This window comes from Tiliqua scincoides, chromosome 1 (assembly GCF_035046505.1).
Source record: "Tiliqua scincoides isolate rTilSci1 chromosome 1, rTilSci1.hap2, whole genome shotgun sequence".
In the NCBI taxonomy this organism is placed as follows: Eukaryota; Metazoa; Chordata; class Lepidosauria; order Squamata; family Scincidae; genus Tiliqua; species Tiliqua scincoides.
In genome coordinates, this window is record NC_089821.1 from 221989308 (window position 1) to 222263976 (window position 274669).

At 43.1% G+C, this 274669-nt stretch overlaps 1 protein-coding gene across 8 annotated transcripts; it reads left to right on the plus strand.

Moving 5' to 3' along the window:
• Nucleotides 1–14765: 14765 nt before the first annotated feature.
• Nucleotides 14766–183849, plus strand: QKI (QKI, KH domain containing RNA binding). Of its 8 annotated transcripts, none has more exons than XM_066616310.1 (9): nt 14767–15746; nt 71519–71661; nt 88770–88886; nt 121271–121414; nt 157512–157599; nt 167169–167222; nt 167535–167807; nt 172109–172183; nt 177223–183849. In XM_066616310.1, exons 1-9 carry the CDS (start codon nt 15605–15607, stop codon nt 177237–177239), a joined length of 1053 nt encoding a protein of 350 aa, XP_066472407.1. In that variant the 5' UTR covers nt 14767–15604; the 3' UTR covers nt 177240–183849. The 8 variants fall into 8 exon arrangements, with proteins under 8 accessions (XP_066472453.1, XP_066472407.1, XP_066472461.1 ...); XM_066616320.1 differs by having other exon boundaries at nt 14769–15746; nt 167199–167222; XM_066616356.1 differs by lacking the exon at nt 177223–183849 and having other exon boundaries at nt 14766–15746; nt 171353–172197.
• Nucleotides 183850–274669: the final 90820 nt, after the last annotated feature.

Below are 274669 nucleotides of genomic sequence, written 5' to 3' on the forward strand. Positions count from 1 at the left end.
TAATTGCCATCAATTTAAGATGTTCTCCCTCTAAGAAAAAAATAAAAAAAAATGTGTCGAGATGAAATGGGGGCACTGCATCCTAAAATGACCACCAAATGTTACTCACTTATAGGCAACCTTCAAATGATATTGATGTGTAGGGTCTGCTGTGCTACTCTTCAGCTTGTCAAACTGTTTGTGTAGACGTGTCTTATGTGATTTGTCATGCGAAAACGTCTGCCAGAATGCAGATTTGAACTTAAACTGAGTTCTACTTGTGTTTTTATAAAGGCCATGAGTATATTCCTTGCTATTACTTTTTTAAAAAGCTGCTGGAAAATGGTATAGATGTTCTCCTACTTAAGAATATTTACATTAACTACACCTCCCAGCAGCCATGCCAGTGGAGTGCATACTGCATCCTGTGGTGGGAGAGGCAATTGCAGAGTTCTCCTCATGGTAAAGGAACTTTTGTAACCTTACCCCAGTGCAAGACTGCTGCCCCAAATTGGTCTCCCCACATCTGTGCCAGCCATTTTGCTGGCACAGAGCCAAGGAGAGTAAGGGAGATAGGATCCTGCCGCATGGCAGTGCCACTGGGATTCACTCCCCCACCCCCTTCTTCTTGTGTACTGTTGAAATACATGCATCCAAATCCTATTTAATCCCCCCACCCCCTGTTGCCGATGCAGCCAGGCCACTGGAGTGCATGATGCATCCTGCAAGGGGGGTAGTCCCAAAGTCTCCTCTGGGTAACATTTGCTCCCTTGCCCAGGGGTAAGTGTCTACTGCCCGAATGGTCTACTCAGACCTATACTAACAATTTTGCTGGCACAAGTCCAAGTAGACCCAGGAAGGTGGCTTGAGTCTGGAACAGGGATAGGGTATGGCAGTTACAGCACTGCCACAGATATCATCCCCTTTCTGGCCTCCCCCTCCCCAACTCTGGTATCCACCCTGTTCCTCCCCCTTTCTGTTCCCTGCCCACCCCACTGTCACATCCTGGTCTGCTGGAGGTGAGTGCTCCAGCTGGCAGGGTACTCAAACCCCTGTAGGGCTTGGTGGGTTCAGGGTGGAGTCACCCTTGTGGTTCTCCTCCTGGGGCTGGTCAAGCAGAGTAAGGCCTCAGACTGTCACTGGGAGAGGGGGTTCACATCACTATGTTCCTCCTCCTCCTCAGTATTGGACTAGTACTTCCAGCTCTCAGGTGGTGCCTCCTTTCTGCTAGCACACCTCTCTCCCCTTGTCATCACAGGCCCTCTCCCTTTTGAGGATGCCTGGCTGCCCCACCCCTTTCTTCCTGGCAGGCTCAAGAGGGGACAGGGCCTTCAGCCCATCCTTCCATTCCCTTGTAACTCTAGAGGCCCTGTGTCTGCTACCAGTCTCTTCCCAGGGCCTCAGCCCTGTCTGGGAACTTGCCAAGTCAGCCCCTGGACCAACCTGCTCTACCCCCTCCTCGCCTGGGCCCATCTGTAGCTGTAAGTTGGGAGTTGGGGGCAGGTGTCTGGGCCCAACACCCACACTCACTGGTGCTGTGGTTTTCCTGGGTCTGCTTGTGTGTGGCTACAGCCACTCGCTGCTTGCAGTGGAGGCCCAGCTACACTGAATGGTGAGTTGTACTTTGTGACTGCTAATAACATGTGCTGCACTACCGGAATGCATGCTCTGGTGGTGCAGCTCGGCCCTGAGTGATCTTTCACAGAAAAACAATGCTCCTTGGCAGTTAGCAATGCTTTTACATCCAGAAAAAACTAGGCTTTCATACTTATGGCCAAACACTGACAAAAACATTGGTCAACATGAAATTTGCAAAATTATACTGCTGAGTGTGTCTTAAATTAAATAATCTGTGTTATTTATGGTGAAGTGATTTTATAAGCCAGGAATGAGTGACAGGGTTACTAGGCTTGCGTTATGTGTTTACTGTTTTTATTAGAATCCCCATAGCCCAGCAAAGTGTTTTAAATTTATAGTGCAGAAATACATACTGGGGATCTCTGAATAATTAAGGTTTAGCTAATCTGTATTAAATTATTTTTTGTATGAACTGTTGCTTGAGGACACAATGAATTCCTTGCTGGATCAGAGCAAGGTTGACTAGTATAGCTTTCTTTGCAAGAATCCAAGCAATCTGCAGTAGTGATGGGTGACTTGCCTCTCCCACCTCACATCAGATGGGCTCAGAAAATAAGCCAAGCTACTTCTAAAAGAATCCAAAAGAATTCTGCATATTTCTGGAGTCAATACAAGGACGGAGAACCCATAATCTTCCTGGGCTGCATGCGGACTTGCTGGCAAGAAAACAATGTGTCCCTGGTATTTAGTGAGGTCTATTTTCTTTTACACCCACTGCTTCTTTTCCTATTCTCACTGAATATAGAAAGCATCAGACATCCTAGGATACATTTTTAAATTGACACATTTCTCCATCTTCTTTTCCGTAGTCCAGGGGTGTCCAAACTTTTTGGCAGGAGGGCCACATCATCTCTCTGACACTGTGTTGGGGGCTGAATTAATTTACATTTCAAATTTGAATAAATGTATATATTAGAGATGAAACTTATATGAAGATCTTGCAATAGCTGAAGGCCTATAAAAGTCCTTGCACAAAGCAAGGCCAGCCTTTCATTTGCTGCTGCATCACAGATGTGAAACAGCAAACAGTGGATAGAACCTTCATCCCACAGCTCATGCGAGATGTCAGTCGCTTTCACACTGAGAGCAGTTGCATTGGTCCAACATTGGCTCCAGCAAGTCTTTGGAGGGCCAGAGGCTTATTGGAGACTGGGGGTTCCCTGTGGGCCAGATTGGGAGTCCCTGAAGGCCACAAGTGGCCCCCAGGCCGGGCTTGGGCACCCCTGCTGTAGAAGGTTGATGGCTTCAGCTTCTCCTCTTATGCCTTTCTTTCGAGACATTCTCAGAACTCGACCAAGTTCTTTAAAACTAATTACAACCTTCTTGATTTTAACCCCCATAATTAAGCATAATACGCAGGAATACAATTTAAGAAGGGCCCCATTTTTTAAGCCACGTGCTTAGGGGTTGGTTACTGTGAGGTGCATAAAAAAAAGGAACCCCCCCCCCAATTTAATTTTGACTATGCGCAGGGTTTTGCCCTCTCCCTCCGAAAACCTGAAATGACTGTCCTGATATAAGTCTCAATAGCACTGAACTGCATCATGACTTTCAAAGTCTTGGAGCTGGGCAGCCCAATCCTAACCAGCACTGATGCTGCAGACCCAGTGCAGCCATGCTGCATTCTATGCTGAAAGTGAGCAGGCTGGAGATTTCCTAGAGGTAAGGAGGCAACCCTTGCCCTGGGGAAATCCCCAGCCTGAACAGTGAATTTACTCAGACTTGTGCCTGAGAAACAGCCAGCACAAGCCTGAGTTGGGTCATGTCAGGATTTCAAACCTGGGAAGGGGGATAGTATATGGAATGCATGGCTGCTGCTGATCCCACCCCTCCCAGGACCCTCTCTCCCTCCTCACATCTTCCTACCCTTCCCCCACCCCTACACTGCTCAGAGCAGCTCTTGCTCTCCTGCAGCATTCCTCCTTGCACTGTGCCAGCAGGATGGTGCATGCCTTTCTGTTGGCACCCTTTTTGCTGCACTGTTGCAATGTGCTTAATGGCATATTTGCGACAGCGCGGGCCAGTGCAGACGTCACTGCCCCAGTGCAAAGTAAGTATAGGATTGTGCTGTAAGGCTGCAAGCCTATACACACTTTCCTTGGAGTAACCCCCATTGAAATTAATGGGACTTACTTTTGAGTAGACATGCATAGGATTGTGCTGTAAGCTTCTGTGAACTCCAGCACTTGGAGCTGGGGGCTGTCCATGTTTTTTCTTCTGGTAAGATAATGGTTTTTTGTATTCTGAAAGGCAAATTTTCTACCCACTTTTTCACAGATTTTCTTGGACTCACATCCTTTCATTTCTCTGCCTTCTCAATATACATGAAAGGGCTTCCTTCTAATATTTATGGCCCTGCTCCATTCCCTTGTTCTTTTATAATCAAGTTTCTTCCTCCGAAGCACATCCTTTTAAAAAAGGAGACACCCTTCCCCCTTGCATGCAGTTTTCTACATGTGATACACTCTGTTGAGCCCTTCCCTGCTGGTCCTAACCAAGTGTGTTCTGTGCCTGACTTACTTCTATAATGTGAGGTTCTCTCACACTTTGCTTACACTCATGGAGTAGTTAGTCTCTCTGCAAGTCAACTCTACACTGTAACTTAATTTTGCACTGCAACTAGTTTGAAGTGGATTTTCGTTCAACAAAGTCTTTAGCAAAGTAAATGAAAATGGCAATGTCAATACTGAGGCTGACATAAATGATAGCCTTGGAATAAATGAAATGTAGATCGCTTTATTGGATTTGGTTACATATGAAATTGGACAACTTGAAAACAAACTACAATAAAAGCTGGAACACATGCATTAGGGTAACATTTATCTAAAATCCCAGCAGACGTAAAAACAAACAGGAGGATTAGACAGCAAAGTCCTATTGCATTGGAAGAGCTAGTAAACATTCTGCCTAACAAGTTTTCAAATAGGACCACAGAAAGCACAAACTAAAACATCATGTCCTAGTGCGCAGTTGTGAATGCAAATTGTATGATTCCTGTGCTATTTTCCACTTTAGCATACTGAGTGCTAGAGAACAAAAGGAGTGGAGCAGGCGGAGGGGGGAGAATAGAAATGATTAAAGGTTGAAAAGATTAATCTTCAACAATATGATACTAAAGCAGTCTATATTTCAGTCCCAGTATTTTAATAAAACATGTTCATCCATCTGTAAAATTTTGTGGCTTATGTAAGATATGATTGTGCAATACCTATATTAAAAGGAGCTTTAGATTCAAATATAGCTTTGGAAAACCTCATTTGAGCATACATTATGCTGTTAAAAAAAACTCAAAGCAAACTGTCATTTAGTTAAAGCACTAACTAATTTGTAATAATAATAATAAAATAGTAGTGAGATCAGTGTACATGGCATACATGTGCAGCAGCTTCAGCTACTGGAGGTAAGTGGGGAACTTCATGCACAGCGCCAGTCTGTGCATCCTGTGTTTGTGAGGATGCATATTCAGAAGCCCCACTAAATTAAGATATAGGAGTTTGTGCAAAATGCAAAGGAGATGGGAAGCTTGTGAAGGCATTTCATCAGGGGTATCACAGAGTCTGTGTGACAAGAAAGGTGCATTAAATAAGCAGTGGAATTTTAGACAGTGTGAGAGGTGCCCTGAGGCGTGACAAGGGAAGGCCCGAGATAAGATTGCAGTAGTAAAGGTAGGAGATGACCAGAGCAGAAACTGAGCAAGAGCTGGATTTTCACAGGATTGTACAAGGGCAGGAGCAACATGCCTGTTCCATTCTGCTCTCCAGAGTGATATTTACATGCATATACAATCCTTAAATGATGTATACTAAAAGCTAAGCAAACAGTAACATCTGGCTCATTCCTTTTTTTTGTTTTTGTTTCAGTATGAACTCTTCATGCACAAGTATAGAACTTCCCTCTGTGATACTGCTCAGCCCAAACCAGTGACATTTTTTCAGGCAAGCTTTCATTTTAAAATAAATATTTTTTCAACTTTTTTTCTGAGCTGAAACAAGTTGCATTTGCAGCTGAGGAAAGCAAAGATGCAACTTTGTTCCCTTTTGTGTTCTCTGTACAATTTTTCCCCTCCTGGCAACAGATTTTAAACCTGTTTGCCTCTCTTTCTCCCCCGCCTCCTTTTTTTCCATGGGAACTGTTTGGTAAGTGCCAACATTAGAGCTGACAAAGCTTTGTGTGTGTGTTTCCCCCTTTGCCTGGTTTCTGTGTCTGTGTGTGCAGGCATGCATTCATTAACGTAAGTCCCCAACATTCAACAACAGCACATCATAAACCAAGGAGAAAAAAAGATCTCATAAATATTTAGATTCTCCTGTCTGCCTTCCAAACTGAAGTGAAAAAAGAGTATTTGGTAAGGACTTGGTCAAAGTTAATCTGCATGTGAACCAAAATGGGTTACAAAGAGATGAAAAGGTGGTGGAAACTAGTATACAAACCCACAGTCTCCAGGGGGTCATTCATCTTGTTCTTGTCAATACAATCCTACTCTCCCTGCCTAGCTGCTTTCTGCACATGACCAAACAGATAAACTTTGCAAAAACAATATGGCAAAAGATGGGTGCATTTTATCCCATCATATAAGGCAGATTAAAAATAAAGAAATACTGTAGATGCAAAATGCATTTGGGGAGTGACAGCTGGTTTTCTTATGTATCTATTTTCTTGCCTACTATCTTGTTCCACAAACAGGTTTATTTACCTAGTAATGTACATATGTGAATCCAAAGGATCCCAGTCAAGGAATGCTCTGAAACCAGCAATTAATGATGAAGGAAGATCATAAGGTCTTATGAATACAGCTTTCATAACAGATGACTGTCATATTGAAGTTATTTATCATAAGATGGAAAGAAATGTACAAAATACATTTAGCTCTCCCATGAGTTAAGTAAAAGCACAATAAAAATTTCAACAGGACCAGAAACCTTACATGCTTAGGTAATTACTGTACCTACTGTACCTAATTACTGTTATTACCTAATTACTGTTACTGTACTGTATTGTAGCACTGACAAAAACATAACAGCAGTAACAAATACTTTTTTCAATTTTTGCATGAAAGAACTATGATCAGCACTACTTTCATATTTAGGATTTATTGTGGGCTTTTCACAATAACTTTTATTACCAAAACTGCATTCAGGCAGTTAGATAACACACATAGATAATACATATGGCAGTCAATTATATTTTAATTTAAGCTTCTTATATAGACAAACAGCTCCATCCTATGCATGTCTACTCAGAAGTAATTACCATTATAATCGATGGGGCTTACTCCTAGATAAGTGTGGATAGAACTGTAGTCATAGTCCTTTCACATTATCCTGAAGTTGCTCCTGAATTCTGGGGAGCACTGGGTTAAAATCCTTGTTATGCTGTGCATTCTGTGTAACACATGGCTATCCCCTCTGCATTTTGGATAGTCATGTCTCTGCTTCTGTCTTGCCTACCTCTCAGTACTACCATAAAGATAACATGAAATAACTCCATGTATGCTGTACCAAGGTCTTGGGAGCAAGGGTGGAAAACAAACATGATAAATGCATAAATCATGGCATTATTCTTAGCGGAATGTGCAAACATCTCCATTGAGGTCACTAGTTCTATTTGTGGTGATTGATGTATGATGGCCCTCTCTTTACAATAAGTTATGAATATGTATATGTTAACTTTCCATTGTACAAATTTAAAACTTTCCTTTTTTAAACCGATGAGCTAATAGAATCAGAACTGAAAGGGGACGAAAAAACAGGTTTCCAAATCAGTTCTTACTATTGCTAAGCAAAGCAGTAGGATGACTTCCCCAGTCATCTGTTCATACATACAATCTAAAATGTCATTGGCCTTTTTTCTTTCTCACAGCAGCTTATCACTGACTCATGCTCAGTTTCTTATCCACCCTAATCCTCACATTTTAGTGGAATTGCTGCTGTCTAGTTTATTATGACCCATATTATCCTTGTATACTTGTAGTTTTTCTTATATATAATGAGATTTACAAAGATAAGTATAATGTATTTTTTATCTATCTATCCATCTATCTCCTAGTAACAAAATGAAATTTACAGTGTACAATGGCTGGGATCCAAAGAGCTGCATAGACTCATGAAAGAGGCTTGTGCCAGCTCAGTGCAAGTTTCTACGTTTTTGTTACTGTATGAACAGTTGACATCTATATCATGGTTTTGGAAACTCTTCTCATTTTCAAAAGACGTTTGGCATGTGGCATGAGGCTGCTATTCAAGAAAAACAAACCTACTAAAGCCCAATTTTGCTGGCAGAAGCTGCCAGTTCTTTTGGAACCCAGTCCCTTTACCTGAAGAGTATGGGCCACTGAAATCTCTTCAACATGAGGAGCATTGGCAGAAGGGAGGATGGAGCAGATGGATGTTTTGTTATGTCAACATGTTGGAAGAGAAGTAGGGAGCCTCCCCTTTATAAGCTTCTTTTAAGTGGGTAGGAGTACTTGGCTGAGGTGTGAACCAAATCATGTTTTGTTCTGTTCTAACTTTATAACAGACAGCAAGCTGCGGCTATCTTTATTCTTTGTAGGTGCAACGGGAAACAGAACTTCACATGCTTTTTACTGGGTCAAGATATAGAAAGAATTTTATATAAATTGTATGCCTTTGCTCTGACTACAATCCATAAAACATGTTTGCTCCCTACTAATCTAAGCATTCCTCAGGAAAATCCATATATATGGACTTGGACTGCACACTTCTTGATTTGGAATAAAATAGTTTAGTATAAGACCAGAAAAATCCAAGCTGTTTAGTTGTTTATATATTTAATGCTGGTACATCATTGCATTTTCCCCCCAAGTAGAGTCAATGATCACTCATATTGCTGAGTGATATGGAAGTACATTCTAGTCCTGGTTAAGCATTTGTGTGAAGATTCAGCTTAGTTTTTAAATGGTATAATTACTCCAAAGAAACAAAAGTTTCATCATCCCATTAGCTGAATTCCTTATATAGCTCGACTGAAACTAGTTGAGCTTATTTGCCAGCAATTACATAGAATATGGGGACAAATCACTTACAGCTCAATCCTGAGCTGCCCGGGGTGCACAGCTGCAGCCACATCCTGCATGCCTCAGCCTGCTGCGGGCAGCGCCTCAGGAGAAGGGGACTTTCGTCTCCTTCCCCCAGGTAAGGGAAGCAGCCCCACAATGGGGCTACTCACTTTACCGCCGACCTTTAGGTAAAGGCGTTCGTGTAGGGTGCCAAGCCCCACACAAACGCCTTGGATTCGGTGGAGTGGAGCTCCACAGGACCCGCCTCCCTCCCTCCCCCGGCACGCCTCCCACCCACCCTTTCTTCACTTCCCTGTCACACCTCCTCCCTGCCCTCTCTCCGCCCTCTGCCTGCCTCCCCCCTCCCCAGAATGCCTCCTTCCAGCCCCCCTCCCCACCCCCGCTTACCGTGCTGCCGCTCGGCGTCTGTTAGACTGCCTGGTGCTAGCCCAGTGCCGGCCAGCGCTGGGCTAGCAGGGATGCTGGCCTGGCGGTAAGCTTTGCAGACACACCTTATGGCACATTTGCGACAGTGTGCTCTGGCACAAAGCCAGAGCGCCGAGCTCAGGATTGGGCCCTCAATCCCTTATGAGGAGGCTGAGATGATCCCAAATCCAAAGGACTTCATTTTCTTCTGAGCTACAGCGGTTGACACCTTTTATTGTTGATCCTAGAACTCTACTGTCAAATATAATTTCTGTTCTTGAAGCCTCTAGAAATCCTGAGGGGGGAGGTTGAGATAAATCGATTATTCAGAAGTATTATACAGCAAAGAAGTACTATACATTATATAGAAGTATGTATATAAGTGTGTGTGTGTATAATTTCACTTCTGAAATGATAGATTTTTCTCCCTTCCCCCCACCCCCTCTGGCTTTCTAGACTGCTTGCATAACTGCAAATGTATCACTTTAGAACATTTAAAAACAATTTTAATTCTTTGTACTTTAACTGGGTTTACATTGTACTTACGTAATTACATTTTGTGAAGCATCCGAGCACCAGTTTGTGTGGATGGGCAGTATATGGCATTATAATTATTCTAGTCATACAAGAAACTGGATTTCTAACATATTATTGTAATGATAGAAGTAGATTAACAACCGAGACACAAGAATGTGTTCAACCAACAAAATCTTTGCATTTTTAAAAAATGACCTCTACACAACACATACATACTTTAAACAGGCTGTTTGTTATAGGAAAAGGGGAAAAAAAAGGCTGGGTGGGGGTAGGCAGGAGGCATGACAGGGAGGCGAGAGGTGGGGAGATGGCCGGGAGAAGGTGTGATGGGGGAGGGAGCAAGGAAGGAGGGAGGTGGGACTGGTGGAGCAATTCTCCACTGCAGGGGTCTCTAAACTTTTCAGCCGAAGGGCCACATCAAATAACTGGCAGTGTTGAGGGCCAAAAAAATAAAAATAAAATTTAAATAAATACATTAGAGATAGAACTTAGATGAATGAATGAATGAATGAATGAATGAATGGGCTCAAATCTCCAGGATTTCTCTAAGCACCAACAGCCCAAGAAATAAAGCACACACATAAAAGGGCCCCCATTCCCCCACCCCATAAGCACAACTCTGGTTGTACTTGGTCAACTATCCAGAGGCTCTCAGGGGATCAGAGGCTGACCACGGGCCAGATAAAGGCTCACTGCAGGCTGCATCTGGCCCCCGGGCTGGGGTTTCAAGACCCCTGCTCCACTGGATCCTGAGCATCAGGCTCGCCATCTGACACGGCAGCTTTTACTATTGCAGGGGTAATCTCTTTACCTGGGGGAAGGGGCTGCAGTGGCAGCCGTTTTCGCCCCGGGAGCTCAGGATTGGGCTCTTACTTACTACATTCTTTATTATATCACTAAGGTCCAAATCCTAATCAACTTTCTAGCACTGGCATAGCGGTGCCAATGGGATGTGTGCTGCATCCTGCAGTGGGTGGCACTCATGGAGGTCTCCTCAAAATAAGGGAATGTTTGTTCCCTTACCTCAGAGCTGCATTGCCCTTATATCGGTGCTGGAAAGTGGGTTAGGATTGCGTCTTAAAGGCACAATTCCAACCCACTTTCCAGTGCTGGCATAGCTGTGCCAGTGGGGCATGTGCTGCATTCTGCAGTTGGGGGGCAGTCACGGAAGCCTCCTCAGGTTATGGCAATGTTTGTTCCCTTACCTCGAAGTTGTATTGCCCTTATGTCAGTGCTGGAAAGTGGGTTAGGACTGAGCCCTAAAAGAATAAATCATGGTAAAATATAAATTATGATAGACCTAATGGGTGCATGAAATAGTCCTGAAGATGCTTGCAGTAACTACTGTTACTATGCTAGATGAGTGGTAGACACTGCAAAGATGATTACAACTTTTCATTTTGGAGTAAGTTAAGAAAAGGAAGGAAATAGAACTATAAGATTGGGTCACATCTAGGGACATGTGATCACCAGATTTTGTGCAACAGGGTCATATCTCCCCTTGGTTGCTGTTTGGCTAGAGCAGAACAATTCCATACAAATTTGGACAGTTATCCTGGAAGAAGATGACATTAGATCCATGAAAGCACCAGAACATTCCTGAAAAAGAAAAGCAGAGCATGTGCAAGCATTTGTGAGTAAAATTCACATAGTAACATGAAAGAAAAGTAAAAGAACATGCCTATAGATCCACAAATAAAGCAACAAATGGGAAAAAAAACAGACTCCTGAATAAGCAAGGTCCTAGAATTCTGACATTTTAGATGTTCTTCAGAAATTGAAGGAATTTCCCAGGAAAGTGTGGCTAGGATTGGGCTCTTAGAAGGATCAATCTGAAGATTTCTCTATTTGACATTTCAGGCTTCTTAAAACTTCCCTAAAGCTACAATTTAAAGACATTGTTCTAGCTAAAGAGACCACTAAGGCCAAATTACATTTGCTGTTCAGGTCTAACACATAATGGCCCAAATCCTAACCCATTTTCCAGCATTGGCATAGCTGTGCCAATGGAACGTGTGCTGCATCCTGCAGTTGGGGGCACTCATGGAGCCCTCCTCAAAGTAAGGGAATGTTTGTTTCCTTACCTAGGAGCTGTATTGCCCTTATGTTGGGGTTGGAAAGTGGGTTTGGATTGCGCCCAATGTCATGTGCAAGTTCTACTTTCAGGCATACATGTTGAACACATTCTGCTGTGTGCGCACACACTAGCCATCTTCTGTGCACACAAACATAAACTGAACAAAATAATTCCATACTATCTTGAGAAAAACCATGCACTTTATTAACTAATGGACTGGAACGTTTTCTACTAATGTCAAGACAGATGCTTAAGTCAAGTTAATATTAATACTGTGTTGTACTAGCACACACATGATTCTTGAGGGGGAGCATAAAGATTTTGGTTCAGATAACCAATAGGGTGCATTTATAATGAAAAACTAAATTTTGTACAAAAAAAATGGCAGCCGTGCCAAAGTTGTCCTAGAGTCCAGTATTATCAATATCCATTTCACAGAAAACTGCAGAAGCAGAGAAGAATTTATTTCATACACATTAAGCCACTTCTGCCCAACATTGCACATATGCAACAGGAACCAAATGTGTACACATGTGAGCCGGGCGGAAATGGGTTCTCTTTTAGGCATTTTTCCCCCGTGGGACATCCTGTACTTCTGAATAAACCCTCTGTACACTTCCTTTGGAGTAAGACCTATTGAATGAAGTAGGACCTATGTCCAAGTAAGAATGGACAAACGATCAGGCTGCATGTGTTTAGCAAGTTCTTTTTGAAATCAGTTAGGCTTACTTTCAAGAAACTATGCACAGCGTCAATGTGTATATTGTGTCAACGTGCTTAGTGCATTTCTTTATGCCTTTTACAATCCAAGCCTAGCCATACTTACTCGCAAGTAAGCCCCTTTCAATTCAGTGGGGCTTACTGCTATGTTAGTGTGCATGTAATTGTTATGGTTTTGTTTTCTTTGAAAAGCACAGACACATTTTACAGAAAAGAAAGGATTCCTACCTACACACCCTATAATGATGAGACAAGCATTACTTGCAAATGTACAGTACACCCCGCCCTGAAAAATGTAACACATGACTGTCAGGGGAGGCGTGTGGGAGACCAAGCTTCAGGCACAGCCACACTTCCACAATGCTGGAAAAGGAAGAGGAATCTGGTTACTTAGGCGTGGTCCCTCCTTTGCATACTTTGCTGCTGAGCAAGTAGTGTGAAAACCTTCAGCTTGGCAAATAAAAGGGGGGGGCTGAACAGTCTTCTCAGGGTCTGGGTTCTCAAAATGCTGCCTGTACTTACATCCACATGGAAATAAGAGTATAAACAGGGGCAGATTCCTCAAGCTTTGCTGTCACTGCTGTCCACATCCAATCCCTGGGAAGGAAAAGAAAAAGAAAGGGGGGGGGGAGGAGGAAGAGACACACCTATGGGGCTCAGCTCCTTCAGGGGGAGGCTAGGAATGCTGCTGCTGCTGCTGTGAGAAACAATGAGTGGCAGGCTTAGGTCACACCAGTCCTTGGCAGGGGGAGTTTAGAGCAGGTGTTGGGCATTAACAGCCTCACTTTCCTGAGAGTAAGCTCCAATGACTCTAATGGGACTTACTTCTGAGTAGAGAGGCATAGGCTTGGGCTCTGCTGTCAGGCAGATGATCGCTCTGGGGGTCACATTCCCTGCCTAGCTTAATGGCTTTGGGAGGACCCCTGCTCCAGCCTCCTGGCTGGAGGGGTGTCAATGCTGACCGAGGTTGCAATCTTAGTCACCCTTTCCTGGGAGTAAGCTCCACTGACTGTAATGGGACTTACTTCTGAGGAGACAGCCCTAGGCTTGGGCTCTGAGGCTGCAATCCTATCCACGCTTACCTGGGAGTAAGCCCCATTGACTCTAATGGGACTTACTTCTGAGGAGACATACCTGGGCTGGCGCTGTGAGGGCGAACGACGGTCCAGGGCTGAGCGGTGTGGCTGGCGGGCATCCAGTGTCGGGAGTGCTGAGGAGAACTTCTGGACTGCCGGCGAGACGTGGTGGAAGGCTGGCCGGGAGAGCCACACGTGTGCTCGCCCCTTCCTCAGGCTGCCAGCCCCCCGCCCAGGCGCCTTGAGCGGCCAGGGAGAGCCTCGCAGGGGACGAGGCTGCTGAAGGGGCGGGTGGAGGGAGGCAGGAAGGAAACCGGGGGGGGGGGGCGATCGTCTGCACGCCTGCTTGGAAGCGGGTCCCGCGTGGGCAGGCTGCAGTCCGATCCTCCCCTACCTGGGAGTAAGTCCTATTCTCTATAATGGGGCTTACTTCTGAGCAGACACGCACAGGATGGGGCGCTCAGTGGGACTCGCTGCCAGGTGACAGCACAGCATGTCTACTTGGAAGTAAGTCCCATTGAGTTCAATGAGGCTTACTCCCAGGTAAGTGTGTACCGCCAGACACCAGAATCACCCTGCGTTTAGAGCCCTCTCCGTAAAGAGGAAGCTGCCCCTTTAAGAAGGAAAAAAAAATCACTCGGCAGTTCACCCCTCCCTCCCGCGCAGGCGCACAAGGCTCTCCTCAACCTCGCCCCCCCTATTCCAACACCTCAATTGAGGAAGGGCTGCGGTCGCGACACAATCGAAAGCGCGCGCACGTCCCCACTGTGTATTTGATAAGCCCCTGCGCGCATGCGCATGAGTAGTAACACACGCACACACAGCGCGGTCGGGACTCCCCCTTCGCCAGAGTCACGTGACCGCGGCACGCCCCAACGCAAGATCCGTTGAAGCAGTCAAGAGTTTCTGAAGGAGTTGGTGTCTCGTGCACAAAGGCGTGGGGCTGGGGTGGGGGGAAGGAGAGCGCGTGAGATGCAGCGCGTGCTCGCCAGTAGCAACCATCCGAGGCAGCACGCGCCCGTCCGTTAGTTACACTGAGGCGCGCGAGCACACACATCACGGGCGCGCGTGTTAGCACCGCCGCGTTCCTTCTCGCTTCACAGAAGTCATTCAGCCCGCCGCCCCTGCCCCCACCCACCCCGCCGCCGGTCGCCAGCCGAATCCCCAGCCTCTCTCCCAAGCAAGGGGCGGGGCGGGCTGACTCCGCCAAGTGGCGGCGCCGCCGCTGCTGGCTGATTAACGGCTGCCCGCCCCGCCCCTGCTCCTTCGTGGCTCCCTCCCCGCCCCCAGTCCCCTCCCCGCCACCGTCGTTCGCTGCTGCCGCTGCCAGCGCAGCCTGAACTGAAGCGAACTCCAGTGCGGACTGAGGCGGAGAAGGGCGACGGCGGCGGCGCTGAGACTCGCCGGCCACGAGCGGGGGGGAGGCAGGCGAGCGGGCGGAGCGGCAGCACCAGTAGTAGGAGCACCGCTGGTGGCCGGGAACAGCCCTGCAGGCGGCGGCGGCGGGGACCTCTCGGGAAGCAGCAGAGCAGCCCGCCCCTCCTCGCCACTCGCTCGCCTGCCTCCCTCCCCCGCCGCGGAGACAGACCGGGGGGCGCAGCGGCGGCACCACCAGCACCGAGCGGGAGGAGGAGAAGCCGCGGTCGACGCCTGCGTGTTCGGGGAGGGGGCCCCGCCGAGCCAGGAAGAAGAGGAGGAGGGGGAAACGCCGAAGAGGTCTGCGCCGGCCGCGGGTGCACGGCTCTGGGGAAAGGCTTCTTCCAGCGGGAGCGGCGGCAGGAGGGCGCAGCGGCGGCGGAGGCTCGCTGGAGGACTAGGGCGCAGCCCTCGGCGGAGGAAGGGCTGGGGGGTGTCGACGGCCGCAGAGTTTTCTTCTCCCCCGCGGGCGTCTTTCTTCTCCCCTTCGCCCGGGACCCGGCGGCGTCTGCTGGCGGCTTCTTCGTGGACGGCACCCCCCTTTTCCCGCTCCCTCCTTCTCCCCAGCCCCCTCCCCCGACCTTAGGGGGGGCAGAGGCCTCCCCAGACCCTCCGCCACAGCCACACACCCCGTCTCTCCCCCGCCTGGCGGGCGCCCAGTGCGGTGGTTGGGTGAGTGCTGGTGCGGGCGCTCGCTCGCTCTCTCCGCGCGTGTGGAATATGGTGGGGGAAATGGAAACCAAGGAGAAGCCCAAGCCGAGCCCCGATTACCTGATGCAGCTGATGAACGATAAGAAGCTCATGAGCAGCCTGCCCAACTTCTGCGGGATCTTCAACCACCTCGAGCGGCTGCTGGACGAAGGTAAGGGGGAAGCCATGCGAGACTCTCCTCCCCGGCTGGAGGCGGTGGGGAAGCGCGGGGCTTTCTTCCTCTTCCCCCCGGACCTGGGCCTCCAGGCGCACCGACCGCCCTGCCTTTCCTTTCTCGTTCCCTCTCTGGTCCCTTTAATGGCGTCTCTCGGCCTTCCACTCCCCCCAGGAACAAAGAGAAGCAGGAAGTCTCTCCACCGAAGTTTCGGCCTTTGGGGGCCCGAAGAAGACAGGGAGCGCAGTCCCTCCGTGTTTGCGCGCCCTTGTCTTCTGCAGAGCTTCCTCCGGGGAAGACACAGCTGCCACCCTGGGAAGGGGGGGGGAGACGAAGGGAGCCCCCACGGCGGCGTGGAGCCTGGAGACCCCCAGACCCGCCTGGAAAAGTGCGGGCCCGGTGGTAGGCTCGCAAGCGAGTTTGGCAGTGAAGAAAGGAGGGACGGGCGGTGTGGTCGAAGCGAGGCTGGCTGGCGCGGGGAGGCGGTGGAAACCTCCGGAGGGGCTCACTTTCTCGGCCACCAGAAAGCCGACGCGCGTCAGCTTGGACTCCCCAGAACGAGCTCCAGTTCAGACTTGGGAAAAGTTCGCGCCTGGCCTCTTTGGGGAGGTGGATCCCTCGATGTGCCGCTGCTCGGCTCTTCGGTTCCAGGCCGTGTGCCTGGTTCCCTTCTTTCTCCCGGTCGACCCCCGCCCCGCACATTTTCGTCCCGAGCTTGCTTGTCAAAGGGTGCCAGCTCCAGGCTGCACCTCTCTGGTGCAGTCTTGCCAGTTGAGGGTCTACAGTCCTCCTTCTGAGTTGTTCTGGTGATTGAAGTGGCTTAAATTGCAGCCAGAGGCTTCACGTAATGGCGTTCCTCGAGTTTTCTGTCCGAAGCCTAGTTTTGACTGGGTCTGTCTCAGAGGTTGATTCCTCGTTTTTAAGAAAAAAAACAACGTCTTGGGAATTCACGACTTCCCAGAATTTTCAAGACGACGTGGAAAACCCATTATTGGTCTGTGGTTTTGTCACTTAGATATGAAAGGTGCTGTCATTGAATTTCAGCTCCAGTTTGGGTGATTTTGATTTTTTCCCATTGGAAGAGTTGTATGGAGACTTCAGTCTGGACTTAACAAATATCTTGGCTGCGTTTTGAAGTGGAAGCACTATTGCTCTTCTACTTTTGGAGTAAATGGCTGTGGGGTGCGAATCAAAAATTGGAATTCTATTTCTGATTAATTCCTTTTTGGACAATTGTGTTCTGTAAGATGGACATCAAAATGATGCTACTTAGAAAGTAGTATTTTTTTTAAAGTTGCAAAACTGAACATAGTCATAACAATGGACTTTAAGAAGTTCCTGATCAAAGTTTGATCTGGGAAGGGAGGCACAAGATCAAAGGAGTGAAACATTTCTAGTGTCAAAAGGACATTGCAAGAAGTATATGTGAGGTCACTGCATCTTTTGAATATGGTGTAACCTTGTAGCTCTAGAAGTCTTTACCAGTTCATAAAGTTTTAAAAAGTCATAAGGAAGGACTGGAAAGTTTTCTAATTCAACAGTTGAGTTGTTTCTCGTCCTGTCCTGTCCTTTTTTTAAAAAGTCTTTTTTGGGAGAGCTGAAGAAAAAAGGTCACCTGCTCCTTTAAATCATTTTGCTCTTTCCTGTTTGTGTTGACTCCTGGGTGGAAGAACTGTGAAGGCAGAAAAACTTTCTGGAATGTTGAAAAAAAGGTTCCCATGCAAATTAAGTGAATGGTTTAAATGTGTTAATATTTGAACACTAAGGGGCGCCAGTTCTTTCTTTTTGAAAACATTTGTAAGATTTTATGGCTTTTACAAAGGTTTATGTCAAAATCAACAAGTTTACAAAAGTCTTACCAAGTTTGTAAGATGTAGAGATTAAACCATAAGCATATGCAACATACGGGGCTATTTTGGGTGGTGGTTTACTATTTCCCCCCCCTCCTAAATAGTGTGGAAAGTTTCTTGCAGCTTCTGTTAAATCTATGAAATGTTGTGTTTAGAAGTTTATGAAACAGGAGATAGTTTATATTTATATTTTTATTCTTAATTTTCTGCATCGTTCACATACAAGCTTGTAAAGAAACTTTTAAAACTTTGTGGCAACTTAAAATGTTTAAAGGTGCATTATTTTTGATTTAATATTTGTTCCGAGTTTTGCTAAACTTAAAGCTTGCAATACAATGAAGCAAGTAAATGAATTAGAACGTGTACTTTAAATTAGTATATTTGTTTAACTATGGATCAATTCACACTGCCTTCTAATTTTGCTTGTAGGAATAAAGGTGTATTTAGAGGCTTTGGCCAAAATCTGCATTTTGTTATATGAAATATGCCTTTGCATATTCAAAGATGTAGAAAAAAATATAAAATAGTTTGCACCAAATAGGTGCAAGCTTTTAGGAGGGTGTTTTCATTTGTTTGTAAAGAATGTGCATGGTGGCAGGGATATCAGAAATGTTTTCTGTACTGGTTTTCAGCATCCTGTAGGAATCTGAGGGAGGAGGACTTTTTCTAAATTAGGTTTTGTTTCCTGCAATTATTGGCTAATGTCATGATCACAAATTGTTGTGATTTGAGCATTTTCAAAAGCTAAAATTCAATTTTTACATAAACAGCAGCTTGTTGAATGAATTTTGCTTCTGCCCCCTTGTGTTATGAGACTGGAGGTTGGATGTTTAATAAAGTTCGTGGAGAGTGATCCAAATGTTGCTGTCAAATATATGGAGGGAGACACGGATTCAAAGCTTAAGAGACTTTTAAGTATGTGAGACTTACATGCAGAAGCTTAAGCCCAGTTCCGCTATGTAGGTGTTTTGAGGGTAGAAAACTTTTATTATTTTAAATTCATAATTGAATGTAATGAGAGTAACTAGTCTGTGCTCTTATGGACACAAAGCTATTTCTTTTCAATTTTATGCTATTTCTTTATGGAATATATAGAGGTATATGCCAACAAATCAGACTTTGAATGTATTGATTGTGAATTCTGCATTTTGATAAAAGTTGCCTCCAAACCATTCAATACACAAAGTAATTCGTTCTTTAAAAAGAAAACAGTTCTAAAAATACTACCATGCTTTTAAACTAAGTTGGAGAGAGATCCTATTGCAGTGCCTAGAGTAGCAACAGTTACACTGTAGCATAAACACATAGCACAGAAACTATGCTTCATATTTACTGCTTACTTTTGTTTTACTTTCGGCATGCAATTCAGCCTCTAAATATATATTTTAAAACTTGTTCTTTATCTAAATGGATTCTTTCTGATGATTATGTGTTATAATTGCAGCAAAATGTTACTGGAGCAGCCCTAAAGTTTTTCCATTTGATGTTATGTAATTAACTGACTCTAAGGCAGGCTGCTTACATTTAAGTAATTGAGACCATCTGTAAAAAGTAAATTTATTTTCAGTTTTTGTAATAACGTTTTCTGCAGTTATATGTATATGATATTAGCAAACTGAAAGATTAAATTATAGCTGTAATAAATTTAGATTTAAGTAATCTGGGGAAAAGGTCTTATGAGTGGTTTGTCATCAAAACAGAACTTAAATTTCATCATTTAAGACTTCAGAATGTTTATGCTATTTGACTTAACCTAACATTACTTTGTTTGTTTCGGTCTTGGCAGCATTTACGCTACCTATAAGTCTGGGCAGTATTCTTTTTGGAATATTGGGCTTTCCTGTTCTTGATTCCTTATGGGTCTCTTGTTTTACACTTGTCTTTATAGTTGGCATGATTCCCATGATGAAACATGAACATTTTTGTGGAAGCTTGGCATCCATGTGAATATTTCAGAGAAGATGCATGATTAGAGACCTGGTATTTTGCTCTTGCAGGTTCCAGTTCCTTTCCCCTGGGAACAGCAAGATGAACGATTAATTCTGATTCCATAGGAGTTATTTTGATTGTTATTCTTATGCTGAATAATTGGTTAGTTTTTAAGGTGCTATAAGACTGTGTGTTTTTGCTGCAACAGACTACCTCACTGGAAATAATTATTCTGTGAAAACAAGCTTTCTGGGAATGGCCCCTGAGATACACAACTTTATTCCTTTGCAAGGGTCAACTTGTGCTGTAATGGGATGTGTGTGCTTACCTTCTCACATTTAAAAAAACAAAACAACCCTTTGAGTAATTCTGTTTCCTCTGGGCAAGGAAAGGCAACCTACCCAGCAGCCCTCATGATCTGTGTCTAATACATGCACAAGATTGGGCCTTGGAGATAGTGCTCAAACAATTGATCATCAAAATGCTCCTAAAACTTTGTTTTGCTCCTGGCCTCTGCTGCCTTTCAGGAGTTGAATGACCTAATAGAAGTACAAAGTTAAAATTGAGGCCCTTTGTATCTTCTGTGCCATGTAATCCGAGTTTAAACTTTTAGCAGTGAAGAACAAAAGTATTCCTGTTCTTGAAAACGATTTGAAATGAGCTACATTTCTCACAAGATATTAAAGCAAATTCTGTTTACAAACAAATGATTTTAACAGTTTGCCACACCTTTAGGGTTATGTTGGTGTACCAATTAGCATGGTTCGGTCTGGCTGTTTTCAGGAACTTTGGGATTCTGTTTTTGTTAGGGAAAAGATACGCATGCAGGTTCACAAAAGGTTCCCCATACTCTTACAATTCTACGTACCTTCTATTTGTTTATGAGCTGAGACAATCAATTTTGTTACTGTTCTTGAAATAGTCAAAGCTAAAATTTTAGGAGTTCAGTAATTTTTAGAAGGTACTGTTTCATTCATTTTTAAATAGAATTGCATACAAAGGCATTGCGTTGCATTTCATTCATAAAGATCTGATATAAAACAGAATCAGATTTAGACCATTATGCTACTTAGAAGAGGAAGACGTGTTCTGATAAGGTTATCTCTTTTCATAAAGTAATGTAAATACAGTATTTCATGGGTGCATGTTTTTCAGGGTAACTTCTCAGATTACCAGTTTTTCCATTAATAAATGGAAGCCATTTCATGTACAGAGTAACCTGCATGCAGACATTGATGGAGCATGCTTGCTATTGATGTGCTTACAGTTCCTCCTAAGTTTCTAGTCAATTTAATAGTTATTAAATGTAAGGAATGTTTTGTGCTTAGAGCAGTTTCAAATTTGAGAAGTTCTTTACAAAGTTTTTAAGCTAAATAGAAATGCTGAGATTCTAAAGCCGATTTAGAATCTATTCAATAGATGGCACCTAAGATATCTATTTGCTGGACTTGCTGGACTTGCTTTAGAAGTCCAGTTGAAACCATTCATAATTGGAAACTGACTTGTGTCTGGTTCAGTTTGTGTATTGGAGAAGTTTGTAAAATAAGAAATATAGTGCGTCTGGGAGAATTTATTGCTGATAAATCCAACTAGTTAGGGTATATCTTGTTGAAATAAAATATTTCTGAAGTGTTTCTGATCCATTGCAGTCTTTGCTGTGAGAAAGCAAAGAAGAAAATGTTTTTTCAGGCAGGTAAATGCTATCGTACTCTTGGTTAGAAGGTGCAAAGTAACAAGAATTTAATACTTTGATATATAGTATAGATAGGACTACACTGTTAACGTAGAATATGTAAAATAGTGCTTATTAAGGTAATACATGTGAATATAGTTAAATTTGTTGAAGGCCCAAATCCTAACCAGCTTTCCAGCACTGGCATAGTGGTGCCAATGGGATGTGTGCTGCATCCTGTAGTTCGGTGGCACTTGTAGAGACCTCTTCAAAGTAAGGGAAATTTGTTCCGTTATATCGGAGCTGCATTGCTCTGAGTGCTGGACAGTGCGTTAGGATTGCACCCTAAAGGGTGCATCACTGGATTGCATCCAGTGCACCACAGGATTGCATCACTGTGCATACCTGATTGGTAGTTGTGATGGTTGGTTAGAACAAAAATGGGCAGAGTAACGTCTAGATCCTGTATTTTCAAAATATGGGCTATAGCTTTTTGTGATGGTCCCTATTACCCAGTGGTACTCAAACTTTTATGGCCAGTGGCTCCCTTGACCCCCGTGGCTGTTGGCCATGACTCCCCGTCATGTTCCTGAGGGCTGGAAGTGACATCATTAAACAGGAAGTGATCAGAAATATTAACTATATTAAATATAATATTATAATATTATATTTATTATAATATAGTATTAAATATTAAATATATATTAACTATATTAATATTATATTAATGATATCATTAATTAAATGCAGATCTTAAAAGTATATTATTAATACACAGAAATATACATGCTTTATAAATGATCGGCTGCTGATCACTGTTGGAGATAGGATGCTGGAGTAGGTAGATTTTGTCTGGTCCAGGAGTACTCATTTTTTTAAACTTTGTAAGCATACCAATAGAATTGTTTTATCAAATAAACTTTTTGAACAACCAGTCTGACCAACATTACGCACACCCACCCCTGTGGACCCCAATCCAACTAGTCATTTCTCCCATTCTCCTTGAATAGGATCGAACCCTTTATTAATCTAATGAAATTAAATTTTTCCAGCAGCTGGTGGGGGAAACAAAAATAGACCATGCAAATATATCAGAGCTGATAAGGGTTTGGATAGGAAGCTGATTGGTTTCCTATACTAGGAGATGCACAGCTCAAGCCTATTCATGTCTACTCAGAAGTAAGTCCCATTCGAGTCAATGCAGCTTACTCCCAGGAAAGTGTGGATAGAATTGGGCTGGCAATCACTTCATTAATGGCTGATAAGTATTCTCTTCAAATAGCAAGGTTCATCACTTTAAAAATACAGCCTTTCCTCTTCAGTCAAACAAGATTAATAAATCACTTTAAAAACAGTACCACGCCTCCCCTTTGAGTTCCTGGCGCCGCCCTAAAAAACTTCGCCTCACACTGCTATAACCCATGATATACAATGATATACTGTTTATGCTGTACATAAACAGCAGCTTGTTGAATGTGGAGCAGCTTGTTGAATGTTGGAGCGTGAATTCCATTCCCTGACCTGCCGCGATTAGGAAAAAGTGTTGTGCTAAGTCAGAACGGGAAATGACGTGTTTTACACAAATTGCATAGAGTTAAGCAAATATGCTACTGCCTGACACTTGGGGATGGAAGGAAACTAAGGCAGCAATTCTCAGTCACCTCCCACTCAGCCCTCCCCATTGCCAGCTGTCCCCACTCCCTGGCAAACACTCCCTTGGTTTTTTAAAGCAATTCCCTCTGTTACTACTGTGTGTGTGTGTATGTGTGTGTGAGAGAGAGGGGGGGAGGGGGTTCCCTCCTTCCCCTCTTCAGCCTCTTTGCTGGCTCAGGGGCTCCAGGAGTCTTACTGTTCCTTCGCAAGAGGAACCTCTTCCATGGCTCCAGGGCCATTTCCCTGCCTGTGCAATGCAAGGCGGAGCCTTTTTGCAGTACTTTGGGCTGCCTTGAAACGGAGCAAGACACCAGGGCAAAGGGGGCAAAGGTGTGTGCGACTTTGAATTCCCCGCACCCGATTCGTATTGAGATAAATCTAAAAATAAAATAAATCTGTGGATTTATTAAAAAAATAGATTAAAAAATCCGTGGATAAATAGGTTGCACCCGTATGTGTATATAAAATCACTAATATTCCCGACTCATGTTCACCTTATGATCTACTGCAAAATCAACATCCCTTTTGCACAGTTAACCTTCAAGCCAATTATTGCTCATTCTGTACCACAGCCTTTGATAACTGCAAAGCCTTGCATTTGTCTTTTTTCAGTATCATTTTGTTAGCTTCAGTGTAGTATTCCATTCTATCAGAGTTCACCTGAATTGTACTTACTGTCCTCCAAAGCTATTCCTTCTAGTTTAATGTCACCTGTGAATTTGATAAGAATTCCTTTTAGCCCTTTAACTAAGGTTGCAGTCCTGTACACACTGCTGATTATGCCTGTTTGCTCAGTGAGGCTTACATCTGAGTAAATGTGCCTAGGGTTGTGCTGCAAGTTCATTGATGAATAATTGGAAGTATATTTTATTTGAGTCTGGAGATAAGGTACTTCTATTTAAAACAGCTTATAACTATCCCCCCCCCCCCAAATATTAATTGGATACTATGTACAGTACTCTTCTGTCTTTCTTTATTGGTGGACCTTGGGTTTTTGAAAATTATTCGTTTAGGAGCTATTGTAGTAGTTAAGGGGGTCATGAAGCTCCTACTTAAAATCCCAGCTGAGCTGTATGACCTTGGGCAAATCACTACCTCAGCCTTTGCTTATCATTGGGATAATACTGATCTTCTTTATGGGGTGATTGGATTACTGTACTATGGTATTACTTCGAGTGCCTTGAACATTTAGGAAAAGTATAAATACTGTACTGACTACTGTTTTGTTGCCTCTGCCTTAACACCATTGCATTCTATATGTCTGTGTCCTGTCATTCCTTTATTCTTACTGTGATTATCCCCTCATACTATTGCAGATTAAAACAGATTACAGTGGACCCTCACTGTACAAAGGTAATCTGTTCATTGTATGAACCTGATAATGCATGGTTTTGGATAATTTGTTCCAAGACCTGGGAAGCGGAAGTTTCTCCCACAGAACTATTCCTAAAAGGTGATTTGAAAGGTACCTACTGCCCTGTTTAGGGGCCATGATTATCAGTTTATCACACCATGTTGTTATAAAACACAAAATAAAAGGCCATATCAAACATTGCATCGGCTGCACTGATTTGCTTCTCTATCACCCATGAGGTGCCATTGATTGCAAGGTGCTGTTGATGGCAAATGTAAGCCCATTGTCAAGTGAATAACTTCTTGTATAGTGACCCTTGTTTTCACCACGGCAAGTCCACTGTAAAGTGTGAACCCATTGTAAAGTGAGGTTCTACTGTTTTATCATACTTTTATACTTTGCACTGATTTATGAAGTGTAGTAAACTGGAAAGTAAGTACTTCAGGGAAATTTATGTAGTTATTATAGTTGGGTTTATTGTAAAATGCTATCATTTTATAAGCTTATGTGAATGCTTATCTTTGCCAGTTACTGTTTTCTGTTTATATTCAAAATAGTCAAAATAGTTTGGGAATCACTGACTTAAAGGAAAAGCAACATGTTGATTAGTTAGAACACTTTCCAGTTTTTTAGAAGTGTTTCATCCTTGGTTCATTAGCTAGCATGATTCTTCTAGACCACTTTGGCAGGGATGTGACTGGAAAATATTTTGTGGTGTCTCTACTTGTAGTTGCCTGGTAGATTCCAGAACATAGGCAAGTAGTAGTCCTCCAGCACTATCTTTGGAGCAGGGGTAGAGGTTGTGAATCAGTGCCTGGTAGCTGTGAAGGGCTGGTTGTGAGTCAATAGTTTGGAACTAAATCCAGGCAAGACAAAAAGTGTTTATAAGAAACTCATTCTGAGAAAGGGTTCCTTACTATTCTGAATGGGCTACACTTCAAGGATCAGATGTACAGTCCAGAAGTGATTCTGTACTTAGCTTTGCTATTGAATGTGCAGGTATCCAATTTTATCCAACTTCAGCAGTTGTGATCCTTGAAGAAAGCATTTCTGCCTACAGTGATCCATAAGTTAGCCATGTCTTATTTGAACGATTGTACTGCACAATCCCCATGGCTACCCTTTACGACTGTTCAGAAAATGCTGAAACAGAGGTCCTTTTGAATGCTGTCAGTCTGAGCATATTACATCTGTGTTCCGTATATCATATTGACTTTCTTTGTGTTTCAAAGCACAGTTAAGGTGCTGGTTATTGCTTTAAAAACCTTGCATGGCTTGAAACCGGGGTATCTGGAGAACTGTCTCCTTCCGCATCAACCTGCATGTGCTCTCCAGGTGTCATAGGAGGCTCTGCTTGTCCCTTGCTCAGGAAGCCTGGATGACTGCTATCCTGCCAGCCTTCACTAGGGCAGTTAAAACTAGTGTGTGTTTGAAACTTTTTGTGTTCTTCGGTGAAGTTTTAATAATGTTTAAATCATTTTAACACTGCAGTTGTAAGCTACCTTGGTTGTCCTCTTTAAGAAGATTGGACAGATCACAAGCCTTGATGGGAACCGTATACACAACCTTCTGATTTTAGCGAGAGCCTGTCTCTGGGTGTTGGATACAAAGGAGTAGCAACAGGATATGATATCTTGTCTTGAGTGCTCCCTGAAGCATCTGGTGGGTCGTTGTGAGGTACAGGTAACTGGAGTAGGTGGCCTTTGGCCTGATTCAGCACAGCTATTCTTAGGTTCTAACACAGGGGTGTCCAAAGTTTTGGACAGGAAGGCCACATCATCTCTCAGACACTGTGTTGGCAGCCGGGGGAAAAATAATTAATTTACTTTTAAAATTTGAATAAATTTACATAAGTTTACATAAATACGTATATTAAAGATGAACTTACATGAATGAATGAAGGTCTTGCAATAGCTCAAGGCCTTTGCTGCCGCTACTGCATCAGTACTGCTACTGTATCACAGATGTGAAACAACAAGCAGTGGAGGGAGCCCTCATCCCACAGCTCATGCAAGAGGTCAAACAATCTCCCTCAAGCTGAGAGCAGTTGTGTCACGCCAGTGCGGGCTCCAACAAATCTCCAGAGGGCCAGAGGCTCATTGGAGACTGGGGGCTCCCTGAGGGCCGCATTGAGAGGCTTCGAGGGCCACAAGTGGCCCCAGGACCACGGTTTGGGCACCCCTGTTCTAACATAATAATAATAATACAGGTATTTATATACCGCCTTTCTTGGTCGTCAGATTTTTCCTCAGACTTCAATTCAAGGCGGTTTATATAGGCAGGCAATACTAAATCCCAATAGGGATTTTTACAATTGAAGAAGCTTCTGTCTTTCAAGAACCACAACATTTCAGATGGATCTTTTATGACCTGGTATCACATTCTGGCCTCCATTTTCTTCCCACACAGGCTGACAGCGGCCAAAGAGCAGGTGGAATAACTCAGCATAACTCGGCTAGGCTTGTCAGCTGCTTTAGGGTCTTGCTGTTCACGGTGCTGGTGGCCTTGAACTGGCGACCTTCGGATGTTATCTTCAGGCAAACGGAGGCTCTACCCTCTAGACCAGACCTCCTGCCTATTCAACATAGTATGAATAAGAAAGCAACTTATCAATTCTGCAGTGTTGAAGAATGTTAGCAAGAAAGTTGATAGTGATGAATTGGATGGAAGTTAGCGCTGAAATAGATACGTCTATAGATCACTGTTGAACTGTACTCTTCAGGAGTGGCGGCCAAAACAGGTCTTTATGCCTTTACTCTGCCTGCTTCTGAAAGTGTGGACACCCACAGAAAGGTTCCTGATGGATCTGTTGAGTTTGGTTTATATGGGAGAATACACCCCTTGAAATACATAGCTATTTCAAGGTAAACGACAAGCACCATTCAGTGTGCTGGAAATGGATTGGTAACCAATGGAACTGTTTTTAGAACTGATGAAATATGATCCCATCAGTTGGTTCCTGTTAGCAGTCTAGCAGCTGTACTAACTGAAATTTACAAACAGGCTTGAAAAGCAGTCTCATGTATAATGTATTACCATGGCTTGGCTAACTGGTCAGTTGTGCTGTATTTGTCCAAGAGGGGATATAGCTGGTTGAAGGCATTTCAAAAAACATGGTTTCCAATGACAAAACTGAACCTATGAACCCCTAGTCTGGGAACCTTATTTGCAGGGAGTGCAGCTTCATGCAGAATAGGTTGAACACCACTTCTCCAGGCCAGGGGTGTCCAAACTTTTTGGCAGGAGGGCCGGGGCAAAAAAAGAATTAATTTACATTTCAAATTTGAATATATTTACAGAAATGGATATGTTAGAGATAGAACTTATATGAATGAATGAAGGTCTTGCAATAGCTCAAGGCCAGCCTTTCTTTTGCTGCCACTGCTGCATCACACATGTGAAACACATTATCCCACAGCTCACATGAGAGATTGAACAGTTGGCCGTCACGCGGAGAGCAGTTGCATCAGGCCAGCGCGGGCTCCAGCAAGTCTCTGGAGGGCCAGAGGCTCATTGGAGACTGGGGGCTTTCTGAGGGCCAGATTGGGAGTCCTCGAGGGCTGCAAGTGGCCCCAGGGCCAGGGTTGGGCACCCCTGTTCCAGGCAGATGAACCACATGCTAACAGTTGTCAAATCATTTATTCATCCTCATCCAGTTTATTACTGTTCTTAGCATTCCGTTGCTTTACCCTGTTTCTAAAGAAGTTCACGTGACGGTGTAAGCAAGATAATATCATTGAGCGTGAATTTTTTTTTCTTTTTTAATAGTAAGACTGATTCCTTTCTTGGTAATAACAGTGCTGCCATTTTGTTGAGGAAATCGTGGTGTGTTTGGTTTTCATGTATTAAATTGATGGTTAGCCATTTTGGATTTTTTGGGGAAGGGATTTCATAAATCTTGAAAATGAAATGATCAGAATCTTTAGAATTTGTAGTTGTTTACTCTTGTGTTTTCCCCACCCTTCCCCAAGTGAAGCTGAGGAAAGAGCAGAGTAGTGATGAGCCCTGAGACTCTTGAACCTGATAATTGAGCTCTCTCATATCTTGAATATATGAACAAGATTTGCACATTTTCTCTTCTGTTATTTGCAACTGATTTCTACTTGAGAACAAAGTGCTTATTTCAGGACTTAATTTTGCTTAATGATGTAATTTCCTGCTTTATGGTACCACTTTTGGCCCACAGTAGGCTTCCTGAATGCTGACTTCAGCTCTCTGTATGAAAAGAGTTTGACATCCCTGTAGTACTATGTTCAGACTTGTTGTGCTCCCAGTTGAAAAGACAACAGGGTTCCATCTGATCCCACCTGATGCTCTTTCTGCATACTTTCCAACCCTTTCTCCCTTACTTACATTTTTCATGGTCTGGCAGCAGGAGATTGCTAGAAGGATCTCTCCAGATTTGGTGAACAGGCAACCAATTGGCAAGTCTGGTTCACTGTCAATAAGTGTAAAATGATGCACATTGGGACAAAAAATATCCCAATTAACTTATATACAGGTGGGGTCTGATCTGTTGATGACAAACCAGGGAAGAGATCTTGGGATTATAGAGGTAACTCCGTGAAAAAGTTGATGCTGATACTTTGCAACAGTGAAGAAAGTAAATTCTGTATTGGGGTCTTTTAGGGATTGAGAGTAGTAAGACTGCTAACATCTTATTGCTCCTTTATGAATCTGTGGTGCAACAACATTTGGACAACAACATTTAGACCACCATGCTGCAAAAAGGATGATGTTGAATGGCAAAAGGTGCAAAAGAGCTTCCAAAAGTTATCGGAGAACTGGACCACCTTCCTTATGCATTTAGGGCTTTTTAGCTGGACGGAGGGAAATGATTAAATTGGCATGTGATTGAGACATAAAATCACGCATGGTGTCAAGAGGGGGTAGAAAGAGGGCTTCCTTCCTCTCATAATACTCAAACCAGGAGTTCTCCCACTATACAAAAAGAGATAGTATTTCACACATCAAATAATTCATCTATGGAATTAATTGCCAAGGTAATGGTCACTAGGTTTGGAGGACTTTAAAATGGGATTGGACAAATCTGTGGAGTACAGATCTATCTGCTGTTTCCAGCACTGGTGTTCCTAGCTCTTCTGCTGCTTGGGAGCCATGAACACATATGCCACTCCCTGCCTCACCCGGAAGTAATTGCAGTGACGTGATGACATCACATGACTTCTGGCACGATCACATGGTGCTCTGATTGGCTGCCTGTTTTTTGCTTTTTTCCCCAAAGTGAAAGACAGAGGCAGCAGATCTGAGTGTTGCAAAAGCACGAAAAAAGTGGTTATGGGGCCAGTAGATGATGGTGTTGCCCTGCAGGTGTGCTGTCTGGGGACAGTTGTCCCCTTGAACCCCCTAGGTATGCCAGTGACTTCCATATCCAGTGGTAGTATGCTTTCAAATATCAGTTGCAAGTGGACAATGTGTAAGAGAAGCATGCCTGCTTTTCGGCTTCTCAGAAGCAGCTGGTGGCCCACTATGGGAAACATGGTGGACTAGATAGGCCTTTGGCATAATCTATCAAACCCTTTCTTTAACTCCCTTCTTTGCTGCCTGGGATGCAGTCTTCTAAGCATGTTGAATGCAGGGAGTAGTGGGATTATTTTTTTAGTGCTGCTCTAATTGATCAGCAGGACTGAAAAACAGTTTATATCACTCCTTGTGTCTGGCACACTATGATAACTGCATCCTAAACAGCAGCTTTCTTAGGCAGCAGCAGGCCTGCAAAAAGTTAAGTGGAAGAAGTTGAGACTTGTAGATCGGGTTGTGTGGGGGACGGGCAGGGTGATTTCAAATACCTCCCTATCTCAGATTAAAATCTTACACAGAAAGAAATTAGATGTAATGTGGTACTTCACACTGAAGTTGAGCATTGCAAGCCAAGCCATTTTGTCTTTTGAGCTACTTAGAACAAAGTCCGGCAGCATTGCTGTTCAAAAGTGCTGTGGGTGTTGTTGAGTGCTGAGAAACTTAAAGGAACTCTAACTTAGAAAAATTGTGGTGTGTGTGTTACCAGAAGAGAGCCAGAAAAGTAAACAAGATGGAGGAATAAATGAATGGGGAGGACTATGCAGATGATTTTCATATTGAGCTGTAGGGCTGGTCTTGTGGAATATTTACCAGTGAAGAATGATGACCCTTTCTTTTGTACATGTGTTATGCTAAAACTTGATATGTGTGTTTTGGGCTTATTCTGTATTTAGCGTTCCTTGTATGTGGTTGTGTGAGTTGGTAGGCTGATAGTAAAGTCTTGAATCTTATGTTTTGCTTGAGCAAATAATGAAATTGCCTTAATGGTTTTATAGTATGGCTGTTAGACTAATAAAACTTGTTTGTAGTAGATAGTGGATGTTATGTATTTTAGAGTTCTTAAACTGGGAAAATCATGTGACTTCCTTAGCTGGAATTGAGAATTATAACAGTATGTGGTAAATCTGTTTTTCCACGTATTCAAGAAAATTTGAGTGTCACTCTGTGCATAAATCTTCTAAAATGTGTACCCATGTTTCTAGGCCATGTTGTTCATTGTTCTGCTTCTAATTCTGAAGGATATTCCCTCTTCTGAATTGTATAAGAACAGCCCCACTGGATCAGGCCATAGACCCATCTAGTCCAGCTTCCTGTATCTCACAGCAGCCCACCAAATGCCCCAGGGAGCACACCAGATAACAAGAGACCTGCACCCTGGTGCCCTCCCTTGCATCTGACATAGCCCATTTCTAAAATGAGGAGGTTGCACATACACATCATGGCTTGTAACCCGTAATGGATTTATCCTCCAGAAACTTGTCCAATCCCCTTTTAAAGGCATACAGGCCAGATGCTGTCACCACATCCTGTGGCAAGGAGTTCCACAGACCAACCACATGCTGAGCAAAGAAATATTTTCTTTTGTCTGTTCTAACTCTCCCAACACTCAATTTTAGTGGATGTCCCCTGGTTCTGGTGTCATGTGAGAGTGTAAAGAACATCTCTCTATCCACTTTATTTTTCCCATGCATAATTTTGTATGTCCCCCCTCCTGTTCATCATGTCCCCCCTCCTGTTCCTCCTCAGTACAAAGACATCGGCAAGTGGATGGGTGGGTGTTGTGTATTCTGCTTGTTCTCCAGTGTCCCAAGGGTCATATACTTCATCTTCTGCCATAATTCTTAACAGTTTTTTTGGACAGTTTAGTCTGAGACAACTGGATCAGAGCTCACTCATGTGAGCCTCATGGCAAAGCAGAAATTTGATCTAAAATCTCCTTGGTACAGTTCCAAGATGAAACCCAGTCAGAGATGAAAACTTTCTGGAAATTTGAGTACCACTGGGAAAATTTATTCCTGTTTTTGGTAAAAATTGAAATTTGTACAATTTACTTATCAGATCTAAAGGCTACAACAAGAACCTAAAATGCATTGGGTAGCATCCCAGAGTAATGCTTCAGTGAATGGAAGTGGACTCCTTTGCAGCAGACTCCCTCTGAGAATGGATGGAGCATTCTGCTTGCTCAAGGACCCTTTGCATGAGTGAAAGGTTCCTTTTCAGTGAATTTCTGTTCACTGAACCTTTGCTTTAGATGCCACCTGTTGTGTGTAACTTAACACAGAAAATTATGATGTTTGCTATATTTAGAGGTGGGGGAGCATAGTGGCTAAGAAACTTAATTGTGAAACAGGACTTCCCTGGTTTGAATCTTGCTTGTGCAGTGAACTTGGTAGGTAGGCAAGTTGTCTGTCTCACAGCCCACTAGTTTCACAACCCACCAACAATCGGATTGGGACCCACTGGTGGGTTGTGACCCACAGTTTGGGAAACACTGAGTTAGGTGATTGCAGAAGTTGTCAGCTAAACCTCTCTGCTGTTACTTACAAAAAACAAAACACGCGTGCACACTTGTGGGAAGGAAACTGCCTCGTTTTTCCCCATGTAGGAGAACAGAGATTTTTTTCCATTCTCAGTAAGTTCTTTGCAGAGGCAGCAATGAAGTATGCTGTAGTCAACACTTTGTGCATGGGTTATTGTTGGCTGGAGCACCCAGTTGTCACTTCCTGGTGGGGCCAGAGCTTCTGGACAGGAATTCCCTCCACTGCCATGCAAGTTTCCTGCAGGTTTAAAGCTGGTTGGAGAAGAAGGGCTGGACAGCAGGACTGAGGAAGGAATGTCCAATATCTGTCATTGCTGGCTTTTCTTCTGTGGCATTGGAAGGCTTGAAGGCTGCGCATAAAGCCAAGTAGCCACTGAGCAGCGAGGTTGGATGAGGAGGAAGGTGATATGTCGAGAGTGTTGGCAGAAGTCTATGCAGCATGTTGGAAGGGCTGTTTATTGTATGTCTGGAGCAAGTTTGCAGTCTTAAGGAAGGGTGGAAGAAAATTTTGGCAGGTGGGCCACATCATCTCTCTGACACTGTTGGGGGCTGGGAAAAAAGAATTAACTTACATTTCAAATTTGAATAAATTTACATAAATGAATATATTAGAGACAGAACTTATATGAATGAATTTTACTGAACTTATTTCTAATAGACATGAAAACTATAATAGAGTCATGTAGAACCGCATGAGAACTATGGACTGTCTGCTGCACAGTGGAAACATACAAACCAAGCCAGAAACACTTGGAGACCTAAGTTGTTCAGAGGTAGTGTGGGGTGGGGTTTTAAAATAATGTCCACGGAAAAGTGGAAAACACATGGAGACTATAAAAGGCCTTGCTCTGGCTGCAGCTTGCATCTGGCAGTTGCGGGCCAGGGTGGGCTCCAACAACAGAATGGGCCAGAGGCTCATTGGAGACTGGGGGCTCCCTGTAGACCAGATTGGACGTCCCTGAGGGCAGCAAATGGCCCCCAGGCTGGATTTGCCCACCCCTGGTCTAAAACTTTCTTCCAAAGCCAAGCTGAAATTTGTTTATCCTTGCAAATGTGTGGCTCTCATTGCTCTGTAGTTGCGTTTCAGAATTTGGTCCTTTTTCTAATCTTGGCATGCTGTAGGAATGTATCTAGCTTTTGAAACTTGAGCAGTTTCACTTTTATAAGTACAGTACCAAGTTACCTGCATACTTGTACAGCAATACCTTGCACTTTGGTCAGATTAGGGACCAGCGCATGAACGAAAGTCAGAAATGGATGAATGTCACAGCATAGCCTTATTTAGATTGCGGGTTTAGTTTGGCCATTGGGAAAAAAGTATATAACACATGTGAATGTGTGCAAAACCTAAATAAACAAAAAATAAACTTATGAACATTGTGAAAATGTTGTGAAGTGATAGTAATTTTTTGTAAGTTTGTTTAGCTGGTTAGAAATACAACATTCTCATTAAAACCTTAGTGTTGGATCCTTATTCTGTGCATGCTTAATCCAGAAGTCATACTGAGTTGTTTAAATGATTCTATCCTACCTTTTCCTTTGCCATGGATGGCAGCCTTGGGAAAATAGTGAGGAGTCAGTGTTTGCAGTTGGGAAGACTGGGAAGTTATGAAATGTTACTATTGGAATATAGCAAAATTTTCTTCTCAATTAAGATGTTTATACTTAATTGTTTTGGGGGGAATTGGAGAGTCCCTATATGAAGAGTTTTGTATACCAAAAATCTGATTGCTTCATGAAATCAGAATCCTAATTTTTTCCAGATGATGTGGGCAGAAACCCTGTAATCTAGTTTGAAAAACTGCTTCTGAGATGTAGACTTCAATCTGTGAATTTGTGATAGGATTGGGCTTTGCAGTGGTCTAGTAGAAAATGATTGATCATGAAGCGCAGGTGCTGTATATAAAGCTGGTACTTTGGGTACCTTGGCAGGGAGTTGGACTTCATAAGTCACTTTCAACTCTGATTCTGCATGATTCCACATGATTCTATGGCCACTCCTTTTGCTGTACATGACTGGACTACTGATTATTTATAAGTTTGCAGAATGCTAGTACCATCACTGCTCATACTTCTAACTAGTTAAATGCCTTGATGCTTCAAACCTGGTTTGATTGCATTTACTGTTTAAATTGTTGATCAAAACAGAATGTAGTGGTTATCTACACAGGCGTTAGGCTTAGCCTTGGTAACATGGCAACCGGTAGGCAGGCAAACCTGCTGCCCCCCCACTGGCACACCAGAGTGGGGCCAGTTGCTGAGTCTTCGCCCAGAGCCTGTAAACAAAGGATGTTATAAAGAAGCGCATATCTCAGGAATGTGTATTGCGGTCAAGCCAGAGCCAGCAGGTTTCTTAGCAATGCAGATTTCAGCAACCTTCAGTAATTTTCCCTAGTGTCATCATGTGTTTTGAGAATGAATAAAAGTCTGAGGAAGCTAGCCTGGAGGACGGACTTCTCTCTCAATCTCAATCTCATACCGTCCTACTTCCGGCTTAGCTCTCCCTGCATCAACCCTCTGAATGCCTGCTGTGTCTCTCATTGCTCTGACTTCTTGCTGCTCGATTTCTAACTTTCAAACCTTCAGAGTGCTTCCGCTTTTAGCACCCGCCCTCAGGCACCAAGGTTCTAAACCCTGGGTGCTTCCCAAGTAGCACTGCGCTGCAACACAGAAGCTGTCTTACATTTCCAGCATGCCTGCAGTTTCATAATTAAGAGTTTGAATATAATGTTTGTAGTTTGGGTACCTCTTCATCACTTTAGCCTAATGTGAACACTTCCAATTCATTCCTTTTAAAATATGCTCTGTTTAATCTTTAAACGCTTTTTTGTTTAACATTTGGGACAATTTATTTTTTTAACCAAGTGGCTTTCGTTTATCAGGAATTGGGTGAAAGTGATACTGTTCTATTGAGTTTAGAGATCCTTTGCTAGTATTTCATCTAAAGACATAATTTCTGAAAAATGCCCCAAACTGTGCTTTGGCATCCTGTGATAAATAAATTTTGATAAGTTTTCTTCAAACATCTATTTGGTGTTTTGAAATACTGTGGATGAATTGTTCCTTGTGCTTAAAGTTATGCATATGTTAAGTTCAGGTGCGTGTTCCTTATTTCAAGCAAACTAGCTTTTCCAGGTGGTTAAAACAATTTTTTAAAAAATCAGTCCACTAATCTTGAGGAAGATGAGTTCTAAAAAAATGTAAGATGAAAGATATCACCTGCATGAAAGTTTCAAATATCCAGTTATGAATTCGTTCCGTGAATGAAAGACCTTAGCATCATATTGGAGAAGTGAATGTCTGAATGGATGTGGTGGATAGTTTAGAGTGATGCTGCTCTTAGTAGTGAAAAATATCTTTCTTACTATTCTTGTTCAGTAGGCCGTAGAGTGCAGCACATTTTTATAATAAAGGTGATGGATTTAATCGCAAACTGGCAGTTGAATGGAAATTGCAGACCTTGATACTGGGAGAAAATTGCCTATAAAGCAACTCCTGAGAGAACAGGCTTTAAATTTATCCACCCATTTCGACATTCAGTAGAAGATAGGAATTGCAGGGTATTTGCTGGGCTGCTTAGTTTAGATGGATGATAGTTCATTTTTCCTTTATTTAAGAACCCGAGCAAGTTAGTTAAAAGAAGGACCTTGTTGTCTTGTCTGTAAGACGTTTACAAACTGCTTTATTTATAAGGTTTATGAGATACTTCATATCTCCAAATACATTTTTAATGCGGCACAAATTGCATTTTTTTGTTTTCTGCTTCTATTTATGTAATGTTGGTATGACTTGAAAATATTCAAAAATGCCTTAACATTGATAGAAGAATTTCATATGATTATTTTAGACTCCCCTTGTGTAAACAGGAATTCAGAGACTAGTATTCCATTCTGGGAAGTTCTAGTGTGCTTCAACTACACATTCTTGCTATCTGTTCTTGTATCATCTATAAGTCATTGTTTCTATGGGTATTACAGTCATATTCTGTCTTTCTTGGAGGAGCTTAGTTTGGTGTACAAGGTTCCCTCTCCCCATCTATTTGATTTTTATTCTCTCTACCCAGAGAAGGCAAGATCAAGTGACAGATGGACTGTAGCCCAAGTTCAACTACTGAGTTTCCTAGCGTAGTGGGAACTTGGATCTTTTATAGTGAGATGTAGCATGTTATACTGAAGGGTTTTTTAGCTTAGACCCCTCATCCCAAAATTTCAGCAGAACGTGGAAACCAAGGTGGTGGGGGGAGGAGAAAAGGAGCAAAAGTACTCTGTTGCTTCAGAGCTAGTAAATAAAGGGAAGATGGCAGATCTGCCACGTTTCTCCAAATGATGGATAAGTTTGAAGGGTCAAGGAGGTCTTTTGAAGTGAACTTTTCAAACCTCTGAATTCTTCTTTGAACACAAAGCTTGCCACTATTTCTACTTTCAGAAGAGTTCAATCTGCTGGGGAAACTTCATCATTCCATTAACAAGAACATCAACCACTGTTGCTGGATAAATTTCAGATGGCCACTCTTTTCTTGCACAAGTGGTGTTTCTGTTCCCTTGAGGGGATAAGGCAAAGGTGAAATTCACATGTCAAAACTTATTTTGCCTCTTTCATTGCCAAGGCACCGGAAGAGCCTCTGCAGCATAGATGCAGCCAGTCCATCCATCTTGTAATGGAGCCCATTTGCAGTGGGGTGGCAGATTGGGCCCCAAGTGGAGGAACAGTGACCAGATACCTGCCATCTCCCCTCCAGTGTTGTGGGCAGAGCCAGTCTCCTTGCCATCCTATTCCTCCATGCAGGTTTTTAATCAAAGCTGGGAATGCAGGGCACCCTTCCACATAGCTCTGCCACACCCCTCTTCTGGCTCTTCTTTTCACAGAAACACTTCAGTCTGTAATTGACTTGTAATTTGAATTGCAGTTGTAAAGAATAAAGCTTCCAAACCTTTCTAAAGAGCTTTGGCTGTTTTAGCAGTGCGTCAGAAAAGAATCCTAAAATCTTTCTCTCAAAAGCAAAAAATGCAGGATGTACTCTCAGCATGCCCTGCACTGTCTGCTTTGTATGAAGTTTGGAAGGAGTAAGGATTGCTGCATTCCAATCCTTGGAGCACAGTGATCAAGTTCCTGCAGCTTCCTGCACCATTTGCTTTAAAAAAGCCAGGTAGGGGTAGGAGCAAATTTACTTTGTTCTTCATGCATACTCTTTAAAATAAAAGGAGGGTATGTAGACTGCTCTTGGAGCAATCCTGGTGTGCTTAATATTTCTGGCTTTGATTTTAATTTGAGTGGAAGGAGGAGCCAGGTAATGGGTGTGGCAGAGCTATGAGCTGCCTAAAGCAGCAAGATAGCTTTTGCTGACTGCCAAGTCCCTGCCATCTTTTCCAGACTTGGAGCTGGGGAGGGAAGCAGTGAATTTTCCTGACCTTACACGTTGGTAGAGCATACAGCCAGAAGTAGTTCAGCTGCCCAGGCTAGCTACAAATTGTGTATCCATGCTCTCTCCATTCTGCTTTCCTGTTAAGTATTCATTTTAAAAATTTCTATCCTGTCTTTCTCCAAATGGCACTCAGGGTGGCTAACATCATTAAAACATATCCATGTACAAAAATCAATAAAACACAAGTCCCACGTAGCACAAAAGAATTAAAACAATTTAAAAACAGCATCAGCATTAAGATGTTAAAAACAAAACCAGTGATAACAGTAACTAAAATTCCAATAAAAGCAGAGTGCCCAAATCCCCAGCCTTCATCCCACCCACCCCCTAACTAAAAAACTGTTCTAAATAAAAACATCTTTAAACCATGATGGAATGATGCCAGTGAGGGACAGCTTGAATTGTCAGGTAGGGAGTTCCACTACTGCGGCTCTACCACTCAGAAGGCCCTGTCTCTTGCTGCCGTTCCCCTGACCTCTGACAAAGGCAGCACTCGGAAGAGGGCCGTCTGATGGCTCTATACTTGAAAAAAATAGGCAGAGGATAAATCAGCTGTTCTGATACACACATGTACTAAAAGTCAGCATTAAATTCTGTATCAGAGTTAGCTTTATACCAAAGATTGAATCAGGTTTGGAAATTGACTACTGGTTTATGCTTGGGGTTGATACTTTATAATTTTTAAATACTTATTCATTAAAACATCAGACAAATCTGTCTACTCTCCATTGATCATCTGTTGGTCTTGTTAGCATTGCATGCAACATACAAACATGCTTGTTAAGATGCTTTTACTTAAACTCTAATAGGTTAATTACAGTGTTCCAATGATAGGCTAATATTCTTTTTAGCTTAAATAATTCATATGTGGGAATTGCTGGTGAGTGACTTTGATTCTGGATGAAATTGTCAAATGGCATGTAGAACTGAAAAATGTACAATGGCAGGGGTATTGGGAAGGATTTCCTGGGTCAGAAAACAAGTCAGATAAAACATTTAATATGATATAAAATACTACAAAGATGTACAATTTTGTTCTTTATCTTACAAGATTTTGTGAAATTTTAATAGAAATTCAATTAGGCTTTTCACTTAAATAGTGACAATGTTAGAGACATTGCTTTCTTTTAGAAATACTTTCTGGTTAGCATCTGGTTAAAAATGTCAGATGAGTAATTGCTGGTTTATGCATTCTTGCTAAATGGAGAATTTTTGTTAAATGTTTTGTAAAAAATAGAATTAAGCTTCTCTTTAAAATATTGTGGCAACAGATAATAACAACTAGGTATTTATATACCGCTTTTCTGGTCATCGGATTACTCCTCTGACTTTATTCAAGGCGGTTTACATAGGCGGGCGTTTCTATCAGCAAACATCTATCAGATGTTTATATCAGCAATTGCCAGATTACTTCCTTTGCCCTCATGCACGTTTTGGAAACATCTATATTATGATGTTTGTTTTTACTACTATTTTTCACATTTTTATACCACCTTTCCCCCAAGGCGCTCAGGGTAGTGTGCATGGTTCCTCACCTCCATTTGTTCTCATAACAACCCTGTGAGGTAGGCGATGCTGAGTGTGACTCGCCCAAGGTCACCCAGGAAGCTTCATGACTGAGCAGGGATTTGAACCTGGATCTTGCAGGTCTAAGTTCAACTCCCAAATTGCTACACGATCCAGGCTCTCAGGATGTTGAAGGACACTCATTTTAAAGCATAAGTTCATGAATCAAACATATGGATGTTGAGGGAGTTTCTTGCTATTCATTAAAAGGTTCTGTAAACACTAGAAGCTTATAAAACAGTTTATAGGATTGTATGTATGGAAGTGGTGTTTGATTATCTGTATCAGTGGCTCTGAAACTGGTGGGTTGTGACCCACCAGTCCCTGTAAAGTTTCCCCTGCACCTTTAAGGGGTAGGGGAAGAGGAGAGGCAGGGAATTAATTCCCAGAATGGAGTCCCTAAGGGAGACTTGGAATGTTCAAATAGTCATCACAGAGCACCTTCTAGAAACCAGAAGTGCTTTGCGATGTCTTTTTGAACATTCTAAGCCTCGGGGGGGGGGGGGCCTGCGCAGGGCTCCCTACACCTCCAGCAGTCCTAACTATGTAAATGTAAGCACAAGCACCTCCTGAGTGATGCGATCCTGGGGATCATGTTGCTGCCTTTGCCCCTCCCCTGCAAAGACTTACTGAGGGAGAAAAGCTCCTTCAGAGTTTGAGAACCACTATCTATAATCCCTATAAAAGTGCTTATGTGCTCTAAAATTAGTTGGAACTTTAAAAACTGAAGATTTAAAAACTCCATAGGTAAATTGGGTCCCTTTGGGGAGAAAGGCAGGGTATAAATGTAGTAAACAACAATAAATGTTCCAAATGGAAATAAATTTAGTCTTTGAAATAGAGGGTATCACATTGGCTTGGTGTTCATTGTGTGTGTTCATGACCTTTCTTACAGTGTAGTTCTATACATGTTCACTCAGATGTAAGCTCCATTGTGTTCTATGAGGCTTACTCATTGGAAAGTATTTGTAGGATTGCAGCTGTAGTCTGATGTCAATCTCTTTCAAAGGAATTCAACAACTTGAAATTCTGTTTTATGCACTACTTCTAAAAAGTAGCTTGGTAACTGGTTCAGACAGTTTGAAATGGTTTAGATACATATTCTGATTATTTTCAAACTCTTGTTTGCAGTATAACTTTATGAAATAGATAATATTTCAACTGTTTTGGATTTTTAGAGACTTTACCAAATGAATGCAAAAGGCAGAATAAAGGGAAACAAAACCATACAATTGAATGCGGCGTGCCTGATTGTTGAAATGTGTCTTTTAAACTGGTTGTTACCTTTGTCTGCAGGGCTTTGATTAAGGCTTACTGAAAAAACCGTCATGATTTTTGGTTTTATTCCATGGTAAATCCCTTGACAGAAGCTGCACTGTGTATGTAGTGATACAGAAACACTGGGTTATTTTTGTTTTAGAGTAACTTGCTACCCCATAAGATTATCTCTTGCAAAAATCAGTGAGTTAATGGTACTGCAGCTTTGCTGTAAAACACAAAACATTTAAAGTACAGGTAGGTACTACTTATTCTTGGTTAACAAAAATACCCTCCTGGGTAAAAAATGTATGCTAGATACAAATGACATTTGTATTCTGGTCAATGTAAACAATTCCTCCAGTTTATTTTCAAGGCTTTCTGCAAACTTAAGTGACTCTGAAAGGTGTTAGTTTTCTTTAAAACTATTAGTAGTAATGATTAACCAAATAGGTTGTCAAATCTTCTTTCGAGTAGACCTAATTATTTTCAGAATGTAAACCTAGGCATGTCTACTCGCAAGTAAGTCCCATTGTGTTCAGTAGTACTTTTCTCCGGAAAGTGTGCATAGGATTACAGCCTTAGTCTTTTGATCATGTTTTCAAAGCTGAGAATGGAACGTGTGTGGAATAAGATTTTTGTGATGTTGCACATATATTGGGCTGTTCTCTTGTAGACTAAATTAGATTAATCACAATGACTTTTGTAATTGAAAAACATGCTGAGTGGGGTTGAAGAAGGTTGCCTCTGTTGCTTGCCCAATTGGAAGTTGATGTACTTCTGTAAACGTGTGCCTTTTGATATGACCCCAGAACATTTAGTAAAGGAGGTCTGGTCTAGAGGGTAGAGCCTCCGTCTGCCTGAAGATAACATCCACAAGGTCGCCAGTTCGAGGCCACCGGCACCGTGCGACTTTGGAGCAGCTGATAAGCTGAGGCTGAGCAATTCCATCTGCTCTGAGCATGGGAGGATGGAGGCCAGAATGTGAAGCCAGATTGGAATGAAACACCTTGAATGTAGTGGTTCTTGAAAGAATGAACCTTCTTTGAAATTGTAAAAATCCCTATTTAATAAGGGATTTAAATAAAAACCTGCCTATGTAAACCGCCTTGAATAAAGTCTTGAATAAAGACCAAGAAAGGCGGTATATAAATACCTATTTATTATTATTATTATTATTATTATTATTATTATTAAAGGGTGATGATTGGCAAGTGCCCAATTCCTTCTCTGTCTCCAGAAAGGATGACTTCCTTTATACCTTTGCTCGTTTTCTGTATCAGACTGACCTTGAATCCTCTTTCCTGTCATCGTACAACAGGAATTAAGTTTTCTAAGGGTGGGCTTGTTCAGTTTCACTTTATCTGTAGGGGTTGGTTTGTTTAGTTGTACCTTGGTTGAGGCTGGGCTGATTTGTGCCCAGCTTATTGTGCCTTTGGGGGATTAGATGTGGCCTGGAGTACTCTGATTGTCTTTAATGTCTGTCCAGGCAGAGTCCATTATTGAGTCCATTCTTTGCCAAGGCTGCTCAATGCACATACACAGTGTTGTTGGGTTCTAGGAATCCTGCTTCTGTTGCAGTAAATAGCTGGGGGGGGGGCTGTCTTGGTTGGCTGTACCTGGAGCTGTTGGTGGTTGCACTGTTGTCTTGTCTGTGTACACAGAGGTAAAGGTGGGCAATATTATAGGACACAATATAATATGTGCTCACATGAAATCTAGGATAATTTAGTGAGCACTCTTTAGTGCAGGACATGTGATTAAAGCCAATGGACTGGATCCTAAATTAACAGTTCGCGATCAGAAACTGCTTCTTTTCATAAAAGAGTTCCTAGAGGGGATACTTTCACAAGTGCAACACTCCTTGCATTAACAGAAGGAGCTTCTGTTCATGTAGTGCAAAGTTAGGATCTGGTCCATGGTGATTAACAAATTAGCTAATGACTGCAGCATAAAACTAAACAAAGTGAGCAAATTCCATTTTAAGTGATGGCTTTGGTTTTGAAGAGAGAGATCAACTGTAAAGATTGCTGTGGGAAGGTCAAGAGGTAATGGGTTCTTTTTTTGTAATAGAGTAAGCTGTTATATAAGAACATAAGAACAGCCCCACTGGATCAGGCCATAGGCCCATGTAGTCCAGCTTCCTGTATCTCACAGCGGCCCCAACAAATGCCCCAGGGAGCACACCAGATAGCAAGAGACCTGCATCCTGGTGCCCTCCCTTGCACCTGGCATTCTGACATAGCCCATTTCTAAAATCAGGAGGTTTCACAATACACATCATGACTTGTAACCCATAATGGATTTATCCTCCAGAAACTTGTCCAATCCACTTTTAAAGGCATCCAGGCCAGATGCCGTCACCACATCCTGTGGCAAGGAGTTCCACAGACCAACCACACGCTGAGTAAAGAAATATTTTCTTTTGTCTTTCTTAACTCCTCCCAGCACTCAATTTTAGTGGATATCCCCTGGTTCTTGTGAGTGTAAAGAGCATCTCTCTATCCACTTTATCTTTCCCATGCATAATTTTGTATGTCTCAATCATGTCCCCCCTCAGGCGTCTTCTTTCAAGACTGAAGAAGCCCAAACACTGTAGCCTTTCCTCATAAGGAGGGTGCCCCAGCCCAGTAATCTTAGTCGCTCTCTTTTGCACCTTTTCCATTTCCACTATATCCTTTTTGAGATGTGTTGACCAGAACTGGACACAATACTCCAGGTGTGGCCTTACCATCGATTTGTACAACGGCATTATAATATTAGCATTTTGTTCTCAATACCATTTCTAATGATCCCAAGCATAGAATTGGCCTTCTTCACTGCAGCCGCACGTTGGATTGACACTTTCATCGACCTGTCCACCACCACCCCAAGATCTCTGTCCTGATCTGTCACAGACAGCTCAGAACCCATCAGTCTATATGAGAAGTTTTGATTTTTTGCGCCAGTGTGCATGACTTTACATTTACTTACATTGAAACGCATCTGCCATTTTGCTGCTCATTCTGCCAGACTGGAGAGATACTTCTGGAGCTCCTCACAATCACTTCTGGTCTTCACCACTCGGAAAAGTTTGATGTCATCAGCAAACGTAGCCACCTCACTGCTCACCCCTGTCTCCAGGTCATTTATGAAGAGGTTGAAAAGCACCAGTCCCAGGACAGATCCTTGGGGCACACCACTTTTCACCTCTCTCCATTGTGAAAATTGCCCATTGGCACCCACTCTGTTTCCTGTTCTTCAACCAGGTCTCAATCCATGAGAGGTCCTGCCCTCTAATTCCCTGACTGTGGAGTTTTTTCAGTAGCCTTTGGTGAGGGACTGTGTCGAAAACCTTCTGAAAGTCCAGATATATAATGTCCACGGGTTCTCCTGCATCCATATGCCTGTTGACCTTTTCAAAGAATTCTATAAGGTCCGTGAGGCAAGACTTACCCTTACAGAAGCCATGCTGATTCTCCCTCAGCAAGGCTTGTTCATCTATGTGTTCTGAGATTCTATCTTTGATGAGGCATTCCACCATCTTACCCGGTATAGATGTTAGGTTGACCAGCCTATAGTTTCCCGGGTCCCCCCTCTTTCCCTTTTTATTATTAAAAGTATTATTAACAGTATTTATATACCGCTTTTCAACTAAAAGTTCACAACGCGGTTTACAGAGAAAAATCAAATAACTAAATGGCTCCCTGTCCCAAAAGGGCTCACAATCTAAAAAGATGCAAAAGAATACCAGCAGACAGCCACTAGAACAGACACTGCTGGGGCGAGGTGGGCCAGTTACTCTCCACTTGCTAAAAAAAAAGGAGCACCCACTTGAAAAAGTGCCTCTTACCCAATTAGCAGGGGTTTTTAAAGATCGGTGTGACATTTGCTATCCTCCAGTCTTCTGGCACCATGGCCGTTTTGAGGGACAAGTTGCATATTTTAGTCAAGAGATCAGCAACTTCATTCTTCAATTCCCTAATAACTCTTGGGTGGATGCCATCCGAGTCTGGTGACTTATTGATCTTTAATTTATCAATGAGGTCTGAAACATCTTCTCTTTTAACCTCTATCTGACTTAATTCCTCGGTCAGGAGTTGCTGTTTGGGCAGCGGTATCTGCCCGAGGTCTTCTGCCATGAAGACAGATGCAAAGAACTCATTTGATTTCTCTGCCATCTCTAAGTCTCCTTTTATCTCCCCTTTCCCTTCCTCACCATCCAGAGGGCCAACCGCTTCTCTGGCGGGTTTCCTGCTTCTAACATATTTGAAGAAGCTTTTATTATTCCCCTTAATGCTGCTGGCCATGCATTCCTCATAGTCTCTCTTGGCCTCCCGTATCACCTTCTTACATTTCTTTTGCCACAGTTTATGTTCCTTTTTATTCTCCTCATTAGGGCAAGACTTCCAATTACAGAAGGAAGCTTCATTGCCCTTCACAGCCTCTCTAACTTGGCTGGTTAGCCATGCGGGCACTCTCCTGGATTTAGTGGAACCCTTCTTTTTTTGTGGTATGCACCTCTGCTGGGCCTCTATTACTGTTTTAAGCAGCCTCCATGCACTCTGGAGAGATTGGACTCTTTTAACCCTCCCTTTCAACCTCCTTCTTAGCAGCCTCCTCATTTGGGGGAAGTCTGCCCGTCGGAAGTCAAGGGTTTTTGTTAGAGGTTTGCCTGGTATTCTTCCCCCAACGTGCACGTCAAAACTTATTGACTTATTCCTGCATGCACAGGAATATTGACAGCCTGCATGCGCTCTGTGGAGATTGGACTCTTTTTACCTTCCCTTTCAACCTCCTTCTAACCAGCCTCCTCATTTGAGGGAAGTCCACTTGTCGGAAGTCAAGGGTTTTTGTGAGAGATTTGCCCAACAGATCGCAGCATGATCACCGTTCCCCAACGGTTCAGTTACATTTACATCTCTAAGCAGGTTCTGAGTACTGCACAATATTAAATCCAGAGTCATTAGGCTGGCCTAACATCTGGCCCTGCGCGTGGAACAGGTAGCACATCCGAGAATGCTACCTTTGAGGTCCTGGCGTTCAACTTCCTACCTAATAGCCTAAATTTGGCCTCCATGACCTCCCGGCTACACTTGCCCATGTTGTTGGTGCCAACATGCACCACAACCGCTACCTCCTTCCCAGCACTATCTACCAGCCTGTCTAGACCAGAAGTGATGTCCGCAACCTTCGCACCAGGCAGGCAAGTCACCATGTGGTCCTCACATCTTGCAAACCCACCTCTCTATGTTTCTAATAATCAAATTCCCCACTACAAGCAGCCCCGACCCTGCTCCTGCCGAGGAGTATCCTGAGTGTGTTCGGATACAGGCCTGTCCGGATACAGGCCTGTCCCTTGGAGAAGGGGTCCCCCTAGGGGATTGTTTCCCTCCTCTCCAGGATGATGTCCTCCAGCACCGAGACTTCCCACCCGGGCAGCTGAGGAGCTGCACGCCTGAGGTTGGAACGAAGCCTGATCATCCCCGTAAGTCCCCGTAAGTCTCCCCATGGTCCTTCTCTGCCTGCCTCTACTTCTCCAGGTCAGCCACCAAGGCTTCAAGGGAGCGGATGTGTTCCCGGGGTTCCTGGAGCTTCTTGTTCCGAGGGCACACCCATGACTTACGCCCCAGAGACATATAGTCATACATGTGGCACTCTATGCAAAACACTGGATAGCCCCCACCCTGCTGCTGGCTGTCTGACTGCATAGTTTTAGTTATTTGTTTGTTTGTTGCATGGCTTCTGTAAGGGTAAGTCTTGCCTCACGAACTTTATAGAATTCTTTGAAAAGGTCAACAGGCATGTGGATGTGGGCCCTGGCTTCCTCACCCTGCTGCTGAACTTGCACAGAGGCTAAACTTGCGGCGCCTTACCTGGCACTTTGTTCCCAAGGCACTGGGTTTCCCAGAGGCCATGTGTGCTTCTGCCTGTGAGGCTCATTGGGTGGCAGGCCCTAGCTTTATACTCCTAGCTGTCTCCTCCTCCATAATTGCTGGTTGAATGGGACTGGCCTTCCCAGGTGAGATTACAAAAGATCAGGAAGACAAAAGGCTGCTAATGGGCCTAATCTACTCTGCAGGCTTCTGAATGGGGTGCTTGGATTTGCCTAATGGGGCTCTTACCTCCTAAAGGATGACTATGCTAAATTGCCCTGGCTGACTGGGAACAGGCCCTTCTTAAGGTTCTGACCCTCCTACTTCAGCTCTCTTAGGCTGGACTGTTTTTTAACCTCAAGCTGCTTTTTATTTGAGTTTAAGCTGCACTGGTTTAAGAGTTTTTTGGGCTTGGCAGAACTTACACACCGAGGTTTTTAAATCCTGTTTTGCCCTGTTTATAAAATAGACACCAAGTGTGCTTTTCCCCCCATTACCCTCTTCTTTGTTTAGTTTGAGCTCTAGCTCCCTATCTAAATTATACCTCTTGCTTTTATTAAGTGTGCACCTTTGTTTGTTTGTTTATTTATTGCTCTCACCTAGATCTCGTGTCCCAATTTACTGAACCTTTAGATTATGTTCTAATTTAGATTGTTTAACTTGGGTTAAGTATAGGGTTAATTTAAACAAAGTGTTTAAATTTGCTGGAAAGTGCTGGAAAGCACTGACATAAGGGGTTAGGATTGCGCCCTTAATCATCCAGCAGAAGGATTTTGAGACTGGAGGAAAATAATATTCTATTGCCTGAAAGTAGAATTTTACTTTTAATGGAACATTGGTCTCTGCATCTAATTCAAAACTGCAGCTGTCTTCCTTAATGCCTCTTCCATTCACAGAACAATCTCAGAACCCACCATCTTAAGTAGAATGATGGTTAAAGAAATCATTGGCAGTCATTCATTCCTTAATGCAGTGGTTCCCAAACTGTGTGATGCAGTGCCCAAGGGTGCCATGGGATTGCCCATGCAGTCTCTTCTTAGCAGCTCTCTCAGATCTCGTGCTATTCAAGATGGTGGTGCCCAGGAGAGCTGGGCAAACGTGCAGTGACCACAGGGTGCAGTGACCACATTAAATTTGGGAACTGCTGCCTTAATGGGACCTAGGAGTTAGCAGCAGCGGGGACAGCATTAATGATTTCCAGCTGAAAATGTACTAGTTGATGACTGAATGATAATATTTTTGGTGGATGGTGAAGGATCAGCAAATTCATGAGGGCGGTACACTCCACAAATGTGTTTTTGGGAAATCCTTTGTGAAATGCTTTTCATAAGTTTTAAAAGAATATTAGTCAAGCTTCCACTAGAATTAGACGTAACTGTTGGTGATCGTTTGTTCAGAATATTAGGATTAAATATCCTTTGAGAAATTGCAAGTGCAAGGTAGTAAAGTTCTAAACTGCTTCTTAACAAGGGCTGCAGAAGTTACACCCACAAAAAAGAAATGTAGTATCCTGGGAAGGATTCAGATATGGTTCTGAAACCCATTGCTTACAAGAGAAACTGTAGAGCTTCCTGGATGAAGAACCTGTGCTTAGATTTTAATGGGAGATACTTGAATTTTTGTTGGGGTCTAATACTGGCTTAGGCAGACTCTGTTGGGAAAAAGTGTGGATTTCTGGCCATATTTGTATGGCATCTTTCACCTTGTTCCTTTGGTTTGCCATGCGTACTGGGAGGGGGCACATTTTTACACCTGAAACTGGACAGCATATACATGAAGCCACAGCCAAAAATGTGTGAAAAGTGGAACTAGGATATTTCCACCCACTAATTTCACTGTTGGGGAACTGTATTTAACTAGGATGGGGAACTGTAAGGATTAGTCTGATACTTTTGAAACTTCAAATGAAAAGGTGAAAACTGTCAGCCAAGGCTACCCTATGAATTCATGTATGAACAAATAAAATACAATTGTGTTTGTAGAATTAGAATTACTTTTATTGGTTGCAATAGTAACTTAAATTAAATGAGGCTTAAGCAGAACGTGTATATGAGCGGGCCTACATTTGTTCTATTGTGCCTTTGTGCTTCCATCATATTTTTCTTAGGATTTCTGTAGTTGAGCCTATTGAATCTGAAGTTGAGCATTTGAAGTGCTTAATGAAACGTTTTCACCAATGTTACGTTTTGGAGTGAGAGTACAGAGTAGGATACATTTCTACTATTGTTCTCTGCCTCAAAGAAATACAAATTATAAGCTGAAGTGTGGCCCGTATCTCCTGTGCCTCAGAATGACTAACATACAACAATGTGTTGTAAAGAACCCATGTGGTGTTTGTGTCATCCATGACAAAAATAGGTCACTGTCTTGAGGACTCATGTTCTAAAAGACACAATGGAAACAAAGGAAGGAGAGGGAAGTGAATGCGGAGAGAAGTGCTGGGGTACAATATCTTCTGACGTTTCTTCAAGATCTAACTAATCAAGAACTAAATATATTGTGAAATAGCAAAACATAATGATCAGTCAGGAACCATTTCTAAAGCTATTGCAAACACTAGTGTACTACTCTTTTGCATTACCGTCAAGTTACAACTTTAAGTGAGCTCTTATTTTTATTCAGTAATGAGAGATGTCTGCTTTTAGCTTGCTTTACATATGGTAGAATATCTAAACAAAGCTACAGCTATACTCACCTATCCTGAAGTTGTCTAACATACAAAAATGAGAAATACAACTAAATCTTTCATCCTTGTAAAATGCAACTAAAATAGTTTTTATGACCAAACAATTGTGAAGGATTATTTCAAAACCAATTAGTGTCTCTTGTAAGAATTCTTCTCATCCGCTTACTTAAATAAACAGGTTGATAACATTCATCTATTTTATCAAGTTCTTTGTGTGTTGTACTTTAGCACTCCTAAGCACTGAGTCATTTGAAATCTGGCCCACGAGACAAGTTCTCATTGGGAGATTTTTTATGCAGCATCTTCCTTTATCTAGTAAATATTAATATCTGATTTGGTTGTCTCACACATCTTGCAAGCAGCTGTAATGGAGCTGTTAGAATTGACTCAAAATTGCATTAGATCCATGATATCTCTGTAACCAGAATGTGTGCACATAAATGCCCTAAACTCTGTCTTGTCTTCAGCTGTGCCTAATTGGCAGAACCTGTAATTTTAATTGGATTCTAGAGATATGTTTAAGAGATCTACTCTTCAGAACTAAGAAAGTAAATGTATGAAATGGATCTAGATCTGTGGTAACTATGCAAAATTTGTAATGTATGCTTAGCTAAACATAATTGTAACTGGATTTTCATTGTTCATGATTTAATTATATTTTAGTCTTAAATGCTTTTTGGGCAGCCCAGTCAACCTCAGCTCCCCAGTGGTGCCAGTGTGGTGCCTGCTGCATCTCATTAGGGAATTTAGGCCTTGGGAGGCCTCTTCGGGGTAAGCACTGGGATAAGACTATGCAGATGTAGTGGGGTCAATGTGACCTGTGCCAGTGATATCACTGGTGCAAGTCATGTTGACTAGTGAAGGTAGATAAGGCCCAGGAAGAGGGTCAAGATTCAGCAATTGTTGCTGTTGCCAAACCCACCCCCTTCCCAGGCCTTGTCTGTCCCCATCACCTCCCCGTTTTACCTTCCTCTGCCTCCCTCCAACCCTGCGCATGGCCTTACCTGAGGCTTTGAGAGTCCAGTCTGTCTCTGCACTGTCCTAGGTATTCACAGCTTTTGGTAGCAGCTAGGATGTGCTCCGGCTAAGTTTCACTTGCTACAGCCAGAAATTGTGCCGTACCTAAGGAATTTGCATTTCCCTGGCATAACATGGCCTTCGGATTGGACCGAATTATTCAATGTGGATGAGGTACACTTTTTGGGAACTGGAGGCACGTATCACTTATATCAGAAAGGCATACTTGGAATGTGTGAGAACCACCTACCCTCAGAAGAGCTTGTCCTTTTCGTTCCTTTGTAGTCATTGGCTTTGTCTTCTAAGTGAAAGGAGGCAAAGTCATAGCACTGAATGATACAGTGAATATCCTTCTCTGGAACATATCATTGTCTTTGTTCATGGCACAAACATGGGAATTGCTGCTCTAGGTTCTGCTTCTTTTATTACAGAAGGACCCCAAGAAGTACAGTTTACTTTCCCCCTTCCCCTATCTGTAGTCAGTCAGTGTGTTGGGATTAGACAACTGGAGGATCAAGAGGAAAGCTTAAATTCTATCAAGCTGTCTAGAAATTGTTAGGCCAGGGCTTCTCAAACCAGGGTGTTATGATGCCTGAGGGCCCTGGCCACTGGCCCTTAAGGGGTGGGGGCAGGGGGGAGGCAGCAACGTGATCCCCAGTTTTGCAGAGGAGGGGTGTGATTACTCTGCTTTCACTTTCTAAACTTTGGGGAGTCCTGCAGGCAGTCACGCAGGGCTCTCTGCACCCCCAGGAGGCTGTAGCAGGGACTGGTAAGTGCATTCCAGTCCCTGCGCCCCCCCTTAGCGATGCAATCCTGGGGATTGTGTCGCTGCCCCCTCACAGGGACTTACTGTGGCTCAAACTCTCCCAGAGTTTGAGAACCAATGTGTTAGGCAATGGATAGAGCAGGGGTGCCCAAATCCTGGCCCGCGGGCCACTCGTGGCCTGCTAGGGGTCTCCATCCATCCCCCACAGGGGTCCTTTTTCTCCAGTGGGCACACAGCCCGCTAAAGACTCACTGGGGCCCATGCTGGCTTGACGTGCGAGCTCCTGGTGTGGCTTTCTCTCGCTGTCTTGAGCTTTGCCAAGCACAGCCAGTGGCGAAGAAAAGACCAGCCCAGCAGCAGCATGTGCCAGGGAGAGCGGGCGAGCAAGCTCTTCAGCGCTGCTGCAAAGCACCACCAGCATGTGTCTCAGCAGAAGCAGCCGCCGCCACCACCACCCCACCTACCTAACTCTCTCGCTACATAACCTTGCTGTGCCCTTCCTTCCTGGGCAGTGAGTCTCTATTACAAAAACTTTATTCCTTTTTTTCTGCTGCCTGCAATTTCCCCTCCAAATATGTGCTTCTGTGTGACTTTTAAAACGCTTGCTCCGTTGCTGTGATCGTGTGGGATCTGCCTGTGCTTCCCTCCCCACCTCCCCTCCTGGTTAAAAAAGTTGCACATCTGCCCTGCAATGCTGGCCTCTGTGACTTTTAAAACGCTTGCTCCGTTGCTGTGATCATGTGGGATCTGCCTGTGCTTCCCTCCCCTCCCCTCCAGGTTAAAAAGAGTTGCACATCTGCCCTTCAGTGCCTGCCTCTGTGATTTTTAAAATGCTTGTTCTTTTGCTGTGATCATATGGGATTCTCTAGCTTGGTCTGCATGTCTGGTGGAAGCACATCCATGATTGTCCCAAGTGCATCAGTTCACATCTCTTTTGCATTTCCCTGGGTGAAATTTTAAAAAAACAAAAACCCATTGCCTCTGAACAACTTATGTCTCCATGTGTGGCTGGCTTGGTCTGTATGTTTTTACTGTGCAAGATGTGTGTGGCAAACTGTTCATAGCTCTCATGTGTATTATAAATAAGCTCAGTAAAATCCATTCATTCATATAAGTTCTAATGTATTCATTTATGTAAATTTATTCAAATTTGAAATGCAAATTAATTGGTCTTTTCCCCAACACTGCCCCTGACACAGTGTCAAAAGAGATGTGGCCCTCCTGCAAAAATGTTTGAGCACCCCTGGGCTAGAGGGATGTGTTTCTGGTGAGTAAGGTAATACAACCTAAGACTTACTGAACACAATAGACTTACTTCTGAGTAAAATAAATAACACTGATTTCAAACATCTCTAATCATTGACTTTTCTTCCCCATCCTCTGATCCCTCTGTATGTTGTGGAGACATAAGAGAGAATTGGTTTAATCCAGTTTATTGAAGTCACTGAGAAATAACTTTTAAAAATCTGTCAGCTTGAGTGAAATAAGTCAGTGTTAATTGTTTGTTACAGCCATTCAAACAGGTTGTTTTAAAACTGACTGAATTTGGTGAAGTGAGTAGAATTCCACTTATGCAACAGGACATGGAGGCCTTCTAAGGAAGTTGGGGAGGGGAAACCTTTGGAAATGTGTTTTGGCTTGCACTAGGTGTTTTTGCTTCCAACCCTGTATGTATAGGCTGCTTTTCAGTCATGCTAGCACCAAATGCAGTTCATGATAAAAACATAATTTTGTGCAGTCACATACTATATACACCAGTGGTTCTCAAACTGGTGGGTTGTGACCCACCAGTTCGTGTAAAGGTTCCTCCGTCCATTTAAGGGGCGGGGGAATGGGAGATGCAGGGAAGTGATCCCCAGTATTGCGTCCCTGGGGGGGGGGGAGTGTGGTGCTTTCACTTTATGTAGGTAGGGCTGCAGGAGGTGCAGGGAGCCCTGTGCCGCCCTCTGCAGCACTCCCAGAGGCTTGGAATTGTCAGTAACAGTGGGCGCAAAGCACTTCCGTTCTGCAGGAGATGCTTTGCGCTCGCTTTTAGTGAATGTTCCAAGCCTCAGGGAGCGCTGAGGAGGGCTGCGCAGGGCTACCTGCACCTCCTGCAGCCTGCTGCAGCCCTACCTACATAAAGTAAATGAAAGCACTCCCTTTCACCCCCCCCCATAGGGATCCGATTCTGGGGATTGTGTTGCTGCCCTAGCCCCTCACCCACAAAGACTTACTGAGGGAGTAAAGCTCCCTCAGAGTTTGAGAAACAGTGCACAGCTTCTTAAAGTGAAAGCAGGTTAAGAACATGAGCTCTGCTGGATCAGGTCAAAGGACTATCTAATCCAGCTTCCTGTATCTCACTGTGGCCCACCAGATACCTCAGAGACTACACAAGAAAACGAGGTACCTGCATCCTGGTGCCACACCCTTTCATCTGGCAAGAGTAGCCTACTTCTAAAACCAGGAGATTGCACATGCCCATCACAGTTTACAAGCCATGATGGTTTTTCTTTCAGAAATCTGCCCAATCCCCTTTTAAAGGCGTCTAGGTCATATGCCATCAGCCCATCTTGTGACAAGGAGTTCCACAGGCTAATTATATTCTGGGTAAAGAAATATTTTCTTTTGTCTGTTCTAACTCTTCTGCAACTCAATTTTAGTGATGTCCCCTGGTTCTGGTGTTGAGAGAGAGAGAGAGAAAAGAACATCCCTTTATCCACTCCATCCCCTGCATAATTTTGTATGTAAGAACAACCCAAATAAATCAGGCCATAGGCCCAACTAGTTCAGCTTCCTGTATCTCATAGCGGCCCACCAAATGCCCCAGGGCGCACACCAGATGACCTCATTCTAGTGCCCTCCCTTGCATCTGGCATTCTGACATAGCCCATTTCTAAAATCAGGAGGTTGCACATTCACATCATGGCTTGTAACCTGTAATGGATTTATCCTCCAGAAACTTGTCCAATCCCCTTTTAAAGGTGTCCGGGCCAGACGCCATCACCACATCCTGTGGCAAGGAGTTCCACAGACCAACCATGCTGGCATCCCTCCGTCTCGGAAGACTATGGTATCACGCTCTGTTCTGGAACAGTGTCTCCTCTCCAGTGCGCAAAGCCTGGGTAAAGTAGATATGGAGGATAAACTGTTACCCATGCAGCAAATCCCCCCTCTCCACGTCGCTGGAATGGTCCAGTGGAAAGGCAGAAGTCAATACGGTTGGTTCCAGTGGCGTCGCAGGAGTTGCCAGAACGTGACTGTGTTCAGCCATGAACTGTCTCAGGGACTCCGGCTCCGGATTTTGCCTCGAGGTTGACTCCTGAAGCCTTTTCCATAACTGAATGTAGCCACAAGGCAGTGGAGGTTTGGGATCAGAGTTTTCCTTCTCTCAGATGAGCCGCCTTCCCAGGCTGACGAGTCCCATCTACCCGGTGGCTGTTTAGTCGCCTCTTACAACAAGTACAACCAAACTGAGGGCCTATTCTTATCCCCCAGCTCCCAGGGCTTCCAACCACATGCTGAGTAAAGAAATATTTTCTTTTGTCTGTTCTAACTCTCCAAACACTCAATTTTAGTGGATGTCCCCTTGTTCTGGTGTTCTGTGAGAATGTAAAGAGCATCTCTCTATCCACTCTTTCCTTCCAGTGCATAATTTTATATGTCTCAATCATGTCCCCCCTCAGGCACCTCTTTTTTAGGCTGAAGAGGCCCAAAAGACTAAGACTGTGTCTTAGTCATGTCTGCTCTTGGTGCCTTTTTTCTAGGCCAGGAGAGTTCAAACTTTTTGGCAGGAGGGCCACATCATCTCTCTGACACTGTGTTGGTGGTTTGGAAAAAAAGAATTAATTTACATTTAAAATTTGAATAAATTTACAAAGAGATGAAACATATGAAAGAATGAAGCTCAAGGCCTATAAAAGACCTTGTGCAAAGCAAGGCCGGCCTTTCCTTTGCTGCTGCTGCTTCACAGACATGAAACAGTAAGCAGTGGAGGGAGCGGGAGCCCTTGGTCTGCAGCTTGTGCGAGAGGTCAAACAGTTGGCCCTCATACTAAGAGCAGTCGTGTCGGGCCAGTGCAGTCTCCAGCAAGTCTCTGGAGGACCAGAGCCTCATTGGAGACTGGAGGCTCCCTGCGGGCCGAATTGGGGGTCCCTGAGGGCTGCAAATGGCCCCAGGGCCGGGATTTGGGCACCCCTGTTCTAGACTGAAGAGCCCCAAATGCTGTAACCTTTCTTCATAAGGGAGGTGCCCCAGCCCAGTTATCATTGGTTGCTCTTTTCTGCACCTTTACCATTTCCACTGTATGACCTGTCTCTAAACTAGGTAATTTATGAACAAGGAGAAAAGCATTGGTCCCAGGACAGATCCTTGGGGCACACCACATTTCACCTTTTTCCATTTTGAAAATTGCCCATTGATACCCACTTTCTGTTTCCTGTTTGTCAACCAGTTCCTGATCCATGAAAAGAAAGACAGACCTGTCCTCTTTTTTTCCTGACTATGAAGTCTTTGAGGGACCCTGTTAAATACCTTCTGAAAATCCAACTACTTCTAACTGCCTTTGTTTGTTTAGTTGAAGGCTGAGAGGCTGGCATATTGACATATTGCAGATGAATATGAAAAGCACATCAGTCTTCACACATCACAGGGCAGCTTGAGCTATGAAGTTGTATAAGATACTTGTCCAGAAGTTTGTTTAGTGCAGTGGTTCCCAACCTTTAGTTGCTCAGGGACCACTAAGGCAAAATTTGGAGACTGTGAGGACCACATGCAACTCCCATACCCCGTACACAAAAAATACAATTAAATTCATAACACAGGAGGAAAAAGCAATTACAATAATACTAAGGTCACTGATGGCTTTGAAGAATTAGGAGTATTTCTAACTGACACTCATTTCATTCCCCCCTCTTCAGAGGTTTTCACACCCACCCCAATTCAATCCATTCTCTTCCCCCCACACCAGAGTACACTACACACAGCTTCTGCCTCTTTTAAGCGTGGAAAAACACCTCAAATGAGAGAAAGCATGAGGGGAGCATGGACGAGTCATGCAAGAGGTGGTAGTTAAATGAGCCAACAAATGCGCATGCACACCACTCCACAGTTCCTTTTGTAATGCAGTCCTGGCCCTTCTCCCCCCTGTCCACACCACCCAAATTTATGAGAGTCCAGAGCCCTTAGGAAAGCATTCAGCATGATTTAGCCAGGTCAGTCCTGAAGGAGAAGAGATGTGTGTAGGAAGCATTAACTCAAAGTCATCTCAGAATGGCTGCTCCGTGTGGTCTCAGGAAGAAATGCCATTTTGATGTGCTCTGCAAGGTCTTTAGGAAACAAACAAAAAAAAATCTATCTTCATTTCCTGTTCTAATTGCTATCATACTCTAGCTATGGACTACTTTGATTGGGGCTAGGAGAGTATGAGTGAGCCCACAAGTGGGCTGCAGCCACAAAACTGCCTGCTCTCCCCTCTGCCATTATTCTGTGGAACTCCTTGCTGCAGGATGTGGTGATGGTGTCTGTCCTAGATGCCTTTAAAAGGGAACTGGAGAAATTTCTGGAGGAAAAGTCCGTCACAGCCAGAGGATAGGAGTCCAATCCTAGGCATGTCTACACAGAAGTAAGTTCCATTGTAGTCAATGGGGCTTACTCCCAGGTAAATGTGTATAGGACTGCAATCTGAGGGTATGGGTGAACTGCCCAGCTGAACTTCCCCACTGGCACTGCCTTAGTCCTAGCCCCCCAGCTGTGCAGTGGGCTAAAAGGGTCGCCCAGTTCTGTCTAAATGACTTTCAGAAAGGAAGTCATTTTTTAAAAAGAAAGGGGGTACCTGGAAGGTGTATCTTGCAGCCTACGTTCTGTGCCAGTTCGGTGGGAAAGATGGGTGGCCAAATGCAGGGGGGAGGGCTCCCCTGTGTACAAAGCTACTGCTGCTGTTCATGTGAGGAGGAAGAGGCAGGAGTCGAGTCACACCTGCTGCACCTGGCTACTGGGCAGCTTGCAGCAGGCCAGCAGAGGTGCTGTCCATTCTCCCCTCCCAAAGGGGCACAAAGACCTTGTTACTTGGATACTTTGCTCCACCCCTGGGAGCTAGAAGAGCACATCTGGAGGGCCCAATCCTGCCAACTGGCAAGCCCACTCCTCCTCCTCCTCAAGCCCCCTCCCCCTGCAAAAGGGTCTTCCCAGGCTGGCTGGAGTCCTGACCCGACTCCTGAGAAACCAGGCTGCAGGGCTCAGCTGAAGACTCGGTGTTGAGGAATGGAGGCAGTGGGAGGCAGGGCAGCTCTCCTCTGGATGCAGCCACACCACAAGGCTGCACAAATGTGTGCACCTTACAATGCGCCTGTATGCTTCACCTTCTTGCTTGTCTGGGCACTCTCACACACAGAGAGAAAGGGAGTTGGAGGCAGTGTGCATGCAGGAGAGGGGAGAAATGGAATACTCTGATATGCTGTGATTGGCTGCCCGTGCTACAGAAGCTTTTTTTCTTTCTGGAGCGTTTCCCCCCTTTTCTTGCAGAGATGTCGTGGACCACCTGGCAGGGTCCTGCGGACCACCTGTGGTCTACAGACCATGGGTTGGGAATCCTAGGTTTAGTGGCTAACAGCAAAACAAATTGATGATGATTTTGCTCTGGTTCTTCCTGACAGCTGTGGAGGCAAAGTGAATAATACGTCAGCTCCACTGCTGTATTTTAGTTGTTCAGGCTGTTGCTGTTACCTTGCTTTACTCTGCCAGGAGAAATAGCAGCTCACCTATGTTTTGCATTCTTTGGAAAAAGGCTTAGCTACCTGTTAATATGTGGGGATGCATTAGGTGGCAATTGGAGGTTAACACAAACCATATGGGTTGTATTCAATTTGTGTGAGCAAAATATTTATTTGGGAGATCTTTACCTCAAAGCTTCTTCTGAATTGGGAAGGAGGCAACTCATAGGACTGCAGTGGGAGGGGGGAAAACTCTGTAAACTGGGTGGAAACACTGTCTGCAAATAAAGTCACTCAGGTGAACCCGTATAAGATCATGGTGAGAATTTTCTGAAGCTAGGGTCGTGACCTGTGCAGATGTACCAATTCTTGACTCCCCATACAGAGCCCATAATGCCATTTGTTGCACCATATAGTGGACCCTTTGTTACCTTTTGGAGAGCCATTCTGGGATGCCCAGCAGATACAGAAATCTGTGGATATTCAAATCTGCAAGGGTAGGGCCCTCAGAGAACCTCCAGATGTGACTGGAAGTGCCTTCCTGTTGCATCTGGGAGGTATTCTGAGGAGTGGGGAGGCCACGTCTCTGTGCCTCAGAAGGCCTGCTAGAGGCTTCTGAGAGGCACTTTGGTTTGCGGAAAAAAGTGCCTCATTAAAGACTAGAGGCCACATGCGACCTCCCCATGCCTCATAGCACCTACTGGATGCTACCGGAAGGCACTTTAGTTGCATCTGGGAGGTCTCATGAGACCCTCTAGATGTGGGTCAATACCCATGGTGAGTCAAATCCTCTGGTGTCGAATGTGCAGATAGGGAGGACCAACTGTATTTGTATTGGTTGACCTTAACAGCCAGTCATTCATCATGGTTTGTCCAGATAGAGGTTAAAAGAGAAGATGTTTCAGACCTAATTGATAAATTAAAGATCAATAAGTCACCGGGTCCGGATGGCATCCACCCAAGAGTTATTAAGGAATTGAAGAATGAAGTTACTGATCTCTTGACTAAAATATGCAACTTGTCCCTCAAAACAGCCAAGGTGCCAGAGGATTGGAGGATAGCAAATGTCACACCGATCTTTAAAAAGGGAAAGAGGGGGGACCCGGGAAACTATAGGCCGGTCAGCCTAACATCTATACCGGGTAAGATGGTGGAATGCCTCATCAAAGATAGAATCTCAGATCACATAGACGAACAAGCCTTGCTGAGGGAGAATCAGCATGGCTTCTGTACGGGTAAGTCTTGCCTCACCAACCTTTTAGAATTCTTTGAATAGGTCAACAGGCATGTGGATGCAGGAGAACCCGTGGACATTATATATCTGGACTTTCAGAAGGTTTTCGACACGGTCCCTCACCAAAGGCTACTGAAAAAACTCCAATCAGGGAATTAGAGGGCAGGTCCTCTCGTGGATTGAGACTTGGTTGAAGACCAGGAAACAGAGTGGGTGTCAACAGGCAATTTTCACAATGGAGAGAGGTGAAAAGCGGTGTGCCCCAAGGATCTGTCCTGGGACCGGTGTTTTTCAACCTCTTCATAAATGACCTGGAGACAGGGGTGAGCAGTGAGGTGGCTAAGTTTGCAGACGACACCAAACTTTTCTGAGTGGTGAAGACCAGAAGTGATTGTGAGGAGCTCCAGAAGGATCTCTCCAAACTGGCAGAATGGGCAGCAAAATGGCAGATGCGTTTCAATGTAAGTAAGTGTAAAGTCGTGCACATTGGGGCAAAAAATCAAAACTTCACATATAGGCTGATTGGTTCTGAGCTGTCTGTGATAGATCAGGAGAGAGATCTTGGGGTGATGGTGGACAGGTCGATAAAAGTGCCGAACCAATGTGCGGCGGCAGTGAAGAAGGCCAATTCTATGCTTGGGATCATTAGAAAAGGTATTGAGAACAAAACAGCTAATATTATAAAGCTGTTGTACAAATCGATGGTAAGGCCACACCTGGAGTCTTGTGTCCAGTTCTGGTCGCCACCTCTCAAAAAGGACATAATGGAAATGGAAAAGGTGCAAAAGAGAGCGACTAAGATGATTACGGGGCTGGGGCACCTTCCTTATGAGGAAAGGCTACAGCGTTTGGGCCTCTTCAGCCTAGAAAAGAGACGCTTGAGGGGGGACATGATTGAGACATACAAAATTATGCAGGGGAAGGATAAAGTGGATAGAGAGATGCTCTTCACACTCTCACATAACACCAGAACCAGGAGACATCAACTCAAATTGAGTGTTGGGAGAGTTAGGACAGACAAAAGAAAATATTTCTTTACTCAGCATATGGTTGGTCTGTGGAACTCCTTGCCACAGGGTGTGATGACGGCATCTGGCCTGGATGCCTTTAAAAGTGGATTGGACAAGTTTCTGGAAGATAAATCCATTACAGGTTACAAGCCGTGATGTGTATGTGCAACCTCCTGATTTTAGAAATGGGCTATGTCCGAATGCCAGATGCAAGGGAGGGCACCAGGATGAGGTCTCTTGTTATCTGGTGTGCTCCCTGTGGCATTTGGTGGGCTGCTGTGAGATACAGGAAGCTGAACTAGGTGGGCCTGTGGCTGAACAGTGGGGCTGTTCTTATGTTCTTTACACTAGTGATTCCCAACTTTTTCCATTGGTGCCTCCATTGACCTACTGGGCCATTGGCGGTGGCTTCCATTAGGGCTATAATCCTATACATCAGGGGTGTCAAACTAGTTTCATACAGTGGGCCAAATAGGTTTCATGATGTCTGCTGAGGCCCAGAGGTGATGTCTGTAGAGCCACAACTCATAGTTTGGAAACTGCTGCTTCACACTGAAAAGAAGTTTTTTAAAGTTTGGCGGAAGTAGTGGATTTTGTTTTAAGATGTAATCTGTTGGGAATCTTCCTGTTCCCAAATTTCCTGTTGGGAATCTTAAAGGCTCTTGGTAACAGTTCAGCATATGTTGCTTTTAAAAATTATATGCTCCAAGTCAGATACTTTAGTGTGAAGCAACCTCATGTTGAAGGGTTGTGAATGATCTTTGACAATTGTTCAGCTGTTTCCAAGTATTCCTTAATTACCTAGGATTAAATATGAAGAGTAAAGTATTAAAGCTGGGTAGCAAACTACCATGTGTGTATTTACGTAAATGTAAGTAATTACCTGACCTGGAAACTTATAGCACAATCTTAACTTGCACTGTAACAGGCAGGCGAAGAGGCCTTGTGAGATGTGAGATTGTGAAATTTGGAGGATGAGTGAGGAAAATCTGGATATGATCAAATGATTTTGAAGAGTAAAATGGGATGGAGGGGAGGAAAGGTAGGATAGAGATGAGGCACGGATTTTGAAGAGAAAAAAACAGGCAGGGAAGAGGTTAGGTAAATGAAGCTAGCAAGTGGGTTTTGTAGCAAAACCTATGTGTATGTGCACACTTGCCATCCCCTCTCTGGGATTAGAAAGTAATCAAATGGGGAAACTCACTGAGTGTCTTGCCCTAGGCCCCCACCCAGCACATTATTAACCACTAACCAGTCTCTTTCTCAGGGGATAGCCACACTCATGGATTGGGGGGGGGGGTAGAGCACCCTGTTTATCTGGCTCTGTTTCTCCTGCTCAGCTGTGCTGGTGAGCTGAAGTCAGGTAGAAGGTCTGAACAGCTTGCAGTGGTCAAAAGTGTATTGTCTTAGAGATGTATGTGGGGCTGCGTCTGATGGGCACCTGCTCCAGGCGCTACTCCAGGGGGGGCACAAATTTTCCCACCCCTGGAGGAGGAAGTACCCCCTGTAAATTATGAAATGAACCCTATAATGCTCTTGAAGAGCAGAGCAGCAGCAATCCCACTTGTCCTTTAAGGAAAGTGGCTGGTGGAGGGTGGTTGCTAGTAGCTAGAGCCTGCTGGGAGGGAGAGAAGAGAGTGCTTTGGTATCTTTAAGGAGCCTGAGTGAAAACAGGCACTATGCTACCACTTTAAGAAGTTGGACACTGCTCAGCAGGAGTGAGCCCTGTAGGCCAGCTCTGGCTGTAGCTTGTTTGCTTTCAGAATGTGCTACCTTCACCTTAAAGGGGAGCAGCACAGTCCCAAACTGAAAGGGACTACACTAAGGGGGGGGGGAGAAGGGAAAGGTCCTGTAGCAGGGAAAAGGGGGTCAGGATCACAGGGTAACCCTGGGTTCATATACATGTGAGTGCTCGCCCAATGGGTAAGGTGTCTCAGTTGACAGCAGGGAAACAGAATGACTCTGGGGGGGGGGGAACTGAACTTACCTGCTCAAGGACAAATAATGGTGCTATCGTAGCCAGCTGGGTCTTTTGAGGCATGGAGAACTGCCAAACATTAACAGTTCAAGCTCCAGTAGGCTACTCTTATGTCCCCTTGTGCTCTTTGGAAGGAAGGGAGGGGGGAAGAAAGAAAAGAGCAGCAAAACCATCCTGTTTGGTGCCACTCACCTTTAGGCATGTTCCAGGCAATGGGTGAACACAGCAGACTACTAGAAATATAGACGTGGGGCTGGCAAATCTTCCACCTCCTACTTCACTGCAAAAGGAGCAATACGACTTGCTTGAACCAGAAGGCTGCTGGGAAGCCTCTAGTCGACCTTCCTTGCAACCATTTCACCTACTGTCTGTGTCCCTCCTGTGGGGGAGAGAGAACAGGTTGGGGTGGTCAGAGGCAACTGGGTGTTTGAGAGAGTGGCTAGGGTGATGGTGATGTGATGACAAAGATGAAGGGGGAAAGAGGCCAGCTTTGCCCACAGCTGTTTCTAAGGCTCACTTGTAGAGACTGGTGGGAGAAGTAGATTGTGTACTCAGGAGTTTGCAGTTTTTTTTAAGTTACATTAAATCTTTATTTTGGTTCCTAAGTAAAAAAGTATCATAGTGGATGAGGAATGGAAATCAGTGTTATGGGGCGGGGGGGGGGGCGTGCGCAAAGAGGCCTTTAAGAGGCAGGTTATTTTTAGTGAAAGGGGGCGGGAGAAAGTGTACATCTTTGTCCTCCCATAAGGAAGGGGGGCAGTTCTTTGAGGTGTCTCTGCCTGTCTGCAGCGATATGCCAGTGAAGAGGGCCAGCTCCCTGCAGGGGAGGCTTCAGTTTCATTCCAGCATGGCATATGTGCAGGTACTGTTGCAGAAAGTGCCACCTAAGCACCCATGGAAATCAATGCCTGTTACGGGATAAAGGAGAAAGTTTGCTAAAAAAGAAAAAAGAAAAAAACCAACCTGCCTCTGTCTGCACATACCTCCAAACCTGGAAGTAAGTGAGTGGGGAGGTGACACATTATGTGTTTTGCATCATTGCAATTCACTTTGGGGTTTGGAGTGCTGGGTAGTTGCAAGGGGGTAGTGCTGCATACTTCCTTGCCAGATGCATTTTCGTGTCATAATGCTTCTGCCTTGATTGAAGGGAGATAGAAGAAACTTAAGAAGTTTAAACTTAAGAAGAGAAGTTAAACTTAAGAAGAGAATAGGAAAGCAATTCTGTGCCCTACTGAACTAGTGTGACTTATTTTCAAGTAGACATGTACAATTGTGCAGCATCCTATAGGTGAGAACTGGTTAGAGGAGGAAAGAGTGAGCTGCTACTCGAGTGGGCAGATGGGGGAGTAAGGAAATGTGGGGTGAGAGATATAAGTGGAGCAAATTGACCTTTGGAGAGGGGAAGAAACTGAATGAGCTGTGAGGGAGGACACTGAAGGAGCTGGTAGCAGATTGGATGAACATTGGGGGAGGAGATTGGAGAAGATGTGATTTAAGAACATGTATGAGTTGGGGGGAGAGACATTGTGAGAGATGTCTGAAGAATGGCTGCCCTTGATCTCTCCCAAATTAATCTAAGGATTAACTGTTTTGAGGGCACAGTTTTTGACTAGAGCAGCCATTTTCAACCTTTTTCAGCTCATGGCACACTGATAAGGTGCTAAAGTTGTCAAGGCACACTACTAGTTTTTAATTACATTATTGTTTTACAATTTGTAAAATTAGCCGCCCTGGGTCCCTTTTAGGGAGAAGGGCAGGATACAAATAAAGTTTTTATTATTATTATTATTATTATTATTATTATTATTATTATTATTATTATTATTTTAATTAATTAATTAATTAATATAACTAATACTTTTAAATCAATTTTGACAATTAAAGAAATTCACAAGAAGCTTGGAGAGGGAAATATATGTGGTTTCTGGAAAGGAGGAACAATGTTGTTTTTTTTTGTTAAGAACTTAGTTCAACATTGTAATGAAAATAATAACACAGAATTTTAAAAGACTTCCACTTATCTCTACTACAGGCTTACAAACATACATAATAATAATATCTATCTTTATAAAATTTGATACCTTCTATTCAGTCTCCAAACCCACAGGTATATAATTCATTACAATCTAAGCTCTGCAGGAAAATCACAAATGACTTCAAAAATGTTTTGAAGTAGGTGATCAAATTGTTATCAATTGGTATGCTTTGATATGCCAGGAAGTGTTGACAGAGAGAGGCGAGACTAAGCACATACTGGAGAAATGTGGGTTGAGGGGCAGTGAGGAGATGTGACTGAAACAAGTGCAAGATTCACTGGGTGGGGGGAGGAGAGAGAGAGAATGTGATACAACTGATTCTGGACTTTGGTAAGTGGGGAAGAAGGAGGGAGGGACAGTAAGAGAGGGGTCAACTGCATTTATGATGGGGGAATGTGTGTGCAGGAGGGAAGGAGGTGGGGTGGGGGAGAAGAGAAAAGCATCATTTGCCTGCTCATTGAAAAAGGGTGCAACCAAGAACCCAAGCCTCTGTACATCTACTCAGAAGTAAGCCCCATTATAGTCAGTGGGGCTTACTCCTAGGTAAGTGTGGATAGGATTGTGACCCAACGCCCTTAATGTCAAAGCCATTGCAGATAAGGAAAAGGATCACTCAAGGATCCTTTTTAGCCAGCTGCTTAGTGGGCTCCATACCCACCTTCTGGCTTGCTGCTCACTCTCTTGCTGCCACCAGCCAGCCGTAGCTCTTCGAGGCTTCTCTGGCTGCCCGGCTGCCCAATCAGTGCACGGGTCAAGCACCAGCAACAGCAGGAGCTTTGAAGTCCCTTCGCAGGCTGCTTCTTTTTCTCCTGCTGCCTGAGGCTCCAAGCGGCTGTTTCTCCCACGTATGCAGCTGCTGCCTGTCTCCTTGGCCCCATGGCACACCTGAGGCAGCTTGCCACAGCACATCGGTTGAAAACCGCTGGACTAGAGGATGGTGCTGAGGTAAGGGATAAATACAGTTTACCTTGGTGCTGCAGCCATTGCTCGTTGCTAAATAGAGGTAAAAGTAAAACCCAAACTTACAGAGGTAATGTGTAGTTAACCTCTAAATTTAGGATAGTGATGCATCTTGAAGAGCTTCCTCAAAACCCAGACTCATAAATAGTGATTTGCCTGATCAGGGGTCTCGCAGCCCATAGGCCAGATCTAGATCCATAGGCATGTAGAACCACATGAGAACTATAATCTGTTTGCCGTACAGTGGAAACATACAGACCAAGCCAGAAACACATGGAGACATAAGTTATTCAGGGGCAATGGGGGGGGGGGGTTAAAATAATGTTTAGGGGCAATGGGTTTTTTTTTTTTAAATAATGCCCAGGGAAAAGCAGAGAATACATGGAGACTATAAAAGGCCTTGCTCCAACTTGGCCTGCTGCTCATGTCTGGCGATCACAACTAGCAGTCGTGGGCCAGTGGGGGCTCCAACAGTCTCTGACAGGCCAGAGGTTCATTGGAGACTGGGGGCTCCATGTGGACTGAATTGGGGGTCCCTGACGGCCGCAAATGGCCCATGGGACAGGGTTTGCCCCCTCGTAGCTTCAACCCCAGAGCTTCCCTTGTTTGCCTGCCTGCTCATCACAGGCAAATCATCCTCAAGCAAAGGGAGCCACTCAAGGACTTCCAGAGAAGCTCTACAATCTAGAAAATGGTGTCACTACTCCTGCAGTGAAGGGGATGCCAAATAATGAGGGGGTAGGGGTCGGGAAGGGGGCATGTGCAGAATGAAGGCAGGAGTTTAAATCCTTAGCAGCCTATGATTAGGCTGGCTTGGTGCGGAGGTTTGGACAAAGGCTCCCTCTTGACAGAAGGAAGGAGCTAGGAAAGGCTTGGGGAAGCAGTTCTACACACCATGCCATACCTCTCTTGAAGTAAATTTGTCATTTGAGTTATAAATTTAAAAAAGATGTGACTTTGTTATATTAAATTTTCTTCATTTAAATCTACCACAGCTACTTGCCCATAAGCTGATCTCACAGAAACCGAGGGCAGGTTTCGAGGCAAGAATCATGGAATTTTCTATGACCCTTGGATAAGTCGGGGTCATAAACTTGGGGGGGGGGGTCCTCTGACTATAGATTTGTCTGCTTTTACCTGAGGCCAGATCCTGAAAAAAAAACCTACCAGTAATTGTTACCTAAGAACTAACAGTCTGTAATTTATTAAAAATGTAGTAAAAAGATCATAAGATAAATTTTTATTCATTAACTTTTAAATTTTGGTCTTCACCATCTTTTTGTAAAGACTATCAAAGAGTAACTGCACTGTAAACAACAAACTAATAGAATAGTGGTTTCCAACCTGGGGTCCATGTACCCCCAGGGGCACTTGATTAGACCTTTAGGGGTACTTGAAAGAGAATGGAATAATCGCAGTGCTCCAGAATGCCTTGCAGGGCCAGCAAGGCAGAAAGGTAGGTAGTTAGTTGACTGTGAAAGCTCCACCAATAGCTAATCTTTGGTGACCAATTCATGTTTAAACCAGTGATTGAAAACCAGTACAGTAAAAAAGCTGAAACATAATATGGAAAGTGATTGATTACCCAGAATTTCTCAGGACACTTCTGGTGCAAAGCAGTGCAAAGGCATAGTCTTCTGTTCTTCAAACAGATAAAAAGAGAAAACATTGTGATGAATACATGAAGTATTGGTTTTCATAGAAAGGAGATGAGGGCTTATATTATCAATTTCAAACATTTTGCTAATATGAAGGGTACAATTTATGGGAATAGGCTGCCAAGGGAAAAAGGTTGGGAACCACTGCAGGAGAACCATGAATCAAATCCACCTGTAAGGTGTCTGGTGTGTTAAACCAGAAGCTCTAGATCAGGGGTGTCAAACATAAGGCCCGGGGACCAGTTGCAGCCCGCAGAAGCTTTTTATCTGACCCTATGGCTCTCAGCTGCTGAGCAGTGCTGAGGTTACACTACTTGAAAGGGTTGCCCACATGATAATTGGGCTCTCCCATATCTTGAAATATGATCAAGATTTGTGTATTTTCTCTCCTGTCATTAGCAGCTAATGAGTTCCTACATGAGAACAGTGTTCATTTCTGGTTTTGACCTGTTTAATGACATCAGTTCCTGTGTGATGAAATCACCTCTGGCCCTCAGCAGGCATCATAAATGCTTTTCAGTACTCTGTATGACATGAGTTTGACACCCCTGCTCTAGATAGAACATACCAATTGTAGCACGTAACAGTGTGCAATTCAATTCACAGCAGAGACCAGCAACAGCGAATGACTGTCACCAAGTGTAGCTGCACATAGTTGCTACCCTATTTATTCAGAAGCAAACCCATTGCTTCCCCTGGGTGTTGTTCTTAAGTAATGGTGCACTAAATTGTAGCTTCTGAGACATTTGATGGGAGTGTTTCCACTTTCAGGAAAGGTGCATCCTGCAGCTGGAACAAGTCCACCCTCACCTGGTCTGAGGGCTGTTTCTTCCTTTTGATTTACAGCAGGGTCAAGGCTGTCAGGGGGGTTTCATCCTTAAAGAAGTGGGATGATTCTGGGGAGCTGGTTCAGCTCTGCTCTCTGACTTGGGGGGATGTGCGAATGGAAATTCTGTCTACTGCTCTTATCAGTTTCATGGTCCGTTTCTCTGATCCTGTGGCTTGTAAATAGCAGGGAAGAGAAAGTGGGAAAGGGAGAAGAGAAGGGAGGAGAAGGGGGAGAACAGTTCAACAGAGTGAAGGTGGGTAGAGGGAAGAGAGGAACTGGGGCTGAAGGGCAGAGAGAAGCAGACAGTGCAGGAGTGGGGGAGGGAGGGAGGGTGGCAGTGTGTGGGGCTGCTCTCCTCCCTCGCGTTCCAGGACTCTCGGAAGAAGCAGATACAGAGCTGGCAGACTCTGCATGAAGAAGCAACCCTCCTGTCTCTCTCCCCATCTTCAAGCTACAATGCTTTCTTGGGAGTAAGTTCCATTGACAATAATGGGACTTTTGAGTAGGCACGCATGGGACCGCGCTCTAGGCGCCTGCTCCTTGGCTCCTCTTTCCTGTCCTTGCAAAAGCTAGTGGGGGCAGGAGGAGGAGGAAGTCAGAGCTGAGGAGACCAGGGAACCTGAGGGGGCAGGGACTGCAGTGCCCAGGAGCAGTGAGGAGGAGGAAGCAGCAGGCGAGCCAAGCAGCGTCGTCAGTCTCCTGGCTTGAGGTTTGTGTGGAGTCAGGTGCTTGCTAAGTTTAAAAAAACAAACCAAAAAACTGCTTTTCTTACTGTTGTAGAGAGACAGTCATGCAAGTGATTGTTCCATTCTTCAGCTGAGCCAGGAAAAGGCAGGGGTCCTTTGCATTTCTAATTGCTGGCTGCCTCTCTACAACAGTAAGAAAAGCTGTTTTTAAAACACAATTGTAAAGGCACGCACTTCTTAAGAACATAAGAACAGCCCCACTGGATCAGACCATAGGCCCATCTAGTCCAGCTTCCTGTATCTCACAGCGGCACACCAAATGCCCCAGGGAGCACACCAGATAACAAGAGACATGCATCCTGGTGCCCTTCCTTGCATTGGCATTCTGATATAGTTTTTATTTAACACATTTTATGGTATTAGCAGGGAGTTCCAGAATCAAACCCTTGCAATTACTGAGGCATGGCCGTATTACATAAGGAGCAATGGAGGGGTAAGAAACAAGGAAGTGGGTCTTTAAATCTATTTTTACACTGTTTTTTTTATCCACTGATTTTTTTTTTTATCCACTAGGCATTCTGGAACAGAACCCCAGTGGATAACAAGACACGACCAGTATATATATTTTTTTCTTGTTCAGAGTCCATCTTAGGTTCTGTATGCTGAAGAACAGCTTACATTTTTTTTTTTCAGATGGGAAAAGAAAAACTGTATTTTTCTCAAAGATAGTAGTATTCTGCAATGGGTAGAATAGAATGTGTGATCCAAGGATGGACTCCACATTAGATGTGAAGGCCCAGGAAAAAACCAGAACAATTTAGGGGGATAACTGGTTCTTCCCTCAGGGCAATTTCAAATTGTTCCAATTCAAAAACTGGAAATTTGGGGGAGCTTTGTAAACAATTCTGATGAAATTTTTTTATTTTGAAATAAATAAAAATATTTTTAAGATTTTATTCAGATTGCCAGGACATGTTGATATGAAGATTTGTGTAAGAGTCTGTAGAAGTGGAGAACAATTACTGTAGACAACATGCAGCATTCAAATCCAAGATACATTTTTCTACCTAGAGCAGGAGTGCCCAAACCTTGGCCCAGGGGCAGTTCGTGGCCCTTGGGGAACCCCATTCCAGCCCACTGGGAGCCTCCTGTCTCCAATGAGCCTCTGGAGCAGGGGGTGCTCAATAGGTGGATCGCGATCTACCGGTAGATCGTGAAGCAAAATGAGTAGATCGCGGAGTGCCGACCCCCCCCTTTCAGGTGCCTCTGGGAGGAAACGCCGGGAGTAAGGCCCATTGTACTCAATGTGGCTAGGATTGCAGCCTCACAGCCTAATCCTAGGCATGTCTACTCAGGAGTAAGTCCTGTTATACTCAGTGGGGCTCAAGGTACACCAACATACATTGTACACATAAATGTTATATGTTATGATGGCGTGAACATTGTAAAAAAAACTCTGGTAGATCTCCGGGCCTTGCTGGGTTTCAAAGTAGCTCTCGAGCCAAAAAAGTGTGAGCACCCCTTCTCTGGAGACTTGCTGGAGCTCATGCTAGCCCTTTGCAACTGCTCTCCGTGCGAGGGCAACTGTTCGACCTCTTGCACCAACTGCAGGCTAAGGGCTTGCTCCACTGTTTGCTGTTTCATGTATGTGATGCAGAAGTGGCAGTGAAGGAAAGACCAACCTTGTTTTGTGCAAGGCCTTTTATAAGTCTAGAGCTATCGAGAGACCATCATTCATTCTATAAGTTTCCTCTCTAATATATACATTTATGTAAATTTATGTATATTCAAATTTTAAATGTGAATTAATTCTGTTTTCCTGGCCTCTGACAGGCCTCTGTCTGGCCCTCTGTCAGAGGGATGATGTGGTCCTCCTGCCAAAAAGTTTGGACACCCCTGACCTAGAGGTTGCTGCCATTTTTCATGAGAGGAGTATATGGGGTGTTTCTTTCCTTGTGGGTTATTGCCTCCTTTCCTCCAGTGACCTTTCTTCTGCCTGGTGAAGAGTTTAATGCTCTTGCATCTGCTGTCCTTTTGACCTGGCCTCACTCAACCTTTTCACCCTCACTTCAAATTATTGTGACACATTTTCCACTACAAACTGGAAAACGAATGTACATTGCCCTGCCTTGCTGGGGGATAAAAAGGAGATGGTCAGGAGAGGTTTTGGTACCCAGAACGGAGAAGGCAATTGGGTGACAGCTAAACTGTAACCAGTCTAAGGGTAGCATAGGATGCAGCAATTTGAAGCTCTCTTGTGGGTGTATTTTCAACTATGCATGTACAAAACTAAGGCTTTATACTTTTAAAATTTTGAGTAGTACAATTTTATATGCTTAGTTATGAATTATGCATTTTATACTGCTGAAGCAATAAATATATTTAGGGTTGGTAGGAGAATAACTATTGCATATATTTAAATTTTTCCCACAATGTCAATTTTCTTGAAATTCATGAAAAATGAATTTCCATGACTTTCTTGAATTTTCTAGAAACTTCACATGTCTCATAATAATAATAATAATAATAATAATAATAATAATAATAATAATTTATTTGTATCCCGCCCTTCTCCCTGAAAGGGACCCATCCATGTAGTCTCATGTAGTCTCATCCATGTAGTCATGCACCCAAAAGTAGTGCCAGTGCCCAGCATAATAGGGTGCTTCACACAGTGAATAATTAGCTTGTTGGATTCATTGGTACAAGTTCTGAATAAGAGTTAACGTGGTTACCGGAGGAAACTGAATATGAACTACATGGGCCTTTGACCTGGTTCTACAGGGTTTTTCTTCTGTTCTTAGTTTGTATTTTGTATAGTAGATAAGATGCCTGTGTTTGAAGCTTCTGAGGTTACCTGGGCAGTTTTGTTCCCATATGCCTATAGTAGTGGTGGCTAAACACCCATGATAAACTTTAGATGATTGAGAGCGACAATATTTATTAAACTTGTATATTTTTCATTTACCCTTTATATTAATTGCTATGCAAAAAGCTCAGTCAACATATTTCAGTGAGCCACATATCATGTGTCAGAAAGCCACATGTGACTTGCGAGCTGTGGTTTGTCCATTCCTGGTCCATAGGAAACACCTTCATTGGGTTACAAGTAGCTAAAATACACATCTTTAAATTTGGCTTAGCTTTTGTTGAGTAGGTTTGTAAATAGTCACTTATCTGTGCACTCATGATGAAATTGTATGTCTTTGTACTCCAGAATACCTCCTAATTCCCGTAGTGGGCTTGCATGAATTTTGGATACCATAACTGTAGTTCCATAGCTGCTCATGAGTTGGTTTCATTTTGACCAGTCCTAAAAGATGTTGCTTGCCTGTGACTTTTCAATTAGTTACATAACTTTCAGGACATAATTTAAGACAACTTGACATGCCACTTTCTCTGGTTTTGTCATGGTGCTCAGTAATTCTTTGAATTTCATGAAAAAGTGTCCATTTTTATCTCTCCATCTTTTTTATAATTAGTAATTAATAGCTTCTAGTTTGTCTGAAAACTTCCTTGTCGAGATATATTTATATTGATGCAGTTATGTGTCATTGTTTTGATTAGTCACATCTTTTTAAATGTCAAAAGACTATCCGTGAAGCATAGCGGGTAGTAGCAGAACACTTACAAGTTGCGCTTTTCTATTCAGTTTCTGATTCTTCTGTAATAGAAAAAATGCAGCTGTCCTTAGAAACAGCAGTGAATTAGTAAATTTCTATGTAATCGTTGCAAGTAATTGTGTTTAGAATTTTTAATATTGCATAAGTTTAATACACAATATATATTTTCTTCCCACAGAAATTAGCAGAGTACGGAAAGACATGTATAACGACACATTAAATGGTAGTACAGAGAAGAGAAGTGCAGAGTTGCCTGATGCTGTGGGACCTATTGTACAGTTACAAGAGAAACTATATGTGCCTGTAAAAGAATTTCCAGATGTAAGTACATATTTCTAATGAATCTGTCTTCTTGCTCATGTAATAGCATCTAATTTATCACCTTATATGGTCTCATTTGTATAAATTTTAAGAATTCAAGAATGCAACTGAGGCAGGATCTGGTAGCTAGTGCAAAACTTCAAATTTCTGCTTTTTGGTAGGTGTTGTATTACTGCTGTTCTTGCCTAAACTAGAGTTAGGAAAGCAGTTGCGCAGCAGTATGAGATGGCCAATCAATTCACAGTATCACTTGGCTGAGCTTTTCTCCAATTACCCCATATATGCAATGGTGTCACAAAGTGGGTGCCAAGGGTATGGACTGCACTAGGGGACACAAGCAGAGGCTTGAGCAGTTGACCAACCTTCTTGACTGACAGTGGCTCTTTCTGGCTGACCCATTGCCTGTGGACATCCAGGCATAGCACAAGAGACCCTACAAAAGCTCACATGCATGTTCTCGGAATGACAGATGGCCCCGGATTGATGTTCCCCCTCCAAGGAAGGGGGAGTCTGGTGGGGAGTTGCAAGCTCAGGGGCTGACCAAGCCGCACATGCTCTGCCAGGGCTCACTGTGGAGGGGTGGACTGGTCCCATGCAGGCGCCACCTGAACCGGAAGGCCCAAAGGCAGGTGAGACAGCTGCTGCAGAATCCTTGCCTGTGGTGCAGTGGTGGGGTGGCTTTGCGAAGTCCCACCACAAGCAAGCTTCCCTACCACTCCCTGGGGCCACACACCCAAAGACTATTGGGGCTGCTCTTTAAGTCTAGCTTTGATGCTTCATTTTGAGTTGGGGCTGGAAAAATCTTCAGATATCAGACTATAACTTTTTGGAGCTTGTGACTTGAAAGTTGTAATAAGAGGATTGAAAACTTGGGCTCCTGCAGGGTAGAGTTAACGTTGCTGCTTTCCACCTTCTTCCCTGCTAACCTTTTTTTGGTACAAGTAATGGGGGTCATGAGACCAAAGAATGAAGGAACAAGATGTCTGCTAAGATCTTCGGTTGTTGCCTTTTTTTCTACTTCTTGCAGATGTTAAACTGGGCTCCAGAGAGTCCTTGGGCTCCCAATTTCCCTTAGTCATGATTTAAGGTCCTTGCTACTTGCAACCTTATATACTTGTGTGTTTGAAAAGTTTCTTGTATAGAGATAAAATTTTGCCAGGTAGAATGTACTTACTCTCAATAGCTTGCTGTGAATGCTAGGAACAAAAAGATAGAGCCAGGTCAGAGTAACCTCATAGGATAGGAAGATCGGGAAGGCTCCTCCAGTCCTGACCCCCCCCTCCAATTGCAGGATCTTTTTTCTTTCTGAAAGATAACTCTATTCAGTGAAATCAAATTAAAGAGAGCTTTATGGATCACAATGTGTTAAAATAGTAGTTCTGTGTTACTTTCTGGTCCCACACACACACATTCTCGTACACTCTCACCCTGCACCTGGCCAGCCTCTTTGAAGTGTACCTTTCAGATAGTGATAGAAGTGTACAGGTAAAGAAGCAGCAGAGAATGCAGAAGAAGCTGTCGTAAATAAGAATGGTTGTACATAAGAACATTTAATTCATTACTTGACAGAATTGTGTATTCAAACAAACTATTACTTGATTATTTTAAATGTTAAGAATCCTATTTTTTACACAAGAGGAATTGGATTTTTATGAATTAGAAATATTGAAAGGATATCGATAAAAACAAAACAGCTTTATAGATTATTTCTAGATATATGAATATATATTCAAAACTTACTGCTTCCTGTTTTAATTCAAATGTGAAATTCACCAGTTTCAATGAATGTAGAACAGTACACATGCACACTCAGGTGTGCAAGTACTTTTTTCAGAGATACAAGGAAGTCAGAGTTTTAAACTATTGGGTAGCATTCAGAGCATAGCTTTTGGAAATTGTGCTCAGGATAGCTAGTTTCCCTACTTCCTCTCTACTGAAGTCCAGAGGCAACTTTCTGGTGGTTGGTGGACCCTCAGCAGCAGCATGGAATGTGGCATAGAGGAAGGGGGTATAAGTCATTATCTGTAAATCAGGAGGAGAACCACAAGTGGAGTAAGTAGATAGCGCTGAGCTAGAATGGATCAATGGTCTGGGTTGGTATAAGACATTCACCAGTAGTGCGGTCGTTCTGCTCCTGCATGCTATTTTTAATCTTAACTTGATAGTAAGATTTTCATAGGTGCAGCCTTCATAAGCAAGTAGATTTTAACAGCTAGAATGGGGGATAACTGCATATGCAGATTTCATGAGTGAAAGAGGGTAGCACTGTGGAGATCGTACAATGACACTATCCCTGTTGGCCAGTATGATGACAATGGACATGTCTTCTTGCCACAAAAGTACTAAATAGCACTGCTGCTTTAAAAACTGTCAATAAATAAATGGTGATTCTCAAACTGTGAGGCAGACTCCGGGGGGGGGGGGAGTTCCAGGGAGGGTTATGATAATAAAAGGAATATGAATTGTTTGAATATTCCTAGCAGCAGACCCTTATTGACTCATAAAAGTTTTGTGTGGTGTGACAGCACCCATACCGCTGCCTAACTGCAGCTCAGTGCAAGAAGAATAACTTTCAGAAGAAACGAGTTCAGTCCTACACAAAACGTAACCCTATTCATATCTTAGAAAGAATTCCTACTAATCTTAGTGGGCCTCACTTTTTCGGGTGCATGCCCTGGATCACACTTAGACTGCTTGTGAGTTCTTTGTTCATGACTGCTGCGATCCTGCCCCATTTATTTTATAATGTCCGTGTTGGATTATTATCCCATTGTAGTTATGTGCATATGGTAGCAGCTTTCTTTTTTAAGACTGCATGTAAGAATTTCTACATGTTTACCTGCAGCACTGAAGTTGTGTAGCTTTAGTATGAGGAACCAGAGTTCAAAAATGTTTGAGCTATTCCAATTTAATCCACTGTTTCTGAAGGTTTGTTCCATGCTGTAGCACTTCACATGGTGTACCTATTTGAAGTACCACTGGAAGTAACTAGCAATAATGTCATCACCAGTTACTTCTGGACTGGGAGGCCAGATGAAACGTGACAAACACTGGAAAGGGGTTCAGGGCGGTTAGGAGGGCTTTTTTGAGCGAGTGAAAAGCTCACGCTGCAGCTCTGCCCACCAAGCCTCCTACTGCTGTTTGTTACATTACGTTTCTGGTCTTGCGACCAGGCAGTGGGGGTCTGGGGGACCTGCAAGTACCACCGGACAACACCTCAAGTACCATTGTTAGTGAAACACTGGTTTAATCCTTTGTGTGGGAGCTACACAAATTGTAGAAAATGACTCTGACAGAGTCCAATATTCAGTTGGCAACCTTCAGTCTCGAAAGACTATGGTAACGCGTTCTGAAAGGTGGTTCTGGAACAGCGTCTAGTGTGGCTGAAAAGGCTGATTCGGGAGCGACAATCCTTTCCACACTGGGAGCAAGTGCAGTCTGTCCCTGGTCTGTCTCCCTGGCTATGGGCCTTCCTTCTTTGCCTCAGACTGTTGGCCAAGTGTCTCTTCAAACTGGGAAAGGCCATGCTGCACAGCCTGCCTCCAAGCGGGCCGCTCAGAGGCCAGGGTTTCCCACTGGTTGAGGTCCACTCCTAAGGCCTTCAGATCCCTCTTGCAGATGTCCTTGTATCGCAGCTGTGGTCTACCTGTAGGGCGCTTTCCTTGCACGAGTTCTCCATAGAGGAGATCCTTCGGGATCCGGCCATCATCCATTCTCACGACATGACCAAGCCAACGCATGCGTCTCTGTTTCAGTAGTGCATACATGCTAGGGATTCCAGCACGTTCCAGGACTGTGTTGTTTGGAACTTTGTCCTGCCAGGTGATGCCGAGAATGCGTCGGAGGCAGCGCATGTGGAAAGCATTCAGTTTCCTCTCCTGTTGTGAGTGAAGAGTCCATGACTCGCTGCAGTACAGAAGTGTACTCAGGACGCAAGCTCTGTAGACCTGGATCTTGGTATGTTCCGTCAGCTTCTTGTTGGACCAGACTCTCTTTGTGAGTCTGGAAAACGTGGTAGCTGCTTTACCGATGTGTTTGTTTAGCTCGGTATCACCTCAAGTGATAACACTTCAACAACACCTCAAGTACCATTGTTAGTGAAACACTGGTTTAATCCTTTGTGTGGGAGCTACACAAATTGTAGAAAATGACTCTGACAGAGTCCAATATTATACATGGTGTATTCCTGTTTGTCTTGATTACTTAGGGGAAGACATGAATGGTTCTCTTAAAGTATCTCTGCTCTACCTAGCCATCCAGATTTTCAAGAGTTACACTTCTTATAGTAAGAAGTCTTTTGGCATATTGACCAGAGGCACAAAGTATACAAGGTGTGTCTTCTATTGGACCAGTTGGGCTGCTTCCAGAGAAAGAGAGAGAGAGAGCATGCCATAGATACATTTATTAAAAACGTACGTGCACACAACCAAATTGTGTGAGTCAAGCAGAGTGGAAAGAGCTTTATTGGAGAATAAGTTAACATAGATATTGTGAGATGGTGGACTAATAGCATATGAGAGACTAATAACATATGAGAGACTAATAACATATGAGAGCATATGTTGCAGTGACTCAAGATGCTGAGATTTATAGTCAACCCATTGTTGTTCTGCCTTACTAAAGTGCCTGTTTTATCTAGGACCATATTGTTCCATGTCAAATATTACACTTAATAATACAGTGGTGCCTCGCATAACGAAATTAATCCGTTCCGCGAGTCCTTTCGTTATGCGAGTTTTTCGTTTTGCGAAGCGCGTTTTCCCATAGGAATGCATTGAAATTTAATTAATGCGTTCCTATGGGCAAGAAAAGTCAGAACAAAGTCAAATTTGGTTTACAAAGTGTTTATTAAGTGCTCTTTAAAGGCATGCATACTGTACAGAGGATTTCAAAAACGGGGGGATGCTGAGTGGGGAGCTTGAAGGCTGTAATCCTGTGCACACTTTCCTGGGAGTAAGCACAATGGGACATACTTCTGAGGAGACATGCACAGGATTGTGCTCTAAGCTTGGGAGGACAGAGCAGCTGCACTCAATTGCTTGCTTTTGCAGTGATCATGGGGGGAAACGTGAAGGAAATGGGGCAGTGAGAGGGTGAATGAGCGATGGGGGGATGCTGAGTGGGGAGTTTGAAGGCTGTAATCCTGTGCACACTTTCCTGGAAGTAAGCACAATGGGATTTACTTACATAGACATGAAGATCCGCCCCTTACTAGGGTGGATGGGATCATAAAGTGACATGAAGATCCGCCCCTTACTAGGGTGGATGGGATCATAAAGTGACATGAAGATCCGCCCCTTACTAGGGTGAACGGGATCATAAAAGGACATGAAGATCCCCCCCCTAAGACAAAACAAAACAAAAATTCGTTATGCGAAGCATAAGTCATAAAAATTCGTTGTGTGAGTTACCAAACTTCACACAACTCTTTCGTTCTGCGGGTTTTTCGCTGCGCGGGGCATTCGTTATGCGAGGTACCACTGTATTTTTCTACTATTTTCTACCTCATGTTCTTAGATTTTGATACAGCAGTGTTTCCCAACATTTGTCCTCCACCTTATCACTTCACGTGCACGGTCCACCTATTTGAAGTACCATTGGATGTAACTAGGGATGGCTTCTCAAACAGCACCAAAACCGGGGAACATCCACTAAAATTGAGTGTTGGAAGAGTTAGGACAGACAAAAGAAAATATTTCTTTACTCAGTGTGGGGTAGGTCTGTGGAACTCATTGCCACAGGATGTGGTGATGGCATCTGGCGCATATGCCTTTAAAAGGGGACTGGACAAATTTCTGGAGGAAAAATCCATTACGGGTTATAAGCCATGATGTTTATGTGCAACCTCCTGATTTTAGAAATGGGCTATATCAGAATGCCAGATGCAAGGAAGGGCACCAGGATGCCCAGGTCTCTTGTTATCTGGTGTACTCCCTGGGGCATTTGGTGGGCCGCTGTGAGATACAGGAAGCTGGACTAGATGGGCCTATGGTCTGATCCAGCAGGGTTCTTGTGTTCTTATGCATAGTATGGGATAACTCTTGGCAAGAAAGTGAGAAGATGGGGGGGGGGGTGCGGATAGAGATGATATTTTTCTGGTTTTCCATTCTGTTTTCTTCAGGGGAAAGCTCAGACAGCTCAGAACCCACTAGCCTACATGTGATGTTTCTTTTACCACTGCTGTGTGTGGGCTACTCACCTCTGTTGGGTGTGAGATCCTTATTGTCTGTCCTAACCCGCACAACACTCAATTTTAGTGGATGTCCCCTGGTTCTGGTATTATGTGAGAGTGTAAAGAGCATCTCCCTATCCACTCTGTCCATCCCCTGCATAATTTTGTATGTCTCAATCATGTCCCCCCTCAGGCGTCTCTTTTCTAGGCTGAAGAGGCCCAAATGCCGTAGCCTTTCCTCATATGGAAGGTGCCCCAGCCCAGTAATCATCTTAGTCGCTCTCTTTTGCACCTTTTCCATTTCCACTATGTCTTTTTTGAGATGCGGCGACCAGAACTGGACACAATACTCCAGGTGTGGCCTTACCATAGATTTGTACAACAGCATTATAATACTAGCCGTTTTGTTCTCAATACCCTTCCTAATGATCCCAAGCATAGAATTGGCCTTCTTCACTGCCGCCGCACATTGGGTCGACACTTTCATCGACCTGTCCACCACCACCCCAAGATCTCTCTCCTGATCTGTCACAGACAGCTCAGAACCCATCAGCCTGTATGTGAAGTTTTGATTTTTTGCCCCAATGTGCATGACTTTACACTTACTGACACTGAAGCGCATCTGCCATTTTGCTGCCCATTCTGCCAGTCTGGAGAGATCCTTCTGGAGCTCCTCACAATCACTTCTGGTCTTTACCACTCGGAAAAGTTTGGTGTCATCTGCAAACTTAGCCACTTCACTGCTCACCCCTGTCTCCAGGTCATTTATGAAGAGGTTGAAAAGCACCGGTCCCAGGACAGATCCTTGGGGCACACCGCTTTTCACCTCTCTCCATTGTGAAAATTGCCCATTGACACCCACTCTCTGCTTCCTGGCCTCCAACCAGGTCTCTGTGTTTTTGACCTCATTGACTGTGGAGTTTTTTCAGTAGCCTTTGGTGAGGGACCGTGTCAAACGCCTTCTGAAAGTCCAGATATATAATGTCCATGGGTTCTCCCACATCCACATGCCTGTTGACCTTTTCAAAGAATTCTATAAGGTTGGTGAGGCAAGACTTACCCTTACAGAAGCCATGCTGACTCTCCCTCAGCAAGGCTTGTTCATCTATGTGTTCTGAGATCCTATCTTTGATGAGGCATTCCACCATCTTACCCGGTATGGATGTTAGGCTGACCGGCCTATAGTTTCCCGGGTCCCCCCTCTTTCCCTTTTTAAAAATAGGCGTGACATTTGCTATCCTCCAATCTTCTGGCACCGTGGCCGTTTTGAGGGACAAGTTGTATACCTTAGTCAAGAGATCTGCAACTTCATTCTTCAATTCCTTAATAACTCTTGGGTGGATGCCATCCGGGCCTGGTGACTTATTGTTCTTTAATTTATCAATGAGGTCTGAAACATCTTCTCTTTTAACCTCTATCTGACTTAACTCCTCGGTTAGGAGGGGCCGTTCGGGCAGCGGTATCTGCCTGAGGTCTTCTGCCGTGAAGACAGATGCAAAGAACTCATTTAATTTCTCTGCCATCTCTAAGTCTCCTTTTATCTCCCCTTTCCCTTCCTCACCATCCAGAGGGCCAACCGCTTCTCTGGCGGGTTTCCTGCTTCTAACATATTTGAAGAAGCTTTTATTATTCCCCTTAATGTTGCTGGCCATGCGTTCTTCATAGTCTCGCTTGGCCTCCCGTATCACCTTCTTACATTTCTTTTGCCACAGTTTATGTTCCTTTTTATTTTCCTCATTAGGGCAAGACTCCATTTACGGAAGGAAGCTTCCTTGCCCTTCACAGCCTCTCTAACTTGGCTGGTTAGCCATGTGGGCACCCTCCTGGATTTAGTGGAATCCTTCTTTCTTTGTGGTATACACCTCTGCTGGGCCTCTATTACTGTTGTTTTAAGCCGCCTCCATGCACTCTGGAGAGATTGGACTCTTTTAACCCTCCCTTTCAACCTCCTTCTAAGCAGCCTCCTCATTTGGGGGAAGTCTGCCCATCAGAAGTCAAGGGTTTTTGTTAGAGATTTGCCTGGTATTCTTCCCCCAACGTGCACGTCAAAACGGATCGCAGCATGATTACTGTTCCCCAATGGCTCAGTAACGTTTACATCTCTAACCAGGTCCTGCATATACCGCACAATATTAAATCCAGAGTCACCTGTCCTCTGGTGGGCTCCGTGTCTAGCTGCCCTAAGCCACAGTCATTTAGCACGTCAAGAAATCTGGTTTCCTTATCGTGACCAGAACACAAATTGACCCAGTCAATATGAGGATAATTGAAGTCCCCCATGATTACAACCCTGTCCCTCCTTGTCACCTCCCTGATCTGTTTCCTCATTTCAAGGTCCCCATCCGATTTCTGGTCTGGAGGATGATAGCACGCCCCCAGTATTACATTGCTGCACAAGCCTGGTAATTTAACCCACAGAGATTCTACGGTGGAGTCGGACCCACCTTCAATCTCTACTTTGCTGGATTCTATCCCTTCCTTAACATAAATGGCCACCCCACCTCCAACACGCCCCTGCCTGTCCCTCCTGTAGAGTTTATAGCCCGGGATTGCGGTATCCCACTGATTCTCCGCATTCCACCAGGTTTCCGTTATGCCCAGTATGTCAATGTTTTCCTTTGTCAGCAGACATTCCAGTTCTCCCATCTTTGCTCGTAGACTTCGGGCATTCGCATAAAAGCATTTGTACACGGAATGCCCTAGGATGGGCTGCTTATTTGCTCCTTTGTCCCCGCATCCTCTCATTGTGCCAAACCGTCTATCGCATCCCATCACGCTACCTTTCCCAATTTCTTCTCCTACTCTGCCTTTGTCTTGTTGTTCTCTAACCTCCCCATCCTCATCCCATAGGGATGAGGAGTCCCGAACCGGATGCCCCTCGGCTCCTGTCAGCCTTCCCCCAGGGATCAGTTTAAAAGCTGCTCTGCCACCTTTTTAATGTTATGCGCCAGCAGTCTGGTTCCATTCTGGTTCAAGTGGAGCTCAGATGAGAGGTTGAACAGTCGTCCTCACACTAAGAGCAGTTACATCAGGCAAAACAGGCTCCAGCAAGTCTCTAGAGGACCAAAGGCTCATTGGAGACAGTGGACTCCTGCGCGCCGGATTGGGAGCCTCTAAGGGCTGCGAGTGGCCCCAAGTCCGGGGTTTGAGCAGCCCTGACTTGGAGGAAGGGATTTCCTTCTCCGGTGTTTTTTGGGGGGTTGCATTCATTGGATCAGAACCATTCAGTTGGCACTCAATTCCTCTCAGCCTACCCTATGCAATGCACCAAGGCTAGTTTGTCTACTCATGAGTAAACACACAGTATTGCTCCGTTTCACTTTCCATAGGATTCAATGCATTTTGCTCATCTGCCATCAGTTGCTCAGTTGCAGCTTTGTGACCCACCGATAATCAGGTTGTTACCCATCAAGTGGGTTGCAACTTACAGTTTGAGAAACGCTGCTCTAGTCAATAAATAGAACTCCTCCAGACTTGCAGTCTTCTCTCCATATCAGCAAATGCAAGCATCGTCAAAAATAGACAGAAGCATACAAAAGACTTGTAAAACCAGTACACCAAAGGCAACATCATATCTCTAACAAACTAGAATCTACCTCCCATCTATCAGTAAAACTGGATCTTGAGGACCAAACTATACTTTTGTCCAGGGATAGCATTTGGCGTCCTGCAATAACTAGAACACATTTGTTGTGCCTAGTTATGATCTTTCTGGCAAGTATGCAAATAATGAAGAATCTGATTTTTAATACTTAATACATCACAGTAGATCTTCGTCAGTTAGTCATTTTGTTAAGTAGCTCACATTCACCCGTTGGTTGCCTATCCCTGGAAAAGTTCACAAAGCGGTTTGCAGAGAAAATCAAATAACAAATAGTTCCCTGTCCCAAAAGGGCTCACAATCTAAAAAGATGCAAAACAATACCAGCCGGCAGCCACTAGAAAAGCACTGCTGGGGTGAGGAGGGCCAGTTACTCTCCCCCAGCTAAATAAAAGAGGAGCACCCACTTGAAAAAAGTGCCTCTTAGCTTGCCACGGGCAATTTCAGAGCTTGCTGCATTTGCAGGAAAACACTTCCTGCTTGATGATGTTACTTCTGATCATGACATCGCTTCCAAGTTAATGACATAGCTTCTGGTGGATCACAGCAGATTGTCATTCTAAAAAGTGGGCCCTGGTGCTAAAAGTTTGAGAACCACTGAACTAGGTTGTTGATAGTTTCTACATTCATCCATTTAAAAATAACTGGTTAAAAACTAAGATGTCGATGTTGGCTGCAGTGGCTTGCTATTCCAGCCCTAACATTGGGTAAATTAGCAGTTATTATTCAGGGAGGTTTATACTTCTAAACTTCAAATATGCCTCATAAAATAGCACAAAGTTTTACAGAGTTCATTTTATCATTTTACAGCACAATTCTATGAATGTTTACTCAGAGGTAAGTCCTGCTCTTTATTGGTGGAACTTAGAAATGCAATCTTAAAGTACAGGTGGGGCCTCGGTATCCATGGGTTATCCGTTCTCTGTCCTCCCATGGATACCAAAAACTGCAGAAAATGAAATCCATGGTTTTGGAATCTTTAAGATCTCTAATCTTCTGAAGCTCCTAGAGGTCACACATGTGTGCACCTGTGTTCTCTGCAACCTTTGGAATTGCTGTTTCTGCAGAAAAAGAGAGCAACTTCCAGTTTCCAGAGGGAAGTGATGGTTTTTGCTCTTATAAGGCATTCTGAGTCCTGAAGTTGTATTCTTTTGGTTGAAAGGGCCATTCTGAAGACCTTGCGCAGGTATGTGCGACCTCTGTGGACTTCAGAAAGCCCTCTGGAGGTGACTCTGGAGCGCAGCTCCAGTTGCCTCTGGTGGGCTCAGGTTGGGCCAAATCTGATACAGAATCTGTGGATACGGAGGCCCCACCTGTAATAAATGTAGATCATGTAATAAATACTGCACAATTTCAGTTTTCCCCATAACTACTTTTTTCTCTGAATGGACCCCCCCTAGAAAAAATTGATTTTCCCATGACTTCAGCTTATTTTATTTTGAGATTTTACATCTCTAATTTACCAGTCCATCCCTCCCCTCTGGTTTTTTTGGTCAACTAAAAGAATCACACAGGAAGAGCAGATTTGTTGCACTACATACAATATTAGCTGAACTCTAAAATCCTCAACTTTAGGTCTGTATGATTGGTTCATGATGATTCTCAGTGAGATTTTTGTTATATAGCTGTTCATAAATCTTGATGGGATCAGTGGGGCATAGGTGTGTATACCTGTTTAAGGCTGTAGCCTTGTTTCTTCTGTGCTTCTATGTTTCTTCTATTAAATAATTGATAAATACATCAAGATGGTTTTGAGTGCATATGTTTTAATGACAGATAATGTTTTTCCTTTATGGTTCTGCATTGTAGGTAGTAACCTTGTCAGCTAGGCAAAAAATGTCAAGAGGCTGAAACAAGAAGGGTACTAGATAGTTGTCAATAAATGAGATCAGAGCTAAATTTAAACTTGTGACATTCTAGCATCTGGTTTAAGCCCTGCTGTTTGTTGCAGGGGTACATTGGCCTTAAAAAGGAAGAGAGTGCATTGTAGCTCAGGGAGGAAAACAGCTGGTGTGTTTATCACTCTGCTTACTGACAGTGAAGGTCAGACAGTATGGAGAAATAAAAGCATCCTACCATTTATGTTTGTTAACTGTTCAACAGTTATGTGAAATAGTCCCACTGAAAACAATGAAACATTACCTGTGATCTTTTATTTAGATGATTAGATTTCTTTTGCTTATTGTTCTACAGCACAGCAATTTTCAACCTTTTGCATTGCGTGGCACATTGACAAGGTGCTGAAATTGTCAAGGTACACCATCAGTTTTTGGGCAATTTACAAGGCAAACCATGCTGATGGTGGGGTGGGGGCTCAAATCCCCCAGTTGCCCTATTAATAAACGATCCTTTGCCAAACTCCCGCGAGTCACCTGTGGACCATTTACAGCACACCAATGTGCTATGGCACACCAGTTGAAAAACTCTGCCCCAACATTTGATTTACCATAGATATTCACCTATAAGTTGATTTCACAGATAAGGCAAGGACAGATTTTCAGCCAAAATTCATGGAATGTTCTATGACCCTCTGATAAGTTGGGAGAAAACTTGGGGAATGGTAATGGTGAGGAGGAACTGCAGCTTGCCCTGGAGCCTGATTGAAAGGGGGAAAAGAATCTGAGCCACGCCAGTTTTCGTAGGCATTAACAAAGTACTTATGTACTACTATGAACCATCCCCCCAAGCGACTGAATTGGTTTCATTGAATTGCTTAAAAAAAACTGCAGAAAAGTATTTGCACTTTTAAAAACCATTCAAAACAAATGCAACACCAATATAAAGCAACATAAACAGCTTACCTCAGCACAACACCCTGCTTAAATTGCTGCCAGACATCTTTTTATACTGCTCACTGTCATTTTAAGAGGCATTCCTGGGTTTGGAGTTAATGCGCCTGCTCAGAAGACTTTACAATGCATCTCTGACAAATGTAAACAAAGCTGCCTCTTTGTAAGTTGCCTGCAATCACTCCAATGTCCCTCAGATACTTCACAGACCCTCCGAAGGCACTTTTTAAAGCACCTCCAAGCTTTTCCTGGCTACTGAAACTTACCTGAGCAGCCCTGACCCCTGAGTGACCCACAGATAAGACAAGGTGTCAAACTATGGTTGATTTATTGATAGAAATTGCTCACCTCATAGCAAGTATGTACTGTTGCAGAATTTGTTTTGTCTCTTGATAGTCATATCTCCAGATTATAACTTGCTGTATTTTTTCTATATTAGAAGTTGTAATATAAGAAGCAGAGATCACCCATATACATTCAACAAAATGCTCAAGGACTCATTCTGTAAGAAAAATTGTTTTGAGGCCAAAACCTAGACAGGTTGAACATGACCAAGGACTTTACATGTTGATTCTATAAATTTGACCTTCTGTTGGTGGTTCATTGTACTGAATTGAAGGCTGCTTTGAAATCTCCTTGTATAATCTTTTGGAAGTTGGACTAGAAGGGGGGGGGGCTTCAGAAGTACTGGGCTGTTGGTCAATGCATGGCTCTTTGAACCCCTTAATATTCTGTAGCTATAAAATAAGGCTGCCTCTTACAGTGATAATCTGTTCAGGGTATCTGATAACACACAGCACTAACTGGATATTTGAAGTTCATTATTTTGATTCTAAATAATACTATCAACATCCTGTTCAAAGTAATGTACTATATTATTGACCTGGAAAACCATTCAAGCTTTATACATTTGATCTGTATCATCTATTTTAGATAGTCAAATCTTTACCAAGTTAAATTCCAACTCTTCGATACATGGGTTATTAGAGGTGAATAACATGGATTTAGGGGATTTAATAATTTGCTATAAATCTCTGACTACATTTTTAGCTGCTGTTTTTTGCTTTTAAAACTCTTTAAAGCATGTGAGCACTTGCTGCTATATAGAATACTCATTTTACCAAGATCACAGGGATAATCTAGTTAGTCCAGATTAGAGAAGCACTGATAAAACAATAATCCAGAGCCTTACCAATTGATTGCTGGTAACGTTTCTGGCTAAGACAAAATGAATACATGTTTGATAATTCTGCTTTCAAAAAATTAGAACTTGCACAGTTATTCAACTTTTCATAACAGATAGAGGGAAACCTTTCAGAAAATCACTTTGTTGTATTTTGTGATACTGCAGGATTAGTTTGAAGAATTAGGTTTGTTTTGGTTTTGTACTTGAGAGAACTCTGGCCTTTGGAATGGTCTGAATGTACGTAGGATGTAGATAACATGCTTCGGACCTTGTCCTGTTGGATTTTGCATGTATAGGCCTTGTGCAAATGTAACATTCACGTGTGGATGTTTATGAAGCCCAGCCACTTGCAACTTAGCTGTCTTGCAGAATGGCCTAGTTGCCACAACACTGTGAAATTTCATTTTCCTGCCTCAGTAAGCTACTCAGTTGTTTTTCTGCAATGAGGAAGGATGACCTTTCATGTATGAAAATGTATATCTTTTCTGCACAGAGGTTCTCTTTTAGAAAACCTGTGCACTGACAAACAGGAAGTGTGATTCAAGTTTGACATGAATACAAGGATTAGGAAGCTGCTGGGATTTAAAGTTGTTTTGTACCAATTTGGAAATGTTTGGCAAGAGTTACTTTCTAAAGCATTGGTTTTTTTCTGGTTGTAAGCTTATGATCAGAATTGATTTTAGAGCATTACTGTTTAACCATGGATTGAATCAAGTTTTACTAGTTGCTAGACATAATGGTAGGCAACAAACATTTAAGTGGAACATTATGCTGATACCCAGGTGGTCAGTGAGATTAAATTCTGTGTTCATTAGCAACGGAACTTAATGAGTAGAGGAACTATATGACACAACACAATTTATCTTACTGCTCTTCGTTCACCCTCCTACTTTATGTGCATGTTTGGTCTTACTCTCAGGAGCAAGACTGATAAACCCGCAAGCAACAGAACTTTTCACTATCATTCACTAACTTTTCACTATCATTGTTGGTGCATACACTTCATTTGTATTCATAAGCACACGCTGCATATCAACACAACTGTTGCTGCAGTTCAGTGGTATGTGATGGTCTTCTATTTTTAACAGTAAGATTGGGCAACACCCAGCCAAACTAAGTCCCATGTAATGTAATAGGAGAGTTTAGCATGTGTTTGAGGCTTAAGTTCCATTTGTCTCAGTGGTAGTACATTAAGCTACTTTCATCACAATAAGTAGGACTGACTGAAATCTCATCCTTACTTAGGAGTAAGGTTTATTTAATGCAGTGGCACTCAGTTCTGAGTAGATAGTTTAAAGTAGTTGTAAAATATCTCAATATAACTTTTCTCTATAAAAGTTTATATCATGCCTAAATTTTGATGGCAAGAGTGAAAGTGACCTAATTTTCCTAATTTTTTTTTTTGACAAATGTCTTCTTGGAAGGTGCAATATTGAAATAGCATACCCATGATTTTTTAAAAGAATTTATAGATGTGTCCCCAGTATGCACAGAGGGACAGGTTCCTACTGCTTCTGTGGATACCAGAAACCGTGGATAGCAGTAAACCCAACTCAAATCTCCCCATTGTGCTCATAACTCAACTCTCTTCCTTTGCCAAGGCTTTGCAAAACACAGCTTTTTTCATTTGCTACCGAATGCTGTGAAAACAAAACCAGACATTGGGAACACCAGACAGAGCTACTAGACTAACAGCCCAATCCTGAGCTCCCGTGGTGCGCAGCTTTGGCGGCACTGAAAACAGCTGCCGCTGCATTGTGCACACCATGGGCTATAGCAGGCAGCACCTTGGGAGAAGTGAACTTTCGTCACCTTCTCCTGGGTAAGGGAAGTAGCCCCTCAATGGGGCTACTCAATTTACTGCCGACCAAAAGGTCGGCAGTAAGGTAAAAGCATTCGTGTAGGGCGAGGAGCTCCACCGGACCTGCTTCCCTCCCTCCCTGTTCCCTCCCCTGGCACACCTCCCATCTGCCCTCTCCCTGCTTCCTGCCTCCCCGTCATGCCTCCTCCCCGCCCTCTCTCCACCTGCCTCCCCCCTCCCTGGAACACCACCTCCCCGCCTACCTCCTGTCCTTGCTTACTGTGCCGTGGCTCGGCGGTCCATATGGCCGCAGCGCGGCGGAGGCTGCATGCCTGCCTGGTACTAGCCGAGCGCTGGCCTGTGCTGGGTCAGCATGGGCGCTTGCCCGGTGGTAAGGCTCATAAACATGCTTTACGGCACGTTTGCGACAGTGCACACTGGTAGTAAGGTGGTGCGTTGAGCCCAGGATTGGGCTCTAAGTCTAGTCTGGACAGCTGAGGAAGCAGATAGACAGAGAATGCTAGACTGCACTTCCTGTTCTGTCTGTTGCCGGATTTAGTTCTGTTGGGTTGGGAAGGGCTGTTGGTCAAATAAACTTGTGATATTGGTCCCTTGTTTGCTATAGGTAAGAATTGTGAAAGAGTATAAAACAAGAATTGTAATTCATAATGTAGTTCAAGGCCAAAAAACTCCTTGCATCTTAATATCAACATAACAGAAATGTTTCTAGCATCAATAATGTAAGTGATTCCTTCACTGAATGACTGATTGTTTCTCTCTCTCTCCCCCTCCATTTTTTAGACCAATGACACCTACCTGAAGTAGAAGCTTTTGGGGGTGGTAATTTATAATGGGTAATGATATTTCTGTTGGCCTCGTCATATGTCTGTATAGATGAATACTTTGTGCTGTGAACTAGTTCTGTGGTTCCATAACTTCTTAAGCACTGGGACCCATTTTTTTTAAATGATGCTCTAAGGACCCACCTAGCTTTAGGAGACTTAAAAAAAAAGCTTCACCTTATCAGCTTCCCAAGCCTCTGTTTTTATCCATTTTACTATGGTGTGCCTTATGGAACATTTGAGCTCCATGTTCATCTGATTGGGACCGTTCTGATTGTCCTTTGTTCCCCTTTGATAAGAGCTGAGGCACATTGGCCTACTCACAATTAAACACACAAGTGTGACTGAGTTTCACTTTCCATAAGGACTCAAGACTTTGTCGGCTATCAGCTTGGTAGTTTCATGACCCACCAACAATCGGGTCGCGACCCACACTTTGGGAAACTCTGAACTAACTTCTTCAGTGCTATTGCCCCAAGCTGTTCAAGCTACATTATGCAAACATTTTCCTTAATAGATGAAATTAGCAGGCTGGTGACCATATTAATGTGCTCCTTGTATTGTAAAATTTTCAGTGTCAGTGTTTTGTTTGTCAGGGGAATGTTAGTAGTAATTCAGAGCAGGAATTAGTTTACCATGTGCCTGCGGTCACATTGTTACCTGAAAACACACTGCTGTGTATTAAGAAAAATCTAATTGTTCTTTTCTTAATTTCAGTTTAACTTTGTTGGAAGAATCCTTGGGCCCAGAGGGCTAACAGCTAAACAGCTTGAGGCTGAAACAGGATGTAAGATAATGGTCCGAGGCAAAGGGTCCATGAGAGATAAGAAAAAGGTAAGATATTTTAAAAGTTACTGCTTTTCATATTTTGCAGCATATTTGCTACTGATAATAGTGATCATGAACTTAAGAACAAAGCAAATTATAAACTCCTGGAGTTCTTAAGAAGTGTAGCGTCTGTATTGAGTTGATGGAGAGCAAGATTAATTTTGTATTGGGGATTTCTCAGCTCACAATTCACAATCTTGGCCACTGTGCTATCCTGTAATGTTGTCTTGCTTCTGTAGTGAACACTATAAGTTCCAACTAGAGGTGTTTCAAAATGGTATTTGTGTTGCTCAGAAGTAAGCCCACTGTGTTCAGTTAAGACTTAAATGTAGTCTCACCTGTCTTACTCACCAGAAACATTCTAATAATAACACAGGCCAACACACATTTTGCTTCATAAGAACATAAGAACAGCCTCACTGGATCAGGCCATAGGCCCATCTAGTCCAGCTTCCTGTATCTCACAGCGGCCCACCATATGCCCCAGGGAGCACACCAGATAACAAGAGACCTCATCCTGGTGCCCTCCCCTGCATCTGGCATTCTGACATAACCCATTTCTAAAATCAGGAGGTTGCGCATACACATCATGGCTTGTACCCCATAATGGATTTTTCCTCCAGAAACTTGTCCAATCCCCTTTTAAAGGTGTCTAGGCTAGACGCCAGCACCACATCCTGTGGCAAGGAGTTCCACAGACCGACCACACACTGAGTAAAGAAATATTTTCTTTTGTCTGTCCTAACCCGCCCAACACTCAATTTTAGTGGATGTCCCCTGGTTCTGGTATTATGTGAGAGTGTAAAGAGCATCTCCCTATCCACTCTGTCCATCCCCTGCATAATTTTGTATGTCTCAATCATGTCCCCCCTCAGGCGTCTCTTTTCTAGGCTGAAGAGGCCCAAACGCTGTAGCCTTTCCTCATAAGGAAGGTGCCCCAGCCCCCGTAATCATCTTAGTCGCTTTCTTTTGCACCTTTTCCATTTCCACTATGTCTTTTTTGAGACACCCCAAATATACCCAGGAATTGGTGTAACATTTAAGGAAGTCAACACCATGGCTTCCTCATGAGGAAGCTGCTTGAACCATTCACTAAATAGGCTATACTGTATCTCCAAAACTAGATGTGAAAGGGCAAAATGGATGCCATTTTTTGAATCGGCACCCCAAATTCATATCAAACCTCCATAAAGTTTGGGAAAAATTTTTCTGACCCTCAATTTTGTAGGCCTGTGTAAAGTTTGGATGATTTCCTCCAATACCCTTCTATAAACAGGCATGTGTCATATTTGTACCTTGGGAATGGAACAAAAAATAAAGCTCTTGCTAATGGGAACATAGGATAAAGATACAAGGCCTTCCAGTTGATACTGGCTGATGATCCTGGTAAGACAGAAGATAGTCTCTTAAGAATTGTAGGCTGATTGTGGTACTTCTGACTTGTTCACTCCTGGCTCCAAGTATCAACCTGCATTCATAGATATAGTAGATGACCTATAGTGCCTTGCCTATAATGCTTTGTCACAAAAGGCAGGCTTGTCCCTTGCTTCATTCATACATGGACAACAATCTTGAATTTAGTGTTTGAGAAGAAGGATCAGGATTGTATGTGTAAGCTTTAAACTAATATTCATTTTTTATTTTCAAATGAGTTATTTTTTAAAAGTGTACAAAATACAAAGTTAATTTAGATCAAAATAAATTGTTTTAAGATTATGATGATCTTCCCTGCAGTGAATGCATCTGCCAAGCACTGCATAGCTGACAATTCAATATGCATAATATTGATGTTGTATTTCATCTTCTGGTGTAATATGGAAAGAGTGAAATCTTACATCAGCCCCTCAGATGTATGACACTCTTCACATACTGCTCAGAACACAAAAAGTAGCTGTATGAATCACCTGCATATTCTCAATCACTGCTTGTTCATTATATCCAAAGTAACCCTCATTGCAATAGGAATTGGAGCCTTGTAATGAGTTCTTGACAGATTCACAATGAAGTATATTAACAGTATCTGTAGTAATATAATGCAATTACTGCTCAGCCCACAGCCCAGTTAATTTGAAGCACTTGGATATTTTTTGCATATCTTTATGTTCTGTGTTTACACTTCCATGTTAGTAGTGCAGTATGTTGAATTAAGCTGCAGTTGATTGAAAGGGGTTTTTAAAAGTAACCAACTGGTACATGGTTTAAGTAATCTGATTCACTGATTGCATTTTGACCTTGATATTAAACCTTGATCATGTCTTATTTGGTACAGAACTGATGTTAAGGGAAGGAAAACAAGATTTCTTTCATAGGCAGCTAGTTGCAAGGAGATTTTCTAGTATCTCTAATGTTTCAGGAGGATTACTCAGCTGATGATGATAAAGTAGGGCACAGAGAGATGTGTTTGAAGTCATTCTTAGTAAATGCTCTGTGTATGTTTGGGCCCCAACCCATTTTGTTTGGCAGAATTTTGTCTGTGGACCTGGAGATAATCAGGCTCCAGCATAGCCTAGGAATCTTTTGAGGAGGCCACAGTCACTGCTTGAGAATGAGAGTCAAAGCACTGCTTTAATCTTGATCCTATACAAGCTTTACTTGATTACAAACTGCATGATATTATTAGTTTGCTAATTTATTCCTGTGTTTTGCTAAGCTTGTCAGACTTTCACAGGCTCAGGATGGCCAGCCCTAATACAGCAGTTCATTGTGGGGGCTGAAGTTCTGATGTGTACACACTGGCTTTTTCTTGGCCTGTAGTCTGTCTCCTTATAACAGGGGTGGCCAAACCAGGGCATGAGTGCCACTAGTGGCATGTGGACACTTTCTAAGTGGCACATGCAAAGTTTCCTGTCATGGCTGCACCAGCTGATGCAGGGCTCCATAGCTGTGGGTGAATAGCACTTCTTCCTGTGCAAACAGAGGCTCGGCAGATCTTGTAGGTTTGCAAAACCACCCAAGCAAGGCCAGAGAGGATCAAAATAAGGTGGAGTGGCATGTTCAAGATTCTATACATGAAAAATGACATGTTGCATGCTGAGGATTGGCCACCCTTCCTTAGAAGAGAAAGAAAAAGCAACAGAAGATGTGAATCCTTTTGGTTCTTATTAATCTTTTTGACTAATTTCTTGCTCTCTGTCTGCTTGCATCACCCCTTCTCCCTCAGCCACTGCCACTTCAACATTATCTTTTCTCCCAGTCAGCTGTGGCTCTGTGCAGTGATGCACAGCCTGCAACTCTTAACATTTCAGCCCATAAAGTATTCTTCTGAACCTTACAATTGGTCACATTGCAGTTAGAAGTTCTGTGGGAACTAGGGAGGGGAAAGAGTGAGGAACCAGCCTGTATTGCTTGAAGCTTTGCCTTGTCTGAAAAATGTCATCCTCATCTATTCTTACTCACACATGCACATAACCTTCCTCTAACAGCTATTCAATAATCAAAACTTAAGATGACTTAGTGTAACTAGCACAGAAGACATTAAGTGTAGGAAAGAGCCTTCGTGGATCAAATACAGGATTAATTTAGTCCAACTGATTTTAATGATGAGCTCCGTATTTTGTTCAGTGATTTACACTTGTGCTGTTAGGACCATGTTACGGTTGTTTTGCTCAGACCTGGTGGCTTGTCAGTTTGAGCTTTTCATCCAGCCTTAGAAAGTCCATCTTTTGTTGCTTCTGTTTGTAGATTCTTTGAAAAAAGTGTTTTGAATGAGGGAACCTTGTGCAGTTATATTCCTCAAAGGTACAACATTCCATCCCTCAATTTGAGTGATTCTGAAGCAGCATTGTGAGGAATGCTGCTCTTTGTCCCTTCATACCTCAGAACAGAGTCAGGCTTACCTTGATTTCCAGTGTTGTATATATTTTTAGTATTTTACAAAAAAGAAAAAAAAGGTGAGATTAGCTAATACTGTCTTGTCATATAGCAAACTGAGTCACTTTTAAAAAGTGTTGCTGCTGTGGGGCAACACTTTAACTGGCACCTCACTTGTGTGTTTGGGAGACAACCACACTATAGACACTTGAGCCTGCTGTAAAGTTCTCCAGGAAGACAAGGAAGAATAGTGAGACTCGCACCCTCCTGCTCTCCTTAAAAAGAGAGCAAAATGTCTTCTGAAATCCCAGCAATGACACACATCTTATGGTGCAGGCATTTGGCACCAACAGGGGATTTGGGTCTAGAGAGTACACAAGTTGACGTCCAAGCCACGAAAAGATTTTTTACCTGTCATTGTTCCAAAGTCATTGTTTATTGTCTAATCCTGACGAGAGGCTATTTTTGTGGTTTATATGCTATAGGAGGGAGGAATTGTGGTGTTGGTCTACATCTTTCTCTGTAGACTGATATAGCCACTGCTGAGCCAAGAATATGAATATTCTTGAAGTTTAAGCCTGGTATGTCACCAGCCATATACCTCCCTGCTGATGGAAAGTCTAGGAAACTCTTATTGCTGCTCTGGTTAAGACTTGGCTTCTAGATAGTCAAATTATCTAAAATCCCTACAGCTTGTACCCATATCATAGGCAATGTGCCTTGATATGAGAATGGGGACCCTTGTTGCTACAGCTCCAATAACACTGGTCTACAAATTAAAACTAATTTTTTGGCACACAAGAAAAACTGTCCAGTCCTAACAGTATTTTTATGCTGAATTGAAATGTTACTCGTTTTTCTCTATCACACAGGCAATTTTAGTGTCACGCAGGGTTAAGTCTGGAATTGTAAATTTATGTACATTTATAACACTAGTCATACTCCCTAAAAAGTATTTATGATTTTCTTCTGTATTTAACTTTTGCGACATCCCTCTTAAGTGTCCAGTGGTAGTCAGCAAGCATGCAATAAATCCACTTCCCTGGTACTGCTTTTCCACGATCAAGATGTCTTGATGAAATAACTTGCTATATTTGTCACTGATGGCACCAAGATTCTCACGGAAAAAATCCAAGTGGGAGTACAAGAATTGAATTTTATGGGACATCTTAGAACATAAGAACAGCCCCACTGGATCAGGCCATAGGCCCATCTAGTCCAGCTTCCTGTATCTCACAGCGGCCCACCAAATGCCCCAGGGAGCACACCAGATAACAAGAGACCTCATCCTGGTGCTCTCCCCTACATCTGGCATTCTGACTTAACCCATTCCTAAAATCAGGAGGTTGCGCATACACATCATGGCTTGTACCCCATAATGGATTTTTCCTCCAGAAACTCGTCCAATCCCCTTTTAAAGGCGTCTAGGCTAGACGCCAGCACCACATCCTGTGGCAAGGAGTTCCACAGACCGACCACGCGCTGAGTAAAGAAATATTTTCTCTTGTCTGTCCTAACCCGCCCAACACTCAATTTTAGTGGATGTCCCCTGGTTCTGGTGTTATGTGAGAGTGTAAAGAGCATCTCTCTATCCACTCTGTCCATCCCTTGCATAATTTTGTATGTCTCAATCATGCCCCCCCTCAGGCGCCTCTTTTCTAGGCTGAAGAGGCCCAAACACCATAACCTTTCCTCATAAGGAAGGTACCCCAGCCCAGTAATCATCTTAGTCACCCTCTTTTGCACCTTTTCCATTTCCACTACGTCTTTTTTGAGATGCGGCGACCAGAACTGGACACAATACTCCAGGTATGGCCTTACCATCGATTTGTACAATGGCATTATAATATTAGCCGTTTTGTTCTCAATACCTTTTCTAATGATCCCAAGCATAGAATTGGCCTTCTTCACTGTCGCCGCACATTGAGTCGACACTTTTATCGACCTGTCCACCACCACCCCAAGATCTCTCCTGATCTGTCACAGACAGCTCAGAACCCATCAGCCTATATGTGAAGTTTTGATTTTTTGCCCCAATGTGCATGACCTTACACTTACTGACATTGAAGCGCATCTGCCATTTTGCTGCCCATTCTGCCAGTCTGGAGAAATCCTTCTGGAGCTCCTCACAATCACTTCTGGTCTTCACCACTCGGAAAAGTTTGGTGTCGTCTGCAAACGTAGCCACCTCACTGCTCACCCCTGTCTCCAGGTCATTTATGAAGAGGTTGAAAACCACCGGTCCCAGGACAGATCCTTGGGGCACACTGCTTTTCACCTCTCTCCATTGTGAAAATTGCCTGTTGACACCCACTCTCTGTTTCCTGGTCTTCAACCAGGTCTCAATCCAGGAGAGGACCTGTCCTCTAATCCCCTGACTGGAGTTTTTTCAGTAGCCTTTGGTGAGGGACCATGTCAAACGCCTTCTGAAAGTCCAGCTATATAATGTCTATGGGTTCTCCCGCATCCACATGCCTGTTGACCTTTTCAAAGAATTCTATAAGGTTCATGAGGCAAGACTTACCCTTACAGAAGCCATGCTGATTCTCCCTCAGCAAGGCCTGCTCGTCTGTGTGTTTTGAGATCCTATCTTTGATGAGGCATTCCACCATCTTACCTGGTATAGATGTTAGGCTGACCGGCCTATAGTTTCCCGGGTCCCCCCTCTTTCCCTTTTTAAAGATCGGTGTGACATTTGCTATCCTCCAATCTTCTGGCACCGTGGCCGTTTTGAGGGACAAGTTGCATATTTTAGTCAAGAGATCAGCAGCTTCATTCTTCAATTCCTTAATAACTCTTGGGTGGATGCCATCTGGGCCTGGTGACTTATTGTTCTTTAATTTATCAATGAGGTCTGAAACATCTTCTCTTTTAACCTCTATCTGACTTAATTCCTCGTTCAGGAGTTGCCTTTCGGGCAGCGGTATCTGCCTGAGTTCTTCTGCCGTGAAGACAGATGCAAAGAACTCATTTGATTTCTCTGCCATCTCTTAAGTCTCCTTTTATCTCCCCTTTCCCTCCCTCACCATCCAGAGGGCCAACCGCTTCTCTGGCGGGTTTCCTGCTTCTAACATATTTGAAGAAGCTTTTATTATTCCCCTTAATGTTGCTGGCCATGCGTTCCTCATAGTCTCGCTTGGCCTCCCATATCACCTTCTTACATTTCTTTTGCCACAGTTTATGTTCCTTTTTATTTTCCTCATTAGGGCAAGTCTTCCATTTACGGAAGGAAGCTTCCTTGCCCTTTACAGCCTCTCTGACTTGGCTCGTTAGCCAAGCGGGCACTCTCCTGGATTTAGCGGAGCCCTTCTTTTTTTGTGGTATACACCTCTGCTGGGCCTCTATTACTTTTGTTTTAAGCAGCCTGAATGCACTCTGGAGAGATTGGACTCTTTTTACCTTCCCTTTGAACCTCCTTCTAACCAGCCTCTTCATTTGAGGGAAGTCCGCTTGTTGGAAGTCAAGGGTTTTTGTGAGAGATTTGACCGGTATTCTTCCCCCGACTTGCACGTTGAAATGGATCGCAGCATGATCACTGTTCCCCAACAGCTCCGTAACATTGACATCTCTAACCAGGTCCTGTGTACCACACAATATTAAATCCAGAGTCACCTGTCCGCTGGTGGGCTCCATGACTAGCTGCTCTAAGGCACAGTCATTTAGCACATCAAGAAATCCGGTCTCCTTTTTGTGACCAGAACACAAATTGACCCAGTCTATATGAGGATAATTGAAGTCCCCCATGATTACAACCCTGTCCCTCCTTGTCACCTCCCTGATCTGTTTCCTCATTTCAAGGTCCCCATCCGATTTCTGGTCTGGAGGACGATAGCACGCCCCCAGTATTACATCGCTCCACAAGCCTGGTAATTTAACCCACAGAGATTCTAGGGTGGAGTCGAACCCACCTTCAATCTCTACTTTGCTGGATTCTATCCCTTCCTTAACATAAAGGGCCACCCCAACTCCAACACGCCCCTGTCTGTCTCTCCTGTAGAGTTTATAGCCCGGGATTGCAGTATCCCACTGATTCTCCGCATTCCACCAGGTTTCCGTTATGCCCAGTATGTCAGTGTTTTCCTTTGTCAGCAGACATTCCAGTTCTCCCATCTTTGCTCAGAGACTTCGGGCATTCGCATAAAAGCATTTGTACACGGAATGCCCCAGGGTGGGCTGCTTATTCACTCCTTTGTCCCCGCATCCTCTCACTGTGCTGAACTGTCTATCGCATCCCATCACGCTGCCATTCCCAATTTCTTCTCCTACTCTCCTACACCTTGTCTTGTTGCTCTCTAACCTCCTCATCCTCGTCCCATAGGGATGAGGAGTCCCGAATCGGATGCCCCTCGGCTCCTGTCAGCCTTCCCCCAGGGATCAGTTTAAATGCTTCTCTGCCACCTTTTTAATGTTATGCGCCAGCAGTCTGGTTCTGTTCTGGTTCAGGTGAAGCCCATCCTTCTTGGACAGGCCCCGCTTGTCCCAAAACGTTCCCCAGTGCCTAACGAATCTAAACCCCTCCTCCCTACACCGTCTCATCCACGCATTGAGACCCCTGATCTCCGCCTGCCTAGCTGGCCCTGCGCGTGGAACAGGTAGCATTTCAGAGAATGCTACCTTTGAGGTCCTGGCTTTCAGCTTCCTACCTAGAAGTCTAAATTTGGCCTCCAGGACCTCCCGCCTGCACTTGCCCACGTTGTTGGTGCCGACATGCACCACAACCGCTACCTCCTCCCCAGCACTGTCTGCCAGCCTGTCTAGACCAGAAGTGATGTCCGCAACCTTCGCACCAGGCAGGCAAGTTGCCATGCGGTCCTCACATCCGTTGCAAACCCCCCTCTCTGTGTTTCTAATAATCGAATCCCCCACTACAAGAAGCCCCCGACCCCCCTCCTGCCAAGGAGTATCCTGAGTGCGTTCAGATACGGGCCCGTCCCCTGGAGAAGGGGTCCCCCCTAGGGGATTGTTTCCCTCCTCTCCAAGATGATGTCCTCCAGCCCCGAGACTTCCCACCCGGGCAGCTGAGGAGCTGCATGCCTGAGGTTGGGATGAAGCCTGATAGTCCCCGGAAGTCTCCCCATGGTCCTTCTCTGCCTGCCTCTGCTTCTCCAGGTCAGCCACCAAGGCTTCAAGGGAGCGGACGCGTTCCCTGAGACCCCATTGCACCGAGGACACACCCATGACTTACGCCCCAGAGGCAAATAATCATACATTTGGCACTTGATGCAGAACACTGGATAGCCCCCGCCCTGCTGCTGGCTGTCTGACTGCATAGCTTTTTTTGTTTTTATTTAGTGATACTTTTAAAAACCCTACACTGGTTAGCAGCCCTCTTCTCAAGGGAAGAGAAGGGCAGTGTCTGGGGCCCTGGCCTCCTCGCCCTGCTTTCCGTTCCATATAGAATAGGTAAAGGAGAACGCAAGGCCACCAGGGTGGTCCTGATCCAATGAATGCAGGCCCCAATAAACCTTCAAAGGAAGTCTCCCCACCAGCTGACAAGGAAAGTTACTGAGCCCTATGGAAAGCGAAACTGAGCCACAGGTGTGCATTTATTTGCAAGCAGGTGACTGTGCATTGGCACTCACCGAAGGTCATGCAGAGGGGAAACACAGGGGCACCAGAATTGTCCCAATCTTATGTGTTGTAACTGTGATGGACTTTTTGTCCATAAATTTGTCTAGTCCTCTTTTAAAGACATTTAGGTCAGATGCCGTCACCACATCTTGTGGCAAGGAGTTCCAGAAAGTAACTGAATGATTTAAACCAGGGGTGTCCAAAGTTTTTGGCAGGAGGGCCACATCATTTCTCTGACACTGTGTCGGGGGCTGGGGGAAAAAAGAATTAATTTACATTTAAAATTTGAATAAATTTACATAAGTTTACATAAATGAATTTATTAAAGATTAACTTATGAATGAATGAAGGTCTTGCAATAGCTCAAGGCCTATAAAAGGCCTTGCACAAAGCAAGGCTGGCCTTTCCTTTGCTGCCACTACTGCATCACAAACGTGAAACAGCAAGCAGTGGAGGGAGCCCTCATCCCACAGCTCATGTGAGAGGTGAAACAGTTGCCCTCACGCTGAGAGCAGTTGCATCGGGCCAGTGTTAACATAAGAACAGCCCCACTGGATCAGGCCATAGGCCCATCTAGTCCAGCTTCCTGTAGTCCAGCTTCTAGTCCAGACGCTAGTCCAGCTTCTAGTCCAGACACCATCACCACATCCTGTGGCAAGAAGTTCCACAGACCAACCACACGCTGAGTAAAGAAATATTTTCTTTCGTCTGTTCCAACTCTCCCAACACTCAATTTTAGTGGATGTCCCCTGGTTCTGGTGTTATGTGAGAGTGTGAAGAGCATCTCTCTATCCACTCTGTCCACCCCCTGCATAATTTTGTATGTCTCAATCATGTCCCCCCTCAGGCGTCTCTTTTCTAGTCTAAGAGGCCCAAACCCCTTAGCCTTCCCTCATAAGGAAGGTGCCCCAGCCCCGTAATCATCTTAGTTGCTCTCTTTTGCACCTTTTCCATTTCCACTATGTCTTTTTTGAGATGCGGCGACCAGAAATGGACACAATACTCCAGGTGTGGCCTTACCATTGATTTGTACAACGGCATTATAATATTAGCTGTTTTGTTCTCAATACCTACACACAATCTTCCACACAATACAATCTTCCACACAATACAAACTTCCACATAATACAACTTCCACACAAAGTTGTGTGGGCCCCAACAAATCTCCGGAGGGCCAGACAGTTGCTCGGTTATCTAATCATGAGCCAGAAGAGAACTCAGATGCTCAATGTGTAACACAGCGAATGTCAGCTTACTGCTGGAATAGGTTGCTCAGACTAGAGATGTGTTTTATGTTGGGTCAAGCTGCAGAACTTGTCCATCTGCCACCTGTTTGCTTGTCAGTTTGTTAGGTTGCCACCTGCCTGTATATACAGTACTAAAAAACAATTGATGAAAATTTACATGACCAATTGTGACAAAATAGGTCAAATTTTCAATTCAGGCATACCTCCAACAGGTAGGTGAATCTGCAGATATGGGGGATGCCCCCACCCTTTGGAGGGTTTTCTGAGCCCCACATAGGCTGTCTGTGTCCGCTTGTGGCCTCTGGGTGCCTCAGAATGACTGTTGGAGTGACAAAAATTGACTTCTTCTTTTGACTGGAAGTCGTGTTTTTCTAGCTAACAGTTATTCTGAGGCATGCATAGGCCGAGACACATGCGGCCTCTGTAGGGTTCAGAAGACCCTCTAGAGGAAAAGGGAGTGCAGCTCACCTTGTTTCAACCTTCTGCAGGCAACTGTAAATCAAGCTGTAAATCAATCAGGGAGGTTATCAAACTCTTATCTATTCTTTCCAGTTGATGTCTCCACACTCTTCCACTCCTCACCTTGGCAGCACATCAGCAACTCCATCTTCTCACAACGGGTTGTCAGCTTGGCTTCCATTCTCCTCTCTAAAAGAACAACAGAGTTGTTCCTGCTTAGCTCTTCAGGCAGTGTGACAGATCAACCACCGAACTGCACCTCCTGCTCTGTCACATGCTATCTATTGTTCATATCTCCTGTACTTGGAGCTCAAAGTTTGGGTGGATGGATATGTGAAAATTGTCCTCTCTGGGAGTATCATGTAGTAGTTGCTGTCCTGTGGAGAATTAAAATGGAGTAACTTGCCTCTTATAGGGTAGCCTGCTGTTCACTCAATTTGTGAGAAGTTACATGGTTGCTATATGCACCCATGATCCAGTAGCTAAATGATGCTTGGATTACAAACTAGTGTAAACCTTATTTTGAAAAGGAACTTGTGAACACCCCACTACCACCATTAGTAAAATAAATTGCTGTAACCTGTGTAATCTAAGCTAATTATTGTGCTATAGATTTAATTCTGTAATTTAGTTAATTATCCATGGCTAATGAAGTGAGCTGTGCAGTTCTGTTTAAAGGGCAGTCCACTTTATTACTAGATGCTGTTAACGAGTGTCTTAAAATTAAGTCTTGATTAGATTGCAGTCAGTTTAAAGAATATTGAAACAATTTATACTCTGCTTTGTCTCCAACAGACTTGTTTTTTTTAAACGGGTGTCTTATTCTTCATCTAGTAGATGAAAATTTATTACTGGAATCTTTATGTCAAGAAAGTAACAGTTCAAACCCCCCCTTCCAGGAAAAAACCCCAAACACTTATTAACAGGGAGATTTGACTGTTAATTTTTGTCAACTGAAAATAGTAGCAGACCATTACGTTGTGATTAAACATGAGATATTGAGATCAGGCCACTAAAAATGAATGCTGACCTATCTCCTTGGACACTTCAATGTGTGTGCTTATGCAGATCAACTAGAAACCACTGTGTTACAGTCTCTCTAAAGCAGGGGTGCTCACACTTTTTTGGCTCGAGAGCTACTTTGAAACCCAGCAAGGCCCGGAGATCTATCAGAGTTTTTTTTACAATGTTCGCGCCATCATAACATATAACATTTATGTGTACAATGTATGTTGGTGTACCTTGAGCCCCACTGAGTATAACAGGACTTACTCCTGAGTAGACATGCCTAGGATTAGGCTGTGAGGCTGCAATCCTAGCCACACTTACCTGGGAGTAAGCCCCATTGAATACAATGGGCCTTACTCCCGGCGTTTCCTCCCAGAGGCACCTGAAGGGGGGGGGTCGGCACTCCGCGATCTACTCATTTTGCCTTGCGATCTACCGGTAGATCGCGATCCACCTATTGAGCACCCCTGCTCTAAAGGGAAATTAGTTTTGTGTTTGTTGGGGGGAGGGTTGGTTGATTTGGTTTAATGATTAAATACAACTCTAACTTTGTGTTTTAAAAAAATGAGAGGATGAAACTTTCTAAAAATGAACAGTTTGGAAGTCTCTCACTGTTCACAATCCTGATATCTGTTAGCTCCTGTTACCTTGGCTGAAGTTGGGTATGGCCTGTGGCAGTGAGAAAAAGGAGGTAAATGGAGTGAGGTATTATGAGTAAAGAGAGGCTGTAGTTATGGGCATGATAAAACAGGGATGAATGCAGTGGGTTAGTTTGGTGGCAGCATAAAGTGGCAGTATCAGGGAGGCTGAAGGGCCTCCTGGGAGTTACAGAGGAAAAAAATAACTTCTACGTTTGGGGTGGTGCAGCATGCAAAATATTGGGTAAATTGGTAAACAAAGATCAGTGAAATGTGTCACTTAATGGTATCTGGTAGTGCTAAACAATTTAGGGTGCAATCCTAACCAACTTTCCAGCACTTGGCATAGCTGTGCTAGTGGGGCGTGGGCTGCATCCTCCAGTTGGGTGGCAATCACAGAGGCCTCAAAATAAGGGAATGTTTGTTCCCTTACCTCGGAGCTGCATTGCCCTATGTCAGTGCTGGAAAATGGGAGGACTGCAGCCTCAGTGAGTGAGTTGAGGTTTTATCATACCTGCTGTTGTAAAGGATGTAGATTAGTTTATGCCAGGACTGGTAGTTTACTGGGAAGAGTTAGTGTTACAGAGAACACTGGTTAACCGTGGCCAGCATTCAAAGAACCTTGCGACTAGTCCCATATGTCCCAATATATGTAGTAATGTGTCATATTTGTTTGATTTCAAGTAACATTTTTTCTCTTGGTTTGTTTGTTCTAAAATCTTATGGATTTTAGTGTTGAGAGGTTATGAATGTGTAGGTCATATTTATAAATAAATATATACTTTAAAAAATGAAGGTAATTAAATTAAAAAAAAATCTAATTGAGTAAGTATAGGTTGAGTACCCCTTTTCCAAAACGTCTGTGACCAGAAGTCACAGTTTCAGTTTTTGGATCCCCCCCCCCCCCAATTTTGGAATATTTGCATTTACTGCACATAATGAGAAATCTGGGGGTGGGACCCAAGTCTAAAAACAAAATTCATTTGTTTTATATATACCTTATACACACAGCCTGAAGAAGTTTATACAATATTTTAAATAATTTTATGCATGAAACAAAGTTTGTGAACATTGAACCATCAGAATGCAAAGGGGTCACTATCTCAGCCACTTGTTTTGGATTTTGAAGCTTTTAAGATTAGGGGTGCTCAGCCTGTAATATAGATCAAACTACCTTTATATAGATTTTCTTAAATTAGTGGTGTGATTTTAACATATCAGTATACAGCTGATTCAACAGAATGAAGACTTGTGTTGTGAATGAAGACTCTGTTTTGTGAGATTCACTATGCTTCTGCAAGTTAAATACTTAATTTATGAGATCCAGGTTAGGATTGAATCCTGAATTCAGGCAATGAATTTTAATGAATCATTGGTTCAAGAAAACCAATGAGTACCTCAGCAAGTTACCCCCCAAAATTGGGTTCTTAATGCTGTTGCTGGGAAAGGAAGACACCTGGGTTTCTGTGTTCCTTGAATTTATCAGAAGCTGTATCAATTACTCACAATGGAATGAAAATTAAACTAGCAAAATCTTTTAGCATTTGGAATTTTACCCTAATTATGTTCTGTCTGTGAATTAAGATTGTGTGTTGCTTAGTTGTGTCTAGTTAGAGACATGACTTGAAACAGTGAAAAGAGTAGTTGTGGTACCTGGCTTTAAAATAAAATTTAAAAAAAAATCTACTAATCAAAAGTGTAGTTTTTTAAATAGCCGTAACACCATGACAAGTACAGGTCCAGCCTTGTTATACACAGATTTGACTCAACACGAATGGCCACTGCAACTGAGAAGGAATGTACTGATCTCTGGAGAAGGGGAAAAATGTGCCCCTTTAAAATCACAGTTAAAAAAACTGAACAGTCCTTTAACAATAGCCTCTTTAATGAGAAGGGGGTGCAGCTGGCTGACAATCCATCAATCCTCCTCTCTCCAGGCGACCCCTCCCTTCCCTCTGAGCAAGTGAAAGAAAGGTGATTGCTTTGCATTGGTGAAGGGAGGAACTGAGTGAAGCGCCTTTGTAAGCGCTTAGAAGAGGACCTTTTCGGCCTTTTCAGCCACACTAGACGCTGTTCCAGAACCACCTTTCAGAGCGCGATACCATAGTCTTTCGAGACTGAAGGTTGCCAACTAAGAGGAGGACCGATTGATGATTGTCTTCTTAATGACTCTCATCTTACATCACAAAGGTCAGCAAGGCTGTTTTTAAATCACCGGAGCAAAAAAACTGTTTTTTAAATCAGTTTGCTATAGTGCATTTTTTTGCCATCCACCTGAGTGCTTGGGATGGAACCCATGCGAATAATGAGGCTCAGCCTGTAATCCAGACATGAAGTATACATGCATGAGTTATCAACCGAAACTCTTCATTAATCTAAATAAATTTATGGAATCTTCAATGCTTCACATTTCACTGGGCTCATAAGGCATGTTGAATCCATTTCCCATTGCCTAGTACTTCAAAGGATTCATGTGATTTAAAATCTGAAATTCCAGATACATTTCATAAAAGTGAAATAATTCAAAGGTGTCTTGTGTGTATTATGCACTTAAACATTTAATGGTAAAAAACAAGACGTCTGGTAGCAGATTTGTGACAGACAATTGTCTTCTAATGAGAAGCTTGTATGTGCAGAAGAAAAAGAATAGGGTTGATTGCTCACAATCTAAAAATTTTAAAAGCTCTTTGGTTTATTTGCATATCTAATTGCTGTGCAATCAAAACTAAGTGTACTGTAGCTACTTGAAACCACAAATGAAAAGCAATCATATTTATGGAGGAAATATCACATTCACATGCAAACCTGCCTGAATATTAGAGTTAGATTCTTCTTGTGTTTAATTATAGGTGTCTGAGAGAAAAATGTATGCATGTATGTATTAAATGAATGAATGTGACCCTGAAACATCAGCTGTGCTTTGTTGTAGCGGAGCAACGGGCACTGAGGAGAACTTAGCAGTGTTGTGTATTTTGATGATAAGGGACTACGGCAGAATAGTTGTTAATTACCTGCTTTGTTTGATATGGAAAGTGTCTCTTCACTCTCTTTTCCCGTCAGTGACAGTGCTCTGTTAACTTGCATTAAACAATGATAATGCCACCCCTTTCACATTTTTTTTTGTTCTGAAGAAAATTAATCGGATTTTTAGCTACTTAGAGACAACTTTGCTTTGTTTCAATGTAGTGAACTAAACATTTATTTACTCTCTCATCATATAAAGAGAGACTACTAAATAATACTAGGTACAGTAACTTCAAAGTGTTGTGATTCTGTGGTGGACAAAGGGAAAGTATTAATTATTAAAAGATTAGTTTTTTTTACAGTTAAGCATTTATAGGAAATAGAAGCAGAAATGGAAAAATTATTCAGGAATAATGTACAGGAGGAGCCTCAGTATTCGTGGGAGATCCATTCTCAGACCCCCCTGTGGAAACCGAAAATCGCAGATAAGCAAATCCAAGATTTTCTGCTCCTTTCACCCTCCAAAGGGAATCAGAGTTATGCTCTGATCCCTTTCGAAGGGCTTTCTGAAGCCCACATAAGCAGTGCATGTCCACCCGGTGCAGGCTTCAGACTGGCTCCTAAAGCTGAAAGAACATGACTTCCAGTTTCCCGAGGGGGCTTCCTTGGGTCTCAGAATGTCTTGAAAGGCATTAAAACATCACTTCGGGTTTCCCTTGGGAAACCGGAAGTTGCGTTCTTTTGGCTCTAGAAGCCAGTCTGAAATTCACAGAGGTAGCAGGCAGACGCATGCTGCCTCTGTAGGCTTCAGAAAGCCCTCCAGTGGGGGACCAGAGCCCAGCTTCAGTCCCCCTTGGAGGGTTCAGATGGGGCCAAGTCTGGCCCAACATGGGTCTGGGAACCTGTGTTGAGCTAGATCCGCAGATGTAAATGCATGAATAATCATGCTCCACCTGTAATTATCTTTAAGGTTTTCTTTTTGGTATTCCTGTAACTTTTGGAAAGAGAACTTCCTTAATTTTTTCTAGCTAATTCTGAACCCATGTATTAGCTACTATTTTAAATACCCTTTGGAGATGTGTGAGAACTTCTATCAGATCTAGAAAATGATTGGGTGTCTATCATAATTCTTAGAATGTGTTTGATAGCTTTACAGCAGGGCTTCTCAAACTAGGGTGTCGCAATGCCTCAGCCTTAGGACCCTGGCCTCTGCCCCTTAAGAGGCAGGGGGGAGGCAGTGATGTGATCACCAGGATTGTGCCGCTAAGGGGGCTGCAGGGACTGGCATTTACTTACCAGTCCCTGCAGCAGCCTCCTGGGGGTGTGGGGAGTCCTGCACAACTGTCTGCAGGGCTCCCAGTCTCCAGAAAGTGAAAGTGGAGTGATCAGGCTCCACTTCTGGTTTTGCGGAGACAGGATGTGATCACTCTGCTTTCACTTTCTGGAGGCTAGGGAGCACTGCGGACAGTCACGCAGGGTTCCCCACACCCCCAAGAGGCTGCTGCAGGGACTAGTAAGTAAATACCAGTCCCTGTAGCTCCCTTAGCGACGCAATCCTGGGGATCACATCACTGCCTTCCCCTACTGCATTCCCCACTCCTACGCAATAACTTACTGTGGTCCTCAAACTCCCTGAGAGTTTGAGAACAGCAGCTTTACATGGTTGTTACAAGGACTGTCACTGTACAATTGCATACAGAGGACCAATGGTTTTTAAAATATTAGCTTTTCTAAAGCTACCTAATGAATTAATAATTTTAGACTTCCCTGCTGTCATGCTTATCCATTGCACTGTGCCAGCACTTAGCCCATTACCATGGTGTTCTTTCCTTTGCCATCTGAACATTTCTTAGCTAAGCTACTTTAGTGCAAAGCTACTTTAGTGTTAAACCAGTGGTTCCCAAACTATGAGTCGGGATCCACTGGTGGATTGTGACCTGATTTTTGTTGGGTTGCCAAAGGGTGGTGGAAAGATCAGATAACTAATTGCCTCAAGCTGTTTGTTTGTTTGTTTGTTTGTTTGTTTGTTTGTTTGTTTGTTTGTTTGTTTGTTTGTAAGTGAATCAATCAATCAATCAATCAATCAATCAATCAATATTATTTCTTTCTAGACCCCTTTTTTTAAAGTCTGGTAAACCTTGTTGAGTTCCTATAGAGCAGGACCCTCTTTTTAGAATGAGAATCTGTCGGAACCCACTGAAAGTCATGTCATCAACCAGGAAAATTTTTAGCAATCCTATGCAGCATCCCTACCCACACTTACCCAGGTGTAAGTCCCATTGACTTTCATTGTTAAAAACATATGCAGAGTAAAAGTACAGATCTGTAACATTTTCCTAGTGCAGTCACTTCCCATGGTAGCATCAAATCTAATATATTAAAAATAAAATATTGAAATGAATGGGGACCCACCTGAAATTGGCTCATGATTCATCTAGTTGGTCCCGACCCACAGTTTGAGAAACACTGTTATAGAGTGTTTTAAAAAGAGGGTCCTGGTGCTAATAAGTTTGGGAACCACTTTCTTAAACTTACGCTTTTGGCATTAGACCTTGAGGCAAAGAGTTGGGAGATGCTTAGAAAAAATACTTTTTAAAAAGCCCTGAACATTGTAATGAATATTAGAACAGTTTTAATAATGATGGTGTGGTGGTGCAGCTGAGAGCTTGGCTTACTAGCTTATCTAGGAAAGGTTGGGGGGAATGCCCCAGGGCACCACGCCTGCAGGGGTGCTGCTGCCTTCCTAACCCTCTGCCTTCCTTGCCTTGTTTGGAGTGCTGGGGAATCTCTCTTCAGATTGTCAGTGAAAACTGAAAGTGACATTTAAGGTCTTCCGGAGGCCTCAGAAGGTGTTTGGAGGGCCAGAGAAGGTTGCACACAGCCTCTTCCAGCCCTCAGAAGGCCCTAGGAAAGTGGAGTGGTGGTGATGGCGGCACTCTGAGATCCTAACCCGGAATGGCACAGGAGAGAGGATTACCAGTGGCTTGACTAGTGTCACAGGTATCAGTGGGTACAGTCAGTTCTCATTATCCTCTAGAACAGGACTCTCCAAACCCCAGCCTGTGGGCTGGATGCAGGGTTTGGAAAAAGCCTCTCTCCCTGTAAGTGGTGCTTACTGTTTCACTGCATTGCCACTTATTTTTCCAGCCTATCTGTGTACAGGGATGCTCTGGGCAGTCGTGTCTTCCTGAACATCCTACTGCACAGTCTACTGGGATGCTGAGTAATAGATGCGACTGCCCAGAGTGCACCTGTGCACAGATCAACTGGAAAAATAAGCAGTGACATGGAATGGTAAGTGCCTCTTGGGACAGGGAGGGCTTTTTCAGGATGCAGCTGCAATCTAGGGTTAGGTTCCTGGAAAATCGAGCAGGTACCGAATCATTGAGCCTTTGGGGGGAAATGGGATTAAGTGCAAGGGGACCTGCTTCACTATACACTATATCAGTGGTTCTCAAATTGGTGGGTCGGGACCCACCAGTTCGTGTCACGCTTCCCCCGTCCCTTTAAGGGGCGGAGGAATGGGAGGGAGACAGCAATGTGATCCCCAGGATCATGTCACTAAGGGGGGTGAGGGGGGTGCTTTGCACTTTCAGAAGGGAGGGCTGCGGGAAGCCCTGCACAGCTTGAAACTTTCACTAAAAGCGGGTGTAAAGCACTTCCGTTTTGCAGGAGGTGCTTTGCGCCCGCTTTTAGTGAACGTTCCAAGTCTCGGGGAGAGCTGTGCAGGGCTTCCCTCACCTCCTGTAGCCTGCTGCAGCCCTGCCTTCTGAAAGTGCAAAGCACCCCCCCCCACACACACACACTCATTGCTGCCCTAGCCCCTCTCCCGCAAGAACTTACTGAGGGAGTAAAGCTCCCTCAAAGTTTGAGAACCACTGCACTATATGAATATGAACCTGAATCTTATCTTGAACTCTATAGGCTGGGTTACACTATTGTGGAGCAATTCCTAAATCTAACAAATTATTATTTAAAAGATATGTGAATGGCATCCAATAGCTTGAGCATCCAAGAAGAGAGTTTTTGACCTCTATTCTAGAAGCCCAGAGAGAGCATGAATGGGTCTCCTTTTTTTGAAAATGGTGTTCTCGTGTACAGCACATACACAGAGAGAGAGAGTGTGCACAACTCCAAAAGAGAAAAATTACATTTTAAATGTACTGTACTCCTAAAGGAAATAAAAACTAGGATAAAAAACACTATGGTCACACTGACTTCTGAGTACACTTGTAAATGATTGAACTACACTTCTGTGCTCTCACTGCCTTGCTCATGTCCTCCAGCCTTGCTGAAAGCTATAGGGTGGGAGTCAGCTGCTTAGCAGTCAGCGTAGCAATCGGCTGCTTAGCAATTAGTTTGCAAATCTCAGTTTGCAAGCAGCAAACACTTTCTGAATTTCTTTCTTTTCTTTTTTTTTTTTAATAAAACCTGGTTTTTAAAGTCAAGCAGAAGTGTTGTAAATGAAAATGTAAATGTAAATGCTGAAAATGTAAATGAAGACAATGGGGAAAGAAGGTGGGAAAGTAACAAATATTGAACTGAATGAACTGACCTGGGCAAAGGAGCAGCTTGGCACCATGCTCAACTGTAAGCTGCTCCAGTAATCTGCTCTGTGCTCAACTGTAAATTGCCCTCCTGTCTGTTAATCAAAACCCTCCCAACCCTGAAGAGATGAAAGGGTAAAACCTCAGCCTGTTCGTAAGTAAAGATTGAAAGTTGCCTGAAGAATCCTCTGAAAACTCTGTTGAAATAGCTTCCTTCCCTATAAGCCAATCAGCAATGTGAATTCTGGTAGCGTCTCAGCCAACAACAGCTTTTGTAACGTTGCAGGGTTCCCAGCCCCCGTTCTACAAGCAGCAAACATGTTCACAAACACAGTAGAAGCCACTTCTCGCACTAGGCTCAAAATGACACAAATAGCAGATGCAGTGAGCGTTGCGGATACAGAGGAAGAGGTCGTGAGAAATGCGAGGTAGGTTGCCCAACAGCCCCTCATGGATATGCAAATTCTCAAGTAGTGAATTTGCGTGTGCTGAGAATTGACTATAGCATCAGTATCTTAAAGTGTAGTGTGTGCATTTTATCATCATTTTTAGGAATGAAAGCATCAGCAGCTATATTGCAGAAACAGCAAAGCTTACTCTGTAGATCCAAGAACTTTCTGGAATAAAAAGACCTTAAGCCAGTGGTTCTCACACATTTGGCACCAGGACCCACTTTTTAGAATGAGAATCTGTCAGAACCCACCGAAAGTGATGTCATGACTGGAAGTGACATCATCAAGCAGGAACATTTTTAACGATCCTAAGCTGCAATGCTACCGACACTTACCCACGAGTAAGTCCCATTGACTATCATTGTTAAAAGAATATACTGTAAATAGTAGCTTGTTAAAAGTACAGGTCTGTAACATTTCCCCAAATGTAGTCACATACCATGTTAGCATCAAGTCTGATATATTAAAAATAAAATATTGAAATGAATGGGGACCCACCTGAAATTGGCTTGTGACCCACCTGTTGGGTCTCAACCCACAGTTTGAGAAACACTGCCTTAAGCTGTTAAAGCCACATCTCCCTTGGGATGGAATTTTACAGGTAGGGTACCACCACCACCAAGCCCAGTCTCTGGTACTTGGCAATCAAATTTGAATTATGACAGGTTGTAGAAAAGACCCTCCTGAGACAGACTTTAAATCCTGGGCAGGATCATATTGTGGAGGTGGTCCGAATGTAATCTTGGTCTCAGATTATTCAGGGATTGTTCAAAGTCAGTTGAACTGAGTCAGAAGAATATTGTTAACTAATATGTCTAGAAATGTTGCTTGCTCCAGTTCTATTCCCATTGGCTCTCTGGTGATTGCATTTTGTATCTGTTGTATTTATGGGCAGCCCCAAGTAGAATGAAATGCATCAATCCAGTCTGTGATCAGTGCATGGATAATTGAGACCAGGCCTGCACTCAGAACTACAGTTGTGACATATCAGCTGGTAAAAGAGGTTCAAACCAATTGAGAACCGCCATCCAGCAAGGCAGAATCTTCTACCCACAGCTCCTCTATCTTATCTGTATTTAATTTCAGATTGTTTACTCTCTTCCATCACAGAACTGCCTTCAAACACTGATGAAGGTTTCAAGTACCTTCTGGGGTCTAGTTGTTGGAATAAGATGGCAGTTGCCAAACTCACCAGGAGTTTGTGCAGGTGGGGGAGGGTCACTGGGGTAAGTGCATGCGGGGAAGGGATGAAGGCAGAGATGCAATCGCAAACCAGAAGTGGGTTGCAGTCCTTTTTTTGATTTCTGGAGGCTTGGGTGGCCCTGCAGAGGCATCCACAGGACTCCCTGCAACCCCCCCCCCGAGGCCAATACTGCCTTAGGTACGTCTAAAATCCCCTCTTTTGGCCCCAGAGCGACATGATTATGGAGATTGCATCACTGCCCTCACCATTGCCCCACCCCTTAAGGGAGGCAGAGACAGGGCTTCCCTGGCTTGGATCATTATGGCGCCCCAGTTTGGGAACCTCTAAAATAAGAGGTAGAGCTGGATATCAGCAACCAAAACTGGATAATTTTGTGTATATGTTAAAGAACATAAGAGACAAACAGACCCCTGTGGAACCCTAATGGCCAAGGGACCCTGGAGCAGGGTGGATTTACTTGAATTGTTGTTTATGATTTTAAATTTCCAAGAGAGAAATCAGATTAAATAAGTTATTTAAAGTTTTTAAAAAATCATTTGTTTAACATAAGAACAGCCCTGCTGGATCAGGCCATAGGCCCATCTAGTCTAGCTTCCTGTATCTCACAGTGGCCCACCAAAGGCCCGAGGGAGCACACCAGATAACAAGAGACCTGCATCCTGGTGCCCTCCCTTGCATCTGACATAGCCCATTTCTAAAATCAGGAGGTTGCACATACGAAGGTTGCGAAGGTTGCGGACATCACTTCTCGTCTAGACAGGCTGGTAGACAGTGCTGGGGGAGAGGTAGCGGCTGTGGTGCATGTCGGCACCAACGATGTGGGCAAGTGTAGCTGGGAGGTCCTGGAGGCCAAATTTAGGCTTTTAGGCAGGAAGCTGAAAGCCAGGACCTCAAAGGTAGCGTTCTCTGAAGTGCTACCTGTTCCACGCGCAGGGCCAGCTAGGCAGGCGGAGATCAGGGGTCTCAATGCGTGGATGAGACGGTGGTGTAGGGAGGAGGGGTTTAGATTCGTTAGGCACTGGGGAACGTTTTGGGACAAGCGGGGCCTGTACAAGAGGGACGGGCTCCATTTGAACCAGAATGGAACCAGACTGCTGGCACATAACATTAAAAAGGTGGCAGAGCAGCTTTTAAACTGATCCCTGGGGGAAGGCCGACAGGAGCCGAGGGGCATCCGGTTCGGGACTCCTCATCCCTATGGGATGAGGATGGGGAGGTTAGAGAACAACAAGACAAAGGCAGGGTAGGAGAAGAAATTGGGAAAGGTAGGGAGATGGGATGTGATAGACAGTTTGGCACAATGAGAGGATGCGGGGACAAAGGAGCGAATAAGCAGCCCATCCTGGGGCATTCCGTGTATAATTGCTTTTATGCGAATGCCCGAAGTCTACGAGCAAAGGTGGGAGAACTGGAATGTCTGGTGACAAGGGAAAATATTGACATACTGGGCATAACGGAAACCTGGTGGAATGCGGAGAATCAGTGGGATACCGCAATCCCGGGCTATAAACTCTACAGGAGGGACAGGCAGGGGCGTGTTGGAGGTGGGGTGGCCCTTTATGTTAAGGAAGGGATAGAATCCAGCAAAGTAGAGATTGAAGGTGGGTCCGACTCCACCCTAGAATCTCTGTGGGTTAAATTACCAGGCTTGAGCAGCGATGTAATACTGGGGGTGTGCTATCGTCCTCCAGACCAGAAATCTGATGGGGACCTTGAAATGAGGAAACAGATCAGGGAGGTGACAAGGAAGGACAGGGTTGTAATCATGGGGGACTTCAATTATCCTCATATTGACTGGGTCAATTTGTGTTCTGGTCACGATAAGGAAACCAGATTTCTTGACGTGCTAAATGACTGTGGCTTAGATCAGCTAGTCATGGAGCCCACCAGAGGACAGGTGACTCTGGATTTAATTTTGTGTGGTACGCAGGACCTGGTTAGAGATGTAAACGTTACTGAGCCATTGGGGAACAGTGATCATGCTGCGATCCGTTTTGACGTGCACGTTGGGGGAAGAATACCAGGCAAATCTCTAACAAAAACCCTTGACTTCCGACGGGCGGACTTCCCTCAAATGAGGAGGCTGGTTAGAAGGAGGCTGAAAGGGAGGGTAAAAAGAGTCCAGTCTCTCCAGAGTGCATGGAGGCTGCTTAAAACAACAGTAATAGAGGCCCAGCAGAGGTGTATACCGCAAAGAAAGAAGGGTTCCACTAAATCCAGGAGAGTGCCCGCATGGCTAACCAGCCAAGTTAGAGAGGCTGTGAAGGGCAAGGAAGCTTCCTTCCGTAAATGGAAGTCTTGCCCTAATGAAGAGAATAAAAAGGAACATAAACTGTGGCAAAAGAAATGTAAGAAGGTGATAGGGGAGGCCAAGCGAGACTATGAGGAACGCATGGCCAGCAACATTAAGGGGAATAATAAAAGCTTCTTCAAATATGTTAGAAGCAGGAAACCCGCCAGAGAAGCGGTTGGCCCTCTGGATGGTGAGGGAGGGAAAGGGGAGATAAAAGGAGACTTAGAGATGGCAGAGAAATTAAATGAGTTCTTTGCATTTGTCTTCACGGCAGAAGACCTCGGGCAGATACCGCTGCCCGAACGGCCCCTCCTAACCGAGGAGTTAAGTCAGATAGAGGTTAAAAGAGAAGATGTTTCAGACCTCATTGATAAATTAAAGATCAATAAGTCACCGGGCCCTGATGGCATACACCCAAGAGTTATTAAGGAATTGAAGAATGAAGTTGCAGATCTCTTGACTAAGGTATGCAACTTGTCCCTCAAAACGGCCACGGTGCCAGAAGATTGGAGGATAGCAAATGTCACGCCTATTTTTAAAAAGGGAAAGAGGGGGGACCCGGGAAACTATAGGCCGGTCAGCCTAACATCCATACCGGGTAAGATGGTGGAATGCCTCATCAAAGATAGGATCTCAAAACACATAGACGAACAGGCCTTGCTGAGGGAGAGTCAGCATGGCTTCTGTAAGGGTAAGTCTTGCCTCACAAACCTTATAGAATTCTTTGAAAAGGTCAACAGGCATGTGGATGCGGGAGAACCCGTGGACATTATATATCTGGACTTTCAGAAGGCGTTTGACACGGTCCCTCACCAAAGGTTACTGAAAAAACTCCACAGTCAGGGAATTAGAGGACAGGTCCTCTCCTGGATTGAGAACTGGTTGGAGGCCAGGAAGCAGAGAGTGGGTGTCAATGGGCAATTTTCACAATGGAGAGAGGTGAAAAGCGGTGTGCCCCAAGGATCTGTCCTGGGACTGGTGCTTTTCAACCTCTTCATAAATGACCTGGAGACAGGGTTGAGCAGTGAAGTGGCTAAGTTTGCAGATGACACCAAACTTTTCCGAGTGGTGAAGACCAGAAGTGATTGTGAGGAGCTCCAGAAGGATCTCTCCAGACTGGCAGAATGGGCAGCAAAATGGCAGATGCGCTTCAATGTCAGTAAGTGTAAAGTCATGCACATTGGGGCAAAAAATCAAAACTTTAGATATAGGCTGATGGGTTCTGAGCTGTCTGTGACAGATCAGGAGAGAGATCTTGGGGTGGTGGTGGACAGGTCGATGAAAGTGTCGACCCAATGTGCGGCAGCAGTGAAGAAGGCCAATTCTATGCTTGGGATCATTAGGAAGGGTATTGAGAACAAAACGGTTAGTATTATAATGCCGTTGTACAAATCTATGGTAAGGCCACACCTGGAGTATTGTGTCCAGTTCTGGTCGCCGCATCTCAAAAAAGACATAGTGGAAATGGAAAAGGTGCAAAAGAGAGCGACTAAGATGATTACGGGGCTGGGGCACCTTCCTTATGAGGAAAGGCTACGGCGTTTGGGCCTCTTCAGCCTAGAAAAGAGACGCTTGAGGGGGGACATGATTGAGACATACAAAATTATGCAGGGGATGGACAGAGTGGATAGGGAGATGCTCTTTACACTCTCACATAATACCAGAACCAGGGGACATCCACTAAAATTGAGTGTTGGGCGGGTTAGGACAGACAAGAGAAAATATTTCTTTACTCAGCGCGTGGTCGGTCTGTGGAACTCCTTGCCACAGGATGTGGTGCTGGCGTCTAGCCTAGACGCCTTTAAAAGGGGATTGGACGAGTTTCTGGAGGAAAAATCCATTATGGGGTACAAGCCATGATGTGTATGCGCAACCTCCTGATTTTAGGAATGGGTTAAGTCAGAATGCCAGATGTAGGGGAGAGCACCAGGATGAGGTCTCTTGTTATCTGGTGTGCTCCCTGGGGCATTTGGTGGGCCGCTGTGAGATACAGGAAGCTGGACTAGATGGGCCTATGGCCTGATCCAGTGGGGCTGTTCTTATGTTCTTATACACATCATGTCTTGTAACCCTTAGTGGATTTTTCCTCTAGAAATTTGTCCAATCCCCTTTTAAAGGCATCCAGGCCAGATGCCATCGCCACATCCTGTGGCAAGGAGTTCCACAGACCAGCCACACACTGAGTACAGAAATATTTTCTTTTGTCTGTCCTAACTTTCCCAACACTCAATTTTAGTGGATGTCCCCTGGTTCTGGTGTTGTGTGAGATTGTAAAGAGCATCTCTTTATCCACTTTATCCTTCCCATGCATAATTTTGTATGTCTCAATCATGTCCCCCCTGAGGCGCCTCTTTTCTAGACTGAAGAGGCCTAAACGCCATAGCCTTTCCTATTAAGGAAGGTGCCCCAGCCCAGTAATCATCTTAATCGCTCGCTTTTGCACCTTTTCCATTTCCACTAAGTCCTTTTTAAGAGATGTGGTAACCAGAACTGGACACAATACTCTAGGTATGGCCTTACCATAGATTTGTACAATGGCCTTATAATATTAGCCGTTTTGTTCTCAATACCTTTTCTAATGATCCCAAGCATAGAATTGGCCTTCTTCACTGCCGCTGCACATTGGGTCGACACTTTCATCGACCTGTCCACCACCACCCCAAGATCTCTCTCCAGACAGGAGAGAGATCTTGGGGTGGTGGTGGACAACTTGATGAAAGTGTTGACCCAATGTGCGGCGGTAGTGAAGAAGGCCAATTAAATATATGCTAAATAAAAATATATGCTAAATAAAAATGTTTGCTGTAGCCATAAAAAATTGTGTTGTATCATAAGATTTTCTACAAATGGAAAGTGGGGGGATTTTCTCCAATTTTCTTTTTCTTCATACCCCTTCCAAAATTCTGTTTCTGAGGGTTGGGAGGGACCTGTCTGGTAGAAAGCAGCACAGGGCCTGCAGTAAGGAGAGGGGTTGGTTGGTGAAGAGCATCTCCCTCTTATGCACTGCTTTCCATGTGAGTCAGTTAGTCTTCCCCTGTTAAAGATGTAGTTGGGACACTCCAATGATTTAATGTGTCACACCGACAACTGGGCCTTGCATCTCACTGTTGCACAGTTTAAAGTAGCCACAGGCTCCACCCTGAAAAGTAGTTACTGAGCTGATCAATGTTCTCCATAAGATGATAGATATTACAGTATTGCTTCTGAGTCGCTTGCAGAGCTCAGGTAATTACTGGACACAAAAAGATTTGAGTCACTCATGTGAATCAGTGCTGATACCTCTGTTGATTAAGGTCCCTCTTATAGGTCCACTATAAGTACAGCTACAGCAACATACAGGCAGGCTGCAGGCAGCCTGAATGCTTGAAAAGACTACTGAATGCTAACAGGAAGCAGGAAGTTAACTGCTTCCTATTAGCATTCAATAGTCTTTGCAACCATTCGGCCTGCTTGCATCCTGCCTGTGTGTTGCTATAAGTGTGTATGTTTATAGCAACCTGTAAAAGGAAGAACATTTTTACCCTGGTAAGCAAATAAACAGTGTTATTGGGCTTGCAATGTGCTGTGGTGATAGGGTATCCCTGTATCCGAAGTTTCCGTATTTGTGGTGGGGCACCCTTGGAACAAATTCCCCATGGATGGTGGGGGGAGCCTATACTGTGATCTAAGTACATGAACTATTACACCCTGTTCTTGTTTTCAGAAGTACCGTTTTCCCTGCAGTGCTCTTTACAAAGGAAAGCAACTTTTAATAAGTGTTAAAATCTACTTTAAGATATTAAATTTGGGTTTTAAGTTCAGCTATTTTAGGTATATGAAACTATATGTGAAATGTTTAAAAACATTTTTTTTAATCCATCTTGTTGGATTAAATTTTCAGGGATCCTGAAGAAAGATCCTGCCAGAAAGAAACAAAATAACTCAGTTCCTTCCAGACCCATTCCTGTAAGATGGCGTAGAAGGACACTTCTGCTTGGAGTCCCTGAATATGCAAAAACTCATTTTTGGGCACTCAACCTGAGTTTGCTGTGTTAGAGAATGATGATTAGCTTTATAAACTGATGTGTTTCTGTAGAAGATAGACTTCAGAAATTGGAAATGTGGCATGTTACACTGAAGTCAAAACAACTATATAAGTAGTAGCAGCATCAATTTCTCTTGTGTTTCAATATTTATTTGAAATATTCATATTCTGCCTTTTCCTTCCTGCTAGAGAAGTGGTTCTCAAACTTTTAGCACTCACTTTTTAGAATGAGAATCTGTCAGGATCCACTGGAAGTGACATCATCAAGCAGGACTATTTTTAACAATCCTAGGCTGTAATCCTACCCACACTTACTCAGGAGTAAGTCCTGGGTTGACTTTCATTGTTAAAAACATAGTAGCCTGTTGTATAACATTTCCCCAAATGCAGTCACATACCATGGTAGCATCAAGTCTAATATGTTAAAACTAAAATATTGAAATGAATGGGGACCCACCTGAAATTGGCTCATGACCCACCTATTGGGTCCCGATCCACAGTTTGAGAAACACTGTGCTAGGGTGCATCTAGCTGCTCAAGATGGCTAACTTTAAATTAATACAGTAAAAAAGAGACTAATGCACTAAAAAACGAGAGCAACATACAGAATCAACTAAACTACAAAAACTGTCCCAACAAATAAAAAAATCCTCAGAACAGATCTAAAAAGAATAGGAGCATCTTTGGCTGCTATGTAACTTGTCCTTTAAATTGACCTCCATACCAGAGGACTGGGAGGTAGTCAGTGTAAAAAAGTCCTGGGGGGGTTGGTGGATCTGGGAGATTATAATCCAGTCAGTTAAAATTGGTCTTGGCTACATTGGTGGAATAGAATTATTAGGCATGTAGGAGAGTTAGCATGGTTTCTGCAAAGATAAAACCTCACTACCACTACAATGCCTTATTATCATTCTACAATTCTTTGAGATTTGTCAACAGGCATGTGATCACATTTGTATATTTGAATGTTGAAAAGGCTTTGGTGAAAGTACCTTCTGTCAACTTAGCGGCCACTGAATATGAGGACAAGTCCTTTTATGGATTGGTAACTGACTAAAGAAAGGAAGTGGGAAGTTGAAATAAATGGACAATTTTCATTGTGGGACTAAATTCTGATTTTTCTTGACTATCTGCCAAAATAAAAACCTATATTAATTTGACTTTGTTCAGTATTAATTAGCTGAAGCTTCCAAAGTTGTAGTATAAAATCTTTTAATTGGTAGTGATTATCTCTTTCCTTGCCTACTGGTTCTCATTTTTATGTCTCAAACCTGACAAGTGAGCTGTTTGCACAGAAATTTTATATACTGCTAGTGTGTACTGTTTTGTGCTGCGAAATGTCAAGCAATTCTACAGCTATTTAATGATTGTCGCTAGATCTTATTCTTTTACTGGTCTCTTACATTCCAGTAGATCGGGGGTGTTCAAACTTTTTGGCAGGAGGGCTACATCATCTCTCTGACACTGTGTTGGCCAGGGAAAAAAGAATTAATTTACATTTAAAATTTGAATTAATTTACATAAATGATTATATTAGAGATGGAACCTATATGAATGAATGAAGGTCTTGCAATACTTAAGGCCTATAAAAGACCTTGCATAAAGCAAGGCCAGCCTTTCCTTTCTGCCGGCCTTTCCTTCACTGCCACTGCTATATCACGAACATGAAACAGCAAGCAGTGGAGGGAGCCCTCATCCCACAGCTCATGCTAGTGGTTGAGCAGTCACCCTCACGCTAAGAGCAGTTGGGTCAGGCCAGCACGGGCTCCAACAAGTTTCTGGAGGGCCAGAGACTCTTTGGAGACTGAGGGCTGCCCGTGGGCCAAATTGGGAATCCCGAGGACTGCAAGTGGCCCCCGGGCCGGGGTTTGGGCATCCCTGCTGTAGTTGACTGGAACCCAAAACAAAAAACGCTAGGCAGAATACTATAGTAGAACAGTTCCTAAGCTGTGGTTTGGGACCTACCAGTGGGTCATGACTCAATTTTTGGTGGATTGTGAAATTGACAAGCTGATGAGGAAACTGTATCGAGCCTAAAATGGAGCAGCACACTTGCATTTACTTATGAGTAGGCAAATATGTCTCAGTTCAAAGGGCAGACTGGCTGAGGCCACCAGAATGGTCCTAATTTGATGGACATGGAGCTCATCAAACATTCCAGAGGGTAGTCTCCCCCACCATATAAAAAAAGATAAAAACAAACTTGAACTGGAAACTTATTTTTTAAGTCTCATAAAACTAGGTGGGTCCTAATAGAGGGTGCTTCTTAAAAATGGGTCCCAGTGCTTAACGTATTTGGGTACCACTGCTATAGAAGGCATCACCATGCTCTCTGAGAATCTACTGTATCTTATTTAGAAGACTGTTGCCTCCACTCTAAACAAGTTTGGAAATGCTGTCATCACCTGTATATCAGCAATCCCTTAATGTTTTTGTGTTACTTTTTTCCATAGAGCAGCTTTCAGTTTCACAGATCTTATAATTGTAACTAGAATAGTGCAGAAATAGTTTTGCTCATTCTGCAGTGGATCAGTAATAAATTGAAACCCCTATTACAGAAAATCTCATTTCCTGTGGTTAAGAGTACAGGTGGAGCCTATTTATCTGCATTAGTTTCATTCCGTGACTTGGTGTGATTAATAAAAAACGCAAAATTCCATAGAGTTGTGCAAATACACTGCAGCCTGACACTTCCCGGATGGAAGGAAACTAAGGCAGCTGTTATCAGTCCCCTCCGTTGTACTCAGCCCTTAGCCCTCCCTTGCCAGCTGCCCGGCTTCTTTCACATGGGATGTTGATCTTGTAAGAGTCCAGCCCTATGCGTTTCTACTCAGAAGTAAGCCCCATTGTAGTCAATGCAGTCAATGGGGCTTACTCCCAGGAAATTGTGGAGAGGATTGTAAGCTAAATCTCATGCTTTGCTTGGTGGGAAGGCTTGCATGTGTTTGTCTGCACCATCTCAATGGGGGGGGGCGGAATTTGGCAAACACTCCCTGGGTTTTTTCAAGCAATCCTCTCTGTTGCTACCACATCTGCCCCTGTGTGAGTGAGAGTGAGAGCTCCACCATGCTGCACATATTCTGGCTACAGAGATTTTCAGCCCCTCCTTCCCCTCTTCAGCCTCTTTGCTGGCTCAGGGGCTCTAGGAGTGTTACTGTTCCTTTGCAAGGGGAACCTCTTCCAGGGCTATTTCCCTGCCTGGGCGAGGCAGAGCCTTTCTGCAGTGGTTTGGGATGCCTGGAAATGGAGCGAGATGCCAGAGCAGGGCAAAGGAGGCAAAGGTGTGTGTGACTTTCCCCCTACCCCATTCGCTTTGAGACAAATCCACAGATAAAAAAATCCGTGGATAAATAGGCTGCACCTGTACAGGAGTACCTTGTTGACTTGCTTACTCTTCTTCTAGCTTCTCTGGATCATGCAGATACATCCTCCTTTCGTTTTCTGAGCATAACCATGATATAGTTTATGGAATGTAGCCAAACCTCATCTTTAACTTGTGTTATCTAGCAGTTGAATTAAAAAACAGCTGTGCAAGTTTTCTCCTATTCCCCCTTATCTTTGCCTCTCCTCCTCCCCCCCCCTTTCAGAAAATCTGCTGACATGAGTGGCTGCCAGATTGCACAAGTGGAAGGCAGGATTTGGGTATAGCTCCATGTCTGCAAGCTGGGCGGTGGAATTTGTATATGGCTGCATGTTTGCACTCACCTTTGTGGTCCTCAGTATCTTTGTAGTTTGAGCCAGTATGGTTCATTTACAAATGAAAGGGATGTTCTACACTACCTATTTTTTTGCAATATTTATATACAACTTTTCAACAAAAAATTTACTCAGTGATATACAGAGAAAATCAAATAAGTACAATTAGTCAGTACATTTTGTTCAGGTTTTAATATATAAATTAGTAAATTGCTCATAGTATTCATAATTACAATTCATATAGTCTTCTTGAAACTTACAATAAAATTTAATTGAATTTATCTCATGATATATTCAGTGACTTTTTAGAAAATGCTGTGTGGTATATTGTCTTCAGAAAGGAATCTGGGTGAGATTTTGATTTTTATAACCCATATATATTTGAATCATTACCTCAACTTGCTGCGGATAGAGTAACACAAACTAAAGGCCTGTTGTTAACTGCTGTGTCTAAATGTGTGCTCTTTATTTTTCTAGGAAGAACAAAACAGAGGAAAGCCCAACTGGGAACACCTGAATGAAGACTTGCATGTACTAATCACTGTGGAAGATGCTCAGAACAGAGCAGAAATCAAACTAAAGAGGGCTGTAGAGGAAGTAAAAAAATTACTTGTACCTGCAGTAAGTAAATATAATGAGTTATTCATGTTCTGTGGTGTGTTCTCTTAAACTGGGGAACCAGAGTATCTTGCATAGGTATTTGATTATATGTATGTAAGAGAAATAAATCTCCTAGCTGAAGTACTTTTTTTGATAAAAGTATCAAAGAAGTCTTTGTGAACAGTATGATGAATTATAATATTGAAAAAGTTAAAAAAAAGCAGCTTTTTTCAAAATCAGTTTTCATATATGAAAAAGACAATATGCAACAAATGTGATGTTTATGGAGCATTGAACAACATATTTTGGATACTTTTGACTATAATCTAGAACTACATGAAGCTTTTGACTTTAAAAAACACACAAAATCAGTCCCTTTGCTGCATGGTAAGCTAAATTTGAAACTCGAGTTTCAAAAACAATTCACAACATGTTATGGAGGTTTCATGTCGCAAGGGAAAAGGTCAAAGTTCCTCCAGGCATGTTAGAACTTTAGGCATACTTTATGTACCTAAGCAAAGCTCCAGGTGCCTAGTAATTACTTAGAAAAGAATTGATCCTACCAGTTGAAACCTGAGTTATTGCAGAGTTGAGAAAATTTCACCTACTTCTAATGCTTTGTCCCTGGTTGTAGTCATTATTTCTTCTCCTATTCCAGCTCGACAATTTGATTGCTTTAATTGAGCTGAATTCAGATTTTGTGATGCAGTTCTAAATAGATCTTACTGACCCTGCAAATTACTCTGTTAGACTCAGAAGTCTATATCAGAAATTTGTGAAGGAGTTTCCCCATGGAAATTTGAGCAGATTGTGAAGGAGTGTAGCTAATTTTCTGTGGTGCAAAAATTCTCAAGTGCATTTCATCCTTATGAAGTTTTAATGTAATTTCTAGAAATGGAGGAATTTCATTTCACACATGCACAAGGCATTTGCATCTTGTGTTCCATTTAAAGCATTTAATCAGGAATTAAACATCATGCTATTCAACTTTTCATGATATCTTGCTAAAATTAAGCAGAAATAGTGTCATGAAGGAGAAAGTATTATCAAAATAGAAAATATACATTGGTATCATATTCAGAATTTGTTCAGTGTAGCAGATGAAGATTTTCTTGTACAGTATGATCTTACATATTATCAAAATACCAGTTGGGTCATTTTTTCAAGATAGGAGAAAGCGTATGCACTTAATTATAAATCTTGAATATTTTCCCTAAAATATGAGAATCAAAAATCCAACTGTTCTTTCATGAATTAAAATCAGCTATATCAATGGTTCTCTAACTTTTTAGCATTGGGACCCACTTTTTAGAATGACAATCTGTCAGGAACCATCAGAAATGATGTCATTAACCTGGAAGTGATGTCAATGATCAGAAGTGACACCATCAAACAGGAAAATATTTAACACTTCCCATACGACAAAATCAAATTAATAAAGTAAATTAAAAGTTTACAATAAGTTTAACAATTTATTTTTTTAAAATAAAGAACCCTCAAAACTTTCCCAAGCAGTTGCTGGTCTGTTTAAAAAAAAGTTCCTCAAATACCCCAAAGGCTGCAATCCTATCCACACTTACCTGGGAGTAAGCCCTATTGAGTATCATTGTTAAAAACACATGCATAGTAGCCAGTTAAAAGCACAAATTTGTATCATTTCCCCAAATGCAATAGCATACTTTGGTAGAATCAAGTCTAATATATTCTTTAAAATACATTGAAATTAATGGGGACCGACCTGAAATTGGCTCATGACCCACCTAGTTGGTCCAGTTTGAGAAAAACTGAACTTTATTGTATTGATGATCTTTTTTTTAGCTGATTAAACTATTTTAAAGCTTGAAGTTCCAGTAATAACCCAGGGAACACCAATGGAACAGAGTGATTGGGTTCTGGTGTTACACTCATGGTTATTTGTGATTGAACTGATATTAGCTCAACTATGAGTGTGTGTGTGTAGTTTTTGGATTGCAACAATTTAGCAGTTTTCATAAATTTTTTAACCTTTAATTTTAAACTTATTTTAAGAGATGTTTAAAGTGGTGGGATTAGAGATTAGAGATAGTGGTGGGATGTTAGAGGCAGTCTCAAATCTCACATTAGAGATAGTGGTGGGATGTTGAGGCAGTTTGGATCAGAATATAAGCATTGAGATTCACATAAAGGATATTGTAATCTTTGGATAGATGGCAGTTTCAAATACTGAACTACCAAATTTCACTGGATAGTCAAGACAAATATTTTTAGCATAAATTGGTTCTCCATAATTTGAGTTATGCAATTTATTTTCTTGTGTTGTTGTATTACTGTGTCCACACATTTCAAGCAAGTATTCTTGAACCTTTCATTTAGGCTTTTTCAAAAATTATTTTTATATATTTATTTCGCAATTTGCATATGCCTGGAAATAATATTGGTGGTATTTTGGTTGCATTCTTTCAGGGGAAAAATGAGATTGTGTTACTGTGTATCATAAGCATAGAGAGACTTCTTACCACATTTGTCACTTAAGATGTTCAAGTATGAAGAAAAAAATTCTTGATTCCCCAACCCTACCCTGTCTTTATACACTGCAGAGTTGGCTTCCCAAGTGTCAGCCTGAGGTAACCTAATTTATCATGAATATCCTTAGCATTTACCTACTGAAAGCAGTTATTTCTGGCTCAGCATGAATGTTACACTGATTTACTGTTGACTGTGTTGTATATAAACCCATCCTCAAGGAAGTCCACTTGCTCCCTAAAGGAAAAAACACTCTTCCCCACCCTCCTGAGTGGTGGATAAGCAGTTTTGTTGGTCTTGGTGTTGGCAATTATGAAAGTTAACTAGGGTTCAAGTTGGAACTGCAGTTTCAGATCCTTGTTAATGTTGGTGGAAGTAAATTTTTTTGTGGATTTATTGGAGAATAAGGTTTCATGAACTAGAGTCTGCTTGGTTAGATGTATGACGTGTAAAGACTCATTTGTCTGGCTAGTTGGGCACATTCTATGTGTATACATGCATTCCAGCAAGCAGTGATGCCAAAATGTTACGAAATGCAAGAATTTCAGTCTGAACCATGATAAGCTCACATGCATATCAGAAAAGCACAATGACCATTTGCAAGATAAGTACAATTGCAGAAGTTCAGACAATTGGTTTCTTAGGCTGTGTTTCCATGGGTAGACAGTTGTAAGGTTTACTTCACATTCTTTTTCTCTCAAAGAAAATGTGGATTGAAGGGCTGTGCAGTTGCTGTCAGATTCTCCTTTGCTGTGTGTTTTGTGGTAGATGGGGCACCTAGGATCATCTGGAGCATGTCACTATGATAATGGTTGTCTGACAGTTCAGGTGCAGGTACTCTGGTCCCTACCACTCTGTGATCGCTCTCCCAGAACATGGACCTGGGTTAAAATACTTGAGTGAATAGTGCACATGACTATAGATATGGTTATGTTCACTGTACTTAGACATAAACAGGTACTCTTGGTCCATTGGTCTGATCGGGTCACATCTGTAGTGAGGAGCAGTGTTCCTGCTAAGGATTGCAGCCATTTGCCTCCCAGCCAAGCTCCACACAGCATGGAGCTTGGCAGCCTGGAAGTTTGCTAATGATGTGATGAGTCACAATGCCAAGCAGCTACCAAAGAGGTCTGCACACTGTAGTAGACCCCTTAGTGTGGAAGTTTCCAAATGGGGCATCATTCCAGGCAGGGAAGCCCTGTCTCTGTCCCCTTAAGGGGCAGGGCGATGGTAAAGGCAGTGACACAATTGTGCGATGATTGCACCATTGTCAGGAACAAAACTTTGTAAACTATTTACAGCAGTTTGGAGTTGGGGGGAGCCGTGCATAGGGTTCTGCAGGCTCCCTGGACTATCTGAAGGGCCAGCACTAGAACAGGTAAGTACCAAAAAATCCCTTTTGTCCTTAACAGTGGAGCAATCGTGATGAACACAGCACTGCCTTGCCTCTCCCCCACAAGTACTTACAGCTGTTGCCAAACTCCCAAAGAATTTGGGAACCACTGCCTTCGACCAGGGAGTCTCCAGACTTTTCAGTATGAGGGCCATTTTTCATATTTTTGTGGGCCAAAAAAAAAAAAGTGAATGAATAAGTTCTACCTGGATTTTTTTTTTTAAATCTGCATGATATGATTCAGAATCAAAGAGAAACATGACGTGTTAATGAGTAAAAATGTCAAATGTTAGCAAAAAAAAAGCAATAAAATATTTTAAGTTGCTGTGGGCCAGATAAAATCTTTTGGTCAGTCTGGATGTGGCACCCAGAACATAACTTGGCGACACCTACCTTAGAGGGAACTGTGGTCAGGAGTGCTCTTGCATAGCTTTGAGTGTTGTGCAAACTGTGATTCCCCCTTGAGAAATCAATCTGGTCACTGTCTTGCTCGCCTTATTTGCATCAAGGTTAAGCACCATAACATGCTCTGTTTGGGCTGCTCATAGAGCTGGTATTAATGTTACTTCAAGGTTGTTAATTGTTCTTATGTCGGTTGTTATCGCATATCTCCGCTGTTTTTCCATCTTCACTAGCTGCTGTTTCATTTCCAGTTTCAACTTTAAGTGTTGGTTATCAATCTTTAAAGCCTGAAATGGCTTAAGACCAAGATCCTTGAAGGATCCCACCATGTGAACATACCTGTTCTGAGATCACTGGGAGTTCTCCTGCTGTGTGTCTTCCACAGTTTGAGGCACAACTGGCAGCAAAATGAGATAAGGACTGTTCTGTGGTGTTCATTGACATGGGAATCTACTCTCCAGGAATCCCCTATTCTTTGGCAATCTGTTCCAGACCGAATGCCACTTCCGGTTTCCCGAGGGAAACTGGAAGTGACTTTTTTTTACCTCTGTGGGCCATTCTGAAGCCCACAGAGGCAACAGGCGAATGCATGCTGCCTCTCTGGGCTGCAGAAAGTTATCTGGAGGGTACTGGAACACAGCTCTGGTCCCCTTCCAAGGGGACCAAAAATCATGATTTGCTTATCTGATTTTTGGTATCCATGGGGGGGGGGGTCCAAGAATGGATTCCCCGTGGATACTGAGACCCTACTTGTATCCTGTCTTCCATGCTAGAGAGCCTGACAAGGTGGCTAAACAGATTTTTTTTTTAAATGAATAATAAAGGTGCAGTCAGTCATAGCAATAAAAAGAGTAGCATAATAATTATCTACAAGAACGGAAGTATACCTTAAAACTGAGAGGTTTGGGACCTGATGACCTGGGGAGAGAGTCTAAAAATTGTGGCACCACCCCAGGAAAAGTCTTGTCTGTGGTTTCTGCCAGTCTAATTTGTGTCAGTGTTAAGGCCACAGTTTTGAGGCTGATTTGAAAACATGGGCCTGCTGTCAGAGTCCAATTACCTTTCTTCCATTAGCAGAGGAGGCAGGTTCTGTTCAGCAGGATTGACAAGACTTTTTTAAAATGGGTTGTATGCAACCCCTTTGTTAGCAAAATGCTGGTCTTCTGGCTCCCTTACTATTTGTATCAAATTTGACACCTCTGTTGCTAAAAGAACCAACATTTTCTTTCCTTTTTTAATGACAGTATTCCTTCCCTAGTCTTCCCACATAACAGTGCACACCTGCTCTGCTTGTTTGGCTTTCTTAACTTTACCTTTTAGTTGTATGAATAGTTGACGCTGTTGCTTGCCCATGTTGCTTGTCCAGAAAAATAAAACATTTTGATTGCTCCTGAGCACTAGAGGATAGAACTCTTAATATTGCCAGTTCAGGCTCTCCAAAGAGCAGGAGTAGAATCCCATTTATGACACATTGTCAATAGTACTTGTGGATTTAATGATGTTTAGACCAGACACTTTGCTTCTCAAATTAACAACCTGAGCAGAGAGAAGCATGCATGATTCTTACTTTGAGTTCCTTTTAATGCCTGAATCAGCTCTTAATCTACACTAGCTTTATCCTTCATTAAGAATAATCTCAGCTATTGAGGTGATTCCTCAATATCCTGAAATCCGAGGAGTTTGTTAAAATCACTGCAATATATTGTTTAAGTTGTAGAAGTGGACTTGAAGAACAGCTGTGTTGCATGTGGCTTGCAATATAGTGCTGTGACTGCTGTTTACAATAAAATTGTGCCTATTGGTCTGAGGGCGCAATCCTAATGCGCCCTTGGGCCAACACAAGTCCCTTGCACTGACCCAGGAGTGTCATAAATGTGCTGTCAAGCACTTTTGTGCCAATTTGGGGGGAGAGGCCAGCGCATGGATGGAGAGGCCAACCAGTGCTGGCTTCCCCGCACCGATGTGAGCTCTGGGCCAGGTAAGAATGCGCTGGCCAAGCTCGGTTGGCACAGGGGTCTGGTGGTATGTGGGGAGGGCAAGGAGGAGGCGGGAAGGAGGTGTTTCAGGGTGGGGGAGAGCAGGTGGTGGGCATTCCCAGGAGCGAATGGGGGGCAGGGCCAGGATCTGGCAATTATTCTGGATCCTAACCCTGTTTTCGGGCAGCCCGAGGCAGTCCCAGGCTGCTCGAATTTGTGCTATCTCTTGAGGTAGCGCAGATCCGAGTAGCCCCACTGGGGCTGCTGCTGCTTTTACGCAAAGTAAGGGGATTCCCCCTGCCCCGGTCTGAGCCGCTTTCAGCCCCAATCCTGCTTTGGATGCAGTGCAGGCCTGCTGACCTGCCTGCTGCAGGGCAGATTAGGTTTGGGCTGCGAGTCTACCAACTTTTAATAAGTTGGTAGAATTTAAAAAAAATTTTCCGTTGGAAGAGCATAAAAAACGGTTCCTTACATCCTCTGAACAAATTGTGCTTCCTATTTACATGTACTTCCTATTTACATTGGCATGTTCTGTGATGCTTATAATTTGTAGTTTAATTTACAGCACAAGTGCAAGGTTATCGTAACTTTCTTTATTTTAATCTTCAGCTTGAATTAAATTGGATTTTGTAGTCTGGTATTTATTTTCATAGATTACTGATTGTGGTTGAAAAAGTGGATACACTAGTTATGATGAACTTGTTTAAGCAGGATATCTTAAAGTGGTTAGATGTCATATTTACAAAGCAGTTTGACAAAAAAAACTATTAATTTCATTGATCACATATTAATTTCCAAGCATTAGTGTCTATGCACTTCTGTGGTTGAATTATGCTGTTTGACTAGCAGTTCTGGTATAGGATCGTCTTGGCAAATGTGAAATATTAAAGAAGGGAGATTTGTAGAGCTACTTTGTTATGCTGCTGTTTTTAGCAGAGATGCAGTTTTGTTGAGATCTTTTCTTCTGTGCCCTGAATCTTCCTATCCTGACAAATTTCCGTCTATTTCTCTTCCATGGAGTAATAGTCAGTGTGATATAATCGACTAGGGCGTTGGACCAGTATGGGAAAACCCAGGTTTGATCTCCGCTCACTTATGAAACTCCTTAACTGGTCTTAGTCAAACCCCTATCTCTCAACCTGAACTACTTTGCAGAGTTGTTTGAGGATAGCATACTATGTTCCTTAGATTAAAAAAACTGAGGTAATTTCAAGTATAATATATTAAAATATCAAGAAAAAGGAAGGCTCTTATCCAATAATTACATAAGGAGCCATAGTTAGTATTACTAGGGCTATATGCAGGTAGACAAAAAGGAATCAGAATTTCTGAAAGCACCATCCGCAACCACCATTTCATTCTTGTGGGCTTGATATTTCCTATCCCAAACTGTGCAATCTAAAATAGTAATCCTGCTATTTTCCTGTAGTGCAGTAGTCTCTAAACCATGGACCTCTGCATCCAGAAAAAGTCATGCTGGCTCTTTCCGTTCTGCACTACAGCCTCTTATCTTTTCAGCTGATCTGCTCAGCAACTTGTGCCAGGCAGTTGCTTCCACTGCCTGTTGTCCCAGCAAACTGTGTACCCCAATTTCCAGGCAAAAGTGGCTGCCAGGCACGGGTTTCTGAGTAGATAAGCTGGAAAGATAAAAGACTGTGGTGCAGAACAGAAAACTCTGTGCCGGGATGGCTTTTTCTGAATACCAGATCTGGGCCACGGGCCACAGTTGGGAGCCTGCTGCTTTAGTGTGTGCTTCACATAATTATAACAGGTCAGATGCTGCTTTCATCCTCCCCATTCCTGTAAATGGACAAGGCCATCTGCATGAGAAACTGAGGTTGCTTTCCTGTAAATGGAGTTCTTCCAGAGTGCCATTGTCTAGTCAGGTATCCCTACTGCTTTCTGTCTTTTGGGAAACAGCTGTTACTACTAAAAGACAGAAAAACAGAGGGGTTGTACAATTGCTCTGCTTCAGATCTTGCCTCCGTTTACTGGCCGGAGCTTCCTTTGCATTGGTAGTTAAGTTTCCAGTGCTCCCATTACTTGGCTGGACAGGGCCACTTAGGAAGAAATCTCCCAACAGGTAAGGAACTTCCCCTTTCTAACTCCAGTTTTTGTGTCATGTTCCAGGTCTTCCAAAGGTTGATAAGCCCCTCCCAGAAAAAGTAAGTTGGGATGTGATTTTTCTGCTTTAAAAGTTGTGAATACAGAGAAATTTAGTGTTCTTTCCTGCCTTTTTATGTGTAAAAGGTTGACAGTAGATGGATGAAGTAATTTATTTTGCAAGACATTTAATTTCTTATGCGTTTTCAATTTATTGAAACTGAGCCATAAGGCTTTCTTTGTTCCATTGATTAAGTGGATTTAAAAGCTGATGAAGTTTAGTGGGTTGATCCTAGGCATGCAAGCATTGTAATTTGGTGCATCTTGTATTTGAAGATGTTAGCTTTTCCTTTATAAGAGAATATAAAACAATCATGCCAAATGTTTAGTAAATGGGATCCTAAAGGGATTATTTTTTGGGAAAGCATTCTGAATGATGGTAATATCCTTTCCAAATAATGCAAGACTAGAGGATGACTTGTATGTGTGCTGAATATTTTTGTGTACCATTTTTGAGGCGTTTTCATGGTCATGTACTTATTGGTATAAACATAGGAGTAGTTTTTACTTTCCCAAGACCCACTTTCATTTAATTATTGTCCTTCAAATTATTGTCATTTGTGTTAAAAAGTAATACTAGGGATGCAGTTTGATACGTTGCCCTACAAAACCCATAAAAGTGGCCAACTTTGACAAGTTGGACAAGTGCATTTTACATTGAAACACTTGGCAGATCATGAGTGTAGTTAGGAAGACAAGCAAGAGCTATGCTGAAATTTTGCTAGTCATAGGCTAACACTCCATGTTGATACAGCTGCTCTAGAAAGTATGAATGTAGCTTGCACTCAAAGTAGATGGAGTTTCAGTAGTTCTTCTCAACAAGAAGTGGGTGCCATGCCATCCGTTAAGTTACATACATGTATGCTACAGGAACAAACACTTGCATGCATAAAGTCAGTTAGGTGCTGTGCCATCATGGGCTCAGAAGTGTCCTGGGCTGGTTTGTCTGAAAGATCTTCATGTCCCATTGAAACTTGCTTTTGAGATTCCTCTGTCTCAAAATTAGTTTGCATAGCAGAAGAGTGCATCTGTGAGAAAACCAGTGCTTGGTTGGGTACATGTAATCAGTTGCATGGTTCTTTGTGTCCTGGACTAAATGCTAAGAACCTATGTAGTTGGTAGAGAAGTGTTGTTGTTTCCCCCACCCATGAGATGCATTATTAATATCTATGTAAATGGCAAGTAAACTTTTCACATTTAATAACTGAACTCATTGAAAGTACTGGATTGCTGGAACACACGAAACAAGAGGGATAGAGGTATAACACAGGTTTACCCAGTGAATTTAAGTGATGAAATATTGGGGGGGGGGGCTGGGCTCATGATTCTGCTACATTGTCAGAGAATGTATTTTCAGGACTCGATTGAGACTTGTATTTGAAGGGGTTAAGATTTGTACTGTGTAGAATTATACCATGTGCACAACTACCAAATCTTTTCTTCTCAAAACAGCAATAAGGAGTTAAGATTAAGATCTGTAATCATGCAAAGAAAGGACGTATTGAAGACTTGTGATGGTCACCGTAATCTTATCCTTAACAATTTGTAGAACATAATTTGCTTTTGATGTCTGCAGGCCTAGTTTAATCAACTTATACTGAGGCATATTGGTATAATCCTAAATCGAAATCCCAAATCTTAGTATTTGATAATCTGTTGGTAAATATCACTGTGTTTTGATACATAAAATCATGCATAGGTGATGCCAGTTTCAAAGTTAACTTAAATTGAAAATCATGAATGTATCTGGTAATTAAAACAACCGTGTTTTTCTTCCTTGCTTGTCTTTCTGTGCCGTTCCATGTGTCTTTTATAGCAACCATAATTGAAGAAGCAGCCAATTTAAAGCAAGCAGAATGAAGTCTGTTTTTCATATAATGCACAATTACCCTGAAGAACTCTTTAGGTGTTGTAAACAGTAATGAAACATTTGTTTAAAAATATTTAAAGTAGTAGAAAGAGAGGTTCTTCAATAGGCCTCTGTCTATGACTTTTAACCTTCTGAGTAAGGCCAAAGTGTACTACCCTCCACATATTGCATGGTTCCTCCAAGTTTCAGTACGATATTGTCTCTGTTTTCAAAAATCTGCGCAGTGTGACAGACAACAGTGCAGGGTTAACTCCATTGTTGTTGAGTCTCTGGACCTTCCTGCTCATGACCAGAAGTCTCTGCTGCCTGCGCCTCTTGTAGTTGACCACCTGTACTCTTGTCTGACTGAGTAACTTGCTTGGCTTTAATTTGCTGCTGACGAGGATCAAAATGATGTTTATCCAGTAAGCAGCATGACACCTAAGCATATATTTATAAGGTTCTGCTTTCATGTTTGTTTCTTTGTAGAGTTTTGATTTGAATTTGTGAGGCCATCTAATGTAAGTCTGGCTTCTGATGGATTTATACAAAATGCAATCTTTTCTGTGTGTTTGGGTAATTGTTATGAAAAAGTAAGTATTAAATGTGGTGGGATATACAACTTGCAATTCATGCAGTTGGCAGTAACACATCAGATTCTTGTAAAATACCTACTATCAAGTATTTGCACTTTTGTAGAACTGTATGTAGTACTTGTCACAAGATGAGAAACTTTTCCTCTGGTTGGGGTCCTGAATGCGTCTTAATTTATGTTAAAGTTATATATCAGCCACATTTAGTCTTGTATATCTCTGTGTTTTGAAAGCTATCTAACAGAAGCTATGTCAGATGCTTTTGGTGTACATGCACTGGCTCGGTATGGCAGAAAATCTTCAGAAGAAAGCCTGAAAGCTACTTGTTCCTTTTGAGGACCCGAATGATAACTTACGACTGACTCTGCACGGGGATAACTTAATTTCATCACTTGACTTACTTTCAGCATTTTAATTTCAAAAAGACAATGCAAAGTAGTGCAGACAATTTAGTAAATTCCAAGTCTGTGCTAGAATATGAGCTTTTGTGAAGGTAAGAGCGATTTTCTGCAAAGCTTATTCGCTTATCAAATAGGGCTGTCACCTGGTACAGAAATAAGAGTTCAATATCAAATGAGTTTTAATGTATTAAATCTACATCCGTCTGCATCTGGCTTTCAAAATTTTTACCCACACTATGTTTCTAGATAGTCTATGCATCTGTAACAGCAGGCACCATCTCAGAGGCATCCTCTTTTCACATTTGTCCAGGAGATAAAGCTGTTATCTCTGTCTGCAGTTCTGAAAAATAAGAATAATTAAGAGTTTTAAAGATGATGCCCAATTAATTAGGGATGCTTTTTTATTGCTTTTTTTTAAATCTAGCCAATTAAAGTTTCCAGTCTTATTTTGAATAAGCATGTATGTTACTGTTTGGTTGTATTGTGGTGGTGTATCAGCAAAATTGAACCCATTGCTGCCTGCCAAGAAGCCCTTTGCACCCATTTGATGAAAATTATTTAAAATATTTTTTTCACATTTTTATACCATCCTTCCTCCAAGGAGCCCAGGGTGGTGTATGTGGTTCCTTCCCTTCTTTTGTCCTCGCAACCAAAGATGAGGTTAAGAGATAACCCAAGGTCACCCAGGAAGCCTCATGGCTGAGCAGGGATTTGAACCTGGGTCTAACAGGTCTAACTGCTCAACCACTTCACCAGAGCAAGAGAACAAGGTCCTGTCCTGACATAAGGGCAGTGCAGCTCTGAGGTAAGGGAACAAACATTCCATTACTTTGAGGAGGCCTCCGTTAGTGACACCCAACTGCAGGATGCAGCACATGTCCCATTGGCACTGCTATACGAGTGCTGGAAAGCACTGACACAAGGCGTTAGGATTGTGCCCTTAGTCAGATGCAAGTGATTTCACAAAGGAAGTGAACTGGTGGCAAGGATAAGGAGGGGCAACTTATGTAATTGTTTTAGTTGTACTTACTTAGTTTCAGTAGAGGAGAACCACTAAGATGTTGTCATGGGAAACTAGTTTTAAAAGAGGATTTGAAGAAAGATATTGTACAGATGTTCTAATATTGTGGATTTTTAGTCTACACCAAAATTAAAACCATTGTGAACATACTCTGTTGTTATTTTACTTATCCAGTTTCTACATATCTAGAAATGATCAGATATTTCTTCTCAAATGATCAGTTATGTTTGGTCTTTAGAATACAGAACTTGCATGCAGTTTTTGTCAGTACACCCACCTGGCAACTTATTTATCATGTCATTGCTACTACCATTTTACAGGTAGGTTGGTATGATATGGTATGGTATGAAAAGCTCTTAAATTTGCCTGTTGGGTAGTTGGATGATGTATGATTTGAACCCATAGGTTGCGTATCTCAATTCCTTTTGTGAAAAAATATTTGACCTTCAGACATCCTCAGTGTGTGCTTTTCTATATACTCTTGAACATTTAGCCATATTTAGAAGAGTAATATTTTCAAGGGTCTAGGGAGGTATTTGGGCAGTACATCAAAATGCAACTGTGAGCAAGCAATATGTGTATAATACAGGTGTGCGCTGCTTAATGATGTTCTGCCTAACAACTGAGCGCATATACAAAGGTGGTCACCTGAAATCAAAGCCTAATAGGCTTTCGTGCCAAACTGCCCCCACACACTCTGCAAAAATGTAAATGCAACGAGTGAGACTTATTCCCAAGAAAGTAGGCAGGGATTGCAGCCTCCAGGCACTCAGATCAGGGCTCCTGTTACTGGTGTCTGCCTCCACGCCTCTGCTTAAAAGCCTAGTGAGCTGAGGAGGCAATCAGGTTGCTGGCGTTAACATGCATGCAAACAGGAGGGCAAAGCCTCTGCAAAGCCTACTCAAAAGTAAACCCCATTACGAGTAGGGCTTACTCCCAGGAAAGTAGGCAGGGATTGCAGCCTTCAGATGCTCAGATTGGGGCTCCTGTTGCTAGCATGTGCCTCCATACCTCTGTTTAAAAGCTTAACACTTAACGATGGGACACTATAATGACGGAGATTTCAGTGCCTATCTCCGTTGTTAAGTGACGCACAGCTGTATTTTGGTATGCCTGTTGTGTATTAAAATAGCAGTGAACTAACTAAAATGGAATTGGGGCCAAGAGTAAACTTGTCAGGCAAGAAAGCTGGGTACATAAGGAAGAACTATACATTATGCTTTCCTTTGTCTTGAAATTCTGGGACACTACTTCAGCACATGGGTATTAGGAGGGGGCATTATAAGAGAGGAAGCAATGTGTAGGGAAAAAAATGCTTAATCCATCCTCTGCCAGACACTTTCCCCATAATTCCTTGCCCCCAAACTAGTGTTAAAATCATGTTTGCATCTGAAATTCCAGGGACGTGTTAAACATAAGCATCCGTCTACAAATTGCACAAAGAAGTGGGCACAAGGGTTTCAGGATATAAAATGGAGTATTTCCACCCATAATTTATGCCATAGTGCAGTGGTTCCCAAACTGTGTGCAGTGGTACCTTAGAGTGCTACAGCACACTCACAGGGGAGCTGCGGGATGTACTTGGGGGCCCTTCCTACCAGCACTCAAGGGCGCTACCATCTTGGATTACTCAAGAGGTGCTGACATTTGAGCACTGCCATCTTGGATTGTGTGAGATTTTGTGTGATCCAAGATGGTAGTGCCTGGCTGAGCCTGGAAGATAAGGCTCAGTAAGTTTGGGAACCCAGTAAGTTTGGGAACCGCTGCCATAGTGGATAATAGGAATATTTCTACATTTAATGGCAGGAGTGTGTGTGTGTGTGTGTGTGTTTGTGTGTGTGTGTGTGTGTACATGTATGTGCATTAGTATATGACTCTATTCTGGCAGTAAATGTTGTATTAGAGACAAGAAAAGATGTTGTATAGTATAAATGTTTCAGTTTGGTGTAGTGGATTTGTCCACAGTGGCTGTGCTACCATTTGTAAATAGCAAGGCACTTCAAAATTGACCTTACCATGTCTGTTAATCTTATAAATGAGCGACTCTCCACATATACATAACTTATCACTTGGTAAATGACTGTCTATATATGTATCCTTGGTGAAGACTAGATTTCATATAGGGCATTTGATTTTGTCCTGGCTCCAAAATAATAGAGGTAATTTATCAGTGTTGGTCTTTTAAGTATTCTAAGTAGCTATTTGGTTCTTGCCTTTTGTATGACAGTGTCATGCAGGAAGTTTTAACTGAAATAAATTTATTTTAAAAGATTTTTCCCCATCTTTCCTAACCAACATGGAAATCTGAAGGTGACTTACAAAACATAACAAATTAGTGCAAAAATAAAACATTATAATATTAAAACAGTTAATTGCTACACCAAATAAAAAATCAAAGCAGCTAGAAAAAAAAATCTTATAGCCAGTACAACTAATCCTATAGCAAAAAACATTCAAATCTATTGAATACTTGCTGTAACAAAAAGTTTCTAGTCCCCTCTGAAATACCAACAAGGGTCTTGAGGTAGGTAATGCTGGCTAGGCACCACAGCCAAGGAGGCTCTGTCATGCGTTACTGCCAGTAACTCTAAAGGTGACATAACCTCTTCAGGTGATCACACAGGGTGGGCAAATTTTTATGGGGAGAGATATTCCAAGTATCTAGGTCCTAAACCTTTATGGGCTTTATAGGTCAGCACTAGTGCTAAACTTGGGTTCTAGTTGTTGACTTTGCAGTTGCATTCTGTACCAATGAGTTTCCAAACAGTTTTCAGGTGCAATCCCTTGTAGAGTTCATAACAGTAGTCCTCCTTTATGTCACCAATGCATGAGTAGCTATAGCCAGGTCTAGCTGAACCTACTATGAATGCAGGCACACTAGCCTAAGATGGATGAAGGCATTCAGGACATAGCTATCAGCTCAACATCCAGTCTTAAGGGGACCCCCAGTCTGTGAACCTGATAGTTCAACGGGAGTGAAACTCTCCAGAACAAATTGATAGTCCAATATATGTGCCGCAGATCTCCTAATTAAAAGCACTTCTATCTTGTCTGGATGTCATTTTGGCCTGCTAGCCCTCATCCTGTCCCTCACTGACCTCAAGCATGTCAGAACATCCCTGGGCTCTGATGGAAAAGGGATGGGGGGAGAGAGAGTACAAAATTCCATCCACATTTTTAGTGGCACCAAACTCGATAGTTCAGGTGACCTCCTACATTATTTTCATGTAAATATTATATAACATGAGAAATGGATAAGACCTCTGAGGGATGCCATAGACCTGTGGCCAAGATATCAAGCAGAAGTACTCTTAGCATCTTCTGGAATCAACCTAATAGGAAGACTGGAGTCACAAGTTTGCGGGACCTTGAAACTCATCCCAGTAAGATGATCCAGAAGGCTATCATGGTTGATGGTATTGAAAGCCACTGAAATAGTCAACAGAACCAGTAGGGATACTTTCATCTGTTTAGCTTACAGCAGTGGTTCACACACATTTAGCACCGGGACCCATTTTTTAGAATGAGACCCACCGGAAGTGATTTCATGAATGGAAGTAGGAAAATTTTTAACAATCCCATTCTGCAATCCTACCCACACTTACCCAGGAGTAAGTCCCATTTACTATCATTGTTAAAAGAATATACCTAGTAGCTTGTTAAAAGTACAGGTCTGTAATATTTCCCCAAATGCAGTCACATATCATGGTAGCATCAAGTCTGATATATTAAAAATAAAATATTGAAATAAATGGGGACCCACCTGAAATTGGCTTGCAACCCACCTAGTGGGTCCCATCCCACGGTTTGAGAAACACTGGCTTACGGAATAGGTAACCAAGGCAGGCTCTGTCTCTGACGCTGACAAGAAGCCAGATTGAAAAGAATCTAGATAATTGGCTTGATCCAGAAATCCCCGGACCTTCCAATGTAGGCTTGCAGAGCGGAGTGTTAAACATTCATCTTCATGTAGTTATTTGTAGCTTGTAAAAGTCATTTGGTTTATTGTCTGTGGTAAGTAAGAGTAATCTTTGGTTGATGGGGGGCACCTTTACACCTGTCCTTCTACATCATTGGGTGCCAAACCCTGGCCTGTGGGCCAGGTCCAGTGCCCATTGCAGTCCTTTCCCCAGGTTGAACAGAGCTTGCTGTTCCGCCGGGGAGCCTTCTTTGTCACTAATCGCCCCCAAACTTCATGCCAGCCAGCCACTTCTGGGTTCAATTGCCCCAGCAGGCTTTGCGCCAAGATTTCAGGGCAGATGTGTTTGGCCGGTGCAAAGGTGGAACAGAGAGAAGGCTTCCCAGTGGAATGGTAAGTTCCATTCATGCTGGGGAAGGATTTCCTGGTGTGTAGCTGTCTCTAGTTTGGAGACTGCAGTTCTACCTCTTAAATTTTTCGGCATGGAGGTATAGAAAGAAGGTTGACTAATAAATTAAAAACAAAGGGCAGAAGACTACTAATGTTTGCAATATAGAATTACTCATTCTGATAGGTCAAACTAGGTATGTTGCTGACTGTGGTAAATACTACTGTTAGTTAAAGAATTACTTGTGTTCAGCTGACAATCAGACATCTTGGTGAAAGTTCAAGAAGATGCTGTAATGGAGGTTAAGTGAAACGAATTGTTGGGAGGAAGTAAAGTTGAGTCAAGTCGCTATAACTTCATTTTTTCAATCCAGCTTAGAAAATGTTTTACTGAATTGGAGTAATTGCACAGAACTAATTGAAGTCTCCTGTGATATAGAGGTCTCCTCTTGAGAGTTTTGACTGTCAGTAAAAGTATGCAGGGAAATCTCAAATGGGCATAGATATAAACTATTTACAAATATATTTTGTTTTCTTTGCATACTGGTTATTAGGCACTTAGAGTAGCCAACATCTGTGTACAGTGCAAATCAGTCACTATATTAGAACACTTCATGCTCATTCATACATCCCATGTAATTTCTACCAGTTCTGCTCTTGCCATATTTGTTAGTGCACTTGTATCCTGCTTTTCTTCAACCACATAACTCACCTGAGGTGGCAAGGAAAATGGCAGTGGAAGGGCTTTTTTAACTTCAGAAGCGAAGAACTTCTTCACTCTGACATCTTTTAAGTAAGAGCTGTGTGATATGAGGGGGACTGTTTTTGTATTTCACCCATTTTCCATCTCATTCAATGGTGTGGGTTGGAAGAGCTATTTACATGGCTTTTGTTTGAAGAGAATATAAGATTTACAGCCCAGTCCTAAGCTGTGCTGGTGCAGCGGGGCCATGGCTTCTGCATCATCCAACACAATTTAAGTAGCTAGAGCTCTGGCTAAGGAGATATTTTCCCTCTTGCTCCAAATAACACCCCAGCTTGTCAGATATCAACCAGCTAACTGGCTGGTTAAACGGGGTTACTCGGATATCAACAAGCTATTTAACTGGCAGAAGTCCAAGCAGCCCTGTGTGAGGCTACCAGGCCTGGAGTGGGTTAGGATATGGGTGAAGGACTGCTCCGCTGAAGGATATGGACAAAGGACTGTACCCCCTTTGAGACCTGATCTGCCCCACCCTCTTTTCACCCAGAAATGCCCTGTCCCTGCCTCCATTTTACCCTCCACTGCCCAGCACTCCACTCACCACCACCACCAGCCAATCCTTTGGATGTAGTGTCAGTGGGACAGCACAGGTCTCTCTGGCAGTGCTGCTTACTTGCCAGATTTTGCAATGTGCACTCGTTGGCGCTCATGACCAGCCAGTTAGTATTGCACTCTTATTTATTTAAAAGATTTATATACTGCCTTTCCTAAACCTATCCTGCCTTTTAACATTTTGAATACCTGCTGAAGAGTTTAGTGCAATTTATCTGTTTTGGATGTCTTTAAACTATCCCTTAATTATTGTTTATCTCATGAATTTTGTGCTCTTAATTTTGACATTGAACATGGTCTATGAATTGAGAGCATGATTCTTACTCTTCTGGAGGTTCGGGAAGCCTTGCAGGGGGATCTGCAGGGCTCCCTGCATCCCCTGAGGCTGGCACTGACCTTAGGTAGGTTTAACACCCTCCCCCCCATCTCTGGCAGTGGCATGAGGGCGTGTGAAGTGTTTAACAGGGAGAGAAGACCCTAAAGTAGCTTTTGTTCAACTTTTGTGCATCAGCAGTCACTGCAGATTTATGGCTAGGCTGATGACAGAGCAAGCAACAAAAATCCAGAGAAGGCAGGAAAAAATTATGACGACTGGATTCCATGTTTAAGATTAAATCTGAATCTCAAGTTCGGAAGTTGAATACCACTATGTTTGAGTCTAAAGTGCTTCTCCCATTTGTGTTGCAAAACACAGGCTCCTCTTACTCAAGTCATAGACTCCACCATGAATGAAATGGGAGAGTTTCAGCCTTACATGAACAACTACGAGTTACTTTGCTGGATCAAGCCAAGGCCCACTTAGTTAAGTATTATGCTTCTAACAGCAGCCCACTGATTGTATCATAAGATGAAGAAACTAGTCTGACTCACAATGCTGTTTTCCTCATTTATGTGCAATGTCTCAAACAGCTTCACATTCCCATTTCCCAGTCCTTTCAATTCCCAGAATGTGCAGCAATTCTTAACTTTAAAAGAACAAAAATAATCAGAACCCACTTCCGGTTCACAAGTGCAAATCTAGAAGTGGGTTCTGATAGTGATTTTTACTGTTTTGGAGGCCTGCAGAGGGCTTCGTGGGCTCTCTGCATTGCTGTAGGCTGGTCCTGACCTTAGGTAGGTTTAACCCCTCCCCATCCCTGACTGCGACGTGATCCTGGGGTTTGCAATCTTCTGCAAAAATTTCGCTCTATTCTCAGACTCCCTGGGAGTTTGAGAACCACTAGTCCACTGGGTCGCAACCCACCAGTTCGTGTAAAGGTTCCCCTGTCCCTCTAAGGGGCGGGGGAAGGGGGAGGCAGGAAAGCGATCCCCAGGATCATGTCCATTTGGGGGGGCAGGGGGGTGCTTGTTACTTACTTTCAGAAGGTAGGGCTGCAGCAGGCTGCAGGAGGTGTGGGGAGCCCTTTGCAGCCCTGCAGAGCGCTCCCCACGGTTTGGAACTTTCACTGAAAGCTGGTGCAAAACATAAGTGCTTTGTGCCTGCTTTCTCCGAATGTTCCAAGACTTGCGGAGCGCTGTGCAGGGCTCCCCGTACCTCCTGCAGCCCTGCCTTCTGAAAGTAAGTCACAAGCACCCCCCTCGCCCCCCCCTTAGCGGTGCGATCCTGGGGATCACATCACTGCCCTAGCCCCTCCCCCACAAAGACTTACTGAGAGAGTAAAGCTCACTCAAAGTTTGAGAACCACAGCACTAGTCTAAGGTGTGAATGCCCAAAATTGCTTCCAAGCTCACTTCCCTGCTGGGAGACCCTTGGCTGTAACAAGAGGGAGTCCAGTTGTCTCCCTTACCTTGTATATAGTTGTTACAGGTACCTGTTGATGGCTTGTTTCTTACCCCTATTATTGTGTTTGCCCTGCTACTTGGATGCATTCCTGATACTTGGTTTCTGTCTGGGGAACCTTGGAAAAGCCCAGTGGGGAATCACTAGGGTTGGTGTTGCCCAGTGGGGGGAGGGCAGTGAGAAGGGGGCAAAACAGGGTGGTGGTGGTGGTGATGGCTGGAAAAGTCTCTGGAGCCAGATCTACCGGGCTTCCTGGTGTGGAGCCCAGATCTACCTGGTGGGTAGACTTGGCCTCCTGGTCAGAGTCTTTCCTGATGCATAGCATAGGACTACCTGTCTAGTAATCCTGGCCTCCCAACTGGCTTGGCCAGGTAAATTCCAGCTCCTCTCTGATGTCACCCCCCATCATGTCACCTGGTGCGGTTCACACCCCCTAGTGATGGAGAGCCCCTCTTCTTTGGAAGATTTTAGATAAGCTGACCCTGCTGGCCCAGGAGGGAAGAACTTTGCCAATGCTCAAGACTTGAGCCATCCTGGAACCAACTGAGAAGGAAAATTCACAGGTAAGACCAAATTCCCCCATTTTCAAATATATCTAGTACTTATTCGAGAACAATGAGAGGAAAGTGTTGTTGCCAGATAACTGATAATAATAAATAATGTGACTTTCTCTTGGACTCATCATCCATAGCTTTCTGCATGGATGCTACTTTTTTTTGTCCTGTGACACAAGTCTGTTCTTGGCTGCTGAACTCTTTGCATACTGTACCTTGTAATATCAGTTTAGAAAAGATGGATGAAATAAGGGTATATATATTGACTTTACAATAATTAAGCCTTCCTAGTAGAAAACTATGATGCGAGAGTGCATCCCCCAAATGTGCAAAAAGGTGTTGTTACTTGTTCCAACTATGCAGGGCCATTTTAATCTGAATGGAAAATCTGTCTGGGGACCCAAAGTACAGTAATTAGCAGTCACTTCAGAGTGTCAGAGCAGAATTACCATTGTAATGGTTTAGCTGAAGGATAAAAGGATTGAATTTGGGTCCCTTTTCCTGCCAAACTAAATGTTGCCATGGGAATTTTCAAATGTAAGAGGCGTTTACTTAGAGCAATTTGAAGGGTTTGAATAAACTCATAAATTATTGGTTTTAAAGGAAAGATCTCTGCTTTCTTTGGCATAGGCTGAGCAGCAACATGAAGGCTGTTAGAAAGCTGCTTACATACTTAATGAGAATGAGTTGATCCATGCTGCCATGCAGTCTATCAGCTTATTAAAGCTAAACTGTTTTTGCTAAATACTGTATAGTAAGCACATTTCAAGAGAGACAGTTTGTAACAAATCCCTGGAGTAAAAAACAAAATCTGATTGCTGTAGATGTAAATTGAATTTCCCTTGCTGGATTAGATCTTTTTTCAAGTAATGCTATTAAAATGGTTCTTTATTGTTTCAGTAAACATTAACTTGATTTTAACTTTCCCCTCTACATGTAATATTTATTACAGTACTTGTCAAATCTGAGTATGGAGGAGGAGAGAGGCACCAAAGGTTTTATTTAAAAGCAGATAAGGTGTCAAAGTTCTTTGAACTGGTGCTTTAAGGTCATATGTAAATGTTTTCAAAGCTGAAGTTTATTCTCACCAAAAAGAGGTTGGGCTTTGACCTGCTGACTTATTTGTCATTGTTGACACTATTGAAACATGAAAAGATGAACTCTGTTTTAGCAAATGCCTGAAGTAATGAATGTTCTCCATGCTGCTTAAACCTTCAGTTGTGCTTGTTGAGTCAGCAGTAGATGTAACAGTAAGTAGCATTCTGCTTTAGACTTAGAAGTATAGTTTTAACTAAAGCTGATGATTCATGTTTTGTATTGGGGCCAGATGTGAAGGGGCTTCCACACTTTCTTGTTCACATATCAAGCAGGGGTCGAGTCTTGCTCTTTATGTCAGAAGGTGTGTACAAGTGAGGGGTAAGTCACTACACTCCATCAAGCTCATTCATATATCTGTAGTTATACACATTTTGCCCTGCTTCTCTCTGGTTTGGTTTGTGTCTAATTCCCCGTGCAGAAACAAACACAAAGCACAAAAAAACTCAATATAGAAATATCCCCCCCCCCCATATATTCTTGCTAAGCACTACCTTTCTAGTAGGGTCTCAGTCCTTCTGGGGTTCCTTACCTGTGCAGGGTTCCTGGTTCTCCAAAAGGGTAAGAAGAGTTGGGGCTTGTAACAAAATGCTGCTAAGTGCTAAGAGGAAAACTCCAGAACTCTAGCTAGCCTGTAGAGGAGCTAAGCAGGAGACTTGTAGTAGTGTTCAGACTTCATGGTGGAAAGAAATGATTTATTTTTTTTTCATTTCCAACTCTTCTATTATCTTTCCTGCTGTGCTGTATAAGTGCTGCAGTGTCAGAGCCATACAGTCAGGACAGGGCAAGGAGGGGTGTGTGTGTGTGTAAAGCAGAAAGGTATCTTCTCTCTGTCTCTCCTTTCTTTGCCTTCTGAAGTATTCATATAATGCAGGGAGGGGAGTTTTAGTATCATGGCATGCATTTCCACACCTCTGACTTTGCAGCCCGCCCAACTTCTGGTTTCTTTAGACCCTTTTGAAAAGCTATGTCACAAAATGCCCTATAAAAAACATTTACTTAAATAAAACACTTTAAAATATCTCATTGGGTGACTAACACCCAAGTGGGTAATATTCTCCCCAGTAAACAGTATGTCAGTGGGTGGAAAATTACTGCTATTGCCTGATTTCAATTTGGCAAATACATTTAACAAATGCACCAGTGACAGACATAGTCCAACTTTATTAAGGAAGCTCTTTTTCCCGTGTTCTGTTATCTGACCAAGAAGGGAAGGATGTTCTCAAACCTGTTGCTTGTGGATCTCTCAAAACTACTTACATGAATGGAAATAGAGAAGCAACTTGATAGGTTGATAGGCAGGATGAAGGCAATTTCTGCCTAAAGATCAGAGATGTTCTCTGCAGCTTCTTCAGCAGTGAGGGGCTAGATTCATTAGTGGCTCAAATAAAGAAAGAGATGGATTTTTTGAGTTTATTTTTAAAAATAGTTTACTGCTGTTTTATCTGAATATACTGAAATAAATCAGGATCATTTGGGTCACTACATTCCAATTCAGCAACAGGTTATTTGCAAGTGCACACAAAACAAGTGCTGTGTTCCAATGCAATGGCAGCTATTTACAAATGTGCAAAAATCCAGAGTTGGAAAATGAATTCAGGAATGGGGGTCATGCAGCCTCTCAGTGACTCAACTTCCTAGTGCTTCCTCCCCTCTCATCTTGTGGAGGGTCCTGGCTAGTCAAGTAAGCCTTCATCACAGCACTTTGCCTCTCATCATGCACTAAGTGACCTCAATAGCTCCACTGAGCATCCTGATGTCTTGGTACCTTTGCTGTGTCAGTGCCTCAAGCCTGGTAGTATTGTTGTCCAAGGCTCATTCTTGGCTGGCTGCTACCCTCTCTGTGTACGTCCTGCACTGCAGCATCTTTCTTTGGGGGCAGTTGAAGGTCTCTGTGAACTCTTTGCTCATTTCCCTGTTTGCTCTTTTGCTGTTTCCTCTGCTCATTTACCTGCAACACTTCTCTGGAGATCTTGAGATGATGCCATTTTTGCCTGTCTCTTAGATGCCACATAGTCTCTGCTCTAGGTCATCTGAGGCCTCTATAGCTCAATTTCTCCAAAGGGTTTTAATGGACTGTCTGATCCATTTAAACCCCCAGCAGTTCCTATGGAGCAGTGGAATAACTGCCTATTCAAGTGGCAGTCCTTAAGGAACATCTCAGATGTGATAGCTGTAATTTCATTCCTGATCAAACAACTTGTAGTAAATTCACATTCAGATTTAGAAGGCCAGCTTCAAAGTTAACATCCTCTCTGACTGGAATCAAATTTACAATTGGCAAATTGCATCATCACCACCACTTAAGACTTGATTGACTAAATTTCCAAAAGAAAATTCTTCCTCTAGAAAGTCATCTGGTTAAAAAAGAGAAGACTGCAAAGTTGTTGGACTTGCCCATCATAAAGAAAAAGTTGTTGATCATATTTTGTTGGAAGAAGGGTGTGTGTACATGTCTTCCTTTGCCTAGTTATTATAGGTTTGGTTCAGCAAATCATAAACAATGCTACACCAGAGTAGAGTAATGAAGTTCTTTTAAATTGTCTGTGAATCAATTTTGTCTTTGTCAATACAATCTCTTGGTTTAAATCTCCAGACTTGTGTAATACTGCAGCTTAAAAATATCTCAAGTGCCTAGATGCTGGGTGATGTTACTGGTATGAATATATTCCAAGAGATTGGAATTATTCCACTCTGAAAAGGGAAATGGGTTGTAGACCTGCCTTTATAAGGTGCTATCCTAACCTATCTCTTTTTTTTGGGGGGGGGGGGGTCCAGTATCTTGGAGGAGAAATTATATATAAGGGTCTGGTGGCAGGTCTGTGGAGCAATCCAGACAAAATTCTTATGTGCAAAGATGTGCTTAAAAGGGTTTTTCCAAAGTCCTTTTGGTGAGTGGGTCTTATCAATCAGAACATTTAATTATTTAGCTTTTATTGTCTACTTTATGAACACTAGAGCATTTCAGTATGGGGATAGCCCAGTTTTCCTTTGTAAATATTAATGCAGGATTATTTATGATTAGAAAGTCAGATTTCTGTCCCCACCACTGTAAAGAAAACTGTTGTTAACTGGTCTCATGAGTGCCTGTATTTCTTTCAAAGAAGTTCTTATCAAGGGCTTATTTATCATTTTAAATAAATAAAGTGAATTTCAGTACTTCCTCTGAAATGAACACTGGCTAACCAGTTGAGTTAGCTGCAAATCTAAATAGCAGAAACCATTTTCACCCTGGCAACACAGTGCCTAGAGCTATTCAGACCTTCAAATGTAAGACTGACACAGTTGTCCCCTAAAGAGATGACATACGTACAAGCATGTCCCTGTATCCACGGATCTGGTATCCACGGTTTCAGTTATCCATGGATCTGGATTTGCCCCCCATCGAGTTCTTTTGCGCTTAGTACTACTGAAAGTACAACTCTGGGAAAGCCGAATTATAAAGGGGAGTGGATAAAGAGCTTCTGGGGAGTGCATGTGGCCCATAGACCTTATGTTTGACACCCCTGTCTTAAAGTGTGGGTAACTTGGTAACAGCTACAACTTTGCATCTTCAGTGCTTCTCCCTTGTTTTTATGCTTTGGTCTCTGTTTTTGGTTCAGTATATTTATATACTACTCTTCAACAAGAAAACCTTCATTAAGCAGTTTACAGAGAGAAACGAATAAAATTCATTGTGACACCACATACACATGCTTTGTGTTAAACCATGTAAACAGTAAGGTTGATGTCCTTGGTATCAAAGCATTGGGAAAGAGGCAGCAGTTTGAGGTGATGATACTACTGTTTCAGCTTGAATGTATTTAAATGTGTTCAGTCTGTAGCACTTTATCTTGTTGAATGTTGAAGATCTAGAAAAAATGAATTCTAGAAAATGTTGCTGTTAGAGCAAGTGTCATTAAGTAGAAAAATGTCCAGGTGATGGGAAATGTAAGGAGATAATACTAGCTTACTCCCTAGTGTGTCTTTAACATTTTGACCACTGAATTTGTCAAGTGAAATGGCACAGTAGCCTTTGCATATCATTTGAGCGGATAGTGTGCTTTGAAAAAGATAAGGAAGTAGTGTTGGCTGAAAGAAATAATGATGCCAGTTTATCTTGGCTTGTCCAAGCTTTGTAGTTTATCATTGTTTTCTTCTGAACGAAATAAGTTGTGCCATACCTATTTAACTTTATAGTTCTGACTGTGAAACTTGGAGTGTAAAATTGGTGTTTTGGTGGTGTTTTATTCTGAGTTAGCAAGTTGTTTCCAAATAGCACAATAGGTTTGATAGATGGAGTATCCACAAAGAATAACATCAGAAGTATGAATAGTTTATCTGCAGTAGGTATCTGTTGCATGCAACTTACCTCATTAGCACTCATTTCCTACTGCTAGTCAGTAATGATTTCAGGCCACTTCAAACTGGCTGTGCTGCATGTACACATCACTGGAAGATAAAATATGTGCATTACGTGGCACTAATTTTTATCAACGTGAAATTCAGTATGTTTGGGCCCAGACTTAACTGATGGATGGTGGGTGCATGGGTAAAGGAAGTGATGTGGCAGAGCCTGACCTTCCTGGGGTAGACTGGGTGGCCAACACGCCTACTGCCAATGAAACATTGGTTGTACTAGTGCATCTGGTGGAGATAGTATATGCCACTGCTGACACTGCTTGCCTAGCCATCCCAGGACTTGGTGCCAGCCACACTGATTGTTTCTGGTTTGAGCAAGACCGTTACAGACGATTGAACCTACAATGGTGGCTATAGCTCTACCACACTTAAGCAGGGAGTTCACCAGGTTTTGTGGGGGAGGGGTGTGTGTGTGAAAACCTACCTGAGTTTCAGCACCATCAGGAAACCAGCAGAATTCTAGTCACAAGCCCCACCTCAGCTGGGTGGGTCTGGACTGGAAGAAGGTGGAACCAGACAAGGGGAGGTAGGCCTCAGTAAGGGAGTATAAAGCACCCTTGTCCTCCGCAGGGCTGAACCAGATGGCTTCCTTGGGTGTTGTCCGGCTTCCTCTTCTAGGAGACCCTACCCAGATGTCCAAGGATAAAGAGGTGGAGAGCAAGAGCTGAGGGCTCACGGGCAGGTCCTCCTCGAAGAAGAAGCTGGCCAGCACCCAAGGAAGCCATCTCGCTCAGCCCTGTGGAGGAGATCAGGGGTGATCTATACTCTTTCTTTGCAGACACTCTGAGGTCAGGAGATTGGGCCAGAGGTCAGCCCCCTATTTTGTTTGCACCAGTTTCGGGCCAAGATAGGTAAGTTCTTGCAAGAGCCAAATACATATTTGTGACCTGGGCAAAAGAGGCTTGACTTACATAGTGCTGAGAATACATCTGATAGCTTTCCAGGAAATTTATAGTTATTTGTAGTTATGTAAAATAATTTTTTTAAGTGACAGTGTTTTCCTATCGTGAACATAAGAAGAGCCCCGCTGGATCAGGCCAAAGGCCCATCTAGTCCAGCCTCCTGTATCTCACAGTCCTTTACCAAATGTATCAGGGAGCACAAAAGACAGTAAGACACAATCTGCATCCTGGTGCCCTCCCCTGCATCTGGCATTCCAAGGTAGTTTACTTCTAAAATCAGGAGCTTGCACATAACTGTCATGACTTGTAACCCATGATGGACTTTTCCTTCAGAAATCTGTCCAGTCCCCTCTTAATGGCATCTCGGCAAGACACCATCACCACTTCCTGTGGCTAGGAGTTCCACAGACTAATTAAACGCTGGGTAAAGAAATATTTTCTTTTGTCTGTCCCTCTATCCACTCTGTCCATTCCCTGCATAATTTTGTACGTCTCAATCATGTCCCCCCTCAGGCGTCTCTTTTCTAGACTGAAGAGCCCCAAGCACAGTAGCCTTTCCTCATAAGGGAGGTGCCGCAGCCCAGTAATCATTTTAGTTGCTCTCTTCTGTACTTTTTCCATTTCCACTATATCCTTTTTGAGATGTGGCGACCAGAACTGGATGCAGTACTCCAGGTGTGGCCTTACCATTGATTTGTACAATGGTATCATAATATTAACTGTCTTATTTTCAATTCCTTTTCTAATAATCCCAAGCATGGAATCAGCCTTCTTCACCGCTGTCAAGCATATTAGGTGAGGAATCACCTAATATGTTTAAATTAAAATGATTATCAGTATAATGGAACCTGTGCATCTTTTTGTTGCCTCTAAAGGCGATTAAGGAAAAGCATTCAGTTTTGGGTGACTAGGCATGGCTATAAGAACTTATTTGTCAGTACAGTGCTTCAGCACAAAAAATGAAGAACTGGAAGTAAAACCTGAAGAAAACAGATGTGCAATTTTGGATGACCTTTGTCATTGAGCAACTTGTATTGTGATCATAAATATCCTCCAGTTCTTCCTGAAATCAGCCTTGCAGACTGAGGAGATCAACCAGAATTTTACATGGATGCCATGTGATTTACTAAGCTTTTATCTTCTGGATCAGCACACAAACCATAAACTATCTGATAGCAGCCTGCTTTTTAACATAGAGCCTTGTGTGTGCATTTGAGTTGAATATGTTTCTATACCATTTTTAAAACAAAGGCAGTCAGAATTAATTCCAGGATAAGACATTGGACCAAGTAAGCTCTTCTAGGATTAAACTAATACTGTACTTCGTGAATCAGATTTTCCCCCCAGTGTAATTGAGAAAGAAGCTTTTCTAGTTATTTCTTGATACTATTTGTTTTTGGGACATCTGTCTCATGATTAGGGTCCTAAATCTTAATTTTAAGTATAATTCTGAAAATAGTTCACATTTAAAATATCAGCATCTAACTTAAAATGTGAAGCTTTGAACATGAGGTATATAAGCACCTGAGCATGAGCATCTGTCTCTGTGCAGGAGCACCTGTGGGATCTGCACCTACTCGTAACTTTCAGTTTGATCAAGGGAATGTACTAGAGTAGCTAACAAACTTTTGCGTATTAGCAAAAAATATTTAAAAGAGCCAAAAATCTTGCCTTCCATCAGAAATGCTAAGATAAAACATCTCTGAGGATCAATTTGAATACTTGTGTTAATCTCTTGTGTTAATCTCTCCTATAAGCATTTTCTGTGTGTAGAATTGGATAATCCAGGGGTGCTCAGTACGTTGATCACGATCCACCGGTCGATCGCGAGGCAAAATGAGTCGATCGCAGGCTTCTCTCCCGTCCACGCATCCCTGGGAGTGAGCCCCGTCTGGACTGACTGGAACTGACTACTGGGACTGACTCATGAGTAGACCTGGAGAGGAGCCGCTGGCAGGCTTCTCTCCCGTCCATGCATCCCTGGGAGTGAGCCCCATTGACTCTACTGGGGCTGACTTACCTTTCCCCTGTTTTTGCACTGGTATGTATGGAGATCTGCCCCCCCCCCAACTTCCATCTGTTGGTTCTGTGTGCAAGGGGTTTTGCACTGGTCTTGCTGTGATGTCTATATAGAGATCTTCCCCACACATTTCCCCTGTTTTTGCACTGGTCTGTATAGAGATCTGCTCCCCCCCCACTTGTATTGGAATTGAGGAAGATCTGGTGAGGAGGTAGATGTGGTGTCAGCAGTGGCTGTGGCTCCTTTAAGGGTAAGGCCTGGGCATCCAGCAGAGTGTGCTGCACAGCTGCAGCCACTTGAAGGCAATAGGGCCCTCAGGGATATAAGAGCACCTGAGGCAGGAAGGGCTCCACTTATTTATGGGAGTCAGCTTTTTCCTACATGAAGATCATTAAGTCCAAGTACCCTTCCACCATGACTGATGAACATTTGGAAGTGTGCTTGAGGCTGGCTGTCAGCAGCTACTGTCCGGACTATGCATCCTTGGCTGATTCACTTCAGTGCAAGTCATCAAAGTAAACTCAAGTAATTACAAAAAATGTTTATAGTTAATTATGTTGTGTTGTGCAATATTGGCTCATGTGGTTATGCAAGGTACACCAACATACATTGTACACATAAATGTTATATGATATGATGGCGTGAACATTGTAAAAAAACTCTGGGTGATCTCCGGGCCTTGCTGGGTTTCAAAGTAGCTCTCGGGCCAAAAAGTGTGAGCACCCCTGGGATAATGTGTCATGACCACAAATACTCTGTTTTGAAGGAGCACGGAAAATTGTAAGTTGTTTACTTTAAAGACAATGATCCAGAGTTCACTGACTTGTTCTGGTCTAATTTTTGTAGCTGAGTATTTTTATAGCAAAACGATGCTCTGAAAGAGGGGTATCAAACCCGCCCCCCCCCTTCCAGGATTACATGGCAGAACTTTTCCTTAATCTCCAGCATTCTTGCAGCAGAAAAGCCCTTTTCAACTCTTCCTCTTTTCTGGTGAGTTTAGCTGCGTTTGAAGTCTAGAAACCCTTGCATGACAGAAGCAACCTTCAGGGTGGAGCACTGCAGGAAAGAGCAGAGGGGCAGCCTTGCATTTCTCCACACATATCTGTATATGGGTAGTGGTTGAAGAGAATGGAGGACAAGAAGTTAGAAAGGATGTGTAGGGAAGATTAAAGGAACTCAGCAAAGGACATGGGGAAGGGGGGGGTTTGAGAACAAGAGAGGGGAAAAGAGAAAGGAAAGATCCAGTTCAGGCAATAAAGGAATACAGGAAAAATGTATAGCTGGAAGGAAACAATGTATGAAACAAGTTTGACATCCCTGCTTTAAAACATAGTTTTGTGAGAGTGATCTGTGTGTTTTAGAAGTACCAAGCAGAGAGCATTGGTATATATTTCATTAGGAAGTTTTTACTTTCAAAGGTGCATTTTTTAGTATTGCAGCAGGAGCCCATAAAACAAGTACCAGTTCAGGAATGTGAATTTTGGCATTGTTAAAAGCAGATGGGTTAATGTCTCTGAAGATACTCAGATAGCCACAGCTACCACCTGAATATGATTGCATTGTTTCAGTGAGGGCAAACACAAGCTGCAAATAGATTGTTAATAATCAACATTAAATATAAATGACTTGCTCAGATGGAGGTTCACTTTATTTCCTTGTTTAGCAAGATAAAAACCAACATTTGTTGTGTTAAATTTCTTCAAATGATTTGTTTCAAATTCTTGTTCCATACTTCTGTACAAATTCGTGTTCCATACTTTAAAATAAAAGTATTTCTTGCTAGAAATATGTTTAGTTCTTAATTATGCTTTGAGAGGATCAGTTCTCTGAAATAATGCAATTTAGAGTATTATGAATTAGTGCTTTAAGAGATGCTGCAAATTGCTTTCATAAGAATGTTGAGTTTAAGAAGCCTGCAGTGGAACTATGAGTTCTGCTGAAATCGATTTGTTGAAACTTGAGAAGAATTCTGTCTGGCTTCTACATAACTATTGTGTTTGGCTCAGTAAAAATACCCCTCTTCGACTTAGTAAATATTCACCCTTTATTTTTAGCATTATTAAAGCAATAATGGCTAAAAATGGGAATTTTAAGATATGCCTGTTCGTGAAGATTTAGTACACTGTGAAACTAATCTTTTCATAGAAAATCTACAAAATACTTGATCTCATTAATGGAAGCCATCGTCTTTAACAGAATATTTAGAATATTGTGTGCTCTATGATCTAATTGTTGTAAGCATTTTTCTTCATTTAAAGACGTCAATTTGAGGCAGGACTTGAAAAAGCACTTTGATGCTCATACATTACATGTTTTTTGCTTTCTGCAATCCATTTGAGGTTGGAAGGGACAACAAGATAGTTTTAATGATCATTCATAGCTGCTTGAGACAGAGTATTGCATAGCTATCTGAAAATTAAGTTGCTTATGTCGTCTAGTCTCCTGGAAGCAGCTAAACATCACCTGGCTGATTTTGCCAAAAAAAGAAAAGACCTGCCTCATTTATACTGATTCAGTATTAGCCAAGTAGCTTGCATTGACAGGAAGCACTTCAAAAAATTATATAACAAACTGTTGCTTACTCATGATAGAATAGTTGCTTTTAATTCCCACATTGATCACTTTTCTTAATTGTGTTTGAAGTTTAATTTAGCTTCTAATTGAAAAAGTGAACTTGTTATAAAGTAGGGGACAATGGATGTAATTGTTCATGAATTTTAAATGCTCACTATACCTGACTTTAAGATCAACCCCAGAGGCCCTGCCTGTGGAACTGCTGATAACAGTGCAGTGAACTCTGATTCTATTTAACCATGTATTTTATAAAATTAAATATACTTGCCAACATAAACCTTAGCACTGGAAACTTTTTCTGACCAATTTCAGTGTTTGGCTGGCTTTCTTTAAGTTCCTGTGTTAACAAGAAGCAAGATAGAATAGAATCTCCATTTATTAGCAGACCCAGCATAAATAATTCCTAAGTTGAGAAATTCCTAGTTCTACAAAAGTGACATATACAAATGCCACACTCATGTTTTCAATCATCTTAAGGGCATTCTTTCTCTAAAACCTTTGCTGAAATGCTACAGTTTTTTTTGAGGGGGAGGCAGTGGGGGTGGTGGTAAAACCATATATACAGTCTAACTTTATTCTGACAATTACATGCCTGACCCCTGTAGATGTAGAACTAAATATCTTGAACAGGTTTGTTTGTTTGTTTTTCCTGCCTTTGCTGTGCTGAAGCAAATGCCCAAGGCGGCTAATTATTGAAATAATCTCTTGCCAGTACTCCCAGTATTTAGTGGGAAATATGTTATCTATTACTGTTGAATGTATTGTGTTTTAATTTTTAAATATTATGTTTGATTTTACTGTAAGGTGCCTTGTGCAGCTTTTAACAGGAAAGGCGGAAAATAAATAACTGTTCATGCAGTGGACAAGACCTGCTGGCTCAGATGGACAGCTTAGCTAGTCCAATATTCTGTTTTCCAGAGTTGCCAATCAGATTTCTTTGGGAAACTCAGAAGTGTGGAAAATACTGCTATTACTACCCAACAACTGGTGGTCAGAGGCATAGTGCCTCTAAATTTGGAGGGAGCATGCAGCCGTGTTGACCACCAGTGGTAGACTTGTCCACAAATGTTTCTAATCCTTTTTTAAGCCAGTCTAAGCTAGTGGCCATCATACATCTTACGGCATTGAATTCCATAAATATGAAGAACAACTTTCTTGTGCTAGTCTTGAAGTTCTGCGCATCAGTTTCATCATCAGGCAACAATAGAGATTCCTTACATATGTAGAGATGTCACCTTAGAAATTAATGCAGCTAGCTACTGAATCCTGTCTGGAGGCTGTCATATTGACCCATTGTGCAAGATAGCTGAGGAAGATGTCCCCACAGTGTGTGGGGGTGGGGGTGGTGTGTGACTAATTACCTGCCCATGTTAAAGAGCCTTGCTAGGATTATATTTGGAGGGAAAGAGTGCAGATTTGCTTTGAATAATTTGGTATCAGAGGGAAGCTTAGCTTCTGTCCCTGGTAATGGGAATATTCAGACTCCATCAGTTGAATACAAAACACAGAGCCTGTTCCATTGTCCAGTTTAAAATGTTAATGAATAAATTGCAAAGATCAACATAAAGAACAAAGCTGCTACAGAGCGTTCTCTGGGAGGTATGCTTATTCCTTCAACTAGTTTTCAGTGGCGTTTTCAGAGCAAACCCAAAGTTGAATTGCTCCCTCAAATATCATTTACTGGTGCCCAGGGTTATACACTTGGAACAATGCCAAACATAATGTGTGAGAAGGAGTTTGTAAATATTGGTGTTCAAGCTTTTGGCTAAGAATGTTAATGACACAGTTGCTTCATATGCAAAGCTAAACTTGCAGCAAGTGAGTTTGAAAAGTCAAACAACTATTTCTCAAAACAAATCACATTGAAAGACTTTTTGTCCTAGTACCTATACTACTGATATAATCTTCATTTCATAGAGTTCGTCTTCATTTAAAACCCACTGTATGAATTAAAAAGATTTTTTTTAAAAACACAACTACTTTGTGTGTGTGTGCGCACACGTGTGTGTAGAGAGCCACAAGCTATTGAACTTCACACTGTATCTTTTGAAAAAAAATTTAAATGTTTGTATTATTCACTCCAAGCAAAAAGTTTGATATTGGTACCAAGGACCTTCATGATAATTGGGGATCTGTTCCTGGACCCCCTGCTTATAACAAATTCCATGGGTAGTAAATCTGTGGGGAGGGGGGGGATTACGCAAACTTCCCATGCCTCAGAACACCAGTATGACCAGATGGCACTTCTGGTTGTGTGCATGAAGTTCTTGAGGTCCACCAGATGTGGGCTCAGCACCTGTGTTGCGTGAAATCTGTGGATGCTGAACCCATGGATAAGGAGGGCCCACTGTATACAGGTCCAGCCTTGTTATACACGGATTTTTTATACACAGATTTGACTCAACATGAATGGTCCCTGCGAATGTGCTGATCCCTGGAGAAGGGAAAAAATGCACCCCTTTAAAATCACAGTTTCAAAAACTGCTTTTTACTGTTGCAGAGAGACAGTCAAGCAAGTGATTACAGGTATAACCTAATTATCCACAGATTTTTCTATCTCAGAGCTGATGAGTAGGGCTCTTTAAATTAAAGGAAAATAGTCATTTAATGTTGCCAGAGAGGGCAGCCTGCTGACAATCCATCAATCATTCTCTCTGCAGGCTTCACTCCCCCCTCCCCCTGAGCACATGAAAGAAGGCTAAATGGCAGTGATTATCACCTTCTCCATCCTTTCCCCCTTGCTGGGGCTCTGGTGAAGGGAGGGATTGCTGCCTCCTAGTGAAGCCTAAGTGCTTGGAGAAACACTGATTGCCTCTGTGTGCATTACAAAGGTCAGCAAGGTTGTTTTTAAATCATCAGAGCCAAGAGACTTTGTTTTTTAAATTGATTTGCTATGGTGCGTTTTTTGCCATCCAAGTGAATTCTTGAATGGAACCTTTTCAAATAATTATACTCAACCTGTATACTGTTTGTACGTTTATCCACCAACAGATTTTGGAAATGGACATTTCTCTCCATTAAAAAGCTAGTTGTACATTTTACCTATGTGCATCACTGTTGACTTCAGTGCATTTAGATTTGACTGACTTTCCCTGCATTCGGGCCCAATCCTAAGCTTTGCACGCCGCTAACTGCTGGTGTGCACTGTTGCAAATGTGCTGTAAGGCACGTTTGTGGGCCCTATCACTGGTATTGGGCAAGCGCTGGGCGAGCACCGGAGCTCTGCTGCTCAGTGGTTGTGTGGGGGGAGGCGGAGAGAAGGTTGTGTGGGGGGAAGGCGGAGGCTTTCCAGGGGGAGGGAATGGGGCAGGAGGGAGTCAGCTCCACCGGATCCAGAGCCTCCATGTCAGGCTGGCCGCCAAACACGGAGGCTCTTGATTTTACGCCAACCTTTGGGTCAATGTAGAATCAAGTAGCCCCATTGTGGGGCTACTCGCTTTACTCGTTGGGAGGGGACAAAAATCCTCTTCTCCGGAGGAGGAGGCGGTAGCTACCTGGAGCACGCAGGATGTGGCAGCAGCCATTTTCGGCACCGCTGCTGCCTCATGTGCCTCGCAGCTCAGGATTGGGCTGTTAAGTCCTTCAATCAAGGGCTCACTGCATTTTAAAACTTCAGTTACTCTTAAACTTGGCAAACAATTTTGAATGACCTCATTATCTTTCAAATTGTTGGTACTTATGTGTATTAGTATTTTTATGTAAGAGAGAAAAGGAAAATGTTAAAAAATATAAGATCTGAGTCAATTACATGAATTCCTGCGTAGTTCAGACCTTATTGAGGTTTGCTTGAAGCGGCTTCCTCTTTGTACAAATGACTGGATTTCTTGGTACAGATTATATGATTGTGTGGCGTTCTTCAGAATTTGTTTGTATCCCTCCTGTATGTTCTGCTTCCTTCAAGGGAGAGTGCCTGTAGAAATGCCTGAAGCTAAGAGAGGTTTCTTCAATGTGTTGTACTTGTCAGCTGGGAGAACTGGCTAAATAGGATAGGCCTTTTTGGTGGTCTCCTTCTGCATCTGTGAGCTTGTTTAACCAGCTGGTTTTAAGTGACAGAGCTATGAAAACTACTCGTAGATTTTGACCACAAACAATGAATTTAGAGATATGTGAACAAAAGATATGTATAAGTAAAGTTGCCAGTCAGGGGGAACTCCCGCTTTTGTGGTTGTATTTCAGTTGAGGTTGCATTTCCAATATGTAATGTCACCTCACTTGCAAATACAGAATTCAGTTGCTATTGTGTGCCTTTGATCTCTTCACAACTTGGTTGTGTGCAAAATTGTGCCTCTCTAGTGTTTTAACAACTGACCATGGGTTGTGCAACAACTTAAATTAGTTGCTCACTTAGTAAGTGGGAGAGTAAGAATTAACCTAAGCAAATCCCCATTTCACGTTTTTGTCTTAGAGCGTCTTATTCTGTAAGATTAGATGGAAGTCATAAATAACACAGTTTCACATAGGGATAGTCATGAAGTTTTTTCCCCCCTCCAGACTGTGGAAGAAAGGCAGCCCTGTATTAAGCTCTCTCTTTTCAATACAGGTTTATGATGCTGGAAGTAGCATGCAGGAGAGAACAAATTGTGGCTATTGTTTTGCCCCAGCATGCCGCTACTCGAAGCTATGTATAGTATTCTCACTCCAATCTTGTTTTCTGGGAAAGTGAGGAAAGATGAGAAGTTCTGGATTTAGGTCAGAAAGCAGAGGAAATATCAGAGGAGGAGAGCGAACTCTGATGAATGGGGTGGCACCTGAGAATATTTTGATCATGCAAATGTGTTTCTGTTTACTATATTGTTTAGAATGTGTTAAGTACCTTGTGGGTGTACTGATATTGTCAACTGCTCTCCTAATAGTCTGCTTTATTCATGCAGGCAGAAGGAGAAGATAGCCTTAAAAAGATGCAGTTGATGGAACTTGCAATTCTCAATGGCACCTACAGAGACGCCAATATCAAATCACGTAAGTATGACAGAACTGTGGGGCATTGTGTATTAAGATGCTAATAAGTAATTCTACTTCATGTGGACCAGAAGGGATAGACAAAATATAACTTCCATTCTGCACATGGCTCACAAATTCTGTGCTTGCGATTCCTGCAATGACCCTGATGGATTACAAGTACTTCATGTGGCCCAGCCAGCGTGCACACCTTGACTTCACAATGGTTCTTAGTGTGGGTAGTATGATAATACTGGACCTGTAATGTTATGGCATTAGAATAAGTAGTGAATATTGCTGAAAGGCAATAAATTGTATACATTTTTTCGAGGCTAGACCCATGTAATCAGTCAGCACCCATATACCTGGGTCATCTAAGTAGTACCCCAGCCATTTAGGAGCCACTCATGGAAAGTGATTGCTACATAGTGATGCAAAATGAACTCTTCAGTCTGTCTTAAAAGCTAAAGAAGATCAACTGGATCATAAAACACCCCTCCCTTGAAATAAGCAAGCCATGTATATGAAGTGGCTGGAACAACAGCATACAGGCATTGACAACTTATTAGTAAGTTTTAAAGTTTGCATTATGAGATTGAGGCTCCTCTTTAGACCATAATTGAATAAACTGTTCATGAAGCTGCCCAAGAGGGATGTCTCTGAAAAGAAAAAGAAATCCTCCCTAGGCCCTCACAAGGTTGTAATCCATTTTTGGCATACAGTATTGTAGCAGTATGCTTTTGATGTTGTCAATTTCATTTCTTAGATTTAAGATTCTGATGTTTTGTAATGTTGTAATCTTGAAAACTACTCCTTTAAAAAACAACTCACTTCTGATTGTAAGGTAGATAAGTTCTCATAATGTTTAAGATTCTCAAAATAGCAGTAATATTTTTCTGTGTAATATTTTGCATGTTTTCCTATGTTTTTTCAATTCTTTAACACTGAGTTCAGAAATCAGTCATGAACTCTTTTGCAACAGTTCTAGTATGGTTTAGCATGCTTTCACAAACTGCATGCAACTGTATCTTAAAACTAAATGCCTTGTGCTTACTAATTGGGCTAGATTTCAGTCACTTTTTTTGAAGTTTTATTGACAAACAGATCATTGTACTTCAAGAGGAAGGAAAGTCATCCTGATAATTGATATAGGCAATTTTCTTGTTGATACCTTCTTTCATTTAATGAACCACTGTCTCATGTAACAAACCAAGAGACCTGCACAATTCAACCAAGATGGTGATTTTTATCACCTTGAATATAAAGGTGTTTTTTGGGAGGGGGATTTCTGATACACTGGAGAGGGCTAAAATGGTGTTTAGCCTTTAGTCAAGTGCCTTGGAGGTTATGGAGAGGGAGAGAAATTAGCTTTACTGAAAGGATATGGAGGTGAAATCTTAGCCAGAAAATGTTATTCCCACTGTTCTGGCACTTGCTGATGAAATGTATGCAATTTTAAACTGTAGTAAAATACTATATGCTACTTAATGTAAAAATCTTTTGTGCATTTGGGGTAAATTCAGTTAAATTATCTTATCAGTAAAATGTATAAGCTTGGGCCTGCAAGACTTCAAAATTTATGTATATAGAATCTTTAATCTTGCTGTCTTTCATTGATTTTGTGGTGTGGTTTACTGGAATAGTTGCTGCACTTGCCCATATATAATCGCTTTTGACCTTTATTTTAACCGTGTCACTTGATGCCCATTTGGGGCATTTGCTGTCTTGGATTCTTACTTCCATTGTTTTTTGGTTTTTTTGTTTTGTTTTTTTAAAAAGACCCTAACTTTTAACTCCAGAAATGTAAAGGGAGGCTTATAGGCATTATTCTACTCAAGAGTACAGTAGGAAGCAATACTACTACCACTTTCCTGAATTCTTGCTGAAGAGTAGAAACCTCTGTTCTAACAAACTGGCTAGCAGTAGCCAGTTCCTGCATCAAAGAAAGGTGATTAGTTGACCAGAATTTGGTGAAGGTATGAGATCCGCAAGTGTTGACTGACCAAAGTCCTTCCAAGAACTTGTATACAAGCATCTTGTATCAGACACCAGAGGTGCTGTTATAGGAATGAGTCCTTGCTTTTAACTTTGATGTTGTCACTGTAGGCTTGAACATACTCTGAAGGCAATAAGACTTCTCCAAGATGAACCCCATTGTTGGGGAGAGCTCCACCTCTCCTCCATAGCCTGCGGAAGGGTGGGGCTCTCCCTGACACCACACTGTCTTTGGTAGCACTATAAAGCAGTTACTACTTTGTGGGAATTTCTGAAGTGAGTAAAATTGGGGAGAGCCTCAAAGATTCTCTATCTTCCAGACATATACAGTATATATAGGTTTGAAAGATCAGCAGTTACAATTGTAGCTTCTTGGATGAAAGTGGATCTCTATATGGCACTGGATAATATCTTCCAGACATGGCAATGTGTATAGTTAGACCTTCAGATTTACTGCGTAGCAATTTCTGGAGGAATGTGAAGTTTTCATACATGTTGCTGTTTATTTACTATGTAGTGCATTGTGGACTGCATTGTGTGACATGATCTTGCACAGAAGTGACTTGTGGACAGTGTTGCTTTGTAGCTTGGGACAGAGAGATTGGATTTATTAGCCTTTGTGGGTGGGGGCAGGTGTCTCCAGTTTTTATTGTTAATACTAGCTCAATCTTGTTAAGGTAATAGAAGTTGCTCTTCAGAATTTTTAAACCTGCCTCCTTATTGAGGGCAGTGGTGGGAGCTGCATTTTATCTTTTTTTAAGAAACCATTTTTGATTGCTTCCTTTTGGCAGCAGCATCTTCAGAAGTTCCAGAGGACCCATTGGTGCATCTCCCCAAGGCAAAACAGGGTGAGTGCCCTTGGTGCCAACTGGAGGGGTGCACCAGAGCATGTGCTCCAATTACTTCCCCAGTTGGGAACCAGTGGGATCACATGACCCTCTTATTAGCCGGTCTGGTGAAATTGCACAGCTGGCTGCCAAGCGCATACTTGTACTCCAACTTCTTCCCAACTGGGGAAGCAACTGGAGTGCATGTGCCCTCTCAGCAGCCAGTCAGACAAAATTACCTGACCAACTGCTGAGAGTGTACGGAGAACCCCAAAAATGATGTCATGATTTATTTATTTATACAGGTATTTACAGGCACTGTTTTGCGGTGGTTCCGCTCCTACTTGGAGGGTCGGTCCCAGATGGTGGTGCTGGGGGATGCCTGTTCGACACCCTGGCCCTTGAGATGCGGGGTGCCACAGGGCTCAATTCTGTCCCCCATGCTATTTAACATCTACATGAAACCGCTGGGAGAGGTCATCCGGGGGTTTGGAGTGGGGTGCCATCAATATGCTGATGACACCCAACTCTATCTCTCCTTTCCTCCAGACTCCAGGGTGGCGGTTGAGGACCTGGAGCGCTGTCTGGAGGCAGTGAGGATCTGGATGGGGGCTAACAAGCTGAAATTAAATCCGGATAAGACAGAGGCTCTCCTGGTTAGGAAATCCTCGATGCAGGTGCTGGACTATCGGCTTGCCCTGAATGGGGTTGCACTCCCTCTGAAGGAGCAGGTCCGCAGCTTGGGGGTCCACCTGGACTCGCAGCTGCTCCTGGATTCCCAGGTGGCGGCTGTGGCTAGGGGGGCCTTCGCTCAGCTTCGGCTGGTGCGCCAGCTGCGGCCGTACTTGGATCGTGCAGACCTGGCCACGGTGATCCATGCCTCAGTGACATCGAGATTAGATTACTGTAACGCACTCTATGTGGGGCTGCCCTTGAAGACGGTTCGGAAATTGCAACTAGTGCAGAATGCGGCGGCCCGTGTGGTTACTGGAGGTAGGCGGTTCGACCCTGTCAGTCCGCTTCTCCAGCGGCTGCACTGGCTGCCCATTCGTTTCCGGGCCCAATTCAAGATGCTGGTATTGACCTTTAAAGCCCTATACTGCTCTGGACCAGGGTATCTTAGAGACCGCCTGCTCCCGTACAATCCGGCTCGCCCTCTCAGGTCATCAGAGAAGGCCTTTTTACAAGTGCCGCCGCCTAGGGAGGTACGTGGGGCGGCTGCAAGAAATAGGGCCTTCTCAGTAGTGGCACCAACGCTATGGAACTCCCTTCCCCTTGACTTAAGAATGGCTCCCTCTCTTGAGACCTTTCGGCAAGGCCTGAAGACCCTTCTGTTTAAACAGGCCTTCTGAGTTCTTGGCCTTTTAACATTTTTTAACATCTTTTAATATTTTTTTTACAGGCCTGATTCTTTTATGACTTGCTGCTGCTCTATGCTCTTTTTACCTATTTTTACTCTGACTGCTGTTTTTAGTATGTGTTAATATGTTTTTATTTGCTTTTAAATTGTTTTTAATATGTTGTAAGCCGCCTTGAGTCCCTTCGGGGAGAAAGGCGGGGTAGAAATAAAGTTATTATTATTATTATTATTATTTATATACCGCCTTTCTTGGTCGTCAGTTTTCTCCTCAGACTTTAATCCAAGGCGGTTTACACAGGCAGGCCGTTTTAAACTCCCATAGGGATTTTTACAATTGAATAGTTCTAGTCTTTCATAGAACTCCTCGTTCCAGCTGGATTTCTTCCTGGTCTGGCCTCTCTGTGGCCCTTCGCTTCCCACGCTCCACTTGATGGCAACTCCTCTCTGCCACCTAGGGTCAGCACATCAGTATATCAGCGTGTCCTCAGTTCTCAGGTACTTCCAGTTGTTTCAAACTGGCAGCCTCAGATCTTCAGGCATACAAGGCTGCAGCTCTACCAACTGAGCCAGACCTCCTGCCTTTGCCTCCTGCCAGACCAGTGCCACAGCATTGCTTCCCTGGGCACCAAAAGCCCTGGGTTCACTTCTGAGAGGGCCTTTTAATATATATTTTTTTAATTTTTGCTCTTTTTTTTTGCCACATTTCTGTGGGCAGTGATGACTTTAGCTATGCTTAAAACACTAATAAATGTCTTCAGTCATTTCCTGGCACATTCTAATCAGTGGTGACCAGCACAAGTTGGTCACTGGGAATATTATCAGTGCCTCAAGTGCTACTGAAGCTGCTGCTTTGCACAGAGCAGTGGTTCAAAAAATTCAAAGGAAAAACGTTGGTGCTACTCTGCCAGGACTTCAGTCCCACATTGCGTGTGATGATCAAATGTTTAATGTATTAACTTTAAAGTAGAATATTTACTTATCTGACAGTCTTAACATGATGATTATCATTTTAATAATTTCAAGTTTGATATCTGGTAACGTGGAAGTGAATGGTATAGTCACACAATGGCATCAAAGTAGTTATTACTATTTGGAGATCAACATTTCAAATTATGGTATGGAGGTATGGCATTTATACTATAAGTGCTGTGCCCTTGGAGGCATTCTCAAACAAAGATAGATTTGCCAACTACAAAAATTCTGACACCTAGGGTTGAGTGTCTGTATGTATACACAGAGTATGAATTGAATGCTTCTTTTCTTATCTAGGGTGTACATAGTAGAATCAGACATCTCAACCTGTCTTTCTTAGGCAGTTGACCCTACAGATGCTATACTTCTAGTTTGGCTTTGGGTGAAAACTGGTAATTGCTTGACTGAGTAGGTGCATTCAAGTTCTACTCCAAGCTGCCTGGTTCACTAGAACAGCACTTGAAAGACTTGTGATGTGCAGCCACACATAATACATCCTGCAGAATGAGATCAGTGCGGTCTGGGCCTCCCAGGCAAGGACAAGTTTTGCTTGAACCCCACAGCATTATTCCTGAGTACAGTGCTATCCTGTCTCCCATAGCATAATGGAAACCATTTAAGGAAAAATGTAAAGGGATGCATTTCAACAATGCACCCTAACAATGCGTTAGGGTGGAGGCTAAACATTCTTCCTGCCCTGTTTGGCCCCAGCTGTTGTTAACAGAGTGTGCTCCTTTCACTGTAGCTGCGTTCCATTTCTTAGTCATGATAAAAAATGGAGAACTGCTGTGGATACCTGGTTTTGAAAATTATGTAATAGATAGAAGATGCCTTGAGATTTTATGGACAAGCAGTATAAATATTTTAAATAAATATGACTCATTGTGGCCTGAACAAGCAACAAAGTTTATTTTTTCATTCAGGAGGGACCTTAGCTCAGTAGTAGAGCACATGCTTTGTATGAAGGCATATCCAGGTTCAGTTTCCCTTATTGTGAAAGGGATTGTGGGTACCATGGTTTGGAGAGACCTTGCTTAGGATGTTGGAGTCAGACCTAATATGACTGACTTTCGTAGTGGGCAGTATTAGTCTAGGACGGTGGATCAGTGTCTAATATAGAAGGCTGTTTCATATCTTCATAGTAGTGTCAAGCATTGGTGAGAGATGTTTCAATCTCTGTTTTTCAACGACAAATTCCTGCTCTTACCCTTGAAAAGGCTCAAAAATACAAAGTATTCTTTCCTACATGTCATAGAAATATCACTTACAGATCCACACAGGGTATTAATTTTTTTTCTTTGTTAGAACTCCTGTGCCTTTAACAGTTGTCCGATACACAAATATTTAGTATACAGGTCCAGCCTTGTTATACACTGATTTTTTTTACACGGATTTGACTCAGCACTAATAGCCCCTGCAAATGAGAAGGAATGTGCTGATATCTGGAGAAGGGAAAAAATGCACCCTTTTAAAATCACAGTTTCAAAAACTGCTTTTTATTGTTGCAGAGAGACAGTCATACAAGTGATTACAGGTATAACCTAAGTATCCACAGATTTTTCTGTCTCAAATCTGATGAGAAGGGCCCTTTAAATTAAAGGAAAACAGTTGTTTAATGATGCCAGAGAGGGCAACCTGCTGCCAATCCATCAATCATTCTCTCTGCAGGCTTCACTTTTCCCTTCTCCCTGAGCATGTGAAAGAAGGCTAAATGGCAGTGATTATCACCTTCTCCATTCTTTCCCCCTTGCTGGGGCTCCTGGTGAAGGGAGGGATTGCTGCTTCCTAGTGAAGCCTAAGCTCCTGGAGAGAGACTGTCTCTGTGTGTGTTACAAAGGTCAGGAAGGCTGTTTTTTAAATAATCAGAGCAGAGACTTTGTTTTTTAAATTGATTTGCTGTGGTGCGTTTTTTGCCATCCATATGAGTTCTTGGAATGGAACCCTCACGAATAATGAGACTCAACCTGTATAAAAGTTTTCCATTCTTAATCATTGCAAGTCCGGCAACTCATAAGGTACAGGAGCCATGTCAGAAAGCTGGTTAGCGAGAATCTCAGAATATGTGCAGTGAATGTAACTGGATTTTACCTTTGCATCAAACAGTCCTATAATATCAACTCTCATCCTCACTTGATGAGATTTAATGTTTAATGTTAAAATTAATGTTTTAATTCTCTGATTTGATGTTTTCTACTTACTTTTGTGATACACTGTACTTTTATTATGGAGCTTAGTAAGCTGCCTAGGGCATGCATTTTGGCAAGGGAAAGGCAGGATATAGGTTTTTCAAATTAAAACTTAAAGTAAGTCAGTAAACTTGGCCAATGTATTATGGCTGCTGTTTCCTGCAAGGATTCAGTGCAGTGGTGGAGAGGTCTTCATGTTCTCTAGATATACCTGCCACATTTTCAGTGTTTCATATTCTGATCTCCACTGAAGTATGCAGGTTGTTTTCAAACTGTGGTCCACACAGAAGAGTACTGTATGACCAAAGACGTTAAAGTTTCTTTGTGTTAAGATTTATTTTTCTCTCTCTGTTTTTCTCTGGGAACTGACAGTGGGTGTCACCTATGGAATGTGTTTCATGTGGTATGAGGAATTGTTATTGGGATATGGACATGCAGTAAAACATTTTTACTGAGTGTTTTATGGTAAAATTACTTGGGATGTTGGAAAATGAAACCAAAGGGAGTGCTTGGACACTATTTGCTCTGCTTGAAGCTGTGTTGTCCTGAGGAAAGGGTTTTGTAAGCTTTTTTTAAAAAGAGCAATGAGGTTCATTTGAATCTCTAAAATCGAGATAAGTGAAATTAATTTTGAAAAATTAGTAAAATCAAAGTGACTTATTCCCAGGGAAACATGCATAGTTTTACAACCTAAGTCTTAAGTTCTGCTGATCAAGGTAATTACTTCCAAGATTAAGAGTCCATTCGTATCCCTCCTCCTCCACCGATGCAGTGGCACAAAAATAGCTACTGCTGCATTCTGTAGGAGTGGCTGTTGCAGAGGGCTGCTCTGGGTAAGGGAACAATCATTTCCTTACCTGAGGTAAACCTCTGAGGCATAGCAGGGTCTACTTGGACCTGCACTAGCTAAATACTTGGGCCAGGTCTGAGTGGACCTGCATTGTGGAATTGGGTTCAGGAAGGAAGTTAGGATTTGGTGGCCGCCACTGCTGCCGAACCCACCCCCTTCCCGGATCCGATCCACCTCAGAATGGAATCTGGTCTTTCCACTGGTGCTTCAGCAGTGTATGGCTTTGTGATGCTGAAGTGCTTTTTACAACTGGCACTGACTGCTTTACGGCAGTCAGCACCAGTGGAAGAGGTGCACCAAATCTCCCAGCCTGGATAGGATTGGGCCATGAGCTTCACTAGCTAAAAGAATGTGAGGGAAAAAGTTTCTTTGACGCATCAGATTTCACTTAGCATGTGTAAATTGCATGATTTATCTATGTACAGCCGAATCTTGTTAACTATAACTGTCTCTTAATGTTTTGCACTAAAAATAATAGCATTGGTTTTGTTTTGCTTTTGTTTTCATGTTCAGTTTCTACATACACATTTTTTACCACATTTAACATTTATCTTCTATTTGAGAGTACTGTAGTTACTGCTGTACATATTTGAATATAAGCAATGCAAGAACAGTGACCTGTTATCCCTGGTCTTTTTCATATAGTCAAGTCCTAGAGGTTAAGATGTATTTACTGACCAGCTTGAATAATAGCCATTTATAGTCCTAGTCTCCATTATTTGATCTCTGCATTTTTATCATCTAGTTTTATGCTGCTGTATTAGTTTTTAAATGCCTGACAGATCTGCTCACCAAAAATGGCTTGTAAATTGCAACCTAAGAATGTTCTTTTAAGGTTCTTAATGGCATAATCCTGTGTATAACTACTCAGAAGTAAGGTCCATTAAATTTAATGGAACCTGTCCCCAGGAAAGTGTTATAGGGTTGTAGCCTTATTAAAAGGCATCAAAATAGAATGTAATGTGTTAATAAATATAGACATAAACCCAGGAAATTATAGCATCTCTTTTAAGATTATTTTGATAGCACTGCTAACATTCTGTACTAGGATCTTTGCTGTGCTTACTGTTTAAATACCATTTCTAGGCTACTTCCAGCTTTCAGAAAATGGGTTACAGAAATATTTTCTAATAATGGAGGGGGGAATCTTAGTAAGTAGATATTTATTACAATGGAGAATTTATAAGCACATAATCAATTTTTCATAAATGTCCTTTCCACTACCTATGCCAGTGATGCTGAAATTTGTAAACTAATTCTAATCTGTACATACTACTAAATAGAATGTTTATATGAAAGATGCAACTGAGATGTATTATGTTATATGTTATCTAGCTTGACTGAATTCTGTGGACTCTATAATCTCACTATTTTTAATGTTTCATATGTGATTACAACAGTATTTTCTTTGTTTCCTGCATGCCTCTCAGTCTCATGCAGTCTTGAAGGCATAGGTAATGAAAAAATATGGTCTAAATTGAGCATTTGTGCTGTGTAACCCGTTTTAGAAATCTATTTTACCATTTTAAATTGGCTTTTTATTTTGCATGTTCATACTTAATCACACTGGGAAATGGAAAGCTGTTTGCTTTTGAATGGTGTTCTTTGGCACTGTGTGATCAATGCATGTACTAATGATTTCCTTTTATTTTTCTTCTTTCCTACTTTTCTACTTTTCCCATCTTTCCATGTTTTGCACTGCTGTCTCCATACTTTCTTCTAAATTTCTTTGCTTACTGTAGCAGCCCTTGCCTTTTCTCTTGCAGCAACAGCCCAGGCTCCAAGGATTATCACGGGGCCTGCGCCTGTTCTCCCACCAGCTGCCCTGCGTACCCCTACGCCAGCTGGCCCTACCATAATGCCTTTGATCAGACAAATACAGACCGCTGTCATGCCAAATGGAACTCCTCACCCAACTGCTGCAATAGTTCCCCAAGGACCTGAAGCTGGTTTAATTTACACACCTTATGAGTATCCCTACACACTGGCACCTGCTACATCAATTCTTGAGTATCCTATTGAACCCAGTGGTGTATTAGGTAAGTTTCTCCCAAAGAATTGGCTGTTAATTATCAGGTGATATATTTCATACTTGGTTGTATGACTGACAGATTAAGACTTCATTTGGAAGGTGTACAGCTCTTATACTGAAAATAGAAAGATGATACAAGCAAACATACGTATATTGTGTAATCCTAAACTCTTTGAAAGCACTGTTTTGTTTTTTGTTTTTTTGCTGTAGAAGAACCTGAAATTGTCACCCCAATGAAGATTATTTATTACAAAGCATTGGGAATTTTGATAATTTTTTTCTCCTTGTTGCTTATTTAAGATTCTCTTCCTCTGTTTGCTTTTCTTTGGATAAAAAAAAGCCACCATATAAAATGTAATGCAGACTTTTAGAAGAAAGGCAGTTCCCAATTTATGGTGGAGGGGGTAGGTTCCTGAGAAATCCCTTGTATATGAAAAATTGCAAATGAGGAGTTACTTTCCTGCAAAGAATAATGGGATCAGCATGGTTTAAGGGAAGGGTTACAGGCACTCACGTTAATGAATGGCAATTACGGAGTGAGGCTATGGGGAGTGAGGTTGATGTCTCACTTATCTGGGCAATCAGGTTTGGTTCTTGGGGTTAGGGGTGTCATATGCATGGTTCTTAAACCCCAAGAATGAATGTCCTGCTCCCAGCTCCACCGCTCCTTGAAGCTGTGAAACTCCCATGCTCTTACTTGAATCTTATATCCAGCTCCTGTGACCTCTCACTGCTGGAGCTGACTTCACCACCGCATGGAGTCAGATCTTTCTCCAGCCTCTTCTGGCTGGCTGATAGGCAGGCAGGCTTGAATTGACTTGAATTCCAGTTCCATTCCACTACCTGACTGCCAGACAGATGAGATTGGGGAAAAAATTCCCAAGAAAGAGAGGTGTGGCACTGCAGCCAGGGTATGGAAAACTAAGTGAAATCTCCTCAGGATTCAAGTAGTACCATGGGAGAAGGGGTGGGGGAAGTGGGAAACTCATTCTTGGGTTTAAGAACAACATACACAAAATGTCCACCCCCAGCACCAAATCGCCTTACTTTAAAATAAAATTCTGCTTAAAATAAAATTCTTGCTTTTTTAATCATTTTAAAAACGAGCCTAATCAAATTGCACTTCTGATATTTTTCAGTCATGCTATTTTGAAAATGGGTAAAATAAGATCATGCAGATCTAGAGTTAACAGTATTTTGTTTTGAACATAAGCATAGTTTTCTAGATTTCATGGAAGTAGGGACACTGCAGCAATTACCAAATTATGTAACAAGAGCATGAGAGGGACAAAAATTTCCTAGTAAAATTAAGCCACCATGCTGGATGCATTCACTGCTTTCTGGAGCAGAGGGGGCCCATTCAGCATTGAGCCATCCACTCTTCCAGTACATAGGAAGCAGCACCCAAAGTTTGTTGTGATTGATTACACAGGCCTACAAAATTGAGGGTCAGAAAAGTTTTTCCCAAACTTTATGGTGGTTTGATATGTATTTGGGGTGCCGATTCCAAAAATGGCACCCGTTTTGCCCTATCACGTCTAGTTTTGGAGATATAGTATAGCCTCATTAGTGAATGGTTCAAGCAACTTCCTCATGAGGAAGCCATGGTGTAGGCTTCCTCATGAGGAAGCTACTTGAACCATTTGCTAAAGAGGCTATGCCATGTCTCCAAAACTAGATGTGATAGGGCAAAATGGAAGCCATTTTTGGAATCGGCACCCCAAATATACCCAGGAATTGGTGTAACGTTTAAGGAAGCAAAATGTGTGTTGGCCTGTGTTATCAATGAAGTGTGCCTCATCTGTTAATCTCAAAAAGTTGTGTTCTGGGTATCAGCAGTTCAGGAAATGCTAGTGTCATTATACCAATGGATATAAGCGAAATAAAAAACATAGAATCCAGAAATGGCAGTAGGATGTTACAATTTGAAACATTATTGACACCTTGTTTTACAGAGAGGAGGATTGAAAAGCCTGTCATTCCTGATACTTTGATCCATTGCCTTGCTGGATGAAGCCTAGAATATATCAGCATTTATATCAGTAGTCAATATGAATATTGTAATACAGTGTGTGTTTTCACAAGTTATTCCCATTTCTTTATAGGAAATGTATATGATTTTGATACTGTATTACGATGATCTATGGGATTTTGTTCATAAAATTTGCTCATTAGTTGTTACTAATTTTCATAGACACTAAGAGCATGAAGCAACCACAGCTGAGCACTTAAGTCCCATAACTGTTTTACTCTTCAACTGAAATCAGTGGAACTTGAGCAATCAGCATTGTTTTTAGTGAAGACTGGATTTTAATCAAACAAAAGAAATAAAATGGCAGTGCTCTGTTAAAGAGTCTGTTATGTCTGTGTACGTGAGCTTCCATTTTTCATGGTGGTTCATGTTCAGGAAAGACCCTGCTGTTATGTTCATGCTTTCATTTTTTGATGTGTTTTACTACTTTTGTTGACCTGATTAGAATTTAATTACAAGTCTTCATATGAATAGCCCTTATTTTAAATTAATGACATTGGAATGTTTTGGACCTCTGCTATGGTAACTTTTTTCCTGTAGTCTTGTACTTTTCCTTCAAGTCCTTTCTTCCAGGATGCACGTAATCAGAAAGATTACTACTAATCTAAATATCCCTGAAGTCACCAGTATCGCATCTCTTCATGTGATGTCTTCCCAATCCCAAGATTAGATTTATGTTCATATTTTACCACATCCCATGAATAACATGTTGTAAATGCAGCATTTCCATAACTGCTGTTACATCCCATCCTAAATGCTTCTTAGCTTCACCTTTGGACCAGACCATGGTCATAATGTTCATAATTACTGATGTCTTTGAACAACTAAATAGTTAACACACAAAACGATATCCAAACACACAAAATAATAGCCAAACATCCCATCCATTCAGTTAAAAGTATCACAGTACAGTATGGAAATAGCCTAATGATTTTGGATCTGACATTAATAGAGTAATTTTTCCAATATACACTAATTTTAATTAACTTCTGGAGTTGTGCGAAGCTACTAATTGTGATGTGTGTTTCATCTCCTAAGTAATGAAATTCAGAATAGTTAAGCTAATCCAAAATTTTGTAGTTGCTGTATTGCACACAGTTGTGCTGCTGGTGAGCACTGGCTTCTCTTTTGGTTGTAACATCAGTCAGGCCATGTTCACAATGGGGAGTAAGTGTCTGCAGAACTGACTCCAACATTGAAGCAAATGGGCAGCTTTTGTATATAGGAATTCCACATGTTCATTGGGGCTCCTCAGCACAATAAGGAATTACTAGATTGTAGCAAATAGTGTGATTAAATTACCAGTGTGCTAATGGTATGACATTAGAAATTAGTCACATTGATTTAAGTGGCACATAACAGATTTGTGTGCCAACACTGGTTTTTATGGTGAAGTACTTGGATAGTTGAAAGTTTCCAGAGGAGTGATCGAGTAAAGTATGTGATAATATAAAGGGAGGATTGACAATAACATCAAATCTTAGTTGACTAATTTTAAATTCCCTTCCTTTTATCTTTAGGTATGGCTTTCCCAACGAAAGGCTAAGAATTCAAGAACGGTCTTAACTGAACCCTCATCAGAGCTGACTTTAACAAATGCTTAGTTTTCAGCAGCCTTGAAAAAGCGTAGCCTAGCAGTCAGTGACTTACTTGCACTTTTTTGCACATAGAAATAAAAATGTTATTAATTTGGTGTAGCTTGTACTATGACAAACTAGCTGTGATTTATGAGTGTATGGTAGTATACTGACTGCTATGTATTCTGTACTATTTGCTTTACTAATCACCTAATTCATTGCAGTTCACAGTTATTGACTTAGTTTTAAACCACAGTCTGTAGTTTTGAGGGAATTGCTTTAAAACTTCGTTTAAATGGCAAAAACTGGAAGTTTTAAGATTAGTGAAAAATCTTCAGTATTAAAAATGACATTATTTAAGATAGTCCTGCTGCAAGGAAGGCACTTCAGTGAATATGTGACTAGTAAAGCTCAAATGTGCTTGGGTCTAATAGATTTCATGAAATACTGTAATCTTGAGTTTGTAAATGAATGGATAATGCAGGTTAAGGCCCGGATGTTTAAAATAAATGCAATATTAATCTGCACAGGTATATTCCATATAGTAAGGTTAAAATTTGAAACTACTGTGCCTTAACTTGTTGCTTTCTTAAAATGATGTTTTCTAGAAAGTGATTGTTTTAAATCCATTTTGATAAACCTGCTGTTAATGTTTTTTCAAATGTTTTCTAACTGTCTTGGTAATTGCAATTTAACTAGGTGCGGTGGCTACTAAAGTTCGAAGGCACGATATGCGTGTCCATCCTTACCAAAGGATTGTGACCGCAGACCGAGGTTAGTTTAGTTCTGCAGTTCTTGCTTGTAAGAAATGCTTTGGGTGTACATGAAATTTGCAACACCACAGCTGGTTAACCAAATACTATTTTGACCATTCTATTGATGTATTACATTAAATTGAAACAGTAATAATTTTTAAATCTCTGGAAAAATATAACTACTGTACCCTTTCCATCTATATGAAATATATAAACTTCAGTGTATCAGTATAAGATGCTATAACTTCCCTATGTAAGTTGTATGTAAGACTATGTATATTTCTAGCAGGACACAAAGCATTTAGTGTTGCATTACTAGTTGACCCTCCCATGTGACTTCTTTTTAGTTGGAAATATCAGGTTGGTGTTGCAAAATAAAATGAATGGATGAGTGCTTAATGAGATAGAAGTATTTGCTTTCTGTGTATTTAAGGAGAAAGCCGAAGATTTAGTTTCCTCTTTGCTGGTAAATAGTTTGTGTGCTATAGTTTGATCAGCTTTCCCAGAAAAAGATCCTCCTCTAAATTTGGCAAAGAATTATGAAAAATATATCAAAAATTGGTTAGGGTTTTTGTTGGCAAAGATTGTTTTAAGTTCCATGAAAATGAATTTTTACCATTATTATTTGCTACTAAAATGCATTTCCTGAATGTTGGTGTTCTGGTTAGCAAGGACAACTTCTTTTGGATTCTGGTTGATATAGTGAACGAATGGAAAATAAATCTTCACTTTCTCCTTTACATGAAATGTAACTTATCATTTTTAAAAATCTGGACCCTTTTGAAAAACTTTATCTTCTTGTGGAAAGTGAGCTTTCGGTTTATTGACATTGAGCACACTACAAGAGGTAGTGATTGTTCACATTTGTTCAGGAGCATTTCTCCCAGTACTTTTGGAAGTTATTTGGTTTGTGAGTTTGGCAAGTGTCTGTGCCGTCCATTTCTATATGAATGCTCCTTCCCTACCTCACAGGGGTGTTGTGGGGATCAGCTCATCTTGTACAATTTTGAAATGCAAACTAGAATGGATTTGCTAAATTGTATCTTGGAGTTCAAGATTTTTCTCCAGACTTGGTGTTGCACTAAAGTATGTTCAGGTGATGAATATTTTATCCTAATGTGAGACTTAGAATGCAACATGCCACCCCAAAGCCCTTTATGTACATTTTGCTAATTCTTGTCCTCACACCTGTTAAGCCTGGACTAGCTGTGCAGTGGTAGATTCCTCAGGTGGCTTAGTAGATTTTACCACTTAAGACTGTGGGGAGTGGTGTCATATTCTTGTAATGCGCTCTGTTGGGGGGGGGGGGAGAGATCCTGCATATAAATAGGAAAGAGGCTTCTGACCCAGCACAGTTCCTGCTATGCTAGTTTCTAAGTGCAGGCAGTGTTTGGTTGTGTGTCCTTACATGAGAAACATTCAAACATATCTAAAGTGGTAAAATCCATTCTGCTACCTTAGGACATAATATCTAATTCTGCTGCATATGTAACTCAGACCTTAGAAACATTCCAAACTAGAAAAGCATATTAATGGTAGATTTTGGCACATTTTGGAAATGTTACAGTATACTCTCAAAAGTACCAGGCTGCATCCTAGTCGTCATAGGGAGAAGGAAGTTTGTATAAGCAAACTTGCCCAGCCCTTCCTTCCTATAGCAGCCCTCTAAGGGTCTCTAGGGAACAGAGTGTGATGTAGAAGGAAGGAGAGAATTGCACTCATAGTATGGTTTCAAATTCTTTCCATGCATAGAGCTCTGCTTTGGTGAGAGGGTGCTATGAGGGGGCGAGCCATTGCCAAACTTACTTCCACATGTGGTGGTTAGGATACAAGCTATAGCTTTCTTAAAGAAGCATTTTATTTTTATCATTTTTGCTATTCCAAGTCTGCTTTGGAAAATATTCTCCCATCTCTTCTCCTTACATATAATGAGGAAGCAATGCCTTCCACTTCAATCATCTCTAGATGGCCACATGAATATAATATTTCAATAGGTTGTATATATGTAAAATCAGTACACATAAGCCCAAATTGCTTGGTCTGTTTCCAGATTTTTCTTTGGGGGAAAGGGTGTAGAAGAATGGACCTACATGACTTGGGCTTATACACATTGGATTTCCTGTGTGGGCATCCTATTCAAATGTTATACCCATATCTGAATGTTTGGGGTGATGGAGATGGGACTGTCATAACAGCTAGGTAGGATGGGATGGCACTATTGCACATCCTCCACCCAAGAAAAAAAATAGGAGAGAGTGCTGTTCAACTGGACCACAGACTTTTCTTGTTTATGCAGCTGGAAAGACATTGACAGCTGGATCTTGTTAATAGAGAGGTTGTCATCTGCTTTTGTTGATCATTGGTTTTGGCAGGCATTGGAAAATATTTTGGAGTCTTGCTTGGTCTGTGTTTTGCTTCAAATAACTTGTGGCAGTTGTAAGCAACCAGATTTGTGATTTTATTTGTAATAGTTTTGGAAGAGATGTAGCACTTACAATTGTTTTAGGAGTAGTCCTTAAGTGCCTTTTCAGTGAGAATTAAATAATGGTCATCATATTTGAGAGAGTAACAACTTGTATAATTTTTCTCCTTCAGTTATTAACTAATTGCACAGGTTTTATCTAATGGTGCTATGTGATTCAGCATTATGTGCTTAGTGAATGAGATAGATAATTTCAGATTTCTTTAAGATCTACAGTTTTCTTTGTGTGTTACTTTGAGCAGTAGATTTGAGTGCTATGTCTTTCTCATACAATTCTTATGCTGTCTTGGTATTTAATGAAAGTGTATTTAATAACAAGTGTACAAACAACTTCTGAGTTAGGAGTTTAACATTATTCTCTTTACCTGTGTTAGATTTCAGTTTAGTTGTCCATTACTAATATTAGTTAAAACACAATGTCAGTAAACCGAATTGCTTTGTTTTCATAAGAAAAAGCTGTAAGCAGAATATGGATTCATTGGGTTTATGGTTATAAACTTTTAGAATTATTGTATTCTACTATTATATTCTCTCATTAAGCAAGCTTTTATTCTTAATGTTGGGTTACATGTAAACATTGCATTTAAAGCAAGAGCCCCCCAATATGTCATTGTTCATTCTCTGAATTTTAGAACTGAAGAGTTCTGTAGTACAATACTTAGTTTATTTTTGCCAAGGAAATGGCCCCGCTACATGAATAATACAAAACTGAATTTGATTAATGTAACAAAGAGACTGACTGATCTAATTGTAATAAACTATAAATGGTGTTGCACAGTTGACAAACCTGTGTGTACTGTAGAAGGTCAGGGACTTGGCAGAGGATGTATCACAGGTGTACTGGTATCTTAAGATAACTTGCATTGATTTTATATTTCACGAGAAATGGCAATGCTAAGACTATAACTGAATGTTTTTTTTTTCCTCAAAGCCAATTGTCACATAATTTATATATAAACATTGTAATACCATTTTAATCAAAATTATAGTAAGTACCAAGAATGCTTTAAGATTCCGGATATCTAGTATACATTTTAAAGGTGGCTAGATTGTGCCACATTAAATATTTATTTTTATTTTTTGATTTTTTTTTTTACAATATTTTTTAACTTAAACCCCACTTTTCAACATTAAAAAAAAATCAGGGAACATAAGGTATCATTTAAGTTACAGCAGTAATGTTTAGTGTTCATGAACTGTAGCCTAAATGATAGACCTTAGAAACAATTTAACATGTGATGGTAAATCCACCCCATAATGTAGGTCATTAAAAGTGTGCTATCTGTGAACATTGCACCTACTGATTTCATTTTACGAAATGGCACAAAACTGACTTTGCACTGAATACCTTTCTCACTTTCATCTCCTCTGCTTTAGTCAATGGCAACAGTACAAATATTCTTATCAAACCTCAGAATTTATTAGAGATGATTAAGCTGTTGAATGAGTCTTAAAAATTTGTACTACTGTAAAGTGGACCAAGTTGTTGAAGGAGAATGTGAGAGTCATTAAAGAAGGAACAGCTCAAGAACATTGGGAATGATAACTTTCCACTTGAGAACTTTTTTTATGTTTTACTGTAATTTTTTGTGTGTTTTGGAAAAGAAAATAGTATTTACAGGTGGCTTCTTTTAAAATATAAAAATATAAAGCAGGAATGTATATGAAATGTCAGATTTTATTGTATTTGCAGAGTATTAGCTTTTAAAATAAAGACCTGTTTGTAGTTTTTAAAATGCCTTATTAGTATCAATTAGATTTCCTCTATTTTTGATGTAACTAGAGCATTTTCAGCATAGAATTTAAAATGGCAGGACTTTTACAGTGTTTACATTCAAGTGCATTTTCTTAGTGTCCTATATGTGTAAAATAGCATTTTCAACAGGAAAATGCTGGCTAGAACATTTGGCCTTTTCCTGGTTCCCATGATGATGCCTACACTTCTAGATGACGATTTAGTATTGCTTTGTATCATGAAGCCAAGAAATTAAGTGTTGTTTGTAAATAGAATCATTGAAAAGCAATAAAATTTATTGAACAAAAAACCTTGTTTGGCCCACAGTTTATGTGAAACCAAATTGTTCATGACCAATCAAATTCTGTAGATTCATTTCTTTTAACAACCAGTTATTAATAATCACATTCATCATTACTAGTTGCTTTGATGCTTGCACATGGGAGAATACTAATGCTTAATAGCAGTCAGATACTGATGATGGGGCACTGACTGTTCTAAATTCTTTTACCAAGTTCCAAAAACTGTTCATTGTTTTTGTTTTTTGTTTTTTCTTTCATCGACTGCTACTAACCATTAGTTATATTTTATTTCTATTTTTTCTTGTTAACCAGTTTTGTGGGAGTGGGCTTCTCCTTCATATGTTCAAATCATGATACAAGGCTGTCATGATTTTTATTGCATTCTGTAGATGATGTCGAGCAGTATGTCAGAATTAAACATGCTTGTTTTTATTAGTTGTGATTAGTTTTCATGTTGTCATTAAGCCGTCACTAGCTGAAACTAATCTCTTCTCTATCTTTCTTTCTTTTTTGTTTTGTTTTTGTTTCTAACCACCCAGCCGCCACCGGCAACTAACCTATGACCTTCTGACCTCTGAACTCTTCACCCAATGATGACCTGACCATGCCTGCCTGCTGATCAGTTAACTGGTAATCGCCTTTGCTTGCCTGTCTTCAGTGCAGCGAGCTGAGGCACTTGTCCGTTCGTCTTACCATCTAACAAAAGACAAAGAATTTGTTGTCCTCCAACTCAGCTTTTTTTTCCCTGTTTGGGTGAAAGTGGTTCTAGAACCTGCACTGAATAGTAGTAAAGCAATAAGGTCCAATTCATCCCTCCGCACTGATCATCTTTTAGTGTCCTGCCCTAAATGAATGCTAAGAAGGGCCTCACTTAAGAGATGGAGGCAGATGCCCCTTAACTCCCTGATGGCAGAGGCAGTTACTGTGAGACTTCTAGGAATCTTTTTCTTCTCATAAAGAAGTCAAAGCTCTCTTTGAATGTACTGTGTGATGATGCATCATGCATGAACCTTTGGTCAGGGATGTCATTGGTGAAGGGATTCCTAAAAGTATTCAAAATTTGACATGCAGTCACTACCAATGCCCTCAAAGGGCAGAAGATGCAGCCTTTTTTATATTACCTGCCAAATTGGGTGTTTTTATGGAAAAAAAAGTGCCATGAAAGATAGGTTACTGAATTTTTGAACTACATCAATGCATAAACAAAGCAGCAACACTAGTTAAGCTAAACCTGAGATACAGTTCCTTTTACTATACATCAGTTTCCTTAAAGATTACATGAATACAAGGTACATGCATTATGTGTCACATTACTGGGCAAACTGTTCAAATATTTTTTTAAACCTCCCTGTATAGAGAAAATTCATTAAGGATGTAAAAGCCATGCTTGCCTATTTGCTGTATACATGTAATGAAATTGTAGATAAAGTGTAGTGCATTGAAACAAATTGAAAAAAGTAGATACTTTTACTATACAAGGGTGCTGGTGCAGAAAAAATATATTTTTGGAAATGTAGCATTTTATACTTTCAAGTGTTATAAAAAAGAAAAAAGAACAAAGAAACCCTTTATTTCATTAAATGATTTTTTCTGGTGGTTGTCGAGAAACAAAAGACCAAAAGAGCCTTTTTGTCTTTCTTTTATTTTTTAAGTATTGGAATAAGTCTAAAGAAAAGAAAGTGCCTTATTTTCTTCATGGTCATTTAGTCAGATGTCTCGTATAATCAGCAAGTTAATGCTCAGACAGCAAGTTAATGCATGCCACTCAGTCGCCCAGTATGTGAATAGAAGCTGTAAGGAAAGACAAATGAGTTGACCATTTAAATTACCTGGTTTTTGCCATAGAAGGATGCAAGTTTGCCAGATCTTAAACTGTGAAATAGAATTGTTCCACCAACAGCCAACCGCAATATTTTTGTAACTTGTTCCCTCTTCAGTTGTAGACAGTATATTTTTATAATACTTGCTCAGCCTTAAACCAAAGGGTTTTAAAATGCAGTCTCATCCTAAATCAGAGTATTAAATGACAGTGTTCATATAGTAGCAAGTGTGACTCCCCCACCCTGATAGGTTGTGTTGTCTCTACTTCAAATGGAGACATTGGAAGGTACAGCAGAACTTGTACTAGCTACAGAAGAATTTTATGATTACCTTTTACATTCAGGCAACCTATCTTTGAACATGTTTTAGATTTTTGCGTGTTACATCTACAATGCCAAATAGTGTAAACAGTGCATAATTCTCATCGGACTCCTTCTTGATGAATGTTAACTGCTGGTTGAGCTTTACTGGGAAAAGTATCAGTTAATCATCTTGAAAGTTCAGCTATGCTTCAGTTTTAATGTCAAGAAAAGATTTTGTAGCTGGGCTAGTTGTGATAAATTCTTTACGCACAAAGGGTAGATTACAAAAATGATGAGCAAGTAGTGATACACTAATGGCCTAGAACCAGATTTGGCAAAGATCAGGTGATGATTTGCCCCCTCCATTGTGTCAACTTATTGTTCTCCTAAAACCCTTCACAGCTTCCAAATTAAAGGTCAATCGTGAGTTAGGAAAGAGGGCTTACTTTTTAAGCACCTGCATGGTGACTTGTCTAACATTGTGTCTCACCTGGAAAAAAAAGTATCAGTTTATTTACTATGCAATAAACATTCATCCTTTTGTAGTCAGCTAGCTTTTCTTTTATCCTGCCACCAGCTTTGTCTTCCTGTTACACATAGGGTTTTTTGATTTGACTTTCAGTATATGCTGTGCCATTTTGATTTTTGTTTGGTTGAATAAACTTGCGACACTCAAACATTTTGAAGAGAGAATTGCTAAAACATTACCAGTATTTGATCCAGTTTCATCTCAACTATGATAAACCTGGACACTTTAGATGCTGATCAAAGGTCTCTTCTTGGGAGAAGTGTGACTTGTAAAAGTAATGTTTGTTCTGAAAAAGTTTGAAGACTTAGTTGACAACATTTTGGATCAACTTAAAGCATGACTTTTGAAATCTCTGAATGCCTTGGTTCTCAGTATTATCACTCTTTATTGAATTTTTCTTTATTAAAATATGTAGTTTAAGACTTTTTCTGACAGTATTATGTAATTTTTTTTTAGAGTGGGTATATGGGAGTGTCGCTTGTATGTAACCGTACAGATGACATGTATTTGTCTATTCTTTATCTTAGTTTGATGCTATGTATGTACCATAACCAACCTATTGCCTATGAGAAACATGTAAGATAATGTATTTACAGCCATTGTTACAAGTTTATAATGTATTTTTCTATCTTGTTTTATATGTATGTTATATAACATTCGGAAGAATTTTTTTCCTGATTGAGAAAAGGATAAAAAATGCAAAACCCACAATTTTGATAACTGAAAATTGCCAATTGTTTTGCAGTACTTTATTATTATATCGGGAGTGTTGTCTTTCTTGGGCTTTTAGTTAGCTACTGGATTGAATACATTAGACATATTTGGGTTTTAGTTGGGTTTTTACATAGCTTGCATTTTAATTCTTTGGTTCTTTGCTGTTTCTATTAACTCATAGCATTATTTTAATAAATGTTATAATACCAACCTACTAACTCTGGACTATGTTAGTTTATTAACCATTACATGTTTAATTAAAATAAACAAAGAAAGACAGAAGAATGTAAAGTCTTGAGTTATTGGACTAACCCTGAAGAACGTGACCACAGATAACACAACGTGACTTGTTTTATGTTGTTTGTTTGGCTGACATTCTGCACACTACTATTAAATTGGCTTTGGTCATTCTGGCCTCTTATCTTGGGGGGATAGATGCCAGTAGAGTTGGGAACAAGTAGCATTATTGGAGGCATTCTTCTTGTAGAGTCTTGCCACTTGCCTTTCAGCATCTGCATTACTAATTCCACACTTTCCTTCTCTGAAATAATCACTGTCCGCTCACAGCAAAAAGGGCAAAGGTACCAAATCCATTGGTAAATCATATGATATGCCCAGAAAACCAGTTTGATTCTTTGTTGAGCCATTATGAAGTTGCATACAAATTCAGTGTAATTTGAAACTCATTGATTAAAGTCAGGATTCAACATCTCAAACTATAACTCTCCTATACAGATTTCTAAATATACCTGAAGCAAAACATAATTCAACTAGCAGAATTTGCAGGTCACCAACATGTACTTCAAAATTATTTCATGGGGATCATGAAGGCATTTAAGCTGCAATCCTCAAGCCATGCAATTCTCAGGTAATTTCACTGACTTTAATCAGACTACTCCATAATAAGCAGTTTGAACATAGTAGCTTAACAGCGTTTAGGACTGCAAGCTACTTTTATCTACTGTGGTGTCTGAACATTTAGCTCAGGGCAGTACAAACTGTGTAAAGTCAAAATATGTTTTGTAATTGTAAATATACACAATAAGCTCATAGAATAGTAGCCATTTTCAAGAAGAGGTCTACAGTTACCTGGGACGCTTATTCCTGTGAATGGCTGTTGCGGCATAGGTGCAGAGATGCTGTGTAGTTTAAAACAAAAAGCCACTTTAATAATAATAATAATAATAATAACTTTATTTCTACCCCGCCTTTCTCCCCGAAGGGACTCAAGGCGGCTTACAACATATTAAAAACAATTTAAAAGCAAATAAAAACATATTAACACATACTAAAAACAGCAGTCAGAGTAAAAATAGGTAAAAAGAGCATAGAGCAGCAGCAAGTCATAAAAGAATCAGGCCTGTAAAAAAAAATATTAAAAGATGTAAAAAATGTTAAAAGGCCAAGAACTCAGAAGGCCTGTTTAAACAGAAGGGTCTTCAGGCCTTGCCGAAAGGTCTCAAGAGAGGGAGCCATTCTTAAGTCAAGGGGAAGGGAGTTCCATAGCGTTGGTGCCACTACTGAGAAGGCCCTATTTCTTGCAGCCGCCCCACGTACCTCCCTAGGCGGCGGCACTTGTAAAAAGGCCTTCTCTGATGACCTGAGAGGGCGAGCCGGATTGTACGGGAGCAGGCGATCTCTAAGATACCCTGGTCCAGAGCAGTATAGGGCTTTAAAGGTCAATACCAGCATCTTGAATTGGGCCCGGAAACGAATGGGCAGCCAGTGCAGCCGCTGGAGAAGCGGACTGACAGGGTCGAACCGCCTACCTCCAGTAACCACACGGGCCGCCGCATTCTGCACTAGTTGCAATTTCTAGTTTGCTTTCCTGAAACTTATTTTATATAGAAACATATACTCCATATGTTTCCAAGTTATGACTACTGTCTTCATATAAATGACTTGTAACTGAGTAATTGCGTTTATCAAAATTTTGCCCTCTTTCAAACATATTAGATATCTTGGAACCATAAGAATTCTTAAAAAATGGTTTTCCCATTATTTGTAAAGTGGGGCTGGGGAGAAGAATGCTGTCACGAAGCAAGGCATATGGGTACATCTTATAACTAAAAAAACTGCCACTCGAAACTATATATAATTACTATTTATATGCCTCTCCAACAAAAATTTATGCCACAACTCCAGTGTTAAATCAGTCATGGATTAGATGGAAATTAGAATAAGGCAAATTCCTATATTCGTCAAAGATTCTATGATATTCATAGCTGGACAAGTAAAACAGAAATGATTGAAATTGGTAGGAGGTTATATGTGTTGAATGTTCTCTAGAGAACACTCAATATTTGTGATTATTGATAAACGTGCCCTAGTAATTTTACTCATAGCATTAAATGTATTTAAACTTGATGAATCACTTCAGTATCATAAATATGTTATTATCATTGGGGGGGGGGAGCCTAACTTTAGTGCTTTAGCGCTCCATGGATAAAAGGAGAATTGCTGCCTTGGAAGGACCATTTCTAGGATTGCTGCTGTTCTTTGCTTCATAGAATGAACATACCAATTCAGCAATGGGGTACCCTAGTGTGAAATGTTAGGATTCAACTCAGCATGCTTTGAGAGTTAGTGGGTTTTACATGTGAGAGGTCTATGGTAAATGATTATTTGAAATCATAAGCAGTATTAGTTAAAATTTGTAGAATATAAATGACTGTTTTAAATAAAAACTTTCTCATAATATGGCAAGATCCAAACCTTCCTATGCACAAGTAGAAACTGCTTCTGTGTGCACATATTGGAGGAAGAATAGTACTTTCTTATAACTTATGGGGAGGGCAGCTTTAGCAACTGGAAAAAGGAATTGATCCAAGACCCAAAAAGTTCTAGCAGACACTCCTATGGATGATTACTGAAAACAAAGTCACTATATGATCAATGGGTCTTACTCCCAGATATTAGAGTTTTAAGCAAACTAGTCACCACTTTTTGAAGAAATATTTGTTTTAAGCCTTCATTTTCAAATGGTAACTTTTAGCTGGACATAGAGGGAACCACAGAAGTAATTTATATGAAATGTAAATTGAAAATAGACAGCTACCCAAAAATCATCACAGAATATGTATAAAGTTATAGACAAAGATTTCTGAATTGGCATGTTGTATAGAATAAAGATAGGTCTACTGCTTTCAGAACGTTTCTAGAATACAAATTGTACTTGGGGTTCCTATCTTTATTTTTTATGTAGCGTTTAATTATAAAAAGTGAACACAATTGTTAGTTAAATATTTTCTGCGGAAATCAATGTTGAATCAAACTGGTTAACAAAAAAATGGTGCTCCTGGTTTTATACTGCCAGCTGACTGACTGCAGGTGTAAAGATCCTGCCTTACAAGTGGGTATTTGAGAAGCAGCAGGTGGTTTGCTTGCAGTATTCACTTCTTGGTGTCAGTTTTGTTGGTGGTTGACTACTAATTGCATCAGGAAAAATTACTCCTAGGACAAAAATTTTGCTTCTGGAGAGTTTATGACTAGAGAAGGATTTTTAAAATATATAAATATTCTTTTGAGTTGTATTGTGACAAAATGTTGGAGTCATTTAAAGTTTTTGTTTGTGCAACACAATGTGTGTTAGGAAAAAATAGATGTTGCCCAAACATGTAAGTAAAAAAAATCATGCCTGTACATGATGTGCAATAAACGAACTGGAAAAGTTAAATGCGCTTTATCCTCAGAAGCCAATAGACAGCTTCCAAAGCTGCCATTACTTTTATATTTTGAAAAGTCAAATTTTATTCTGTATCTAAGTGTATGGCAGAATAAAGAATGTACATTTTGCACTCTTTAACTGTCATTAGTGATTTTAACACCCTAAGAAATTCCAAATTCTTTCATCTGGTTACTTAATCGACTCTTGTTGTAAAATATTTGTTTAAATGGCTTGTGTTGGTACTAGGGGGCATGTAATGTATGCATCCAGGAAAAGAGTTAATGTGGAAGTATTCCTCAAATTAAGCAGGAAGCCAGGAAAAGCAAATTCAGTATATAATGAAATATTTGTGTTTCACATAGTGAATAAAAGAAAATTTTGTAGTTGCTTTTAAAGTAACAAAACTTCTATGACTGGTGCATATTGGGAGTACCAGAAATGCAGAAATTTTGTTCATTTGTGACATGCTTCAAGAGCATTTAACATCTTTCATAAATGAAGGTCTTTGTTTTTGAATGTATTCATTTCTATTCCATCTTTTCAAATGTTGAAGGAATTTGCATTTTTGAAGTGGCTATAGCACTTGGTGTGTGTTGCTAGAGAATCCTGTCCTGACCACTTGGGCAGGATTTTCAGCTTCAGCAGGTGCGTGAGCACTGTTACTGAGCTGCTTTTTGGCGCTCTAACCATCCTGAAGCAAACTGAAAAGGGCCAGGGCACACTTTGGTAGCTGCATTACACAAGGATTTGCTCCCCCTTCCATGGTGCTTGTGTGTTCTTTACCAGAGGCCTTCCAACTGTCCTAATTTCTCTGTCCTTCTCAAGCCACCTCTGTTCTTCAGTGTCCTCCACCCCTGGCCTAGTTTTCTTAGCTGTCTCCACCACATATTCAGTGTGAAGTGCTGCTCCTGCTTTCTTGAACGGTGCTGCCATGTTAAGAGAGGGTATGTACCATGGACACCCTGCAGCTGCATGTACTCTGTACTACAGAACAACTCTATCCTGCATCAGTACTAAGCAATTTCACAACTTTCTCACTTCACCTCACACCCTCTTTTGTTTTAATTCCCATTGTGATGTTTGGTGTTCCTGTGGATATATCATTGCTAGTATTATGCAGCACTGCTGTCATCAGCTCTGTCTTTTGTAATCATTATTTACCTTGAATGCCTGCCAGAATGCAGCTTGTGCGTTGTACCTCTTAAACAACAAAGAGAGAGGCAACAGTGTTCAGAGAGTTCACCCAGGTTCTTAGAACATACCGAACTTAGAACAGGTTTTCCTAACAATACCGAAGTGTGAACTTCTGCCTTACCACCTTAAGTCACGAATAGAGGTGTTTGTTTCAGGTGAGTAAGATTACAACTTAAGTCTTACTGAATGCAATGGGCTTACTTCTGAGTAAAATAAATAACTATTTTCAAACACCTCTAGTCATCAGACTTGGTGTAATCTTGTTTAAATAATCCTATTCTCAGAAGAGTCGTCTTAAGCCTATTGTATTCAGCTACTGGTTTTAGTTGTTCACTGCCTTGATTTTGAAATGGTCACCTGTGGAAGAAGTTAATCATTGACCTATGAATGGGAGGGCCGCTGCTACTGCAGCCACTGAGAATACTGGGTCAAAGGTTCCCCTTTGAACCCCAAGCTCTTCTGCTAGAAGCTGCAAGCAACTGGTCTCTCAAAGCTGCAGTAATGACATATCTGCTAATTGTTTTTAATTGCTTAGCATCTGAGCATGACCCCGAAAAAGAACTATTAAAACCTTTTCAGCTACTGGAGCTGTTTGGCATCATGAACACATTTATTATGTCTTTTGAGTTTCAAGACTTTCCTCAGCTGTATTGTAGCACCTGCACACACCTGAATTAACCAGCACTTGTATTTGTTTAGAATATGCTTTTTGACAAAGTTCTCCAAGCAGTTTACATTCTCCAGTTTGTATAGAGTAATTTCCTTATTCTGCAGAGTCTCTCACTGGCCATGTCCCCCCTCAGCCTACCCATGCTTCTACACTGGCTGTACCTGTTCAGAAGAAATGCAACCCTACTGTCTTGGAGGTTTACCCAACTTTGGTCTACTTGGCAATGGACTGCCACTTTGTGCTAAATTGGCAGGTGAACCATGTCCCTGTCATACAATACATTAACGAATGGTAATAGCCATCATAAGGCATTCAGTTTTTGGAAGCTGTGCATTTCCCTTTAATCCACCTCTAAATGTTGTAATCCATCCATTCCCAGTCTTCTTGGCACCACAACCCATCTCGTCCTCTGTGGTGTGTTGTGACAGGAGAATGGCTTACTGGGAGGGTGGGAAGGCTTCTAGGTCGTGCCAGGCCAGCGATCCTCTCTACTTGCCTCTGTGGGCCTCAGAATCACCTACAGAAGCCTCTGAAAGCCACTTTTGGTTTTCAGCAGCAAACCAGAAATGGCTTTTCAAGGCTTCTGCAGGTGATTCTGATGTCCACAGAGGCCAGTAGAGTGGGTCGCTGGCCTGGCACGACCTAGAAGACTCCCCACTCTCCCAGTAAGTCATTCTCATGTCACAACACACCACAGAGGACGAGATGGGTTGTGGTGCTGAGGAGAATGGAAACTGAGTGTTTCTTTGCCCTAGACAACCAATAGGAGAGTAAACTCACTGAACAGTTTCTCAAGGTTGTATTTAATAACTATATCCTATGTGGACTCCCAGGCCCTGCTATCCGACTGAATAAGTCCCCCCAAACATTTCAGCATGCATAAGAGCCAGCGGTGATGCCGTATGACATCAGGTGAGAGCTGCATAAATCATGCAGTGCCTGCCTGGTCCATCATTTGTTCACACAGTGACATAACTTGCCATCTGTCAGCATGTTTTGTAATATATGAGGCTGCCTTATCCCGAGTCCATTCATTGGCCCATTTTAGCTCAGTGTTATTCACATCAACTAGCAGCATATCTTCTTGTATGCTCTCTGAGGCATTTGGTGGGCCGTGGGACATACATGAAGTTGGACTGGATGGGCCTATGACCTGATCCGGTAGGACTGTTCTTATGTATATATATTCTTATTTTCATTTATTAATCTTTTGTTTAAAAAGATGCCACAGCCACATAGCAAAACACCCCAGTGAGCCACCCAATTATCCCCAGAAAGAGCGACACCAGAGGACCCCAAACAATAGGGAAAAAATGTGTGGATTTTAAAAAACAATATAAGCGACACAAGCCAAAGCCTCTGTTTCAGGCCTTCATATCAAGAGTCCCTTGCTTCTCCAACGCAGGTCTGGGTGGTCAACAGGCTCAGGGCACGCTGAGCTGAAGGGGACGAGCAGGGTTAATAAGTCCTAGGACCCACTCCTGCAGCACAAACACCCAATGAGGTGCCACAGAAATCTTGCCCTATCTTATGGAAAGGAGGAACAGGGCAAAGATGGTCCAACTCCGTAATGACAGTGGAAGGATGGTAGTCTAAAGAATACAATAGAAACCCCCAAAAAGATGTAAATATAAGTGTTCTGTCTCTGCAACTGAAAGATCAAGACTCCATTGCTGAAAATGATCCCTGGTGTTTTTGAACTTCTTGCTATCCCACAAGGGCTGCTATTGCTTTCTTGGTCATGACACCATCTAGACAAAATGTAGATGAGAAATGGATCCTGAGCTTAAGAGATCTTGCTCCCTGATAATATCTTCCTTTGTAGTGGCTGGGAACGTGGGTCTCAAGGGCTTTATATTGTAGGGAGAGGACATGATTAGAGAGTGGTCAGAATAAATCCCTGCTCTCCACTGGCTATTTCTGCTGAACAGTATCAGGAGGTGTCTTTTCCTCTGCCCTGAAACCCTGGACTCCCAGTGGAGTGACTATTTAGTGGGGATGGCTGGAAAGAGTTTGCCATTTCAGCTGCTAAATAAGTTGCATGACTTAAATGAACAGAGGAGATCTTGAGGACAGCAAGTTAGTACTGACAGGAAGGATCATCTACACTACGCAGCCTACACTCCTGCATGTCACCTGCTATTCGGACAACTAAAAGGGAAGGATCTGTCATCTCAGCTCATTGCCTAGCTATTCTTTTTCGCACTGTCTTGGTCTTGAAATTGAAAAGTCGCCACTTGGCATATTATCCCAGATCGTCCATTGTTTGATGTCTGTTTTGGGTACTCAAAGGACTTAAACCCCAAGTGGTGTGAGTAGTATATTCACTTCACCCCCTGGCTACTGAACCCGAATTCCACTGTCAAGGTGCTCAATCAAGCCACTTGTTAACAGGCCTATGCTCTCCCTCTCAAGCCAAGTGAAAAGTTTAATAAACATATTTGAGGAGAAGAAAGCAGAGAAGATAAAAGCCATGGGGGAGGATGAGGACATAGAACAAAGGGGAAAGGGAAGTCTTATGCATTAGCAAGGGTTAAAAAGCGGGGTCTGCATACCATCGGGTTTGCGAAATGAAGATTATGTAGACCAGGGGTGCTCAGTACGTTGATCGGAATCGACCGGTTGATCCCAAGGCAAAATTAGTCGATCACGGAGCCCTGTCTGTAGGACTGACACGCACGCACACACACACAGGGCTGGCAAGCTGCAGTCACCCAGCCGGGCTCCCCCTCAACTTTGCTCCCTCGCAGGAGCCCCCAAGCCTGCTAGGTGAGGCTGCTCAAGGTGCGCGAGGATTGCACTGGCCGCAGGGCGGAGGATCGGGGCCGAGGCTGGCCGGGCAGCTCCGGGCATCTGGCAGGCTCCCTCCTCTGCCCCATGCTGGCTGTGGGGCTTCCTTGGGGGGCATCGGAGAAGGTGACGCCGGAGCAGGAAGAGGAGGAAGCTGCGGGAGCCTGCAGAGCCGAGGACAGCAGGGGAGGAGGGAGCGCAGCCTGGTAGCAGCGTGCCGGAGGAGGAGGAAGGAGCGGACCCGAGGGGAGGGGCTCCCCCGCCGCCCACCCCCCGTGGTCTAGGCGTTTCATTTCTCTAGGCAGCGTTCCCGGGTCCGCCCGTGCCTGGATGGAGAGGGCCGCCCTTTCTGGTCCAGTGAGCGGATGTTTGAAATCTCTGTTGATGCCTCCGGGCTGGCTGCGAAGTTGTGGGTGCTGCTGCCCCCCCTTCCTGCGGGCTCTCCCCAGGAGGTGAGAGCTTGAAGTGGGGCGGGCGGGTGACAGTGGCTGTCAGTGGCATCTGCCATCTGTGGCCAGTTGTGTGTGTGTGTGTGTGTGTGTAGTTGGGGTGGTGATGGTGGGGGTGTTTTGTGTGTGTGTGTGGTGGAGTGTGTGTTGTGTGCGCGTGCAGTGGGGGTGAGGTGTGTGTGTTGGGGATGGTGGTGGAGGTGTTTTGTGAGTGCGGTGGGGGTGGGGTGTGTGGTGGGGTGGGGCTATTTTGTGTTTGTGGTGGGGTGGAGTGGTGTGTGTGGTGGAGTGTGTGTGTGTGTAGTGGGGGTGAGGTGTGTGTGTTGGGGATGGTGTTGGAGGTGTTTTGTGAGTGGGATGGGGGTGGGGCTGTTTTGTGTGTGTGGTGGTAGTGGGGTGTGTGTGGAGGGGTGATGGTGGGGATGGTTTGTGTGTGTGTTTTGTGTGTGGTGGGGCTGTTTTGTGTGTATGTGGGGTGGGGCTGTCCTCTTACAGGCTTATTTGCAATAAAGGCACATTTTGCTGTCTGGAATAGGATGTTGAATAGAACAGGACATTGTATATACATAGGTCATGGGTACAACTTGTTGTCAGGATTTGGGAAAACGTGGCTCTTCCAGGTCATCAGACACAAAAAACATCTGGATGGTGGGAGGAGAGAAGGGGGGGCTGCTTTAGCATTAAGGAGAAGCACAACTGGCATATTTCTTGTGCTTAGCTTTCGTCAGCCTTGCCAAATGTGTCTGTGTGTGTGTGTATGTTGATCTGTTTTCCCCCTTTCTTCGTTTGTGGGACTCAAGGCAGTCACAGGAGGCGATTGTGAGCTGCGCGCTTGGGTCACTGAGGCCGGTGATCCATGCGCCGCTGAGCCGGGGGGCGCACGGCACTGCTCGAGCGGCGGCCAGGAAGCGCTGCCGGCCTCGGGGGGGAGCCGAGACCCAGAGAGAGGTGGGCACGCGTGGCAGACTTCGGGCACAAAGTTGGACCAGGGTGAGGATGAGGAAGATGGTGGTGGTGGGCTCCCAAATCAGACACTGGGGAGGAACGTTCAATGGGGGGGGGGGAGGTCCTGGCTTGGAAAGGTCCCTGTTCCCCTCTTGCCTTCTTGCCCCACTTACTCTGCCCCCCCACTTGTGCCCCCCCTGTACAGTGCCCCCCCACTTGTCCCATCCACTCAAGATCCATTCCCCTGGCCCTCATTCATCTACCCCCCCAGCCACTTAAGCCTGAATAAGAAGGATGGCTTGGCTAGACCACCCTAGTGTGCCACTAACAGTCCTCAGGTGTGCCCTGGGGGGTTTGGGGCAAGTTCAGGCATTACAAAGTAATTACAAGTAATTACAAGTTTAAAATAAATAAAATGTATTGTTGTTGTAAAATAAATAAAATATATTGTTATAAAACAATAAAATATTGTTTATAAACTATAAAAATGTTTATAGTTAATTATGTTGTGTTGTGCAATATTGGCTCATGCGGTTATGCACAGTACACCAACATACATTGTACACATAAATGTTATATGTTATGATGGCGCGAACATTGTAAAAAAACTCTGGTAGATCTCCGGGCCTTGCTGGGTTTCAAAGTAGCTCTCGAGCCAAAAAAGTGTGAGCACCCCTGATGTAGACAATAAGCTAGTAAGACAAGGGGGAAGTTAAAGGGAACAGAAATAATTTTTATGATGATTTTTTTCATGTTTGTTTATGGAGCAAAGACAACGAAATGCAAAGCTTTCAAGGTTCTGGTTTGTCTTTGCATTTGAGGCATCTTCACAGTGAGGCTCCTGGGCAAAAGCAGTGTCCATTTTTTGAACATTTAAAATGAATTGCATGCCTCAAATACTTGGCATTGCGCAAAGCATTCCTGTGCTTTTCTTCGTACCCACAGTCTTGCAATCTTTGTTGCAAAAGCAAACGTATGGGAAAGGGAGAGGGAATCAATGAGCTTCATGGCTGAGATGAAAGTTGAGCCACAGAATCTCCCACATCCGACCTTGAACACAGGTTAGGTTTCAGTCTAGTCAAGGGACTGGATTTGTGTAGGGTTGTGTTACTGGTTCTGTATCTCCTTGCTCCTATATTTTATTGTTCACCAGCTGGGTTGTTGTTCATAGTAACTGTGTTTCTGAAGGCACAGACAGACGGATGAAGGAGGGACAGCTAGCAAGATACAAGGCAGGTTGTTGTTCGCCTTTTTTTTTTTTTTTTTTTGACTGGCAAGCTTGCAGAGACAGATTGGAAGAAGAGTCGGGAGTGTCAGCTTCAGTGATCAGAGCCAGCAGGGTAGGCAAATTAGATTTGATGACAAATCTTTTATGTTTGCTACTGGACATCAGGAGTTCCCAGTGCTAAGTGAGTGACAGGCATGACAGCTAATGGGTTGAATTTTCCTGTGCAGCAATCATTGTCAAACAGTGGAATAACAAGGCTGGTCCAAAAGCGCCAATGATTTGCAAGGCAATTAAGTGTCCTTCCTGAACAACTCTGTGTGTGTGTTAATGTGACATTGCAGAGCATGCCAAAAGCTCCCCTACCCCCTGACAAAATTTTTCAGCTATTGATATTTGTAATCGCTTGGTCAAGTTGTTTTTCATCTGAAAAAGATAATTATCATTTTGCTAGAAAGTTATGCAAAAGAAAGAAAACACACCAAAGAAAATGAAGCAAGAGCAGATACATGTTGGTGGTGTGTAATAATGGCTCAAATGCTAAAGGGAAAACAGGTTGACTTTCTTATATGTACACACATCTGGAATATCACAGTCAGGTTGCCCTGCTAAAATAAATACATCCCTATTTTGGGAGTATCTGAACTTTGATCTGAAACCTGTCTTGTCAGTGTGAAAGCCAAAGCAAGCTCTACTGCATCAACCAAAACTCTTAACTCGGTTATAGTCTTCCTTGTAGTGGAATTACTTCTTCAGAGTCTGGTATAAATTTTCAAAATGCCCTGGTCTAGATCAAAATTTTACATCATCTATAATTAAACTGCGTATTCAGGAATGATGAGAAATGTCTTGTGCCAATCAGCTATCAACCTGACCCAATTAGTCAGTTCTCCTGGAGAACCCAACCGGAGATTTGCCTTCAGTGGAAGCTTAGTGAAATGCATATAGAATTTCCTATCTGTGCATGGGGTTGGTGACTGCTTTAAGCAGACTGAAAGCTGGGCAAAAAAGAGATGTGTTCTAGAGCTATCTTTTCACAATACAATCTAACTCAGAACACCTGTCTGAGAACATGGTCAAAATGCTCATTTCTCATTGCTCAACCAGCTCAAGGTTTTCATCTTTCTGTATTAGTGTTGGGTTTAGGTTACTTCCATTTTTATAAAATAGCTTATGGGGGAGCAGCCAGAAAGTTAACAAGATCTCCTTCACAGAATCAACATGAAGAGAGGTCAGGACAACATTTCTGGTCCAAGGTGAATTATTAGTACATTTATTTTGCTAACACTTGGTGAGAATCTGTGGGCCAAAGCCAAGTGGCACCTTATGTCGTTGTGTCAGAAAAGACCAACAAAATACTGCATCGAAATGGCGGCTTATTTGTGGGGAAACAGTTTCAGAGCATAAGAACATAAGATCAGCCCCACTGGATCAGGCCATAGGCCCATCTAGTCCAGCTTCCTGTATCTCACAGCGGCCCACCAAATGACCCTATCTTGAGTCTTCAAGTGACACTGTCTTCCTTTTCATCTCTGATGAAAATAGAGGAAAAGGAAAAACGATTACCAATCTTCTGTCCCAATCTGTTTTGCTTTTATTTTTTGCAGGTGTTCTGACAGAGATGCCAGGGCTTGAACTTAGGACTTTAAACACACAAAGAGTGTAGCACTTAGGGCGCAATCCTAACCCCTTATGTCAGTGCTTTCAGCACTGGCATAGCGGTGTCAATGGGACATGTGCTGCATCCTGCAGTTGGGTGTCACTCACAGAGGTCTCAAAGTCAGGGAATGTTTGTTCCCTTACCTCAGAGCTGCATTGCCCTTATGTCAGTGCTGGAAAGCACTGACATAAGGGGTTAGGATTGCGCACTTAGTTATATCTCCCCCTTCTGCATTCTGTTAGATTTCTGTAGAGCAAGTACAAAAGGTCTGAAAGAAATAGATGGGACCACCAAAAAAATGCTGTTTTTGGCATATAAACAGCGAAAGCCCAGTTATTTTGCAAATGTGTTCTGTATCACTACTGTCCTTGGAATTGAGTCAACTGCCATTATTATATGAGTAAGGAATAAATACTATCTTTCTTGACACAACTTGGCATAGCTACATGCTCCTGTGTTCCCAAACAAGGCAGAGGGACTGACCAATTTTCTACAGTTCCTTCTCTTGAAGATTTTGTTGTGTCTTTGTCCTGCAGGGCTCATGACACATATGTCACCATTAAACCAAGTCCATGGATTGTGGCCTACCAGAAAAACCTTTTCACACAGTGTTTTTGCAGCAGAAACGGCCTAGTAAGCCATAGTGGTTTGTATCTTTCCATTTGCCCCATGGTTTATTACCTGAACTAAAGTAGCAAATCCCATTCCCCAGTGGTTTCTTTTCCTTCAGTTGTAAAGAGGATGATTATTAACACAACTTCTGAATGAGAAAAGATCCAAAGAGGCACAAAGGAACAGCGACTAATCCTCCTACATGGCTTTGTTAACTTTGATCTGTAAGTCACTTCCAATAAACGAGCTGTCTTCTGCTTCAAGAGATGGTGACCTGCACACCCCACATTCTCACCAAGTCTCTGAGGCACCTCACCACATTGCTCAGCAAAGGCTTTTACAATCCCTCAGTACAAAGACCTTTACGGAAGAACCCCAGAGACGTTGCTTGCGGCTGTGTAACGTAGAACATACTAATAAGAGTTGTTTCATGTTTAAGAGTCAACAGGCATTCAAAAGCAAAAAGAACCCTTTACTTTGGCCTCTGTCTTTTTATTTAGTCTCTACTAAGCATTCCCATCAAATAAAAAATTTGAATGGAAAATTCCGTCACCCTTGTCTGCCATTCACTAAAGCACTTTTGGTACAGAAAATTACAATGTCAGAAAATTAGAGCTTTTATTTGGCCATGATAGTAGTAGCAGTAGCAGCAGATAGATAGTAGCAGTTTAGAGCAGTGATTTTCAACCTTTTTTGTCTCATGGCACAGTGACAAGGTACTAAAATTGTCAAGGCACACCATCAGTTTTTTAACAATTGACAAGGCACATCATGCTGTTGGTGGGGGGCTCACAGCCCCCAATGGTCCTACTAATAAATGACCCTCCCCCAAACTCACATGGCATACTTGCAACCATTCGCAGCATACCAGTGTGCCATGGCACAGTGGTTGAAAATGGCTGGTTTAGAGTGACCCAGGCCTTGAGGATCGCATTAGTGAATGTGCCAAAGATTCATAAGTTTATTTCTCGGTTCCGAAGAGACAACACTTGGTCTAGGTTGCTGTCATCAACTAGGTTTCCCTTGTACTGCTGGGCTGTGTCTCCCCCATGTGCCTGTGAAAGCTACATTACTGGCTAGTAAGGAGACAACAATTCTGAGAGCTGTCTACTATTTGTTTTGTAGAAATAGCACCATGGACACACAGGGCCTTGTATGCTACACAGTGGAACTGCCCACGTTCAGCAATGCCAATATTGGCATGTTTAACAAGGATGTGTTAAGAATTGGTAAAGCAATGGTAAAGATGACAAAATAGCAAAATAGGGTGGACATTTTTATAAATGAGGCTGCATTGAAGTCGTTAGTAGTGCTCTTAATTCTCCTTATCAGACATGCTCAATTTAAACTCTAGCTATTCAAAACATTTCTACACCACCTCTCTGTGTTGCGATCGACCAAACTGGGTGAAAGGGACCAAGCTTCTGAGCATAAGGCAGCTTCATATAAGCCTGGAAAGTTCTGGAATAGATGGATCTTTGGTTTCTAATCTGGTATGCAAATTCTCATGCTCTCTAGTTGTGTGCAGTTGCATTACCATAATAGTGGAGGGAGTAACTAGAGTAGCTGAATCAAATTAATTTATTGACATTAGCTCCAACCTTCAATGCACTAAAATCCCATTGAAGCCAAGTATGCTCATAAGTAATTGCATTTAGGCTTAGTCTCTGAGAATAGCACAGACTCATCCAAGTCATTGTCATAATAATTGTCAAGTCATATTCATGAAAGCAGGATCATCCAGGAGGACTGGGAAGGATGCACAGAAAGAGTAGGGTGAGGGAGGAGGATGGATCAGGGGATATCACTTCTTCTTGTGCTACCATCCTGCCTGAAGATGTATGAGGGTTCTGGTAGGCCACTTGGGAAATCTTTCTGTAGGAATAGAGTGTCCTTCTGATGAAAAGGGTTCTGGAAGAGCCAAACCTTGATCCCTGCTTTTAAAACTGGAGCCGTAGAGGGTAAATCAAGTCTTGATCAAGGACTCTCAAGAGCCAGTCCTGAAATCTGTCCACCAAGTCTCCTTTCACAGCTCCTTTGCCACATTGCTTCTGCTTCCTTCAATTGCAATTGAAGCTCACTGATCACATGGATTACCTTGGCTAAATGCTACCCAGAAATGGGTCGTTACAACAGCCTGTAACCCCCCTGCTGGTTAATATATTGTCATCAACCATTTGAGGTGCTAAAAGTTTTGTAATTGGGACACCATCTACTGGAAATGAGTAAAGGTATTTGCATAAGCAACACAGCTCTGTTTGTAGCTGAGAATTAGCTTTCTCCTCATTCTGCCTGAAGATGAGTTCTCTGTGGCTTGCAAGTTTGCATATTTTTGTCGTGAATGGAAATGAGTCCAATAAAAGCAACCACTTTACTCATTTTGAGTCACCTACTTAAATGAAGTGAGTTGAATGAGAATAGAGAGGCAATGTTGGTGATGAGGACCTTTGCCAATTATCTCATACACCTAACAATATATGCACTTCCACCAGCACTGGCAAGACAATTACATATATGAATCATTGTTTTTTTCTTTCTGGTTTTATTTTTTTTTTCCTGTATCAAGTAAAGAAGTTCAACATACTTGGTTTCCTAGACTGTGCTATATTAAAACTAAAGTAATGTGGGCCAAGGCCTGAAGGAATTTGGAATTTGGTTGGGGAGATGACAGTCACCTTCAGCACAAATGAAATTCATACCATGCCACTTCAAACAATGGTGTTACCCAGCTTCACTGAAGTGTACTGTTTCGTGAAGTCAAACAGCAACCTGAGACTGCCCCAGGCTCAATTCACAACAGCAGTTATGGCTACCTCTAACATAACATTTTCACATGGTAGGGGGAAGTGCACCATTGTGTTCTTCCTTCCTTACTAATCTAAGAACTCACAGCATAGTCCTGGTGGTGTCACAATAATGCTGTAAAGCCTGGGGCATGTTGTTGCCCAGAGAGCACAGTGCGGAGACCTGTGCTGCCCTGCTGACGCCAAGTCCAGGAGATCGGCTGCCGGTGGAGGTGATTGAAATGTTGGGGGGTGGTGGGGCGAAAGAAGGGTGGAATAGAGGCAGGGAAGAGAGTTTCTGGGTGGGGGAGGGCAGAACGTGGTGGATTGTGCCTGGGAGCGGGGTGGGAATAGCGGAGCAGGCCTCTGCCATATCCTATCCTCCCTCCTAGGCCTGAATGCCCTACAGGCTGCTTGGACTTGTGCTAGCAAATTAGCTGGTGCAGATCTGAGTAATCCCTTTGGGCAGGCTGGGGCGTTACTTGGGGTAAGGGGATTAATATCCCCTGATCCCAGGGAGACCTCCAGCCTGCTCCCAATGAACACTGGATACAACAGAGGCCATGCAGCCCTGCTGCACCAGCACTACTTAGGGTTCGGTCTGCCCCTTGAACAGAAACAGATAAAGAGTACCTTAAAGTTATCATGAACCATATGTCTCCCTTGGCATCCCTCCATTTCCAAAATGGAAGCAAGAAAACATCACAAATTCATAAATATTATTGAGAATATTATCAAGAATATGTATATACCACTTTTCATCAGAGTAGTTCACAAAGTGGTTTACACTCTTAAAAAATTATAGAAGAGACACTAAGAATAGTTGCTGGAATGAAGAGGATTGATTGCTCTCCTGCTGCTTAGGTGCCTCTTTGCCCAGTTAGCAGCGATATTAAATATTTCACAATGCTTTCTGTAAGGATTGTGATCAGCACCATTATGGCACATAAGCTTGGTCTTAGACTCAAGTTCAGGTTCAGTTTCATAGCATATAGAAAATGCAATCTTCTTCTTGCAGCCCAAACCACACAGTCTATGCAAATGATGTAATGATAGTCCAACAACTGAATTTTGAATTAAAATATCTACTTCTGATGGATATGATCATGTGACTGTCTGGGGAGTGATTTGGAGTGGAGAAATGGAATAAAAGATTGTGTGCCTCCCCCACCTGTAGCTGATTTTCTGCTCCCAAACATACCCAGCAGAAAGAGCTTTTGGGCTTTAATGTGTAGTTTGGACTTGAGCAGGTAAGACATGAAGCATTTGTTCCACTTAACATCACTGTTTCTTGTCTTTGTTCTTGTGCCCAGCAAATATCAGAAATTTTAAATGAATAATAATACAAAATTCTTGTGACTGGATTCCATTTATTTGCCAGGAAATGTTTGTGTTAATTATACATTCTCACTTCAAACTGATTTATTTATTACATTTGGGGGGGGGGGGGAGAGACTATCCCAAGGTCATCCAGTGAGCTTCAAGGCTGGAAGAGGATTTGTTTGAACCTGTTATCCTACTCATGAACTAACACTCTAGCCCAGCTGTTCCCAAGCTGTGGGTCTAGACTGTCTCCAACCATGTCCCCACTTTTCTGAAGCCATATCCTGTATACTTAACCCATCAGAGCTGCTCTTTTGAGAGAAGCAAATGTACATGGCTATTTGCATAAGGTAACTGGGACTGATTTCATCTATATGTTATGCAGTCAGGCTGTCTCTTCATATTGTTGGACCATCATGTAGGTTGAATCAACATTCAAAGCCTGCTCATTAAGTAAGGCTAATTCCCTATTGTGTATTGCCCGAATTTGCTTCTTTTGTGGGTTTGTGCTTCTATTTCTGAACAAATGCTTGAAGCGCATCAGTAGCTCCATACATTCTTATGGGAAGTTAATTGTGTACAACGAGGAGGGCTAACAGGATCAAATGGCCCTTCTGTTTCAATCTCTATGATCTGGGGGGAACCAAATATAAAATATAGGGCACAGTCCTAACCAACTTTCCAGCACTGACTTAGCCACAATGCAGCCCCCAAGGTAAGGCAACAAACATGTCCTTAGCTTGAGGAGGCCTCCTTGACTACCTCCCCACTGCAGGATGCAGTGCACGCCACATTGACACAGCTATGCCAGTGCTGGAAAGTTGGTTAGGATTACACCAGTAGTCACTTCAGTGAATGAAACAAGTCTTTCCTTAACAAGGTCTAATTGTGAAAGATAGTGTCAATTACCCCTAAGAGGCTGTGTTCACACTAGCTAAGCATGGGTGATAGATCCACTCTAGTGTAAGTCACAGGTGTAAAAGACGTCACTAAAAGAACTTCTCTTATGTCTGGCCATCAGGGAGAAGCTAACTATAGAGAAGGCACCATAAACTGTGAAATGAAAACGGCTCCTTTCCCTATGATAAGAGGGAGCTGGCATTGAACCTATTACTCAGATTATGGTGAATCGGAATTGCTTTCCCCTTGAGCTGCTACAGAGATAGATCAGTCGGATTAAATTCCTCTCTCTTATGTAAAACAACTTAACTGGAATAGATAAAAACGTAATATATTTGGACGACTTGTATGTTTCCTTGAGTCTGGATAATAATAAGTCCTTGACTTACAAATGTCTCCTTGATTGTTAAATGAATTATTTTCTCCTTTTTAGGCTGCTACTTAGTGGAATGTGCTAATAAAACATTATAAAAAATGGAATACATGTAGTAGTAGTTGGCAACCTTCAGTCTCGAAAGACCATGGTATCGCGCTCTGAAAGGTGGTTCTGGAACAGCGTCTAGTGTGGCTGAAAAGGCCAATTCGGGAGTGACAATCCCTTCCACACTGGGAGCAAGTGCAGTCTGTCCCTGGCCTGTCTCCCTGGCTATGGGCCTTCCTTCTTTGCCTCTTAGCCTCAGACTGTTGGCCAAGTGTCTCTTCAAACTGGGAAAGGCCATGTTGCACAGCCTGCCTCCAAGTGGGCCACTCAGAGGCCAGGGTTTCCCACTTGTTGAGGTCCACTCCTAAGGCCTTCAGATCCCTCTTGCAGATGTCCTTGTATTGCAACTGTGGTCTACCTGTAGGGCACTTTCCTTGCACGAGTTCTCCATAGAGGAGATCCTTTGGGATCCGGCCATCATCCATTCTCACAACATGACCGAGCCAACACAAGCGTCTCTGTTTCAGTAGTGCATACATGCTAGGGATTCCAGCACGTTCCAGGTATTACCCATAATAATTATAGGAAGGTAGATTTAGGGCACAATCCTAACCCCTTATGTCAGTACTTTCCGGCACTGGCATAGCAGTGCCAATGGGACATATGCTGCATCCTGAAGTTGGGTGTCACTCACAAAAGCCTCCTCAAAGTAAGGGAATGTTTGTTCCCTTACTTCAGAGCTGCATTATCCTTATGTTGGTGCTGGAAAGCACCGACATAAGGGGTTAGGATTGTGCCCTTACTTATGTAATAAATGTAAGGTATTTTCTCTCTGGTACGTGGTGAACATTGTCCAGTTTGTATGTTGTTTTCTTTAGACCTTGAACACTGTGATACAGTGTTAGCTTGTCATTTGCCTCTATAATTATAGACATTAACATAACAACAACAACAACAACAACAACAACAACAATTTTATTTTTACCCCGCCTTTCTCCCTGAAGGGATTCAAGGCATTTTACAACAGATTAAAAAACATAATTTAAAACAAATAAAAACATATTAACGTATTAACGTATTAACATTACGTTTAGGTAGTAACAGTATATCATCATATGGATGAGCATAGACCTTATTGAAATTGAAGAATTTCCTAACTGTAAAAGTTGACTAGCACTGAAAAAGGTTGGTGCAAATGTGGGTACTTCCTCATTGGAGGTTTTCAGACAGAGGCTAGATGGCCATCTATTAGGGATACTGAAGTCACCTACACTGAGCAGGGGGTTGGACTAGATGACCTCCAAGATCCTTTCAACTGTAGTATTCTAATCTTAATCTGGGACTCACCAATCTGGCAGAATGTATCTTTGGATGAGCATAAGACTACATGCCTGTAGATAGGTTTACTATATGTTGAATGTCTGTAGCTTCCTAGAGTTTCAGAACAGTTTTTTGTAGCGGGGAGAGCTAGGGTCATCCATGAATCTTACAGATACTGAGACATTTGAATGGAACAATTCCAATAAAACTGTAGCACTGAGAAAGCTACAAAAAGCTAGGGAGTTGCTATCTTTTGTTATGTATATCACAGAATCTACGAGACTCAGCTATGAACTACATCCACCAGTGCTGTAGACCCTAACAGACCAATCCTAACGAAAATCCTGCACTGCACTCCAGCGGGGCCGATGCAGCCTCCGCCTCATCCAGCAAGGGAATAGAAGCTATTGGAGGTCTCCTTGGGGGGAGGGATCATTTGTCTCCTTCAAGCTCCATCATCCACTATGGCAGTGGTTCCCAAACAGTGGGTCACAACCTGCTGTTTGGTGAGTTGCAAAACTGACAAGCTGATACTGAAAAGGCCTATGGAAAGTTTACTCACGAACTCGGCAAATATGCTTCAGCTATTATCAAAGACCAGGCAAAGGGGAACACCACACCACCATAAGGGTCCCATTCCAATGAATGTGGAGTTCAACAAATGCTCCAGAAGGCACCCCCCACCATAATAAAATGGATACAAACAGAGGCTTGAGCAGATGATAAAATGAAACTTTTAAAAAAATCTCATAATGCTAGCTGGGTCCTGTGTCATTGTAAAAAGTTGGCCCCAGTGCAAAAAGTCTGGAAACCAGTGCTATATGGGGCTCCTTGGATCCACGCCAGCGATATCAGTGGTGCAAATCTGAGCTGCCCCATGTCAGGCTTTCAGGCCCAGGAAGGGGATAGGATGCAGTGGCAGCTGCAGCTGCCATCCCCACCCCCTACTGGACCTGAATTACCCCCTCCCTGCCCTCCCTGCCCTCCCATCCCCACCATTGCACCCCCCACCCCACGCCCCGCTGCCCAACAGAGAGCTTACCTGTTCCAGCAGGTGCAGGCCTCCAAGTGGTGGTGGCACAGCACAGGTCTTGCCACCAGCACCACGGGCCTCTGCGCTAATGCAACTTGCCTTACGGCACTTTTGCAACAGCATGCTTACCTGATCCACAGGCACTAGCCGGTATAGGATTGGGCCATAAAGATATTAGTGTGGAGTCCTTAAAAAAGCACTTTCCAAAGTTTATAATGTGTTTTTGTTTTTAAAAGTGAAAAATCGGGGAATTTCTCTCTCTCTCTCTCTCTCTCTCTCTCTCTCTCTCTCTCATGCACACACATTTTATTCAAAAATTATGGTTCTTACAGTTTTTGGTAGTATAACTGTCTCCATTCCACAATGCAAACGTTTCCTGCAAATGTTTCCTGCAAACGCCAAGCTTATTTTTTGTTCATTATTGCTAGATTGAATCAGCAGTGTAGAAGGTTCATTTGTGGCCATGTCCTAAGATTAATCAGCTGTAATCAGTGTTATATGAATAAACTTCTTTCCAACTGCAAATTGTTCTGGCAAAGTTTATTAGGCAGCAAGATGTTGATATTGCTGGCTCACATTAGTTATACAATCTCTTTTCTTTTACTGGTACACCTTTACTGACAATCACCGGCCCAGTGAAAGGTATCTTCTTGCTTTTTATTTTTTTGGCAAAGATTAGGCCCAGGCTCACATATGCCTATTGCTCATTTCTTCAAGCAATTCCCCTACTTGTCAACATCCATTATTTTGTGATGGTTGAATTTCAGCCAATTCATTCCCATTTACTTCTCAGAGTCCCTGGGAAATCAAGGAGCCTGCTAAGTGCAGGTGTGATTTAGTCTTGTTCGTCCTCTGCCCATTCACACTTCCAGTTGGCTTACCATCCCTACTAGCATCCATATATGCCTAGCAATGAGATAAAGTCTTACAGAACCCCAGTGAGCTACAGAAATGGTTGCTAGAACCAACATAAATTTGTGGTAGGCAAAAAACCTCCACTTTAGATCTTTACATTTAGATGGCAGAAAACCAAATGTTCAAATGTCAAACATTTAAATTTGGTTTATATATTTGCCTGTTGTTACAGTTTCTACTGCTGAGCACCTGAGCCTCTTTAGTAGAGGCTTGAATTTAGTAGATCTCTGCCAGTTCAGAAGCCTTCCCCTCTGTATGATCTCCAGCGTAGCTTTGAGAGGGACCAAGTTCACCTCCGTGCAGTTGCGTGTCTGCCATTGGCTGCCCTGGGACAAATGCCCCAGGCGCCAGCCGCTGGGACACCACGGAAGCTGGGCAGAAACTGTACTTCTGGTTTGCTGGAAGCACAGTTTATAGCGCCAGGGAACCTCACAGTGGTTTCCCTGGCGTGGGAGGAGGTTGCATGAAGCTCCATGAGCCTCTGGTGAGTAGGGGGGGCAGATTTCTGCCTGTTGGGGGCAGCGATAGCCTGTGGGGGCACCATCGCGGAGCTTTGCCCTGGGCGCGGGGCTGTGGAGGTCCATGGCTGCCTCCATGAACCTGTGCTTCTTCCCACTTTCAAATCACATCAATCACACAAATAGTATAACACGGTAGATTCTTGCTGCTACCAGCAATGTGAGGTTACAACCACATAACAAACCCTCCTCTCAGCTTAGATCCTGTCTGTCAACTAACAGCCCTCATGATGAGTTATTTTAGGGGGGGCATGGAAGATGTTTCCTCCCCCCCCCCCCGAAAGAGACTGGGCTCAAACATACCTCCTGCTGATCTTCATAAAATAAATCAACACACCAACTAAGAAACCAGCAACCAGGTGTCCCCAGAGTACTCTTCCCACTCCAGAGACAAGACCAAGAAGTTTTACGAACAAGACAAAGTTTATTGAACAACCAAAGCTCATACAATAAAAATGGTTTGCTCAAATAAGGTGAGTTTTAACAGGGAAAAATTCCACTCATAAAACATTTAATCCTGACCTGCCTTCCTTTAGACCAGTGCTCACCAAACCACAGCCTGTGAGCTGAATCCACCACAGTGTCACATCCCTCCTCTTGTGAGCAGTGCTTACCATTCCACCTCGCTGCTCACACAAAGCCCACCCTAGTGCTGCAACACAACACTTGAGGCAGTCACAATGGCTCAGAAATGCAGGCGCAAAGCCTGCTGGGATAGTGGGCTACAGACACAACTGCCTAGAGTGCTGTAGCACTCAGGTTGGCTTCTTCCCAGCAGCAAGATGGAATGGTAAGAGGGGGTCTGGACAGGGACCACTTTTACCATGCATAGTGGTCACAAGTTTGGCAACTGCTGCTCTAGACCAGACTCCTTTTCAAAGGACAGATAGCAAGCAGAGAAGGATGCCCAACTTAGGGCGCAATCTTAACCCCTTATGTCAGTACTTTCCAGCACTAGCATAGCGGTGCCAGTGGGACATGTGCTGCATCCTGCAGTTGAATGTCACTCACGGAGGCCTCCTCAAAGTAAGGGAATGTTTGTTCCCTTACCTCAGAGCTGCATTGCCCTTATGTCAGTGGCAGGGTTAGAATTGCACCCTAACTCTCAAAACCCATTCTTATAGCAGACTGAAGCTAAATGAATGTAATCCAGCTGCCCCTTATCCCCCTAACAAACCAGGTTTCCTTAAAGGGAAGTTTTTCCTAACCCTCTGATCATCATTTCTTGTGACACCCCCCCTCTCCCTTTTGACCAACCAAAACTGAAGAGACAGGGAGGTAGATTGTTCTTTCAGTTGAGGCAATAGGCTGGTTTGTTTGATCAAATCAGGAAAAGGTTTATTGGTGATAAAAAGGAGGACACAGGTACATGGATAGTCAAATGCTATACGTGCGATCAGATGTGAAATTCAAAAGCAATTTAAATGGGTTCTAACTAAAAATGTTCATGACTGAAAGAAACCCACTTACAATCAGAATCCTTCAGCTTCTGTCAGAATCCTTCAGGATCCTTGTCTTTTTGACCAGAATGGAAAATGACAGCTTAGGAATTAAACCTGTCCTAGCTGGCCAGCTCTGGAATTCCTTCACTCTTGAGTAGTTTTTTGCAACTAAACCAGCTGGTCAGGTCTCTTCGATCCCATTGGGGAGACTGGCCCCCCAAAGTTCTGATAGGCTGGTTTGAAATTAATGGACTGTCAAATTCCTTCCTTCCAAGTCAGAGAGGGTGACTGGACTAATGACCAAGTGTGAGCTAAGTCCAGCAGGGATCCAGGAAGGATTCAACCAGGAGATTGTTTCCCAGAAATACCAGATAGTTATGGGACTTTGATAACTTTTGCCATGGGAAGTGCTACCTGTGCTATGTGTCCCAGAGCTCAGGACAAAGTGGAGACTGTGAAAGGTCTAGGTCAGCCTCAGTGTACACAGAACAGTGTTATTTAGGGGCAAAGGGGGAGTTCTTCAGGAATGGGGTGCTTGTTCATGACAGCTTCAGTTGTCTTGCATTCTAGTGAAAAAATATCTCTTGGTTTAGTTTTGCAGCATTCCAATTATCAGCCTTCAGATTCAGTTAGTAAAGCTTGAGGTTTAGCCCGTAAGAGTGGCTCCTAATTCGCAAACCTGAAGTTTTGCCAAATTTAGTGCTTATACAAGAGTTTATCTTCTCTCTGATGATTTATTCCATATATGATTTATGTATGATAAATTCTGATGATTTATTCCATGTATGCAGTGCTTCGTTTGAAGTTCTGAGGAGGTCTCGCATCCAGCCCCTTACCAGGGTCCACTCTTCTCCCACTCTACTCTGCTGCTCTGCTTAGTTTCAGGTCTTCAGACTAGCATCTGGGTCATTCCATGTCTTGAGAAGAAAGAGGTGAATTTTTGGACAGTCTTCAGCAATGAGTTCTGAAGTACTGCAGATGTACTGCACCAGATCAGCTTCAACATTGGTGCATCACCACAGAAGTTCAATGATCACAAGTCATAGTTCTTACATCTTGTACTACTGCATACAAGGCCCTTTCTCCTGACTCTTAGAAGAAACCCATTTAAGGATTCTGGGGCAGGGGGACTTTCTGCCAATAACACAACAACAACAACAGGTATTTATATACCGCCTTTCTTGGTCTATTCAAGACTTTATTCAAGGCGGTTTACATAGGCAGGTTTTTATTTAAATCCCTTATTAAATAGGGATTTTTACAATTTGAAAGAAGGTTCTTTTTTTCAAGAACGACTACATTCAAGGTGTTTCATTCCGATCTGGCTTCACATTCTGTCCTCCATCCTCCCACGCTCAGAGAAGATGGAATTGCTCGGCTTCAGCTTGTCAGCTGCTCCAAGGTCGCACGGTGCCGGTGGCCTCGAACTGGCGACCTTGTGGATGTTATCTTCAGGCAGACGGAGGCTCTACCCTCTAGACCAGACCTCCTTCCCTGACTCTGCTGCTGCTCCTGCTGCTTGCTCTTCTATTTCATCCACCCTGACACTGAGTTGGAGAAGAAGCAGATGCAGAGCACATTTCTGTGCATTGGAGTAATTGGGGGGAAAAACAGGCATGGATTGCATTATGCTCACTCCTATGTGAACCCCAGCTAGCAAACAATCAAATTCACCATTGGAATAGAGGTTTCAGTCCTTCTATATTATCAGAACCTGGTGTCCCATTCAGGCATTCTTTTTGTGGTTATAATTAGCTACAGAGGGAATCGAGATTGCTCCAGCAGGCCCTGTCCCTGCCCTCCATATTTATTCCTTGACATTCCAAAGATGGGCTGCCTCATAAAATGGATGAATGCGAGTGACATCTTATGCCTCTTGGCCATCCCCAGAGCTGCCTTGCCTTGCCTTCAACTACTTCATCCCTGCCCCTTGTGGTGCTGCCCTCTTTTCAACAGGAACAGCAAAACAGAAGTGGGGCGGCACTTCTCCTGACTTCCTTCTTCCACTCTACTCTGCTTTTTGAAAATAGGATGGTAGGGCAAAAACCATATAGCAGGTAGGTAGGAAAGAACAACAGTGAGTGGCTTAGGGAGCCCGGCTCCAGCACCATTGCCAAAGACTGTGGCAGTAGAGCTGGAGGACTAGATGGTTGCTGTCAGAGCTCTCACTACCATTCCACTCCCTTATCTCTTTCTGGCTGACTGGAGGGAGTCCAGCCATCTTCCTTCTCCTCCTCTCCTCCTGGCCAGGTTGGGGGCGGGATTTGGTCATCCTTCCATGGCCATCTCCTCCTCTTCTCCTGGCTGAGCTATCACTGCCACGGTTCCTGCTACCCACCTGCCACCTCTTCTCCTGGCTGAATCCTTGGAGGAATACTGCCAGCCCTGAGAGGGAGATGGGGGTGCAGGGTGTGCACAAAAATGTGCACCAATAAACTAAAACAAGAGAGCAGAGAATTTTGTGTGTACGCATGTGTATGGCAGTGGAGATGCAGAAACACAGGGTGTGGGCTTCTGGTGCTAGTGGGGGTAGCAGAATCTGGGGTGAGGAAGCACAATTGCTATCATTTGGGGTGGCAGATAAGCTGGGGCCACCCCTCTTATTTTGTGACTAGTGCCTACCTGCACACAACTTGAACACACTCAGTCTAGGTGCACAAAGATATAAGCAGAGTACGAAAGCTGGGATTGGGGCTAGCAAGCATCCCAATCCCTCCCCCATGCACTGATTTTGTCCGCATTAAGAATGTCTGATAAGCTCTCTCAAGCAGTAAGTGGACCCATTTAAAGGATGCTCTCTTTGCTTGGGATCCCTCTGCTGTCTAATCAGAGAGAGAGCAAACACTCTTGCTTCTCATGTCAGAATCCTCAGCACAATTGAACTCACAGTCACTCCTCGTAGCACAGCACTCGGCTGTGTGACTTTCAAATTCCTTTTAGCCCAGCAGGTCTACAATTCAGATTCAGTGTGCTCCACAGGCAGCTGGTACATTTGAAGAAACAGAATGAGTCAGATGAGTCACTGAACTATGAAGTGAGATGGCAAATCTGTCTCGTCATTGTTTTGTGGCAGCTTAGAAATTACATTCGCACACTTACTTCTTGAAATTAGAACTATCTGAGATGTACCCCAGCCTTGATTTTCTTCCTCCTTCTGACTTGTGTTCCTACCAACAAACATAATATTTAAATTTTAGACTGTGAACTTACAGCCCAATCCTGAGTTGGCTTGCACGCTGGGCTACCACAACACCAAAATGGCTACTGCCATCTTGAGTGTGCTGGGCACACATCTTAAGTGTGCTGGGCAGCTGCTGGTGGCTCCTTGGGGGAAGGGGACATTTGTTCCCCGTGTAAGGAAAGTAACTCCACAATGGGGCTACTCAACTCTGCACCGGCTGTTTAGTCAGTGCAAAGTAACGGATTCCTATATCGGGCTGAGAGGTCTGATACGGGGCTCCGGATCCAGTGGAGCTGAGCTCCACCAATCCCATCTCCCTCCCACCCTGCTCCCTCCCCCACCACGCCTTCCCCCAACTTCCCCCCACCCAGAACACCTCCTCTTGCCTCCCTCCCATGCTCTCACTTACCTTTTCGCATTGTGGGAGCTCCATGGGAGCGCCAGGCAGTGGTTGCCCATCCTCTGCCTAGTGCTGGCTCAGTGTGGAGTTGCACTGAGCCAGTGCCTGCGTTTGCTGGGTGGAATGTGTTGCAGGCATGCCTTACGGCATGTTTGTGCAACTGCACACCAGCAGTGAGCCGGGGCGCAGTCTTCAGGATCGCAGTCTTCAGGATTGCGCAGCCTTGTAATATGGGACTAATTTACATATTTACACTTTACATATAATTGCCTCTCTGTGTCTTTAGACAATTATCTTTCTTTTACCCTCTCCCTGCTGTTTCTGGCTGCAGCTTTGCTCTGCAACAGGTTACAGGCTACTGTTTTTAAGCTGCAACAGGAATGCTGTTGAACTTTGTGACAATGTCAGTGTCTGTCTACAAATTTACAGGCAGAGGAGGAATAACAGGGACATAGCTGCCAGCACAGGCTGCCCCAAGGCAAAACCACTTGCCAGTCCAAGAAACACAGAGCACAGGAGGCTGCTTTTTCCCCAGCCTCTTTTTAATATCCAAAATAACCAATGCAAAATGCAATTTTACCCAACACAAGTATTTGTTTGAACTGAAAATGCCCTGGGAAGTTCAAAAGACTGGTCTGGATAGCCAAAAGAGATAGAAAGGTGTTTTTTTTCCACTGAAATGGTTCGTTAATCAACTTGAATTGCTGCCATTAATTATCAGGGAATCTTGCCTTAGGTATCCCCGTTAGCAACCACCCAGGAAAAACCTGGCCTGAACTTTCCTGTTTTGTTTTGAGTCTGCCAGACAGGCAATGGGTAAGGCCGTTTTCCTTCTGTCTCATTTAGCTCTACACATTACGTGTGAATAGATAGCATCTGCACTGGACTTCACCCCCCAAATCCACAAGGAACTCCTAAATTATGCTCAAGGGAACCCACCAAACAGGGACAGCCCGAAGTGACCAATGCTGCACCCAACTTGCCACTGCAGTCCCCCAAAGCCACAGAGAAAGTGGCTATTCAACCTCCTATCCCCCCAGAGCTTCTTTATCACATGGTCACTTTAAGCAAAAGAGTAAGTGCGGAATGTCTTTCCATGCTCCCAGTTTATCTTGCACTTCCTGTTTGGTTTGAAGGGATTATGTGAGGAAGGAGCCACGTGAAGTGATAGGGGACTGAGTTGCCACCTTCTGATCCACTTCCCACTTGCTTTCAGTGGCTGGAAAGTGGATCAGAGCAACTCTGCGTGCAGTGGACTAAAGGCATCCAGTGGCAGACTCAGTGCAAAAAGCACCTGGAGCATTTGCTCCTCCCCACAATCTGCTGCTCAATGCAAGCCACATTGTTTTGATCGTGTACAGACTGGCAGTGCCACCAAAAGTCATTGAGCTCTGCTCCTCAGTTCCACTCATGGACCTGCTCTGGGTTGTCCTCCTGGATTAGGCCCCACCCAGAGATCACAATGTATTGTCTTAAAAGCTTGCAATCCTACCTAGGCGGCAGCACTCCACTGGAAAGGTGTACCTGATGCATAGGCAATTCTTGCAACTCTAAACTTGGCAAACTTTCTATGACAAATTGCATTGCTCTGTCAGGGGAAAGGGGTCATGGGCTTGTTTGAACCACAAAACCGATTCTAGGCTAAAAAAAATGTGGTAGTGTTTACATTTGTTAATTCTGCTCTTTCCCCTCCCCCCCACCTTTTAACTCCATTAAGACATTGCCTACAATAAAAGTAATTATTATAGTTTTGGTACACAAAGCTAAATGTGTACTCTCCCGTTTGTGCCCAGGGGAAGAAAATCAATTCTGGTGTAATTAGAATTCAAACCACCAGTGTAGTTTTACAAAGGTCATTTTAGACTGGCAAGAGATTGAGAGTGTTGTTGTTAATCGAACAGAGGATATTTAGTCAGTTTCTTTAACGAGAAATGGAGAGAGCAAACAGCATTAGGTCTGCTATCACTGCAGCCACTCAGATGCTTTAAAAAAACAACTTTTCTTTTGCTTAATATTACTTCAGTGGTATAGGCTGCCATCTCTAGCCTTGTTGGGTCCATGTAACAAAAAGCAGAATTACAATGCAGAAAATTAAATTACAATTACAGTCTCATTGTCTTCATTAATTCATTCCGCGAATCCTTTCGTTATGCAAGTTTTTCGTTTTGCGAAGCGCGTTTTCCCATAGGAATGCATTGAAATTTAATTAATGTGTTCCTATGGGCAAAAAAAGTCAGAACAAAGTCAAATTTGGTTTACAAAGTGTTTATTAAGTGCTCTTTAAAGACATACCGTATTTTTCACTCCATGTAAAGTGAACAGCAGTCAACAGTGGCATTAAGAACCATTATCACTGTCATTAACAAATGGAGAGACTTAAAGGTTTGAGTACTCTAGTTTTCTGGAAACCCCAAGAACTCATCATCGCTAGAGTCAGAATTTATGAAGCTCATTTGCTCACAATCACTGACATCACTTTCTTCGCTGTCTTCCTCCCCCTTCCTTAGGGTGAATGTGATCATAAACTGGCATGAAGATCCCCCGCTCCCTAGGGTGAATGTAATCATAAACTGGCATGAAGATCCCCCGCTCCCTAGGGTGAATGTGACCATAAACTGGTATGAAGATCCCCCGCTCCCTAGGGTGGACGAGATCATAAACCGACATGAAGATCCTCCCCTTACTAGGGTGGACGGGATCATAAACTGACATGAAGTTCCTCCCCTTACTAGGGTTGACGGGATCATAAACTGACATGAAGATCCCCCGCTCCCTAGGGTGGACGGGATCATAAACTGACATGAAGATCCCCTGCTCCTTAGGGTGAATGGGATCATAAACTGACATGAAGTTCCCCCTCTTCTTAGGGTGAATGTGAGCATAAACTGGCATGAAGATCCCCCCTTAAAACAAACAAACAAAAAAATTCGTCTTGCGAAGCACGGGTCATAAAAATTTGTGCGAGTCACCAAAAATCGCAAAACGCTTTCGTTCTGCGAGTTTTTCGGTTAGTGAGGCATTCGTTATGCGAGGCTCCACTGTATACTGGAAATGGTTTTCTGAATTCAAAATGTTCGCAAACCTGAAATTTCTCCTTCCTGAGGGTCAGGTGCCTCTCTCTCCCAGCACCTCTTTCCTACACATTCCCCAAAAGATTTGCAGTAATTTGCCACTGTACATTTTTTTAAAGTTCTCTCAATTTGATTCATATAACCTATTGTCTTGTTTTTCTTCACTAGTATTCATTGTACAGTCATTTCCCTGTATCTGCAGATTCAGAATCTGTGGATTCACAGATCCAAGGGGCTGCTATTTACATACCGTTCCCCCATCCGCTGTTTCCATATCCGGGGCGAGGGGTCCTGGAACAGAACCCCCATGTAATGTAACTTGCTTTCCTTTGCCCCCCGTTTTTCTCTCCCTCCTCCCTACTTCCCAGAAAACTACACGTTGATGTGCAGCTGCAGTTCTTCAGGCACAGTTGTGAAGCAGAGTTTGTGTAACATACACATTCAAGAAATAAATTGTGTAAATTTTTAAAAAGGGGGGGGGGATCACAAAGTCTATCCCTGAGGTTTGCAAGCTGATCCTATCGCTTCATTCTTACTGACATGGCTAGCCTGTACCTGAGCCATACCACTTCAGTGTGCAGATGGTGGCTCACACAGGTGTAAAAGATTCTTCGTCCTCATAGGAAACTGGATGCTGGGGAGAAGAGTTCAAACTTAGGCTGCCACCTGCTATTTTTTTTTTTTTAATTTTTTGGTGAGAGGAGGGAGCATTCAATTATGCAAATTCAACCTCACTTGAACTGGTACAACCAAGAACCCCTGGCCTTTGATACTGCAGTAAGACTGGGGGCTGGGCCTTGTCTTTAAAGCATTTCTTTTTTAAAAAATCTTTATTGAATGCTTATGTTGCATTGATGAACATGTCCAACAGGATCTTGCAAACTGCCAGAGAACTTGGCCTAGTAGGCTAAAAACAACATTATGGTGGGCAAGTGGCTCAGGGCCAAATCCTATTTAGTTTTTAAGCACTGGTGCAGCTGTGCCAACAGAGCATGCACTGCATCTTGCAGTAGGGGGGCAGTCATGGAGGCATCCCCAAAGTAAGGGAGTGTGTGTTTCCATTCCTTGGGGCTGCATTGCAGCTGCACCAGCATTGGAAAGTTGGATAGGATTGAGCCCCCACTCTCTTTCTTCTTCTTTTCCTCTAAGTTCCAAGGTCAACAGTTTCTAGTGAACTAGGGTGGACACAAGTGGCAAGCTAGCAATGCATATAATTGCAATGCACAAAATAAAATTGTTTGAACAAAAACACTTGAAATGTCTTCACCTTTTCTGCATGAACAACTGTGTATCCTGGCCTACCCTGCCAATCTCTGCTGCTGGTGAGCTGACATGGCCTGGAGAAGCAGTACGAGGAGACATCATGTATACTTTTTTCATGTACATGATGGAGGGTGGATGTACCAACTGCTGTTTGGATGCACCCTCATTTACAAGCAACGTGGCCCTTAAGGAAGCAAGTGGCTAGTTTCCTATGGCAGATATATTAATGAATTAACCACAGTCAGAAGCATTCTTGCATTTTGTTTTGTTTTGTTAGCATTCAGTGGTGCTCACTCCCAGGACCCTGTGTTTCAGATAGAAGTATTAATAATAATAATAATAATAATAATAATAATAATAATAATAATAATAATAATAATAATAATAATAATAATACAGGTATTTATATACCGCCTTTCTTGGTCGTCAGATTTCTCCTCAGACTTTAATTCAAGGCGGTTTACATAGGCAGGCTATACTAAATCCCAATAGGGATTTTTACAATTGAAGAAGGTTCTGTCTTTCAAAAACCACAACATTTCAGATGGATCTTTAATGATCTGGTATCGCATTCTGGCCTCCATTTTCCTCCCACACAGGCTGACAGCGGCCAAAGAGCAGGTGGAATAACTCAGCTAGGCTTGTCAGCTGTTTCAATGTCTCACCGTTCACAGTGCCGGTGGCCTCGAACTGCCGACCTTCGGATGTTATCTTCAGGCAAACGGAGGCTCTACCCTCTAGACCAGACCTCCTGCCCGGAGGAGTTGGCTGGAATAGCCATGCTCTGACATCAATTGTACTTCTCACTTTGCTTACAGTGGAAGAGGCATTTTAAAATGAGAGTCTGCTAAGAGGTGTCAAAGACAAGACCTCTAAGACAATTTTCTGCTTAGAGGTGAACTTTAAGCCTCCTTAATGCCTAGTCATTGCACCTGTTCCCCCTGAAGGCATGCGTGGAGGGTCCAGTTTCTAGTCATCCAAGAATGCAGTTATGAACTGATGAAGACTTGGTATCAAAAAGCTAGTCAGGACCTTGTGGCCTTTGGAGCTGCTGTTTATCTTGATGTTCCCAACTGGATTGAGGCCAAGAAATTAGATGAATCTGGATGATTTAAGGCAGTTATTGTGGTTTAATATTGTCAGTTTGTGGTTTTGCCTTATAACAAGGGTGGCTGGGGTCATATCTGGCCTGTCAGTTTGATGGTTTTAACAGATTCTCCAGAGATGTTATTGATTATGTGTTACCTTTCATCTCTTTATGATGTTGTGTTTTAAAAATTTTGATGTTTTTGTTTTTAAATGATGTTGTTACATAAGAAGAGGAGTTATTGCGCATTGCAAGCACATTCATCCTATTCTTGCCAGAAGTGCCTAATCCTTTCCAGGATCAAACTCTGAGAAAATGGAGTCTTAAAGCAGAAATTGACTGTGCACAGTGCTGATTGGCTGAGTATTCAAGAATTACTTTTAAAATGTTGTTAAAAGGCAGGTAGCGTGCTTGAAGCCTAGAGGAGGGACAAGGCAGATGGCTTGACCACTGGTGGAATCAGCTGAAAGAACAATGGTCAGAGGCATTGTAAAGGCTAGGTTCATTCCAGCAGAGGAAAACTAGCATGAACTTCTGTTTAAAGGTACATCTATACACACCTTTACAGCACATTCATATGCATGTCTGCTTGGAAATAAGTCCACTGTGTTCAAAGTCCAGAAATGTGGGCATAAGATGGTGGTCTCAGCTAATCTTAGACTTTCATGAGAGACTCTCTCGGAAAAATAGCAGTTATTTTTGGTGACGTATGAATAGTTTTGGCCAAGCTCATTGGAATCTTTCTTGATTTTATCTTTCAGCTGAAGAAACTTTTTTGTTTAAAACTCTTTGCTAACTGTTAACATAACCTGTGAGCTATCATTTTATTCTTAACAATTTAGGTTTTTGAGGGTGTTTTTTTTTTTTACTATTAATCATTCAATTCTTAAGTCTGTGTTTCCTTCATAAACTCTTTACATTTCTTGTACGCTTGACACATTTTGGATGTCATTTCATTTATAGCAGGTTAATCAAGTTCTTTAAGCCATTTCTGCCCAACATTGCATATATGCAACAGGGATCAAATGTGTACACCTGTGGGCTGGGCAGGGCCTCTAAGAGTAATTTTATCAGGGGGTAAAAAGTTTCTTTTGGGCCCCTTTGCAAAGCGAAAGGGGTGAAACAGAGTGGGGGAGTGTGGTGATGGATGAGCAGAAATAGGGGCAGGGAGGAGCAAAATTATTATTATTATTATTATTATTATTATTATTATTATTATTATTATTATTATTATTATTATTAACAGTATTTATATACCACTTTTCAACTAAAAGTTCACAAAGCAGTTTACAGAGAAAAATCAAATAACTAATGGCTCTCTGTCCCAAAAGGGCTCAAAATCTAAAAGATGCAAAAGAACGACAGCAGACAGCCACTAGAACAAACACTGCTGCGGTGAGGTGTGGGGAGATTAGAAACAGCTGGAAAAGTCTTTGGAGCCCAGGTCTACCAACCCATGTGACATCAGTAGTGTCCCCAGCATTCCAGGCAGGCAACAAGTCTGAGTAGACAGGAAAACATAACATCCCAGGAAATTTCTGGGTCCCCTCCTTTGGCTCCTGGGCCCCCCTTTTGACCCTGGACCCCAGTATAAATTACCCCCTTTACCCCCCTCTCCTAGGCCCTGGGGCTGGGCAGAAATGGGTTAGATGCATAAACATAAGGAGGGCTGGCCTGTGAATGAAACCAGCTGAAGCAGTTGCCTCAAGTAGCAGAGCAAGAGAGCCTACTTCCATCTGCCCCTTTCCCTCCATTGCTCCTCTTCCTACTATTCCCTGGATTGGAAAAGGAAGAGAGGGATGGAGCAGGAGAGGAAGTGTGGAAGAGAGGAGAGTAGTGGCCTAACCCACCACTCTTCTTTCCCCCACCCTTCCTTTACCTCTCTGTCCCCACTTCCTTTCTCAGTACTGGGAATGGTAGGAGAAGAGGCTGGAACCTCACAAGGTTAGGGAAAGGCATTTGGCACACTACCTCAGGCACCAGAAGCTCTTTAAGAGTACTTTTTAGCAGTCACCCTGCAGTTTACTCTCATGTGATGTTAGGAGTTGCATGCTTTGAAAACTCAAAACAAAGTTGACACGATCTGGCTTATGACTGAGACACTTGAGCGCTAGAAAGTGGGAGAGATATTGACAGCCAAACTACTTGTTGCATGGTGCTCCATGCAACTTTCTTCCAACTTCTTAAAAGTAGTCACTAGAGGCTGCAATTGGAAGCAGAAGAAGCAGCTTTGCTCTCTTGCTGGGGAAACAATACAGACTGCATATCATTTCTTCTGTGAGGTGAAAAGTATCTTGAGAGGGGTGATTTAGAGAGGAAAACTGGCCAGGAGAGACAGGGTTAAACATCCTTCCTCCCTCTCCTCCTGATTGCACCCTTCAGTATCTGCTTACTAAAAAAAAAACAAAATACAACAGATTGGGGGATGTTATATGGAGCTACATCCCATGTACACTTTAGTCCTTAGAGCAGCTATTTTCAACCAGTGTGCCGCAGCTTGGTGTGCCACAAATGGTCCAAAGATGTGCCATGGGGGTTTGGGGGAGGGTCATTTGTCAGTAGGCCATTGGAGAATGTGAGCCCCCCAGCAGCAGCATGGTGTGCCTTGTCAGTTGTCAAAAAACCGATGGTGTGCCTTGTCAATTTTAGGGCCTTGTCAATTTGCCATGAGATGAAAGAGGTTGAAAACGGCTGCCTTAGAGCCTAGAGACAGGGATGTTATCAGTATCCATCTAACAGATTGGTTTACTTGCAATGCCTTGTACAAAGACAGGCCACTGATCTCTCACTAAGGTTTCTGTGTTGAGATTTATAACGCTGAATTTTGCATTTGATCAAATCTAGAAAATAATACACTCCTCCCAGCAACCATGGCAACCAGCCCCTTTTTTCCGTTCCCTTTTGCACTCTCCCAAGGTAGTGTTTGGAAGGCCAAATAACCTCTCACTTGTGGTGGGAGATCAAAGGTGAATCTGGGAAGATGACCAGCTTCCATCAGAAGAGCCACAGCCTTCTGTCTATAGCTTGCCCAACTGTCTGAGCCATGTTTGAAAAAAAGGGGAATAGTGAAAGAAAGCCTGTTCCAGCCAGAGAGCTACAATGGCCCGTGTGGTGCTTTCCTTCCTCTTTTTTTAATAAAAGCAATGGCTTGCTCTCGACTGCATTAGAGCTAAATTATCATTTATGTTTGTCAGAGGGGTTGCTAATGTGTAATGAGATTTTAGAGTTAATGTTTTGTACTAAGCACTTAGCCAAGCTGGGATGAAATTGGTTTAGGATTTTGATGTGGTGTTTTAATTAAAGATAGTTTCCAATCAGGGCCGAGCAAACGGCTTGTCAGAAGATTTTGTCCCCATCAGCGAATACACCAGCATAATCCCAGTCTTGCACTGTGCATTTGGATTGCACTGTGGAGTGTCGCTAGAGCGGAATTTTGGAAATATACACAGGGCTATTGTTTGTGGGCTGGAACCCTCTGAATGGGAATCACTCATTGGTAGGATATGGAGACAAGAGCAACCTCATGAATGTGTTATACCAGACTAGACTTTGCAAGAGTTTGTATGAGACCTTTTATGTGTTTAATTTTTTTTTTGCATCTAACATAAGAACAGCTCCGCTGGATCAGGCCATAGGCCCATCTAGTCCAGCTTCCTGTATCTCATAGCGGTTCACCAGATGCCTCAAGGAGCACACAAGACAACAAGAGATCTGCATCCTGGTGCCCTCCCTTGCATCTGGCTTTTGGATGTAACCCACTTTAAAATCAGGAGGTTGCATATTACACATCATGGCTAAAAACCCGTGATGGATTTTTCCTCCAGAAATTTGTTCAATCCCCTTTTAAATGCAACTAGGTCTGATGCCATCACCACATCCTGTGGCAAAGAGTTCCACAGATTAACTACATGCTGAGTAAAGAAATATTTTCTTTTGTCTGTCTTAACTCTCCCAACACTCAATTTTAGTGGATGTCCCCTGGTTCTGGTGTTGTGTGAGAGGGAAAAGAGCATCTCTCTATCCACTCTATTATTTTTATTATTAACAGTATTTATATACCGCTTTTCAACTAAAAGTTCACAAAGTTCACAAGAGAAAAGTCAAATAAGTAATGGTTCCCTGTCCCCAAAGGGCTCACAATCTAAAAAGATGCAAAAGAACACCAGCAGACAGCCACTAGAAAAGACATTGCTGGGGTGTCTGGTAACTGGTAACTGGGGTAACTGGTGTCCAGTTACTCTTCCTCTGCTAAATAAAAGAGGAGCACCCACTTGAAAAAGAGCCTCTTATTCAGTTAGCAGGGTATATCCTTCCCGTGCATAATTTTGTATGTCTCAATCATGTCCCCCCTCAGGCGCCTCTTTTCTAGACTGAAGAGCCCCAAAACCTTTCCTCGTAAGGAAGGTGCCCTAGCCCAGTGGAAGGTGCCAGCTGCACCAGTTATACAGGATGATAACTTTTCTTTGAGACCTAGGAGGCCTTTAACTCTTCAAATGCTGGGAGGAATCAATTGGCATGTGTCTCCAATTGGTAGGGGAGTAGGGGAACCAAGAATCTTCAGTAAAATCTTTATAAAACCAGCCTTTCCCATTCAGTTAAGAACAGCAGCATTCCAACACCATTCTTGGGAACTCATGGAAGCTTAATCAGAATGTCCTCAAAGAGATGGCAGCTTGTCCTCTACTACAGTGCACAGTTGCAGGGGAATGTTGACTGAGGGCCCAATCCTATCCAACTTTCCAGTGCTGGTGCAGCAGCCCCAAAGAAAGGGAACAAACATCCCCTTGCTTGGAGGAGGCCTTCATGGCTGCCCCCCCACCACAGGATGCAGCATATGCCCCATTGATACAGCTGCATCAGCACTGGAAAGCTGGATAGGATTGGGCCCTGTGTTACCTGCCACACTTTCTGTTTGTATAGGGCAACAATAAGACCTAGTTCGACTGGCTAGTGTCCTCCATAAAGTCAACCAAGGGAGCACCTCGAATCTCCTAATCCTCTACAACCCATGTGGGTTCCATGGTCTGCCCATGTAGAGACATAGAGACTTCTCAGCAGACAGATCACTGTGGCAGGATTGGAAGTTTCTAACTCATTAAAGTGTCAACACATGTTAAGAGTCACCTTAATTTAAGAAACTGTGTTTCTGTTCTGTGGAAAAAAGCCATTTACATCTTAAACTGGTGAGAGGAGGCCTATTTAATTCCTCAGTCTCTTTGGCCTGGGCAGTGTAACATTCCAGCCACTCTTATCTCCTTTAGTGTCCTTTTACCAACAAATTAGTTTTCTTCTTGAAACTCTTGTTCAACCGTCTTAGAAACAATCCTCTGAAATTATTTTTGGAAGGCACATTCTCCCACCTCTGTATCTTTACAAAGCACTCATTGGAACTGGCTGAGCAAACATTTGCGTAAACAGTGCCCTTGAGGTTCTGCATTTGAGCTCTGGGCAGAAATGACTGAGGTGCACATGGGAGAAGCCCATGTGTACCCATAATAGAATGTACATTCTTTTTCTTTGGAAAGGTCAAGAGGGACACATAGAAGGCGGATGCCGTGTGCATATTGCCTGCTTTCCTGTTATTGAAAAGGCTGAGTTGTGTTTTGTATCTCTCTGTGTATCTTTAATTCATTGCACAGATGGTCCTCGAGAAGGGAACTTGGTAGAATCTCTCTTAACTTTCAGAGATGATGGAGAATTTTCTGACCAATTTCTGCTGTGTCTCCGTTAACAAAAAGTGTGGGAAGTGCTTGTATTTCAAGGAAGACGTTAAGGTACTTGCCATGGAGAAGAGTGCTTCCTGGAGCAAAACATGGTTTGTGGGTTCATTGTGCAAATGGAATCAAAAGGTTTGCAGTAATCTTCAGTCTTAAGTCTTAAGGTAAAGACCTTAATCTTAAGGTAAAGAGTATTGCAAACTCTGTGCTGTTTCCTGCCAGCAAATGCAGGAAACTCATTTACACTGCAGACTTACAGTACCAGCCTATGCATGATTACTCAGAAGTAAATGCCATTGAATTCAATGGGATTTACTCCCAGGTGTATAGGACTGTAGGTCACCTTGATCCTCAGGACTGACATAGGACACAGCCTCTTATGCATTCTCGTTTTAGTTGGGGTGGCAGGAATTTGAAGCTTGGGCTACTCACATGTGGTGACACATTTACCCTGCTAACTGCTATTGGGTTTATACTATTTTAATTGTTGTTCCTTTCCCCCAAGAATCCTGGGAATTGTAGTTTGGGGAGTTTAGTTAGCAGCATCCTTAGGGGAAAGCATTGCTTTGGGTCATGAATATTTGTCAGCAGCTCTGGAAATAGCTTGTCTCCTTAATCTCCTTCAGTTGTTCATGCTGTTACTGCGTGGGGAGTGAGAGATAATAATGGACTTGCTGTTGTACTCGGAGTTCCCATAACAAATAACAGACTCTTCACATATATTGGTTCTTAAGGATAAGAACCTCTGCCCTTTACCTGAAAGAAAGGCACAATTATAGCACCTTTTCTTTTATCATGAAATCAGTGAGGCAGCACAAGGAGTAGTGACTGCAAGGAGGTGGCTTCAGAGCTGGCCAATCTATGAGGCCAATTGCCTCAGGCAGAAGATTACTGGAAGGGGTTCCCACCTCAATTTGCCCATTCTTCTCCACTGCTGCTGCTTCTCCTCCCACCCCCTCAAATGGAAACGGAAGAGGGGAATGGAGCAGAAGAGAATGTGTGGAGGAGTGGAGAGGAGGGAAGATGGCAATTTCACCAGAAAAGGGGGCAGCATTTGACATGTCACCTTATGCTCTAGGAGGCCTCAATTCTGCCCTATGTAGTTTCATATTTACCATCTTTTATTTACCATGTGAACTCTCTCAGTCTGCAACAAGTATTATAAACTCCTATGATAAGTATTTAACAACCAGACACTAGGCTGTTTGTAAGAGAAGTGGAATTGCTATATACAAGAGTTTTGTAAATGCTCTGCATGCTACGCACAAAAATCACTGAGTTTTAGACTGCCCCTGTATTACAACTGGTGCATCAGTGCGGGTATAACTGTCTCTTGAAGAAAAGTATATTGTATACATATCGTATACAATATTGTAGTATATTGTAAACATATATGTGGTATTACCTGGGTGTTTTTTGCATGTCAGTAACTTGCACACATGGAAGGAAAAAAAATGTGCTTGGACCCTGTGTGGTAGCTGATGGTAGAGCTCAATGGTTCAGGTGGAAAGGAAGAGGAGGAAGGAAAGAAAAGGAGGCGAAGATGAAAGGTGCAACCAAACAAAAGTTGTTGTGACAATGGTTGGGAAGGGGAATAAAAAACCTAAGCAGTGCAATCATTCACTTTCAGCTCAGTCCTAAGCATAAGACAGAAGACAAAAGAGCAAAGGAGGAAGGAAAAAGGGCACATAATGAGGTGAGCATGGAGGGGGGAAGAAGGGCATGAGAAAATTATGTGGGTTTCTCAGAGAGACATAGGACTGAGAAAATGTGGGTTTAGGGGTTCAGGGAAGGAAGGAGAGGGAGGGAAACTGGGGTATTGGAGGGAAAGTTTCCTGGGGTTCATGCCATAGTGAAAGACTGTGACTGGGAGCAGTTCTCTATAGCCTGAACCAGGAGCTACAGGAAAGAGGTGAGCCCACTCTGTGGGCCATGAAGGTACTTCATCCATTTGTGGTGGTGGTGGGGAGAACTAGGTCTCTACCAAGAATGGGAACTTGAGTCAGGTGACTTGAGTCCGAGTTGCAAAAACATGTGTTTTTCGCTGACTCATGCAGACTCAAGTCACCTGTGTCATGAGTCAGGCATTGACTCGAGTCTGAGGCCACTGACTTGGCACTCTGTCCCCACACGTGCGCGCTATAGTCTGTCTGTATCTGGGTGTGCTTGCTTACTTTTTTCGCGGTGTGAAAGACTTCATGGGGCCATCATTCAGAATGCGTGAGCAGCAGGGAATTTCCAGCCAGGAGGCGGGGAAAGGTTAATGTTTTTCTTTTGCATCGAGTGGGGGGGGAGGTAGGAGCAGGCTCTCTTGTCCATCTCTGAAGGAACCAATGGCCATTGGACAAAGAATGGGAAGTCTGATATGTTTCTTTGGATGAGGTAGGGCAGAAGGAGGAGCCCAGGGGGGTTCTTGCCTTAGAATTGGCTGGACAATCAGGGAGGGAGGAAAAGGAGATGGGAAGCTGGGGGGAGGCAGTTTGTAGCGATCACACTTTCCAGTCTCATGGCCCCTGTGGGCTCCATTGTTACTTGGGAGGAGGAAGCCTCATTGAATGACCAGCGTAAATGGGACTACTTCTGAGTAGAGCTGCACAGGATTGGGTTATACTGGTCTCCCAATTGCTACACATGACCCTCCTCCCTCTTGCTGCTTCTGTCCCTGCTCTCATGCAGTCCATCCTACCCTCTCCCACCTTGTTTACAGATGGGATGGGGACATCAGGGAGTGTTTAAAGAAAACTCTCTCTCTCTCTCTCTCTCTCTCTCTCTCTCTCTCTCTCTCACACACACACACACACACACACACACACGGACAGCAGCTCCGCTTTTTTCTGTGGAGCCGAAGCTGGCTTTTTAAAGGGAAAGACTTGTGTCTTGGGTCTTTTTGAGTTGTGAAAATGCTCTGGGCAACTCGGAAAGTCCACCTGTTAGAACTTGTTATCAAGTTTAGTCTTGGAGTGGAGACTCGTGACTTGACTTGAGTCTAGCTGCACTGGATTTGCCCATCCCTGGTCGCTATCCCTAATAAACACCCCTAACTAATACCGCAAAATGAGCTGGAAAGGGGGAATGTTCCTTGTTCTGATGCCTTTGGCAGATTGCTTGTTTGAGGGAGGCTTGAGGCTGGTGTTAGGCCTTCCTTAAAATGGTTCAGAAATAGATAAACTTGCTCACTCACAACAAAAGAAGGGAAATCATAAGCGCTAAGTGTGTTGTCAATTTGACTACACACATGATGGAGACAATAAAAGGAAGTGGAGAATTTGTGGATCACTAGCAAGGCTGTGCCAGAAACCAAGCTTACTAATCTGTATCTGCCAAACCTGAATGCACTGCATTGCAGGAGCCATGAAGCAAAGGTGCCAAGACTGGGCATTTGTGCTGAGCAATGCAGGTTTCAAAGTACGAAAGAGGGCCTTGAAGCTGGCCCTCATTGTTAGGTAGCAGTCTGGATTCAGTGGGGTGGGGTGGGGGAAACAGAGCAAGAGAGCTTCAGCTGCTTTCCCAGGGAGAAGGAGCCCCCAGTGAGGTAGCCCACACAAGTTGGCTGTCCAGCCCATGCTGGCCCTATGGCTTCAGTTGAACTCAGATAGAAGAGCACAGGAAAGGGTGGAAAGAGAAAGGGAAGCAGGGATTACCAATCCAGCTGGCATGGTGATTCTTGCATTGGGGTCGGAGTGGCTTCCCAACAGGTCAAACACACAACAAATTGACAGCAAGGAAGGATGAGGGCAAGGGACAAAAGATCTACCACTCAAGGTTTTTATTAGGTTTCCCCCCTCAAAATGGGTTCCAATGGGATCCTAGGTGGGGTGACCTAAGAAAGGGACCATTCTTTGTCAGATGATGGTCTTTGAGGGTGCTGTCTTTGTCTTTGCACCTGGTTGAGGGTCAGTAGCCAGCTCCGAAGGTGTGTTGGCTTATTAACATGCCTCCTTGACTGAAATTACTCATAGAGTTGGTAAGGACAGCTAGAGTTGGAGGTCCTTCTTTTGTTTTCTTGTTTTCCTGGAACAGGAAGCAACTAGAAAATGGCTTTAGCCACAAGATTAAAATTGCTGCACCATCGATGTGCAGTTTCTTCATTAGAATTTTGGAGCCCTTTGGAATTATAGTGAGAAGCTCCATTTGGATTTTGGAGCAAAGCTTCATCTGGTGGTGGTGGTGGTATTTGTGTGTGGTTGCTCTGATATCAAAAGTATAGCCTCTCTGGCCTGTGGATCTGACGCCTTTTGCCATTAATCCTGAAATCAATGCCACATTACTGGCCTTGGTTGTGCTCTCCTTCCATATATCCAGCACTCTGTTCACAGGTTCTCATGTGTGTCCAAAAATCTACCAGGCAACAATGACCCATGAAGATTTATTTTCTTATTGCAGTCACCCATGATGATCCAGAGAGGTACAAAGAACATATATGGAGAAAATCGATTTTCCACCCACAAAATCTGGCTCTGTTTCTGTTTTTCTCATCAGCCCCCACATGGCTCCCACTGTTTGGTACAATTTGATTTGTTGTTGGAAGATGAATTTTCTAGAGATTAACCAGAAAGAATCTGGTTAATGGAATGGATGCTTGAAAAAATAGACCATTTTGGATGTCAAGAGTTCTAGAACAAGTTAACATCCCAGATGCATTCTTCATCAATTATAAATCTGTACTTGGTGTTTACAAAGGTTTCTTGTTTGTTATGAAATATTCATTTCTGAGCTCTGCATCTGCTGTTATGTTGTTATCTACTGTTCACTCAGAGGAAACGAAATAATCTAAAATAACCTTTTAGTTGTACGGCTCCAGTCTTTGGAGGTAGCCCATCTTGAAAGCAACCGAGTCAAGCAATGTCAGGTAGTATCAAAGCAGGACAAGTTACCAGCCTTGTTGGTAGAGGAGATGGTGGCAATTCTTTAGAAAGTGATAGAGCTGCATAACTATCTTTTTGAAAATATTCTTTTTTATTAAGGAGAAGAGTTTTTCATATAGAAAAGAAACACCACCACATTCATCATCTTGATGTAACTGATTTTATTTTTCTAGGAAGATGGCTAAGGAAGCAGCATAAATGTGAAGAAATACATTTTGTTTCTAAAATGAGAGAGAGAGAGAGAGAGAGTTGGTTGCATCTTTGAACAGGAACCCATTGCAAACAATCCAGACCTTCTTGTGTGCTACAAGTTGTCCAAGTAACTCTCTCTTCAGGACTGGATTCAGATAGCCCAGCCACCCAGATAATAGATACAGTTCTGTTTAAGAAATAGCTGTAAAATTATAGCAAACATGCAAAGTGCAATGTGGTACTCATATAGGTAGGCAAATAGGCTGCAAGAATAGGCAGGTTTTAACCTGCAGTGACAAGTCAATAGGTGGAGATAGATGCAGAATACAGCACCAATATACACGACGTATATAAAAAGTATGAAGGGTGGCAGCATTCCTACATAACTGGTGTGCCGTTGGGTTAGGTGGGAGGAGTCATGGAACGGACTGTGCTCTTACCGGAGTCTGGAACGATGTTCCTGAAATGGTTTCCAGTATTCACACGCTTGGCCCAGAAGAATCACTACAAACGGCTGCTCCCGGAGAAGGGAAGGTTGTTTGTGTTTCCAGATGACTGTCATGAAGTGCTGCTCAGGCCTGCCTGCAGGGTCTTCTGGCTCCTTTTCCACATCATGTGTCTATAGTCATTTCCCATAGACAGTTCCTGTCTTTGAAGGGGACAAGCATAGAGGGGGGAACAGCACTTTACTTGAGCCTGTAGGTCCAGGGCCCTGCAGTCTGGGCTGCAGGCTCATCACCATGAGGAGAAATCCATGTGGCTAAATTGCTGATCATGCATGAGGATGTTGATGCAAACTTTCCCCCCCCCCCCATATCTCTGTATTTTGTGTAGCATAACAAGTCCCAGCATTCTTTAGTTAAAGAAACTTTTCCTGGGCACATACAAGGAGAATGTGGCGGCTGAGGGGGAGAGAGAACAGTATAATCACTGAGGACATTTGAGATGTCAGTAATAGTGGAAATCATTGTGACTGTAAGGATTAACAAGCCCCAGAAGATGTGTGAGTAAATGAGTTGGATCTCTGGTCTCCAGACCACAGAAAAAGAACTGACATTAGGTCTCAGGGGCAGAGCATAGTGTCTGAGTATCTGTTGTCATATATTCATTAAACACTTAGATGCCATACTGCCATGTCTGACTACAGATTCAAATTAGGTACCCAAAAAAGCAAGTTGCTTAAACACAGGACCCAAAGAAACTAAAGTAGTCACCTCTCCAGTTTTTCCACATCAGGCAAGGTCTTTGATGGGGCAAGCAGAAAGGACCTCACATAACATTTTACTAGGACCAGAGAAATGGTGCAATAGATCCATCTGAAGCCTTTCTATCTGTGGCTCTGCAATCCCTACAAGGTATGTTGTGCTGAGGAATCTGTACAAACTGGCAAAATTGTAACACTCCAGGACTATCTACATTTACAGGTGAGCATATTGAATATGTGTATATAAAAATGCATGCAACTGCCACAAGAAGAAGCTTCACACTGTGGCATCTGCCTGAGAAAAAAGCATCACATCAATTTGTTTCCAGATCCTACTCACAGATTTTCCTTAGGCTTAGGTAGTCAGGCATCCACTCTCTGTGAGGGCCTTCTCAGGAGGTGTCACTCAACATTCTAGAGTTCTTGTCACAAGGAGAAAACTCACCATGTTCAGTGAGACAAACGCTGAACACAGTAGGGCATAGGGTTACCATGTGCAGCTTTAGCAGGGTCAAGACCACATGGTGAGTTCTTGAGAAGTTTCTCACCTGTTCACTCTCCATTGGGGAGAGGAAAGAGCTAATGTGGACCTTGAGGATGATGTGACCTTTGCCTATGTGGAAGGAAAGTGAAGCATCTCTTGACTATCAGATTTGAAACCTTACAATCTCCCACTACCATCACCAACCAGGAGCAGAATTAACCAGCCATCTCTCTCTTTCTGCTAAGCACTTATTTCTCACTTTGTTTCCCCCTATGCTGCCAGCTTGGCTTCTTTGTGTTGATTAATTTTTATGATCTGTGTTATAAAGTGTTTTAGACCCAATTTTGCATCTTTCCAATTTTCTAGGAATCTTAAGATATATAAAGAAGTTCATCTGAGTCATGGTAAACACAAGACTCAGATCCATCTTAAATGCCCTTACTAGGTTAGTTCCATCCTAAATGCACTTACTTCCTTCAGCTCACTTGATGAGTTCTCAGTAGACAAGTTTAGGATTACACTAAATGGGGGTTACATGCTTTTGGTTTCCAAGGTGCTTCCCCTCCCTGTTGCAACAAGACTTGTGTAGAATGGCAGAGTCAGCATCCATCTAAAAAACAGCAAAGGTAATAAAGGAACAAATAAAGGTGTTGATATTATGAACACTTTTTTGAATTATGTCTCTGTTTATCCTTAATGACCAAATTAGAATGCCTTTTAAACTAGGTTTCATGCACTAAACTCTTCACCAGGTTTTTGGCTCATTTATTGCTCAAGAAAAATTTGGGGATGGATGGATGTTGGGTGGATTCAGCTGAAACGACTGACTTATGCTTTTGATGACAAATTGTGCATATTGTTAGGGCAACAGAGGAGTGGGTCATATAGGCCAGCCAGGATACACTGCAAGAGAGCAGTGAAGGGCTGTGGCTTATTCTCACCCTTTCATTAAGAATGTCAAATATTTCTTGGAGAGAGAGGGAACACATAAACAGCAAAGCAGATGCCAAAGAGGTAGGATGCTAGAGAGCTCTCAGTGGAAGTATTGATCAGAAGTCACAGTTTCTTGCAACTTCAGTAGGGCATTGTATGGAGCTGCAAAAAATTTCAGCAGAGGAAATGGCACTTTTCCTGATAACTGATTGAAGTACTTAAGTTAGTGGTTCCCAAATTTGTGGGTTGTGACCCACCAGCCAGGGAAGCACAGCAACCAGGGAACCAGAGAAGGCCTCAATGCGATCCCCAGGATCATGCTGCTGCCAGGGACAGGAGGGGTTTTTTCTCTTACCAGTAGCCAGCACTGGAGTCCTGGGGATATGAGGAGCCCTCTTCAGGGTTCCTCATGTCTCCAAACATGTAGAAAAAAATGGGCACTTCCAGTTTCACGATGAATTTTTTTTCCTTTTTTTCTTATTTTTTCCCTTTTATATGTTTGGAGGCACAGGGAGCCCTGTGGAGGGCTCCCAAGACCCCCAAAGCCGCCCAGGACTCTGGCATCATGATCTGGCCGTAAGTGACAACCCCCCTCCCATCCCCAGCAGCAGCGCGATCTTGGGGATTTCATTGCTGCCATAGCCCCTCTCCTGCACATACTTCCAGCGCTCCCAACTCCCTTGTAGGAGTTTGAAAAACACTGATCTAAGCAGTAGGTCTTTGCTTGGAGTACATAGTACACCAGAAACACAAGAAATTAAAAAGTAGATACTGTACATGGAGGGGATGCCATATATCACCTGTACATGGAGGGGGTGCTATATATCAGGGTGCTTGGTTATCTTGTAGTTGCTGCTGCCTGCAATGTGGAATATCCTATATGGGTAGGAAACTAGCATAGGTTACATGGAAACTTGTGAAATGTGGCAGTTGGATTGCATACTAGATGTGCAACTTTCTTCCTATATAAGTGCCATCAGGATATACCTTAAAGACAATGGCAAGTTGGTTCAGTCATATCCCACTTCCTCTTAGATTCCTATTTGACATTTGTTTACTAGCTGCAGTTGCTACCCTCTGATTTCTTCCAGGTTTCGATCCTAAAGCAATATTACTGGATCTGCCGAATCAATCGGAGTCTCATGAGTTTCTTGTTAGCTCCGCATATTTCTCTGAAAGGGGCCTGACTGTGTATCTTAGAGCAGGAATGCTCACTGACAGCCTCTTGCACAGCTGCACCTCAGCCTAGCCCGGAACACATTCCTGAACTGGGAGCAGCATCTCTTTCTGTTTCTCCTGACAATTGCTCTCTGTGGTACTGTTTTGGTTTACATCTGATTTGGAATCTCTCAAGAAGAGAAGGTGGATCAGGTTTTGGGTGGGGGGATGTGTGTGCCTGGAAGAGCAAAGGAGAAAAGATAATAAACAAAGTTTTAAAAAACAAAAGGGGAAACTTCTGAAACTTTCAGGGACCCAGATCCAGAACTTCAGCTATGATGTCCTTGTAATGATAGCTAGACAACATGACTTATGATGCTGTACTAGTGCCATAAAGAATAGCCTTTATTTACCTCCTGCAACCCCCACCCTGCTCCGAAGTTAACTACAGCCATGAATTTGAAAAGTGTGCTGCACCAACCAAGTGGTAAACTAGCTGAAATTCAGCTAACTCAGGGATCCCAACCTAATTTATATTGCAAGGGTTCAAACTGCAAGGAACAATTATGTCTGTGACATTAAACAAAACCAGAAAAACCTGACAGATGGAACTTTAAGGGCTGCCATCTTATCATGCAAAAGAGGCTTGCTGGAAGAATTACGCTGGAATGCTTCCAATAAATAAATGTTACTGACTTTTGAAAGAGGTCTCTTGTAGATGGATGGAAATATTCCTTGACTTAATACCCAACCCAGTCAAGTCATCAATTATACTGTCACTGTAATATCATGTCCTTAATGTTAACAACACAAGCAAATGAAAAAGGATGGCATAGGCAAGTGATTAGTCTTACTTTTCCTTATCGATGTGAGCCCAGAGCATTAAAAAAAACTATCCAAAGTTTGAGTCATGAAGAACAATAAATGGAGACACGGTTGAAGACAAGCTAACTCCATGTGGCAGCTGTTATCATGCAGTCAGCAGTTTGTGTGGCTCACCAGCCAGGTGGGATTGGAGCAGTTCTCCATCTACTGTAGAGGTTCCTACGAGGTCACAGTCACCTCACGTGCAGAGGTTTCCATCTCTTGGGCCTGACAACCTTCCAGGCATCACTGAAAGTGCTGCATTTTGATCTATGAAACCCTAAATGGCTTCAGCAGAACCCAATCCAGGCAATACACTTCCTTAATTATGGTGTCTGTATTCATATGAGGTGCCTGATGGATTGTCAGTACAGCCACATGCAGTTTCATTGCTGTTGCATTCTAGGAATTTACCCCCGTTTATCCATGCTTAATTTGTATGATTGAATTGTACTGTGACATTCATATGCTTCAGACCCAATCTGAAATACCACCTCCTCTGTATCTTGTGGTAAAGACTGGCAGAATGCACGGTTGCTGCAAACCTCTGGACTGTCCATCTTTTTTTTTTTCTTTTCTTGACAGAACACTTGCATTTTTAACAGCTGGAGAACTGGCAGAAATCTGACATGTACAGCTGCTTTTTGTTTGTTTTTTATCAGCAATGCAACATAAAGCTTCACTTGTGGAATCAATGTGTCATGCAGAAGCAAAAGATGGCAACATTCAAGGAAGAACCAGGTCCATCAAGCCCTGGCGTATGAAGAGCCTGGAATCACTGCACAATTTTGTAAGTGAACTTTGAGGCTGTTGTGGAAGTGTTGCACCCACTGGAGGGTGGGCAAGCCCTGCCAGGCACCATGGGCCCCTCCAACACATGCCTAGGTAGGCCCACCTTCTGAAGTTGGATGTGTTCCCTAAATTTGTAGGACAAATCCTCTAATGCTGTTCATAACTGCAGAATAATACTGACCTTGCTCACTGGCTCTTTCTCCCTGCTAAGGAAATTACAAAGGTGCAATGTAGACAAATAACAACAACATTCTGTGTGACAGGGATGAAGTTCCTCCTGTGTAGTTTTTACTAGCTAGTACCCAGTTTGTGCTAGTGTGTCCGATTATTGATTGCGCAACAATGTCCATCCATGATGCCTTACAGAGCATAGAATAAGCAATGCAACAAGTCTTTGTCCAAAGCACTTACATGAATTACCAAAGAACTTGCCTGTCAGATACATGTAGGGTTTCTCCAGTAGGGCAAATAGCAGCTCAGGGTGGGGTGATTTGCATCAGGAAAATGACATGGGAGAAAGTGTTAAGCTCCCCTACTTCAGTGCCATGAGTCAAATCTATCCGTCTTCCCACAGCTGCATTTCCCATTCCTTTAAAAAAATAAAAAGGAGAGATTGTATCACAGGCTTTCTCTTGTCTCATTTAGTCTGGCCTCTTTGTGTGAAAGATAGGTGAACTGTCCAGAGATACTGATGAACAGGGTCTGAAAACACAGGGAGGAAGTGATTGCCTCCCCATGTCAAATATGCTCCCCTCCCCATCATTTTTTTTTTAAAACCAGACCTGGCTCCATGTGTTTGAACTATGGTCTTGATGGTGCATAACTGAGCTAAACATTGCTTTTGAAAAAAGAAATGTTTATACTGAGGGTGAAAACTGAACCCAAACCTTGGGGTGGAGTGGGGGGGGGGTTGATGCATGAGTGCCAACAGTGCAGAATGCATACCTGCTATTCTTGGAGGAGGTTGAAAAGGTGCTTGCTCATCCTCAGCCAACGTACTTGTCATACAGTTAAGTCCCTGACAAGCCTGGATCTCACTGTCCACTCTCTGCAGGCCGGAGCTGAGTCTTAGAGGAAGAAAAAGATGTCGTTTTATTCATTCAGATGGAGAGTACTTTCCAGGCCAGACTTCAAGGTCAAGTCCTCCCTCGAGCCTCCTCCATCTATATGAATTAAATGGCTTCAGCAGGAATATGAAGCAGTGTAAATACATCATTGTTAGTGCATGTTCTCAGAGAGGATTCAGGAGCACTGAACATGAGGCTACTTGTAATGAGCCCCGGTTCCCAGTCATTTCATTGCAATAGCCACTTAGGCTCAATTACATCCAGGGCTTCTCATTATCCCTTAGTTACCAAGTTATTACCTTGCAGGAGAACAATTCTTTATTTTTCATCACCCTGTGCAGGACATGCCTGTCACAGATTCTTGAGAATACTCCTCCTTACCGACAGACAAAGGCTCACAATTTTGCAAGAGGACAACATCCCTGAATGTTTTCAGGATTATTAAGAGTTTATTAAGGGAGGGCACCAGGATGAGGTCTCTTGTTGTCTGGTGTGCTCCCTGGGGCATTTGGTGGGCCACTGTGAGATACAGGAAGCTGGACTAGATGGGCCTATGACCTGATCCAGTGGGGCTGTTCTTATGTTCTTATGTTTTCATTACTCAGTGCATCAACATCTTGAGTTAGGCAAGGGCTGCTGGGCGGAGAACACCTTGTACAGACCTGCAATCTCTGCTTTTTCTTTCCTTCACAATGTCTTGCTGTCTTCTCTGTTTATTTTCAGCCTTCACAATGTCTTGCTGTCTTCTCTGTTTATTTTCAGCCTTCATTGCTTTACAGGACTGCAGGCAAAAGTGGGCTAAGTGGACCAGATTTTTCACTCTCTCTAACAGCAAAAGACATTGGACAGAATCCATAGAAAGTTAAGTTCTCATCTGTCCCAACGGCCCTGAAGTGCAAGCGTTTAAGAGCCCAATCCTATCCAACTTTTCAGCACCGATGCAGCCTTGCTAACAGGACACGTGCTTCCTTTGGGGGAGGGCATTCATGGAGGCCTCCTCATTGTAAAGGAACAGTTACATTGAGGCTGCACTGGTGCTGGAAAGTTGGATAGGATTGAGCCCTAATTTGCATTGATTGCAAAGGGACTGAGCATGCTTACAGTACAATCTTAGGCAACTCTACTCAGATATAAGTCCCACAGAGTTTAAGGGACTGACTCTCAGGTTAAGTATGTATAGGATTGTAGTCTTAAGTGTTGTCAGGTGCTGTTGTTGTGTCCATCCTGCTGGATAGTCTTCCTGAAAACTGCTGGCAAGTTAAGACAAATGTGTGTTCATTTGGGGTGGCATAGTCATTGCTTAGGAGGAAGACTATACCACTCAGTGTGAAAAAGGTAACATGTTGAAAAAAAGAAAGGTTCCTAGTTTAGCCTCCTCTCTAACTTGGTACAGTTTTCATGTGTCACTGTTATCACACTGTTAAACAAATTACCTGTATGAAAACTGAAGTAGTACGAGCACTGTCTGAAGCTGAGTTTGTCTGAATCAGTCTTAAGTTGGCCATCCCAGAACATTTGGTTAGAGGAAGTTAATTTTAACTTTCACAATGGCCTGCTTTGTGATCTCCTTTCCCTGAGCAGTGGCAAGTTCCAGGCAGCTTTTATAAGGTCAGTGTCCTTTGGGGAAGATAACATGAGATTTATGGCGTCTTCCTAGTACTGTACTTTGTTAATTTAAGGATGCATAACTGAGCAGGTATTATGAGAATGCAGAAATAAGTACAAAGAAAGCAGGACTAGTCCCAAAACTAGATGAGCACCTGGGAGTTGCTTCTTCCTGGGCATTTCTTCGCAACTATTCCAGTGGCGAATCCAAACCCTTCTACTCTCCTTGAAAGCCCACCTTTTTCTTCAGATCAAAGTGCAAATTATCCTCAACCTCTACCATTGAAGGCACACCTGGCACACTTGGCCAGGGCAGAGAGCAACTCTGCATAACTGAATATGTTGGCTGTCACAATCAAGAGATCTGAACTCCAAATTGACACATCTGGCGTTAAACAGAAAGAAGTCACCATTCATATGGCTACTGCCTGGCAAACACGGCATCAATTGATGGTGATCTAGAGCAGGGGTGCCCAAACCCCGGCCCTGGGGCCACTTGCGGCCCTCAAGGCCTCTCAATGCGGCCCTCAGGGAGCCCCCAGTCTCCAATGAGCCTCTGGCCCTCCAGAGATTTGTTGGAGCCCACACTGGCCCGACACAACTGCTCTCAGCGTGAGGGCGACTGTTTGACCTCTTGTGTGAGCTGTGGGATGAGGGCTCCCTCCAGTTGTTTTACATCTGTGATGCAGTAGCAGCAGAAAAGGAAAGGCCAGCCTTGCCTTGTGTAAGGCCTTTTATAGGCTTGAGCTATTGCAAGACCTTCATTCATATATATAAGTTCATCTTTAATATATTCGTTTATGTAAACTTATGTAAATTTATTCATATTTTAAATGTAAATTAATTCTTCCCCCCCCCCGGCCCCCAACAGTGTCAGAGAGATGATGTGGCTCTCCTGCCAAAAACTTTGGACACCCCTGATCTAGAGCAGTGGTTCTCTACATTTTTTCACTTGTGTACCCCTTTACAGCTCATTTCTTTAAATTGTACCCCTCATATTAGCCCCACAAGGTATTCTAATGCCAGCCCTGCAAGACATTCTAATACAGACCTGCCTTTTTCTGACATTATTCAACTTTTTTCAAGTACCCCTAAAGGTCCTGACAAGTACCCCTGGGGGTACACATACCCCAGGATGGGAATCACTGATCTAGAGTGACTTGTGTTTTCCCCCTTTTGTCCTCACAATAACCCTGTGAGTAGGTTAGGCTGAGATATAGTGTATGGCTCAAGGTCACCCAGGAAGCTTCGTGGCTGAGTGCGGATGTTTTGAATCTGGATCTTCCAGGTCTACATCCAACACCAGAACCACCATACCATCTTGGCTCTATATGGAACAATACTAATTACAAGGTCTAACATTGCAGTTCTATGTATGATGTCTCAAACGTATGTCCTACTTATTTCAGTAGGACTTTATTGTTGTTGCTGCATAGAATTGCAGCCTAAATGAATGAGGACAATGACATGTTATATATTTAGTTCAGGTGTTCATTCTTTATTTAGAATAACCAAGTACTTAAGGTGGCTTGTTAAAGTGGCTTGTCCAGTGAACAGAATGAGAAGGTGGTTCCCTGTCTCACAATCTAGAGTTAGATCCAAGAGAAATGGTCAGCCACTGGGAGGGACGGTATGGTGGGTTGAATTGGAACAGGTGCTGCAGATAAGAAAGCCATTTTTTAAAAGTGCCTTTTTGTCCAGGTAGCAGGGGATGTGGTAGTGGCCTAGCTAAGGGGGTGCAGGGGGTAGCTGTTGCACCGGGCATCAAGCTTTAGGGGGGCAACAAGCTGAACTTGACACTAGTGACCAAAATTGTGAAAATCTTGGTATGTAAGAATAATACCATCATGTTATATATAATTGGAAAGGTAATTTAATAGTGAATGCAATGGAATATCTGTATTCTATCAAAAGTTATGACCAATTAACCAGAAAATGAAAACACAACAAAAAGTGGATTTTCTTAACTCAAAACCGACCTATGAGACTGATTATTCTGAGAGCCAATGACAAGTTAATATGTTATTGACATGTTATTGACATATTATCATGATACAGCATGAAACCAATAAGGAGTTAATATGAATCAGCTCTCATTTCCATGTGTCATAATACAGTTACCCCTACTAACTGGGTAAAAAGGCACTTTTTCAAGTGGTGGCCCTCTTATATTTAGCAGGGGGAGAACAACCATCTCTCTTCACCCAGGGGCACACTTTTTATTTATTTAATTTATTAAATTTGATTTTGTTGGGGGGACTACATATGTTCTTTGACCCCACATAGCAGATAGATGCCCTTAGCTTTGCCACTGACTGGGGGGAGGCAGCAGAGCAAGTGGGGGGTGAGCTGCTGGGGGAAGGAGGTGGGTCCCTCCCATTTTCACTTTTTAAAAAGCCCAGTTGTGACATCACTTCCGGTTGTGACATTACTTCCAGGGCAACATTTTGAGCTTGACACATTAGCTACGCTACTGGGATGTGGAAGACCCAGATTTAAATTGCTGCTCAACTCACCACATGGCCATAAGCAAATGATTTCTCATCCTAGCCTAAGGAGAAACATTGCAAAACGTTTTCTTCACTGACCTCCTATGGAAATGCTAGGTATTCCTGCAGTGGGGTGAGGAACAACTTAGCAGCAGGTATAATATGTATAGGAATACCATGTAAGTGTTCACTTTCCAACTCAAATGCTATATAACACCTTCTATTCTCCCTTCACAGAGACCCTCATGAATAAAGATACTGTTCTTTAAACTTTTAACAAATGCTCTGCACCATATGAAACAGATGCAGCATTTTCTAGTACCACTTTTTAAGCATTTATTTTTCCATCCCTCTTGAGGATGTCGTCTACAAATGCAATTTCAGATTGGGAGTGAAATTCCTAATTAAAAATGTGACACAGATCATCCCACACCTTCTTCTTAGGCTTGACTGTTCCTTAGATTTTCCCCAAAGGAAGTGTTTATCCTTTAAAGCTCTAGAGAAAGACTCTCACCTTCCTTAGGTATGCAAATCGCGGAGTTAATCAACCACAATTAATAAGTGGGAACAAGTGTGCATCTTTTTTGTCTTGGCTTACACCTTCCTTTGTTGCGTGGGAGTGTGTGCACAAATTTTCATAGACATCAACATCTAATGGATGAATTCTAGCAATTGGTATTTTTAGTGTTCCTTTTGTATGGAAACACACTTTTGTTTAATAAAATACCCAAGTTAAACCCAAACTGCAGTTTGGTGTCTTCATTGGGGGAGCTGCAAGGATAAATAGAATCCCAAATGCAGGGGAGTGCAGTGAGATGTAAGTATCTTGTCGTCTTGTGTGCGCCCAGGGACATTGGGTGGGCCACTGTGAGATACAGGAAGCTGGACTTGATGGGCCTTCGGTCTGATCCAGTGGGGCTCTTCGTATGTTCTTATGTTATGGAAAAGAAGTGGAGGTGAGACTTGCTGCTTCAATAGATGGAGTTTTATGCTCATTTCTTGTAGAGAAGTTTTTCTTCTCGACAGTTCTCTTGGCAGGAGAGCCTCGTGAAGACATTATATTTTTGGACACAATTCCATTCATTGTGCAACTAATCCAGTTGAAGACTTGCAGGTTAAATAGCTCATGTTGCTCATTTGCCTCAGGTCGTTGACTGTCCCAGAAGCTCTTTGAATCTCAGGTGGCAGGGCTGGGAAAGACCCCTACTGGAGTTCCACTGCCAATTGCAGAGTGCTTGTGTAGACAGACCAGTGATTTTCAACCTCTGTGCCGCGGCACATGGGTGTGCTGTGAATGGTCTGTAGGTGTGCTGCGGGCTTTTGGGGGCAAGGTCATTTCTTAGTAGGGCCACTGAGGGATGTGAGCCAGCAGTGTGGTGTGCTTTGTCAAAGCATTGTCCAAAAGTTTATTGTGTACCTTGACCATTTTAGCACTTAGTGTGCCGTGAGATGAAAAGGTTGAAAATCACTGAGACAGGCCCCATATTAAGCTGCTTCATATATGGGACATGTGGCACTCCCCAGAGACACGTCACTAGTCTTACTGAAACTCTTTTGACTTTACTTGACATTTCTCAGATGTTTTGCCTTAGGAGAAACACTCCCATTCTCTTCAAAGTTTGCTTTGGATAAAATCTGGTCACAGCAAAGGGCTCTGTGGTCTTATGCATACTGTCTTGGCTTCCAATGAAATTTCTTGGTTGCCTCACTTCAGGAGGAACTCTCAAATCTGTTTGTTGGGGTTGGGATTACAAATCTGTAATCTCTCTAATAACTGACTGGCTTTTTCCCCTGAATGATCTTCACGGTTATTTCTGAATTATATTGCCAATAAGAGCAAAGAGCTTGCACTTTCCAGATGAATAGCATCAGAACATGTATGAGTGAACTATCAGAACCATTGCCTAGTTTGTTTTTCCCTGTGCTAAATCTACTATCCTGTTAACATATCAGGGTGGTAAATAAATAATAGCCTGCTGCTCTGCTGCCCAGGAACATCATATGACTCGTATATGATGTTCCTAATTCTTGGCAAATGATGTTTACTCCAATAACTGTAGTTTAGAATTATTTAATTTTTTTTGCTTATCAGGAAAAGAAACTCAGTTGAGAATTTGTTTCTTGGCATTATATTTCTGTTGTGTTAATCCCAGTTTGTCTTGTACCATTTTTCCTCTTTGCCCCACTGTGTTGGTAGTTTTAGATTGCACTCTGAAGAAGTGTAACTGAAGACTAGATGAAATTGGGAGTGAGTGAATTGGTTTTTTCAGTGTTGGACATGGACTGACTGTGATCTGGCTATGCCAAATGATGGTCAGAGATCAGTGTGCCACAGACTCTTGCACTGCCCCCCTCCAGGGATCGAATTCAATGTGGGCCTGGCCTACTTAGCTGTGGTTATCCTGAAATCTCCGTTTTTCATTTTTTCCTTGCATTAGGTTAACAGAACATAATGTCACTATTTAAAAGGCTAAATTTCAGTTTAATTTTTTTATATTACACATGAAATAGACTAAAGCAGGGTTCAGAACAGCTCAGATTTTTTCTTGTATGTTTGTTTGGTTCACCTCTTAGCCTGGATGCTTTAAGCTGAATGATTGTCAACAAGAAATAATTAATATTAATTTAAATTAATATTATTCAATATGAAGCATTTTTGCCCTACGCAATTGTTTACTATATTCATGGGCGTATGTTAACGCCATATCCCAAAATGGTTCACAGGGCCTACCTTCATCTGGAGTTCACATTCTATCTTTGCCCCCTTCTTCCATATGTGGGGGGGAGAGGAAGACCTTCTATGTGCGTGCGTGTGTGTGTGGGGGAGCATATGTGCCACCTGCAACTCTCTTCTGTGCAAGTGAATAATCTGATGTTGCTGCCCTGTCTGTGTCTTTACAATCTTCTTCCTTCCCTGCTTTACCACCAGTACCGCTTTGGCAACAGTCCTCCTGCCATTGGCCTCATGCTTGTTCCTCTCCTCTGATGTGTGTGACATCATGGAATTTCAGAGCAAACTTGACCTTTTGCTGAAATGCTCCAACTAAACAGAAAGTGGGGAGAGCAGAGTTTCAGTGTTCTCCACCCTGGCACAACCCAGCCAGAGACACAGAGCAGATGGACCAGAGATTCAGGTAGGTCTCAGGAGTGAGAGGCAGACAGGGAGGGGAAGTGGACGTTGAAAGCTGCTCCCTTTGGTCCCCAGGATATTACTGTTCATTCCAAGAGCCTTTTGGAGGGTTGGCATCCCTACCAGTGGCACATTTCAGGCATGTGCCAGAGTGCCCATCACAGATAAGGTCAAGTGCCTTGAGGACCTCCATTTCCTCTACAGCAATATCTTGTGAAAGAAGAGAGTGTGGCTGAAAGCAGCCTGTCCCTGCCATTCTGCCCCCCCCCCCACAAAAGGGCAATGTAAGGGTTCTCCTACAAATGCTTCTTCCATTTATTATTGCACTAAAATATTTATAGTAGTTAGTTTCTGAAGAGGAAGGCTGGTTGTGAAAACAATTTCCCGGCCTTTTCCTTTCATGGAAGTCTGCTCGACTTCAGATTTACAGTTTGCGGGGCTGTGTTTTGCGCTTATTTATATGACTGTGATGTTGTGCAATGCTTCAGAAAACAGCCTCAAACTGTGCACATCTATGCACAGAAACAAGGGCAGAGGTTGACTTTTACAATGCGTCCCCAAGGACTGTAGCAAGCAATGCAGTCTCCCCTGTTTCCAGTTAGGCACAAATGGGAGCCCTCTCAAGACTTTGCAGTTGCATTCAAGAGACTGCACTTGGGGGGGGGGTGTCACTGTTAAGCCAGGAACAGTGGGGGGGAAAAGAATTTAAAAAACTTAAAATATTGTAATGCCTCTTGTGTGTTCTTCTGTAAACCCTAAGGAAAAACCAAGTACCCAAAGGTTTATCAGTGATGCAGAGATGACCCCCTCATTTCATACAGTAGGCTGAATTGGACTCATAGTGCCTGCTGCAGACTGAATTTGTGCATCAGGTTTGTGTAATCGGGACAATGAGTAGCAGAATGGGAAGCCTCTATTCATCCTGCAGAGCTGCAAGTTATTAAGGCCCATCCTATAGAGGTCTTGCACTGCCAGATTTGATGGTGTGAAAGCAAGGCCACTGCAGTGCACTGCTGGGCCATTGCCTCAAATAGTAGGAGTCACGGTGTGCCTGACAGTAGCTCCAGGAGGCTCTGCAGGCACTGGTAAGTTGGCAGTGGGGCAGGGAAGGGGAGGAGGAGGTTCAGGAGCATTTCAATGTGGGGGAGGGCAGGGGGCAGCGACTGGGCCCAAGGGGGAGGACCTTGGCAGCAAATGTGCACCCCAGATCCTATCCTCCATTTTTTTGCCCAACCTACCCTCTTTCTCTCCTGGGACGTATACCAGCTATATAGCTGATATGGATCTGAGGAGGTCTATGCAGAGGTAAGTAAAAAAATATACTTACCTCTGGCAGGCCTCCTGATCACACCCCTCCCACCACTGGATCCAGCATATGCTCCCCTAACACGACTGCATTGGCTCCGATGGTGGGGGATACGAGTGGGCTGTGGACTTTATCCACCTATACCCCTATAGTGCTGTATTCTCATTCAATATTGTTCATTTGTTATGCTGTATGTTGGACACCCGCACGCTTCTGTTACTAAAATATCAATTTCCTATCAGAGATGGGGAGTAGGACTTTCTCCTGCCTCCCTTCCCCTCCCTGGGCTTCTGCAACTAATTACGAGGCAAGAACCTCCTTGGGTTCCTTCTCCTGCCCTCCTTCAGCCAAAGAAAATATCAGAATGTGCATCTTGTGTCCAATGACCATTGGTTCCTTCCTTCCTATCAGAGATGGGCAAAACAGCTCACTCTGGCCTGCCCCCTTCCTCTCCATGCAAAAGGAAAACATTAACCTTTCCCTTCCTCCCAGCTGGAACTTGCTGCTGCTCGCCTGGTCTGAATGACGGCCCATGAGGTCTTTTACACTGGGAAAACAGTAAGCGAGCATCCCCAGACACAGGCAGACTTGAGTTTGCATGCATGGGGATGAGTGCCAAGTCAGGGGGCCCTTGACTCAAGTGTTTTTCTGAGTCTTCCATGCGCGTGACTGACAAGTCCATAAGTAATGAAAAACATTCATTTTCATGATTCAAGTTTGAGTCATTGGAGTCGAGTTCCCAACCCTGACAGGACCTATGTTTGACACTCCTGCTGTAGACTTACAGCCCAATCCTGAGCTGCCCAGGGTGCCCAGCCTGGCACCAAGAACGCCTGCCGCCGGATCCTGCACGCTCCGGGCTACCATGGGAGACGCCTTAGGAGAAGGGGACTTTTGTTCCATTCTCCCAGGTAAGGTAAGCAGCCCTGCAATGGGGCTACTCATTTTACTGCTGACCAAAAGGTCAGCGGTAAAGTAAAGGCGTTCATGTAGGGCGCCAAGCCCTCCACGAACGCCTTGGATCCCGCGGAGCGGAGCTCCATGGACTCGCCTCCCTCCTTCCCCCTGGCATGCCTCCCGCTTGCCCCCTCCCTGCGTCATGCCTCCCCCGCCCTCTCTCCACCCCGCGCTGGCCTCCCCCTCCCAGGAACGCCTCCTCCCTATCCCCATCCCCACCCTGCCCCCTCCCCCGTCCCCGCTTACTGTGCTGCAGCTTGGCGGTCTGTGAGTCTGCCGAGCCGTGGAGGCTGGGCAAAAGTCCCATGCTAGCCCAGCATTGGCTGGCGCTGGGCTAGCACAGGTGGGAGCCTGGCGGTAAGGCTCACAAACGTGCCATAAGGCACGTTTGCAACAGTCCGCAGCAGCACGGAGCCGCGGCACGGAGCCCAGGATTGGGCTCTTAATTTGCTATGTGATATGCTAGAACCAGAATTTTAGCATTTGATATACACAGTACACCTACCCACCCACACTGTTATTTGCAAACCAGAGATGTACCAATGCTTCCAGAGGAAAAATAAGTTGCACAACAAACCAAATGGTTTCTAAAGCACTTCATTTGCGTAGCTTAAAAAAGAAATTGAGTGGACTGTGTATCCAGAAATGTTTGTTGTTGCTCTTTTTAATTTTTTTTGTTTTTCATTGTTATGCTTTGACTGATTTTGTTGCATTTCTAGGTACATTGATATAGCCTGTTTTGTGGTTGTTTTTAACAAAAAAGCAGTACATACATAAATGGTTGCTTACTGGTAGGCAGTGAAGGTGCCGAGTATTATTTTTCCTTTGGAGGAGCTGGAATTCCTTGTCTGTGCTTCTCGTGGTCCATGCTTCTAGTGTTGTTACAGATACTGTCCCCCAATCAAGGAGGTAGCTACTTCAAGCCCTGTCAGTGCCAACCATGCTATAGCAGACTGTGAGTAAGATAAAGTCAGCAAGGACAAATAAGACAATGTTAATAATTATTGGATGAACTATGATAGAATTGTGAGCAGGACTGGTCCAAGACCTCTTAGAACCTGAAGAAGCATGCCAGATGTTGTCCCCTTACCTGGTGATATGCCAGCTTCTACTCCTCTGACACTCTAGCTCCCCCCTCTCCTCTCCTCTCCTCTCCTCTCCTCCACACTTCCACCTTTTCCCATCTCTTCCTTTTTTAATCCAGGGAGTAGGAGAATAAGGAGCAGTGAAGGGGAGCAGGTCAATGGAAGTGTGCACCCCCGCCAGTCTGCTCCCTGAGGTGACATCTTCAGTTTGTCTCATGGATGGGCTGGCTCTGATTGTGGGGAAACAGAGTTCTTGATTTGACAGGTTGATTCTCGGGCAGGTGGGTATGTGAATGGTCCCTTTTTTGGTCTGGAAAGTTGGGAAGAGTGACCTGTTTATTTTCTTGCAACTTGATTCATGATGAGTTGTGGCAATACAGCATGGTGTTCAAATTAGCATAGTTTAAGCCCATATATGCAACAGGGATCAATTGTGTACACTTGTGGGCTGGGCAAAAATGGGTTAATCACCCCTGCTAACTGGTAAGAGGCACTTTTTCAAGTGGGTGCTCCTCTTTTATTCAGCTGGGGGAGAGTAACTGGCCCACCTCCCCCAAGCAGTGTCTTTTCTAGTGGCCGTCTGCTAGCGTTCTTTTGCATATTTTTAGATTGTGAGCCCTTTTGGGACAGGGAGCCTTTAGTTATTTGATTTTTTCCCCCTGTAAACCACTTTGGGAACTTTTTGTTGAAAAGTGGTATATAAATACTGTTGTTGTTAATCCTGATTCTGTCTCAGGGCCCAATCCTATTCATCTTCCCAGTACTGGTGTGGCCGTGCCAATGGGGCATGCGCTGCATCCTATGGTGGGGGGCAGTCATGGACGTCTCCTCAAGATAAGGAACATTTGGGCTGCATTTGGTCCTCAGGGCTGCATTGCAGCTACATCAACGCTGGAAAGTAGGATAGAATTGGGCCCTCAGCTTTGTACCCTGACTTGTTCAGAAATTATGGTTAGAGCAACCTGGAATTTGCTAGGTTTGAATATCATGGCAAATCCCAGCTGCTGTAAACAGGAAATGTAAGTGGAAAAATGTTTCCCCTTGAGTGAGATTGGTTGGGGGGAGTGCACAGGCCAGAGGCTCATGAACATCAAACAGAACCAGAAGTGAACCATGTTTCTGAACAATGTCTGAACAAGACCTACAAGTCTACTTAACAGATGACAAGATATGACTTTTACTATTGCATCTTCCATGCACTGCTTTCTTGTCAGAACTTGTCAGAATCTTTCTGGTGAATTTATGACCTGTAGAACTAATATCAACAATTACAAGTATATATATTTTTTTCTCCACCTAATGTAGTTTCTCAAAATGACAGTCCTTCTTCTGAAGGAAAATGCTCCAGATACCAAAAGGTGAAAGAAAGAAGGAAAGAAAGAGAGTGACATGAATAAGAGAAGAAAAAATACAGCTTAAGCCTCCAACAGCCATTTTTGCTGTATCACTATTCACTGAAATAGTCTACAACGGAGAGCACAAAAGACTCGGTTATGCTGTTGCAGGTAGCAATAAGATAGGTACTTTATTGCTACCAATGTAGACAAATACAAAGTGATAAACCAATATAATTTCCCCCCCCCCCTCCTTTTTTCATTTTGTACATTTCAGGGCCTGGACTTTGCTAGTGCTGTCAGTTCTGTTCTATTGTAAGCTATAACATGGCAAAGTCTAATAATAATAGCAAATAAGAGTTTTATGAGGGAAACACACACATTTGAAAGAAAAACAGGTAGCTGCCTGTGATCCTGTGCTGACACTGTGGATTTTGCATGGCACTTTTTCTTTTCTGCTTAGCCGAGGATTTCATGGATGGTGTGGATTTCTTTATATTGCAGGCTATTTTGCCAAGGAAAGAGACACAAGTAGTGTGTGGGAGTCTGTTCATTTCATCTTGGTTGTTATCTTCTCTGTAGGTCTTTGCAAAGAACAAAGAACTTTGTAGCACACATGCATGCGCGCCCATATACACACAGCCGAGGAGCATTGATTCATAAATATATGATAATGGAAAACAACACGTGCAAGCTCACACCTTTGGTGGTGTTTAGAAAGCAGCAAAATGAATTGGTCCCCATCCCAAGCAATTTGCTTCAATGATGACTTAAGGGGTTAGGGCACACTGAGCCAGTTTTAAGTTGACTTCAGTGTTGTGGATCGTGCCATGGAGCACTGGCAATCCACCCAATTAAGCAAGTTCCCAGCAGTTGTCAGCAGCATGACAGCTCAATTTGTAGTGTAAAAATGCCTTTAATCTTTTGCTCCATTAATGGCTGTCAAGGATGATGAAGGTATTTTTCCCTTAGATTTTTCAACCTACCTTCTCTGCAAAGCATCAGACATGATCAACAATTTGAAGTGGGAGTGTCACTTCATGACAGCCCAGACTCATGATGAAAGTTTTTTTCTTTTCTTTTTCTTTTTTTCCTTTTGGGACACTTCAATGTGCAGGTTTACAATTCATATTCAGATCATACTATCTGATAAAGGAGGGGTGGCCAAACTGTAGCTCATGAGACACATGTGACTCTTGGACATATCATGTGTGGCTCTCGGAAATATGTTGACTGAGCTCCTTTTTTTGTATCATGCTTAATATGAAAGCAGTGGCGTCGCTAGAGGGGTGCGGCGGGTGCAGGGCGCACCAGGTGATGCGCCGGGTGGTGATGCGCTAAAATCACGGCATTAGGAGCTACCATGTCATGCCATACACCATTGGGTGCGGAATGTCCAGCGGAGTGCGATGCAAAAAACAGAATTGAAATAGCTCCTTTCCGTCAAAATTTATGGCCAAAAAACCAGAAAGAAAAATGCATGGAGCCCTATGAAAAGGGAAAGTGAGCCGTATCACGCGTTTACTCATGGGTAGGTGTATTTGCCATAGTCCGTCGGAAAGGGCAGGCTGAGAGGAATCCAATTACACCTGAATGGTCCTGATCCAATGAATGCAGCCCCAAAAACACCTGAGCAGGAGGTCTTTCCCTCCCAGCTGCAGTCTATTGAGCCCTATGGAAAGCAAATCAGCCTCACGATCATGTTTACTTGTGAGTAGGCAGATGTGCCTTGGCTAGTGGTCAGGCCAGGCAAAGGGGAATGTGAAGACACCAGAATGGTCCCAATGGAGCAGGAGTGCAACAAATGCTCCAAAAGGCATCCTTCCCCCCTCCCCCACTAAAAAGGACAACAAAAGAGGCTTGAGCTGGTAAGGAGAATGTTTTCTATTTTTCACTTGCAAAGCCAGGTGGCTCTTTATCTTGATATGCCTGAAATAGAAAAACTTTAAACTGGGCACTGGGAGGGCTGGAAATCTCACTGGTTCTTTTTTTTGGGGGGGGGGGGTTATTGCAGGCAGACTACAGAGTAAGCTCCATTGACCACTATGGGACTTACTTCAGAGTAGACATGCATAAGATTGGGCTCACAGGCTGCAATTCTACCCACACTTTCCTGAGAGTAAGCCCCATTGACCACTATGGGACTTACTTCAGAGGAGACATGCATAGGATTGGGCCCACAGGCTGCAATTCTACCCACACTTTCCTGAGAGTAAGCCCCATTGACCACTATGGGACTTACTTCAGAGTATACATACATAAGATTGGGCTCACAGGCTGCAATTCTACTCACACTTTCCTGAGAGTAAGCCCCATCGACCACAATAGGACTTACTTCAGAGTAAATTCACTTGCTGAAACAGGACTGGCTCCCCCTTATTTAATTATTTCTTTTATTTTAATTTAATTATTTATAATCATTTATTTTAATTTGCTTGATGATGTCACTTCTGGCCATGACATCACTTCCAATGGGTCCTGGACAGACTGTCATTCTAAAAAGGGGGTGCCAATGCTAAAAGTTTGAGAACTGCTGCAATAAGGTGTTAGTAAGTTGACACGGTGTGTGTGTGTGTGTGTGACTACAAGTTTTCAAAATCACTAAAATCAGAATTTGGAGGAATAAAACCATCATGTTATATTTCAATCAATACATAATTTCATGCAGAATGCAATGAAACAAACCACATTGAAATATCTGTGTTCTAACAAAAGGTAGCATTTGCATTTCAGTTATCAAAAGTCTTTTTTAAATCACAGATATCCCCAGGAAATTCAGTCAGGCAATATTTTGAGCTGTTCTTTCTGCTGAGAAATAGAGAAATGCTAACAATTTCTAATGTGATTTGCCAGGTATTCCAGTAAACCGATTAGTCCATATCATCCAATTAGCCCATATAATCCAGATTATATTGTGCCACAAGCAGAAAGCAGGTACTGTATATTAGATGCCAGAGGTGCCACTACGATAAAATTAGGAGCTTGCACAGCTCACCCAAAAGAGCTCACTAGGACTGGAATGACATTTTGCAAAAGTTCAAAATAGGGATATTATTCAGTCTTCTCAAAATAGCATTTTAGGTTTACATTTTACATTTTGCCACATCTATATTCATGGTTTAGTTATCATTTGCGACCATTGTAAGTCTATTTTCAAAAACAAATATATATATTTGTACTGGCTTGTGGCGTTGCAGACGTAACTGATGGGACTTGTTTCTCTAGTTATTTGCTGACCGCCCTTTTATTTGCTTATTATTGTATAGAAAGAAATGTGTCTTTAGACATTTCAACCTATGTTAAACCTTCTGTGTCTTTAGACATTTTAACCTATCTGAGACCCTTTCCCGTCAGTTGTCCTTATTCAGGGCTTGGGTTCCATTGCCGCAGACCACTTCTGTCGTACTCCAATCTGTTTGAGGTGAAGCTGCCCCCTTTGAATAAACCCTGCCCACACCAAGATGGAAATGTCACCTGAGTGACACTGACCATTTTCCATAGGGTGAGGGGAAAAAAAATCCCTGCTATATTTTTAGCGGTGCTGAGTTTGCTTTTTCTTTTGTTCTGCACTGAAGGTGACTCTGACAGGTGCTAATTGTTGTTTAAGAACTCTGCAGTCAGTAATAATCACAGGAGACTGTTAATGTGTATTTCAAGAGACCTAATCTGCATTTCTTAAGCCTTTTGCAAATATATAAGAATATTCTGTTACCCTGCGCATGCCAGATCTCATCTGATCTCGGAAGCTAAGCAGGCTCAGGCCTGGTTAGTACTTGGATGGGAGACCACCTGGGAATCCTGGGTGCTGTAGGCTTATACCATAGTCTTTCGAGACTGAAGGTTGCCAACCAAGAATATCTGAATATTTTATAAGCATCTAAGAATATTTGTCTGGGCCAAATTTCTCTCGCTCTCAGCTCTACAAACTAAAATCTTGCAAATAAATACAATCTATGTTTCCAATGAGGGGTAGGCACAGTGTTGCCAGCACTGCTCACTTGTCTACCACTACATGTATACCACTACACACAGTCTCAGACATGGGTCTGCCCAGGCCAGAATCATATCAAATTGGGGGAATTATAATACAAGGGGTCAAAATGCAGTGGTCAACAGCTTGGGATTGCTGACTGGATAGCAGAGCCAATGTGCCTCCAATTAAGCTACCAGTAACCAAGTCACCTCTCCATTTGGACACGCATGGGTTAAATAAAGGAGAGAAAGAAAGTGTCGAGCTGCCAGCTGGGCTAAATTTTCTCCACTATTGATAACCCAACAGGAGAAAAGGAGAAAATTAGCAGGAGGCGTAAGACAAGCACTGGGGAATGGAATATTTTAGAAGGGAGGAGTTGTTTAGTGAGGGTTAGAGGAAAAGAGATATTTCCTCTCCTGAATCCACTGCATAAACTTGTGCACAGTGTCTTTCTTCGAAGCAAGCCTGGGCTGAAGGAAACTCAACCAAAAAGATGGGCAGAGAAAGGAGCTCCTCTAGAGATTAGGATGGCTATAGAGGCAAAAAGCTTTTCTTAGTGAAAAAGACTTTACCATAAACAGTCAGAATGGAAGTCTCTGTGGATGGAAGAGACTAGCACTGATCCCTTCAGTGGGCAAGAAACTGCCAAGGTTCTGCTCCTACAGAAGGAATAGTCATAGGGCTTTGAACAAGGAAAACAAAGACCTTTCTGGGTGAATAATTGCATCTGGAACATCTTCTGGGTGTACAGCCAGGAGTTTTCAGGGCTTGATTGAGTGAAGGTGTGTTCTTCCAGTAAGGCACAAAGGTTTAACTGCACCCCAATTGGGAGAGGTTCCTGAGGGACAAAAGGTATAGTAGAATGTGGACAGCCCCCATGCTTAAATCATTGATGGTCCCTTAGGTCGCTGCTTCGTTGCAAAGGAATCTGAAAGGACTGGCCACTGAACTGTTAGATGTAATTTATTTTGCAGGAAGACTTGTGCTTACTAAGGTTTTGCAAATTCAGGTAGAGATCCTGAATTTGCAAGACCTTAGTGGAAGGCTAAAGTTTTGCTGAAATCGCTAAGCCCAAGTTAAGAACAGAACATAAGACAATAAGAGTGGCCCCTCTGGATCTGGCCATAGGCCCATCTAGTCCAGCTTCCTGTATGGAAGTGGCCCACCAAATGCCCCAGGGAGTACAAAGACAACAAGAGACCTGCATCCTGGTGCCTTCCCCTGCATCTGGCATTCTGACATAGCCCATTTCTAAAATCAGGAGGTTGCATATACATGTCATGTATCCTGGTGCCCTCCCCTGCGAGTCAGTGACCCCTCAACTCGCGAGTCACAGTGCATGGCAGTCGTGACTCAACTTGTGAAAAATTTTGAGTCTTTCAAGTCCAAGTCTGAGACATTTTGAGAAATGAGTTGAGTTGCAAGTCAAGGGCTTCCCTGAGCATAACTTCAAAGAAAAAAAAAGGGTGGTGGGCTGTGTGTGTGTGTGTGGATGTTGTCATATTGCACTCCCCTGATGTTCCCATCCCATCTGCACTCCAGTCAGCCATGTGTTGAAGTCCTTTACTTCAAACGCCATTTACATAAACAAAAGATCTGCTGTCAGTGGCGTAGCTGGAGGGGGGGCGCAGTGCTCAGTCCGGCGGGGTGGCTCAGCAGGGCGGGCAAGCAGCCCCTCCCTCCCCGGTGGGGGGAGCAAAACAGAGCCATACAGCTCCATTTTGCTCCCCCACCGGGAAGGGAGGGGCCACTTGCCTGCCCCATTGAGCCTCCCCGCCAGACTGAGCTCTCTGCCCCCCTCCAGCTACGCTACCACCTGCTGTTATTCAAATTTAGCAGTACAGAAAAACAATTGGTTCCATACCAGCCCCAGCAACCCCCCCCCCAGTTCACATCACAATTCCACAGCCTTGTGCAGCCAAAGCCTTCCTCCTCCCCTCAATCCCCCCTTAGCCCCACCTCCCGGAACCAACCTACCTCCCTCCCACCATGTCTGCTGCTGCCATCGGTCTGAAGGCTGGCTTCCAGATTGTCCGCAAGGTCTTTGACGCGATGGAGAAGCCGCAAAAAAAGTAAGCAAAAACACACACGCACTAGAGACTTAAAATTGGAAGTCAAGTCATTCTGAGCCCCAACTCTGTTTTTGAGTCGCTGGCCCCAAGTCACAAGTGGAGTTGGGCTCAGTGATGTCCACGACTCGAGTCAACTGGAGTAGTCAAAAATAGCATTTTTGCAAGATTCAAGTCGAGTCAACCCGAGTCGATTGCGCATCTCTGATGGAAGGTGACACAGATGTCCTGCAGCACTATCGCTTTCCATTCTGATCAATGGCTAACGAATTGTTAGCATGACCTTGATTAGAGGGAGCCATGCCTCACCCCCTCCAGGGCAAAGCCCTGGTTGCTTCTCAGAAATGTCAGTTAAAGAACCAAGATGAAATTATGAGAGACTCTGCACATCTTGAAAGAAGTAGCAGACCTCCCCATCCCCGCGCCCCAGGGGAAAGGTCCACGAAGGCGCCCCAGCAGGATGCTGCCCCCTCCCACTTACATGGAGTCATTGTGCCTCACGCGACTCCAGGATGCGTTGGGGAAGCCTCCTGAAGGTTCCCCGATGCTTTAAACTGTTTCTGACCCCATTGGGAGCCTTACAGAGGCTTCTATGAGGTCCTAAAGGTGCGCAAGGCTCTGCGCCTGGGGCATTTGCCCCATCAGGTGAATGGCAGGTCTGCCACTGTTTGAAAGTGAGGTCACTGGCAACAGCAGAGTGCCTCTAACATCGGCAAACAAAGGCTCTGTCAGGCAGGATTGCTCTGTGCAGTCCTCTGGAGCCAAATCTTACCAATTTCACAGCAGGGAGCTTTTGCATGAGAACAGTGCTAAAAAGATGAGTTTGGGATGCTTGTTTCAGAATTAATAGACTGTGGGTGCAATCCTAACCAACTTTCCAGCACTGACATAGCTGTGCCAATGTGGCATGCACTGCATCCCTGCAGTGGGAGGCAGTCAAGGGGGGGGTGACTCCTCAAGGTAAGGGCATGTTTGTTACCTTACCTTGGGCCTGCATCGTGGCTAGGTCAGTGCTGGAATATGGGTTAGGATTGTGCCCTGTCTCTGCTTAAATTGATGCAGTCTTGTTTATAGAGTGGCAATAACTTAAAAAAATTGTTTTGCTGTGCTATTTCATTTGTGTGTGGGAAGAATGTGCCTAATTTAAACAAGAAACAGTTGATATTTTATTCTACATCTAATGCCTATACACAGAGACAATTCAGAAAGCTCTAATCTTGACTCTGGGATGGTCGTTCTACCCTGTTTTATATCAAAAAATCTTTCAAGTTATAAAATCACCCCCCCCACCTAGTTGCAATATCTTTTTTCAAAGGAGCGTTTAAGGGTTAATGTTCCCATCAAAATCAGTAGGTAGTGCTTTATTTATTATTATAATGAATTCAATATAATTTATTAACTTAGGTTGTATCATGCTGTCTCTCACTGTCATAGGAAAAAGCTTCTTTATAATGCTGAGCTTAAATTTAAAAAAAGGTGAAATGGTATGGTTTTATTTCAAAGTTTGCATCATGGTAAGGGATCTTTGTATGACCCTAGATCGGGCTTGTTTTTCAAAATATGTCTTGGTTAGATTTGAATGCTTCTCATATGGCGGCTGTGAGCCTGGTGTGTAATTATCTGTTTAGGACATAGGCTACCTTCTGTTTGAGCAGAAACGGATATGGAAATAAATTGGGCTGCATCTGCAATGGCTAGGAATACTGGGTGTACACAAAGAAACACCCAGAGCATTTGGCTTTTGGTGGAGTAATAATTTCTTGCATTTCACAGCCTATGATCACTGTGTGCTATAGACAATTCAAAGAAGTTTCAAGCAGCTTCAAGAGGACCTCCTGCCTCACTTACATCTAGGCAAATTAGACCAAAACCTAACCTTGTCTCTTACTTTTTATAATCTTACTGACACAAGCATGTGTGTTGTCTTTTTTAAGCACTAAGCAAATTTTTGCTAGTAGAATTGTAGTCTTTGAAGGTTTCTATGTGTACTCCTGGTATGCAGTCACAACGGTGTGAAAATATTCCCTACGAGTTAATCCTCCTGATAACTTTGCTGCTACTCTTGAACTTAGCCCAATCCTATCCCCCACCATTAACGATGATGTAGCTGTGCTAACAGAACATGCACTGCATCCTGTGATGGAGTGAGGCCTGCTAGGGGAAGTAAAAATATTTTCTGCTTATCTCTGTGTGGTCCTTCTGGTGGCCCGTGGCCAAATTTATAGCTGGCACAAATCCAGGGAGAGAAAAATAGCGTGGTGGGTTCAAAAAGAGGGGACAGGATCCTTGCATGCATTGGTTTCACCAGGGTCCGCCTCCTTCCCACTCACAACACCCCCCCCCCCACCAACCTACCAAGCGCTACAGAGCCTCTGAGAGCCACTGACATGAGTACTGGTTCTCTGCTCATTTACAGCAGTGGCTTGGAAGTCTGCAGCTGGGGCCCAGCTTTCACACCATTGTAAAAGGCCTTGTAGTGTTGGAACACAGATAGGATGGGGCTGTGATGCTCCTGAATGCACTTTCCTGGAAGTAAGCCTCATTGAAGACAACAGGACTTACTTCTGAGTAGAAATGCAGAACAATGCAGTGTTACAGTGCAAGCCTATGTATCTTTGTTCACAAAGATGCACTTACTCACACAGAAGTGTGCACAGACATCAGTCCTGTGTATTCTGTTAGGGTTTAAGGGGGGCTTGTATAAAATTATAAGAGGATTGGTGTAGGTTCCCAGTCTTGTCCCAATATGAGCAGGTTGCAAGAACAACACTTCAACTACAGCAGAGTACTTTCAGCAGTTGTATTGGTCAAGGGATATCACATATAGAGTAGTCATTTAACAGTCCAAGAGTCAGCACGGAGAGCAGTCAGTTCCAGTATAACAAGTCCAAATCAGTTTCCAATAATACACAGTCAAAGGTTCAGTCCATAAGTCAGTAATATCACATACATACAGTATCCAGCCTCTTCAGTCACTGGCAGCAGTCTCACAGTTACTCCATCAACTCCCCTACTGCTGCACTTGAGGCTTCTCCTGACTATCTTCATATAGTCAGCTCAGCCAATCAGTATTTGGCTTGGTCACACCCAGGGTGTGCCTGTCCCAGGTGCTTGCTGATTCTGCTAAATCATTGCTCTGCACCTGCTCCCTGAACCAACATGTAAGCTTTGGTTCTGCATCACTCAGAACTCAAGCTGACATATTCAATGGGACTTACTCCCATTGGGTAAGAATGCATAGGATTGAGGGCTTAGAGCAGTGGTTCCCAAACTTGGTGGGTCACAACCCACCACCAGCCAGGGAAGCACCTGTCTCTGCCTCTTTAAGGGGTAGGGAGGGGGAAGGCAGCAATGCAATCCCCAGGATCCCGCTGCTGCCCGGGATAGGAGAGGGGGTTTGCAATTACCTGCAGCAAGCGCTGCAGTTCTGAAGGGTCTGGGGGAGCCTTCCACAGAGCTCCTCTTGCATGCAAATGTTAAAAAAAAAAAGGTTAAAAACGGACACTTCCGTTTTTTGTGAAGAAACAGGAAGTGCCCTTTTTCATTTTAAAGACTTGCAGGCACGGGGTGTCCTGTGGAGGGCTCCCCCATCCCCTGCAGTGGTGGCTGCAGGTAAGTAAAAAAAACACCCTTTGTGTGTTTGCTGCCTTTTCCCCTTCCCCTCACATACTTACAGTCTCTCAACTCCCTTGAAGGAGTTTGGGAAGCACTGGAGTAATGGACACCCTTACCTGGGACTAAATCTCACTGAACAGGGTGGGACTTACTGCTGAGTAAACATGCATTGACTTGTACTACACATCTGCTGTCCAAGACTATCATAAGCATGGTGTAGGTTTGGGTGGTGACAGGGTAAGGAGGAGGGTGGATCAGGCCCAGGAGGGGGACAGGTTCAGTAGTGGTGGCACCAAATCTTGACCCCCTTCCTGGTCCTGATCTGCCTTCATGGGTCAACTTGGACTTGTCTCAGCAACCCATGGTGGTGGCTGGGGGATATTGCGGGGCAAGGGAATTAATATTCTGAGGAAGCCTCTAGGGCCTGACCCCCCCCCCCCCCCGCAGGATACATGTGGAGCTTGTGTTGGCACCACTGCATCACCACATGGGGATTTAGTTAGGATTTGAGTTGCCTGTAATGTCTATGCAGATGGGCAGCTGCTCTCCAGGGCTACAGATAAGATTTTTTTCTCTGGCCTACCTGGTGATTGGGGGGGGGGGAGAGAATTAAACCTGTGACTTTCTGCATGCACAGCATGTGCTTTGCCACTGAACTACATTCTTCAATTGATCCTGATGTGCAGTCACATCAGCTGCGCCATGACACTTACTCATACCTTTCTATGGGTTGGTTCAAGCATGGTAATTTTAACAGCAGAAGGATAAACTGCCCCACCCCCCCACATGATTTTAAAACTCACTGGGAATCAAGGGAGGACCAGCTGTGCATATGCCAGAAGCACCCATTTCCACAGTCGTGGAGTTGTCAGGCAAAGTAAATCTAATCTGAACCAACCCCAGATTAGAACCCCAGATCAGAATTTGTTATCCGTCTGATAATGCCTGGCTATATTTGTGCAGGATAAACTTGCAATTTGGACTTTTTTATGAAACGTGCAGGGATGCTGAAAGATGGAGAATGCAAATTAATGAGTGGAAAGAGTGAGCAGTGCTTCTGTTTTGTCAGTGGGCTGAATTCCTCTTGCAGGGTTGTATCAACTGAATCTTACCAGAAAGCAGTTCCTGCTGGCTGTTGGGTGATACTGTGACAATGTCACTCTTGGTTGGTTTTCCAGGTCTTTGCCTTCCGCTTCGCAAACAAGCCTTGGACCAAAATTAAAACCACAAGTTGTCGCTCTAATTAAACAGCGTTCGGATATGGCCTTTGCTTTCACTTGCAGGTTGAGCGATGAACTTCAGTGAAAGCAGATGGCCACAATGGTATTAAAATCTAAAGACTTCAGTCAGGCTTTTAATTGAAAACAATTGGACCCTGCTGGATGGTAATTACCTTGGCTGTTTGGAAATAACATCCCAGCACTGCTACCTGTGCAGGAGGAAAAAAAACACACACCCCGAAATGGAGTTAATAAGAATGGCTTGATCTGCATATTATAAGTAAGGAGCATCTGAAGCCATTTTCCCAGTTAGCGTCTTCTTCTCTGAGGAGGCTTCAAGTGGTTAGCAGTGTGAGAAAAGAATACACAGGTACAGAAATGGAAAAGTGAAATGTTAGCGTGACTCATAAAACAGCTTGAGGATCACATTCTCTTTCCCTTGCTTCCTTTCTTCTGGAACTTTTTTTAATTAACATTTTCTCCAGCTATCCAATCTAGTATTCTGACCACTTCTTTACAGCACTTTTGGAGAGGGAGAGGGAGAGAGAGAGAGAGAGAGAGTTGGTTGCATCTATGAACAGGAATCCATTGCAAACAATCCAAACCTTCTTCTTTAATGGGATGCTCTGCCATTATGTATCACACCTACTTGGAAGGGGGGCTGGATTAACAGGCTGGACTTTTATTGCTATCTTTTGGTTCACTGATGCAGTAGTTTCCCAAATCTTCTGTAACCCACCCATGTTTAGGTGTCTCTCAGCTTGGCTACCACCAAAAGATTCAACAGAAGCTCCTGCAAGCATTCAAGTAGTTTGTGTTTAAACATAATTCAGAAGACAAATAGTGGATCAAGGGCTAGTCATATATTCAATATTTAATTTATTGAATCTCTGATTATTTTTCTTAAACATCCCTCTCCTCAAAAATTCTGATATCCCATCTCATAGGAAATACTGACTCTGTTTCTCTCCTCCCCACTGACCAATTCCTTACAAGTCTACTTGTCATCTTCCCTTATCTGTGGTTCCCAAACTGTGAGCTGTGGCTCTCCAGGGAGCCACTGAAACCAACCAGGGGAGCTGTGGAATCCTCGCAAAAAGCCCGCTACCCTATACAATGTATAGGATTGTAGCCCTAATGGGGAGCCGCAGCCAATGGCCCAGTAGGTCAACGGAGTCCCCATCCAAAAATGTTTGGGAACATTTTCCTTATAGTCCCATCTGCACAGTATAGTCCCATCTGTATTGCTCAAATGTACATACTGTTTCTTCTAGGTGAATCTGGGAAGACTGTGGATCAGTACAAGGTTGGCCTCCCCACGTAGGTCCTTTCCACTGGCTCATCCCTTGCTGAGGATGATAGATAATTTAAACAAATGGAGGTGACAGGGCTTCGGTGTATTGGGACATTGCACCTTAAGGTGACTCAACAAGTTCCCCAAGTGATGGTTGTCGTGGAGGATTAGTGGAATATGGTGCATTCTAAGAGATGTATCCCCAAATCTGATGTAGCTGGAGAATTATACCCTAGCATCCTCTCTGGTATTGCTTAGTTGAGGCATTGGAACAAAAGTTTGAATTTGTTCAGGATACAGGAACATGGCACTGTGAGATTGATAGGAAGTGTTTTCACATAGGAACGTGCGACTTGCAGCTACAGCTGCATCTCAGGCAGGAACTCAACAGGTAAAGCATTTCCCATTGTGACTTTTCCATCCATAGACTCAGCTGCTGGTAAATTGCAGCCTGTCACAGAGGAGGTTTGTCAGAAGAAAGGTAGCAGTCCTCCATGTAGCCCTATTGAACATTTACAATGTCTAAATTGGCCCCTGGCAGCCTCCCAGTCAATACCTCTATTCTACAGGTTAACAAATGTGTAATGGAGAGAAGCCCCTCTGTTTCGGCGGATAAGCCAATCTTTAACTCCCTAATACTGCAATCACAAGGGTTTCCAGTGCAAACGAAGAATCCCAAAACGGCCTCTTGCGGAGATTATTGCCGCTTCCTGCAATGCCTCTGGCACTGTGAGTCCTTTGGAGACCACTCTGTCAGTGATCGCTGCGATAAGCTCATCCCTGGCAAAGTTCTGTGTTCACACTTGACCTCAGCATCACAGAGACTCGCATTTTGACCCAAGCATTTCATGTGTGCCTGTGCAAAACTGTTAAGTCCTTTCCCCCCTGTTTTTAAAAATGCCTGAAATTTGTGACAAATAAGCACCAAGAAACTAGTTACATCTGAAAAGTAATGCAAGCAACTGTCATTATATTTAGCAGGCTGATAATAACTGCTCTCCACTGGTTCTATGTGACATAATTGCATGCTATAATTGCCGCTTGCAGCTTCATGGGGCTTGTGGTGTATAGAAAACTATTTTAAAGGTATATGTAAGGCATAAGCTCTATTGATTTGCAGTACACAAAGCAATAAACAGCTGCTAGCTTTGATTAAATCTGAAGTGAAGCTGAAGCTCTTAATCAATCTCTAAAGCTGTTCTGAATATATCACAAGGCAATACTGATTATGGCTATTATATGTCAAACTAGGACATCAAGGAAAGAACAAAGAGGGACAAGATTCTCCCTTCCTTTGGGAGTTATTGATTGCATATATTTATCTTTCTTTTGGTCAGGCACCTGGAAAGGTTACCATGGGTGCTGGGCTATGGTGCTAAACTGAGAATATCATCTTTCAAGGAAGAATATTATTCAAGTTTCAGCAATAATTATTAGGGTTCAGCCCAAATGGAGGGTTTCATTTTCTGAATGCTTTCTCCTCCTATAAAAAGTGTCCCAGTGATTTGGGAGGGGCATTATATGGGAGCTACTTAGGAGCCTAAAAGTGTTTGTCCAAAGGGGAACTCTCTTCCCAGTTCTGGGCAAAGAATAAACCTTTTCTTGCTCTCATCAAGTACTGCCTCAGGGCCCAATGCTATCCAATTTTCCAGCACCAGTGTAGCCTCAATGCATCCCCAAGGGAAGGGAACAAATGTTCCCATATCTTAATGTGGCCTCTGTGACTGCGTTCCCACTGCAGTATGCATCGGAGGAGGTTCATCATGGGGGTGACGTTCTGGCCTCCCACACTGGGTGACGCAAACCTTAGTGGCACCGCTGTCACAGCCCAATCCAATGGAAAGGAAGTTCCAGCGGAAAGTGCATTATGCTGGCACAGGCTGCTACAAAGCAACCATGAAATGTTTTGCAACTTTGCTAGCAGCTGGCATGCTGGTTGGGAGGCTGGAGCAGGTAAGCCCATTGCAGAGATGGGGCAGGACAGGAGGAGGGAAGGGAGGGGGAAAAGATGGGATAGGGATGGGTGTACAGGGCCCAGAATCCAAACCCAAAATCTTGTGCAGGTCCAAGTTGCCCCATAGTGTCGCTGGGCTGACCCCAAGGCAAGGGGACAAATACCCTCTTACCCCAAGGAGACTGCCAGCAGCCCCAAATCCCCTGCACCGTACCGGTGCTGCTGCATTACTTTGCAGGAATTTCGGTTGGACCGAGCTGCCTCACAACTCAGTGAGAGGCATCTCACAATGATTCCTATTTATAGATTGGAAACTCATTTCCACTCAAAGGTCGGGATTTGTTTAAGGCCATCTGTTGAGTCCAAAGCGGAGGTAAGAATTCAACTTAGCCTTTTTCATGCTCAAGTTCAATAAAGACCAGACCATTTCTGCAAGCCAACATTAGCACTTCCTATTCTTAGAATGGTTCTTTTTTAACAGTGGTGGTGTGTTAACCTCTGTGGCCCTGTCTTCACTAAATGGAAAAGCGTTGCAAAGCACCATTGTGACTAGTCTGGATTTGTGATCTATGGGTTAAGCTGTAAAAGAACTCTGTTCACTTGAAAAATCACATTACTGTGAGGAAGTTGTTTACTTTCTATTGTTGCCACTGACACTTCAGACTATTGTAAGTGAAAGAGATTAGAGAGAAAAATTGTCTCTATTTTCCCCTCCTTTGTTTACCTGGCTCTTTCAGTAACACCACTTTTTGTCAACTCTTCCCCCATAGTCAATTCACCTTGAATGAAATTATCCACGAGGAAAGATCTGCCAGATGCAGCAGTCATGATCCAAAAGGACTGTGTCCAGGACTCCTGATGATGGCCCAGCTTGACTCCACAGGTGGGGCACACTCTGCAGACCTATGCAGGGGCCCACTCCCATGCCTGACCTGCCACAAGGTAGCAAGGGTTTGCTGCCACTGTTCCTTACTAGTGCCTAGTATGCCAGGTCCTGTGGGGACACTTCCTGTGCATGCAGTGGATCATCTTCTTCTTCCCTCAGTGCCATGTTACCTTTCCAGATATCTTGTACCCTGGCAGCTGGGAGTTGGTCCACTCTTACCACCAGTTCCTCAGTGTCTCCTGGCAAGCTTCTCCAATGGGCTCTGGAGGAACCCATTGTACCCTGGGGGAAATGCACCACTGGGACACCCTCATGAGGCTTTTATCCCAGGGCCCACCAAGACTAGAGCCATCGTGATTGTGGACTGTGGCTGATGAAGCTGCTTACTTTTTGGCAGCCGTTGACAAGCATGCACTAAACTAAAGCCCGTGTACTTACATGTGTGGGTCTGGTTACAGGATTCACAAGCGAGGCTGAAACAGGTTTTGTATGAAGTTGTTTCATAACACAAATATAAAATGTACTGGCTACAAAATGCATTCACTTTTTCAGGTGTGTTCTATCCCAGGCATTCCACAATTGTTAGCCAGTTTTGCTTGCCAACCCACAATTATAGGTGCTTCCAAGACAGCTCTTCTCCTTCTCCTCCTGTACTCCTCTGTCCTCCGCTGTCTAAAAATCAGCTGAGATGCCCTTGGATAACAACCCCCTCCCAGTGACAACCTCCCCACATTACCAACAATTGTGTCCCAGCACTTCCCTCTCCAAAGCTTGGGGCTCAAGTGACACTCAGAGGTGTCTACAATAAGCACAGCCAAAGCTCACTCACCATTCTTGACAGAGGGTGCCAGCCTACTCACCATGGTGAGGGAGCCAACAGACATTGCGGAAGCCTGTCTATCTCTCCTTAGCAACAGTCATGCATGGCAGAAATAGAATGAGAGAGGCTCAAACAATAATTTTAAGACCCATGAGAGGACACACCCAAAGCTGAGCAGCTTATTGTATGATTGCAACAGCCCTGATGAGCTGACATATAGAACTGGTGAGCAATATATAGCCCCAACCACTTGGCTATTTTCGGATTTGCATGATAATTCTTGCATGATAAGCCCCAACATTTGCTTTTCAAGATGTTTTCAGGCCTTATGGCTGGAAACTTGAACAACAAGTTGGGTTAAAGAAAAGGACACTTGCCTGATGGCATAGCCTGTGTGTGTATGCAGGGGAAGGGGTGGTTGCAGGGACTGAAGAAGGCAGCATGGATTTGCTCTCCTTACTCACAAGGTGATTGTGTGCCTGGATTGTTTGAGGTTGTTGATGCTAGTCTGTTGCTAGCAGCATCATGCAGTGGCGTCACTAGGATTCACATCACCTGGTGCGGGAGGCCTGCGCATCACCCCATGCAGTGGGCGGGGCAACGCCACAGGTGGTGGGCGTGGTGATGTATCGCCCCGCCCCCACTGGTTTTTTGGCTGTACCTTTTGTTGGAACACAGATATTTCAATGTGGTTTGTTTCATTGCATTCTGCATGACATTACGCATTGATTGATATCAATTAAATGATGGTTTTATTCCTCCAAATTCTGATTTTAGTGATTTTGAAAACTTGTAGAGTCACACACACACCCCGTGTCAACTTATTAACACCTTATTGTAGCAGTTCTCAAACGTTTAGCACTGGGACCCCCTTTTTAGAATGACAGTCTGTCCAGGACCCATTGGAAGTGATGTCATGGCCAGAAGTGACATCATCAAGCAAATTAAATTAAATAATTTTAAACAATTAAATTAAAATAAAAGAGATAATTAAATAAGGGGGAGCCAGTCCTGTTCCACCAAGTGAATGTACTCTGAAATGTCCTATTTAAGTCCTATTTTTGGTCAATGGGGCTTACTCTCAGGAAAGTGTGGGTAGGATTGCAGCCTGTGAGCCCAATCCTATGCATGTTTACTCTGAAGTAAGTCCCATAGTGGTCAATGGAGCTTACTCTGTAGTCTGCCTGCAATAACAACCCCCCAAAAAGAATCAGTGATATTTCCAGCCCTCCCCAGTGTCCAGTTTAAAGTTCTTCTATTTCAGGCATATCAAGATAAAGACCCACCTGGCTTTGCAAGTGCAAAATAGAAAACTTCCCCCTTACCAGCTCAAGCCTTTTTTTTTTTTGGTCCTTTTTAGTGGGATGGTCCTTTAGAGGATGCCTTCTGGCGCATTTGTGCTCCATCGGATTGGGACCATTCTAGTGTCCTCACATTCCCCTTTGCCTGGCTTGACCACCAGCCAAGGCACGCCTGCCTGCTCACGAGTAAACGCAACCATGAGGCTGCTTTGCTTTCCGTAGGGCTCAATAGACTGCAGCTGGGAGGGGGGACCTCCTTCTCATGTGTTTTGGGGGCTGCATTCATTGGATCGGGACCATTCTGATGTCCGTGGAGTCCGCTCAGCCTGCCCTTTCTGACAGACTATGGCAAGTACGCCTACTTGCGAGTAAACGTGCAATACGGCTCACTTTCACTTTCCATAGGGATTCATTCATTTTTTCTTTCCAGTTTTTTGGCCATAGCTTTTGAAGAAAAGGAGCTATTTCAATTCTGTTTTTTGCATTGCATTCTTCTGGGAATTCCACATCCAACGGTGTATGGCCTGACGCGGTAGCTCCTAAAGCCGCGATTTTAGCGCATCACCCCCTGGGCGTGTCACTCCCCCTGGCGCGTCACCTGGTGTGGCCTGCACCCCTCGCACCCCCCTAGCGACGCCACTGGCATCATGGGATTCAAGGTGAGAGGTGGGTAATACCCAGCATCTTTGTGATTGTCATGATATCTTTGTTCATACGTTCATAATTTCTGAAACACTGATTATACCTGTGGTTTAGAACTGCTATACAATTACAAGGCTGCTATGTGTCCATTAATCATGGTTTGGCAATTGCTAAAGGAATCTTTCATGGAAATGATATGCAAATTACAAACCACTAAAAGATGCAAATTAGCCTTCCAGCACGTTCTTTGTGAAAGGGTCCTTAGTGCTGCTGCTGCTGCTGACCAAAGCAGGCAGACCCAAGGAACAAAAATGTACATTTGCAACGTATGAGGCTGTCTTGCAATGAGCCCAGCCCTTGGGTCATCTACAATGCAATCCTATGGGTGTCTATTCAGAAGTAAGGCCCATTTTGCCAGGAAATTATGGCTAGGATTGAAGCCCTGGTCTTGCTCTGATTGGTGGCAGCTGCCCAAAATCTCAGGAAGAGGATTTTTCAAGCCCTGTCCCATGAGATCTTTCTAACTCCAGAATGAACCTTCCACATGCAACACACACATTCTCCCATTGAGCTACAGCCCCTTTGAAGGGAGACTGTAAAGAAGAGATGAGGCAAAGCCACATGCTAGACAAGCTGTGCACAAGTCAGGCACTTGTACTGCTTTGAATGAACAATTATGCTTTCCTCAAAGCCAAAGTGATTTTGCGTAAGTGGGAATCAAGTTCAGGTTCTTTGCTGCTTTTTGGATTCACATGGTGCTGCTGTAGCCTTTGGAACTGCTGGTCGGCTCCTATGGAGAACATCACAGTTCCATGGTATCTACGGGATGTCTTGCTAGATAGGAAGCCCTCTACATCTTTACGGCATTACTGGAAGTAACCAATTAACTAAGCAAATGTATGGAGCTGGGTTATAAAATATGCAGGTTTCACAGAAAAGGAAGACACTGCCTGGGGTGTGCTGAATACATCGGTATCTCCCTTTGCCACTCATTGAAAGAGTTAAAAAGAATCCCCTGCACACATCCAAAAAACTGAGCTGACATCTAAGCCCCAGTGACAGATTTTCTCTCCAGCTCCCACACAGGCAAGTGCCATAACCCATCATGTTAAGCTGGCAGTGAGAAAGAACAGCAACAAAAGGAAGCAATATCGTTTTACTGGATTTGTTATGTCTACATTGTGCTGATCTACTGTGCTGGCATTCTCTGCAGACGTCACACATGGCAGATGTGCTTGGCTTCTGGTAGCCTTAGCGCGTGACGTGAGGCATTTTGGTCCCACTGGCTCTCCTCCACTCTCATTCCCAGACAGACAGACTGAAGGGAACACTGACAAGGATGTCAATGACAAGATAAGTCCTTTCCGTTTGTGTGCTTTGCATCTTTCTTGTGCATCCCTTGTATGGTAACGTACCATGTTTGATCTTCCTGGGACACGCTGCTGGCTCTGCATCTTACAAGGGACAAGCAGGCAATTGGACTTAGGCTGAAATTTCATTTAAAATCATGACATTATGGTGATTTCCTGACTCTTTTTGGTATCAAAATAGTAAATGCAGAATTGGTTTTAAAAAATGGGGCATGATCCAGCCAAAGTGAATCATGCTTTCATATTGGAGGATTTGGAGGATAGCAAATGTCACACCAATCTTTAAAAAGGGAAAGAGGGGGGACCCAGGAAACTATAGGCCTAACATCTATACCGGGTAAGATGGTGGAATGCCTCATCAAAGATAGAATCTCAAAGCACGTAGATGAACAAGCCTTGCTGAGGGAGAATCAGCATGGATTCTGTAAGGGTAAGTCTTGCCTCACAAACCTTTTAGAATTCTTTGAAAAGGTCAACAGGCATGTGGATGCGGGAGAACCTGTGGACATTATATATCTGGAGTTTCAGAAGGTGTTCGACACGGTCCCTCACCAAAGGCTACTGAAAAAACTCCACAGTCAGGGAATTAGAGGGCAGGTCCTCTCATGGATTGAGACCTGCTTGAAGACCAGGAAACAGAGAGTGGGTGTCAATGGGCAATTTTCACAATGGAGAGAGGTGAAAAGCAGTGTGCCCCAAGGATCTGTCCAGGGACCGGTGCTCTTCAACCTCTTCATAAATGACCTGGAGACAGGGTTGAGCAGTGAGGTGGCTAAGTTTGCAGATGACACCAAACTTTTCCGAGTGGTGAAGACCAGAAGTGATTGTGAAGAGTTCCAGAAGGATCTCTCCAAACTGGCAGAATGGGCAGCAAAATGGCAGATGCGTTTCAATGTAAGTAAGTGTAAAGTCGTGCACAATGGGGCAAAAAAATCAAAACTTCACATATAGGCTAATGGGTTCTGAGCTGTCTGTGGCAGAACAGGAGAGAGATCTTGGGGTTGTGGTGGACAGGTCAATGACAGTGTCAACCCAATTTGCAGCTGTAGTAAAGAAGGTCAATTCTATGCTTGGGATCATTAGAAAAGGCATTGAGAAAAAAACAGCTAATATTATAATGCCATTGTACAAATTGATGGTAAGGCCACACCTGGAGTATTGTGTCCAGTTCTGGTCGCCACATCTCAAAAAGGATATAGTGGAAATGGAAAAGGTGCAAAAGAGAGCAACTAACATGATTGCTGGGCTGGGGCACCTTCCTTATGAGGAAAGGCTACGGCGTTTGGGCCTCTTCAGCCTAGAAAAGAAATGCCTGAGGGGGGACATGACTGAGACATACAAAATTATGCACAGGAAGGATAAAGTGGATAGAGAGATGCTCTTCACACTCTCATATAACACCAGAACCAGGGAACATCCACTAAAATTGAGTGTTGGGAGAATTAGGACAGACAAAAGAAAATATTCCTTTACTCCGTGTGTGGTCAGTCTGTGGAACTCCTTGCCACAGGATGTGGTGACGGCATCTGGCCTGGATGCCTTTAAAAGGGGATTGGACAAGTTTCTGGAGGAAAAATCCATTATGGGTTACAAGCTATGATGTGTATGTGCAACCTCCTGATTTTAGAAATGGGCTATGTCAGATGCAAGGGAGGGCACCAGGATGCAGGTCTCTTGTTATCAGATGTGCTCCCTGGGGCATTTGGTGGGCTGCTGTGAGATACAGGAAGCTGGACTAGATGGGCCTATGGCTGCATCCAGTGGGGCTGTTCTTATGTTCTTATTCCATTCATTTCAATGAAAAAAGCAAGCATTTGTTCAAATCATCCCTATCTCACTAAGGGCGCAATCCTAGCCCCTTATGTCAGTGCTTTTCAGCACTGACATAAGGGCAATGCAGTTCTGATGTAAGGGAACAAGGAAGAACTCAAGACGTTCTGCATAAGTGTCCCATAGTTCCGGGGACGCTGGATCAAATTCCTCGATGTGACCTCGGGTGGTCATCTCAGCTCAGCAGACTTATGGAAGCAGGTCCTTCCTTCTTCGTCTGGGGCGACAATTCCCCAGTGATGAATCAGCTCTAAGCGAAACAGCTCTTGGTCCTAGCGTTGTTAAGCATGGAGGAATCAAGTCCCACCTTCGTCCTCAGTGTTATATAGTGAATCCATGCGAATAAAGGAAGGTATAGAGATAACAGCTCAGTACGTTTATTCAGAACAGGACCTGGCAATGAATCTGACACAAGGCAAACACTCCTGGCTTTTATACGCTTTAGTTCTGCCCAGACTTCCCATGATTGGTGCAGCTGAAACATTACATAGAGGGCCATTCAGATGGTAGGATTTCGATCCCTCACCTGATTGGCCAGCAATAAGTCTTAGCCAATCAGTTATGCAGGATTTCGATCCTGCATAACTTGCATACATAACAGGTTGAGTATGATGCAGGGGAGCCAACATCATGCTTGGCACCATGCCATGTCAACAAAGCACTCACATCAACGACTGCGTCAGTCTCTTTGGTAGACCATGCTGCACAGTCGCACATTGCTGCTCATCTGCCACGCAAGGTGCAGTGAGCTTAGAGCTTGTTTCAGAGCACCTTTGTACTTGAGTGATGTAAAACCTCTTCTTCCACGTGAGTACATGCAGCCTCTCTGCTGCAGCTCCAGTTGTGTCTGGTGCTGGTATAGGAAGGTCTGACAAAATCAATTAGGCTTGTAAGTTGATCAAGGGATTAGATTTCTAACACCCAAAACGTACACCAGCATGATAGGAAACAAATCTGAACAATCTGAAATTTTTGCTAATTTAAGCAAAACGTAACCACTGCCAGTAGACCCAACTTCCCATTGGACCAGAAGACACCCTTATTCACAGCTGTGAGAAGGGTCCATACTGAAGATGAAAACGTAAACACAGAAAAGGCATGCACTTATGAGTGGGCTGTCCTGTAACCTTGGGAGCATGGAACTGGCTGTAGTGCTACTTATTTCCATACCACTAGAGAGGCGTGAGACGCCTCTCATTCATTACATGAGGCTCCTCATGCCACTATTACCCCATGGTTCAAGGCTTCTCACATGATCCATTTGGTTTGAGAAGGATCAGTGCTGTGGTGCTTTCTGCCCCACTGGAGTAACGGAAAGACCCATCCCACATGATTACGGCACCATGCAATCGGTATTTAAAGGGCTATCGTGCAGTTAGCAGTTGGCTGCTTCCACCTCAGCAAAGTGAATATATATCGTAAGAGCGGCTTCAATTATTCATAAAAAGCTTTGCAGTCTTGAATCCCTTAATTCCTTCATGTCCATACTACAAAAGGAAATGCCAGTGTTTCCTGCTTATAGATTTTGTAAAATAAAATCCCCCAGCAAAGCTTGGCAGGTGAAACAAAAATTAATTGTCAAGCATTAGTTACTATATCGCTCACTGAAATTAACCGTCCCAGTGCTGAAGCAAACCCGTAGATTAGCTTCTCTGATCTCTTGAGTTTGGCAAGCTGCCTTTTAGGCTCTTGCTCAATGCTCGGGAGGTTGGAAGCCAAGTCGGCAAGGCGATGGCTTTCTGTCAATGAAACAACAGAATGCTGTTGCTCCAGGCAGCGATTAGGAGTTGCGATAGTGGGCCCTAATTCAGCATGTATAAAAGCCGAAGTAAGAATTCTGTTGGAGTTTCGTTTCCTTATCTTGTCCAGTGGCAATTCATGAAACATGCATCTAAGTTTTGAAATGCCATCCTGGTCCAGGAACTCAGAAATGCTTGAGATAGTGCCCCCCCCCCCAACTTGGCAGCATGGCAGCCATTACTGCTCTTTCTCGTGCTCCCTGGATTCATCAGATATGTTCTAGCCCACTACTGTCATCTCCTCCACACTTCCTCTTTTTCTTGAATGCCCTCTTCCTTTTCAAATCCAGGTAGCAAGAAGAGAAGAAACAAGGACAGGTGGATGGAGGTGAGTGGCAAGCTCTCCCTGCCAATCCACCATCTCAGCTGTTCCCAAACTCTCAGAGGAAGAGTTTGGGCTGCTGTGAGCTTGTGGGGGAGGGGCTAAGGCAGAAATGCTATCACCACAATCTCTGCTGGGGAGTGTTTTTTAAAACTTATCCCAGGCAGCACAGGACCTCCAGAGGGTGTGGGAAGCCAATGGACCCCTCTGCAGGGCTCTTCAAGCCTCACTGCAGCTTACAAAAGCGATTGTGACCCATTTCTGATTTGTGATAGCAAAACTGGAAGTGGGCTGTGATCACTCTTTTTGAGTTGAGGCTTGGAGAGACCTGCAGAGGGGTCTGCGAGCTCCATGCACCCTCCAGAGGGCCGGTGCTGCCAAGAGTGAATTAAAAAAAATCCTTTTGTCCCTGGCAATGGTGCGATAGTGGCATCTGCAATACTGCCTTCACCATTGCCCTGCCCCTTGAAGGGCAGACGGGGTTTCCCTGATTGGGGCATTGCAATGCTGCAGTTTGGGAACCTTTGCACTACCTGAAGCAATCATCTCAGTCACTCTTATGCATGGCATGGCCCTACTGTAACCAAAAGGGCTGTTATGTTTTAAGGGGAATTATTATATTACCCTTTTTGGAAACTTCAGGATCTCAGGCTAGATAACAAAATAGCGTAATGCAGAGATAATCCCTTGTAGCTTAAAGAGGAGACTAGGAGAAAGATAACTTTCAATCAACGATTATATTTTTATTACAAAAAACACACAAGTAAACATAATGCACATGGAAAATGGTAAGTATATGTTTCTTGGTTCCTAGTACTTGGATCCTGTGTACCTAGCTTTATGGTGGTTGCATGTGCCATGTATTTGGTGCATCCGAGAAGGATTCAGAAAAGGATAGGTTGTAGGGAAGGATTTTAGGGGTCCCTGGTCTGCATAACCCAGTTGCTAACTAAGATGGGGAGAGAAGGGGAGAAATAGGTAGGATAGAAGGGAGAGAGTTCCAGACGCAAGATATAGTTACCTGTCCTGAGAAGCAGTTTGGGGGGGAAGAGTCCTATGGAGGACCTGTGCCTTGGAGGGCAGCCAGAGAGAGAGACCATGTGGCTGGAGCTTTCTCTTAAAGGGTTGTGGCTGACCTAGAATGACCCGGATGTGTCCTAGAGCTGATCTGGATGCGCATGCTCACTACACACAGTGGGACAAGCAAGAGAAACTGGAGGCTCAGCTATCAGCCATGGCTGACCTCCTGGGGGGGAGGCAGTTTGCATAAGGTGCTTAAGTGTGATAAAGCTACAACAATAGACTTCTTCCTCCGAAGGTGCATGCTTGTTTTGCATAACAGTGATTGGATCAGGAGGCATTTTTGCTTTGCTAGAGGTTGTGCAAACTTGTGACTTTTACCAGGGTTTTGGAAAAGTGTACTGGGGGAAGGGTGTCCTGTATTTTGAGGATTGACCTGAATGAGTTTTTGTCCATAATACATAACCAGACATAAAAATCACAACTTAAAAGGAAAAAGGGGATTTTCATGTAACACTACCTCTTGTACTGCCATTCCTTCAATATTGTTAACTGCTCAGTTAAAGGCTTTGAATAGTATGTTTGCAATCACCATAGGTTCTGTAGTCTTAAAGTTGTGCATTTCTGGCTCAATCAGCAAAGATGATTTGGGGTGAAAGGGTTAAGCAATCCCAAGTACATAGATGGTTTCGTGCAGAAAAGGTTATGCTTTAGGAATGGCTTTCATATCTGTGTGTTTCCTCACAAGAATGAAGGTTTGGCATGGAGGGGTTGACATGCCCTGAAAATGCAGGTAGTTTGTTGCAGAAAGATAAAACTTTAGTAATGACAAACGTTTGGCAAGAAAAAATTGCATCACTGCAATGATGCAAAAATTGTGAGTGTACATAATACTAGCTGAATTAAGCATGACTTAGGATCCTGAAGTGGCAGAATGGCACTATTCAGTTTGATTCAAAGAGCAAGCCCTTCAGCAGTGTGGCCAATGCACTGCACTGAAACGACAAGGAGAGGAGAGGCCGCTCACCAGCAGGACCTGCTTCCAGAGGGCCTGACAATTCCCTAGTTCAAGTATCTAATAGCAATTAGATGCACAGGATGTGGTGATGGCATCTGGCCTGGATGCCTTTAAAAGGGGACTGGACAAATTTCTGGAGGAAAATTCCATCACAGTTTTCAAGCCTTGATGGGTATGTGCAACCTCCTGATTTTAGGAGCAGGCTACCTCAGAATGCCAGATGCAAGAGAGAGCACCAGGATGTAGGTCTCTTGCTGTCTTGTGTGCTCCCTGAGGCACTTGGTGGGCCCCTGTGAGATACAGGAAGCTGGACTAGATGGGCTTTTGTCCTGATCCAGCCGGACTTTTCTAATGTTCTTATGGGCACAATCCTAACCCCTTATGTCAGTGCTTTTCAGCGCTGACATAAGGGCAATGAAACTCCGAGATAAGGGAACAAACATTCCCTTACTTTGAGGAGGCCTCTGTGAGTGACACCCAACTGCAGGATGCAGCACACATCCCATTGGTGTCCCACTGGAAAGCACTGACACAAGGGGTTAGGATTGCACCCTATGTTAACGATAAGACATAGCATTTGGGTCTAATTAGGCAAGCTTCTTGTGGCAAACACATAGCAAGGGGGTTATTTTCTACAGCCTGCTTTTATCAGCCCCTGTTACTACCAGGGAAAACCAGGAGTGGTTGAACGTCCAGTTACTTGGATGAGGAGATACCCAACCCTTTGGGGACTAAAATAATCTTGTGCCATATGGCCTCAGATGCTAGGAAGCACGTTCTGGTGGAAAGTGGTGACATTTATTGTGGGCCATAATATTCACATCAGCAGTAACATATAAGAGTTGCAGAGAGTGCCCTTACCTCACCTCACTACCTTCATCAGGCATCACTGCCTTTAAAAAGGAAAAAAAAAATTAAGATATTTATTGTGTTCAAGTTTTTATCGTCATCTGCCTTGAAAGTCTGTGGATTAGGCACAGAAATATTGTAAATAGATAGAATAAATGTTGAAGCAGTTGAAAAGATTGTTTTGCTTGATTTGGAACATTTAAATGATTTCCTTACGTGTTTTTCATTAAGGTGACTTGCCTTGAGCCTTTGCCCTGAGTTGAGAATCCAAGGAAATCAATACAATTTGGTTCTATGGCAGTGCTGATACTAACTTCTCTCTCTCTCTCTCTCTCTCTTTGTGCGCGTGTGTGTAGAGTTCTCCTTTTTTAGCACTCTGCCCAAAATGAAAAAAAAAGAGGCAGAACTAAAAGTTCCCCAGAAAGCATACATATCTTTGACATCCCTCCAGTTTGGAATACCACTGCCAGGCCTGAAGACAGGTTTCTGCTTCATGAATTATTGCATGTTTGAGGTTGGAATGGCCTGCATGTGTGTTCCCTCTGCCAAGGCACAACCGCACATTTTTATCAAATTTGTCAGGTTAAACTCCTGTTCACAGCTAAAAGGCACCCGCAGCTGCAATGCATTTGTGAGGATGAATGTATTGAGAAGGAAAAGACTTTTGCTGTGTGGCGGATAGTTTAATGTGCAATTGAGCTCCTGAGATGCTCTGTTCTAGTTCAGTAGTTCTAAGAGGAGTAGTTCCCTGGGGGTCTTCAGTACCCAGATTAATTGAAATAACTCCAAGGGTTTCCTCTTAATTCCTGTTCCCGCCCCTGTGTTCTCTTTCCGTGTCTCTTTCTCTCTCATTTTTGCTCTCTGCGTACTAAATTTTATTTTCAGTGCGTAGGATCAAAACCCCCCCCCCAAAAAAAACAACAACAAAACAACACCCACATAATTCAAATAAAGTTAGTGTGAAGTTGAGACTGTTCTGTTCTCTAACATGAAATGCTCTGGAGTGTACAGAGAGGTCAAGCATATTTGGGACATTCATGAATGAAACCTGAATACAAACCATGCTGGAAAATGGAAACTATTTCCCCCTCCTGTTGACCTTCTCAGTTGGTTTGGAACTCCTTTGATCATCATCCAATGCAGAATTGTTTGGCCATGAGAACATGGCTCAGGATTTGTCAGGCTTCTGAGCATGAGCTGAAGCGGTTCTAATCTGTGTATATACTGTTGTTCCACCCTATGGATAATAATAATCAAAGGAACTTTTTCCATAAATATTGCAGGACATGGTTGCAGGGATTAGCTTTTTCCACTCTGCTCAGCCTTGGGCTCAAACCCAAGTGACAACTCATTGTTGTGTGTGTCCCAGCTTCTTTGCACTGGTAACCAAAGTACTTTATAACCCAAGAGGCCATGGATTTGTGTTATTTCCTTGGGCAATGATCAGCCAAAACCATCCTTACCTAGACATTGCTGCAAAAAGCTATTTTTATCCTTGCATGGAGGAACCAAACCCATAACTCTGTATCAGGGACAAAACGGTACTACTTCTTTTTCCTTGCAGATTGGATGTCTACTGAGGACAAATTGACAGGATCTTCCTGTCAAGGCTGATTGACTATGCAGGCCAGAGGGGAAGAACTCACTTTCTGAATGAATTTGCTTGAATCTTCCAGCCTTTCAGGAAATCTAGAGGAAGAGCAAAGTGGCCTTCCATTGGGAGCACGGACTCTGGAACAGGGAATAACATGATCCAGTTAACATGATGGGCACTCTGACATCTTACATACTCACAACACCTTATTGGAAGGAGCAAGGCGAGAAGGATGTCTGGAGAAGGACATTAAGCTACTTGAGTAGCAGCTGAGACTGACCCGGTTGGATAAGAACACACACTGGCTATCCTGGCCCCTGTGCCACCTGAGGTCAGAACTGCAGAATCCCACCTCCCCCCCCCCCACTGGTTGCCCCTCACGTCTGACAAAAATCGGAAGTGACATTCAAAGGCCCTCCAGAGGCAGTGTGCAGCCTCCCTGGCCCTCAGAAGGCCTCTGGAGGGAGGCTGAGGAAGGCAGCAGTGGGAGGGGGGAGTGAGGAAGATGGTGGGGGGGCATGGGCGGTGGTGCTGCCCCTGAAGGGATGGTGTCCTGGGGTATTTGCCCCCCTTGACACCCCTCAGGTACACTAGAATGCCAAGGAGGAGCATGGACACTTCAGGCTTCAGACCTTGAACAGGGTACATACGCCACCAGTTCATGGATTATTGGGACCAGACACTTCATTTGAAAAGCCAAGCACACCAGTCCCCTCCAGAAGGCTTCTAAAAGGTGCTCAGGAAGGTTTCTTCAGTTGTTTGTAAGCAAGTATGATGTGACCTCCCTGCTTTTGCACTGTTTGTTGAGCCCTGAGTTCTCTATGCAGGCTCCACACAGATGTTGGCAAGAGGCAGACCAATCCTAATGCCACGCAGTGCTGGCAGCCCATGCGCTGCCCCAGTAACATGCAAACATGCTGTAAGGCATGTTGCTGTGGCTGGGAGGGGAAATGTGCTTGAGGGGAGGCCAGTGCCAGTTGGAGGCTTGCCAGTGGTAAGTTCTCCGCCAAGCAATGGAGAGGCATTCCTGGGTGAGGGGAGAGCAGTGGGAAGGGGGCTAAAGTGGATGGGAGGAGGGCGGGCGGGGGGCGGTTTAGGCTCAGAAGGGGGTAGGAATGGCAGCCTCAGTTGCTGCTGTATCCTATCCCTCCTCCCAGGTCTCGGAGACTGACAAAGTTATCAGAACGAACCAGGCTGGCTGGTACATTTAACAGAGGCTGCAACATCAACTGGTGTTAACTCACCACTGACCTCCACATCTTTTCGCCCACCCACTCAGCAATTTCTTGTGACATACAAGTTGTTAACACATAAAGTTTCTTTCAGAACATATTAAGACACATTCTTAATGAAATGGAGAATAGCCAATGTAACATTTACATTTACTGAACACCTAGCTGCTTGGAGCCTATTAACCTGAGTGAATTAGTTTAATTATATCCACCTGTGAAGTCATTTAGAGACAAAAGGGCAGTGCTAAACTGGCCTCAAACAGATTGATTTTGGAATAGTAGACCAGGTTGGTTTGTAGCAGTAGAGAAATCCCAGTGAAAAAGTATATTTTAGTGGGCTAATCTTGCCAAATTCATTTCAAAAGTAGTTTAGAATCTTCCTATAACCTTTTCCTAGTAGAGTTAATGAAATATTTCATTTATAGACACAAATACTACAAGGATGTTGTTAATTAAGCTTTCTTATGTAAAATCACTACGGTTATGCCTATGGCATTAACCTGCTCAAATTTCTTCTTCTATATGTCTCTTAAAAGTGCATGTTCCCTTTCCTTGTCCTCCATCACCTCATCTCTTCTTAATAGCAGCCCTTAGGCCCAGAAAATTTTTTTCTGCAGCTACCCACTTTTGTTTATCCTCTCATTGCTCTCCTTTCCTGTGGTTTCTGCCTCAGACACTTGCCCTGATTCCTTTTGGTTAACCCATTCCTTGCTGTGTCCTCTTTCTCCCCCCCCCCATACTTCTTGTCTTCCTGCATCTTCATTTCTCTACTTCCTGGGATCCATTCCAATTGAGCTTTTCAGCTGTCTGCCTATCTAGCCTATCAGTTCTTCCTGTTCCTAGGGACCCATCCCCCCCCCACCCGCAACTAAACTGATGTGATGTTATAGTTCACGAATATTCTATCTGCTGAGGAAAGTTGTTAGCAGATGATAGTTCCCAAAAGTTCAACTTGTGAGCTGACATGCCATAATTTGGGAGGTGGAGTGGGGCGGGTGGGGGAAATTTCTGCATTCTATATTGGTAGGAAAAAGTGTTAGGGGTAATAAAGTAGCTCAGTGTTGAATGGATAGAGAGTCATAGACGAAAACTAAGGTAACGAACAAGCCCAAAGATTTTCAACCTTTTTCATCTCATGGCACACTGACAAGGCGATCACATCCCCCAATGATTCTACTAATAAATGATTCTCCCTCCAAACTCCTGTGGCACACCTGAGGACCATTTGTGGCACATCAATGTGCCGTGGTACACTGGTTGAAAATTGCTGCACTCGCCAATTGCTTGTAATAGTGCAGCTAAATGCAACGTTTTGTGTGCTCTGCTCACTTGTATGCTTGCCCTAAACTGTGTGGCTGAAAGTTCGAGCAGTGGAGGACTGAAACCAAGTGGGTCAAGACTGTGCAAGTAAATGCATAGGATTATTAAAGAAATTGCTAGAGGTGTTAGAAAGCGGTGTTATTTATTTTACTCAGAAGTAAGCCCATTGTGTTCATTAAGACTTTGGCTGTAACCCTATCTTACTAGAAACAAACACCTCTAATAATTTCTTGTAACACCTCTAACAATTGCTTGTAGGGGCCTATCGTGATCCATCAGAATATCCCTAGTGAAAAAAGTGGGAAACTCTGGAATGTCTCTACATTGAGTTACTATTGGTCTTGGAATTATTAATTTCTTGTTGGCAGCTGCAGGGAATGATAGGGTGGTCACCCTTTGGCTGCACCAAGTGTCATAAGAGTCATACCATGTATGCTGTGGGTAGTAAGTCGTTCCCTGCTCTCTGTGCCACTAGGACTGCTGGTGAAAGGAGGGAACTGCAGGCAGGTTAGACAAGGCCACACCATTTGTTTCTGGATCTTCCTAAATCAGCTGCAATGTGAGGAAGTCATTGCTGAGGGAGTGCATTGGTTTACTCATCCGTACCTCCAGATTGTGTGACCACCTTCCTGACTGCTACCAGTCTTCATGCCTGCTTGCCGCCACCTGTTTGCCTTCTTCAGGAGTTGCATTTAAGCTGCTGACAAGTGGTGACAATTGCATACTCTATTATCGTCATTATGTATTCTCATATGCAGTTGACCTAAATACTATTAGAGCAAGGATTCTGACTGGGTCAACTCTTTATTTTCTTTTGTTTGTTTTCTAGGATATTTTCCTACAATTGCATTGAAAGCATTTGGTTCAAAATCAAAACAGATCTACCCATTTGGACTGCCTCTCATATACATTCCAGGGCTGGGTCAAATAATCAAAGGCAGGCCAACATTGTTAAACTCCTTTCTGTAGATTTGTGTGGACAAAACCTGGGTGGGGGGAAAAGGAAAATAGAGTTATTAGGATTGCAAAACAAATAAGCAGGCAAAAATTGATTTTTTTCTTCCCTTTTGGGAATCTCGTTGTTTCCACGAGGAAAAAAGTTCATTTACTTATTTTTTTTTTACTGGGGAAACAGATTGATAACCCTGTACTGTCTGCTTGGGATAATTTTGGAATAGAATCTTCAGCTTACAATTACGTATTGTGGAAGAAACTTAATTGATTGAATATGACCTAGGTAAAAGAAAATGGGCCATTGTTTATTGATTAGACAGCTTGGCTTCATGGACTTGGACAACCAAACCTTTGCCCTCCCCCAAGGTTGTGCATTCAGAGTTGTTATCTGAAATCAGCAATGTCATTTGAAGTTTGTTTATATAGACAGGGAATCCCAAAATGTTTACTCTGTGTTCACTGTGAATTCCACACTATATTGCTGACTGTATAGCAGACATTATGGCCGGACTATTATTTTGTATCATCACTTTTTTCTAGGTGTAACAGACAGAGTGTGCACTATGGTGGGAGGGGAGACCTGGCAGCCTGTGAGAGGAAAGTAAAATAACAGGTGGGGCCCCATATCCATGGGGAATCTGTTCTGCCCCCTCTCACAGATACAGAAACCGTGGGTATGGGGGAACACTATTAAAATAACAGTCCCCCCACGCACCTATTACAGTACCTTATCTTTTCTGTAATCACTTTGGAAGCGTGGGCATTTCTTCCATAAACATTCTTGCTTCACTGAAGAACCAAACATGCAGACCATGAACCTGCATGCTACAGAGAGACTAGCAGGAGCTATCCTGCTTCCTGTTGGTCATCCTTTAGCATGCAGGCTGGTTGCCTGCACGTTCGGTTCTTCAGTGAAGCGAGAATGTTTAAGCAAGAAACATCCACGCTTCCGATGCAACTACACAAAAAATAAGTCTGTAGGGGGTGGAAGGGCATGGGGTCCCCCACCAGACCCATGGACAATAGATTGGTGTATATAGGACCCTACCTTTTACTTACCCAACGGATCTCCTTGAACCTATGCCTGTTCTTTTGCTAGCGTAAGTCTGAGGAGACTCCTGGGGGTGGGTCCAGCCTGGGAAGGGGGTATAAAAACTTAGTGTGCACTGCTGCTACCAAGATTTTCCCCTTCCCACCCCAAACTGTCCCCAGTTCAGCCCACACCCTGCTCCACTTCTTCCCCAAAATGCCTCCTCCACCACCTTATCTGCTGCAGCAGGGCACCCATGAACTGCTAGTGCATGCATAGAGCCTCCGGACATTTGCACCAGCAGCTCTATAGAATGGTGGTGTGGCATTTGTGGCTGCTGGTTGTGAGTTCTGCCACGGTAATAGCCCAATAAGGTTGGGCTGCGAAATTTGCAATCCTATACACGTTTGCTTGGAATTATGCCTTAATGAGCTCAATGGGACTTCTGAGAAGACAT

Excerpts from the sequence above, each read along its gene's own strand:
- QKI (XM_066616310.1), top strand. The coding sequence starts at position 15,605 with ATGGTGGGGGAAATGGAAACCAAGGAGAAGCCCAAGCCGAGCCCCGAT. Across the intron at positions 88,887-121,270 it reads CCATGAGAGATAAGAAAAAG|GAAGAACAAAACAGAGGAAA; the intron begins GTAAGATATTTT and ends TTATTTTTCTAG. Across the intron at positions 157,600-167,168 it reads AGACGCCAATATCAAATCAC|TATTTTCTTTGTTTCCTGCA; the intron begins GTAAGTATGACA and ends TGATTACAACAG.